This window comes from Phacochoerus africanus, chromosome 3, assembly GCF_016906955.1.
Source record: "Phacochoerus africanus isolate WHEZ1 chromosome 3, ROS_Pafr_v1, whole genome shotgun sequence".
Classification (NCBI taxonomy): domain Eukaryota; kingdom Metazoa; phylum Chordata; class Mammalia; order Artiodactyla; family Suidae; genus Phacochoerus; species Phacochoerus africanus.
Window position 1 is genome coordinate 188,897,651 of NC_062546.1, and position 288,358 is coordinate 189,186,008.

At 40.4% G+C, this 288,358-nt stretch overlaps 1 protein-coding gene and 1 pseudogene across 2 annotated transcripts; one reads left to right on the forward strand and one right to left on the reverse strand.

Annotated features, from left to right (window-relative positions):
• Positions 1–18,978: 18,978 nt before the first annotated feature.
• Positions 18,979–169,382, reverse strand: EPHA4 (EPH receptor A4). 2 transcript variants are annotated; one of them, XM_047773621.1, is made up of 18 exons: positions 169,229–169,381; positions 166,011–166,078; positions 161,172–161,835; positions 103,387–103,542; positions 83,468–83,806; positions 55,993–56,117; positions 54,833–54,992; positions 53,358–53,469; positions 43,276–43,334; positions 40,692–40,805; positions 40,247–40,432; positions 35,997–36,058; positions 35,356–35,565; positions 32,991–33,140; positions 29,085–29,278; positions 25,321–25,476; positions 24,066–24,980; positions 18,979–19,520 (listed from the first exon to the last, which is right to left on the reverse strand). In XM_047773621.1, exons 1-17 carry the CDS (start codon positions 169,317–169,319, stop codon positions 24,866–24,868), a joined length of 2,961 nt encoding a protein of 986 aa, XP_047629577.1. In that variant the 5' UTR covers positions 169,320–169,381; the 3' UTR covers positions 18,979–19,520; positions 24,066–24,865. The 2 variants fall into 2 exon arrangements, with proteins under 2 accessions (XP_047629577.1, XP_047629578.1); XM_047773622.1 differs by lacking the exon at positions 18,979–19,520 and having other exon boundaries at positions 24,862–24,980; positions 25,292–25,476; positions 169,229–169,382.
• An 84,233-nt stretch (positions 169,383–253,615) lies between these two features.
• LOC125121993 (olfactory receptor 10AG1-like) lies at positions 253,616–283,912 on the forward strand (annotated as a pseudogene).
• Positions 283,913–288,358: the final 4,446 nt, after the last annotated feature.

Consider the following 288,358-nt stretch of genomic DNA (forward strand, 5'->3'; position numbering starts at 1 on the left):
GCCTGCCCCCCAGTTCTCCCTCATGCTCAAATGCGGGCACATGAATATGGCCATTCATGCAGCTTCAGATCAAGCTGGGACTCCTTTGCCTTTATAACCTGGTCAGGTATTGTCTAATAGCAGATATATGATGCATGTTAAATGGGGGAATGAAAGAATGAGATGTGTGAAACCACCCCAAGGTGACTGTACTTAATCAGATCTATTTTCCTCTTGGTGGACAGGGAAAGGGAAAGGAGGAAGGGTGGGTGTCAAGAAGGTAGCCAAGGGTCCAGGCTAGTGCTAGACCCTGTGGGGATTAGCTCACTTCCCAGCCTGGCCAGGCTGGAGCCTGAGTGAGATCATGTTTCAAGAATTGCTACTGCACGAGGTGTAGGAGAGCATCCAACAAGGACCATCCCTTTGCTTTTGCTTTTCTATTTCCCTAGCACTTTGGGTTTCATGCTTTGCAACCATTCAATTTTCATTCCACAGGCACTCCAGAGAGATTTTACAGACCAGGAAACACGCAGAGCAAGACTGAGGGTCTTGAAAGGGCTGCAGATCACTTGAGTGAGAGTGAGGATATCTGGCATCACGGTTCCCACTCCGTGCTCTTGTCCCCATGTCCCTTCCATTAGCCTTTTCTGCTATGGGGGGGGGGGGGAGGGAAGCGCTGTCTAGTTTTCCAGAAGCCATTCAAAGAATTGAATCCACTCACTTGCGCTTAATCATAATTGAAGACTTTTAGGAAAAGGACTTTAACCTTTTGAAACTAATTTAAGAGGAGATAAAACAGAAACAGTTAACATCTAAAATGATGAATCCTCCCCCCCACCTTTTTTTTTTTTTTTTTTTTTTGCTTTTAGCCCCACACCTGTGACATATGGGAGTTCCCAGGCTAGGGGTAGAATTGGAACTTCAGATGCCAGCCTACACCACACCAGAGCCACATGGGATCTGAGCTGAATCTATGACCTACACCACAGCTCACAGCAACTCAGATCCTTAACCTACTGAGCGAGGCCAGAGGTCAAACTCCCATCCTCATGGATACTAGTCGGGTTCCTTACCACTGAACCACAAAAAGAACTCCCATCAATTTCCCTCCCTTATCAAGGGGTGACCAAGAGTAGAGCAAATTTTGATGGGCCCCACTATTTTGAACCCTAAGAGTATATGGTACTTTAATCTTTGAATAGAACAAACAAATGTAAGCTCTCTGGAGGTCTGTGGAGACTTCCAACCGTGGGCCTCTCAGCTGTTGGGACTGTAGCACCACCCACTCACTGTCTTCAGGTTGCCTTCAGCCACCCTGGCACCACCCTCAGGAGATTCACAGAGGCCCACAAAGCTCCACGTGCTTCTGGTAAGATGGCCTCTGCAGCAGCCACATCACCTACAAACCGACCAAGAACAAGTCTAAGACAAGGCTGTAACTGGCTTATTATTCATCCTCATCTAAAAGGCTGTCACAGAAGCCAGTCGTGCTTTAAAATCAGCCACTTGCATATGTTCAGAACTTCCATGTTCTCCCCCCATCAAATCATACCCATCCCCTACCACTTCTCTGCCTTACAAAGGCCCTCACTCTCTGATTTGAGACTTAGAGGCTATTATCAGCCAAATTTTCTTTATCCACAACACAGCCTTCAGGCGAGTCCCTTTTCCTCCTTCTCTAACTGTAAGCTGGTTGTTCTGTTACCTCCCTAACAGCCCTCACCAACAATGGTGATGTTTTTCTACTGCTCCTGTGTATCCTAGCACCTGGACGTGAGGTGGTATGTGCACCCTGGGGCCTGGATGGGAGGTTGTATCTGCCTTGAACCTCTTGGCCACTTCCACACAATTTCTCATCCCTTCTTCCTCAAACACGCAGGCCTCTCTGAGCCACATTTGTCAGGCAAGACCACCAACCATGCCTCCCTGGCCATCTAAAAATTATGTGATTTGGCCTCCATATTGATGGAAAATATTAGCATCTAGCTCACAGCCTTTCTTGTTAAAGTTAACTCTGTTCCTATCATTGCTTTTGGCAGCTTCAATATCTAACAACATAGTCCAGTGGTGGTTTCAGCCAACAAACAATTAAACAAACAATCACACACAGAAATACATGGAAACAATTTGAAGGTATACAATGTGGTTTTGCCATTTTATCCTAAAAAGCCATAAAACTTCTATTTATGGAAGCCCCTCATGGTCCTTCCTGCTGCCCCATCTGCCATCAGGAGAGAAAATGAAGAATCAAAGATGGGAGGATTTTATGGGTCATTCTTAGGAATGACATAGCATCATTTCTGCTCACATTCCACTGGCTAGAACTCAGTCGCATGGCCATAACTACCCTCAAAGAACGTGGGAAATATAATCTGGCTGTGTGTTTAGGAAGAAGAGGAGATGAGTTTGGTAAGAATTTAGCTGTCTGCCACACACACCTCTCATGCTCATGCTTGTGGCCACTTGTGCTTTTGCTTGTGATGTAACAGCCTCCGTATATGGAAACTATGGCAGATGGAGGAGCAGGTAGGCCCATGAGCTGCTTCCACAAATAGAAGTTTTATGGCTTTTTAGGATAAAATGACAAAACCACATTGAATACCTTCAAATTGTTTCCATGTATTTCTGTGTGTGTGATTGTTTGTTCAATTGTTTGTTGCCTGAAACCACCACTGGATACACATGTCCATACCATTCTTTGTCTAAAAATAAGTTGTGTAGGCCATCCTGTACGTAAATTTGGAGTGGGTGTTCCCACTGTGGCTCAGCGGGAACGAACCCGACCAGGATCCAGGTAGACGTGGATTTGATTCCCGGCCTTGCTCAGTGACTTAAGGATCCAGCATTGCCTTGAGCTGTGGTGTTGGTCATAGACACAGCTTGGATCCCATACTGCTGTGGCTGTGGTGTAGGCTGGCGGCTGTAGCTCTGATTGGACCCTTGGCCTGGGAACTTCCATATGCCGTGGGTGCAGCCCTAAAGAAAAAAGGACAAAAAATAAAAAATAAACATGGAGTGGCAGGCAAAATATATTGTCTTATCTTCACAGTATGGATATGACACATTAGGGGCTTTATTTTGGAATTATCTAGTAAATGGAGTCAACCTTCACTTCATTTATAGAACAACTATATCCAAAGACAACAGATACAAATTAATCTGTACCAATTCCCCTTCTTGTTCAGAAGTTGACCCCCACTGAAAATCTCTCACAGGTATTTCTTAGTTTTTCCAGGGGTAGTAGCATCTGTTTGAGCCCAGCAACAAATACAGACCTGCTCCGCTGCTCCAACATCTTACCAAGGTGCCCAGGCACTGACCATGTGCAAGAGGCCCTGGGAGGAAATACTGTTCCACCAAATTCATCAGTTCTGCACTGGTGACAGCTCTAAATCCTGAGTGCCAAAGCTTCACTATGGCCCTTGGCACTGTTTGGACTGACACATGAATATTTTGTGAACACCTTCCTTTCCAGTTTTACTACTACTGGTAGATTATAATATTGTCCAGGATATATTTACTCACTTCCCCTTCCCTTGGGACAAGAGATGATGTCCCCGCCCATGGATGTTGGGTTGAGCCTTGTGATTTGCTTTGACCGCATGGTGGATAAATGGACTTCCAGACCTTTCGATCTTGAAATCAGCCCTGTAACTTGTTTTGACCCATGAGGTATTAGTGTATATGACATATACAGAAGCTTGAAATGTGCTTGGCATTTTAGGATGATTTGTATGCAGAATTTAGTCATCAAGAGCCCACTTGTATCCTCTTCTCTGGTCCCAAGATCAGTCCCACAGGCTGATAAGACACCAATCCCTCCATTGTTTCCCTTCCTCTGTTCTCTCCAGACACTCCAGGAACACAGCAGTCCAAATGAAATAAGGACCTGAATCTGGTTGGAGACTCAGCCTTTAGCTCTTGGTACATTTGACTAACAATGATCCGCCCATGTTCTTCAAGAATCAGCCTGTAGAATTTCCTAAAAATGACATTTGGAAATAAAACTTTAGGACAAGTTTTTCCTATCACCTTAAAAACTCAGGCTTCATCTTTCCTTTGAAAGAGACGTTTACTCACTTTTTCTCTAATTAGGCTCTTATGAATCATAAGTCTTTCATATAAGTGAACCCACCCTGTGGGTTAGTTAGTGGTATCTTTGCTGGCAAATAGGTTACAAAGAAGGCATTTGCTTTATAAATAAACATTTACTTTAGATGGATTTTAATAGCCACAGTGCTTGATTCTGATGAAAATGTTTACCAGCAGCATTTTTGCTTTGGAACTATTTGTTTCTATTCTTTTGACAGAAATAAAATTCGGTTGGTTGTTGTTTAGGATGTGAAATGGTTTTGTAAGCATTTCAGCTTGATGCCCAGGCAGACAGTCACAATAATTCTTCTCCAAATAAATGGGAACTATCATTTTTCTATTCATTACTTCAATGGGAAAAGTTTAACCAGAGAAAAGATTTGCAAAACACGGTACCATAAAAACCCTAAAGAAAACTGCAACAAAAGTTAGTACACTGTAAATATTTTTGCAAAGGTTTGGGCAATCTTTTCTTTCTATAAATACTTGTCTACACAGTAAAAGAAAAGTCAAAAGAGAAAAGTGTTTTGTCTCATTTATAGTTTGGAACAGCAAATATTGAATTCACCAGAAGGCTATTGTTTGCCTTAAGAGTTACACAGAAGGTGGAAAAGTAGAGTAAATTTCATGCCAACATGTTAAGCAACATAAAAGTGACTTCTGTAATTAAATCATTTTTTAATCATCAAAATTGAAAATAAGAGAAAACAACTTCTGAAGAATTCCAGGGTCAATCAGCTAAATAAACTAAAGTCATTCAGTCAACTAGCATTGATTAGATTTTAGCAAGATGAAATTGACTTTGCTCCAACTCCACCCACTTCACAAACTAATTAAAAAAGCACATCAGCGACATCTTCAATCAGCTAAGGAAGATAAGTGGGCTTCAAAGCAATCAACTACAAACCTCTGTCAAGAATAGCAATGGATCCTCAAAGAACTTTGAGAGCTTTCTGAAAGTTACCCACGTCAATCAGAGGAACAAAAACTCAGAGCCACGCACTTGTATTTTTGGGGGGACTGTTTTCAATAATGTGGCTGACCTAGAAGAAAGAAAAGCACACACCAGCAGGATATATATTGGCATCCAAGATCTCTCTCAACTTCAGTCCACCTAAATTCCCATCAAGCAAGAGTAATAACAATGCTTGGATCAGAAGGGCTTGAAGGGTCATTGGGCAAATCATTTAAAATGTCTAGAAATGTACAAGCTCCTATAGTCCTTAAATGGAATAGAGGATTATTAGATTACCTTTTGCAAGGAACAGCGGTCAAGGATCAGTAAAAGACCTGGCATTGTGTGTATCTCGTTCTTTTTACCATCCAAAACACCACAGACCCATCTGTTCTTTTCCTTTTTTTTTTCTTTTTTTTTTTTTTGGTTCATTTTTTTAAACGAAAGGAATGGATAAAAAAGCACTTTGAGCTCATTTAATAGCATGAGAAATGTTTTCTTCTTTCTCTCTGTTTTCAGTCTCCAAGAACTGAAAGTCTAATTTCTTAATGAACAGTATCTACCTATTCAGTGCTCTGTTGACAATCCTAGGAAAAAGATTCAGCAAAAGATCTGAAAATAGAAATTTCCTTGACCTCTTGGATGAAATCAAAAGAAAAAAGAAAAGAGGGGGAAAAGAAAGAAAAGACAGAATGACACGGGGGACTATGCATGTCCAGGATGGCATTAAGATTTCATGTCAACCTTACCGATGCTAGTAATAGTTATTGTGCTCTGTCTCCCTCTGTCTCTCCGTCCCTCTGTCCTTCTGCCCCTATGTCTCTCTGTCCTGTTATCTCTCTGTCTCTCTCTCTCTCTTTCCCTGCCCCCCTCTCTCTTTCTCTATCTAAAGTTGTCTTTTTAAATTTATGTCTGCCCTCTCTATTCAGAGTTATTATTACTTTAAACATGTAAAACTATTCTTAAACTTTTTAAAAATAATACATTTCCATGAGATACCTCGACTCAGCGATTGTGGGGCTACAAAAGCTACAGCTAGGGTGATATGGGCCACCCAGAGTGCTGCAGAACAGAAGCCATGTACCAACTAGCATGGAAGTATTTAAATAACACAACACCTGCAGTAGGATCAGAGGGTATCTGCTAAATATTAGCGCTGCCTTTCTTTTCTATGTCTCTATGTAACTATTCCAGAATTCAGAAACTCATACGTAGGAACCAATACCTTTAAATCATACATTGAATTTAGGGCAGAAAGACATTAGAGATTAGGAAGCACAAATCCTGGTTTTAGAATGAGTCACAAGTGACATACGGGCACACACAAAGCTCTTCGTGGCAGTTTGGGCCAGATATGGTATCTTCTGAGCTGTACAATATTCTTCAGCAGCTCAAGGAGAGAGTTCCTATTATACTAAGTAGATTTCCTATCACATTGGTCAACAGCTGGGGGAAAATCAATTTCAAGCCATCGACCAGAGAATTAAGTCTTACTTAAGTGAAATGTTACTGGTTCTTATGAAAATAAAAATTCCCCCTGCATCCCACTCCCCCATCAAGACATTTGGACAGATAATAATAATGATTAAGGCAACTTATACCAAAAGAATTGCTGAAACAAATGGAAAACTATACTTTTCACAGATTTGCTTCTGTGGACGTGCTACAGGAAATTAACCAGTGGACCACATTTCTCTCCATTTCGATTGCACTCCTTCAAGACATATGACGATCTTATAATAAGAATGCCATCCTTGGCAGCAGATGGATATGGTGCAAATCTCAGCGTGGCCATTTTATAAGAAGTTAAAGCTTGAATTCAATTCTCAGTATGACAGCTATATAGCTGTAAAATAGGAGTCACAATACTTGCAACATAGTTGTCATGGAAATTAAAGAAGATAAAAAATCTATGTATATATCGAAAGTCAACAAGCTCACCTGCCTGTGGCTACAAAATGATGTTACATTTTCTTTTCTGGTCCAGATATTGTGATCTGAACTCTTTCTAGCCACCTCCCGGCAAACAACCTCCTCAGAGTTTTCTGAGTGTTTTCCAGCACTCTGCCTCCCACGTGGTCTAGAACAAATCTGTCAGCTTCCTCTCTTGCATCTTCTGTACTGCTGACAATTCTCATGAGCGCACTCCTCTTCTGGACTGTTATTTTTGACTATAGGTTCCCACTGCCTCCTCCCTGGGCTTTATCATGAGCCTTCTTGTCAACCCCATTCCCCACATTACAATTGGGAAAGGATTAGGGAGCCCTGCTTTACTCCCACCTTAACTGAGATTTAGGGTCACAGGGAATAACTCACAACTGCTACCATCCCACCTGCCCCCAAATCTACCTTAAATCTCTTTCTTAGGTCAACACCCATACCTCCCAGCCTACCTCCTTGCACAAGGGCCCACTCATTCTCACCCCTGGAAATGCTCCAAACACTCCCATACCTAGAGTCTAGGACCACCTTCACATCCCCACTTGGGGACCCATAAAAGAAAAATGACCTGTCCAGCAGTCCAAAGGCCAGCTCGTGTCCAGCCTCAGAACTTCCTACTTCCAGGATAATTGACAGTGATTAGTCTTTCATCCAGGACACAATGACCATTCCTCATTTATGGGCTGGCCTGATGGCTTGGCTATGATGTTCACTGGAGTCAAGGGGTATTTTCCAAAGCCTGGCATATTCAGTCTTAAATAGCACACATATAGGACAATAGTAACTCAGTCTAAGTTGTTAAGATCTGCCTAGATTTTTAGAAAAATTTTTCAAACTATGTATTCCAAACTGAAATATGAAAACACGACAAAGTACACATTGCCCTTTTCATAGTCTAGTGTCAAAAGTCTAAAGTCTTTTTCCTGGAGGCTAAGAATCTCCTCATCGCTCAGCTGATTTTCTGGGGTTTTTCCTTTCTCCCTCATCTGAGTTATAGTTCTCTGTCTTTTCATTTTTATAGGTTTTTGGTGTGGTGACCTTTTTACAGATAATAGGGTTGTAGCCTCTGTTACTTCTGGTGTCTGCCCCCCTTGTGTCTGAAGTGGGTATGGGGGGCTTGCTGTAGGCTTCCTGATGGGAGGGGCTGATGCCTGCCCCCTGGTGGGTGGAGCTGATTCTAATCCCTCTGGTGGGTGGGGCTTAGTCTCTGGATGGGATTAGAGGCAGCTGTGTGCCTGAGGGGTCTTTAGGGAGCCTGTTTACTGAGGGGAGGGGCTGTGATCCCACCTGGGTTGTTGTTTGCCCTAGGGTTTCTCAGGCTGACTGACAGGTGGGGCCAGATTTTCCCAAAATGGCCCCTCCAGAGAAAGGCAGCTGCTGAACATTCCCGAGAGCTCTGCCTTCAATGTCCTTCCCTCACAACAAGCCACATTCACCCCTGTTTTCCCAGGATGTCCTCCAAGAACTGCAGTCAGGTTTGACCTAGGTTCCTGTGGAGACCTCGCTCTGCCCTGGGACCCAGTGCACGTGAAAGTCCGTGTGCACCTTTTAAGAATGGGGTCTCCGTATCCCCCAGTCCTGTGGAGCTCCTGCGCACAAGCCCCACTGGCTTTCAATGCCAGATGCTCCCGGGACTCTTTCTCCCAGTGCCAGATCCCGGCACGTGAGAGTTTGATGTGGGGCTCAGAACTCTCACTCCTGGAGGTGAGTCTCTGTGAACCAGTTAGTTTTCCGTCTGTGGGGCTTTGCACCCAGGAGGTCTGGGGTTTTTTATATCGTGAAATCGTCCCTCTTACCTCTTGATGTGGCCTCCTCGTCCTCTTCTGGAGTAGGGTATCTTTTTTAGGGTTTCCAGTCCATTTGGGTGAAGAATGCTCCGCCTTTAGTTGTGAATTGTGTTGTTTTTAGGAGAGAAGTTGAGCTCCAGTCCTTCTATTCGCCATCTTAATCCTCTCTTCATGGTCTAGTCTCAAATCTTCATCTCCTGTGAGCAAAACCCCGTCTCACACACACACACACACACACACACACACACACACACACACGGGATCTAATCAAAAAAAATGAAGTGGATACTGAGCCAAATCATAGCTTGACTCTAAAACAAGAAACTTCTTACTATTCCTACTATTCTTACTATTATTTCTTACTAAACCTATAAGTAATAGGCTTTCAGATTAAAAAGAATGTGGTCCCTCATGGCTTATAGATATTTGTGGCTATTGTAATTTATGATTGCAATTAGTATTAAGAGGATGTCGTAGTAATTTGTAATATCCAAATAAGTAAGTGGAGATCACACATTAAATTTAAGAATAGTTCTGGGCAGGGATATAGATATAGACACACACACACACACACACACACACACACATATATATATGCATACATGCATAAGTGATTAAATTTGTATGGCATGAAGATAAAGAGTTACTGCTTTTTTTTGGTTCCATGATGATGTATGATATTGAAGTCCCTAGGCCAGGGATCAAATCTGAGCCACAGCTGCAACCTACATTACAGCTACGGCAACACCAAATCCTTAACCCACTGCCCCACGGTGAGAACTCTGAGTTACCATTACTTAAGTATCTATTACTATGCACCTGACCATTTAACTACTCTTTACTTTCACACAGCAACGTTAAATATTAGACATCAGTCCTATTTTACACATGAGGAAAGCATGCAAGTTGCCTAAGATGACCCAGGTAATAAATGGTGGGGCTGGAATTCATGTCCAGTCTATTTGCCACAAAAGCCTATGTTGTTTCCAATACTTCCCAATACATGCTTCCATGTATTGTTTGTTCTAAGCAAATAATACATGATGGTGAAAGATGATAATATTGAACATGAGGAAGATAAGGAGTTTTGATCGCTTTATGATGATTCACATATTTAGTACAAGAATATGTATTAAGGGTAATGACAGAGGATGTCTTCTTTCCTTAAATTGCAGTGCAGCAAAAACACATCTCGAGGATGCACTCTTTCATTCATTCAAATAATTCAGCCAGCAGTAGTTAAGCTGCTACCATGTGGCAGCCATTTTACCAGTCATGAAGATATAAACGAGAAAAAGAAAAAAATTTCTAGGATTTCTAAAATTCTGTTGATCTTAGAGTCTAGTGGAGGGAAACCAACAAGAAAATCAATAAGTATTCAGCATTGTTAAAATCACTGTCAGAGAGCTAGGCTCAAGGGGATGCAAGCAGTCCCGCAGCTCAGAGTAAGAGCATGAAAAAGACCTCTGTGAGGCACTGACCCAGAACCTTGAAGGAGGATAGGCATTAACCAGGTGGATGCGATTGGTCTATAAAAGGAATAAACAGCATAGGGGAGGCACTAAGGCGTGGAAAAGCTTGGTGCATTCAGAAAACTGTAAGTAGGTCCTTTTGAAACTTGGATAAATGGTACTTGTACCCTAAGGTTTAGTTTCTTCATGTGTGAAACAGAAATAATTAACGTACCATTTTTGGTAGGGCTGGATGTTTTATTTGAGCCAAAGTGAATTTGCACTTAGCACAGTTCTTGGTCCTTAGTAAAGACTCTTGGGATCACGGAGAACCTCTCAGGTCACTGTGGATGTGCCTTTGGTTAATAAAAACCGAAAATCATCTGGGTCAAATCGACCTAACAGTAGAAGAAATTTTCTAGACTTCTGATATGAAAAGGGCAGGAGTAAGCCAAGCTTTAGGCATGATTCCATCGGAAGTACAGCCAGTGGAAAGCTAGTATATGTTTAACAGCCAGCTCTGGCAGTGAGGAGGAGGAAGAGGAGGAAGAAGAAACAGGAGGAAAAGCAGGGCTGCTGCTCCTTCTTTGCTCCTTCTGCTTAAGGTTTTTAGTGTTTGCCGATCTTTGCGGTATGAATACTTCCACTGTGGCCAACTTTCAGCTGCCAACATCATGTTAACACGCTCACAAGATCCCTGAAATTTAGCCATCGGCTCTCGTAAGCTGGTTGGTACAAGCCAGCTCCAGACCATTGGATCCAACTCTGTTTCTTTGAGATTCCTTTAACCTGTGTGAGTCACCTTAATCTTGAAGATGTATTCTCTCATGATCCCAGAAAGGCTATCAGAGGATATGATACCTTTGGTTCATGCAGGGCTGGGGTAGGGTTCTAGAAAGATGGCGTCCTTCACCAAGGACTTCCTTGAAACCAATCTTTGTGTCAAGGGTTTATTCTGATTCAGACCCACTTGGGTAACTACAGCTGGGGATGGGTCAGTCCTACTCAAAGGAAATAAAAAGAGGATGTGCATCCTCATGTTAGGAAGAGAACCAAGAGAGAGTAAATTCTAGTTAAGTTACCAGCAGAACCCCAAGACAAAGCCTGGGGAGTTTATATCTTATTGTGAGGGTTATGCAAAGATACTGGGGCGACAAATCACTGGAAATATAGTCTTCCAAATCAGAAGTCAATCCTTATTTTAAAAACTTATTTAAAAAGCACTCTTTCTAGCTCTGTGCCAAATTACATCAGGGAAAAAATGTGTATTACGTTAGCTCAGGTTTTAACTTCAGATATTTTATAAATAGCCAAGACCTAAGTTATAAAGAGGCAATTTACAAGGATCTTCTCATTTTACAAATGAGAATTTGTTTTGATTCTCCAAGTTCCTGGCCATTTGGGGTGGGGGGGGGGGGAGGGAGAGATGAACTCAATTAAACCTTAACTGAATGGTAAATGAGGTGGTGATTCTATTATGTCATTCACAAGATAATGCATAAGCAAGAAGAACCTACAGGGCAATTAGCCCCGTGAGAGATTCTAATATTTCAATAAGTCACAGAAATAAATTCTGGGCAATTTAAAGAATAAGAACTCTATTAATTGTAATGTTCTCTTGCCCATATAAAAAATTGCGCATATGTATCTTCTTGCCTTTTTCTATCAAGCAGTTCTTGAACTTCTTTGCAACTTTTCAGCCCCTCACATTTGCCTCTGGCTGATTTTAAATTATGCTAATTGGAAGAGGGAAAAATGCTGGTAATGGAATAAAATGGAACGCTATTTCTTATAGCATCTGGTGCAATCTGAGCCATTTAAAAGTGCATCTTATGGAATAGAGATCTGAATAAGCAATGCCAGTCTGATTACAAACAACATGGGTCTCATTAGAATACGTCAATCTGATTGCTAGGTAGTGATACACTGCAGATTACTAAGCCATAATTGCCTCTTACATATTATGTGTATAATATATAGTTTCTCTGGGTGCATTGTAAAGCCACTTTCTCTCATGGCTATCTTTTCCAGCTCTACACAAAGCAAGGCCTATGTTCGCCTAAGTTGATTTTAACTGGGTCCTTAGGTCCTAATTCTATTTTCTTCTAGGCATTCATCAGGTTTTCTACAGCAGTGCTGTAAACAAAGAATTATATCCAGAGTGATTGCCAGAAACAAGATATGCCAGGGGTCTATTACCCATTCAACTGGGAGCAGTCAGTGGCTCAAGGCACTTCCTCCAAAGGGAAAGGGTAACATAACTGAGGCCAAAGCCCACAGTATAGCTACACGTCTTAATTAGGTTGTTGATTTAAGCATCGGTGCCTTTTTTCATTGTCAAAATCCATTTGGTTCTTTAGGAGGACTAAAAGAAGTCAGACATTTAGCTCAGGTCATGAGTGGCTCACACTGGTCATTTTGTGACTTAAAACTTCCTACATGGGCTCCCAAATCAAGACTTGACTCTCATAGTTTCCAGTTGCAAAATCTTTCCAACTGATGCTCCCACATCTCACACTCTACCTCGGTCCCCCCAGACTACCGAGGAACAAAGGGCAAAGCTCCATGTGGCTGCAAACTCGGGTCAGTTCTTTGAACCTACCTTGGGGTGTGGAGGTAGATGCACTGTGGGCTGGGAGTCAAGGAACAGGAGCTCAAAGTGGTGCAACGTGGGGTGTATCTGTCTGCTTCTCTATCCTCTAGTTTTCTCATGAGTCCCCAAAGAATAGATGTCCATGTCCCAAATGTGTTGCAGAGAATGTTCATTCCATGGAAATGTTCAAAGCGTTCTCTTTTCTTTCTTTTTTCTTTTTAGAGCCGCACCCGCATCATATGGAAGTTCCCAGGCTAGGGGTCCAATCGGAACTGCAGGTACCAGCCTATGCCACAGCCACAGCAATGCCAGATCTGAGCCGTGTCTGCGACTACACCACACACAGCTCACGGCAACACCGGATCCTTAACCTACTGACCAAGTCCCGGGATTGAATTTGCTTCCTCTTGGATCCTAGTTGTGTTCGTTACTGCTGAGCCACCATGGGAATTCTGGGTTTTATTTTCAAATATCTTTGGGAAATCCTAGGTTAAACTGGCAAAATTGGTTCCTTTAGTGCACAACTTCTCAGAGCCTTTAATGTCCTCCTCTATTAAATTAAAATGCCTTATCTCTAAAAGAGAGTAGTGAGGGGCATTATTTTTTCCAATCTTATTTGACCGCCAAACCCTTCTGGCCCCATCATGCCATCGATTTAATAATGCTCATTAACATCTTATCAATCTAAGGTTTTATCTTAATACTTACCTACTCTCTATTGTGTCACATTTGGACAACACAGCTCATTCACATGGCCTAGCTGGCTCATGTAGACACATGGGTTTACTGTTCCTGCTTTTTTTAGAATTGATTACACTGAATTCTCACAAGACTCTGACAAAGTGGGGATCACTGACGCCCATGTTAAAGATGAGTAAACTGAGTTTTGGGTGTGGGGTGGGTGGCGGCTGGGATAAGTGATTTGTTCAAGTCACACAGGAAGTGGCCAAGGCAGGGTTCGCAGCAAGTCTCTGTACTTTTTTTATTCCATCAGGCTCAGCTTCTACTTCAGTTCATTTTTCTCTCATCTTTGGACCCCTCTTTTGTTTCTGTTTGGTTAATGACCAGCCTCTTTGTCACAGGCCATCATCAAAATGAAGAATGGTATTTGAGAAATGCTCTCTGTGACTTTTATGCTTAGAACATGAAAATGATAATTAAGGAAAATCACTACTTCCTCCCCCACTATATATCAGATGATGGTATCTTAGTGGTAATAGATTACACTCTACTGTTAGTGAAAAGCAGACTTTGGGAATCAATTCTCACAAAACACTAAGCAAAATGAACATTGTCCTTAAGGAAGGTTTAGCTGTTTTACTAGCGTTTACCAAAAATAATTAACATGAGAAATCCATCAAAAGGAAGCCATCTGGCACAGGAACAGGCAAGCAGTGTTTAGGGAAGAATGCACGGGTGGATAGACTTGATCACAGTGGCGTGTAGCAGGGTCATCAAATGGGAACATACCCATATGACAAACTGATTCATCAGGTCAGAGGGAGCAATCCGGGTTCATCACACAAGATGGCAGTGGGAATAGAGGCTACAGGTAATCTCTGGAGCCCAACTATATGTCTTTAAACCCTAAATTCCTATCCTTATTAGCAGGGTAGTCTTGGACTAGTTGCCTACCAATCGATACCTTAGTATTTTCATCTGTAAAATGGGCACAAGAGTACTTCTGCATAAAGCTGTTGTATTTAAGTAAACAGAGTTCAGTACATGACTGGCATGTGGTTAAGTGTTTGCAGAGGTTTGAAGGAATGAAAGCCTGCATTTTAGCTCCTATTCTTAGACTGTCTCAGAACAAGCCTCTGGGGTCTTGTCCATCTGATGGATGTCAAGGGGCTAAGGTGGTGTGGTTTTGCATGTAGCTTTATTTAGAGGAAAAACAACATCTCAACTCCATTGCTTGCATTGGAGTTTATTCTATGCTCCCTATTTCCCCCCCCCCCCCTTTCCTCCTCAGGAAACTGAGTGGCTAAGGCAATTTAAACCCTAAAAGGCAGGTACTTTTTTTGTCTTATCAGTGGGTTGCGAGTAGCTGAAGTGATGCAGAAAAGAAAATGCAATCCCTAAGGCATCTGGATACATAAGGGTGCAAATTGTTGTAACGAGTCTGAACATTGCTCGAGCTCGTCTGCATCTCTGGGAAATGACCACTGGACACATATAAGGGAGGTCACATAAAGCCTGTAGATGCACTTGACTTCCACGGGAAGTTTTCCCTGACCTCTTCTAGGTGCATGGGACTCCTCTACTTGTGATAGAGACTGGGCTAGCTGCTCCACTCTTCCTCTTCCTATGCATACCTCCCAGCCTCCCAACAGGTGAGGTTCTGGTCAGTGAATCACAGACATAGGAACACAGGTCCTGTCCAGGCCTGGCCATAAAGTTTTCAACACCATCTTCCCCATTCTCTTCCCCTTTACATGGGGGCCTCAGACACCACATGATGAACATGGTGGCCTCACAGGAGGCAAAGGGCTTGGATTCCCATGGCACCACTTGGAAAATTGTCTTTGAATCTTCATCAGGCTATGATGTGAGCTGGAAATAACACTTTAGACACTCAGAATATGAGGTCATTTATTACAGAAGCCAGCATGCATTACCCCCCAATAATAGAAAATCCCATATTACATTAGACTGAAATCAATCTTGAAATGACTAAGATTACATGTGACAATTCTGACACCACTGGTCCAGCTTTTTCTAGAAAATGTAGGGGAAGATACTGATGTTGGGAAGGTTTTATGTATCAAACTGACTGACTGTGGGGTACCCAGATTAAATATTATTTGGGGGAGGGTTTTCAGATGAGATTAGCATCTGGATACGTGGACTCCATAGAATGGGTCCACTCAATAATGTGGGTAGCATCATCTACTACATTAGGACAGACTTGGAAGAATCCCCTCGACACCTTTTCCCTGCCTCACTGTTTGAGCCTAGACATCTTATCTCATCTTCTGCCATTTTCAGGTGGGGACTTACCCCATTGGCTCCTCTGGGTCTGAGGCCTTTGGACTTGGGCTGAATCATACCACTGGCTTTCCTGGGTATCCAGCTTGCTGATCACACAACTTTTCAGCTTCCATAATTTCTTAAGCAATTTCTCATAAAAAGTCTCTCTCTCTCTACCTGTATCTTTATATCGCTGGATGGAGAGAGATCTGTATCTTCTATTAGTTCTTTCACTGGAGAATCCTGAATAACGCAGTTGTTTCTCTATCTGACTAAACAAGTCGGGGGAGAAAACATCAAGCACTGTCTCTTTCCAACTACAAATACATTGTCAACTAATCTACCTATTCATACAGCTTATTCGGGGTGGGGGGTGTTAAGGGAGAAATCAATACAAAATAATCAGATGTAACCCAGATTCTTTTCGTGGCAAGGCTCATCATCTAAAATGTCCCTGATAACACTACAAGCCATGCCCTCGCTCTCTGAACCCAGTTGCACTTAAAGACTTTGGTTAATTTATTACAATTAGTCTTAAGCCTGATTTTTAATTAAAGGATCTTAGTCAATGGGTAGTTTTTTGAATGAAATAATATCATGAGGTGAGCATTTATTCTTAAATGATGGCCTTTAATATCTTTATATCCCACACCGACTTAAAATTTGATAGAATTTATGGACTTTCTCCCCATCAAAACATGCATATAATCATTATCATCTGCCCCAAGAGTTTGGAAAATTTGTGGACCTCCTTGGAGCACCAGTGTTGCATTTTCATGGATCTGTGGATCATGGATTAAAAACCCAGAGTAAAGACACACAGCTGGTCGCTTGGATCAGTAGCTAAGATGTTAGAGAGGGTATAGGACTGGCCAGACGCTAGACACCATGCTAACGTTTTACTGTATTTAGTCTTCATGAAAGCGTTTGGCAGTGTAATCGCCATGCTATAGACAAAGAAATGGGCATATGGTAATGAAGAAACTTGCCCTGAATTGAATGATTGGTAAGAGGTGGAGCCTGAATCCAACCAAAGTTCAGTCTTATTTGCAGTGGGATACAGGATTTCATGGACTCTAAGTCAGATTTGCTAATGCATCGTTTTCAAGGGCAAGGACCATTTAGAAGTCAACACTTATCCTCTAAATATGTACACTCGATCAAATTCAAGATTTTGTGTTTTACCCAAATGACAGCTATAGATTAATTAATTTAGAAACACCATGCACATGGCAAAAATTGTTGAAAAGAGACAACTAGATTCCAGGTTTGTATACGGCAACTACTTTATTATTTTCAAATGCAAACTCTTTGCATTTAGTTTGCTATTTTACAATTTTACAAACTAGGTATAAAAGACCATAAATAAATGACATAAGTTATGTGTACCTAAAGTTCATGAAGGGAAGAAAAATACCTTGACAAATTAAAACAAAATAGAAAATTTCTATGTCTAACTCAAGAGATTGCTCAAATTTTGGAACAAGTTTGAACCAAGCAATGTTCTGTTAATTTATTTCTCAGTATGAACTAAATTATAATATGCCTTATACATTCTAATTTTAACCACAGTCCTTGCATATTCCAACATACTTGGGAGTGATACAAAAAATAAATGCACTCTTCAGTGTGTATCAATGCTTGATGTCATTTGGAGAATGTTAAAGAAGTGAAAATATTGCTTCTAGAACTTTCCTTGACTGGTCAGAATTTAAATGTCTTCAGACAAATATTGAGGCTCTATGTGTGTATGGATTAATACACATATCCTTCACAGATTGAATAAAGAGGTCTCAAAAACACACACACCAGCAGTGTAGCAAGCACAAGCTTTCTTCAAAAGAACATTTTTAAAACACACCGAAACATTTCATTCTTAAGATTGTTAAAAATAATTTGGGGCCAGCGGACACATGGTGAAGCTACTTGATTTGGTGGCAGGGGAACAGCTTAATGCTGCCTAATGACTTAGCATCTGAGCTCACGAGGGCAGCATTCATTCTTGGGGCTAGAGACAGCCCCTGAAGTTGGTGTCCTGCCCTGACCTCCAGGGAAAGATAACCTGCTCAGAGATTCAACCTCATTTCTTCGTACATATTTTTCAGGCATTAATGCATAGGCACATCCCTTTAAAAATAATATTAAAGTCCCCCCAAAGGGGTGAATTAACTCTGTCACTCTGGCATAGTTATGAGAACACAATGCCATACACCCTGTCAGAATGTAATAAATATTTATGGATGATTTTCTCTACTTATTCAACAACATAGGGTTCAGAATCTTCCCCCCCATTTTTTTCCCTGATTTGATGTTATAGCTTATATAAACGGCCACAGTTTCTGCAACCACAGCTTAGAATAAGCAAGGCAGCCACTCAAGATTCTGAAAAATGGCAGTATGTTTGCTGGAGTTTGGTATACACATCAGATCAAAACTGGATCTTCACACACCGGATCTCAGATTCCAGAAGGTTGATGCACATTTGAGGGCCATAGAAGTTAGCTGCATATTCGTAACTGTAGAACCTTCCGTGTACATTGGGAACCTGAAATTGCTTGAGGCCATTTGATCCCAACTATGAGAACCTCAAGAGTCACTGGCATGTATTTTTCTGTGACATTGGGAAACAAAGTATTAATCCAGGACACATCCTCTCGAAGCTGACACACACGTCTACGTTCATCTCTGAAAGCGTATGAATTGCATATATTTGTTCGCATTCGACAAGTCCATTTATGCAGTAGAACAAAGGTTACTCGTATTCCATTGGGGGGGTTACCAGACAGATTCCATCCCCTTCTCTCCCTCCACCAAGGAACGGGTGATTCAGATGAGGAGTTCAATCGAGAATTCATGGTTTTGAGGATTTATATTCTAGAATGACTCCACTGCTAAGGGGAAAAATGCCTCTGTCCAAAGCTGTAGAGTGACTTATTAAGGTTAGTGTGGCTGCTACAAAGCACACTTATAGATACAGGACATCTAACGCTTCCGGGCTGTCTTTCTAAGGGATGGGGCATGGTCTCCAGGCCCACCAGCTCGTGGGGCTCTTCACCTCAGAACTGGTGGCAAACCAGAACCCTCCACGTGTAGCATTCCACAATGTTCCCAGGCAGCTCTGAACCCGAGCTTATACACGCACTCGCACATCCACATGCGCCCACACACGCACACCTATGTACACACATCAAAAGAGATAGTCAGCTCATATTTAGTCTAGGAAAAAATAATATATTTATATCACTGTGATGGCACACCCTGGGTAGAACGTTACTTCAGCAATGCATATCGTAGGCAGCTCATGGGAACTGGCGTTGTTTTGTGTGGCGGCACCTGACCTGGTGTCCGTAGTAAAACCTGTAGCCTTCGGTCACTTGCTGCCACACCCATGTGGCAGGGATGGTACAGGAATGCAATATGGAAATACATATAAATAAAACCAAAGGAGTTGGGGAACAAGGGCTCTGCAGAGCTGGTGCTGCCAGACAGGACATTCCTCAGTGCAATCGGAGAACGAATGCTGACGCTCCAATGGTTGCTGTTTCTTTCACCGGGAAAGGGGATTTGAAAGTCAGACATGTATTCTTTGCAGGTATGGGTGTTGGTTCATCAGTGTCTTTGCTCCAGAACCGGCTTGGTAGAAGCCGAAGAATTCGAATTCAGAGGACCTGCGGAGGGTGTGTTCTGTTTGCTTCTGTGGGCTTTGTCATCAACAGGAAGGGCTGTGAGGCCAAGAAAGCAGAATCTACTCCCTGGAGAGAAAAAAAAAACAGATTTTAGACAAAACACCAACTGATCCTGCCAGCCAGTTGTCAACCCTTAAAGTACAGAGAAGGCAGGATGGCTCAGGAAGGCATTCAGGGAGGAGATCAGAAATTCTATCTTTCCTCCTCTGAAAAACAATAACTAGAATTAACCACAAAGAATATTCATTATCAGCTTAATTCTAAAAACTCTGGCTAAGGTACTTGTTATTTAGATCTGTATTGCATGGCTGCGGACATTGAAGCACAGAGAAGCGAAACAACCTGCCTATAGTCAGACATTCTGAAGTTGCAGAGCTGTGATTAGAAGCCACACTGTCTGAGTCTACAGACAGGCTTTCCCCACTAGGTGAATGGCCTTCCTATGAAATGAAAATTCTCCCTTGTTATGGTTCATTTGTGCAAGAAGGGTTTAGAGCTGGTGAAAGGATGCAAAGGGAACTGCTCTACAAGCCCTAGAGAGCATCCAGTCTTTCCAAAGAGGGAAACTGTGTATTTTAGGGACAAAACTGGAAACATCACAATCCATCAATATTCAATAATATGATGGAAAAATGCTGACTATGAAATAAAAAGCGTTGGCTGTTTTTCTAAATAAGAAAGTGACTTCTAATGAATGGGGGTATCTAATTAGCAAAAAATCCATACGATCTGCATGTAACAGCTAGAGAGAGGCCTGGACACAGTGAAGGAGGGTTTAGGGACTGAAGCCCACAAAAAGCAACTCTGCCCTGGCAGCCCCAACAGCCTAGAATCCAACAAGACTGGCCCAATGCAATGGAACCACTGTGGCTTCTCATTGACTTCTCATTCATCAAATAATCACCTCAAGCCAAAGGAAGCAATTCCTCTTCTCTCCTTTTGATAACTTTCCATTAAGATCGCTTCTTGGACTAGAACTTTCACCACAGTGGCCTCAAGTGGAAAGCAAAGGTTAAGGACAAAAGGTATCTTTACTGATAATTTTTCTTATTTTGCAAAACCAGTTATTTACCTACTTGTTTTGTATACAAGCATGTTTATTGTGTGAGGGAAATAAACAAAATTTAGTTCCTTGTGGAAAATACTTTAGTCTGTTTGGAGAGAGAGTAATAAAGTTTTCTTATAACCTGTTCAGATAAAAAATTACTTCTTGGAGTTCCCTTTATAAGGCAGTGGTTAACGAATCCAACTAGGAACCATGAGGTTGCAGGTTCGACCCCTGGCCTTGCTAGTGGGTTAAGGATCCTGCATTGCCATGAGCTGTGGTGTAGGTCACAGACACAGCTCCGATCCCGAGTTGCTGTGGCTCTGGCATAGGCCAGCGGCTACAGCTCCGATTAGACCCCTAGCCTGGGAACCTCCATATGCTGTGAGATCGGCCCTAGAAAAGGCAAAAAGACAAAAATAAATAAATAAATAAATAAAATAAAATAAAATATAATTACTTCTTAAGCAACTTAAAATTATAAATGTGGGCAAGGGCATAACTACCAAGATATGCAAGAAACCACTCGTCAACACCATTCATTTTTTGACAATTGTGAAACAGTGGGCTCTCTTTTTCCCATCGTTTCTTCTCTGGATATCAGTGAGTCTACCAAACACAGTATTTAAAATGTGAATGCGCAGGGGATTCCATCAGACAGCATGTATTTGCATGCAGGACAAGGTAAACATGAATTTGACCTTAAAGACGCTGAGGGAGTACAGCCAACTCCATATGGCTGTGTACACTTTTTGAAGGTGATTTTCTTTTGCTAACTGCAATTCCATCCTTAGAAGAGAAGGAGTCATCTCAAAACCACGTCTCTTTGTGTCTGCCAACCCCCTCCTTCACTAAATGCCTGGATAGAAATATATTTGTAATATTCAGGGGGCTATTTGGAGACTCGATGTATATAGGAAAGGGATTGGATTTGGAAGTGAGAAGTGTGGGAACGTGGAGGCTTATTATCTGGCTGATGCCAGAATAAGAGGGAGAAAAATAAACCCTCTTTTCTTCTTTGAATTCAAGCAACCCCTTCATCATGGGGAAGTGCTTGTACAGAGATCAGACAAAGCATGTGGTCTGTGTGAGGTCAGGAGTGAAAGATGTGACTTTCATGGTGACTAAATAAACAAAGCATTGTTCCTCTGAATCAGTTCATGAAGACATCAAAGTGTCTTGACCATCCAATTCTTTTTATCGCCATTGAGTTTTTTGTTTTTTTTTTCTTTTTAAGGCTGCATATGTGGCATGTAAGTGTTCCCAGGCTAGGGGCTGAATTGGAGCTGCAGCTGCTGGCCACAGCCACAGCCACAGAAACACCAGATCTGAGCTGCATCTGCTACCTACACCACGGCTCACGGCAACACTGGATCCTTAACCCACTGAGAGAAGGCAGGGATCGAACCCAAATCCTCACGGATATTAGTCAGATTTGTTACTGCTGAGCCACAACGGGAACTCCTCACCAGGAGGAGGCGTACATTGTACATTTCACTCTTCCCAATTATAAAAGAACAATGCCATGAATTTCAAGCCTAAAAAATATAGGAGTGATTTGATTGGTCTACCATCTTTTGTATAGACAGGCATTTACCTCCAAATCCTCATACATACATTGAAAGTGAAGAAGCTTCATCTGGCTGGCTCCCTACCACTGAACTTCAGTCTACCCCAATCCAGCCCATTGCAATAAAACATTTTGTGTTCACAAGGGAATGATGGGTGAATAACACTTGGGCAACCTTGGAAGAAGAGTATGCCTTTCTGCTATGAATTTCAGCATCTTCTATGTAGGACTGAACAGCACCATGTGTGAGGAAAGGTGTTATTATTAAAGTGTCATTATCTCTAATTTACAGGTGGAGGAACTGAGTTATAAACAAACACAGAGTGAACTTCCCAGTGTCAACATCTTGGTTGGCTTTGGAATCCACAGCTGTCTGGATGCCAGAGTCTGGCTCCCCACCCAACATTCCTGTTGTCCTCACATATCTCTTCTAACCTCCTGGGAACAGTGGAGTTCCACTTCCATTGCTACTAGATGGTATTTTAGACACACAGAAAATATTTTGGGGGCCTTTCCATTGGTCTGGGCTCTAACTCAGACAAGGTATTAAAACTAAGATTCAGAAGACAACCTTTGAAGGAATTTTATATTCCTCTTTTCTCTCGGTTCCCACTTGAATATTTTCATTTACAAAGATACTTGCTGGGATGTAACAAAACAACTCCAGGAGAGTATATAGCATTAACGTGTTAGGACATCTTAGAATTGACACTCTCCTTTAGAGATGTTCTGCTTGGACCATGTTCAATGTTTAGAAAAATACTTCGTCTTAAGTTGTTGATTTTAGGAAAGTAAAACTTTTAATTATTCAATGTATGCGAGGTCGCATTCTCCTTTTACTTGCAAGCTAACACTGTTATGCTACCTTCTTTGAATTGGACTGAGGGGATTGAAAAAAAATACAACATAGGTTTACAGAAGGAAAAAAATTATATATATTATATATACATATTTTTTAAAGCAAGCAACCCCCATTATGTTGGTCAACTTTTAACATGAATATCCAGAACTCCCAGGCTTCAGCAAAAGTGGTGATACAACAAAAAACCATTGGAGTAGTTAAAAAAAAAAAAAAAACAAATTTCACATTCTTTCTGAACAGAAAAGCTTTCACAACTAATGTTGCAAAAAGGTTTTTACTAAACTGTCACGATGTGACAGCATCAAATTTAGCATTCCTTGCTCTATAAGAAATAGCTTTCAGGATAAAATCAAGCAGGGGAAAGGTCATTAAATGAGAGAGGCTCTTGTTTAAAAGGGATAAAAATGGAAAAGTTCAAAAAAGTTAAATTTTGTCCAGTCAAAAAAGTTAGGCTATTTGCTCGTAGGAATGAACAAAACCATGTTTTAAGAGGAAAATTCTGGGATTACAGTAGAAGTACTGAAGGTTAATGGGCTTGATGGATGAAAAGCCTGTTTCTTAGTAGGTCACTTTCTGATAATGAGCCAGTCAAGGTGACTTCCAAGTCTCACCGTTGACATCTAGGTAAATCCTCCCTGGCTGATCCAGTTTGGTACAGAGGCTACTGGAGCAGGACCAAAAATGAGACTAATGGTAAAGACCCTCCAGCACTCCTCAACTGAAGCAAATTCCCCAAAGAATGGGGCATGTGTGTGACCCAAGGTTAGAGGTTACCACCTGGTACCCAAAAGATGCTCAGTAAGCATGTATGACATGAAGGAAGGGCATCAAAGGGCAAGAGAGCACTCATGTAAAGAAAGCACAGCCGGTGGCGGTTAAGACACCGTCCTCCCCAACCTGATATCATTTAGTTCCTAGTTCACCTCTTCCCAGGGGAAGAGCACAGAAGCTATACTGTATACTGCTCTGGGTCTCCTCTCCCATTGCCAAAAAGGCTGAAATCTTGAAAGAGCCCCAGACAACCTGATAGGCACGAAAGATCATTACTGCTCAGTATTTCACATAAGACAAAGTTTTTTTAAAAAATTGTTTTTCCATCAGAGAAAGATTCATTGCCAGTTCTTTTGGCCTTACCTTGTAGACTTGGGTTTTCTTCTTTAAAGGAGGGAAGTATGAAAGTTCCCTACACAAGATTGTCACAGTCCACTAGCCATAAGGTAGTTACGATTAAGTTTATAGAGTCCCCAAATAAGACATATGGCACAGCCTTGGACCCGAAGCAACAGACCTCGTTTGTCCAGGTCAGGGTACGGTAGCTTGGGTTTTATTATTATCATCATTATTTTAAAATCCACTTTCCTTTCCAGCCCTCCTCGTTATCGAAACCAAGCAAGTGATCCGAGCACTGAGAGACAACACTGGTGAGTCACATGGTGTTCACCTAGGTTTTATCCACGGTAGGAACCAAGCCTTAGAAGCTACAGCTGAGTCCTTCCAAAATGGTCCTGGGCACAGTCTTCATTCCAGTGAGAGAAGGATGATTGTAATTAATGCCACAAACAAAACGCTACAGCTGTAATTCCAAATGGAGAGAAAATTAGGGATGTCTCGGAGAAGCTCAGTGTCTGGCAGCACATACGGCATGAAAACTCGGAGGCAGTGTTCTCTTTATACAAGCACATGTATTTTACAAATCGGTGATGGACGGAAGTCCTTCGAGAAACAATTTGTTCCAGGTCTAATTCAAATGACGGTTGTCATTTCTGTAAGCCCCACAGTTTCCACAATCTGTACACCCCAGCGATGCTGCAGATTTTTTTTTTTTTTTTTTAATTTCAGAGGGCGAAGACGAAGTAAAAAAGTGCAGTTCTTCAATTAAAGTGCATGGATGAGGTAAACTAATTTCAAGAGTTTTGAGTTTATTCAACACTGGCTCAGACGGGAACCATTCTGCCGTGTATCTGTTGCATTTGGGTTCTCATCGCCTGGATGCTGTTCAAAATCTTATTCTGGTGTGTGACGGCCGTGATGCCAATTCTGGCCAGGTCACTGGAAGTAGGGGGAGAAAAAAGTGGGAGAGGAAAGAGAGTGATGAGGGCTGAGAATCTCTGTTCCGGGCTTCATGCAGACACACATTTGAATCAGCCACAATTAATACAGCACAACAAGGCAGGTGTATTAAAATGTTTAATTAAGCAGTTGAATGCAACAATGTAGGCGCTTTAGAGAGGCTGTGCAAAATTACACTCAATCAATCAAGATGAAAGGCATTCCAGTTTTCTTTTTTTTAATTTTTAATGAATAGGATGATTATGCAGCTCAAAGCAAAAGAAGGAAAATACTATTAAATCTAGATTTACCCTTTCGTGTTACATCGCTGAGTACTTACTCCTGGTTCATGTGCACTACAGCCTCTAGTGTCGTATAACCAGCAGCAGTGAAGTTATCCTTATATCGGTCCATTTTAATGGCCTGGAGCCAATCACCCACCGATACCATGGCAGAGAACTCAGGGGAGCTTGGATCCAACAAGGCAGTGTTAGGTCTGGAAATGGACAAGAAAGGGGAGACAGACAGGAATCATCAGTGAGCCTGACTCTGAAGTCAGATCTTCTAAGATGGGAAAATGGAACTGAACCCCCAAGAACAGGCTTTGGATGGAATCACCAATGTCAGTTATCATCATGTGATTTTTTTTCCCCCCTAATGTGTTCTTCACGTCATCTCCTGCATGTGTTTTATATGGATCCCTTGGTACATTCAAGATCAGAGCAGGTCTTTTAACATCCTAGCCTGGGGCAAAGATTGGGAAAGGAGGGGCCCTCATGGCTGAAACCAGCTCCTTCTTTGCAGGAAGGATCTAGCCTCTGCCAGCACTGAATATCACAGACTTTAGTTCAGCAACTATGGAAACCCTAGTGAAGGATGAGTAAGGAACACTGTGAGCTTGCAACCTGCCAGACTTGAATGAAGCAGAGAAAACAGTGAGAGTTCAAGTCCAGCATGCTTCCAGCCAGGGTTGCAGGCAGGCTCAGTGCATTCAAACAAACTTGGGACAGCAGGGAGTTAATCCCCTCTTTAATCAACCCAGCCTGACCAGCACGTGTGCCAAGACGAGCAGGAAGAATGGCCACTTTGATCACTGTTTGGATTGTGGAATGTGCTTCTTGTATTCCCTTGCTGGGGCTCCTAAATAATCGTTTCAACAAATTCTGAGCACTTCTTATTAACGTATTTATTAGAGGATGCATTTCTCAGGCCAGGTGTTTTCCATTAGATCACTGTCAAGAGCTACTGTAGTGCAAGGCAGGTGTTCTGTCATCCCTCACGATATTGATATGCAATAAGTAGTCTATTTATGGAAAGTATTTATTAGGGGACTTATAGTTATCTTATCATCAAACTACTTAATAATCATGGGGAAGACCTCAACAGGGTAGGGTATTTTATATCACCCTTTTGTAATTACCTATAAGCAACACTGCTACTTAAGTTATATTTTACTGAACTTTTCCATAGAAATTACAGAATGTGGTTGATCTTAACACTTTAACCTGATTTTCACTGTGAGACTATGTCACCTGAATACAAACATTTAAATCAGAATTATGCCATCACTGCTGAATTTTCAACCCCCCAAATCCTTCCCTTGTCAAAACAAAATTAAGTCCATCTAATGGCTTAACTTTCTACATAGCAGAATTAATTCACTCCATTTTTCATTTTAATTTTTCCCTAAGTTATTTTGACTTGCATTGTTCCTTTTTTATATAAATATTTAACAAAGACTTGTTTTATCAGTCAGTTTTGTGTCTGAGTAATAATAGCTTGTCTTTCTGACCTTTCTTTTATGTCCATTATTTCAATTAAGTCCATTTTTCTGGATAAAATTCTGCAGACTTTTATGGTAAGAATAATCAGGAAAGATTTCATTCTTTCCCCAATTTTGAGCCAATAACAAATACTACTGTGCGGAATTTGAGACATTAGTGTTGAATGCTTACCGGTAATCTTTTTTATTAGACAAAAACCAATAATTTGCATCTGCTTCTAACTTTAAGCCAAGAACATTAAAAGGACAACATGTAGGCTTTGGGCTGACAAGGTTAAAATGACCTTAGAAGGAAAAGATCCTTACTCAGTATCAACTAACTCGAAGGGTCATTCTCAAGCTTGTTCTGGAAATCTTGGTGCTCTTTGTGGAACACTGTGACATTTGCCTAATTTTGTGCTGAATCACATACCATGTTACACTACATCCATTATCAGCAAGCGGTGAGAAGCACCAAAGCTCTTTAAGCACCATCAATAAGAAAAAGTTAGAAGTGAGAAAAATGTATCCGATAACCCAATTTGTTCTGCACTTTGGTGCTAAGTACACATGATGCAATGTCAGCAGCTAAAGATTTTATGCGGCCAGCAGAAGCGCCAAATACCAAAGAACCAAAGAACTGGCCTGAAGACCCTCAGACAAAAATACATGAGATCTGGAGATGGAGCTGTAAAAGCTGGGGGAGGTTTACCTTGGAATAGAAGAGACCAGTTACACCTGGAAGAGAGGTCTTAGCACCATCTACTTTCACCCTCTTGGAAAAGAGAAGAACCAAAAATAGACCAGAAGTATCTCTAAGGAGATCTTATTTTATTTTAGGTCACACATCTCCCAAAGGGCAGAAGAAAAATGTGAATTCAGCCCAGTGTTATTTCAGAAGAGCATTGGTCATTAAGCTCTGCATATGGCAGACAACAGGAAGGGATCTGAAAACCTAAAGGAGAAAGGAGGGGATCTCTGCTGTTTGTTACCGATCCCTGTTCTCATGTATTGTAAAGAGAAACGTATTCCTTCTCTTCTATGGTCTATAGGCTAAGTTTTCAAGAAAGAGACTGGAGGAGAACACCCTAGTGCAAGCCAAGACAGGAAAGGCTTGGATATCACGGAGGAAATGGCCTCCATGATTTTTAACTCAGGGTTTTGCTGAAAGAGAAGACTTTGAGAAGCACAGATCTGGAGATGAATAGATGCCTCACTTCAGGCAGGCCAGAATCACCTAATCTCCTTATGCCTCTCTTCCTAAACCATTTAACTCCTAAGGATGGGCACCCTTTCAGATGGGACTGGTGATCAAGATAGCCTGGATCTTACACCAGTAAAGCTCAGTTTCTAGGTAGAAAAATTCTTACTGAAGGATAAGACCTGTAGTATCTTTATCTTCTTTCTAGACTGAAATGCTTCCTTTCTCTCTTTCCAATGAGGTAACTACCTCTTTGACGGGTGGTTCAATCATTTTAGTTTTTAAAACGCTTCTCAAATATTCGTCTGCATGCTTTGTAACTTCACCGGTTTTTATTTTACTCCCGTTTCCTTCTATTCTTGAAGGACTCAGAAAACAGTAACTTTAAGAATTGAAACCCATGAATCTCCTGCTGCAATTAACACTTTACTAAGTCACCTTAAAGTTGCAGTGCCTAAAGAGCTGCCTTCTAGTCCTTATTTGTTGCTAAGCCAGGGTTCCTTTCCCCTTTTCAAATGTAGCATCTAGTAACCTTACGCCCAAAAGTACACTTCATCCCCTTCCTAAGTTCTCAGGCCCAGCCTCATAAAATAAGTACTTTAGCTATTCTTTTGCTGCTTTTTTTTTTTAAATTTGTTTTTCTGGAGTTCCCATTGTGGCACAGCAGAAATGAATCCGACTAGGAACCATGAGGTTGTGGGTTCAATCCCTGGCCTTGCTCAGTGGGTAAAGGATCCAGCATTGCCATGAGCTGTGGTGTAGATCACAGACATGGCTTGGATCTGGTGTTGCTGTGGCTCTGAGGCAGGCTGGCAGCTGTAGCTCCAATTAGATCCCTAGCTGGGGAACCTCCATATGCCATGGATGTGGCCCTGAAAAAAGAGCAAAATAAAATAAAATAAGATAAAATAAAATGAATTTGTTTTTCTTACTTCTATTTGAGGCTTGACAGGTATTAAGATCTTCCACATGGTGAACAGAACTACCATAAATACCCTATTAAATGAGAAAGAAGCCACCCAGGTTGCAGACAGCTGTGAAGTGGCCTCTGACTAAAAGGCAGGCATTAGAGTGAGTCACTACGTGCCTGCCATCTCTGATGTATTCTTTCATACATCACTATTAAGTAAGCATGGCTGACCTGGAGCTCTCGGTCCCCGTCCTCTTCAAGCTGTTGGGGTTGCGGATGAGTTTGTCCAACATGTTGACAATCTGCCCAAATTTAGGCCTGTCGCTTCTCTCCTTCTGCCAGCAGTCCAGCATCAGCTGGTGGAGTGCAATGGGGCAGTCCATTGGAGGGGGCAGCCGATAGCCTTCCTCGATGGCTTTAATCACCTATCAAAAAAATAAATAGAAAACCCAGAATGGTATGTTGAGATGCCAGGCAAGCTGTTGTTCGAGGTTCAACCTCCTGCTCGGCAAGGTCCCTGTACATTAAACTGCCAGCAAGCCTGAGCACGGGAACGGCTCCAGTTCTTTCACAGAAGCCAAAGCTGGAGCTGAGTATTGCTGGCAACAGAGCAAGGAAGCCAGCTGTTGCTATGAGGCGGTTCTCAAATGGCAGATGATGCCCATCTGAAACTCAGAAAAGTGGACAGGTGTCCATGTTCCAAAGTGGTTAGAACCCAATCAGATCAACAACAGGGTGTTGGCCTGGCCCCCCAGAGACCACAGGGCAATGTCTCTCTCCATTCTTCTATCCAGCATCAGCCAAACACTCTTAGCAGAAGAGACTCTATCCGAGTGTTAAATACATTCCTTAGCAACCATTCATAGTTGGTTCCCAAATGGAGGGCCCTTTGCATCATTTTGAGGCTGTATCCTCTTGATCAGACAGCAGGTGGATCAATACCAGAGCCCACTCTCTAGACTTTCCGATCCAGAAGATATTACCTCTCTCCAAACAGCATGTTCCTCAACCCCTCCAGATGCCCTCCAGCCATTTTTACTTTCAGACGACCAAAATACACCATGTACCAATTCTGTATCTCTTTCTTGGTCTTAGTCGTCTGTCAACTGACCTTGGCCCTAATAATTAAAGTTTTAAAAATAGTAATTAAAAAACTTTCCTTTAGGGCATTTATATTTTAAGAGGGACCCTTACACATCTAAGGAAAGAAGTTATAATGGTAAGTCATGACTGCCTCCTGCCCAGAGTGGCCTTATAAGCCATAAACCATTCAATAGGCTTTCTTCTCATTCTACTTTTTTGAATCTGTCTTCACAGGTATTGCAGTATTTTTCTTACTGGCTTTTCTGAACCTCCCTTCTTTAGGGCAAGAATCCCAGTGATAATGTGGTAGGACTCATGCCAAATATAAAAAGGGGAATTCTTCATTTCTTGGCTACTCACAGGCTTTGTTAATGTGAGATTCTGAGGACTTTTGTTTGGAGATTTTAAAAAGTTTTGTTTGTTTTAAATCGGTACCTCCCCCCACCTCAAAATGATAGCTCCCAGTGAAACTACCACTGGCTTCAGCGAACTCAATAACCACATCAGATTTCCCTGCAGTGGGTCAGTTACTGCTCTAACAATTGGCCTTTAACAGAAAATAATCAATTCAGTTGAGTCCAGCTTCTGTGTACCAGTATAATTGGGGTCCTTTTAACCAGGATACTGTTTCAGCTTAACAATCATCTTGGGATTTATTAAGCCCTCTGAACCTTTTTCTCCCACGTATTTTTTTTTGTCAACATCCTATTGTATTAGTATTAATTTACTTCTTCTGAAGTAGACTTCTACATGGTACCTTACTGAACACGATTCTATTAATTTCTGGCAATGACATTGGGTCAGTTTGATCCTCTGACTTCCTTTTATCTTTCCAGGTGCATGGTGTGGACTCTAGACCCAATGAAAACATCATACATTGAACTGAGGAGAATGCAAGGGACGTTGGGCTGATGCCAGATCAACACAATGTGTTATAAACCCTCAGACCGCTTAGTACTCTTTCATTAGCTCCCTATCCACTGCCAGCTTGGAAGATGGCTTGTGGGTTAACAAAGCATAATTTCTCAGTTTACTGCTAGATGTTTTAGAGGGGCAAAGGATTAAAACAAACAAACAAACAAAAAAACTTGGTAAGTTTGACATCTTCTCAGCAGTGGCTTTGACTCCATTCACCATATGCTAAATGAATTCTACCCATGAAAGTAATTCTCCAGTTACATTTCCTCTTAATCCCTGTTCTATACAGAATCCAATGCAAAGGCAAATACATGTGAATGATAGAGCAATATTATTTGTGAGAGAGAACTGGCTTCAGAGGCTTTTTCACAGATGAAGGCAGACAGCTGAAAGTTTAAAACAACAAGGTTGTTTTAGTATAGTATAAAAACTGTCAAAACTCTAGGCCTGAAAATATTAAGGATGGGAAAACTGACATTTTAGATCTGTTCTTCTGCGCATTTGGCCACCACTCTACCCGAAATAAAGATAAGTTTTAATATAGAATAATTAAATAAGTAAATGCAGGCACTACTCGTCTGTCTTTGTTCCTTTGAATGTCTCTCACTCGAAACCAAATGTTACTACAAGAAAGGTACTTGAAGGTGTCGGCAGAGCATAATCACATCAAACAATAGATTACACACTAGTCACTTTCATACTCTTTCTCTAGCTTGTAATTATCTATCAGTTGTGCTGGCTGCTGTCTTTCTTCCTATAGGCTATGAACCTTCCTTTATAATTTACAGACAAAACCATGTCAACACCACCATTCCTCTTAATCTAGTTGGAGAATTCTTTTTGCCCCACTGGGCATAGAGCTAATTAGCTTCTGGATTGCTCTAGACATTCATATCCTGATAAGGCAACCAGCCTCCCATTTCTTTCCTTTTCTTTATAGGGCTGCACTTGTGGTATCTGAAAGTTCCTGGGCTAGGGGTTGAATCAGAACTGCAGCTGAGGCCTATGCCACAGCCACACAACACTGGATCTGAGCTGGGTCTGGGAACTACACCGTGCCTTGCAGCAATGCTGGATCCTTAACTCACTGAGCCGGGCCAAGGATCGAACCTGCATCCTCACAGAGATAATGTAGGGTCCTGAACCTGCTGAGCCGCAAAGGGAACTCTCAGCATCCTATTTCTTGTTTTTTTTTTTACTTTATTGTCAAGGTTTTGTAATGTCCTGTTGTTTGGGGGCAAGGCAGATGGTCAGGTAACATTCCACATCGTAGACAAACATTTTAAAAAAGACATTTTCTAAAATATAGCTTTTATTGATAAATTGAATGCCATGCATTAATAAACATACTCTATGCTAATATTAGGAAAGTTTTGTTTTTGTTCTTGCTTTTTTAAAAAAGGGCATTTTATTTTGTTCTGATTTCTAGCCCTTCTAGAACACCTTCCCAGAATTAGCTAGTAAGTACTCTAGGAAGATCCCTTGGTCTAGATCTGTTTTTTTCTTTCTCACTAGAGATGTTTGTAATTAAATTCTATTACTCTGGAATCTTATTAGTGTCATTATTGAATGCTTTTCTGAAACTGCAGGCATTGTGGATACTCCCTTTCGAAGTAGTCCAGATGGTACATTTAAAGGGATGTGCATAATTTACAAAGGGTCATTTAGTGAAGCTTTATTTTAGAGTCCTCAAGGGGCAAGCTCTAATTACAACTTTGCCAGCTTTAAAATATTCACTAGTTTTCTTCCAATCAAACTTTCATGTCAATAGCATCTCATGCGAAATTCGTGTTTTTCAAATATCCCTGCCTTTTCTTAAAATTCAAAATTTAATTTTATTTCAGTATGCATTTAAAAGTTAACCAGGTAAACACACTGCTCCATATCACTAACTGATCGAGCTATACCTTTATCTGTCTGTCTCTCTATTTATCTATTTCCCATATTATACCAGTTAGGCTTTGTTATTTTCGTCCTGGAAATCTGTGACCATAAGTTTTAGCTAGATTACTAGACACAGTTGTATTAAGAATCTTAGCTTAATGTATCATTTCAAGTGCAACACTTACTCCATCATACACTTAGACTTCCTGAATCTCAAGGCAAAGACACATATTTCAGACCATAAAGACTCACATCTTGATTGGACATGTCCCAGTAGGGTCTCTCTCCATACGACATCACTTCCCACATAACGATCCCGTAGCTCCATACATCACTTGCTGATGTGAATTTACGATAGGCAATTGCTTCTGGCGCAGTCCACCGGATAGGAATCTTGCCACCCTGTGAACATCCAAGCTCTCAGTTATCCCCCAAGTACACTGATGTGCCATTTTGGTTTCTGAATGTTGTTACAGTTTGCCAAGCAGGACAACAGCATTCCTGAGACAGCTTTCCAAACAATAACAAAAAGATGTGTGTATTCTAACTAAACTCTTCCAGGTTAGGATGGTTCTCACGTGTTCTCTTTAGCTGTGCGGAAGTAAACATCTTATCTGTTTAATTATTTTTTAAAAAAGTCTACCTATTACCTGGTCTCTGCTTAAGGCAATACTGTAGGAGAGAGGATAGTTTAGGTTTTACAAAACACACATTATCCATGGCGTATAGCAATGGATGCACAGCTGACAGTAATTTTGACTCCTTGCTGGATTCTCTTACCCAGCAGCACAAAGGCAATGCTTAACATTGCTTCTGAAATCATGAACTAAGGAAGTTAAACACGAACGTTTCTCTCCATTCCACTGTCACCCAACTCTTGCAGAGCATGAAAAACATGCCCAATGTAGCTAAACGATGATACACAAAAGAGGCTCTTAGAGGACGTCAAAGAATTCCAGATGCTAAAGCCATTACTGACTTTAATGGAGTAAGGGAAGATTTTGATTATTATTTAATTTTAAAAAAGGATCTGCAGAAATGGTAAAATAATTGAAGATTACCCAAGGAAAGTTTAAAGGTCTCAAATGTCTCTGGTTTGATCATGCTTGTATGCAATGTATTTTGAAGGCAGTTTCGAATTTCTTAGGGTTCCATCTGGGGAAATCAATTCAATTTTAATTCAGACCCTTAAGCTCTTTGAGAGGACATCATTTCAAAGTTTTCTTTGCTTTATTAGGACTACTAAACAGGGCAATAAATTGTCCTAGAAATTTCACAGGTTCACTGAAGCGTACTCTGCAGACCCAGTGTGTTACATTTATGCTTGTTCCATACATCTGGACATTTGTGCTGACTTCCACCTCCCGTAAATATTTGGCTAAGGTTTTATCTAGGTAAATGCATCATTCTAGAAGCTTCCTTTATCTTTCCTTTCTTCAACTACTGAAAAAGATAAGAAGTCTTTAGCATTGATAAAGATGTGTTCTCTTTCCCAAATGAATGGACACAGAATTCAGAAGAGGATATGAGTCAGAATCAAATCTACAGCCAAAGAAACTGAACACTTCCACACTGCTATCAAAAAAAAAAAAAGCCACACCCCGAAAGAACTACACAACAAAACAAAACAAGACAAAACAAAAAAACAACAAAACTATCACTTACTATTCCAGATGCACAATGGTGAGTATTAAAGGAGGAAAATCGCTGGCCTTCCTCATGTTGATTTTAACAAGTGTCAGCCTTAATGGCCAATAACTTTTATGATTCTGTGTTTATTCCATTAGTATCTTTTATTCAGATTATCCAGCTAAGATAGCATAGCCATTAACTGTATACTGATAACGCTTAACTGTGCCTTAATCCCAGCTTATCTACCAGTAGTAAAATGAAGGCCATTAGATACTGGGAAACCTCGCACAGTGTAAATGTTTAATAAATCCTGTGTATACATTCTCAGATTCGGTAGGTAGCCGACTAGAAACATAGTTCTGCCTTGTTTAAAAGAAGACTTTTTAAAAAAAGAATAAAAAGGAGCCAAGTAGAAAATCTAAAATAAACAGGAAGAAAGGACAGAAGGAAGGTAGATTAAGTGTGAAAAGATTCAATACTGACACTCTAGTTTGCGGCTTTGTAAAGTGGTCACATATCTAGAGGCTGTTTCAAAATCCCTCTTGGAAACACGACTTAAAAATGGACACATGGGAGTTCCCGTCGTGGCGCAGTGGTTAACGAATCCAACTAGGAACCATGAGGTTGCGGGTTCGGTCCCTGCCCTTGCTCAGTGGGTTAACGATCCGGCGTTGCCGTGAGCTGTGGTGTAGGTTGCAGACGCGGCTCGGATCCCGCGTTGCTGTGGCTCTGGTGTAGGCCGGTGGCTACAGCTCCGATTCGACCCCTAGCCTGGGAACCTCCATATACCGCGGGAGCGGCCCAAGAAATAGCAACAACAACAACAACAATAACAAAAAACAAAAAACAAAAAAAAAATGGACACATGGCTGTGAAGAGGCTCTGAAGGATGAGGAACATATAAAAATCACAAAAGGCTTAAGCACCAATGCGAGAGGAATAGTTTCATCAGCGTCAAAACCCAGAGGTCACCAAGTCTCCTTACCCTGGTAGTATAAGCGGCTTCTGGATCATCCTCCAGCACCCGGGACATGCCGAAATCAGACACTTTGCAGACCAAGTTGCTATTGACTAGAATGTTCCGTGCAGCCAGGTCTCGATGCACATAGCTCATATCCGATAAATACTTCATCCCAGACCCAATGCCACGAAGCATGCCCACTAGCTGAATGACCGTAAACCTGCCATCATTCTTCTGCAGAGGAAAAGGAGGTACAATCTCATTAGCATTAGGCCAAATTAATTTTCACCAAGCATTTATTACTTGGATCTTTTTTGCTATCTGTATCCGGTGTGCAATGAAACTCCAATATTATTTCCGGGCCTTTTTGACCAAAGTCACTAATTCACGAGCGGAGCATATCCTAGGAGTTGGTTTGCTTCCTGCGATGGATGGAAATTATCCAACTGTAATGAACCTATGGCTCCAACAGCCCCACGATCCAAGAATAAATCAAATGCAACCCACCTTGAACGTGGGCTATTGAATAGCTTTTAAAAAGCACACCATTCTCTATTTCTCCTCTTCTTCCTTCGCCCCAGTAAAAAAGCCCAAGGATACAACCAAAAGGAGTCTTGTCAGAGTTTTCTCAATACCAACATTCTCGGGTTTGAGTAGTCACGTACCCTGAGGAATGCGTCCAAGGAGCCGTTCTCCATGTACTCCGTTATGATCATTACGGGTTTACCTAGAGTTTTCAGAAAGAAAAACACAGACCCTTGATGAGCACTGCAGTTAATGAGATAAAAATGGGCTGTGCACAATTTTCCTGCCAAGACACCTGTCTTGTGCGATCTAATTTAATTAAAACAAGCCAAGCTTATGCCTCAGCTGTGGGGAGCGAGGAATGAAATATTAAAAGGATGAGTTAGGTTTAAATTCCATCTGGAAGGTTAACCCTTTGGGTGGCTTCTGGACAAGGTCTTTAACTAAAGTGGCCTCTGGTATCCAGGGAGAAAGCGAAGGGGTGTTTGTTCTATGAAGCAAACGGAGAAGAAGAATGGGCAGGCCAGTTGAAAGAAAAAAAAAAAAAATCTTCAGGATAATTAATTAATTTTGTCCCCAGAAGAGCCACTTATGTAATGCTAGAGGAATCAATGAACAGAGAAACTTCTTTTTTTCTTTTTTTTACCTAATTTAGAGAAACGCACATTTCCTGGAGCAGTAGCTGCATGCTGGCTACTTCATTACCCAGACACAGACACATCTTAAAGCTCAAGTACAAATATTAACCCTCCCCTCACCCCAGGTCATGAGCTACATCCCTTCTTTTCCCCTTTCCTATCTATCAATAAAAAAAATAAAAAATAAAAAATTATCAATAAAAAAAAAAGTCTATTTGCTTCCTTAAGCTGCCAACCTCAGCAGCAGCAACGACAAATACAAAGATGACAGAAAAGGGTCAATTTTAATTTACAGGCAGCAATTTTTATTCAGTAATAGAACATTTTAGCACCCTATCCCCTCTTTTCAGAAAAGACATCAAAATGATTTTAAGGTTTGGGGGAAACACTTTCATTTGACTTTAGTTTTCTTCCCGAGGACCTTAGGACGTAAGCTTCATGCTTGAGTTTCTTAATCCCTGGCAATGGTGTCAAGGTCTGAAACTCCTTCTTTCTAAAGGGAATTTGTGGGAGGGGGGTGGAGTGTAATCTTCAATATTTTCCGGAGGCAAGGGTTAAAGCAAAGAGAACGTAAAAGAGTCTCTGGGAGGAAAATAAAATTTTAGTTTGGTAAGTAAAAAAATATTTATTGCTAACTTTGTGGACTGTTTAGACTTGGACACCCAGTCAGGAAAGTGTGACGAGATGGGTCACTGCTGAAAAGGCCCCATACTTTTTTTTTTTGGGGGGGGGGTCTTTTTAGGGCTGCAACTAAGGCATATGGAGGTTCCCAGGCTAGGGGTCGAATCAGAGCTACGGCTGCTGGCCTACACCACAGCCACAGCAACGCCAGATCAAGCTGTCTTCGACCTATACTGCAGTTCACTGCAACACCAGATCCTTAACCCACTGAGTGAGTCCAGGGATGGAACCTGCGTCCTCATGAATGCTAGTCGGATTCGTTTCCTCTTAGCCATGATGGGAAATCCAAGCTCCATAATTATTCAAAAACCAATTCATTTCTCACATAGAGCCCCTTTCAGATCAGCCTCTGTTCTGGTGTGGGGAAAGGAAAAATGTCTTCATTTCGGAGGCAACATTTTGGAAAAGCAGAAGCTTCTAATTTCAATGAAGTCCCATCTATCAATTTGGTTTCTGGTTATGCATTTGCTATCATTCCTAAGAAGTCTTTCTTAGGCAAGCATATGGGATGAGAAAACAACACCATGGACTCTTCATATTTAAGTGATGAATGAAAGCAGACAGAAAGGGCAGGAGTCTTGGTGTGGACCAAAGGATGAGTTAAACCACTTCTGATCTCCTTCCCCTCGGTTCCAGGGAGAGGTCCTAGTACACGTTCCTATCAATATAAATAGGAGGCTCTTAAGTCATCAGATTCATTTGCTCTCTACATCTGTGACCACACAGAACAAATGTGTCTAAATGAGTTTTAATGACCCTGTCTTAATCAAAAGATACTTCGTCAGCGGATGATAAGGGGTGATTCTCTTGGTGGTGCATTAACACCTACCTCTGTTTCACCAGATCCCCCTGGAAAGGTGGGGAAGGAAGCAGAAGATGTAAAAGGGTCATGGAGAAAATGTACAGTCTCCCTGTCCATTGGCCAAGTTACTTAAGGAACTGCTGGTCATGAATTCAGACCCCCCCCCCACCACGGCCTCACACCTCCCTCGTCCCACTATAGGTATCATCTTCACAATTTTTCTACCTTCCTTTTTCTGGTTATGAAAAATATCCATTCGTTAGAATCTTTCTGAACTCTACACAAGAAATAAAGAGGAAACTTTCCATAGGCAGAGGGGCTTATAAAACGGGTGCAGGCTGGGTTCCCGGCAGAGGCCAGTCCTTCCCAGGAACAGACAAGGATGCCATGGGGAGGGGAAGGGTGGGAGAAGGGGACAGCTCCTCTGGTGGAAATTTTAAATCATTTTAATTCAGTGACAACTGCATTATGCAAATGCATCCAGTCGTTTATAGCAGTTACAGCGGTAATGGCTACAGGTTTTAGAGGCGCGGCGGGACCTGAACACAAAGATCCCCTGTTTCTTCTCTCTTCTGCAGAGGTGCTACGAAAATCACTGTCTACCCCAGGAAAAACACCCCACGCTGAACAGAGCCTCCTTTTGAGAAAATAGGCCTGCAGAAGTATTTAAAGGGAATGTTATCTTTTAATTAAAGTAGTGAAGGGCTCTGGGCAGCCCCCAAGGCCACAGGCAACAGAAAAAAATATCCTGTCTGTAAAACTAATCTTAAAAAGCCAATAGAGCTATTCTATGCTAATTATAGCCTTCACCTGAGGTGGAAAATTATATACCCTAAGCACCAAGTTTCCTTCTTTAAAGGAATCTGAAGATGGAGAAAGATGTCCTTCTTAAGACATAATAATGCCAGTGAATACTTCGTTGTTGTTGTTTTTAATTTGCTAAATAAGCATTATGCCACACATGCTAAATACTGCCTCTGAAATAACCTTGTAAGGCAAGTTCTATTTTCATCTCTCTGTTTTGCAGATGAGAAACCGAGAGCTTGAGCTACTAGTCAAGACCTCCCAGTAATTGACTAGCAGTAGATGATCTGCAAATCCTTGGTCACTAGGCCAAAGGTTATCAGAACCGATGTCCCCGGAACTCCAGCTTGTTTGAGCTTGAACTCTTTAGAAAGGGGAACTCATGGGTCCCCACTCACTGAATCAAATCTGTGAGGATGAGGTCCAGCAAAGTGTTTTCATGAGTTTTCCAGAATTATGACGTATGTTTAAGTTTGAGGACGTCTAAATTAGTGTATTCTTGCTCTGTTTTTTTTAGTAATCTGTTTTCTCTGCTTAGAGTCTGTGCCCTTGTGTCTTACTGCCACCTCCACCCAGACCTAATGCCCGTAGTTTACTCTTCGAACTGTATCCACTTCACCCACTGCAGCAGCCACTCTGCACCCATTGATGGAAGCCAATTTTCACAGGCACTGGGAATCAAATTAAATGGCACTTTGTCCTTCCTGGAGACACAGCCCCAGGCTTACAAGATCCCTGACTTGTAGCAACTGTGGTAGGTACCACGGCTCCTGGAACAGAGCCACCTTCAATAGTAACCATTTCAGCTGCCTGGTCCACATGCCACTTTATAAGTTGCTCTTAGCCAGCCTTACAGATGCATTCAGGGTTTGCTTCGCAAAACGCGCCTGTTGAGCTCTGTCGTATTTTAACTGAAGCGTGGTTCACGGGCTCAGCGACCGCTAATGGACTAAAAAAGGAAGGTTCACCCAGGTGTTACTGTAAATAGGTGCTGAACGGCAACTGCATAAATCATGCAGAGCAGACAAGCAAATCCCCCAATATAACAGATTCCCAAGATTCGCTCCCTGCATCTGGAACTGAAGCTTCGAGCACAAGGTGCGGCGAGGTTTTGTTGTGTTTTATATGAAAAGTACTTAAAATTTATTTTGCTTACCATCTGCTTGAGCCTACCCTGTGACAATCAGTTTGGTCTAGCAAAGATATGAAAGATGGCAAGGCATACCCCAAATCAGCAATACTAATTTCCCTAAAATCTCACACAAGCTGCCTTGGAAATAGGGTATCAGCCTAAACCAGAGACTCATTTAGAGCTGACTACAAGATTAATGACTTGTCCTGCACTGATTTCCTCCTATTAGCAATCAGTGGGTCTGCTCCATCTGTCATTTCCCTGGAAAGAAAATGTGTGTTTAATTTGCCAGTAACTTCTCACTCGGCTCTGTCAAGGGGGTGACCCACTTACATTTGGTGACAACGCCTTCCAAGTGAATGATATTGGGGTGGTCGAACTGTCCCATGATGCTGGCCTCACTCAGGAAGTCCCTCCTCTGTTTGTCTGTATAACCAGCTTTCAGCGTCTTGATAGCCACATAAATTTCTCTTTTGCCAGGCACTTTGAGACGCCCACTGCATACTTCACCAAATTCACCTTTGGGAGAGGCAAAGAATCAACTCTGAACCAGAAACATAGTCGAGGTGGAAAAAGAATTGCTCATAGCTACCCTTTGTTGAGTGCTTGTTCCATGCCCGGCCCTGCACTGGTGTTTTCCTCAGATCAAGGAAATTTCACGTCCACAGCTATTTACATATACACATACACACAATCTGGTCCTATGCGTTTATATAATCCACACGTATATATTTAATACCCACAGCGACAACAGGCTTCTAGACACTCAGACACGTACCAACTCCGATGACTTTTTCAATCTTAATGCAGGATGCGTCGATTTCTTTGGCAAATTCTCGAACTGCTTGATTGGGATCTTCGTAGGTAAAGGGGTCCACGTAAGTTCTAACACCTAAGCGATAAACATGCAATAGGGTGACTGAACCTTTCTCAGGAACCACTAGTAAACGGAAGTTGGGTCTAAAAGTATTTCGCACAGAAGAGGTTTTCTTAGCAGGAGAAGAGTACTTGGCGTAGACACAGGCAGAGGCTTGAATTCTTGCTCTGGGTTGCGTTAGGGAGTAAACGAAGAACTGCGAGCCACTTAAGAGGCCCGTAACCCTACTGAGTTCCAGGAATGTCTTCACACTTCAAGGATGAAATTTTAAAAACAAGCTACCCCACAGAGGAAAAGAGAGTCTCTATAAGGAAACGTGGCATGTGGAGCGTGTTAGCTAAACAGTGTTGTCCCACTCAGCTGCATCCTACACACCATCCCCAGCTATCTTATCTTCCCTTAGGGAAGATAACAGACACTTTCTCAAATGACCCTGTTCCTGGGTGTCACCTTTTGCCCCATATCTGGACCAACAATTAATAAACAATGATTAAACCTGAGGTAAATGGACCAGAGGGATAATCGCTGGGAGCTGATTTTGAAGCAAGGCGATAGATGAGTCCCAGGCTGAGCAACGGTCATCTGTTCCCTGTGGACAGATAACTTCAAGATAAAGGCTGCATCCCACTTGGATAAAAGATAGAGACCATCGATTTCTCATTTTTGAGGTCAAGGAGACCCCCAGAACTACACACTCACAGAAAGCTTCCTCAGGGGGTCAGAGAAAGGAGGGGCACCAGAAAATAGTACATCCTGTCAACTTCCCAGAGACCCTTGTGCTCAAATCCATCCTGAGGGTAGGGCCCTGAGTCCAGCCAAAGGCAGATGAAGAGAGATGAGATGATGGGCCAGAGGGAGTCTGGAGGGACTGCCCCCATAGAAGTGATTTAAACAACCTTCAGAGCACGTGTTGCTCTCTTCCTCTCTTGCTTTTTCTCTGTCTTTCTCTCTCCCTTTCCACTCCCTACCACCAGCCTGCCCCATGCCTGTATTTTCTCCACACTTCTCTTCTCTCTTAATAAACACTTATTTGCCTCACTGCCCTCAGTCTCTTTGCCAAATTCTTTCTCCAAAGGCACAAAGTTCTGCGGCCCTACATCAAGGGGCTAGGGTTCAGCATTCTCACCCGAAAACAATTTGCAAATGCACAGTCTGTCTTGGATTTCCACTTTCCTTGTTTTAGAAAGAAGGCGCTGTAAGCACAGACAAGGAATTTCACGTGGAAGCTTCAACTGGAGAAAAGGTTGTAACTGAATTGTGAGTGGTTTGAATACCAGGAAGGGTGATTCGGCCACACCCCACAGTTCCTGGCAAACTGAATTCAGAATGTGAGCTCCGAGGCAGTCTGAGATGTCTGGGACAAGAGGCATTAGTAATTGCTGGGAACTTTCCACTGGCATTCACACCTTGCCTTTCCCTGCTAGAGCTCCTGAGGTTTGGCGGGGGCAGGAGCCAGGCCCCCCGCCCCCGAAAGGTGCAGGATACCGGCTAGCTTTTGAATTTGGACTTTGATTTTCCAAGGCTGTCTGTTTTGTCCTCATCTCAAAAAAAATACATCACTTTCTGTTTTAAAAAAATATACACCACATACAGATGAGAAAGCATGCTTTTTAAGAAAGGACACTTGAGATGAACAAATGGAAAACTATCAGACACTCCATGACCCTTTGTCACTTTTTATGCTCTAGCCAAGAAAATCTGCCTTAAGATAATTCTTCCTGCTCTTCTACCTCCTGTGCTAATTGTAGGGGAACTATTAGCCGCTTGTTGCTATTTAAATGCAAAATGAGCTAAAATTAAATACAATTTGAAATTCACTTCCTTATTCACACTAGCTACTTCTCAAGTTTTCAAGGTGCTTGAGGCTGATGCATTGGATGGCAGTGCAGTAAAAGAACACTGCCATCATCTTAGGAAGTTCTAGGGGACGTACTCCCGGAGAGTCATCAACCACTCTTCATTTGCGTCTTCTACTTTGCTCTAGTCATTTAGAGCCATTCTCCGAATGTAATTTTTGCCCCCCCTTTGAAACATCAGGATAACTAAAATTCACTAACAAAATCTTGCCAACCCTGAATTTCACAGCACATACTCTCTGTGATGTGTTCAATTCCTTATTCTATTTGTCTCCAAATATTTTACTTTACAATATGGGAACAATTGTTACCTGTTAAATCTCGCCATCCGGCTACATATATGAGCTAGCTAGACCAGTGCCTTTTCAGGGTGGAGGATAAAAGAAAAGAAACATCTAAGGAAATTCCCCAACCTCCTCCACCTTTAAATAACACTGGTCACCTATTTTAGTTTGTTACTTTGAAGCACATTATTTAGATAATTCCATGAAAGGAATACAATCTTAACAGCTATAGGTATATTAGACATTTATAAATGGAAAACATGAGACATGCGCTAAACATAAAATCCAATATATAAAATATAAAATCAAAAATCCAATATAAAAAATTAACCCAATTTTCTGTACCTTGATTCAAATGTTTCTCTTCATCTGCTTCTTGCTTTGCTTTACTGTATTTACTTCGTCTATTAAAAGGTTAAAGAAAAAAAAGCAAGATTTTAAAAACATGTAAGCCACAATATTTCAAAAGCTCTAAGCCACAATTCTTTGCTACCAGAGAAATATATTATGCACATTTCGCAGATGAGAAAACTGAGGTTTATGTGAGGTAAATAACTTCTCACCGTGGTATTAAGCAATGGTTTCAAAGACAGAATCCAGAGTCTCTGCTCTTAACCACAATACTAACCTGAGGTGACAAAGCAAATATTTTATAATAGAATGAGAGTTTATTATATTTTTATAATATAGAAGAGAACTATAGAACTAGATAGATTTATTATAAGTTTACTGGATAATTTCCCCATATATATATTCTGAATTAAAGTAAGTTTTCCTGGGTGCCTTCTGCATACATCAAAGGCAATAAGTACATGATAAGTAAGAGTAAGCCCTGTTGCTTTCACCACAACCACTACCACACAAAAATTCATTATCACATTATATGATATTCTTAAAGCAATAATTCTGTGGTTATTGGTTTCAGCTGCTTCATACAAATTCCTAAATTATTAATGACAATTTAAAAGGTAGATATCTGCTATTTAGTAGATAACATTCCTTAAGAGTTTGTGGGAAAAAAAACTTGCAAGAGTAACGATGAATTTCTATTTGTAGCCTAATTGTTTTTTCCAAAAAATGGTGTATGGTCTTCTGGTTGGCCTTTTGCCCTCAATGGCCTATAGGCATGAGATTCAGCTTGGTTATAAAAATCTTGGGCAAAAGAAATCTTTCAAATCAGAGCTATAGCTTCCGGCCTATGCCACAGCCACAGCAATTCAGGATCTGAGCTCCATCTGGGACCTACACCACAACCTGCAAAAGGCAGTACCAGATCCTTAACCTCTGAGCAAGGCCAGGGATCGAACCCGAATCCTCATGGATACTAATCAGGTTGTTATCGGGCTGAGCCACAACGGGAACTCCAAGAAATCTTGAATATATACAAAGCTTGAATCAGTAGTCTTGATACGTTTATATATACACACACACTCTTCGTGTGTATGTATGTAGATACATTTATTAAATAAATTGGAAAATCAATTCAGTTGATCTTAGAGGTCTCTCTTTTTCACCAAGACCATATGAGTGAATAAAATGTGCACATTTGTGTTTCTGTCAAAAATGTCAGGTTATGGAGTTCCCATCGTGGCGCAGTGGTTAACGAATCCGACTAGGAACCATGAGGTTGCAGGTTCGGTCCCTGCCCTTGCTCAGTGGGTTAACGATCTGGCGTTGCCGTGAGCTGTGGTGTAGGTTGCAGACGCGTCTTGGATCCCACGTTGCTGTGGCTCTGGCGTAGGCCAGTGGCTACAGCTCCGATTCGACCCCTAGCCTGGGAACCTTCATATGCCCCGGGAGCAGCCCAAGAAATAGCAAAAAGACAAAAAAAAAAAAACAGGTTTACATTGCCATTTAGAATCATGTTGCAATATTCTTAGAGCCTTAAAGACAAGGTAAGTCTCTTACGTAAGAGGAAACTGAGGCTCTGTGATGACAGAAGACTGCCTGATGGCCACAGTGGGTCCCAGCAGGGTGGTCTGTCAGAACCTGGTACCCCGAACCCCTGTACTTTGAAAAAGTGGAGACGGATGTCCCCCCTGAAGGACAGGATGATGGGGAGGGAGGAGAAGGGTGCGCACCGTGCCACCAAGGTGACGTGTGCCAGCTCCTCACCCACATTCCTCTCCTAACTGCCAGCAGTCCGGGAGCCAGCTCCGCAATCAGACCCTGGGAGCCTACAGATGTTCCTCGGTGTGTCTAATTCCCTTGCGAATGATTATACCTTGCGCTCTCACACTGCATTTAACTTTTCAAAGTGCTCTCCTCACACATATTATCTCCTCCTCTCACTGTTTGCAAAGCAGGAACCAGCTTAGTAAACAGAGACCTCAGTTACTAGAATTCACTTCAAAGTGCGTGCGTGCAATTCAGTCCCAAGTAAGAGCTGGCATTTTTCCTTCCCCTTGAACTTTTTAAAGCGCCTTCACGTCACAGCTTCTCAACAACCGTATGAAAGCAATCGGGCAGACAGACACATGCTCAGTCCCACTGGACAGAGAAAGAAGTGGAGGCAGGAGCTAAGTGCTTCTCCCATGACCCTCTTAGAAAGTATAGGAAGCGTGTGTCTGCCCCGTGCAGCTCACAACCTCACGTGCCTCTCACAGCAGAGATGAAGTTATATGATGATATCTAGTGAAATTATAAATAAAAGCACAGTTTATATTTATTGATTTATTTTTGTCTTTTGTCTCTTTGGGGCCACACTTGTGGCATATGGAGGTTCCCAGACTAGGGGTCTAATCGGAGCTACAGCTGCCAGCCTCTGCCACAGCTACAGCAATGCCAGATCCTTAATCCACTGAGTGAGGCTAGGGATCGAACCCGCAACCTCATGGTTGCTAGTTGGATTCGTTTCCACTGCACCAGGATGGGAACTCCACATTTTATATTAATAAATCTGCTTCGACTGGATTCCACTTGCTCTCCAAATCCATTGCTTCATCAAAGAAACTAAACAGGTCTAAACACCCTGGACCAAACACTTGTATGAAAGATCTAGTTCCCTCCCAAATACCGTCCCCCCCCCCCTTAAAGGAAATACAAGAGTGTTAGGTCAGGGACTATGAAAACAGCACTTTATGTCAGGGAAACGCGTGGCTAGGTCCCAAGGGTGTGATAGGGTCTTGCCAGCCTGAGAGACTGTATCTTATCAGAGCTCCTAAAAGCATTATCTAAAATTACAAGTCTATCTTTTAAACCACTTTAGATCTCGACTACTGATGTGAATTCTTTCCTTTAAAGAAGAAAGAAAAAAAATGCATAGAGAGGAGCAGTTTTTGTATGAACTTAAATTGCCGGTGAGTTCGTCAAAAACTGGTAGATACCAAAAGACAGAAGTGGCCTCAAGGGGCCTGGAGTGCCCTTATCCGTCTCACATCAGCGTATTCATTAAACATGTGCCAAGCCAGGGGAAAGGCAAAATGGCAGGGGTCATTAATTACACGGCTGACACGCCCATCCCCTGCCTCAGACTTCTCAATGTAGAAGGAGGAAGTAAATTAGAGGAGAAGGTGTATTTGTAAAGAAACATTTTTCCTTGGACTGTAGCTGGGAGGAGAAGACCCCGGTAGAGTCCAGGGAAATGCTGACAAAGAAGCACAAGGATTACTGGGCAGAGGCTAATTGCAGCCTATTAGCTACTTAATAATACCTTGAAAACGAAAAAGGCCTGAGTCCGGCTCTACCTTTGTCACCTGACAACCCTTCCCCCTTTGACTCAGGATAGGACAATATGTCCCTTATTGTCCAGCAGAGAGAAAGTCATGGAAGCTGATTATTGGGTCAGGAAACCACACAGCCTAAAAAAGAGTGTTAAGTCTAAAATGACATCCGAGGCAGATCACCTGAATGACAGGAGGAAGGCTTTGTGGGAGATTTTCTAATTGTCGAGACGTGGGCAAGCTGATTAAAAAAAGGAAAGGAGGGGAGTGGTTTGTGAGTGAATGCTCCAGAAGGAAATACGGAACTTTTCAACTGCAGGAGTTGGAGAAAAGAGCCTCCACTGCAGGGGAAACTTTGAAAGCTTGTGACTTAAGCCCAAGGAGGCAGGATCAGGGTATTAACAGACAATGCTGAGGCTCAGCAGGAGCCCCTAGTGCCCTCCCAGAACCTTGACTAGCCCATAAAACAAACAAAATAGTGGAGAGAAGCATGGCAGGGGCCCGGCATAAACCCCACTTTTATGAAACCACTGACTTCCCTGATCAAGTGGATGGATGTGATGGATGCGCTTCACTGTTCCAAAACTAATTAGCAAAAGGTAAGTACTTTATTCAGCTAAAGTGCGGATTAAAGAAGATAAAGCAATATATTAAGAAGCACAGCTCCAGGAGGACCCTTTCCAGCATTTAACGGCAGCATCCATGAAGATTCATCGAAGCCATCCTTCTTTTTCCCCTTCCTTAAGCGGTCGCTGTACTCGCACCAAATGATGGCTACATACTCCTCATGAGCAACCTTTGGAAATGGGTGGAACTGAACCGCACAATTGCACACAAGTTGTTTAGAAATGTTCCTGCGGCACCATCTGCCCCCTGATTGTATGAATTTACATGGCTTCATCAGAGCCAATTTAGGCTACCATTTAAGTGTATTCACTCTTATGTGATCATAATATTCCAATTAGGACCCCGGGGAAGATAGATATACACTGAATGGTAACCATTTTCTGCATTATGGGAACAGCTTCAGCTCCAAAGTGGAAAATCTTAACCTTCAAAAGAAGACAAACCAACTTGCAAAGTCTGACTTTATAGCATGTGTGACATTGCACATTAAATCAGGGGTCACAAATGGTACCAACATAACGGAAGAGACTCCTGAAATTTTGGTTCGTTACAACGGTCAACATTAACTCTTGACATAGGTCAAATTTTTTTTTTTTCCAGTTCAAAAGACATTAAAATGATCTATGCCAGTAGAGAAAGTCAGGAAAGAAGGACTCCTGTCCTGATCAGGCAACTAATTAGCTGTGGGACCTTCATATAGTTAACGGTTCGATCTCTTCTCCAGGCTTTAAGTACCCAACATGTAAGATGCCAGTAGCTTTCTAACCTGAGCCATCTGTGCACCTCCTTCACATATTCTGCCATAGCCATTTCACTTTTTTCTTAAAATCCATTCCCTCCTTTCTCTTTCATTCAAGGAAAAGGGATATTCTATAACCCTAACATAAATGGAAAACCAGCAGCGTCGGCAAACAACAGAAGGCCAGTATAAAAGCCACCTATGGTTGGTTATCAGGCAACACTTGTCTCTGATCACCCAACTGTCCTTTAGCAAAGAGAGATTCATCTCGCGTTCTAGACTTCTTAAAAGTATTTCTCACCCATAATGAACAATAAAATACGGAGTTCCCATCGTGGCGCAGTGGTTGGCGAATCCGACTAGGAACCATGAGGTTGCGGGTTCGATCCCTGCCCTTCCTCAGTGGGTTAATGATCTGGCGTTGCCGTGAGCTGTGGTGTAGGTCGCAGACGCGGCTCAGATCCTGCTTTGCTGTGGCTCTGGCGTAGGCTGCCGGCTGCAGCTCCGATTCGACCCCTAGCCTGGGAACCTCCACATACCGCAAGAGCAGCCCAAGAAATGGCAAAAAGACAAAAAAAAAGACAAAATAAAATAAAATAAAATACTATCTGGGGAAGACACGTAAGCTTAAAGCAACCTGAATTAAGACTATACCGGATGCATCTGGAGGTAAACTGATGAAATCATTAATATAAAAGTGAGGGGGCGGGGGGCTGCTGTCAAAGGAATGTAACACCATCCATCATGGGTATCATTAGTCCTAAGGTTGTGACCTTCTCGTTGCATTTTATGATGTCACTGTTAACAGTCCTTTCAAAAATCACTGTTAAAAGCAATCATGTGGTTACACACGGAGGATCCCAATTGTTTACCTACAGGAGTTTAAGGAAATGGCATCATGTTCCCAAGAGAATGTGCATATGGAGTCTGGGAGATTTCTAGGGACAACATCACAGAAATATAAGGAGGGCTGCACCTAAACAACGCAGATGGCAGGTACAATTATGTGCTCTGAAAAGCCGACAGAATCCTTAAATTATAACTTAAGTGACAAGTAATGAGGAAGACACTAATCACAGATGCTCAGAAAAATGTAAGTTAATTTCCTCAATGTAATGTGGGTGGTATAAACACATGCGGTATCTAAGTCAAGGTGTTCCGTATGCCAGTTTAAGTATATAATGAAATGTGTAAACTTAGAAGTTTGATTCTTGCCCTGAGGAACCCCCCCCCAGTGTTTACACTTTCAAGTTGGCCAAAATAAAAGAGTGGAATTTCTTATTGGGAAAATTAGAGATAACTCTGATTTGCCTAGTGCTCAGGCTTCTCTGTATAAAGTAAATATAAGGAAACAAAGAAAACAACTGGTACTAAAAAAAAAAAAAATTCTATGTGTATGGAATGGATGCTCAGTAGGGACCTGCTGTATAGCACAGGGACCAATACCCAATATTCTGTAATAACCTAATGGGAAAATAATCTTAAGAAGAACGGATGTGTGTATATGTATAACTGAATCACTATGTTGTACTGCAGAAATTATCACAATATCATAAATCAATGAAACTTTCAAAAATGAAAAAGAAAATCTAGCAAGATACTAGCTGTGAGCTTGAAGCCATTTCCTTGTTCTTAAATGACAAATTAGCACCACACAGATTTTTCTTGGAGGTAATCGGAAGGGCTGAAACTTTCCTCTGTGTGTGGCTCTCTGTGCATCTACCTCTTAAAAAAAAAAAAATCTGACATCGTCAGCAGTGTGGGAACTCACCCTATAAGGGGTCTGTGTTCAGCACCCTGCATTCTGCTGTCAGCTATTCCTGGCTCTGAGAGAGAAAAAGCAGCTGCATCATTTTCTGGGCTAACGTGTTTCATCCATTGCTTTCCTAGATGCTGGCTGCAGCCTGGCAAGGTGATGGCAGGGGTACCATTTACCATCTTTCATTTGTGCTCTCACTAAATGCATGGACCGGACTTTTGTCTGCACTCCCTGTTTCCTCTCTCCTCACCTGTTTCTGTCCCATTTAAGCACCCGCAGTGCACACGGCCTGCACACGGAGAAGAATCAGCTGAGTGTGCATCAGCCGTGGCAAAGCCTGTCAGCTACCTGGCTCCAGGCAGCCTTTCCATGACAGCTTTATGTCCGACACTAAAGAAGAATCAATAGGAGGCCAAGAGGTTGACATTTCATTTTCTAAAAAGTGATCCATTGAGGACCAATCACCAAGCAGTGTTTATCAGCCTTGGGTAGTGACTTTTTTTTTTTTTTTTTTTAAATGGGGGAGAAGGGACAGGAATCATCGCTGGGTAACTTGACAGGCTCAATTCTCTAAGGTGGGGACTCATAATTGGAAATCCGATCAATCCTGCCTTAAATAATAAAGTGATCAATAAAAGCAGAAAGGAAATTAAGTCATCAAGCTTATGAGGTTATTTTCTATAGCTACAGCTTTTAATAAACTTGTCTACCTGCATTACATTTTCATGTGCTTCTCTTTTTTTTTTTTGTCAAAGAACAATATCTGAAAAAAAAACTTATAATGAGGTGGCTTATTTTTAATTACTTCTATCCCACTGCTGTATTTAGGGCAACTTAAAATGCAAAAAACAAACAAGCAAAAGGTAGAGCTAAAGGAAAGCCAGACTGCAAGGAGAGAATGCTTTCAACCACATCTTGATTGAGGATCACGATGAGACCCATTTTCTGTAAACAAGGTTCTCTCTTATGGTCCTCAGCATCCTCGGGTGCGGGATCTCAGTTAAATCTTTTTTTTTGAGGTGAAGGTAATCATAATTTTGTTTTCTATTTTTAGACTTCTAAACATCTTGGTTTTCTAATGACAAAAGTTGGTTTATATATACGGTAAAAATTTCAAACGCAGAAATACGTGATAATGAAAAACAAAAGCCCATGTAATTTCTATATACGCTTCACCCGCTCAATCCTCCCCACTTTCAGATGGATGTTGACTAATACCGGTAGTTCCATGGGTTTGAGCCTGGTGTGTGTACAGACATAAAGTCAAATGGCAACGAACAAGAAAGAGGTCCATTTTAATCGACTTCTCAAATCAAAAGCCGGGGAAGGCAAGAACTCTGGGAGTCACCGATTCTGCTCAGGGCAAGCTGAAGTTTCTGAAGCCTGAGGTATATTGTTATGTAGGATGCAGTGGGCACATCTAGATGCATGTCTGTATGTGTGTATTACACCAAGAGAGGTGAGTGTTTGTAGTGGATTTAACTTCTTCAGGATGAAATTCACTGCTCTAATCAAACAGACGTGGCACCAAAAAGAACTAACAGGATGACAAATACGGGCGCCTACACGCACTAAGGAGTTGTTCCTCTCTGTGTGGGCAAAGTCGTGACTGATGTCTATGCCAGGACACTTTGGAGAGGGAGCGGAGAGACACGACATTAATCAATACAGGGGACAACTGAAACCATCCAGGCAAACTAATGGTCCTCACCCTTACAATGTACCAGAGTAAGAGAAAATCATGGTCATTTGCCCAAGCCAGTGGGAAGAGCCAGAGGCTACGTCGTGACATCGGCCAGATCACGCATGGGAGAGGTGGAGAGAGACAGGGCCACAGACAGTGGCCCGAGAGACAGGCATGGCGTCTGGGGGACCAGGCGCATCCGTACCCCCAAAACAATATAATGACCCTGGACAAGTCCTACACCTTTCTGAGGATCAATTTCCTCTTCCATGACATGCAAATATCTATATTTAAAAGGATCACTTCAACATCCCCAATTTCTGCTTTTTTCTTAAAAGCCTGGATACCATATGATATCACCTATATGTGGAATCTAAAATATTACACAAACCGATCTACAAAACAGAAATGGGCTTGTGGTTGTCAAAGGGGAGGAGGGTTGATCAGGAGTTTGGGGTTACAGATGCAAATGCATAAACAACAAGGTCCTCTCGTATAACATAGGGAACGATATTCAGTATCCTGTGATAAGCCGTAACAGAAAAGAATAATATAAAAAGGATATACACACACATTTTATGTGTGTGTGTGTACCCAAATAGCTTCGCTGTAGAGCAGAAATCAACACACTGTAAATAACTATACTTCAATTAAAAAAAAAAAAAAAAACACCCATGGAGTTCTTTTGTGGCACAACGGGTTAAGGAACTGGCATTATCACTGCAGTGACTTGGGTCACTGTTGTGGCTCCAGTTTGATCCCTGGCCCAGGAAATTCCACATGATGCAGCCCCCCAACACACAAATCAACCAGATTGAGGAAAAACAAAAAAAAAGTGCCACCTTGTAAAACAGTCGATGGTATGTGGGGAGAAGGTCTGAGAAGGGGAAGATTCCCATAAGGGAGACAAGAAGGCCTAGATAGGGGCAGATACTCAAGATGAGCAACAGCGCCCCCCCGCCCAGACCCTCATTCCTCTGGAGGCTCCAGGCAGTGTTAACAGAAGGTGGAATGAAGGACAGTAAGAAAAACTGGGTCAAAAGAATATGCTGTCAAGCTATTTCTATTCTCTTGTCTAGATTGTTTTTCAAGTATCAAATTTGATGGCAAACTCATAGAATAAGTAACTATCATGGTTCATTTCCAAGAACTGTGTCATTCTCACAAAGTGCTCAAAAGAGAGTCTCCAGAAAGGCTGATGGCCTCTCCGAAGGGAAGGGTGAGCATAGTGCCTACTTCCTGCTTCGTCACCAAGATCACGTTGAAGCACCTACTGTGTGCCAGGTTATCTACTTTGCCAATCCAAACTCTTATCAGTTATTCCTAGAGGCAGATCTTTTCTTTTTTTTTGGCTTTTTAAGGCCACACTGGTGGCATATGAAGTTCTCCGGCTAGGGGTTGAATCCCAGCCGGCTCTGTGACCTACACCATAGCTCATGGCAATGCTAGGTCCTTAACCCACTGACTGAGGCCAGGGGTGGAATCTCATCCTCCTGGATAGTAGCCAGGTTCATTTCCGCTTGGCCACAAGGAGAACCCCCAAAGGCAGATATTTTATCATCCCTATTTTACCAAAAGGAAACGAAGTCTCAAAGAGGTGAAGTAACACAGCTCACAAAAGGCGGAGCTCAACTTTGAGGTCCAAGTTTTATACGGCTTTTTTTGGCCTTTGGCATTAAGTCCAGGTTGAAGTGAGGTCTAAATGTAAGGCCTTACAGCTGAGGTTATCTAGAAGCTCCCACTGGCCCGGCTCTTAGGCTTAGTTTCCTGGAATGACTTGGTCTTTGCAGGGCACTTAGCTGTGAGGGCTGCCACCACAGGGTTAGGCAGCTCTCTTAGGGGGTATACGGAGATCAAAGCAGAGAGGACAGAGCTTGCGATGCAAATGCTGTCCCTCTGATGCTAATCGAAAGCCACTGGGAAGGGGTGGGGGCAGTGAGTGACTTAAGTGCTTACCTCCTGCTGATGACAAAAGCAGCGATGAGAATGACCACCAGCACAACGCTGCCTGAGACGGAGACCAGCAGGACGGTGGAGTTGGCCCCATCTCCAATGATCCGGGAAGGCACTGGCAAAGACAGTTACACAGCGTCACCTCGGGCAGAGTCCTAAGAGCTAGAACTTCTAACTGTCACCCAAGTTTCAACTCTCTGAAACCATCTGAAATGCTCACAGCCTATTTTGCTCCTTATTAAGTATTCACACGACAGCGTTTTCTAAGATCGCCTTAAGGAGACAAAGGCATTCTTTTGATAATTAGGTGAAGAAGGCTCATAAATCCTATGGTAAACATTTCCACTGGGCGCTTTTTTGCTTCTTTTCCTTTCTATGCTCAGTCCAAATTCTTACTTAAGTTCCTGATAAATTCCGCAGTGAGAAAGACTTCTGGAAATTTCAAAAAGAACAAGCAGTTGTGAATGATTCCCCCCCACAGCACCCTGCACTCTGCCTACTAATCAAACAAACAAACAAACAAACAAACAACACTGTCCATTTTTGCCGGGCTCAACAGCCACTTCCTCCTTGAAGCCATCCGGGATACTCTCAAAGGCTATCGAACCCCTTCAGATTTAATTCTAGAGTACTTCCCCCTTTTAAAAAAAGTTCTTATTTAATCATGTGTGAATAAAATTGCTTTTTGGAACTGAGGTACAAAATTCTGCCCTACCATCTCCTTATCCAGTAGGCTCTATTTGGGTTTGTTAATTAAGGAGGGGAGATGTCTTGTGTAAATTGCTTATGCATAGGTAGGTTCTCTGTTAACATTTTGATCCAGTCATCCAGTTGGTCCAACTCACAGTGTTGAAAGACTGATGTGGTTGTCTAGAGTGGCAAAACAAACAAACAAACAAACACCTGACCTGACTTGATTTAAACAGATTCCTATAAATAAACAGGAGAAAACAATAACAACACAATGGGTGCCTTCTTTAATCTTCCTAGGGAGAAAGCTCCTAGCTTAATGTAAGATAGTTACGCAACTTTCAATTAGTCAGTTGGGCAACCCCATTTTTCAGGGTTTACGGAAAGCTCAAAATAGGAGAAAAACAGAATTATTTTATTTTATTTATTTATTTTTGGCATGGTTTTTGACACTATTTATTTATTTATTTTTCTTTTTTTTCTGAAAATTTTTTTTTTAATAATTTTTTTATTTTCCCACTGTACAGCAAGGGGGTCAGGTTATCCTTACATGTATACATTACAATTACATTAGGAGGAAAACAGAATTATATGAAACAACAGATCAGATACTATTATAAAAAAAGTTCTCTAAACAACATGAGGGGTTATAGACATTGGCTATCTTATTTCAAGCCAAATCCTTTGTGATAAAAATGTTTGCCTAACCAAAAATGTGGTATAGCTTCTTAGGTTTCACCGTAAAGAGATTTGCCCTGGGTTGAAAAAAGAACCTCAGAACTCCTTACCTGTGTTAGTTGTGACCTCCAGGGGCTCGCTGAAGTCTCCATAGCCAGCTGCTGTCCTCGCTCGGACATGGAAAACATAGGACGTCAGAGGGTTCAGGCCTTTGATATCTGTGTTCCTGGCAGCTGTCCTGACGATTCGATAGCTTCGTTCGTTCTGATCCTACATTATGAGGGGATACAAGTAAGGAAGGTGGCAAAATAAATCCTCCGCTTACTCCAGATACGACATTAAAGCAACCAGGCCCGTCCACTCAGAGGTTAAAAGTAAATGGAGACTGATAAACTCTAAACTCTACCTTCGCTTCAATGTTAGAAGTACTAATGTTACTTAGGTGTTGAAAGAAATGAGCATATGATCACTATTGACACGGACCATGTCCGGATCTTCACCCATCATCTTCTCTGAAAAGAATATTAGATGATGGTTGGTGGCTTTTCTCACTCCACAACTAGCAATTTAACAGAAATAACTACATAACTACTGTAAGACAGTTCCTTTTTTTTTTTTTCTATTTTTTAGCTAGAAATTGTCAAAAATGTTGTAATCTGATTTCAATGAAAAAGAAAAATCCTTTCCCTGTTCTGCTTTTAATAAGGAAGCCAATAAATGATTATCTTTAAAAAGAAAGAGAAGACAATTGTTCATTTTCTAGACAACATTGAATGCAAATAGCTCTCTTCAGAATTCTATCCTTTAAGAGAGACAAGTTATTTGTAAAAATAATGTCTTTCTATAACTTTAAGAGGCTGAGGAATGTAATTTTCTTTCCCTGATTTTCTATTAAAAGTCATCAAAATCCACACCTTGATTCTGAATAGCAGTGATCTACTTAAACAGATCATTATTTCAACTTTTATGAGTCATTCTCCCTGATAGAAGGTTTATAGATTAGACCTTCGTAGCTATCTTGATTCTCATTACTAGCAAGAAAAAATATAGTTATAATAGACTATGATGTATTTTTCTCTTTTTTAAGATAAAATTCATAATTGGATTTGATTGGCAAGCTAAATGCATTTGGCGTTGAGACTCACTAGTATTCCAGGATTTAAAATTGGCTGAAAACTGGAGAGAAAGGAGAGAAGGAAAGAGGGGAGAGAGGAAGGAGGGGCGTGGGGCAGGGGAGAAAGGAGAAGAACCTTAATCATTCGTGTAATACCTTCTCATAATATTTGACTTCATATTCCAAGATCACACCATTGGGCCGATCAGGTTCCAGCCAAGCCAGGGCCACGCTGTATCTTGTAACTTCTTTAGCCTGGACCAAAGCAATGGAGGAGGGTGCTATTGGGAAACAAAAAGATATTTGACCTTATTTATTTATTTGCTTTTTTTAAGAGTCTTACCTACAGCATATGGAAGTTCCCAGGCTAGGGGTTGAATTGGAGCTGCAGCTGCCAGCCACAGCCACAGCCACAGCCACATGGGATCCAAACCTCATCTGAGACCTACACGGCAGCTCTTGGCAATGCTGGATCCTTAACCCATTGAGCAAGGCCAGGGATTGAACCCACATCTTCACGGATACTAGTCGGATTCATTTCTGCTGAGCCACAAAGGGAGCTCCAGACATTTTACTTTAGACAGGGACACACTTGATGGTACCAGCCAATCAGATCATCTTAGGATTTTTGAAAACTGTGAAGGACTGTCCTGTCTTCCTCCAGATCCCAGTTCTCTTCCCCGGTACAAAAATCATACCATTTTATAGTTCTCTCTCTCTCTCTCTCTGTCACACACACACACACACACACACACACACACACACACACAGTAAATGGTTTGTCTTAGAAAGACAGTCGCTGAAGTGAAGTCTGGGAAGTCCACAGACCTACTCAGCCATGCTTCAGAAAAAGGTGTAGGTAGAGCGAATGCTATCTGCTTTTTATTATTTGCAAGCCACGAAAGCCTTTGGAAAATCTCCTTTTAGGCTCAGAGAAACGGCACCTCACCCTACCTCCAGAGTATTAGGTACATCCTCTTACTGGTCTTTAATTTTATACAAGCAAGAAGCTGTGCGACTCTTCTAAGGGCACTGTAGGGAATGCCGGAAGGCAAACAATTTACACACTTTCCAATATAAATAAAAGTATTGCTTAATTACTGTAAGAGTTTCTAGTCTGAACACAACCATGCAAATAATGAAGGACACAAAGAAAGCCAAAGCCACGCTGGCCTCTCTGGACATATACGGCGTTTTGCAACTATTTTACAAGAGTTGAAATACTGCTTTTGCTGGCTGGGGAGCAAACAAACCTTCTTCTTTCCACCAAGAAAGACACACAAGCCATCATCCACTGGATGTGTTCTCAGGGCTGAGAAGGAGAAACGTATTTGAGATTTATAAACCCAGGCTTTCTAACCCTTGCTTCTCCACTGTGGTGGTCACCTCTCCAGCCAGCTGTTATCAAGCTCTGCTGTGTGGGACACTGGCGCCAATGGGCCATCTCCAGGGAGAAGAGGGAATAGTCACGAAATCTGTCATCTTATCTGATAAAGCTGGTCTGCAGAACCCGAGATTAGGGGCCATCCTATACTAAATGTGTATTTTTATTTGTCCTCAAATTGTGAATATACAGGAAGACAAAGATCAGGAATTGGCCACCGGGGAACACCAGAGCAGTGCTGGGACATCCTCTTCCCCAACACACACACACACACACACACACACACACACACACACACACCTGCCAAACACTAACTCAGAGGGGAAAAAAAGTAAAATACATCACCCTTGGAAATGGAATGGGGCTAGCTTCAAACCCAGCTGACAGGTCAGCTGATGGCATGGGAAGCAACCAGACACATCAGTCACACAGGGGCTCTTCCTGCTGCAGCCAATCCAGGAGAGGGTGCCTCTGGGAAGTAGGGTTAGGGGGCAACTGACAGCCTGGAATCTCTGCTGGGCTACCTGAACATGGTCTCTCTTTCTCACACACACACACACACACACACACACACACACACACACACACACACTCTTCCCTCTTTGTCTCTGCCCTTCTTCCTCTACCCCCACTCCCAAAACTATTCCAGATTGGATCTCAGGCATAAACACCAGTGAAAGATACAGTGGATACACATGCCCTCCTTCAAAGGCAACCCCAAGGTTAGTAAAACCAAACGGAATGAACAGAGCCACATGCAGCAGACATATGGAAGCCACTGAACATCTGCAGAAAATGAAAACCGGAAATGTGCTCATTAGCTGTATTAAGGCCCCCTCCCCCAACACACACACACACACACACACACACACACACACACACACACACACACTTTCTCTCTCTTTCTTTACTGGCTGACACAGAGCCATTGTCCAGTGCATGCAAGGAGTGACTTTCTTTCTTTCTTTTTTTTTTTTTTTTTTGCCACTCCCACAGCATATGGAGGTTCCCAGGCTCAGGGTCTAATCGGAGCTGTAGTCGCCGGCCTACGCCAGAGCCACAGCAACGCGGGATCCCTGCATCTGCAAACTACACCACAGCTCATGGCAAGGCCAGGGATCAAACCCGCAACCTCATGGTTCCTAGTCGGATTCGTTAACCACTGTGCCACAAAGGGAACTCCAAGGAGTGACTTTCTTAAACACGGAGGCTGCAAGGAGGCTAGGAAGGTTGCCTGGCTGTGAAAAGCCACTTCACTCCAGGTAATAAATATACTGCCTAACACAGCCCTTCAGCATCCACTCCAGAAAAAGGGGCTTTTTCAACTCTGATGTTCAGGATTGGGAAATGAAATAGAAAAGCAAGGCTGTTAGAAGGAAAGCAGGAGGGAGGAAAATCTTAAAGTGAGAAAATGAACTTTCGCTCAGAAATGTTCTGGGTCAGATTCGGATAATCTGCAGATTTCTCGGGAAAGAATTGCCTGGTTGCCCTTGGAGGGGGCGCACTGATTAACAAAGATGGTTTCTTTCTGGCTGGGTTATCCCTAAACTGCCGCCTGTGGAAAATGAACCTGATTTCCATTTCAGGAGTAGGAGCCGCAGCACTCTTGCGGCCGTGCACTGGGAATATAAACTCCTCTGGAGTGCTCCCGAAATCTCAGGCAGGCCCTGAACAATACAAGGCTATTAACCAGTAGAATATTCCCACGCAGCCCTCCTTGGGAAACTCATAGGCGCAAATGTGAAAATAAACCCGCAGTGTCTGCTGACTCAGCTGTTGTCAAAATGGAAGAAATTGAGATGGAGGAGGAAAGGAGAAAGCATCGTTTAAATTTACAAAAAGTATGATGTTGTGTGGATGTGAAGTCTGAATTCTTTCTGAGCAGCTGCTTTTCAGAAGAGCATTTTTTTTTTTTTTAATTGGGCCATGGTGACAAAAGCAACGCATAAGCCAGTGAGACTGAGCATCACACCTAACAGAGGCAACAGCGTTGTAGTGAATTGTAGTGAATATAGAGAATAGCCCTCCCTGGGAGGAGAGCTTCTTAACTTCTCTGGCCAGAAGAAGACCAGTTTGGGAAAAAGCTGGGCTTTGCCACACTGCTGCTTTGGATAGAAGAGGTAACCTGGATGTCCTCCATACTATAAGCCACGTGAGGGTTCTCCCCTTGCCTCTCGCGCCCTGCTTTCCAGTATAGACGCCAACTCTACCTCTGCAATCCATCTCCTTGCCTCCTGTGCCTGAGGCTCATTTCTCCAGGCGAGGCATTTAGCAATGGCATTTCTCATTCACTGTCCTACCCCAGCAGTCCCCAAGCATCGGTCTTCTCGTGCCACCCATGTAATTTGCTGTCGTATCCCTCTGCAAAGTGTATTATGATTTAAGTAATATTTTTCTTAAATTGAAACACTTTACTTTCTGAGAGGAAGCAGCCAACGACTGTGATTACTTGAAATGAAATGGCAGGAGACCATCAATATAAAAATAGTATGCAAATCAAAATTATATAATATTGTAATTAATACAATGTAAAGAATATTACTCAGCCATAAAAAAAAAATGGAATAATGCCATTTGCAGCAACTTGGATGGACCTAGAGATTATCACACTAAGTGAAGTTAGACAGTGAAAAACAAACATCGGATCATATCACTCATATGTGGAATCTATAAAAAGGATATAAATGAATTTATTGCAAAATAGAAACAGGCTCCCAGCCTTTGAAAACAAACTTATGGTTACTAAACGGGACAGGTGGTGGGGAGGAGAGATGGACTGGGGGTTTGGTATTGTCATATGCACACTGTGGTATATGGATTGATTGGCCAATGGGGACCTGCTGTAGAGCACAGAGAACTCTACCCAGTGTTCTGTGATAATTTACGTGGCAAAGGAATCTGAAAAAGAATGGAAGTGTGTATACGTGTAATTGGACCATTCTGTTGCAGAGCAGAAATTATCACAACATTGTAAATCAATTATATTTCTATAAAATGTTTAAAAACGGTGGAACAAAGAAGGATAGGTAGATGCTCTTGCCTCTCCATGCTTTGCCCCCCAAAAGAGATTAGCCAGTGTTAAAGATGCATTAAGGATAATCCTTACACCAGTTTAAGATTCTGACCTTGGAGAAATCAGAAGAACTGAGAGGGAATTGAAAAGGAACTAATTTCACACACGGCAATTCATTATCAACCTTCGGTCTGGTCTTCCCTGAAATCATCTCTGATGCCACCAATGGTTTGTTCCCACACTTTGGTAAACACTGGCAAACCCTACTCAATTTACAAATGTTTTGGCTCCTGAGTCCTAATACCTCAGGGCTTTGCCTTTCGCTAACAGAATTAGAAGAAGAGATAAAAGACTAATAAAATAACAGATTGAACACTCCCAATACATGGCTTAATAGGAGATTAGACAAATCAATGCCTTAGTTCAAATGAAGGTTTCTAATCATACTGGGAATTGCAGTCAATATAAAAAGACCAAACAGAGAAAAAGTGGTCTCCTTGTGCTGACATTCCCAAACCTTATCTAGACTTGGCTTTTCCTCAGTACTGACTCATCCATTAACCACAAACTTAAGCACCAAGGAACAAGGCAAAGATGGAACAGAGCAAATGAAGCTGAATCAAATACAATCTTTGGTATCCAATTAAGTACCACCTTATCCTTTAGCCACTGAACTGGAAAAAAAAAAAAAAAAAAGATGGACACATTTTTAATACCCTTACAGAGAAGACACTCTTTAGTATCAACTCCAAGAGCCCATTTCCTAGAACTTGAGAAACAGTTCCTGCTAACCTCCTTATCCAAGTTTTCTAATGGCAACAGGGGGAAAAAGTGGGTGCTTTGTCTTATACTGTGTCTGCAGACACGCGGTTATACCTGCGGAAGAGTGAGAGGAGAAGCCGAGGGAGGAAGCTGAGGGTGGATGTACGCACGCTCATTAAAAGAAAAAGGCACATCTTAGATTGAAAGGCATTCTTCCCTACCCACAGACTTCCTTCATAAGAGAGATGTTTGCTTTAAGGGAAGTTCTGTGTCCCTGGACATAAGCAGGCTTCCTTTAATGGCTAGAAATTTGACATAACACACAACAGGAAGAGCTGGTCGTGCTAGCTGACAATAGCGTGGCTGGAGAATGATGACAGAGGGATGCAAACATCACAAAGGCAAGAACTACTAAAGGAGAGGTTTTCAAGCTTTGTGATTTATTTCAATTAAGTCCCTCATTTTCAAATTTTTGAAGCAGGATTTTCAATGACTTATAGACGTCCATTTTCCCGTCCTGAGATGATGGTATCTGAGCCCGCATTTTCCTATGACTCCCAAGGGGATTTCAGAAGTTTTTAATCCAAAACAGGGCCTCCATACCCTCTTTTTTTTTACTTACAAATCATGCTGACACATCCATTCAATCATTGTTCAATCATTCTACAAATGTCCTTTAAGCCTTTTCTGGAGGAACTTAATAATCTAAAGCAGAGCTAAATATACATTTATGTTAAAAAAAAAAAAAAAACTTACCCACTGACTAAATAGACAGTAGCTGGGATAAGAAATCAAAAAGTGGAGGAATGCAAGGTGGATTACAGAAAGAATGATGGGAGCAAGTGGAGAAAGGTTGGGGATATATGGTCATGATTGATTGGTGGGGGCAAACGAGAGGCAGAAAGGGGAAAGGATGGCTGAGGAGAGCTGCAGGGCTGCAAAAGTGACTGGAAAGTTCAGGAAATCACTAGCACCTTGGTTCTCCAAGGGCGGAGGACTCACCTAGGACAAATGAAATGAGGTAAAGATGAAAAAATATCCTGACCCATACGAAGTATTCTTCATTTTACTCATTTGGTGGGTAAAATCAGTGAATTTAAAAAAGGATTTTGGATAAAATTCCAGGTTTGAAATTTACTAGCTGCCGTCTTGGACAAGGCACTTAAATTTCAGTTTCCTCTGAAATTAGTTCTCCCATTTATCCCCCTTCCTTCCAGATTCAAGCACATAAGCTATTGGAATGTATACCCTGGGAGTTCTCACTGTGGCTCAGTGAGTCCAGTGAGTTAAGGACCCAATGTTTGTCTCTGTGAGGATGCAGGTTTGATCCCTGGCCTTGCTCAGCACAGTGGGTTAAAGATGCAGTGTTACGACAAGCTGCGGCATAAGTTGCAGGTGAGACTGGAATCCAGTGTTGCTGTGACTATGGCGTAGGCTGCAGCTCTGATTTGACCCCTGGCCCAGGAACTTCCATATGCTGCAGGTGTAGCCATAAAAAGAAAAAAAAAAAAAAAAAGAGAAGAAGAATGTACACTCTATAAGCACAAGGACTTTTATATGTGCGCTATTCAAGCTCTTGTCTGGCATATAGTAGGTACTCAATGAATTTGCTGAATGAATAAAAGTGAACTAAGTGTTGAAACAGATCTCAAAAAAAAGAAAACCTTTGCAGCCAGCAATATATTTTCTAAATATAAAGTATCAGCAGTAAGTCATGCCTAAAACAACCCGCACCTGTTTCAGATGACCTTTTGTGGATTTCATTTTGCTATTAAGGTTAACTAAGATATTGACAATTAGGTAGTGAAGCAAATGACAATTCTAATTTTAAATGGAGTCCCTCAGGGGTTGTGATGCTTACGAAATTTTTTGAACACATGGGCTGTAAAATGTCATTCAAAAGTAAGTTGCCATTAAAACTAGTTTTGGCTGCACCTGTTACAGCCAACATTTGGAGAAAGTGCTCTTTCCCTTGATGAGGGTGTTGACAAGCTGTTCTGTATTTCTCCTCTGTATCTGGAGGGCATGTGCAAATAGTTTTCTGGACTTCCTAACCACAAGGTTAGTGGTGTTGAGGTTCCTTTCCGGTTAGAACCCTAAAGCCAGGAAGGGCCCCAAGCAGACCCCTAGTTTTACAAGACCAGAGTTATCTCCAAAGACACACTAGTGTAAGCAAAGTCACTGCCAGGGGAAGCCCTAATTACTTCGTACATCCCTGAAATCCCACGGAAAGGCCATCACTGTCCGAGTATTAGAGAGCCCTCTGCAATCAAGGTAGAGGTAGCAAGATGAAACATGTCATTCCACATACACCCACTAGAAACAAGTAAAATGGCAGGAAAATGTCATTTTTTTAAAGATGGAGGAGTTCAGAGTTCCCATCATGGCTCAGTGGTTAATGAACCCAGCTAGCATCCATGAGGATGCAGGTTCGATTCCTGGTTTTGCTCAGTGGGTTAAGGATCCGGCGTTGCCATGAGCTGTGGTGTAGGTCGCAGACTCAGCTTGGATCCCGCATTGCTGTGGCTCTGGCATAGGTCGGTGGCTACAGCTCCAATTTGACCCTTAGCCTGGGAACCTCCATATGCCACAGGTGCGGCCCAAAAAAAGACAAAATACAGACAGACAGTCAGACACACACACACACAGATGGAGGAGTTCCCGCTGTGGAGTAGAGGGCTAAGGCATTGGTCGCAGTTATAGGTTGGATTCATCCCTGGCCTGGGAACTTCCATATGCCACAAGTGTGGCAAAAATAAAAAATAAACAAACAAATAAATAAATATGGAGCAAAATCCACAATGGGATAAAAGGAAACTTTCATCAGAGCTCAGTGATTGAATGATCTGAGCTTTCCATTAGGAAGCCAAGATAACCTCTCCCCATCAAATAATTCAGTATTCAAAACTCCACATACCCCTGAGAAACTGAGCATGCTTCCTACATGGAATGCTCATTGGCACTGTACCTGTAATTACACTGGGTTTGAGAGCAGACCACAGCGCATCCGGGAGACACAGGTGGGTTTTATCTCTGTGTATGTTTTTGATAAACAGAAACAGCACAGATTCAGGGCTCTATTACGATTCTCTCACAGCAGGGCATCTCCTGATGAAGAATTACAGGAGGTGCTTTGATGTCAAAGAGAGGTGGCTCTTTTTAGGAAAATGGTAAATTTAACTTTCTTTGGTTCAAAGCTCAGCAGTTCTCGCTCCCCACTGATGTGAATGCTGCAATTTTCTTTTATTCACTTCCTCAATGACTTGCCACCAAACACCTCCAAGTCATTTTACTGCAGCAGTTTGGTCCTTGTGACACCCAAATAGGATGGAGAAGAAAAAAGAGACGTGGGGAGAAAAAAGGGAGGAAGGAGTCATTCTAGTCCTTCACTTGTGGGCTGTAAAACTGTTTGGGGGGGTCCTGCATCACAAGCATTGAATTAAGAAGAATTTAGGGGACCTTGGGCGGAGAAAATAGCTAAAACAAACCCACTGCTTTTCACTATTGGTTCAGATTAAAAGGAAGGAAGGAGGAAGGCAGGAAATAAACAGATGCAACAAAAGGGCTCCAGGCTGTGGACAAGGAAGAGTGAAAACAGCCCTTATGGACCTCAAGAAGCCTACAGCCAAGAGGCCAGAGGTTCCCAACACCCACCCTTTGGAGGGAAGACGACTTCTTAACCACAGCAGGGTTTCACTTCCCTCTCCAGGATCTGAGTTTAAAGAGGTGATGTTTACTTAGGAGGTCTTTTCCTGATAGGAAAAATAAACCCACCGTTTATACATATCTCCACTTAATGCAAAGCACATATTTAAACTGAATTAACTTGGAGCTTAAGGTGGTTTTGCTCCTCTTTCTTTCTCATTTCAATGCTACAGCTCTGATTTGCTCTTTACCAAAGGTTTGTGCATTTTAAAATGCTGTCAAGCATCAAAATTAAATGCTTCAGAGCACTAATGATATCCTTGTGATTAAGGGTTTTGCCATCACAGAAGATGCGAAGAACTCGGGTGCTAGTATTAATTGCTATCTTCCACATCCCACCTAAAGAAGGAAAGGATTCCTCCTCTGAGCTTTGCACTACCTATGACACCAAACACCACTGAGCAAATTTTACTTTTTTACTCTTATATTACTCAACAGTGCTGAGTGCTTTCCTAGACACATGATCTCCTTTGCACTGCATTCAATCAATCAGTTGGGTTAACCCTCTGCTAGTAGTTAGGTAAAAACTCACTAAAAGACTCAAATCCCATCCACCTTCCCTGGATATATCACTGATGTAAGAATTCAGCTCTGCCACCCACAGATCATAGCTACTGTATCATTAATAACTACCTAGGCGTGTTTTCTCACAGTCAAGAAGTGAAATTGGGAGTTCCTGTCATGGCTCAGTGGTTAATGAATCCGACTAGGAACCATGAGGTTGCAGGTTCGATCCCTAGCCTTGCTCAGTGGGTTAAGGATCCGGCGTTGCCGTGAGCTGAGGTGTAGGTCGCAGACGCGGCTCCGATCCCGAGTTGCTGTGGCTCTGGCGTAGGTCTGCAGCTACAGCTCCGATTCGACCCTTAGCCTGGGAACCTCCGTATGTAGTGGTAGTGGCCCAAGAAATGGCAAAAAGACTAAAAAAAAAAAAGCAAAAACAAAAAAAAGAAGTGAAATTGTCTTTAAAACAAACAAATTACGACAACAACAAAAAACAGATAGACAAAATTGATATAGAATTATTTTCCTATTCAACAAAAAAAGACAGGGAGCAAAATTCTCAATTAAAACCTTTAGAATACTCGGAATTAAATGACGTTCATTTATATTTAAACATAGAAATGTTAATATCAATTAAGCTTATACTTAAAATAAATGTGTGATGGATGCATTTGTATCCCATAAAGTGATTTCCAAGGTCCGTACATACACTGTCTCTTTTAAACAAATATGATAAAATAAAGCAGGGTACAGTGACATTTCCCAAGTGTATAACAGACCTGTAATTCCAGTAGTGGTTAGAATATGGTTTGGTGACATTAATGGTGCTTTAACTTAGTGATCCAGGAGCCAGAGTTTATACAGTGTTTAACTCAGACTCTTATCTCTCCAGAGAAATGGGTGGCAGATGACCTCAGGCAAATTCTCTATAGAGAACGAGTACTTGCATTTTAAATAATGGGTTGTGATGATGTTCTCACTTCACGTTCAGTGTTTGAATATGGAAGTCTAAAGCCCCGGAATTGGTTTTTATGGAATTGCTTTCTGTGCTAACCGGCTAAAGGCGTGAGCTCCCCTCCCACAAATAATTGTTTCTGGGATGGAGGTGGTAACACAGGCACTACATTTCCTAGGATGGTTCACAAGTAGGATGGTTCATGTGACGGGCTTCTGGGCAGTGGCATGTGGGTTGAAGTGGTTGCTCCCCTTCCAGACCTATCCTATAAATAGCTCAGTTGGGACACTCCATCCTCTCTAACCCAGTCTTCTGCATCCATCTTGGAAGCTCCCCACCAACCCTCCCCCCATCACCACCAGCGGGATGTGACTTGAGCAGGAAATAAGTTTCTATTGTGTTAATCTTCTAACTGACGTCTGGGGTGACCACAGCCCATGCAGGCAATGTGTAGCCATTCAGGGTAAAAGGGGCATTTTCCTATACAGATAGTCTGAGATTGACAATAGTTGTTTGATCTTAATGATGTCTCAATTTTACAATGGTGCCAAAATGATGCCCGTTTAGTTGAAATTGTACTTCGAATTTTGGATTTTGATCTTTTCCCGGGCGTACTCAAAAAACCATCCTATTTTTCACATTCAGTACAGCATTTAATAAATTACATAAGGTATTCAACACTGTATTATAAAATAGACTTTGTGTTAGATAATTTTGCCCAAGGTAAGTGTTCTAAGCATGTATGAGTTGGTGAGGCTAAGATATCGTGTTTGGTATTAAATGTATTTTCAACTTAAAATGGGTTTATTGGGGAGAAACCTCATTATAAATTGAGGAAGATCTTTAATAACATCTTCAAACAATTAACTAACTAAAATAAAATGTCAGAGCAGGGTGGCCTACCGAAGGTTGAGCTGTGGATTAAAGCTGCCTCAACAGCCTTCTAATTCCCTCTTGAAAACTCCAGCTCCTGGGCACACACAGCGAGGGGACAGCCACTTGTCTGGGAGACATTGGTTAAGTGTTGCCCTGAGTTTCAGAAACACCAGGGACAGACTGAGCAGCTTCAAAGGGACACGAGCACAGGGATTGAATTCAGCAGCATCATGAAATGTTGGGCTGAAAGATTCAGCTGAGCTGGTTTTAATGTGAAATGGGAAAAAAACCGTGGGGTTCTCAAAATGGCTTGGTTGAGTTTTCATTTTGGAAGAGTTTAGTCTTCATTGCATAATTGACAGCTCACTTAGGGAAAGACTTGGGCCTCGTGAACTAGAGCTAAACAGAGATAGATGGGCAAATGAGCAAAAAAGATGCTCTTGGCCGCCTCTGCAAGACGCTTTCACACACTTAACATCATTTAATCCCTACAGCTCTCTGAAGTATGCAGTTATCATTATCACCTTTCGTTTTATATTTGGAAACTTGCAGCACAATGAAATGAAATGATTTGACCAAAGCAATAAAATGAGATTTTTTTATACTCAAGTCTGCCTAACTCAAAAGTATATGATCCTCTCTCTATATCCCATGCCTATAAAAACACTCGCAATCAACTCGAGTTTAGAGAGTAAATACCATGTGCCAAGCATTGTTTTAAATATCTTTTGCATGGATGAATTCCTATTAGCCTCACAAATACCCTCTGAGGCAAGTACTATTATTATCCCCATTTTATAGATTAGAAAATTAAGGTAAAGAGAGTTTGAACAACTCGCCCCAAGTCACAGCTTATAAGTGATGTATTCAAAAGCAGGTTCTGGAGCCCACATTTTCAATCACTGATCTATAAATGCCTTTAATCCCTCCCCTCCTTTCATGGATAAGAAAGTAGAGAGTTGAAGGTTAAACGGCTTCTCTTCCAAGGCATCAGCAGCATCATTAACAGAGTAAATCTTAGGTCTGCTATATGTTAGGTACAGGGCCATCTATGTGCATGTTGGTTGCCAGAAATCCAGAGATAATTTAGACATCATCCCTTTTAATATACAAAGTGTAAAGCTTTGGATGATGAATCACTTAATGCCAGAACTACCTACAGAGCTAAGAGAAGAATCATCTGAAACTGAAAAATTAATTATAAAATAAAATAACAGCATTTGGTGTTAGGGAAGAAGAAGGGGGCGCAGAGCAGGAGGTTTCTGGCTGATTGGAGATGTTCTATTCTTTGACCTGCTTGCTGGTCACATGGGTGTTTGCTTTGTGATAATTTACTGATGACACATTTGAGTCTTGTTGATTTTTCTGTATATGTGTATATATCACAATAAAAAGGTTAAAAAATGAGTAACAATGTTAGCTAAGAATAGAAAAGATGGATTATTAAAATTAATATTAGAGGAGTTTCCACTGTGGCTCAGTGGGTTCAGAACCTGACATCGTCTCCATGAGGGTGCTGGGTTCGACTAGCCTGGATGTGGCCATAAAAAGAACAATAAATAAATAAAATTAATATTAGAAAGACCCATTCACAATGTTTAGTTAACCCTTCGGGTAAAAAGATCTAGGAGTGCCAGCAAAGATTCAAGTTTTTGCAAATTTGGGCTTTTGTCTAACTATTTAATCACTATATTGAATAGCTGAGCCATAGAACAACCATTGCTCTGGGTGGTAAAGAAAACCATGACTTAAATGTTAGTTTTTCTTTGCAAAACAACTATCTTGGCTTAGAATTCCCTACAAAGAGAGCCATACCAGGAGTTGTAGAATTACAAGCGAGTGATGCCCAACTTGAAACTAAGGCCACATCCCCCAGAATTACCCAAGAATGACTTAAGGGGCACTCCAGGGTCTCTGATGCAGTTCACGTGTTCTGTTTCATCTGAGAGCTGCTTGTTTTACTTTCTATCTGCTTACTAAGAAATTTGTTGGCAGGTTCTGACAAGGATGGCCCAACATTTGCCAACAGAAACATGGCAGGATTCAGTGTGTATTTCCTGTTAAGTAGGAATGCCAGTTTGAGGCAAACAGGAGAACAAGTCTTTCCACTGGAGGACGATTTATAAGATGTTGGCCCGAGCAACACAATCGTTTTGAGGTAAGAGACCAGGGTAAAGCTAGCAACACGAGAAAAAATTAAATAAATCCTTTTTTTCTCTGATAGCCTCCAGGACATCACACCTCAGTATGTTGAAAAGTATCTAGTAAAAACTCTTGATTGAAATTATTTTACAGGTGTCTTGCTTGGCCAGAATGAAGAGCCCTAGGCCATGTAGCCCCTCCATGACGGATAGTACCCTCCACAATTAATCTGGAATATGAAGGATGGTGCCAAGGAAAAATTCCCTCCTATTGAGCAGAAATACAGCGTAGAGAGCGGAAAAGGATTAGCTGCTGTGAGCAACGGCTTCTGTTCCTTTAGCTGTCAACTCCGCTGGAGAGCTTCAGGCATTCCAAATCTGGAAAATAAAAGCTGTGCTCTGGGCTTCAGGTTCTTTTGTTACTCAGACAGCTGCTAATCGTCCTGCTGTGTTAGGAACCATGAGACAATGCTGTAACATTGAGCTTTCTGACATCCCAGGCATCTAGACCAGTCCCCAATTAAAGATGTATTAATCACAAAGACTCTAAAAGCCACGATGATAGATGCACCCGGTAAATCTTTGCTCTTGCCTTTTACTTTCACACCCAGGTTCCTCCATGTACAGGCAGAAATGCTTAAAAGCCTACTCCAGAAACTGACCAATAAAAAGCCTTGTTCATTACTCTCTATCAGATGCTTGACGATTTCCTATGCCTGAAAAGCCTTTCAGAAAGAGGTAAGACATTGATCATTCTTGCTAAAAGAGCCTGTCTGCTTCAATAAATAGATCCACTGTGGCTGTTGTCATCTTGACTTTTTAAGCGTGATAACTAATTCAGGAGTGTGGCTTTGCTACTTGCTACAGGGACAGCCAAATCATCTGGGTAGTTAAAAAAAAAAAAATGCCTTAGATAAACCTAGGAAACTTCAGGGGACAAAACATTAATATTACTAATACTAGTAGTACTAATACTCTCCTCCAAGTTAGGGGAAGTCACCCTCAGGTCATGGGCCCAGTGAGAGTGAATAAGTTATGATTCAGATACCTGGAAAAACAGAAAAAGAAGGGTATGTGTTGGATAAAGCCCTTTGAATTCTGTGCTTTGAAATTTATGTTAATAAAAGAGTATCAAAGTTACTTTTTCACATCGGCTTCCATTCCACAAGGGCACTGAAGCCTTTTTAAATTTTCCATCAAAGGGGATCATCCATATCATTTGTTATGAATAAGTGACCTCCCAAAAAACAAAGACAAAAATTACTAAATAAAAGCAGATAGCCAGATTGGTATTATCATAGAGGCCAAGAATCCAATTCTCTTTTTCCTTTCTTATATATAATTTTCTTAGGAGACATCTAATTACTATAATACATAATGAAGAGAAAAAACCTCAACACAGGAGGCTCAATGTAACCTCAGAAAAACAGCATTCGCCATTTTGAGTTATTGCAAATCTTTTGAAATCAGATTCCTATTTTTTTTCTTTTATTTCTGAGGTTAATGGAACCCGTAAGAGACAAGTACAGTATTTGCAAGATGCCAGGCTGGTGCCAGCTCAAGGCATTGAATTCCTTGGCTTTCAGTGGAGCCTGAATATATCATGAAGAACTCTTCCCCCATCACTGTCTCAGTGATGGTCCACTGTCTTCCAAGTTGAAAGATAGGAAGTCAATTAGTGTCACTTATGATGTGAACACCTGTCGACCAAGACCTGGACTGAGACCAATTCCATTACCATAGCCACTCAATGGCTGCCAGGTGGTCAGACCTTGGACCGCTTATGATGTAGTCCAGACACAAGAAAGTGACCTAAAGACAGAAAGGTCCAGAGTCTCATTAGTCATCTCCTGAGCCATCCAATTCCCCATCACCTATACCGTTGGAATGGGATGCCTATTCTTTTTTCCTAACAGTTATTTTAAAAGACCACACAAACGGCTCAAAAAAAAAAAAAAAGTCATGATGACCTGAAATTGAGGATATAAGCTTCATAAATGGTGAGACTTTTCACCAGCCATTGTTATTTTTATCTTTGAAATTTCTTTTTAGTAACTCATATTTCTTTCTGTTATTGCATTTTGAAACACACAGGCAGCAAAGAGAAAAAAAAACCAGAAATGAAAAGTATCTGACAAAGAATAAAGTGGAGCATGAAATTATAGGCTACAGATGATCACTGACAGGGTGAGAAAGGGAGAGGAAACATTTCAATATAATTTTGGTTGTAAATCTATGTGTTGTAGGCTACTGGAAACTTTTCCAAGTCCAAACGTTGTTGGCTTCAAGAACAATGGCTCAGTACTGAGAAGTAATGGCCACAAATGGAAAGAGAGCCAGAGAGAGAAACAGGAAGACCAATCAGGTGAAGCACTGAGCTTCTCCACCTTATTCTCTGTTTGGTTTCATTGTATGAAAGTCTGGGAAAGTTCTGAACACAGAGAATCAAAATATTCAGGGAACAATATCCATGAACCACAAAATGCTGAGGAGCTGGGGTTTAGCACTACCTAAGGAAGCCTTCATTTTATTTGTACCAAATCTTTCCAGTCCAGTTACTTCCTGGCTATGTAGACAAGCACAAAGACATGACTGGCAAGCGGAGAGAAGAGATAGAGAAACCTTGGGGTTAAATTACAACCAGCACATTTTGAAAATGCTCCATAGACAAATGGTCACCACATGCTCTGCTCTCAAAAATGGAGCCATGAAACAATGTTTTTGCAGCCCTCGTATGTGAAACCCTATCTTTTTTGGCAATTCTTTTCAAAGCTGTGATAGGGGTTAGAAAAAGGAGCATAATTTATGTGAAGGGATTTTACGCTTGGGAATTTGCAACTACAGATTTCTTTTTTTTTAATTTGAGAGTATCAGCCAAAAACTAAATTGTATGTGCCAGACAGTTTAAACTTCTATAGGCATTATAAGACTGAGGCTGAGGCAACTGAGATGTTAAGTTTTAAAAAGTTATTTATGCCAATAGATGTTTCCAGCTGGATCTAGGCTTAAGAATCCAAGATGACTTTTGCAATCATAAAAAAAAAAAAATCAAAGACTGTATTAGGAAAGCTATCACTGTTTTAGGACCTTATTTTTTTTTTTTTCTTAAATGAAGAGGTTCTCAGTGTCCCACTGAGGCCTTTCTAATACAACTTGCTGAAGTGTGAAATTCAGTATTACCAGCTCCACCCAGGAGTCAATCTGTAAATACCGGAAGGACCTCATTAGAACAGCATCTCACCCAGAAATAGTCCCACAGCATGGTCTCTAAGAAAGATGCTGGAGCAGGGCTTCCAGTACACTCAGGGCAGTTTTACGGAAGTTATTTCAAGTGTGTTCTAAAAATGGAAGGAAGAAGTAGAGAAAAGAGAGAGCATGAAAGCCATCATCCAAAGAACTCATTCAGTGACATCCATACCCTTAAGAGTTAACAGTGAGATGAGTCTCAGGCATCATTCTCCCCAAACAATACACCTTTGCATTATAGCAAGAGTCCTTAAACATATTACCAGCCCCTTAAAGCCACACCTAATGAGTTACTCACAGGCATTGCTGTCTGCAAGGAGGGCTGTGAGCACAATTTAGGATTTTTAAAATCTATGACCACTGTTCTGGTTTTAAAAAGACATTAACTTCCAGAAGGCAAGATTCTGCTATATTTGCACTTCTTACTTTCTGTGGCAAACAAAGCAACACGAATCGTGATTACATGCTGTAATGACAATCTAACCCCTATTTCAAATGAGGAGAAATGAGATGATATTAGTAAGAACCCTCAAGCCTCCAAAAGCATCCTCTTAGAAAGTACCTTAAAACCCTGCTTTCCTGAGGCCCCATCAGGATCCGATACTCTGGATTTCAATGACATCAAGGGCTCCACCAGCAACTCTTAGGATCGTATGCAATTTTAAGATTTAAAAAAAAAAAAAAAAAAGTCCTTGATTATCTTGGAGAGTGAACACTTGATTAAGCTTTCAGCTAGCTGCATATTCAAAATCCCTGGCCTGTTTATCTGTTTGCCCTGGCTTTGATAAAGAGACCTGATGGAAACTGTGCTCTCATCCACCTTCACGCTATTATGCTCAAAATACACACTTATTATGCTAAGAAAAGGAGGGGGGTGGCGATTCAGGAGGCAGATTTATAGCTTGCAGTACGTTATCTAGACAACACCAACTCTCCAGGGAGCCATTGTGAGCTTGCCCCTTTCAGTGCTTGTTCTAATGGATGGATCTTATCCAAGCCTGTTACATACAGAGAACCTGTTGGTGGCAGGTTGCACTGGACGTGGTGCATAATTGAAGCTACACATTGAAGTCTTGTCTGTATGTACATGTCACCAAGAAAAGGTTCCTAGATAAGAAACTTTGAAAATCAGCTAGCCCACAGACTTCACTGAAGAGGCTTTTTTTTTCTTCTTTTTTTTCCTTTTTTCTTTTTATGGCCACACCTACAGCATATGCAAGTTCCCAGGCTAGAGTTTGAATTGGAGCTGCAGCTGCAGGCCTACACCATAGCCACAACAGATCCAAGCCACATCTGAGACCTATGCTGTAGCTTGTGGCAATGCTGGATCCTTAATCCACCGATCACAGTCAGGAGTAAAACCCACATCCTCACAGACACTATGTTTGGTTCTTAATCGGCTGAGCCACAACGGGAACTCCAAAGAGGCTTGTTTTGACCGAACTGCCAGAGAAATTCATGTACTTAGATTATCATTTGGAAGATGCCAGGTAAAAAGGAGTGGCCCACCCATCCTCATTCTCTCTCTCCTTCCCTTCCAAGAGTGAGAGCAAAGCCCTGCCATTTTACCCATAAGATATTTTCAATGGATTATGTTTTAGGAAGTAGCTCTTGTGCTTTGTCATAAAGCAGGGAAAGCACAGGATAGCCACGATAGAGTTCCTGGAGGGTGGGCTGACCAATCTGTCAGAATAGAGGAAGAAGGAATTTAATATCAGAGCTATTTCTTCAGCTATCTGTCTGTATTGGCAGCTGCTGACTGTTCAGCCAGATTCTAGCACTCTGGGTACCAACCTTCACACGAAGGACTAAATCATTAAGGATATTTCCCAGTGACAACCGCGGTGTTCGTGAGGCAAGTGACGTCGGGCATCATCTCTCTTTTTCTATTACTGCAACCTGTGGATACGCTTCCATTTTTCTGGCACAAGCTAAGGAGGAAAAAAGGTGCATGTGTGTGTGTGTGTGTGTGTGCATGTGCGAGTGCCTGCCTGTGTGTGTGTTGGGGTGAAAGGTAGACACTGGGGAAAAACTCCTTAAAAAGAGAGGTTTTTTTTTTTTTAATTTTTTTTGGTCATCTTTTTAGAGCTGCCCCTGCAGCATTTGTAAGTTTCCAGGCTAGAGGTCGAATTGGAGCTGCGGCTGCCTGCCAGCGCCATGGCCACAGCAAGCGTCTGTGACCTACATTGAGGCTCACAGCAATGTCAGATCCTTAACCCACCGAGTGGAGCCTGGAATCGAATCAGCATCTTCATGGATATTAGGTTCTTAACCCACCGAGCCACAGTCGGAACTCCCAAGAGGTATTTTTAATACTGATAGAACTAAGGCTTGCCTTTCTTGACAGATTAAAATGTAAAATCTAGAAACATCCTCATGAGTCTTTACCTGAAGGGAACACACAGAATGCCTTCTTACTGTATCCTGGTATGAAAACAGCACACAAACGCTGAGTTTCAGAGAAGGTTCTGTATAGTGGGGGTGACAGAGACAGGCATTTTAATTAGTCCCTGCAGAGTTAAGGATTAGCCCTGTAGCATGTCTCTTGGTTTACCTGGTGTCTGAAGGGAAAAAAATTCTTTAAAGGCATCAGTATGGGGTTAATGGAAGCTTCGATAAAAAGTTTCTCTGGATCTTTTTATTGATGCTTAGTTGCAAACTGGACCCTGGGGAGTCTCTTCTGGCTCCTCTGGAGAAGACAGTCATTCATTCAGCCAGTTGGAGTGACAAATAGACAATTTAGAAGCCCATCCCCAATCTTTGCTAGCCGTGGACGATTCATTTCTCAATAGGGTGTTTATTTTTCAAATCCCTTGATGGCTTCTCTTTGGGTGTAAAAGGTGGCCACAGTGTTCGAAGGAACAAGCAGAACACTGAAGAATAAAAAAACAAATCAGCCTTAAGAGTGTCAAGTGTTTAAGCTGAATGCTGGTGAATGGATTTCCCTTCTCACAGAGGAACATGTATGCATACTTATGCAGGGACAAAGGGGAAAGAATCAGGAAAAATAATTGTTCCCAGCCCTGGGTATATAAATAAAACCTACATTTTCTTAGAGAGAAATATTCACCTCTTTGAAAAAAAAGGCAACCCAATTTTTGCTTATATGCAATGATTGCTACTAGGATCTATAGACCTGCTATTTGCCTAAGCTGTTCAGTCCACTTTGAAGCTGAATAATTTGGAAGGCTCTTTCGGAAGGCTTTTATTTTTTTCTTTCTCCTCACCAGGACTTGCAGCACCCACCCTAAATACAAATTCATGGACCCTGGTGCCACACGCAGGAAGCTGTACCATTGTATATCTACTGGTTTATTTTATTCTTAATTATGATTGTAATTAGTGAGTACACTTAATAATCACAGGGGTGGCAAGAAAATTCCATGGACATGAAATTATTTTATATATACAGTTAGAATCAAGAGACTGTTCCCTTTTTAAGAAAAAAAAATTGTACTGCATGTTTTTTAAATGTACCTGTATTTCCTAGGCATGACAGAACTAAACCAGGGGCCCCTGGCTGGATCAGAGCTGTTAATGAGAAAACCACAGCCTGGCTTCTCTGAAGCCCATTGTGTGCTTATTTAGGCCTATTATGATCCAGGCACAGAAAGGACCCTCCACCCAGCTTCCACCTTAGAGGTCCTCAGGATTGCATCCCAACTGCTAGGGATGCACAAACAGCTTTCCAGCAAAATCTCTCAATGGAATTGCTATACAATTTGTCTGCAGACTTTTAAAATGTGCCTTTAGAAAGATTTCTGATTTATAGATTTCACCAGCTTCATCACGTGTGTTTCCATTTCTTAGAAGTAAAAAAAAAAAAAAGAAAAATCCATCATTTACTTGAGCTAAAAGCAAACATGAGACATCATCTCAGTGGGGGAACAATGTTAAGAAGCAGCAGAGATGATTATTAAAAAAAAAAGAAAAAGAAAAAGAAAATGCTGTCAGCACCTGGGAACTGCACTGCAGTGCTAAAATGCACGTTTTCAAGAGAACCGGAACACTCCGTTTGCAGAGGAGACAACAGTGTGCCACTTGATATATTTGAACTTGAGGATCACCGGGTACAAAGTTTTGCGGTACAAGAAAGCAAAAGCATGTTTGAAATTCTAATTATTTTCATGAAATCTTGTTCATAGAGTCGAAACCTCTAGAAAAGAAGTTTTCTTGCTAAATATCAAAATTGCTTTAAATGTGAGATTAACTAAATATCAATCAGCCCCATCCTTTGCAAAAGGAGTTTTTGACAAATGACACCAGCATTTCAACATCTCACTCTCCTTTCTGACTGGTCCTTTTGGGATTTAGTACTCAAAGCAGGGATCAGCAAACTTTTTCTGGAGAGATCTAGACAGTGGATATGTTTGCTGTGCAGGCAACTTCACTCTTGTTGTTCCAGGAAAGCAGTCTTAGGAAATACACACAAATGAGTGGGCCTTTGTTCCAGTAAAACTTCTTTATGAACACTGAAATTTGAATGTTATATAATTTCCAAATCTCACAAAATATTACTATTTTTTAAATTATTTTCAGCCCTTTGGGAAATAGAAAAAAAAACCAAACACATTCTTAGGAGTTTTCAAGGTGGAAGGTCAAGAGTTGGGCCCTGGTTTGCCAACCCCTTCTCAAGGGATTGAGAACAGAAGCCAGATATTTGTACCTCTAGAATAACATCAACTATAATTTAATTTGTTGTTGTTGTTGTTGTTGTTGCTATTTCTTGGGCCGCTCCCACGGCATATGGAGGTTTCCAGGCTAGGGGTCGAATCGGAGCTGTAGCCACCGGCCTACGCCAGAGCCACAGCAACGCAGGATCCGAGCCGTGTCTGCAACCTACACCACAGCTCACGGCAACGCCGGATCGTTAACCCACTGAGCAAGGGCAGGGACCGAACCTGCAACCTCATGGTTCCTAGTCGGATTCATTCACCACTGCGCCACGACGGGAACTCCCTAATTTTTTTAATTGTAAATCAACTACACTGTAAAAAAAGTTTTAAAAATATCTACTGAGGAGTTCTCTGATGTCTCAGAGGGTTAAGGATTCGGCATTGTCACTGATGTGGCTCAGACTGCTGCTGTGGCATGGGTTTGATCCCTGATCCAGGAACTTCCACATGCCGTGGGTATGGCCAAAAAAAAATTTACATATATATATATAATCAACAGATATTTCCCGATCTGCCCATTCCTTTTCAAGCTTATAGAACTTCTAGGTCCTTTACGTCTCATTTGGGTTTAGCAACCCATTACCATTCTCACAATCACCAGGACTATGCTTTCTGCTTGTCAGTTTGACCTTGAACCACACTTCAGGCCGGCCCACCCAGCGCTGTCCCTCACCCCTAACTGCAGGCCAGAACCATTCCAGTATGACCGTGCACTTCGTCACCTTTCCTATTAAGCCAAACTGGCCTTCCTGCAGTCTCTGCTCTCCTCCTATTTCTTTGCACTTTTAGGCATAATTACATAAAGCTCCCTCCTCTGACACCCACATGCACCTCAATCTACTCAGAAAGGCAGGATTTTATACACTGAGGCTTAAGCAGTTTGCACGGACCCTTTCCAAAGCTCAGTTTTCCATTTGATATTTACAATTTTACAGCCTTTTTTCTTTTTTTCTTTTTTTATGAAATCACACAAAAATCGTCTAAGCTTCAAACCTCACCAAACCCAGTGCCACCAAGCCTGGAGCCCACTACCTAAGGCAACTGCTCTAAGACGTTTCCCTTTCTTCCACCATCTCCTTGAAGCTTTTCTCTTATGTTCCAGCAGACAGGTAGCAATTACACCCAGTGGGAATGAGAAGTCCCACTGTTCTCCATTATCCCATTCAAATAACATAATATGTCTAATTAAAAGACAGCCAAGGAAGAGAGAATGGGTACTTACCAGTTGAGTAATAAAAGACAGTACGCCTCTTGTACTTAGTTTTCTCTACTCATTATTTTGGTTTTATTAACTTTATCACTACTTGACAAAGAGAGGTCACTGATTGTTTTTACTGTAAATAAATGTGTTAATCAACAGACAGATATTGAATATCCGTGCTGTGTCGTGGCATCACAATGAGCTTCCTGCCACTCGATTGGTGATGTGGTGTTTCCTTGCAGTTTTCTTAATTGTCCATCCTGGGGAACAAGGACAGTCTGACAAGCAGCCCCCATTCATCTGATGGCAAAGCAAATGAGATTCTTCCCAAGAGGCCCCAAAGGGTCTTTTGTAACTGCCTGTCCCCTGAGAACAGTGCTTGAAGCCCTGCGTTCCCAGCACAGACCAAGCAAAGACAGGTCAGCGATGGAACTCTGAGAGGGTGGGCATTGCTCTGAAGTCATAAAATCTGTTATGCAAACAAATCGTTAAGGGCAGAGTTTCTAAATCTTGGGACTGCTGGATATTTCAGACCAGACAATTCTTTGTTGTGGGGGAGGGGGGCTGTCCTGTCCATTAAAGGATGTTTAACAGCATCCCTGGACTTTATCCAGTGATGCAATATCACTCCCTCCCCTCTCACCTTTGATAAGGAAACACGTCAAATGGGGAGGGCAGTGAAACATCTATGCTAGAGGTAGAGCTTGGATGGACGGAGGGGTGGCAGGATTCAGAAGTATCCTGACAATTTTGCTGAAGCATTTTTGGAATTCTTTTTTTCTCACCTTAGGAATTTCCTTCAAAGCCAGTTTCTAAACATCCTACAGAAATTAAGCCTTAGTTCTTCATGCCCGTTGCTCATGGCTATATTCTTGGAATCAGAGTTACAGAATAAGAAAAGATCTTAGAGATGAGCTAGGTTCAAATAGTTGTGTGATCTCCTGAAAAACTGAACTTGTCCAAACCCAGAGTGTTTAAGGTGTTTTGTCACTAGAACACTACAACTGTGCAAAAGAGAAATTATAAGACACATATCCTTGGATAGAACAGCATCATATGCAAAATAAAAATCAGAAGTGTTAGAGCCATCCTGGGTGCAGTTTGGGGTTCCCAGAGAATACCACCCATAGAGGTTCATCATGAATTAAAACAAAGAAAACAACCTAGAGTAGGATGCAGCCCCAGAGCTGGGAAACAAGTGTAAGGGGCGGGTACAGAGTGAAAACGGGTTCGGTGATAGTAAGATTTACTGCTGGCTGCAATCACAGCATTTTTAGCAAAAACAGGCACATTTCTGTTGCTTGGTCAGGAAAACCTTGTTTCATTTATACAGCATTTCTCTGTCCTAGTGACACAGCCTGTATTCATTTCCCTGAGATGGTCCACTTAAGTCGAAGTAAACTGAAGGAAAGTCATCTAGAAAACAAATCACCCGGCAGTCTGCCGATTCATTTTTCATAAGCATCAAAACCATCTCTCCCTAAACAAAAGATGGAACAGTTGCTCGAGGATGGGAGATGGAGGAAAATCAAGCCTAGGGTGACCGTCCGTTTTCCTTGTCTGATGGTTTCCTACAGGGCCACTTCAGCTGGAGCCAGCCCCCTCATTCACCTTACTCTCACCTCTCCTTCATGCCCTTGGGTGTGGGGTGGGGGTGAAGTGGCTTAGGAAGAGAAGTGGGGAGAAGTCCTATATCCTCCGCTCAACCCTTACCACTCTCTCAGCCCTGCCTCTCTGCTCAGAGCTTCCACGTGGGCAATATGAGCAGAGCAGGCTTTGTCCTGGCACTGTCCGCGGGGGACGCCAGGCAAGTGTCACCAGAGCCAGCCCTTTTGGCCACAGATATAAGGCTCACATCCTTTCATCAGCTGATGAGCAATAAAGCTGACACTTCCCATTTGTCTTGCCTTTTGCATCAACTGGGTTTGAACTCAGGAAAAGGGTGTTACTAGCCTCTTAAGACACCAACTGTAGGATCTGGGTTAGCAATGGTTTGAATAACCAGGTAAGAACACCAGCCCATGCACACCGCCGCCAGCAACTACGTGATCAAAGACCAGTTAGAACCCCGTCTCCAGGCTCAGATACTCACAGGTCCAGTCTTACAAATGGGGAGATGCCAGGCTGAGTGGCATGCTGATGTGAACACTATTAATTTTAAAGAAAGCAACAAAAAGCCATTTTCTCCTTTTGGGAGCAGGATTCTCCCAGGGGTTCAAGTGCTAGCTCTGATGAGTCATTTTTACCTTCACAAAGCTGTTCGACAGTGACAGTCTCAGAGGTGTTGATGATAAAAATCGGGAATTCTAGGTTTAGTGTTCATTTGTTTTGAAATACGTTACCGGTGAGAAAAAGGACCCTGTGAAAACAGAGCCAAAAATGCAGAGCCACGAAACTTTGTGGCTTCCAGGTGGTACATGCTAACATTCATTTGTTCTAGGTATTCCTTCTACTATGAGACCTCATTGCCTATAGAGGTCCCTAAGGAATTTAATTTAATGAAATGATGGGAATGACAGCAATTAGAATATAATTGTGGGTATGTAAATATGCTTAGGGGAGCTTTGATAGAGTTTACGGTTGCTGGTTGCTACATTCACCCAGAATTTTGGCCTACATTATTAATCTGCACTACGAGGAGGAAAGGGTATGTTAATCAAAAATAAACCATCCTGATGATTTTGAATTAGCGAGCTCCAAATCGCGGCAGGATAACAAGGAACGCTGTGCACACACACCGCTCTCTGCTAAGCGGAAGCTTTCTGGTTGGCCACACAGGAGGTCTCCTTATTGAAAGATTTATTTTTAATTTTGAACAGCTTCCCAGCCTTACCCTTCATGAACATTAAAATAAGAAGCTGGAATTCTGTCCTATTCAGCAAACCGCCTGGCAGAACCACTCGCCGTGGAAGAGAAAACCTCATTGTGTCAGAGGAATTGCGTCCAGCCTTTTTTCCTAGAACTAAAAGAATTACACCTACATTTTTAATAAAACTTTGACTTTGTTTCCTTCCCTCGCATGACTTTTTTTTTTTTTATTAAAGTACAGCTGATTTACAATGTTCTTTCTGTCAATTTCTTCCGTGCAGCGTAGCGACCCAGGCACACATATACACACATTCTTTTTTTTGTCATATTACCTTCCATCATGTTGTTTCACAAGTGATTGGATATAGTTCCCTGTGCTGTACAGCAGAATCTCATTGAGTGTAATGGTTTTGCATGTTTTTTTTCCTTTCAGAGGATTTTTGGCCTGTCCTCTTTGTATTCTTTGTGCCTTCTGGCCTTGGGAGGGGTTGACATAATCCCTTGGCTTGAGGCCTTAAATATACAGAGAGAGAAGTCTCCCCACAAAATGTGTGGGAGCCAAGCCTGTCCCCAGCACATCTCCCAGAGGCTCCCCTCCGCCAAAGAGAATGACTTCACCTTTTACAGCTGAGGCTTCACAGGTCCATTCCTAGTTCGAATTCCGTTAAGAACAGGAAGTAGTCAAACAGCTAAGGAGAGCCAAAAAGGTGCAGGAGGACTGAACATAAGAATATTGATTGAATCATAAACCAGATTCTCCAGGGGTGCAGAGATCACTCTGCACCTTCTCGGCTCCTTGAAACTCAGAGACACTGGTGGCACCAATGTGTTTCCCGGGATCTATAGGCAGTATTTCCATTGCCTTGGTCCAAAAGAGAACTAATAAAAAGCCGGCAGTCACAGCGCCTTTGTGATGCTATCAAAACCTCCTAAATCATACTAGCCTTTGTAGAGAAATAAAACCGATGACCACAACAGGATTCAGTTCCTGAAAGTGTAGAAATGAAAGGCCAAAGCATAACCAGATGGATCTGTTCACACTAAATATTAAAAAAAAAAAAAAAATCGGTCCCACTTGCGTAACTGAAACTATCTTCCAGGAAGATGTGCCACTTGCGCTCCAGTTCAAAATCTTTCCCCAGTCTTAACTTTTTATTTATTCTGGAGAGTTCAAGGGAAAGTGGAAAAAGAATGGCTTTGGATTGGGGTACTGGAATACTTCTCACTATAGAATCAATTAATGCAGATATATTTTACTTAACTATTGAGTGCACTTACCGAAACATTCATTTAAGAAAAGCGCAGTAAGAGGCTATAGGATTGTTGCAATTTATAATCCTTTTCGGGCGAAATGTGTTGTTCTTAAGAACGGCCCAAAAGGATAAACCACGGTCCTGTTTTCCTCCTCTCGTTTAAATCCCCAGAAATAAATAACAGGGAGCCAGCAATGTGAACCATGTGGTGGAAATCCAGAAAGGAAAATCAGCATGAGAAAGTGTGGAAACTTCTTCAGCGGAAGAATGGGAGTAAGTGTGTCAGGAGCAGAGCCTAGAAATCTAGAATCTCACTCACACTTTGGAATATCTGATATTCAAGACTGGAGAACAGTACTGCAATTATCTCAGCAGAACTACTTCATGAACAGAAAACGTTTCTAGTCATCCGAATTAGAAGAGGAAAGTGATGCACGAAACGGGGATAAATTAAGTCTCCTCCCCCACCTGTCAATTGTGAACTGAACTATGAAGGTGGCTGCCGAAGCAGTATGTTTTAAGGAACTTTTGCCAACCACGCAGATCAAGCTGCCCATTAAACCATTCACTGTTCAGATTTACATGGTGATTCTAGTAAAGATCCATGTTGATAATTTTTAAAACTTTAAAATTAAAAAAAAAAAAGACCAAAACTACAGATGCTGATGCTTTTGTTGGTAAATACAGCAAATGCCAATATAGCACTCTGTATTGGTAAAAAATCAACCTCGTATTCCCAAATAATCTGTAAATGCACCGATATCCAATCACAGTCTTGTGATGAAAATTGCCAAGATACATCCCTTACAAGAAACCAACTCACCGGCCTGTCACCTACTTCCAACCAGGCACTGTCTTAGCCTTCATTTAATCTACACCACCTAGAACAATGCATGCTATGCAGTTGGTATCAAAAAAAAAAAAAAAAATCTGCTTAAGGAATAAATATCCTTCCAAGTATCTTTTGTGTTATTACACAGTTCACAGGTTTATAATTAGATCCCTGTGGTTCTTTTTCATTTGCAGAACTTAGCATTCTTCATGGATGTCAACACAAGCTCTTTCTCTATACACATTTAGATCCTACAATAAAGCAGATCCAATTCCTACCTGCTTGGTTGGTGGTCACAGTGACAGACACAGACTGGTCCGGGCTAGGGTTATACTTGGACACACCATTCACTGCCCAGATTTCAAACGTGTAGTTGGTATGAGCCAGGAGGTCAGTGATGGAGACCTTGGTGGTCTTCAGGCCGTTCTGCTGTGGGGTGTAGTGGACCCCACTTCCACAAGGTCGACACTTGCTAGAGTCACCCGCTCCACACTTCTTGCACACGACGTTGTAGGAAATGTCCTGGCGGCCACCCGTGTTCTGAGGACTGCTCCATTCCAAGTTCACGGACGTCTCGTTGACATTTGAGATCAAGTTTAGAGGAGCAGATGGTGGGCCTGGAGGAAGAGGAAAAAAAACAAAAAAAAACACATACTATCACACCAAGAACTGAAACCAGCCTTCTGGGGATCTCTCGGAGCTTATATTATTTTCAGCGGCTACAAGTAAGATGAGCTCGTTTGGCAAAGAACCCAACAAGCAAATCAAGCCAGCAAAAAAATCTTTTAAAAGAGCAATATGATAGAAGGCGGTCCGTGTGAATGTCATTCTCCTTCCTGGGCAAACGTAGCACTGGCCGCCACTGTGAGATGTGAAGCAATGCTGCATCAGGTGGGTTGCAGACCTGGCTTTCTCTCTGAAGTGACCGAGTTGTTTTTTGTTTTTTTTCTCATAACTTATTTTGTCTTAATCGTATTATCTGACAGACAGATATACAAATGTGTTTCTAGTTCCCAGGGCTGTGGTGGCACTCTGGTAAATGAATAGTTACATACCACTTCTGAAGCTAAACGATGCTTCCTAAGTAGCGTGTGTCATCGACAGGGAATAAAATTAACTGAATTGTATAGATACGCCTCTTCAGTTTGACATGGCAGTTGAGAGGTTAGCTGTTTACGGGTAATTAGGAGGAACAGGTTCAACCAGATGGCAGAGATGCTGAAGCTATAGTCATTGAGAAATATTAAGGCAAGGATTGTGCAAAGGCTCCCAAGGGCCCACATCTGGCCCTTCAACTGATCAGGGCTGAACCAGGCCCTTTTTAAGATACTCTTTTCCATGGACATTAAAGGTTTCTCAAACATGATGGGGGACAGTGGCTGTTGAGAAACAGAACAACTGATTGCAAACAACATGCGTGGTTTAAAATAGTAACAATAGTAACAATAAGTAGGACCACAGAACCACGATGAACCCCCACGATTCTTGCTGTAGACTAGTCTATATGCCAAGATGTTGTGACACAAACTTTCTTCAGGGAGAAGAATCAGGGTGGGAGAAGGAAGAGGGAATTTTCCTGGTCTGAACTGGTTCCAAAGGTCTGGAGGACACCTGCCACACTGTAATGAAAAAGCATCGAGTCACTGCAACAGTTGGAAGGTTCTCTGCTTTCTTTTCTCTTTCTCATTTTGGTCTTCGAAGAAAAGAGCCAAAGTGAGTTTAAATGAAAAGTTGAGGTTTCTTGCTCGTTGTTTCTATCCTACCTCGAATTTATTTGTAATGATGGCTTTAAGGGAAATTTGTCTGTGTTTCCCAGGAAAAGGAAGTTAACTGGAAGCCTGCATGAGGTGAGGAGAAGCTTCATCTCGTCAAGGACAATGGGATATACACTTCCAGAGTTGCCATTGTCAGAGACTTGGAAGATAAGTAAGGAATCATAATCGGTACTTATTACTTAGCTTACAATGATGAATGGCTGAAGGATTTTTTAGTGATATTGAATAAGGGTAATTCACTCTCCATTTCTCTGTATACAACTTAAGTGAAGACCTTATTTTAACAACCTAGGCAGGCCCTCCCAATCAACCTTGGAGACTAGTTACCAACAACTTCTCTCTTAGTATTAAGACCTGCTCTCCATCCTGAGAATCTTAAGAGAAAAACAGTGTCATGAAATTTGTGTTGAAGCTAAGATTGTCCCCAGGAAAGCCTCAGAAAGAAAGTACAACTTTCCCTCTTGTTTATATTTCAAGTTTATACCTTATGGTCCTTAGCAGAGCAATGGAAAACAGTAAGATTAAATAAATGTTCTTTTTTTTAAAATAAATTGTTAGAGCCATTTGAAATCACAGACCCCTAGGGCCAGATAAGCTGTTCAAGATCATTTTGTTGAAGAGCCTCATTTTATAGATGAAGACACTGAGATGCAGAAAGTGGAGCTGAAAATACTGAAAGTCTGTGCAATCTAATTAGTGACAGAGTCCAACTAAAACCCGTTGTTTACACTTTAAAAGCAAAATAACAAAACCAGTAGCTTTAACTAAAGTTTAAGAGGTAAACATAGGACACAGGAACCAGTAACTTCAATCCTGTTCAAATTCTGTAGATGCTTCTTGCCATCATAGTGAAATCCATTGCTAGCCTGCAGCTGAAATTGACCACAGCCTGGTTCAGAAAATGGGTCAAGCCACTGGTTCTTATTTTGCTGTGACTTTCAGGGTTAAATAAGAGTGACTCTTAAATCCATTAACCTCCTTGCCAAGGTTCCTGGTCCACTTTCACATGGGAAAATGTGACACAATGAATCAAGCACTGCAGAAGCAAAAAGTCAGTAATTAGTATGTAGGACGGGGCATGGAACTGTCTAAACAGAGAAGAAATGGAGCAGAAAACTAAATGGTCACAGGACTCAGAGATATAACACTGCCACATGAAAAAAAAAAAAATACAAAGATGCGGCAGGATTTCAAAATGGAGGGCTGGCATGAAAACGAGATGCAGCACTGCACAGGCTTCTACCTTTGGGCAGTGATTCTTCAAAAATCTACCTTGGGGTAGATGTTCAAGGGAAGACAGAGTACTAAATAAGTTCAAGTTCAATGCTGACCCCACGAATGGTTTGGCGAATTGTACTGCGTATGCTTTATGTTTTGCTGCCATAAGGAGTGATGGTTACATGGGGCAGAGGAGCAGCTTAGAAATGGGACTAGGACTGGAAAATTAAGGGGGGAGGAGGAAATAACAGAAACGTGCACCCAAGGTGATTCTAATGCTGGCCTGCCCAAGTCTGGAAAAGGACATTTGCTTCATAAATTAAAATCATAATGGTGGTTGTATTGTTTGTGGTTTTTCTTTTTTTTTCCTTCTTTTTTTTTTTTTTTTTTTGCGTTTTAGGGCCACACCCACTGCATATGGAAGTTCCCAGGCCAGGGGTCAAATCAGAGCTACAGCCACCAGCTCATGCCACAGCCACAGCAACGCGGGATCCTTAACCCACTGAGCGAGGCCAGGGATAGAACCCGCATTCTCATGGATTCCTAGACGGGCTCGTTAACCACTGATCCATGACAGGAACTCTGAGGTTTTTCTTTTTTAAAAGTGCTTGCCAATTAAAAGATAGTAAATCTATATCACATGTGTTTCCCTTTGAAGGGAAGGGTCATCTCTTCCTCAGAAAAGAAAGTATTCTCTTTGCCAGAAAATGAGAAAAAAGCGTGGAGTTTAATGCAGCCAAAAGCCAATCTGGGCCCAACAGTCATAGTTAACAGCGGCATCTTAAAACAATTACCTGTAGAGATGACTAAAAAGAAAAGAAAACAGGCATTCTGACTAAAATGAGTTCTCTCAATAAACACAAGGCATCCAGAAGGAAAAACTTAACTCTTAGACTGTCTTTTCTTATATTTTTGGTAATATTGAGACCCATTAGGGCCCCGGCAAGGCCTTCCTGGGGACAGACAGATCCTGTGTCCCTCGCATCTTATTTGTTGAAAAGCTTTAACTTCCTAGGCCTTCCCCAAGTTCCAAAGAGCAAACTTAATCAGAGAAGTAAGCACATGAAGAAGCAAGGAAAACAATCAAGTAAGGCAAAATAATAATAGTTAAGCCATTAAAAAAAAGTCAAAAACTTTTAGTTCCTCTTCAAAGGCTACAGATAATAGCCTGAGCCATATCCTTGAGATGTTCTGCAGATACTAAAATCCCCACCAGAGAAGTGGTTTTTGTTGTTGTTGTTGTTTTAGGGCTGCACCCTCGGCATATGGAAGTTCCCAGGCTAGGGATCCAATCAGAGCTGTAGATGCCAGCCTACACCACAGCAACGTGGGATCTGAGCCATGTCTGCAGCCTACACTGCAGCTCACAGCAATGCCAGATCTTTAACCCACTGAGTACTGCTAAGGATTGAACCGGTACCCTCAGGGATACTAGTTGGGTTTGCTACAGCTGAGCCACAGTGGGAACTCTGGGAAAAAGTCAATTGCATGCTGACCACAAGCACTAGACCCCAGACCAGTTGGAACCCGAAGGCTGATGACTGAGATTCCTGAGACATCAGCCTGGTACCTCGTCATCAACTGATCAGAGACCTGAGCAGGACCTGATCACATACCCCAAGACTCTCTCTTACACGATCTTTAGAAACCCTTCCCTGAAAGCCACCAGAGGGTTCTAGTCTTAAGCACTAGCTGTCCATTCTGCTTGCTTGGTGCCTTGTCCTTTCCCTCACCACAACCTTATGCCAGCAGACTGGCTTTGCTGCATGCCAGTTGAGCAGGCCCGAATTTGGACCAGTAACAGCATCATAGCTAGATATTTTAGGAACAATTAAATTTTCTGACATATAATTGCTTTCTCATCAGAAATATGTTCACCTCTAGAATGTAAATTGCTACAGCCACTGTGAAGAACAGTATGGAAGTTCCTTAAAAACTGAAGACAGAGTTACCATAGAATCCTGCAATCCCACTCCTGGGCATATATTTAGGAAAGATGCATGCACTCCAATTTTCTTTGCAGCACTATTTACAAGATCCAAGACATAGAAGCAACATAAATGTTCATCAGCAAGTGAATGGATAGAAAGATGTGGTAGATACACACAATAGAATGTTACTCAGCCATAAAAAAGAACTAAATGATGCTCTTTGTTGCAACATGGATAGACCTGGAGAATATCATATCAAGTGAAGTAAATCAGACAGAGAAAGACAAATAATATACATCACTTATACGTGGAATCTATAGAAAGAAAGAAAGAAAGAAAGAAAGAAAGAAAGAAAGAAAGAAAGAAAGAAAGATCCCAGAATTTATTTACAAAACAGAAATAGACCCACAGACATAGAAAACAAATTTACGGTTACCAAAGGGAACAGGAGCAGGGGAGAGATTAATTAGTAGATTGGAATTAACATATACACACTGCCATACACAACATAGATAATCAACAAGGACCTACTGTATAGCACAGGGACTTATTCTCTCTCTCTTAATGACCTGTAAGGGGAAAGAATCTGAAAAAGAATATATGTGTGTGTGTGTGTATGTGTGTGTGTGTATATATATATGTATGTATATATATACACACACACATATATTTAAACACACGCATACATATACACACATATATATACATACACACACACATATGACTGAATCACTGAAATTAACAGCGTATTTAAACCAACCAACAAATAAATCAACTATATTTCAATTTTAAAAAATGCTTGTTTAAAGTTAAAAAACAAAAGGGTAATTTCCTTTTTTCCCTTACCTGGAACAGAATCTGAATAGTATCTATAGTAAGGCTTTGGGAATATTAAAAAAAAGGAATGAAATATGCTCACCTCTAAATGTCTTCAATTATAAATACGAGATTTATAACAAAGAGGGATAATCGTACCATTTAATTTTCTAGTCTCCATCCTGACATTGTATCTGCTAGGTGTATATCAACATCAGGTAGCCATGGGTCATTAAGAATAATAGGGTTTTATCCCTTCCCAAACTGCCCACCACTACCCTGGATGTAGGACTAGCAGTAATCCTACTTATGATATTATTCCATAGTTTAGGGCATATTTCCATTTCCCTCTCCATCTGGAACACGTTAAGGAGTCTTGCTAATCACACATACATTGCATACTCTGTTTCTATCACAATCTGTCTGACCCTCAAGAGAAAAATTGATGTATTCATCATTCCCTAGTGTCTCCCATGGTTCCTAGTTCAAAGCAAGCTCAATAAACATTTTCCATGACTGGAAAGGAAACTAACAAGGTCCTCTAAGGCATCTTATGTCCATCTACCAACAATGCTACTTTAAGCCTGTGAATTAATACAAGCCTCTCTGAGCTAAGGCTGTACTAGTGAGTGTTTCACTTATAGCTTCACTACCATGAAGCCCTAAAAAGGAGAATCTCAGGGTAGCTAGTTTAATTCAAATTCTTCTTTTCTATCATTTTAAACCACTTTGGAACGGGGAGGGAGGGCTATGTATCACACAGAAGTGGTTACTTCTGTTGCAAGAGATTATGGAGTCATCCAATTACTCAACATCTATTTATCATGCCCAGAATTTGTCACTTTCTCTAAAAGAGGGAGGGAAAAAATATTCTGATTCATTTTGATACTTTCCTGGATGTTGAAGGAAGGGGCAGGAAATCAAAGGGAGAAAGAAGACACTGGAGGCTGGAAGACCAACCACTCTGCCCTCTCTCATTTTCATAGCTCTATAACCAGCCAGTAGAGCTGGAAATTTAAAATGTGAGCTCCGTCAGTTGAAGTTCTGTTAATTCGGGATTGGTTATGACAACTTTTCTTTCTCCACCTTGATTTCATGTGATGATTTCTTTGGGCATGAAGCTATGGAAGGCTCTGAAGAAAGTTCATTTTAACAGTTTCAAAGGCATTTTTTCCTTATGAGCTTTTAGAGAAGTAGAGTTTTTTTTTTTTCCAATTTTATTTTATTTTTGGCCACACTCACAGCATATGGAAGCCAGGGTTCGAACCCACGCCACAGCAGTGACAACACGGGATCCTCAACCCACTGAGCCACGAGAGAGCACTTCCATTTCATTTATATGATCAAAACATACAAATCAATCAAATACTGAAGGATAATTAAGGAGAAAAATGTCATTCCTTTATATTTTTGGTTTTATTTTTAAAACCCGCTAAATGGAGTTTCCGTCGTGGCTCAGCAGTAATAAACCTGTCTAGTATCCATGAGGACTCAGGTTCAATCCCTGGCCTTGCTCAGTGGGTTAAGGATCTGGCATTGCCGTGAGCTGTGGTGTAGGTCGCAGATGCGGCTCAGATTCTGCATTGCTGTGGCTGCGGTATAGACCGGCAGCTGCAGCTCCAAATGATCCCTAGCCTGGGAACGTCCGTATGCCAAGAATGTGGCCCTAAAAAGATGGCAAAAGGGGGGAAAAATGCTTAAAATTAATTTCTAAGCCTAAGGTTCTCTCCTTCTGCATTAAAGAATGGAGCTATCACGCTAAACTGTTTTAACATTCTCGTGTTTAGAATGCCTTTCACATTTTTAACATAATTTAGCGGCATGGGTAATAACAGCTAAACCACCAGAACCAAAAGTCAAATGCCATAATCCTTAACTTAGTAATCCTTTAGAACAATGTTCAACAAACTTTCTCTTTAAAGGACAGATAGTCGATCTTCCAGGTTTTATGGGCTCTATGGTCTCTCTAGAAACTGTTTAACTCTTCATTGCAGCTTGACAGCAATCACGGAGGATACCTAAACAAACGGGTATGTCTGTGTCCCAAGAAGATTTTATTTGCAAAAACAAGAGCAGTGCAATTTGACTTTCAGGCCATAATTTACCAATCCCTGCTACAGAGAATTTGATTGGGACCAAAGCACACTCTCCCCAGAAAAATGATCAGTCATAATGTTGCACATCCTTCTAGGGACTTTGAGCATACTTTGAACTAATCCAGGGAGATCCCTCCCTTGATTTACACTGATAGAGAGGTCAGGTAACAACTCTGGCTTTTAAAGTCCAAGTGACACCTGTCATTTTGGACTGAGGAAGGAATAAAATACAGCCAAAATATTATGGCCTATTTTTTTGAGTTTCTCATCGCTCTGAAAGAAATGGGCTCTGTATTTCTCGCCACCGTGGATAGATTTAATGAACATCCATTTGCTTCACTGGTGTGAAATACTTTCTGGATTGCACAGCAGGTATTGGTGGAAGGTGCTACAACGGGTAATTATTATTTTCTAGTGGGATGTCAGCTTGCATTCTGCTGATGGGAGTTTGACAGTATAAAGTCCCGAAGAAACCGTAGCCAAATTGCAGGAGAAGCAAAGGACTATCATATCATACCATGTTACATCATAAAAAGAATCTTAATCTTCCTTAACCTATCATCCGCTTTCCTCTGGGAAAACCCAAGCTTCCATAAATGATCCACATACTACCTACAGAAAATAAGTGAATGTGACATTTAAGAAGGGCAGTATTTCAAGCATCAAAGAAAATTCCAATAATTCCACAAATCATAATTCTTCCCTCTTATTTAATAGACTTAAGTATAATTCCTGCGTAGTTTAGAAAACACGCTTGATGGCTTCGGTCAGGATTTAGAGTAGTCTATTTAGGACAACCCAATGTTCACACATACACCCGAAATCTGTAGGAGCCTTAATAAAATCATTCAAAAAGGATCAGCCCGCACTAAATGCAAAGTCATAAATGCCTCCCATGTGAAATAGGAGTTTGGTATGAACTATCCCATGAAAAGTCTAGGTCAACAGAACTGTACCTTAACACCCCACCCCAAAGTCACAAGTCATGTCAAATTTACCTCTTCATTCTTATAGCAAGTAACTGGAATTTCTGCAAAAGATGGAAACCCGCTTTGATAATCACATTTAAAAGTAGGTTCTGCCAAAGGGTTTAAATCTGTACGGACACATGGTGTAATGTGCCACGAAACCTGAAATTTCTATTTCTTGTAACAAGTGGAATTCAAGTGCCAGCAGACTCCACGACCGAGGAGTAAAAATAAGCCAAGTTTAAAACTCACTCTGTAAGCAAAACTTTAAACATGCAATTCAAATTCTTTAGACTTGGTAGCTCTGCCTGGAATTTTGTCCCTGGTTACTTCAAAAGCTGCCTCCTTATCCCTGGTTTCAGGTTAAATCTCACCTCCAGTCTTGACCACTCTTGGCAAAGAAAAATCCTTCCCCTTCCTTATTTTACCCTGTCACTTTTTTTTTTTTTTCCTGTCTTGTGAGAATTTTGCATCACTTTGTTTATTATTTATCGTCCCATTAGAACTGAAACTAACTGAGGAGTCTTCCCTTTTCTGGTTTATGAGCATCTCCCAGCTCTTAGAAAGATGTTGACCATGTAGTAGATGCTAATTAAGTATCTGCTGAACAAATAAATGAATGAATGATGCTTAGCCCCGCCCAGCTCAATCCTCAGGCAACTTTTAGACTGCCAATAATACTTCAGTGCCTTCATCATTGCCCTTGCATTTGCATATGTCACATCCCAAAAGACAGTGGGGGGTAGGGGTGGGTAAGACGCAATTGTGTGCTAAAGGATTTTTTAAAAAGGCTGCAATCAGGAGTTCCCATGGTGGCTCAGTGGGTTAAGAACCTAACATAGTCTCCATAAGGATGTAGGTTCGATCCCTGGCCTTGCTCAGTGGATTGAGGATCTGGTGTTGCCACAGCTATGGTGCAGGTCGAAGATGCAACTCGGATCTGGTGTTGCTGTGGCTGTGGCATAGGCCTCAACTGCAGCTCTGATTTGATTCCTAACTTGGGAACTTCCACATACCACAGGTGCAGCTGTAAAAAAAAAAAAAAAATTAATTAATTAAAAAAATAAAAATCAATGAAATTTAAAAGAAAAGCAAAAAATCTTCAATCGAGACTAGGAGATAGCAGATAGGAAACCAAAGTAGCCAGGCTCAAGTATAAAATGGTTTCTGAAGCTATCAGAGACTTTATTCCTTAACTGATTTTTAATCACCATTTTAACATTCAGTGTCTGAGCCATGAAATTAATTCTGGATATGGAAAGAAACATTCCTTCCCAGAGCTTGGGCAGAAGCATCATTCTGAACTGATCGATTTCTTTAAGCGCGACTGTCACTCTACTAAAATGCCAAGGCAACCAGTACCAGACGTAGCTTCTGAGGATGGGGCATCCTGGGTGTTGAGTTCCATTTCATAAGGCTTCATTAGTCACGTACAACTTTCCAACTGTCAGTGATACTTCAGTGCCTCAGCTGTAAAACCCTCTAACCCTGCAGATAAGCCTTTGTTAAGCTCTCTGCAGCTGAAAGACAGGTTAGAAGGCAGAATAAACCGTGGAGATGTGTAAGTTTTGACTCTGACACAAAGCCCATGCGTTCCTCCTGACAGTTGTATATGTTGCCACTACTAATTGCTCTCTCTCGGTCTTGGCTGCCCTGGGTGAGTTTACATGAAGACTGCGGGGCTGGGACACCTCCTCCAAGATGGGTGCACAGTGCATAAGCTTTTATCACGGCCATTTATGTGTTTAACAATGAATGGAGCCAAAGCAGAACTGCCCATTATCCCCCCAAAAAAAAAAAAATTTGGATACATTAGTCTCTTCTTACTATAACAACAGCAGCAACAACAAAAATCTTGGTTTCTATAGAGGTAGCTCCTTGCTGAAATTTTGCTCCCACTTATTTTTCTGGTATATCTATTTTCCCATTTTTCACCCAGAAACCGTTTGTCTTTTCTTTGCTAGGTTCATCAGAGTTGTGGTCTCTTTACTTTAAGATGACTAGTTTATGGCTGAAGTACTTTTATAAACACTCAGTTATCCACGAGGAAGGTATAAAAGGAAAGACCACATAAAGTCGTTTGCTTAAAAAGCACAAGTATTTTGCTTTAGAATTAGCTAGGCTGTAAACTCCTTTCTTGCAAAGTATGTTTTCATCCTCTATCTCATTTAATCCCCATAATAAAATTGGACCGAAAAGCATTTATTACCCAAAGCAATCTGACAATCAAAAGCTAAGATATGAAAAGTTAGGCAACTCACCCAAATTCATGAAGCCCAGATGTGCAAAGATAGGATCAAAAGATCTTATTCAAAGGCTAAAAAGACCCCCTTCCCAGAGATATGAACAATTCAAAGGAAAAATGAAGCATATCTCTGCATTCTTTGTGGACCAAGCTGGAGGTTCCCAGCATTCTGCATTCACATTTCTCCTGGCTTCCCTGCCCCTCAGGCTGAAGTTTGCTGACTTTACTTGCTGGAAGGTGCTCTTGTCTTAGCTGAGTTGTCCTCTCTGCCTGGTTCCTGCATTCCACTCAAGACTAGGAGTTTTTGTTAAAGGCTCTTTCCTGGGTGGAACGTCATGGGGGGCGGGGGGGGGGGAGAGCAATTCTCTTTGTGCAACAGGACTACCCTTGGTCCATCTTTTGCTGAGACTGAGAGAGCACGCAGAACAACAGTCAACTATGAGAAGAAAATCAAAATGCTGGTAGCAGAGAAGGTATCCAGCTCTCACCCCAGGGGATCTCAGGAAAATATATAATTGACCTTGTTTCACAGAAGCATGCTGTGCACGACCACTGTAGGACTTCCATGAGTCGTCTCAAAAATGCTATCCAGAAATGACAGGGCTCGGGTGATAACAAGCCATTCTTAATTATTCATGGTGGTGGAAAAATTGTAATAACTTGGCTAAATGACGCTGGCAGACGATTCAAGCCTTTCACTTGGGCACACATTAGTGCTCCTCGAACGTATGCATCTTCCAGTTGAATCCACCTTGTACTATTAACCCCTGTAAGAAGTCCACAGTGGACTGCTTATCTGTGTAAAATTAGAAGTGGGTTGGAGGATAATGTGGAGGCTAAAATAGCATTAAAAAATAATTCAGTGAGATGATACTTAATCTTAAGTAAATATCCTAAAGTTTTAAAAATTTTACCAAGTGGCAAGTGATCAGCCTGGGGCCCACCCAGGACCTTCCGTCAAGCATCCCTGGTGCTTTTTTCCCCTATAGCCTTGTCTTTTCAACAAGACTCATGCACTTGCTTTCTCTAGAGGTAATTTTTCCTATTAGTAGTCAAAAATGCTGAAAGGTAACTCAAAAGGAAGAAGCAAGAATGCAGTTTACTCACTACCTGATGTTAGACCTTGAACTAGAACTCTAACTGAAGAACTCGCCTAGAAATGAAATGGGTCAAAGGCTGCATTGGAATCATCAAATTGTCTTTGGTTGCTTTGATCAGTTTTTATGGTCCAGAGGACAGGCACATTTGTTGGCTTATCAACTGGCTTAACAGGCATTGCAACCATATGTTCTGAACTAAAAACCATGTCACATGTTCTGGCAATAGGGGAACTGGTGTCTCGATTCGACTTTTTTCCTATGGAATGTGGTATGAAAGTACACGCCAAGACGGCACATCTGATAAATGCCATGAAGTAACCAAACTTTAGATTCAAGAATTTTCATAAAGTATGTCCTCGAAAATGATTGATTACATGAATAATAAAATGTGAAATGATTAGGGATCAATCAATGGATCTTCTGAAACACTTTCATGAACAAAACTTTAGCCTTTATTCTCGCCCTTCTACTAACTAGTCAGTCACCAGAGCCAACCGCATACTCATTGATCAGTTTCACAGAATGGCCTTCTTCCTATCGTTTTATTAGTTACTTGCAGTTGTAAAGCAAAAAGAAATATGGTTTGGAGTGGAGGAAAAAAAAATGCAGTTTACTTGAAACTGAAGGCTACCTTTTATCCTATGGTTTATAACATCAAAACCTCGTGTTAGCCATCCTTCCCCAAACCCCTTGGCTGGACTGTTAAGCATGTAAACCTCTGCGGATAGAGGATTGAACTGAACATCAGTGGAACCTTCAAGGGCTTGTTTGAAAATGGATATGAGATTTCCAAAATTAAAGTACTTAAAAAAAAAGCGTCTTTCTTCTCCTGACCTTGGAAACAAGTAAGGACGATGTTATTTTCATTTGCATTGAAATGTTAACAACACAGTCACACAGCACCACTGGGATGCACCTTGGGTTTCCACTGCAGATTGCTCATCATTTCATTAGTGTTCATTATGTTGATAACTGTCAGAAAGCATTAGAGGTGAGGGCTTTGAGTAATAGAACTGAAATGGTAATTTTAAAACAATGCACTTTCTGGAGGAAATACAGTGGTGCAATAAATTCAATTAGAAAAGGCAAATGTAAAGACAAAGTTAGTGCTGTTTTGCTTTTTGGAGCTAAGCTATTTCAATTTCTTGACAATCCAAATTTGCAGAAAAAGCTTTCTCAAATCAGGACCTTTCGTCATAGATCTTGGTAAATTTGCCCTCATTAGCTCTAAGCTCCTCCAGCACAAATTGTCTTACAAGCTGCAAGTTTTGAATATTTTAGGCCATGTCTAAGTATCAATCAACCACTCTTTGTTTGTTTGGCATAGCTGACTGAATTACTCAAGGTCATGTACTTATAGACAGATTTGTGATGGCCCTTCAAATTGGCAACCTAAAATAATTCACAGAGAGCCCGCAATCACAAGACTCTCATAAGTTTCACCAACAAGTTAAATAAAAAGGACTGAAAAGCACAGGGACAGATTCCCAATTGAAAAGTACGGAAAACCACTCTGGTAAAAGAGGAAGTAACTCAGAAGTAAAAGAGATAAAATAAAATAAAATAAAGCTATTTCTTTCTACATATACAAAGGCAAATTTATTTCTTCTATAAGGCATTTTTCCCCAGTATATATTGAAACAATAAAGCACTGGAAAGTTACCTTGAATGTAATACAGGTTCAGTGGTTCATTCTCCCAAAGAAGGAAAAGAAGACCTTTCACACTAGAATCACTGACCATCGACAACTGAATGACTAAGGCATTGAAGGTGTGCCAGGACTGCGGATGGCCAGACTATATCCCTGACCGCAAAGAAGGGGAAGGGGGAGGTGAAAGAGATCTGGAGGGGAGGAGTTGGCGACCAGCAGGGTTAAAGGACATTAATTTCACTGATAAAAATCACATCCACGGGTCAGAATGGCCATCATTAAAAGTCCACAAATAATAAATGCTGGAGAGGGTGTGCAGAAAAGGGAACCCTCCTACACTGTTTGCAGGAATATAAACCATGACAGCACTGGAAAACAGTATGGAAGTTCCTTTAAAAACTAAAAATAGAGCTAGTCTGTGGGTCCTGCAATCCCACTCCTGGGCATGTATCCAGAAAAGATGAAAACTCAAAAGTTGAAAAGATACATGTACCCCAATATTCACCACAGCACTATTTATAATAGCCAAGCCATGGAAGTAATCTAAATGTCCAAATGTCCATGGACAGATGCATAGTTAAAAAAGATGTAGTACATATATACAATGGAATATTACTCAGCCATAAAAAATGAAATAATGTCACTTGCAGCAACATGAATGGACCTCAAGATTATCATACTAAGTGAGGTAGGTCAGAGAGAGATAGACAAATATCGTATGATATAACTTACATGTGGAATCAAAAAATTTGATACAAATGAACTTATTTACAAGACAGGGATGCATAGACACAGAAAACAAACTTATGGTTACCAAAGGGGAAAAAAAAGGGGAGTGATAAATTGGAAATTTGGGATTAACATATACACGTTACTCTATATAAAAGAGATAAACAACAAGGACTTCCTGTGTAGTATAAGGAATCATGTTCAATATCTTGTAATAACCTACAATGGAAAAGAATCTCTCTATCTATCTATCTATCTATCTACCTACCTACCTACCTACATACCTAGAGAGAACTGACTCACTTTTCTGTATACTTGAAACAATGTAAATCAATTATACTCAAAAAAAAAAAATGGAAGTTTCTTCTAAGAAATGACTGATTTCATGAAATCAAAATTCCTTCCTCAGCTTAGATGACATCCTTGTATATATCAAGGTCTGGGTGTCCGCCCTGCTGGCAGTGTTGCCAAAAACCCCATTGACTTTCTTGACTGATACACCTGCTGAGGTGAAGAGTGACAGTTCCATTCTCTGGCAGTAACCTAGTAACCGAGTGGGGACCCCCGAGGAAAACACAAGGCTCCGCAGTGCATGTTCGAGTGTGCAACTCCAAACCAGGTTGGCTTTTCTTTATCTGGGAGGCAAATGACGTATTCAATTTCCATTAAAGAAGAACGTTTAGAACCATTGCTTTATCTTCCTGGAGCCACCACTGAGCTGAAAAGATGGCCTGAAGGTGACAGATATGGAAGAGAGGGTCTCCCATTTCATGCTGTCCATCAGGGAGCATCCAAACTCCTCCTGCTCCCTAAAGGTGGTCCGCAGACCAGCAGCATCTGGGAACTTGTTAGAAATGCAGAATGTCAGGCCTGACCTCTCCTACCTATCCCTAGGAGACCTTCATGCGATGTCTATGCACATTCATGTTTGAGAAGCCTTGTTCTAACTCTCTCTTCTCAAGGGTATGGATTATTTTCTCGAAAATGTTCATATGATGCCTCCATTGAAACACTGTCTATCCCACCCACGGCCACTGAAGTGAACCTAACCAGAGGCTCCCACAATAGTCCTCCTGGCGATAAAGTTTATTTGCCAGTAAACTCTCTGAAGTTCTCCAGCAACGCCGATGGTGTGAAGAACTTCTTAGGCGTTTCCTTCTAAATTAGCCCACGCTGCTCGTATTCACCTGGTCTAATCGTTCTCCAAGTGAACAAAAACCTGATTTTACAAGCCAGTGGAGCAGAGTCTCTCTTTGGCTAGAAGAATGAGTCTCAGAGAGTGTGTTTTATTTCTTCATTAGGGTGCCGTCACAGTGAGCGATCACTAAACGCAGGGCTGCATAAGAATGTTGGGGTTAAAGACAGCATAATGAACAAAGAAGGCCCCTGATTATCATGGCTGTCAGCACAAGGGAATTGGGTTTGTCACCTGGCTTAACCAACTGGGAAGAACTGATTAGAGGCTGGAATCAGTTTGAAAGGATCTCTGATGTTTATGTTCCTTTCCATCCCCACGTCTTGTCAAGAGAAGCCCATAAAGCTGGGGGCAGGGCAAGGGGGAAGGCTTTGTTTTGTGCGTTATTTGAACAAGAGGTTCTCCAAGAAACTCCCACTGTCCGCTTGATTGAAAAATCTTCTGCATTACTGTTCAAAGGAACTTTCTGCAATGACAGAAGTGTGGCAAGCGTAAATTAGAGACTGAAGTTTAACCTTAATGTTAGGAAGTTTAAATTTAAAATAGCCTCATGTGCCCAGCGGCTCCTGTCTTAGACAGCGTGGGTCCACCATATTCACCAGGAAGGGAGAAAACAGAGGGTGAGTTATAGACGAGACCAGACTCCAATTCTGCTGTTTAACTTATTAGTTTAGCTGTTAGCTAAATACGGTCACTTCCCAGACCCCTGCCTCGGGGAGATCTTAAGAGTCTTGTGAAGGAGTTTCCACTGTGGCACAGGTGGGTTAAGAATCCAACTGCTGTGTCTTGGGTTGCTACTGAGGCTCCGGTTCAATCTCCATCCTGGTGCAGTGGGTTAAAGGATCTGGTGTTGCTGCAGCTGCTACGTAGGTTGCATCTGTGGCTCGGATTCAGTCCCTGGCCTGGGAACTTCCATATACCATGGGTACAGCCATATAACATTAAAAAAAAAAAAAAAGGGTCTTATGTAGTTAATGTTTATTTAAAAAAGAAAACAAACTTAAAACTTCAACTCTGTGGATAAGCGGTCTCAACCTTGTCTACACAGCAGAATCATTGGGGGCGACTTTTGAAAATTCTGATGCTTGAGTCCCCCCCCAACCCCAAGAGCTTCTGGAGGGCAGTGCAGCCATGGGTAACCTAATAGTTTTGTCAAAGTGAGAAAACCGCCAAAGAGAGCTTGTGAGGTATTAGGGCAGTCTGACATGGAGGAACTTTGTGGGAGGAAGTGACAGCTGGGGATAAAAGAGACAATATTTGTTAGATCCCTACCATGTGCCAGACCTTGGCACATATCTTCTTCTTTCTTTCTTTCTTTTTTTTTTTTTTTTGGCTTTTTAGGGCTGCACCCATGGCACATGGAAGTTCCCAGAGTAGGGGTCAAATCAGAGCTGTAGCTGCCAGCCGCAGCCACAGCCACAGCAGTGTGGGATCTGAGCTGCATCTATGACCTACCCTGCAGTTCACTGAAACGCCAGATCATTAATCCACTGAGCAAGGCCAGGGATCGAATCCTTGTGGATACTAGTTGGGTTCATTACCACTGAGCCACAACAAGAACTCCTTTGTTTCCTTCTTAAAGTGACCCCACAGGGAGATAATCCCATTTTACAGATGAGTAAAATGAGGCTTAGAGAGGTTAAATAGCCTCTGAAGTGTGTGGTATTAATATCCGCACATGGTTCCTCTTAACTCAGAGTCAGAGAGATGTAATAAACATTAAAATCATACAATGTTCTTGTAAGGGGTCTAGTCAGAGCTGTAGCCGCTGGCCTACACCAGAGCCACGGCAACGCCAGATCCAAGCAGCATCTGCGTCCTACACCACAGCTCATGGCAATGCCAGATCCTTAACCCACGGAGTGAGGCCAGGGATCAAACTCAAAACCTCATGGTTACTAGTCGGATTTGTTTCTGCTGCACCACGATGGGAACTTCCACCTAGGTTATTGAAAATAATCTCTGAAAAATGCAAAAGTTACTTTAGTGTGAAAACATTTGGGTGTACCCAGAGGCTAAAATCAATATTTTCAATATTTTCTTTTTCTCATTTGCATATGCAAGGTAAAGCTAACAATTTACTCCTATAGAAAAATAAAATTCCACGGGTTCAGAAACCACTTTACGCATAGGGCAAAACATGCCAATAACTCAGGAATGTAGCAACCTTTGGGGTCTCCCTAAACTTCCATGCAGCAGCTGCAGGAATTAAGCGATGGGTCCATGGTCCCCTAGAACACTAACAGATCAGAATCATGAGACTACAAATAGCTGGGAGAAAAAACCAGGTTGTCCTGACATCAAAGGCGGATTTTATGAGGAATCAAGCCCCAGCCTCGAGGTTTTACCTGCATGGAAAGTAGGCGGTGGACTGCATGATGCAAACCCACAGCAATCACCACACTGGCGACTCACAGTATCTCTCTCTCTCTTTTTTTTTTCCCTTTTTTTTTTTTTCTTTTTAGGGCTGAACCTGAGGTGTATGGAAGTTCCCAGGCTAGGGGTCCAATTGGAGCTACAGCTGCCGGCCTATACACAGCAACGTGGGATCCAAGCCATGTGTGACCTCCATCACAGCTCACGGCAACACCAGATCCCCAACCCACTGAGGGAGGCCAGGGATCAAACCCACAACTTCACGGATACTAGTCAGGTTTGTTTCTGCCGTGCCACAACAGGAACTCCCCACAGCCTGTCTCTTTGAGTTCGCTCCTGTGCCCTAAATCAGATCTGGAGAAACGTTGGTAGTGGGCATGGATAGAGGAGAAGAGTTTATTATTAAACCAATCACACACAGTAGAACAACATAAGAGAAGAATCTTTAGGAAAGAAAAAGGTTGGCACTTGAGCATATCAAACATAACATGGCATTGGGAGAAAGCACTCAAGTTCTATGGAAGGAACAGAAAAAGAAGATGACATCTCTGCCCATTTATGATTGCACCTAAGACTGACCCTAGTATGTGTCTTCCCTCTGGAAGTGTGTACTTGAGCTGGGGGAGAAGGCAGGAGCATCTCCCAATAAATAGAAATTGTGCAAGTCTTCCTGTGATGCAGCTCTAACACCACCTGAGGTATATAGTCTTGGGCAGGTTCTCTAACATTCTGACCTGGCGGGTACCTCATCTGTAAAATGAAGAGAATGTCTATTTCATAGATTTGTTATCGTATTGGCCCTGTGATAAGGTTAACTGAAAGCGCTCAATACACTACCTGGTACAATTATAAAATGGTTGTTATTGTTAATATCATCATCATTTCTGGTTATCAAGGGAACGCCTGAGAGTATAGCGATTTCAGTGCAAATTTGGGATAGACCTGAAGTGTCTCTCCCCACTCCTTTTAAAGGTGGTCCTTGATTGGGCTAGACAATGGCCCCTCAGCTGGTCCAACTGCCCCCCCAAACCAGAAGATACTTCTATTTGCAGTGATGTTGTTTCCAAACCAGCCAAGATGGAATTTTTGGTCATTAAGGAACAAAATAATAAAAACCCTAATGACAGCAAAAGCTAAGATCTATCAAGGGGCATGATTTTGATTTTATGCATTGTACACAGTACATAAACAACATGAAGGTATTGAGTAGCAGCTCCTGTGAGCAGGGTACTATTGAGTCCCTTCTACAGATGAGGAGACTGAGGCCTAAAAGGCTAAAAGGTGGGCTGGGAAACAAAGCCAAAACCTGTGGAAAGCCTCTGCCACAGCCACTGGGCTCTGTACCTCCATGCACAGACTCACCCAATGAGAACACAGGGGTAAAAATCTCTGGGCCCCCCACTCCTGCTTTGGTCAAGGTCATGACCACTGCAGGGTCTCTGAATCCCAGAGTGTGCAAGAAAGGAATCCCCCCCCTGCCCCGCTCGACCAGGGACACTGTCCACACAAAGAGTGAGAAAAGATTTCTTCTATTCCCCTGCATTCTGAGGTGCCAAACCCCCCACATTCCTTAAGCCAGGGTGTATTCAGTGTCTATCATCAGACAAGCATTTATGAGGATCCAGGCCTAAATGTTATGAACACAAAACTCGGAGGAAAGAAGGCAGAAGGGCAATGACAACGCCAGCTATGACATCAGTGTGCAGAACTGAAACCACTTGCCCACATGTGATTCCATCCTCCGAACCCGGCCCTATACCTGGCAGCTGTCAGGCTTCCTTCCCCAAGAGTCCATGACGAAAAGCCATTTATAAATCCCAATCTCAGCTCTAATTACACTGTCAGACAACCCCTGAATATTCCATCTCTGCTCCACAATGCAGTCTGTTGGCAGCTGTGCATTTTGAAGGTGACAAGATCAGTAAAAAGGAATCTTTCTTTTCCTTAGCATTTGCCCTGCTCTGATTGAGAAAAGAGGCATATTTGATTTCATTTGCCCCCAGCACGGTTATCCTGGGAGAAGGCCTGGCAGTGCCCTCCTAGGTGGTAATGACAGCTGTTGGCACCCAAAAAATGGGAGACAAGCATACAACTTACGGGTGCAGGGCATAGAGGCAGCATCATTGTCAGCTCGGAAGAAGCCTCGGTCACAGGTGCAGGATGTGGCTCCTTCCCAGACAGAGTAGCTGTGAGGTGGGCACTTGGCACAGGTGGCATCTGTGGAGAGGGCCTTGTAATATCCAATTTTGCAAGCTAAAGGAAAGAGAAAGAAACAAACCAATATGAACCACTGGTAACATAGCAAAGCAAAAGGTCACCTCCTTGATTTGGAAGAAAGGAGTCATTTTTGCTAATCACTAGTGGTCATCTGGCTGGAGATGCAGGTAAAATCATCAAACACGTTCACTGATAACAGTTACTCTTTAAGGATCTGGTCAGGTGGCAAATCCCAGTGGAAAAATTTTTCTTAAAATTAGTGTTATCAATAAAATCCCAGCCCACGTTTACCCGAATGCTTCCTACATGTCCACGTGGATGAGGCTATTCAGTCCCTAGGTCCCCCTTTCCTATGATTAGGCTTACCTGAGAAATGAGAAAGATTACTTTTGAGCACTAAATTGTGGGGACCAGACCACATATCTGGTAAATGTCAGGGACTAGCTTTGACCCCAAGTGTTCTGCCCCTAAAGCCTGTACTCTTGGCCACACGCTATGGAATCTGAGAGCATGGCCCTGAACTACCCAGTTGGAAGTGTAACCAAGTGTTTACAAAAAATCGGTTGGTGATTATTTCCTAATTACAGCTACAGAGAGAACCAAAGCAAAAGACCAACAAAGGCAACAGGGCATAAAAGAGTTGGCAAGATATGGATCATGATTTGGGGGGAAAATTAACATAAAATACCAAGAGTAGATTATGGAATACAGTTTTTTGTGTTTTTTTAAGATTCGCAGAGAGTCTTTATTTTCAACTTCATAAAACCCTTCTGCTTTCCCCTTCCTCCATTTCCCCAACACCCCCTCGCTCTGCACACACAGCCCAAGTGGCTGGTGGAGAGAACATGGCCATAGAGTTCCCCACGCACCTGACACGCTTTCCATGACTTCATCTTCACAAACATCACACTGACACTGAGACGGCTTTGACTAATGTGGAAAAACTCAATAACTCTGGGAAACCTCACAATAAAAAATAATTAACAGGGTCTTTCCCCTTTTTTTTTTTTCCCCTCCCCTATGCCCTTCAAGATCACCTCTCAAATCTGTCTCAACCTCCAATAAAAACTGACCGACGCCATCTGTATTAAACCCACAGTGACAGGGTCATTAAAAATAGACCACAGGTACCAAAAAAAAAAAAAAAAAAGTGACAGTTACCCACAATCTTTCCAGTATGATTCACTCTTCAACTTTCTCCATTTATGACCTACTCTGGGTGTTTCTACGCCATCAAAAGTATCAGCTGGGAGAAGAGCATTTTCCATCAGTGTCACCAACACAAGAGACCCACTGTGCCAGCCAGCGAGCAGATTTTGACTAAAAATGAGTAGATAAAGAGATCCAAGGAACTGTGTGATTCTCTGAGGAGTATATGGCCACGTTCCCCGTCTTGTTACTCATCCATCAAGCCGTATGGCCTCCAGTTGAGGTCTGTTCCTCCCCCTTGCACGTCCTATTGGTATTTTCTTAATCATGCTCTTATAACGGCAAAAGGAAAGGAAGTTCAGCAGAAGCTCCAGAAAGGCACACAGTTCCTTCACGATTGTTAACTAAAGTTGTTTATGGAATTTCCTTTAATAAGCCCAAACTTTATGATGTGTGGCGCCACGACAATAAAAGCTGCTCAGAGATCAATCTCTCCCTTGTTTGCTTCCGTCTTTCACTGGACCGGAGCATCTTAGAAAAACAGGGTGCTCCAATGACTGAAATTTATGTGTCTCCAGTTTATACACATCATATAATTAGATAAGGTTCAACATGCAAGGTGTTTCTTGGTCATGCTTAAGACGGCCCTAGGGTTTCGATTAAAATCAAAAGCTCCGGCTTTGGCAGGAAGAAGCACTGAGGGTCAAACTTGACCTTCTCACTTCAAACACAGTGAGTCCTTGAACTCGACACAAGCCTACAGGGTCCTGTGTGTTACTCAATCAGTCACAGCCAACAAAGGCAACTTGTGGAAACCTGGTCACTCGGGGCCAGGACTGCCAAGAAGGGATAAGTTGATTTTATTTTTCCACATCTGGATGTTGGAGAAAAACTTTCCACGTTCCTGACTGATCCTTGGGCACTCTCATTTCATCAGGCATCAAAATTTAAAAACTCACAATGGGAGAGGAAGATTGACAACCAAAATTGGCCTATGACTGATACACTGCCAGGTGAAAACAGAACACATTCATAACCTTGTTAAGAAAAAAAAAAAAAAAAGAAAAGCACTGCTATTTCCTCCATCTCTATGCCACTGAGATGATTTTCAGTTAAAAAGTTAAATTGGCCTTTGACAAAAATCAAATCGAATGATGTGCTGAATTTCTTAAAGTTCGAAAACTCGTTGGGTATATACATGTTTCGCTAAAGGAAAACCACGAATTTGCAATTTTGTACTTTTCTATGTTTCCTTGAAGCTGGTATATTAACGTTACCAAGAATGAGTATTTGTGAATTCATCTGGGGAATACAGAGTTTTATATCTATTTGGGAAATTGAAGGCTGCTCTTCTTTGAATACACTATTTTTACTCTCTTCCTCTTGCTTTCGCAAGTGCAAGCAGAAAATACAAAATTGTCATTGTGCTATTCTCAGCAACCCTCTGCTACCCTTAACACGTTCTTTTGTCTTCGACTGCATTAAGACCATGTTATTAATATTTCAGGATTCTTAGAAAGGATCTCTCAAAATATAGTAGTGGTTTTTCATGCACACAGCCATTTTGCTGCCTACATTCGAAATGACCTTCTAAATTGATGGCTGAGTACATTTCTTTGCTCTGCGTGGTTTCACAGCCTTGCAGCATTTGGTGCATGAATGTGTAAGTACATCCCATATTTATTCACCACTTATTTGCATCTTCAAATCTTCACTACATCTTTCATTCTAAACAAAATCCCCATGAAATGCGTATTTGGTATCGCAAGCATTGACACGTGTTGTGAGAACTATTACACTGTAGTTTTGAATGGTAGTGACTTGGTATATAAGAAAGTCTGGAGAGGGCCGAAAGGTACACCCAAGGGATGCCCTCCTTCTGCCCCCTTGTTGGTGAGGGTTCACAAGACGGGGTGCAAGAGAAGGAATGCCTTGCTTGGCCTTTCATATATGCCATTGTGGGAAGATCAGTTCACATGTGCAGTGAAAAGCTTTGAATTCTTTTCCTTTAGCTTTGCCTTAATGAGTTCTTTCTGCTGACTTTAAAAAAAGCCGATAAATGAAGACAAAGAAAAACTCTTTGCTGTTTTTTCTTTTTTTAAAAATTGAAATATAGTGGACTTAACAATGTTGTGCTAGTTTCAGGTGTACAGCAAAGTGATTCTCACACACACACACACACACACACACATATTCTTTTCCCTCATAGATTATTATTACACAGTATTGAGTACAGTTCCCTGTGCTATACAGTAGGTCCTTGTTGGTTATCCATTTTATGTATAGTAGTGTGTATATGTTAATCCCATACTCCTAATTTCTCCTCCCGTGCCTCCAGCCTTTTCCCCTTTGGTAATAAATAACCCTAACTTTGTTTTCTATGTCTGTGGATCTGTTTCTAGAAAAACTCTTCCTTCATTGGCTCACCCACTACTATAACAAAGCTGCATTTTAGGATAGTCTTCTGTAGAAGTTTCCTTGTGAAATACTTAAATATAATTATTTTGGTTAAAAAGAAAGGCAAAAAGGTTCTTAAGGCAAGGTACTATCTTCAGGATTTCTTGATGTATCGATGGTTTCCATAAAGCAAAATGCCCAATTTTAGGAACTAACTAAGCTTACTCTCAAAAGAGATTATATATAGGTATTTGGTCATGTTTCTTGTTTTCAGAGAAATACGGAAAGATCATTAGTGCCAGATGGCTTTTAGAATCTATTTTTAAACTAATTTAGCTTGTAAAAATAATAATATCAATTGTGATATTTAAAGCAGTCATTGACCATTTATGGTGTTTAGATGCATTATTTCATTTAATCTTCACAATGATCCTGTGAGCTTGAGGCTTTATTACTATTCCCGTCTTGCAAATGAAGAAACTGAAGATTTTAAGTAACTTACCCAAGGTCACATTGGTAAGTGGGAGAGTCAGCATTTAACACCAGCTCAAGCTCTTCTAAATGTTTTTGTGTAGTTACAAAGGGTTTAGACTGCCTTTCAGCAAAAATGTGACAATGATACAATTGAATAGCGGGAAGAAGGTGTGATACCAATTTCCATTTATCCTCCAGTCCAAGGGGCTACTGCTGTCATCAGCCACACCATCTGAGACCCACATTTCAGATCCCGGCCCTCCAAGCTGCCCTAACAGGGTAACTACTGGCCATGGGCAGCCCCTGAGCACTGATAATGTGACTGACCTGAATTGAGACAACTTGTAAGTGTAAAATACATGTTGATTTCAGAGACGTGGTATGCAAAAAGGAGAACTATCTTATTAATAACTTTTATACTGATTACATATTGAAGCATCATTTTGGATATATCGATTTAAATAAAATACCATTAAATTTTACCTTTTAAATTGTAGGTTGTTTGTTTTTTTTTTTTTTGGTCTTTTTGCCTTTTCTAGGGCCGCTCCCATGGCATATGGAGGTTCCCAGGCTAGGGGTCGAATCAGAGCCACAGCAACTCGGATCCGAGCCTCGTCTGCAACCTACCCCACAACTCACAGCAACGCTGGATCCTCAACCCACTGAGCAAGGCCAGGGATCGAACCCGCAACCTCATGGTTCCTAGTCGGATTCGTTAACCACTGTGCCATGACGGGAACTCCTTAAATTTTCGATTTTTTTTAATGTGGCTACAAAAAGTCTTAAAATTATCTATGTAACTTACATTGTATTTCTACTGGGCAATGCTCTGATAGAGTTTGGACTATTAAGTCTCGTGTGTGTGTGTGTGTGTGTGTGTGTGTGTGTGTAGACACATGAAAGCAAGCACACAGGTACTCTTGCAAATTCTGGGTGCTAACAGTGGGGGGGGTGGTGAATCATAATCATGCTAAAACCTTTATTCAAACTTACCCTGAATTACCCTGAGCCCACCTCCAAGAGGCTGATTCACTTCTATGTAGGCACTGCTATCAGGCAGCTAGCTAATTTGAAAAAACCTAATTTGTGCTAAAGTACTAACGAATAAACATTAATGTGTTAAAAATTACCTTCCTAGGTAACAAATTTGCATTTTAATTTAGAGCCTCCAGAAGGTCAAAGCAGAGATTCTAGCAGTAGTTCTCTTGGGGGAATTTGAGCCATTTATGCAAACGGGTCCCCAGGGAACATTTGGCTCTGGGAGGCCTGTGGGTCCCTGTAACCTCATCACGTGGGTATGACATTAGGCACACACTTCCAGGCGGGGACTATGAGGATTTCTATGGGGAATTCTGCCTTCTGTGTACCGGGTTTATAGTATTTTCAGTATGCTCAGGAGTTTATTTTAGAAATATCAAACTCAGGTAATGACCATTATCAGATTAGTTTCTGATGAACTGTTCACTGGCTGGACTGACTATTGTACGACTAATGTAAGAGTAAATGATAGGAAAGGAGAACAATCTGTTAAAGAGGCTTCGGCTTTAAGGTTTTTGTAAAAGTGTGTACTCCTCGGCCATCGTTGGGGAAGCTGTAAACAGAGTAGGATGGAAAAGATAAGGCAGAGGGGTTTGGGCTTCTAACCCAGGCTGTGTAGCTTAACCTATAAACTGTGCTTATCTCATGCCTTTGAAATCTACAGGGTAAAGATGGACAAGGAGATGGGGCGCTGCTTTGGGATCACGTGACCCTGCTCCATTTGTAAATAGCTAAACAATGGCAAAAGTGCATTGTCCCAGGCATCTGCATTCCACAGCTGGTTTTCCTGATATGTTGGGGGAAAAAATGAAAATTGAGTTTCTAAAGGGATCTTAGAGATTATCAAATCCAGGGGTGGGCAAACATTTCTAGAAGGAACTAGACGGTAAATAATTTACTGGCTTTGCAGGCCAAGAAGAAAACCAAGGATATTTAGAAAGTACTTAGATAACAAGATAAAATTCTAATAAATGTCTACAAATTTTTGTTGTTGTTGTCTTTTGTCTTTTTAGAGCTGCACCCGTGGCATTTGGAGGTTCCCAGGCTAGGGGTCCAATTGGAGCTGTTGCTGCGGGCCTACACCAGAGCCACAGCAACCTCAGACCCGAGTCAAGTCGTGTCTATGACCTACACCACAGGTCACGGCAATGCCGGATCCTTAACCCACTGAGCAAGGCCACGGATCGAATGCCTGCAATCTCATGGTTCCTAGTTGGATTTGTTTCCACTGCGCCATGATGGGAACTCCTGTACAAAAATTTTTATTGATGGAATTCAAAATATAGTAATAGTAACAACTAAGTGCTATTTACTACAGAGAAGACTGGAATTCCTATCTGGAGGAATAATATTTCACTTAATTGGGGTTTCAAGAAAGTGTTCCTTATTATCAAATTGATTGCAAATGTCATCTATAAAAATCACTCTTAGTTCTCAGACCATAAAAAAAAACAGGTGTCAGGGCTGGAGGTCATACTTTGCTAACATTTAATCTCATCTGCTATACTCATTTTTGAGGTGAATGACTTGGCCACTCTTCCTTCTAGAGCCAGCCAGGATCAAGTGCGGAATTCAAGGATCCTGAATCTCTGTTATCCTGCACTGTCTCCCTGAGTTCCAAGCAGTTACTCATTCAGAGAAGTGATGAAACATAGAAATAAAGGAGAAGCGGTTAAGCAAGACAGCTTGAACAATAGTTCAGAAATAAAACAGAGCCCTAGTTCCTCCTCAAGGGATAGAAGTGACAATCTGATAGCCAGCTTGGAGTTCTGTAAGAACTAAGGCTTCCACCTAGGTGAAGAATGGTAACCACATCGAGAACCCAGACTGGTTAGAATCAGAAGGTTGATGATTAAGATTCTTGGAGCTTGATCCTCTTACCTCACCACCAGCGAAATCAGACAAAAGACATACAACCCTTCCGTCATCACTGCAAATGCTGCCTTTAAAAACCCTTCCCCGAAAACCAATTTAAATTTACTTATTATAGTATTGAGTCAAATTGGTTTTCCAGGAAGATGGTTGATGAAGTTTACTCTTTTGCTTCAATGGTAAAAAAGCAAGGTAGCCTGATTTGGGGGCTGATGTACTGATTAGATGAGATAATACATATGTGAGTGAAGCACAGTACTAGGTCTATATCAGCTACTCACTAAAAGGGTAACTTATTTCAGTGGGTTATAAAAAGTTGCAAAAGCACAGATAATCCATATACTTAAAAAATGGTAAATAAATAAAACTCAAGTTTTTTGTTTGTTTGTTTGTTTTGTGGTCTTTTTGCCATTTTTCTTGGGTCACTCCCGCGGCATATGGAGGTTCCCAGGTTAGGGGTCGAATCGGAGCTGTAGCCACCGGCCTACGCCAGAGCCACAGCAACGCGGGATCCGAGCCGCGTCTGCAACCTACACCACAGCTCACGGCAACGCCGGATCGTTAACCCACCGAGCAAGGGAAGGGACCGAACCCGCAACCTCATGGTTCCTAGTCGGATTCGTTAACCACTGCGCCACGACGGGAACTCCCAAGTTTTTGTTTTGATTTTGAATTGAATTGGATGTAATTTCGAAAACACTGCAAGAGAGTTCCCTGGTTGCCTAGAAGTTAATGATTCAGTATTTTCACTGTTGTGGCTCCAGTTTGATCTTTGGCCCAGGAACTTCCGCATGCCCTGGAGATGACCAAAAAACAACAAAAAAAAAGTACACTAGAATACAAGATGATTTACTCACTGTTTTATTTTCTTTGTTAATGTGTTGTGAAAAACCCTGGATTGAATTCTGGCTCCTAGCACCTGCAGCTATTTTAGTGACCATAGACAAGATAGGTATCAGGTAAAACAATATTTTTTATTTAAAAAAATATATAAACACATTATTAAAGTTAAGTAAATAATATATTAGGTTGGATTTTGAGGGTTTTTTTATCCATGAATATTTTATAATCCCACCATCTCCTGCAGCAATCCACAATTCTATCTTCCTCTCTAACCCCCCATATTCCTTCCATTGTTTCCACGCTTACCTTGGAGTTTGCTTTCATAAAAACAGACAAAGGGAAAAAAAAATGACAGAAAAATCTACACTGAAAATTGACTTGCTCTTTCAAGAACAGAATGCAGTATAATCCCATAAATAGGCAGGTAATTCTAAAATGTCAGATGGAGATGGTTTTCGCATAAGACGCAGTAAATCCTCTAGAAGCAAGTTCACATAAAACCTGCTAAATTTAAATTAACTCCATAAAAATTATTGAGCACAAGCAAAAAGAATGCAATGGAGAAATAACTTATTATTTTCCCTGCTTGCCTCCAAAACAGACAGTCTAATTATTTGAGGAGCTATCACTCTTTGGTGAGTTTGGAGGGCATCGGTTTGAACAGAAGAAGTTCCAAAGCAGACAAAGTTCAACTAAACACAGAAGAGAAGAAAATTAATTAGCAGATTCAGCATATTAACAAGGCATAATTCCATTGTCAGAAACTGCTTAAAAGAAGCCCTCCTCTGTATAGATGTAAAGGGAGGTCCCCGTGGCTCAGTTGTTTAAGGATCCAGCATTGTCACAGCTGCGGCTCTGGTTACAGCTGTGGTGCCTGGGAACTTCTGCATGCCAGGGGGACAGCCAAAAAAAAAAAAAATTATACTGATGGAATAAAGGTTGCTAGCCCGAGTCTCTTGCTACATCAATTTGGGATTCTCTCTCGTGGGGGAGTTCTTAAGTGCTCCAATAAAGGCAATTAGGCTTCCAAATTTATTTATTTGTCTTTTGTCTTTTTGGGGCCACACCAAAGTATATGGAGGTTCCCAGGCTAGGGGTCTAAGCGGAACTGTTGCTGCCGGCCTATGCCACAGCCATAGCCTAGCCGGATCCTTAACCCACTGAGCATGGCCAGGGATCAAACCCCCACCCTCATGGTTCCTAGTTGGATTTGTTTCCACTGTGCCAAGACAGGAACTCCAAGGCTTCCAAATTTAGATGTGACCTGACCAATAGGACGAATGAAAATCATCAGTATTTTTGGGGGGAGTGGTACACTCATGGCATATGAAGGTTCCCCGGCTAGGGTTTGTTGGGAGCTGTAGCTGCTGGGCACAGCCACAGCCACACAAGATCCGAGCCCAGTCTGTGACCTACACCACAGCTCACAGCAATGCCAGATCCTTAACCTACTGAGCAAGGCTGGAGACCAAACCCACATCCTCATGGATCCTAGCTGGGTTCGTTACCACTGAACCAGGAGGAGAACTCAGGCTTCAGTATTTTTTAAAGAGAAAAAATCTGCTCTGGTCTAAAGCCCAAAGATTGCTTATCAGAATTGACCGCAGTGATGCTAGAAACTTTAATTTAGTTTGATGTTTATAATTTTCTTTAAGATAGGAGGTAATATAAATTTATAATGAATCACAATAGATCATTGCTAAAAGCAAATGTTATTTCAATTTTATAAAGGATAACAATTTTAAAATAGAAGGCAGCACAGCAAACTCTAATATGTGTGTGTATTTCGTTTTTAATATGTAGTTTGTTAAAGTTTCTTTATTTCTACCTCTAACCCTTGTACTTCGGACCCTGAAAATGTATTATACTAAAAAAAATTATGGATTTCAATATTGTCTTGAAAAACAAGTATTTCAAGGAAATAATCTAATCCCCAGAGTTCTACAAATTTTGTGGATATTTTTCCTTTTATTTTCTACTAAATTTCTCATATTGATGACCATGACTTTCTTTGGTAGAATTTGAGACTAAATACGGATATTTATCAATTTACTGATCCTATTGAAGATATAAATTTGAATAGGTTGAGAAGAACTTAACTGAATGACTTATAATAATGTTTTCAGGGCGATGAAAAATTTAAGCTTCTCTGCTTTTCTAGTATGTAAAAGTTTATATTAGGAAAGAAAACAAATAAGTTTGGAGTTCCCATCGTGGCTCAGTGATTAACGAATCCGACTAGGAACCATGAGGTTGCAGGTTCGATCCCTGGCCTTGCTCAGTGGGTTAAGGATCCGCCGTTGCTGTGAGCTGTGGTGTAGGTCACAGACGCGGCTCAGATCCAGAGTGGTTGTGGCTCTGGGGTAGGCCGGCAGCTACAGCTCCGATTGGACCCCTAGACTGGGAACCTCCATATGCTGCGCGAGCGGCCCAAGAAATGGCAAAAAGACCAAACCCCCCTCCCCCCCCCAAAAAAAAAAATAAGTTAAAAATCACAAAAGTTGCCAAATAAAGAAAATCAAGAAAAACAAATAGTTTAAGATAAGCTAAATATATAAAGTTTTTAATCATGTTTTAAAAACACCTAATCCCTGCCTTGACTTGAGTATGAAATTACTACAAATATATGAGAATACTTTTAAAAGATTTAAATAAGTGCTGCCATATAAACGATCCATCCTCACCACTGGGAGTACATTAATCACAGGGATGGCATGTGTCTCTGAAGCTATTAACCCTGAACTTGATTACCCCTGACATTTCAGAAAGGGACCAACATTTCAATGAGTTGAACTGCTATCCCTTCTTCACCCTTTGATATTTGGGGTACATAAAGACTAGAGGTTCATTATACATCCACTGATTTCAAATAAGATGTCAGCGCACTGAATAAAGGAAGCAGCTGTGTTTTCCTTTTCCGCTGTTCATACTACCCCCTCTGAATTTAATTACTTGAGTCCATGCGATTAACATCGTTACGTAAAAAAAGTTCATCCGCTAGCAGGTATGCATATCTATTCATTCATTAGGCCATTCGTATTTTAGTAAACATTTATTAATAATGGTAATACCCTTTATAATGATAGTAATAGCCACCATGATAACAAGTATTTATTGAGCACATGCTGAGCACTAAGAACCTGGAAAATGTGAAGCTGTTGCCTTCAGGAAGGGAGCTGACCTTTGCTCACATTCTCAATTTAAGGATGCTCTCCAGCAGAAGTACCTGTTGTGAGGACCTTTCCTATGTTCCTAACCTAAGACTGCTTGTAGAAGGAAGTGAGTAGGAAGATGGCATCTTTAAGAAAAGGTGACCTCAGACTGGAAGATTCCTGAAGGAAAAAGAGTTTGGCCAAGAAGCTGGTTCTGCCCAGAAGTAGATAAAACAAGACTTAGCAATTGCCAACCAGGAAGAGATCATGGCGGTGGGCACTGTGGGTATTTACTAGGCTGACTGAGTCAAGGCCCCTCTTTTCAGGGAGCTCATAGACCAGTTGGCAGTTCTCTCATTAACTCTGTGTGGATCCCGTACTTGCTGTTTCTCCATTTAAAAGTAAAGATTATAAAGCCTGGCAACAAACGAACTACGTTCTGAAGCCAGGGCCAGACCAAGAGAAACACGTGTTAAGCAATTATTTGATTAACTCTGGCAGCGTTGCGAGTCATCGTCATCCAAACGACTTTCCAGGCTGAGTGGCCACAAATCATGATTTATGTGGCTGAAGTGACAACAGTAATAACTGCTCAGTGCCCCTCTTCTTTTTTGTTAGGTTGATGGGGCTCGAGGCGCGAAGAAGAGGAAGAAGGAGAAGGAGGAGAAGGAGAAAAAGAAGAAAAGGAGAAGGGGCAGGGGGAGAAGAGGCGGCAGCTTTGAAAGGCTCACTGTTACCGTTATTAATGATACATTACAATTCTCTGCTGAGGTTTTATTTATTTATTTATTTATTTATTTTTAATTTTTTAATTTTTTTTGTCTTTTTGCTATTTCCTGGGCCGCTCCCACGGCATATGGGGATTCCCAGGCTAGGGGTCTAATCGGAGCCGTAGCCAACAGCCTACACCAGAGCCACAGCAATGCGTGATCCGAGCCGCGTCTGCAACCTGCACCACAGCTCATGGCAAGGCAACGCCGGATCGTCAACCCACTGAGCAAGGGCAGGGACCGAACCCGCAACCTCATGGTTCCTAGTCGGATTCGTTAACCACTGCGCCATGACGGGAACTCCTGCTGAGGTTTTAGATCAGGAATCCCTTCACAGTTTCGTTTTTTGGGGCGGCAGGGGCGGGGGGGGGGGCTGAATATGGAAGTTCCTGAGCCAGGGATCGAATCCCAGCCAAAGCTGCAACCTACAGCAATGCCAGGTTCTTAACCCACTGTGCCACAGCAGGAACTCCAACTGTTTACTTTTTAAATACATTATACTGAAAATTTTTGGAGAGGATTTTAAAATTCCAAGTACTCATGATGAAAAAGGAATTTATGTTGAGCAGATATAATCAGATTAACCATTTGTTGTTGGTATTGCAGGTTGTTGGTTAACAATTTTATATAACTTTGCCAACATTTAATATTACATGTGTCTGACTCTTCCAACCCTGCTTAGGTTTGAAGAGAACAAAATAAAAATTCCCAAGGTGCTCCCTGAAGAGTCCTAGTCTAGACCAAGAGAAACTTATGGGGCGTGTGCACCTTCCAATGTCAGTGTGCTGTAGGGCCTGTGTGAGCCATCAGAGCAAGAACCAGCCATCCAAACAAGATTTTGCTGTTATATAAAGCAATGTTAGTACCAACTCACACTCTCCCACCGACTTAGTTACCCTCCTGAAAGCCGTGGGGGTGGGGTGCAGTGGGGTGGATTTGATCATGTATTTAATGCGTTTGCAACACATCGGGCTGACAGATCATTGTCCCAAGAAATCAGTTCCAAAGGCTAGCAGGAATATGCAGCATGACACAAGAGCCCATGTGTACCCCCCTTGACAAGGATGACCTAGCATCTGGTTAAGGCTTACCTGTGGGCTTTCTAGTGGACTACCTGGACCGAAAGGAAGAAGCGGAGCTGTGCATTCACAGATCTGAACTCCATCACACTAGGACAATTTCTTTGCTCTCATCTCATCTCCTCTAGTCAAGAGCAAAGGGCAAGCCTCTAGATCACTCTTACAGTATGGCAGGTGGGGCTGGTAAGGGCTGGTCTCCAGAGCCTCTTTACAGTATGGCAGGTCAGGCTGGTCCCACCCCCAGGGGTTCTGGGAGGTTCTCTTGCTGAAAACACTTTGGCAGCCTCGGCTTTCTCTGTCATCAGTCTGAATTCATGGGAAAGGGCAAGATGCCAAAAGTGCTTGCAGGTGAATTCTTTGTCCCTTTCAAGTGCATCTGACTTACACTGATGACTTATAAGGGTGTTTATCTTTTGTGGGGAAGGACTATCAGTTAGGTCAGTAAATCTTTTCCAGCTATAAATTATAAATCAGAAACAAGGATGCCAGGGTAACTATCAAGTCATACTCTGTTCCTGTGTATCTCATCCCAAATACCAAACCAAGCAATCATGATGGAAATTGATATTAAAGAAAACAAAAACAAGACCATGATGCTGACAAGTTCCCACAGTGTTAGGTCACGAAGGAAAGGTTTATAAAACGTAGACAGCGTGACAGCGAGAGGCGAACCATTTAAAGCCAGGAGGAGAACAAATCAAGCTTATTACCAAACACAAAAGAACTGAATTTCACTAACACAGCCTAAATTCATCTCAGATGTACAAAAATCTTTATTGATCCCAAACAAATTTCTGGACTAACCTTCACAAATGATTATAAGCAGCATGGGAAATTGAAAACTTTCCCTTGGATTCTATTTATAAGATTGTAGCCAACCTGGATTTTGGAAACTGCTTTAATTTCTTTGCTAATTACTCTTCCTTTCTGTACATCACAAAGCCGTTGAAAATCCCTACAAATTCCTTGCAAACAGCTGTCAAAAGTATATCCGTTTTGGGTCTAGAAAGCTGAATCTATGAGAAGACCTGCATTTTATTTATTAGACCAGAAAAGTTTTTCCTAGCCCTGAGGCAGAGCCATTCTGAATGAAGTTCAGATTTGAAGGAGGCAAAAAAAAAAAAGATGAAGTCATAAATCCTTCTCTCAGAAGAAAGAAAGAAAAAAAAAATTTTAATTTGGCAGGTGGATGATCATCTCCATGAACAAAACGAAGGTTTTTTTTCCTCAAGGCTATGTCAAGGTTACCCTTGGTATGCCAGAAGCACAAGCAGGAATTCATTCCTAGCATATGTAGAAGTGCAGGAAGGAAATCCAGAGGCCAGGCAGGCTTGGTGGAGGCCGGACCTGGTTCCACTCCCAACATTCCCCCAGTGAAGTTCTCTGGGCTTTTGTTTCCTCTGAGGACACCAGATTTTATAAAATCTCTTTTTAAATTTCTCAAGTCCTATGTCCATCCTCCTCCTGTGATCTGATAGACTCAATGATTCTGAAACAGCCAAAGATGTTTGAATAAATACTAAAGTCATTTACTATTTGATTTGAATGCTATTTACAGAGGGGTCCAGTACATTTACCTTCTCTCCCAGGCCTGGTGTGGGCTGAGCTGCAGACCTTAGATGTGAGCTTGGCCACTCAGCAGCCATGAGACCAGGAACAACTGGTTGAATTACGGACCTCTCTGAACAACTCCCTGCATTCAATACATTCATAACTTCAAACTCTTTATTGAACGTTTTCTTACCTGTCTTTTTTTTTTCTTTTTCTTTTCCTTTAGGGCCACACATTGGGCATATGAAAGTTCCCGGGCTTGGGGCTGAGCTGGAGCTACAGCTGTCAGCCTACATCACAGCCACAGCAGTGCAGGATCCAAGCCACATCTACAACCTATGCTGCAGCTTGCAGGAATGAAGGATCCTTATCCCACTGAGCAAGGCCAGGGATCGAACCTGCATCCTCATGAATACCAGGAATCTGAGTCAGACTCTCAACTCTCTGAGCCACAATGAGAACTCCCTTTCTTACCTGTCTTAGCGGAAATTTCTGAGTGCTTCTCAGAAGGTTTTTTTTTTTTTTTTTTTGGCCACTTACTAAAACCAGAAAAGAGAAGGAAGAGATGTCTTTTCTAGACATTTTCAAGGCTCACTCACTCCACATATACTGTTGAGCACCTACATATGCCCAGTAGAGGGAGGGATCACTGTCAGGGTCTGTGCTCTGGAAGTGCATATACTCTAGTGATGCAAATATAATTTATAGGAGAACAAAATGGTGAAATGAAAAAGACTAGCGGTGGGCATGTGGAAAAGGCTTAGAGCACGTGCTTAGGGAAGGTCTTAGGCCCTGAACCTAAGAAAGGGCTGGCAAATGTGAAGATGTCTCTGGGAAAAGCATTCCAGGAAAAAGAGAAAGTTGCAAAGGCCCTGTGGTGAGAAGGTAGTAGAGGGCCAGGAAAAAAAGTTAGCCGTCTCTAGCACAGCTTGAGAAGGAATGCCAAGACTGAGGTCAAAGAGGCCAGGGGGTACACGTTATAGGATGATGGGTTTAGAGCTGATGCTCAGTAGAGCAGTTGTGATTTGCTGGAGATTTTTCCAAAGACCACTCTGGCCGGAGGTGGAACATGAGTGGGAGGAAGTACTAGTTGAAACAGGGTCACCAGTGAGAAGGCTGCTGAAGGAGACCAGGAAGAGTTGATGGTTTCCTGGAGCAAGGTGGGGGTGGTGGAGCTGGGATCAGTGCTTGGGTTCCAAATAAATGACATAAAAGACTCACCTTGCTCTTCACCAAGATATTCCTCGATGGGGACCTGAGATACCACTCAAGTGACATAAGGAGCAAATGTCAGTTTTCCTGTGGGCTCAGTCCTTCAAAATGAGTCATGTCTACATCTACCTGAGCAGACTGGGCCATCACTTCCACCGCTGATGACAGAACACTTCCTGGTAGCCAGCCCTGGGCTTCTGACCACTTACGGCAGCCACACCTAGATAACAGCTGCATGACAGCACCCACGACCTCCACGGAGCCTGCCAGGGGGGCCAGATTCCTGAGTGTGATGCAAACCGGAACAAAGAGTGCAACTGACAAGAATTTGTCAACAGCAACAGAAGCCAAGGAAGAGTGATTAGGTTTTCAGTTGACATTAGGTGGCTGCTGGTATGGGCTGCTGTTTTTCAGTGAGATCTTTACTTCCCTCTTTCAGTCCAGAGTTGACGTTGACCTAATTGGGAGACCACAGACAGCTAGCTGGTTCCAGGAAAACCGAAAACATGAGAGTCCCATTTTCTGATATGGTAGCATTCATACCTTTCTCCCCCCTGATGGTCCCTGTGGTCACGTAGCTGAGTCAGCCTGTGGTGCAAAACAGTCCCTATCTCCAGCTTGTAAGGAAAGAGGAAACTCCCCAGAGGCTGGTACCAGTCATGAGAAAAGCCTCTCTCTTACAGACCCTCTCCTTATCCCATTGCACAACTATAATTCAGTAATGAACTGTGTGTTTAGAAGTTCATGGCCCATCTCGCCCTGCAGAATGCACCCTTCCATCAGGAGCAGTCATAAACGTGCCTATTGGAGACGAAATCTCCAGCACTGAGAACAGCATCTCATAATGGTAGCGGTTCATGAGGCATCAGGAGACGGAATAAACAGATGAATGAATGACACAGGGTGGCCTTTAGCATCCATCCTCTGACGACCAGCTCTAGAAGTCTGAACACAGTGCGAAACCACCCTTGGTTCTGTGATCTTTACAAAGACCATTTTGAATTCACTTTCCTGTTCCTATGTTTCTTAGCTCCTGGGACTTAGATTTCCCTTCCAACCAGCCTCACAACATAACAGGCTCTGCTGACAAGTTTGCCAAAAAGGAAACAGGACAATCCCAAACCAGGCAGTCAAGAAGGTCTGCTGATTATACCTAAAGGGTGGGGGCAGGGAGGAGGAAAGATTTTAATGTTTTCTGCTTGTAAGCACCTGGCATTCGGAGGAATGGGAAATCTATAATCCAGGTCACCCAACAGAAAATGAATCCAGAGAGCTGATTAGTTGTGAAAAGCTAAAATGTTTAGCTATGAAAAACTAGGGGAGGGAAGAGCAGTCAAATTTGAAGGAGGTGGGCTGCTGAGGGAAGAAATAAGTTCTATCAAAGGCAGCCTTGAGACCCTGGGCAGATAGGATAAGAGATAAAGTCTCTGTTAAGTTAGTTACACCCTCCTACGTACAATTCTCTTGGCAAAGGTTCCCTCACTAACAAAGCAGGCGCATGTTTTAAACAAAGTAGTGCAGTGTGAACAGCTCGGTGCCTATAAATGTTTTAAAATAAAAGAGAAAAACCATCAAAGGGGGCCGAATATAACAAAACATGACCCCTGGTTTGGGAGTATTAGAATATTAAGATTACTAGGGTCCTAGGGCCACAGACGAAACCCAAGTTTCCTCAATGTACTTTCAGTGAGGCCATTTCTGGAAAAGGGAGCTTTTTGAGCCACGGACTGCAGACCTGACTTTAATTCCCAACACCCTGTGAGGCAGAAAACAGATGGTGAGTCAGAGCAAGAATCTGAGGGAAAGAGAGAGGTGGAGAACAGGAAGGGACAAAGAAAGGACATGGAGAAAACTCACTTCCTTTCCTTCAGCTCTTCAGGCTAATCCAACAGAACTTGTTTTTCTGGGGGGAGGGCACACGTGCAACCTGCGGCATATGGCGGTTCCCAGGCTAGGGGTTGAATTGGAGCTGCAGCTGCTGGTCTACACCATAGCCACAGCAACGTGGAATCTGAGCGACCTACACCACAGCTCACGGCAATGCCAGAGTCTTCACACACTGATCGAGGCCAGGGATTGAACCCGCATCCTCGTGGATACTAGTTGGGTTCGTTACTGCTGAGCCACCACAGACACTTCTCAACAGAACTTCTTGCTCTTGCCCAGGCTGTCATGACATCCTACCTAGGAGACTGGTCCCTGGATGAGATTAATGGCACTAGCATTGCCACTCAGTTAATACTATAACTAACTAGCCCCTAGGAAAAGGGCCTCTCAGGGATTAAAGATAAAAGAACATGAAAAGACGTGGGCATAGTGCTAGAACAACCAAACTAATCAGACACAAGGCAAAGGTAGTATTCTAAACTCAAGCCCAAGCAGACGAAAACAGGTTACCTCCAACACAACCTACATACAGTTCTAGCCAGGCCTTTTCTAGCTCTTGGACCAAGGTCCTTTTTTTTTTTTTTTTCTCCCCATTGTATCCCAGTTTTTCCATCCTTCTCCTCTCATCTAGTTTCTGCTCCCATCTTCTTTTTTTCTTTTTTGGCCACCCCAAGGCATATGGAGTTCCCAGGCCAAGGATCAGATCCAACCGCAGTTGTGACCTAAGCCAAAGCCGTGGCAATGCCAGATACTTAACCCAGCATGCCAGGACAGGGATGGAACCTGGGTCCTAGCTTTCCCAAGATGCTGCCAATCCCGTTGTGCCACAGTTGGAACTCCATCTGCTCCTATTTTTTTTCTTTGGCCATTAGATTTAAGAGTAATTTTTATTTAAAAAAATTTTAAATTTATTTAAGTACAGTTGATTTATAATGTTGTATTAGTTTTAGGCATATAGCAAAGTGAATCAGTTTTCCTGGATATAAATATATCCATTCTTTGCTTCCATATAGGTTATTATAAACTACTGTGGAAATTTTCCTGTGCTGTACAGTAGATTCTCATTAATCATCTATTTTACACAGTTGTGTGTGTTATTCCCACCCTCCGAATTCTTCCCTCCCTGCAATGGTTTTACCTATGGTAACCAGAATATTGGTTTTGAAGAGCAGTTTTTATCTTTTTGTCTTTTTAGGGCTGTACTTGCGGCATATGGAGGTTCCCAGGCTAGGGGTCAAATCGGAGCTGTAGCCGGTAGCCTACACCACAGCCATGGCAATGCAGGATCCAAGCTACATCTGCAACCTACAGCATGGCTTACAGCAACGCCAGATCCTTAACCCACTGAGGGAGGCCAGGGATCGAACCTGCATCCTCATAGATGCTAGTCAGATTTGTTTCCGGTGAGCTGTGACGGGACAGGAACTCCTGAAGAGCAATTTGTATTTTTATTTTATTTAAAAAAAGTTTTTTTTGTTTGTTTCTTTCTTTCTTTTTTTTTTTTTTTTTTTTTTTTTTGCTTTTTAGGGCCAAATCCACGGCATATGGAGGTTTCCCAGCCTAAGGGTCGAATCAGAACTGCAGCTGTCGTCCTATGCCGCAGCCACAGCAACGAAGCATCCGAGCCAAATCTGCAACCCACACCACAGCTCACAGCAACGCCAGATCCTCAACCCACTGAGCAAGGCCAGGGATTGAACCCACAACCTCATGGTTCCTAGTCAGATTCATTTCCACTGCACCATGACAGGAACTCCCTGAAGAGGAATTTTTAAATACCCATTTTGTGCGATAAAGAAAATACAATGTTCACACTGATCGTGTCATGCCTGTGTTCAAAAATTTTTCAAGAAGCCCCGCTGCGTACTCCAGAAAATTTAAGAAGAGTAAAGACAATCGAGGGCCTCACATCCAGCCTCAATTTGTCCCTCTAATATCCTACACTTCATCCAACCAGACTGTGCAGCATTTGTTCTCACTTGGATGGTTCGAATGTTCTCAGTCACTTCCAAATGATAAAATCCGAACCTCTCTAGTCTGGAACCAAAAACTGTTTCCTGCTACTTCAGTCAACAAAGAACGTTGCCTACCATCAGACCATCAGCCACTGTAGCCGCTCCCATGGGGGTGCACCCCATGGGGAACTCAGCATGGGCAAAAGCAGGATGCTAACCCTGTTATATAGCATGTATATAATGGAACAGCCTCAATGAGTCCAGGCTCTTGCATCTTCCCATACATAAAAAAGTACCAAATCATTAACTTAATGTCTATTTTTTGTGACTAGCAGTAACCTTTTGGTGTTCAATTACACCCCCCCCACCCGCCCCCAACAAAAGCGCCTGGCTCCTCCCAGACCTCTTTATAACAGCTCCTCAGAGCTCTCTGAGAGGCTGACTCCCTGGCTATAGTCCTCAGTAAAGTCCCTGAATAAAACATAACTCACAACATTTAGGTCATGCATTTTTCTTCAGCCAACACTTCCAAGCCTAAATGAAATTTGTCACCACTGTTTCTGTCAAGCATTACTCTACCAGGAAACAGACCTCAAATTGGTCTTGTGTCACCGCACTTCTTTCTATCTTTATGTTTATTTGCATATAGATATATTTCCCTATTATCCAGTAAGCAACTGGCAAACCCAGAGAATTTATCTTAGACACACATACCCCCACCGCCACACACACAAGCCCTATTCTTGAAATATAACAGATGAAACTCTAAACTTACTAGTCAGGTGTTTTGAGAGTTTCAATTCTGATTTTTCTTCCCCCAAATCTAATTTTTTTGGCCCAGTCCACAGCATGTGGAAATTCCTGGGCCAGGGATCAAACCCTTGCCACAGCAGTGACCAGAGCCACTGCAGTGACAATGCCAGACCCTTAACCCACTGTGCCACAAGGGAACCCCCAAAATTTAATTTTAGAGAGCTCATGTAATCTCTGATTTTTCTTTTTGCCTATGCATTAGTAACTTTGCATAATGAAAGTCAATAATCCTTGAAATCCATGTTTCATAATATGACATCATAACATTTGATGAAACCCTCTGACAGATGCAATTTTAGCATGCATTATTTGAAAAACTATACAATGACAAAAGGCTATTGCACTTTCGGTAAGTCTTTAAAATACATTTAAATTTTATTAGCCAGAGTAGCACCTTCATATATTTGAAAAATAGAGATTTTGATAGAATGGTTATTCCGAATACAGCAAGATTTGGCCCAGTCCATACAGTGTTAACGAGGATCTCTTGTGATAATTCCTTTTCTTTTTTTTTTTTTGTCTTTTGTTGTTGTTGTTGTTGTTATTGTTGTTGTTGCTATTTCTTGGGCCGCTCCCGCGGCATATGGAGGTTCCCAGGCTAGGGGTCGAATCGGAGCTGTAGCCACCGGCCTACGCCAGAGCCACAGCAACGCGGGATCCGAGCCGCGTCTGCGACCTACACCACAGCTCACGGCAACGCCAGATCGTTAACCCACTGAGCAAGGCCAGGGACCGAACCCGCAACCTCATGGTTCCTAGTCGGATTCGCTAACCACTGCGCCACGAAGGGAACTCCTGATAATTCCTTTTCTATTCTCAACCCCACAGACTCTGTGAACTAATATCGTGAATGTTGATCAGGTAGTCACTGTTTGGCCTAACTTCAAGCAGCCAACTTCCAAACTTGCCCTTGAATGAGGAAAGGAAAAAAAAAAACTATCCAAGCAAACCAACAGTTCTGATTAGACGTTGTAGGACACAGAAAGAGTGGAATTGAAACTAGCCTGACCAAATGCCTGGGAGACTAGAGATACCTGGGTGACAAGGGGAGGAGGAGCTGGTTTTGGAAGGAAGGGCATGAGGTCAGTTAGGCAGTCATTGAATCTGAGATGTCTGAATTGAGATGTTCAGGAAGCAATTGGAAATACAGGTCTGCAGGTCAGCACAATCTGAGGAGGTTTGAAAACATCTGCAAAGAGCACAAGAATCACAATAGTAGAGGAGCCGTAGATTCCAGAAAGTTCGGGAAAGAGTCTTATCAACACCATCTTTGAAAGACAATTGGGAAATGGCAGCCTAGACAACAGAACAGAGTCAGAAGGGAACTTTATTTATTGGCCGCCACCAGTGAGTAGGCCAAGCTTTTAAAATATGTGATTAGGAGTTCCCGTTGTGGCGCAGTGGTTAACAAATCCGACTAGGAACCATGAGGTTGCAGGTTCGGTCCCTGCCCTTGCTCAGTGGGTTAACGATCCGGCGTTGCCGTGAGCTGTGGCGTAGGTTGCAGACGCGGCTCGGATCCCGCGTTGCTGTGGCTCTGGCATAGGCCGGTGGCTACAGCTCGGATTCAACCCCTAGCCTGGGAACCTCCATATGCCGCGGGAGCGGCGCAAGAAATGGCAACAACAACAACAAAGAAAAAGACAAAAAGACAAAAAAAATAAAAATAAATAAAAATAAAATATGTGATTACATTTAACCCTCACCATTTGCTTTTGACATGGCATTGCTGGTTATGCCCCCTGTGCTTGCAAGGCACCTAAGAATTTGTGTCTTATGCCATGTGTCAAGCGCTGCATTCACTATGGAAGAACCAGGAAGGTGCATGAAGAAAGCCCAAGGAGATCAGAATTTCAAAGAGTCAAGGAGGGTATCAAGGAGGAAGAGGCCTAGGAAGAGACATGGATCATCCATGTCAGAGCTGTCTGTCTGTACTCTTTGAGAACAGTGCCAGGAGTGAGGTAGGTAGCAGCTAAATTGTACAATTGGTCCAGCTGATAAATCACAATGAATCAAAAAGTTAACTAACAATATCTATGCAATGACAAATTTAGAAATTATATAAAGATGGTAGGTTACTGTTACATTATTATTATATAAAGACAGTAGGTTACCGTTACATAGAAATTATATAATGTCTATAACTGCTTTGTTTTAACAGTTAATTGGGTACATTTAAACCCAATAAATGTACCCAATAAACACCCAGTGGCTCTAGGAGGGTCTCCCACACTTCATTCACTTATGTCCTGTTTTCAGTAGTTTTATCTTCTGGGAGTTCAACCATATTCTTAATCTCTTAAAAGCCAATAAATACCCCTTGTCATAAATTGAAGGTGATAATAAAATTCTAATTGTTACTTAAAAAACAAAAAATTGTGCATCACCACCTAGATACTGAGAACCTCAGTATCACCAAGGTGCCTCCACAAAGATGCATTTTAGGTGAGAAAATGGAGGCACCCAAGTAATGCTTGACCTGCAGATGCAAAAAGATATCTATAAAGTGGTGGATGGGATGTCAGATGTAGAGAGAAGGGTTCCAGGTGCACTGCTTGCTTCCCACCAGGTGGTACACTCTTTCCTCAGCACCAGATCTCCACAAGACTTTAAGTACTAAATCCACCAGATCCTGTCTCCGGGCACATTAATGCAAGGCTTCTGGATGGAAGAAAGAAAAATGAAACTTGAGAAAGCATAAGCCCATACAGGCAGTCACTAAGACAAGCGGTAAGTTAAAGGATCATTCCTCCAGTGTTTGCCTATCTTTGCAGGTGTTTTTGTTAAAATGAGAGTGAGAATGTGGGGCAATGGTCAGTCCCTGTTAAATTTTGATGTAGCTATAAGTCATCAGGAGCCACTGAGTTAGCTTTCTTTTCTTTTCTTTTTTTTTTGTCTTTTTAGGTCTGCGCCTGACTCATATGGAGGTTCCAGGCTAGGGAATGGATTGCAGCTACAGCTGCCAGCCTATACTGCAGCCACAGCAATGCCAGATCCAAGTGGCGTCTTTGACCACAGCACAGCTCATGACAACGCCGGTTCCTTAACCCACTGAGCGGGGCCGGGGTTCAAACCTTCGTCCTCATGGATACTGGTCAGATCCATTTTCACTGAGCCATGACGGGAACTCCTGAGTTAGCCTCATGACCAGTCCTATATGAGGATGAACATTACCTGGGAAGTACAACTGTCATTTCTAATGAAGCCTTTGTCAGTGAAGAGGCAAACAAGAAATGATAAGGAAGTAGAGTCCTAGAGAAGGACCTTTCACATCTTCCCAAATACGTAACCATCTCCATAAAACTTAAACATATTTTAATGGATTTACTTAAGCCAGAAAAACAACATACAAGAAATTTGTACCTGGACTTCTCAATACTTTGAGCATCTCAAGTGTCCATTCAGATTACTAAACACAACCTGGATCCATTGCTACATAATAGATCTCTCCTAGCATCCCAAACCCAGATCTAATTTGATTACCCCCCTGTTTTTTTGTTTTTTTTTGTCTTTTTTTGGGCCCCACCCACAGCATCTGGAAGTTCCCAGGCTTGGGATCAAAGTGGAGCTGTAGCTGCCGACCTATACCACAGCAACTCAGGATTCGAGCCATGTCTGTGACCTACACCACAGCTCATGGCAACACCAGATCCTTAACCCACTGAGCGAGGCCAAGGGTCAAACCCAAATCCTCATGGATCCTAGTTGGGGGTTCATTACCACTGAGCCAATGGGAATTCCTGATTTGATCACATTTTAATGGCTATTGCCAGTGAAATATCATCAAATGCTCACATTTAAGGTATATGTTTCCCCAATTCAGAGATTTAAAATAAAGTTCTTCAAATAATGATTATGACTTTATAACTCTTTAAATTCCTGAAACTGTCCTGTCTACTGTCTCAGTCACCTGGGATGAGTGTAAGGCGGAGAGGAAGAAAAAAAAAAAAAAACAGGGCAAATTTCATAAGTCTATAAATATGTAATTTTACTGCTTTCTAAAAGAGCTTACTATTTTCAATACTCACCAAATTACACGCCCGTGGTGGAAATTCTTATTTCATAAAAGAATGTGATAAAAATTGATGATGTAAACTAGACCAATCTGTCAAGGAACGCTGGCATTCACAGTGGCCTCAGGGCAAAGCAGCTGCAAGACATGCGTCCCCAACAACATGTATACAGAAAGGACATCCATTACGCTGCATGAAGCCTGTGATTTAGGTGGATGACAACTGGTGCTACACTCAATGCACGACATATACATTAAGTTAAAAGGTTAATTTTCTGACTCGTGGTCTGGATATTAGGGCTATGGAGGATAATGAGTTATCCTATGCTCCCTAAATTACCTTTCAGTGCAACAAGATAAGGAGGTGAGAAAGGGACATGTCCTCTATTTAGCTCCATTAGTTCCGGCAGCAGGGAGGCTCACAGCTCCCCTAGGTTTCCGCGGTGGGGGCAGGATGGCTCAGGTTTAAGCACCCAACCGGAAGTCAGACAGACTGCGACTGACACTTGACAGTGAGGTGTGAGACAACTCTCAGCTGTGATTTCCCCAGAGAAAAGGGGACAATATTATGTGAGGAATAACGGAGAAGTGTCCACAAAGTACTTAACGTGGCACTTAAAATATCTTGCTACCAGGTTGCCCGGAGGTCCTTGCCAGGAACATAAATGTGGAGCCTACATCCTTGATAAGGAAGTGCTTCTTCCTGAAATTGATGTTCCCTGAATAAAATGATGCCAAGAAAAAAGGCTAGGAGTGGGGAAAGAAGAAAAAAAAAAATCTATGGAGTACCTTCAGGTGCGGTGTCCCCCAAACGCTAGATGAAGTGCGGGGGTCCTCTTTACAACTAGGAGTCAGACACCTTTTTTCTCATTTTATTTTCTAGATGAGGAAATGGAAGTTCAAGTTCAAGCAAACCTTCCAACCGGTTAAACAGCCAAAGCGAAAGTCAAATCGAGGTTCGCCACATTCTAAAAATAATTATAACTAACATGTATTGCATGATTGTGGCTCAGCACTTTATATGAGTAATCTTCCTAACCACTTAAGATGACCTTATGAAGAAGAGCACACTCTATTTTAAACTAAGGAAACTGAGGAGTTCCCATAGTGGCTCAGTGGAAATAAATCTGACTAGTATCCATGAGGATGCAGGTTCAATTCCTGGCCTCGCTCAGTGGGTTAAGGATCCTCTGGTGTTGCCGCAGCTGTAGTGTAGGGCGCAGATGCGACTTGGATCCAGAGTTGCTGTGGCTGTGAGTAGACCAGCAGCTGCAGCTCTGATTCAACCCCCTAGCCTGGGAACTTCCATATGCCACAGGTGTGGCCATAAAAAAAAAAAAAAAAAAAAGAAAAGAAAGAAAAGAAAGAAAAGAAAGGTAAAGTAACTTGCCTGTCACATAACTAAGTATCGGATGGGACAGGCTCTAGACTGAGGCAATCTGACTCCCGAGCTCTAGAAACTGCCCTTCACACGCCTTCTTTTAATATCCGCCCTGCCCCTGTGAATTTCTGACGCTCATGAGCAGAGACAAAGAAATTCTCTCACGTATTAAAGGTGTTTATACATCTTTCTCAGGCCCTACCCCCACCCAACAGCTCCCTTTTTCCCCTCCCCTCCTTCTCCACACACACAACACAAAACTTATCAGCTGTTTAAAACACAGAGCTTGGCCTGTGGGGTTCACTCTTGTGTAAATGCAGCAAGATTCCTGATAGAGAGGCCTGTAATCCCTCAGCAAAAGTCGTGATAAGAGTCTCTTAGGTGAGAGAGCAAACATATTAGCTTTACAAGAGAATGTATTTATCGGGTGAAAACTACACAGACTGGAGAAGGAAGAGTGACCAACATGAAAAAGCAAAGAAAGGAAACCTAATTCCAGGCTGGATAACCACCTTCACAGAGAAGCCACATTCATCATTCCCTGCGTTAAGAACAACAACAAAATCAAAGCCGGCAATTAAACCTTTTACCTGCTCACCCATCCACCCAGCCATCTTTGGTCACTTTACGCTCATTCCCTCTGAATCTCCATGGCTAAGTCCAAACACCTTTTTTATTATAACAACATTATCTGATTCTTGCTGTGCTTGCTGACAAATCATTTGCACACACGGTAACTCATGTAATGCCCTGAATCATCAATACAACCCGCAAAAGTTGGAGTTCTCCCATTTCCAAGATTAGGAAATAGAGCTTCAGGGAAGCTGCCCAGCCAGCTGAGCAGGAAGCTGATCTTTTGATTCTAAACGCATCACCACTCCCATGCCACCATTTCTGATCCCTCGGTTGGCCACCTCCGCACCCCCGCACCCCCGCACCCTCGTCTTCTATCCCTCTAGCCCTGTGTTCCTCTGCGCCGTCCCCGGATATGCTACATCCCAGAATTTCAAAGAGTTTTCAATTGTTCACACATCTAGAAGCATGCGCTTAGCTTCTGTCACAGGTGACCCTCTGATACAACCAGCTCAAGAATCAAATTAGCATGTGCAGTCAAATCAATTAAAAGCAGAGAGCACTAAAAAACATTCTATCTATATGCCCTCCTGCCCCGCCAAAGAAAAGATGAGAAAAAAGTACCTCAAACATATACACAACCTAGTCAGAGTGGCTCTCTCTGAATGATAGGCTTGTGGGTGATTTTCTTCCCTGCAATACTTCATACTTTCTAACTTTCCTATAAGTAAGACATGCCACACACTATTTGACATTGGGGGAGAATGATTTAAAAAAAATGTTAAGTGATGAAAACATTGAGAGGTCGAGGCTCTTGAGGAAGGAAGGGGACTTATTTTGCTGGATCCTGGTGGGGTGGTTGTGGAGGACTGAGGCAAAGGTGGGCCCCGTCATCCACAGAATACAGCAGGAGCTTGCTCTCCCCGCTGGGAACTGTGACTTCTGGCAAACAGCCGCCCTTCCCGAGGGGCCGCCAACCTGCTCCACAACGAAACACGCCGACTTGTGCCAACAGAGAATGCCTATCCTCTCACACAAGTTGAAAGGTTGTTTGGACCCGGGGAGGGAGGGAGTCAATCATCCCGGGGGCAGAACTAATTGCCTGAGCTAATGCTTTGCGATCCCCCTGGTCTCCAATCCCGGACTCAAAATCATCCTTCGAGGCCATCAAGCCCAGACTTAAAAGCAAAATTTGAGATGCCGAAGAAGGGCCTAACCTCCTTAACTTTCCATAGCGCTGTAGTCACGTCACTGAAGGGGGCAGAAACACCGTCCTCAACCATGAAGGTTTCTAAGCTCAGCACAGGGAGGTTTTAGACCCAAACCCAACAACCGTTTTCCCTCAACTGGGCAAAACCACAACGTGAAGACAGAACACAAGAAACGGAAAAGGTGTTTTAATGTGAGTGTTGTCTTCCTACGAGGAAATCCGACCTCCCACAAAACCACTCGTGAAATGGGAGAAAAATGGCTCCAGAAAGGGAAATGATTGCAAGTGTTATATTAACTGAGTATCAAAATAATAAACACCAAAAGCAAGCAGGCCAGCAGGAGCAGGTAATAAATCAAAATACTTGTGGGAATCAGACCTCATTAGGTTTGAAAAAAGGAACACTGTTGCACAAACTGGTTATTAGCACAAGGCTCTCTCTCCCTCAAAAAAAGAAAAAAAAAAAATGGGATGAAGCCCAAATCCTTTAGCATGTAATTTCTTTCCTTATTGTACATGTCTCAGCAAGTCGCCATCAGCTGTTATTTGTTATTAAGGGTCTGTGCAAACATTAAGGCCAGGAGACTGACTCATGCATCCGAACAGGAAGAGAAAGGATGTGATCACACTGTTACTTTCAACTGCCTTCGTGTTCAGCATCATCCATTATAGAGGAGACGGCAGTTAACAGTCTCTAACATGAAGCATTTGAGCGCAGCTGGAAGCAAATTCTAGAACGAAACAGTGCAGCAGCGGGTAACCACAATGGACTGATGGACTTAGGGATGGGTGACTATCCATGCTGGGCATGGGAAGAGAGGTGGCTCTCACAGCAGCATCCTGCAGGAGTACTGGGGACACGCAGACCCCGGGCGACCCTATCAGGAGCACAGCAGCCGCCAGGAAATGCTGCTCGGCTGGGAATCCTTAAACATGTGGGCTGAGGGCTCTATGTGTATGATTTGGGAATTGGAAATTCTATCCTCCAGCTCCACTGGGTATATCGTAGCCCTGAGGGAGCCAGGAGGGGAAGAATTATGGCAGGACACTGCAGTCAGCAGGAAGGTGGTTCTTTTTGTGGCCCCCAAAGCAGCCCAACCTACGATCAGCCCAGATTCTACCACTATATTGTGTTGTGGGTAAATGTGATTCTCTGAGCCCACACCTCCACCCCCAAGTACCCTGGAAGTCCTTCAAATATCAGCTGGAAGTGGCTGAAAGCAGAATTGATACTTCAAAGACCTGGGAACTAACTTTCAAACGTTAATTTAGACTCATGTGATCTGCCCCACCTACCCAGCTACCAACAAGTTAAGAAAAAAATCAGTGAAGATACAACTGCTTCAATTGCAGCGAGTAAGTTTGTTCTAAGACCACTGGAGAAAGCAAGGTCGAGAAAAAATTACTACTAGAACAAGTCCAGCAAGGGCTTTTAACCATGCCTAATATTGACATTGCAAAATTAGAAAAGTGAAGTTAAACTCTCTAATTATTAGATATGCTTGCAACACCAGAGTCTAGCCAGAGAGTATTTATACTGGTGGGTTTATTGCTCTGTATACATTACTAGATGAACCACTTCAATGCCTCTGCAACACTGGTCATTTCTTACATTCTTCTAAGCATTAGACCTGTTCCTGCTTGCAAAAGCCAAGTGTACCTGAAGCTTAGAATTAGTATCGTTAGGACGACTCAAAATCCTCTTCTCAAGAACTTTTGTATTGTATAATTTTTATAAAATTCTTGGCAGTCCTCAGGTAGGAATTTCATACTAATCACAAGTGGAAGTAAAAACAAAACAAAACAAAACAAAAGATATTCTAATTTAAGAGACTGGACCATGATAGAAGGGAAAAATATAAAAACCTACATCCTGCACGAAAAAGCGTTTTTGCCTTCCAACTCAGGGCTGATTCTTAATGATATCCTTTTTATACATAGATGCATGTGAAAAGTTTTTATTTTCCTTTCTTTCTTGCTTGCTTAAAAAACAAAAGTAATATAAACGGGATCACAGTTCTACCCATCTGTCTGTATCATACCTATACTTGATCTAAACAATTTCTATGTATCTAGATATGGACAAAAGCATCTTATCTTGGTGTCTGGTTTAGTTTAACTTTTTACACCGCAGCTATTCAAACCCAAACAGAATTTTGTATTTGTGCAAAGGCCAGGGCTTGATGCTCCTCTCAGTGAAGGAGAGACTTTGAAGACAATTGTTTGCTGAAGGAAGGAAGGGATGAATGAGGACAGACCACATGCAGAATTTCCCAATGAAAATGTGTCAGGAGCTAGAACCTCCAGCTGCATCACTGACCTTTTTCCTTTCTCAAGGGTGTGGTCAGCATTCTTTCAAAGGGGGACCCTCTGAGACAAACCAAACATATTAGGGTGTCTACAGAGGAAATGTCCAACACTGATCAACCGTCACAGAGGCTTGTTTCTTTCATTTGGTTTTCTAGCCACATTTGCAACACACAGAAGTTCCCAGCCTAGGGATCAAACCTGCACCACAGCGGTGACCCAAGCCACAGCAGTGACAATGCCGGATCCTTAACCCACTGGGCCACTAGGGAACTCCCACAAGGTATTTAAATCTGGCCTATTGGAAGAGGAGAAAAACTGATTAGTTGAGATTTCGCATCTAGTTCTGATTGTTGGCTAAGTAGGCACATGATTTAACCAAATCCCCTCTCATTATAAGAGCGGGTTATTAATGTCCCGTTCCTGCTCAAGGAACCAACATTCTGATCCAATTTGTGCACCTTCAGGAGATCAGTAGTAAAAGTAAAGCAGTCATGTCAAAACTGCTTATTACATTTCATTTGAGCCACACAAATGACTTTGGCATGGAAACGATGAGGAGGTCCCATCTAAGAATGTATATGCATTATAATAAACTCATTATTTATCCTATCATCTGGCAGCCCTACGTTTCCAAACACTGGCATGTTTTTGTTCAAAAAATGTTACAACAAATCATAAGCTTGATCTGCCTTCTTTTGATTTGGTTTCTCTTGCTGTTTGCAGCCCTTTGTTATGTGTTTGAACAAGGAAAGGGAGGCAGTGGTTGTCACCACCCCCTTCCCCAGCCCCCCATGTGTATCAGTGAAGGTTACAGGTGTGCTCTTGATTATGGGGGTGGATGCACTGAGAGAAGAAAGCTGATGTGCTCAAAGCCTAAACTCGAAGGTGTGTCCCTGAGAGAAAAATGCTGAAAGCTTGGTCTACACCCATCGGGAACTCCAATTGTCAACAAAGCTTCTCGACACACCGATTACAGCACATTGAGTGAGTTCCAGTTTATGGAATTTCAGAAAAGATGGCACCTGGGTTGGTGCCTCTTCCAAGAAAATCAATATGACTTCAAATGTATCCAGACTTTTTTTTCATTTTGTGTCCATTCTGTCAAAAACACACCTGTGAAGTAGGACTGGGATTGTAAAGCCTGGAGACATCACATCTTCTCTATGAAAATCACAACAAGCCTTCTCTAGGCTGTCATCCTCCTGCTTCCAGACTGTGTGCCAACCTAGAAGCCATACTGTGAGAGTCAGTGGGGCCACAGAAGAGCTGGGGCCAAAACCCTCATGAAACCACCTTTCCTGTGTCTCTTCACTACTGTATGTGTTTCATACCCAAGTAAAGAGCATATACATATAAGAGAAGCTCTGGTTAAAGCACCATTCTCTACAGGTGATTATTTGGTCTTTCCAACCCGGATGAACACTAGAGTGCAAATGTAACCCCAACTATTTATCTTGAAGGATATCAGCAAGGACCCTTTTAACTGGTGTCTTTCCAAGGATAATGAAAAGAAAGATTTGAGAATCACCCACTCCCACAAAGAGAAGAACTGTATCTGGTTTACTAAAGAATGAATTTGTGCAAGAACAGACCTCTAATGAATACACAGATCACTGGCATTCCAGTTACCCACAAATGGTTTGGGAAAATTTCTCTGCCCTGGTTCTAACTCTGATGCTGGCCCTGATTCTATTTCCATTTGTTGGTCTTCTTGGCTAATCCACATCTAGCACTGCTCTAAACAAGTTTTCCTTTTAACCAGAATGCTGGACTAACTCCAGAAAATTCTGAGGTACAAAGGGTTTCCCTCCTAGAAAAACTGCATCTTGGAGTTCCCGTCGTGGCTCAGTGGTTAACGAATCTGACTAGGAATCATGGGGTTGCGGGTTCGATCCCTAGCCTCGCTCAGTGGATTGAGGATCCGGCGTTGCCATGAGCTGTGGTGTAGGTCGCAGACGTGTTTTGGATCTGGTGTTTCTGTGTCTGTGGTGTAGGCTGGCAGATGCAGCTCCAGTTGAACCCCTAGCCTGGGAACCTCCATGTGCCATGGGTGTGGCCCTAGAAAAGACAAAAAAAGACAAAAAAAAGAGAAAGAAAACCTGCATCTTGCAGAAACCTGATAGCTTGAAACGGCTTCTTCACAGGTCTTCAGGGGTGGGGTTGTGTAAATTTCCCTGTCTTTAGAAAGGGAACAAACACTCACCACGCTATGGTTACCCTGGACCCCAAGGTCAGTTTGCTAGTTCTTGTCTAAACGTCTCAACAGTTGACATTTTTGAGGACTGGTTCTTCTTTGTTCTCCTATGGCTGCCGCATTTAGTTGATAATTTAATTTTACAATAGTTTTACTTAATTGCCAGAAGAGAGCAAGCAATCAAGGACAATATGAAGAGCCAGGGGAAGAGACCAAATTCCTTCTTTGCTCTTGAAAGTCTTGCAAAAATCCAATCTCCTTAACCCTAGGGTTGTCCACTGATTGCCTATTCTTAGCTCTAGGGATGTTCATTCCTCTTCTACCACCTTTGCTATCTACATTTTATCAAGTTCCTCTTCTCCCTGGAAGCCTTTCCAGATAACTCCGGCAACATAGGTGTTTTTTTGTTTTTGTTTTTTTCTGATCTGCTGAGAAATAGCACTTAATATCCTATCACACATTTGGACACTTAAGAGCTAAAAGCATCTTGCAAAAGGCCTCTTCCAGCTCATTATTTTCTAGATGAGGAAATTGATGTGGGAAAGCTAAGGAACTTGTCCATGATCAGATAATTGGATACTTTCAGAACAGATTAGAAGTTCAGCAGTTTCCACCCTAAAGTACTTTGTCTCAAGAAGACTGTAAGCCTTTTGTGAACTTGAGCTTTAGATGAGAAATTATTTTAAATAAATGTACTAATAGTTTACTCTTTCGCTGAGAGCTATCAGATCCCTTGCCGTGGGATGCTCTGCCATAGACTCTTGACATTTCCAATTAGAAAATCCCTGTGGCTGTGGTGTAGGCCGGCAGCCACAGTTCTGTTTGACCCCTAGCCTGGGCACCCCCATATGCCTCGGGTGCAGCCTTAAAAAAAAAAAAAAAAAAAAAAATTGGAGTTCCAGCCATCACGCAGCAGAAATGAATCCTTCTAGGAACCATGAGGTTGCCGGTTCAATCCCTGGTCTTGCTCAGTGGGTTAAGGATCCGGCGTTGCCATGAAGCTATGGGAGTAGGTTGCAGATGTGGCTTGGAACTGTCACTGCTGTGGCTGTGGTGTAGGCCGGCAGCTCCAGCTCCAGTTGGACCCCTAGCCTGGGAACCTCCATATGCTGAGGGTGTGGCCCTAAAAGGACAAAAAAAAAAAAAAAAAAAAAGAAAGAAAATGCCAATTAGGAAACATAACTTGATCAATTCCCTTGTGTGTGAAAGGAAGTCTAGATCCCCATTTTAGGATGATTGAAAGCATCATGTGAGAACATGTATTCAATCAGAAAAACAAAGATGTATTGAAAGATGGCATAGAATCTTAGTTAAGGGTTTAAATCAGTAGCCAGACTCCTCAGGTTGAATCCAGACTCCTTGATCACTAGCTGTATGACTTTGGGCAAGCTGCTATGCTTCTCTGGGCCTTAGTTTCCGCATTTACTTCACCAAGTTGTAGTGCTACAAAGGAATACTGCAAGTAAAGCTCTTAATATACAGCCAAATTCTCACTAGGTAAGTGCACAGTGACCTGAACACAAATGATTTAAAGTAATAAAATAGGATAAACTACTGCATGCCCAAGGGCCAGAGTGCCTTTGTGGACTGCTGTTAACATTCAGGCAAGTTTTCATTCACTCACTCAATCATGTCAATAGCAAGTATGCATGGGGCACAGTTCTAGGCTGCTGAAGATTCAGTAAGAAACAAACTAGGCCTCAGGTTACATTTTGGGTGAAGATGAAATCTGGAATGCTAGAGGTCAACCACACCCTTATTCCACTAATGACACCAATACTCCCACGACTTCTTTTGAAGCTACCTTCAAAGTAAGATTGCTCATGAAAAAAGTTTGTTACTTTGCAATCACTCCATTATTCTTAAAGAAATATATATAACATAGCATGAGTGATCTTCTCATTTATCAACAACCTTGGGTAGGCATTATTTAATTTCCAAAAAATTAGATGTACCTTAAAGCACACAATCTCCCAGTACTAAGCACATCTGAAAACCTCAGACATTTTAAAAAAGAGAGTTCCGAAAGTTTCAAAGTCCTGGCAGCAAATTATGTTAATCCTGTAAAACTATCAAGGTGACCACTTTTAAGGATTCATTTGCATAAAAGTCTTTGCATTGGCTCTTTGGAAAAAAAAAATTATACTGAAGAATTACACCGACTTTTGTACAAATACACTTCTCAGCAAAACTGAGTGTCTAGCACATAGCAAGCACAAAACAGATAATTTATTGAACTGAACAAAGAGCCTAAAACATACTGGAATGAAATAGATGTGTGAGTAGGGTTATAAGTCTTCTATTCTAAGACACAAATGAAAATCTCCTTAGGGATACAGCTCTACCTGTAATTTATTTCTACATTATTCTTGTGTGTAATATTATTTTTGGCATGTTAATGTATTGTCAAAGAATTCCAATCTAGTGACATGACAAAAGCTGTATTTCATTCTGGAATGTAAAAAGTGTGAAAATCAATTGAATTATGTATCAATGACATGCAGTAACGATAACCAGTATATTCTGGGTAATGTCACTTTTCCAAAATGATTAGCAGCCTAAAGCTATTAGATTAATTACTAGAGTTTTATTCTTACTATTATAATCATTTGGATTTGCTGAAGGGAGATAAAGACTCAAAGCTCTTTTTTGCCCCCAAAAAGAAAGAGTGATTTGCCAGAATCTACATAATTCAGATGATTAACTTCTTTTCTTGGCACTTGACTAAACCCATGAGTTTATGCTGGCAAATAAAATAAGTGCTGAAAGTTGAAGTCACTCTTTGATCTAGTAAATAAACCCACAGAAAATTTACCCTCAATTACACTTTTTAAATTTATGACATATCCAGTATTGTAACAAGATGGTGACAAATAGTGGTTTCTTACTGAAAATACAAGATACACTCTGAGCGTGTTTCAAAAATCAATGGGCCTCTCACAAATAAACAGAACTGCAGTGACATATTTCTTTGTACACTTCTCTATTCGTTCACTTCAGTGATCACACGTGGAGCGCCAGGACAGAATAGGATCACACGTGGAATATATACTTGAGCCTAAAAGAACATGGGTTTTGCTACTGAACTGTCATGCACAGTTTTATAGGCCGTTCACTGAACGAGGGTATCAAACTGAAGGGGAAAGTGGGGTCTGAAATGCAGCTTCAATTCTGATCACCAAGCTCAGGGCCCTAAAACAGGACCATAACAACCCAGAAGTAATAGTAGTAGTGGCAGTAAGAGCTAATATTATTGAGCAATTACTATGTACCAGGCATGGTTCCAGTGCTTTGCATGTATTTACATGTATAATCCTACACAATAACCTGTGGAGTAGGTATCATTCCCATTTGCATTTTATACACAAATAAACCAAGCACAGAGCAACAGATTGACTTGCAGAAGTCAAACAACTGTAAGTAGCAGGGAGTTTACTCCCTAATACTCTGTGCCCTGAGAAGTAAGAAGATGTTAATAGAAAGGAATGCAATCAAAACACTCAGGAGATTTCACAGGGAAAAGGAAGTGCTATTTGAGAGGACCTTGAAGAAAGTGTATAGTAGTGACAGACAGGAAGGCATGTGGGACAGGTGCAATGGGGTGGACAAAAGCCCAGAGGCTGGATTCTTGGAGAAGTGAAGCAACATTAAAGGAAGAGCCTACGGAGTTTCCTGGTGGCTCAGTGGGTTAGGGATCTGGCATTGTCACTGCAATGGCTTGGATTGCTACTGTTGACGCAGGTTCTATTCCTGTGCCACAGTAGCAGGAAGGAAGAAGGAAGGGGGCGGGGGGAGAGGGAGGAAGGAAGGAAGAAAGGAAGGAAGGAAGAAAGGAAGAAAGAGCTTGAATCACCATTCCCTGCAGGACTAAAGGTAAAAGCCAGGGGTAGTTTCAGAGTAGGAGCGTCACATGATCAACCCTCAGGTTTAGGAAGATTTATAATCCCAGCCCATATATTTCCCATTATAATTACATAATCTAGCCTATGTAATGAAGGCTGGATAGACTTGGAGGACCAGAACAGAGAGAAGAGGGAAGAGAGCTGTCATTATGCCTAAATACTATTTCACTGATTAGCACTGGTCCAGTTTTACAACTTTTCTTAATTAATACATTCAATAAATTCTCTATATCCAAAGCAAAGTATCCCCAGCCACTGCTCCTGAGATTACTAAATATAAAACAAAACAAATATCTATTGCATATGTATACATGCAACTGGTGATACATTGCAGCCAGTGAATCAAACCTTCCTTGGTTATCTTAACATCTAACAGAAGTAAATAGGATCAATATTTAATTTAAATAATTTGACCAATCCGATTTAAGTTACCAACAGCTACTTTCAATTAACATATTATCTTTCACTTACTATTTTTCCTCTTTTGGTATGAGTATGATCTTTTTAAAATTTGATTTACATTTAATGAACATACAACAAGCCCTCCCTATCAATCAGTGCTCTCAGCATAGATTCAGAAAAATAAATGAAGGAATTTTTACTGAACCCGTAAATGGGAGAACCAATTACTGTTGGATTATAATGATCTTTAAATTATAAGGGATGAGAGCAGACATTGCGGTCCTTCCTTCCAGTGAAGGATACTTGCTGAAGCTTCTCTGACTAAAGATTCTCTTACATTTCTGTTTAAACACTTTCCATGGCACAGGGCTGCTTATCTTTAAAGGACTGGCTGTCTAGACTTGGAATACCTCACTGACATAGGGGGCAGAGGACTATGGATCCCAGGAGATCACATCTAAAGAAAGCGACATTGGGCCAAATTCATGTTCAAAATAGCACGGAAAATTGTCTTGATTTAGGACATGATCAAACTCTCAGGATTCCCAACTAGAAGCAGCTAGAGGGTCCTAAGAAGGTACCAGCCTAGAAGGTAGGCAACCCACATTCAAGTTTCTGATGACTCAACAGGAGTCTGTGAAATTGAGAAACAGGGTGCAACGCCCCAGGGGAAGTGATTGGCAAGCTCCTTCACAGAGGATTTTGGGGTTCCAGCCAAAGTTGCTGGTCCCACTGGGGAACTGGAATGCTGAGCTGGAAAGAGAAAGGAATAGCTGGAGTTTCAGCGCCAATAAAGTGCTTGAGAAGCTGCAACACCGCAGGCGTGTAGATGCCAATATTCACTCCAAGCAGGACAGGAATGCAGCCTACAATAGCAAAACGAATCAACCACCCAGTAAATGGGTGATTCTGAGGTTACCAGTGAAGCACTTCCTTGGTCTGCGCTGGCAGGAGACAGGAAAAGACAAGTCCCACCAGGCAGACAGAGTAACATCACTCTGCAGTTAGGCATGGACGGCAAGACGCCAGGTGATGGGTACCAGGAGGTTCCCAAATGTGACTTCCAGTTTACTTTGCAAGTTTCCTCCTCTCATTTTCCAAAGGCTCTAAAGTGACCAGTATTAGTTTCAGGCGTAAAATGTGATAATTCATTTTACAGGGGAAAATAAATTTTTTAAAAATATGGTTTTTATTTTTCATATTGCTAAGAGATGAGTTGCTGAAAGAAGAACGAATGTCTCAGGTTTGAGGAAATACATTCAAGGTTTCACTGTCCTTGGAAATGCTACCCTATTTCCAAAAGACAAGGTCTTCCAGGTTAGAGCCAGCGTGTGCAGAATTCCTGCACTGACAAAGACAGAAGCCAAAGGAGTCGGGGAAGGTGGGAAAGAAAGGATGCAATGTTTTTCCAAAGTCTATTCAAGGAGCTGGAGAAATAACTGGAAAGATGTTTCATTTGTTTTAAAAAGGGGAAGAAGCAAAGCTGAACTGCAGAATTAATATTCCATGATGAGTAAGTGGGTCCTGAGAGATAAGTCCATAGAATGCTAGTATCGGCTCTTGGATGACCCAGTTTAAAGGTGTTAAATCTCTGGAGTGGAACAAGATGAATTTTAAGGCCACAGAAACAATTGATTACACAGCAATCAATGCAGTTAACTCATAAAGAAATAGAATTAACCAAGCCTACAGGGATTCGAAATGCTGGTTTCTGTGTGTGTAGCTGTTTTGAAGTCCATGCATCGCCCATGAAGTCATTTGCCTTTCCAGTTGAAGCCCTGAAGGCATTCTGTAAAACTGTAAGACAACAGTGTCTAAGAGATTATATAAACCATCAGCCTTGCTTTAACAGTGTCTTTATGAAAGGCAGTGTTTCTCTGAGTTTTAAGAGCAATGATGCTCCTTAGATACTGGGAGGGAAAATTTACAGTAGATTTAGAGGCCATCATGTACATCGGGTGACTGAACTATACAGTCATTTATATTAAAGTGTATCCTTTATATTAAAGGGTAGATGCCAGTAGACAGGTAGCCAGTGGAGCTTATGTTTGTTTAAAATAAGCTTAAAAGTTAATTTTTTTGTTGTTGTTGTTGTTAGAATGAAAGGAAAGGGTTTGTGGACAAAAACCTTAAAAGAAGTTTTCTCACATGCACGTGCTAATGAGTAAAACTACCTCCACCTGGAGTTCATGGGCATCTCATGAAAATTATCACATGATGTCACTAGAGGTAATGGTACTTCTCATCTTTTTAACCACAGGTAAGCGTGTATCTCAATACCGAGTCTTTTTCAATGCCCATCAAAGGCTCTAAAACTGCATATTTTTCAAACCAATAAGTATGCCAAAGTAATTACACCTATATTTTAAGATGTTGCTGTGAAGAGCATCAGGACAACATTATAAAAAGCACTACACTGAAAGCAACAGTAAGTCCAACAGAAAGTCCAACAACAGAGGGTAGCTGAAGCACCTGTTGTACATCCAAGCAACAGAAGACTCTGTAGCCAATAAAAATGTCAATAATTTATCAATATACTTGATGTAATCAAGGTATATATGTTGATGTGGAATGAATTTTTTATCATCATGCTATATGATCAAAACAGTGAATGAGAGTGTGTATGTGTGAGCGTGCATGTGTGTGTGTGTGTGTGTGAGCGTGTGTGCAACAAAGAAAATCTGGAAGCACAGTAGCCAAAATGATAAGTAGGGCTTTCATTAGGTGCTGACATTATAGATGGTTTGGCCAGTCTTGTTACTTGCCTATGGTATTGCTACATTTTCGACAAACAACAGGAATTCCTCATGACCTTTTTCTAACCTCAATAACCTTGTGATTCATCAGTTCCTTTGAACATGGCTTAAGACCATATTTAGATCCTCGGATAAGTAGGGTTTCCCGTGGTATACTTAGCAGCTCTGCACACAATAAAACCAGAGTACGGTCAACAGTGAAGAAACTATGTTTTGGTCTAGTGAAGTATTAATCGGCTGAAATTTTTTAAAACTGTAATATGAAACTATCTTTTAAAATTAAAGATATGACAAATGTATTAAAAATGTAACATGTATACAGATTATATATGACTTATACAGCAAAATTAAGAGTAAGCAATAGTATCCCCATTTCTGTTTGTCTTTTCGTTTCTTTTTTTTTCTCCCTTTTTACAGCTGCACCTGTGACATAAGGAAGTTCCTGGGCCAGGTGTCGAATCCGAGCTGTAGCTGAGGCCTACACCACAGCCTTAAGGAATCCAAGCCAAATCTGCAAACGATGCCACAGCTTGCCTCAAAGAATTCAACAAGGAATCCAAGCTGAATCTGCAAACTATGCCACAGCTTGCAGCAATGATGGATTCTTAAACCACGGAGCAAGGCCAGGGATCAAACTTGCATCCTCATGGACACTATGTTGGGTTCTTAACCCACTGAGCCACAATGGGAACTCCTAGTATCCTCATTTCACAGATGAGGGATATAAGGACTTGGAAAGATTAAGTGATTGGCACAAGACCCACCGTCTTGGCAGAGCCCTGATCACCACCCCCCACCCAAGCCCAAGCCTTAGGCCACCAAACCACACTGTCCTCATGAGAAACTCACAAAGGCATGGATAAATATATAAAACACCCTCGAAGATATGAAGGCAGAAACCTTGACACAGAGGCTAAGTTTAAATGACCTGCTATATGTTCTTGTCTTTCACAAAAGGAGAACAGCACTTTTCATCTCCTGCAATGGAATGAATGGTATCTCTCCCACAATTCATATGTTGAAAGCCAAATCCCAATGTGACAGTATTTGGCAATAGGGCTTTTAGGGAGGTAATTAAGGTTAGATGAGGTCATAACAGTGGGATCCTAACCCCATTAGACAAGTGCCCTTCTAAGAAGAGGGAGAGACACCAGAGATCTTTTGAACACACACACACTCAGGAAAAGCCACATGAGGACACAGCAGGAAGGTGACTGTCCACACCCAGGAACAGAATCTTCACCAGAAACCCATCCTGACTGCATGGTCATCTCAGACTTCTAGCCTCCAGAACTGCGGGAAAATTAATTTCTGTGGTTTAAGCTCCCCAGGCTGTGGCATACTGTTATGGCAGCCCAAACAGACTAAGATATTTTCCAAACTAAAGCCTCTCAAATTTGTTTTTCTACAAAGTCAAATTCAAAAATGAAAAGCATTTATAGCACAGGGAACTATATCCAGTCACTTGTGATGGAACATGATGGAGGATAATGTGAGAAAAAGAATATATACATATATATATATATATATATATATATATATATATATGACTAGGTCACTTTATTCATATATATATATGTGTATCACTGGGTCTTACATAACGTGATAAAAATAATATATATATGTGTATATACAGAGTATATATATGTGTATACACACATAAAAGAATATATATGTGTGTATACACACACACACACACACACATATATGTATGACAGGTCACTTTGTTGTACAGTAGAAATTGACAGAACACTGTAAATCAACTATAATGGAATAAATAAAAATCATGAAATAAAAAAAATTAAAATTAAAAAATAAAAAGTAAATGTTTCATTCATCTTTTCTTTCCTGGGCCACGACTCTCAGCCATTCTTATGTTCTACATGTAGCAAGTATCATCTTAATGAATGCTTCATCCTGCCATACCAATCCACTCTGCCTTAAACATCACCTCATCTCCTAGAGTTTCCTTAATCTAAGAATAGAATTTATGGTGCATCGATGGGCCAGACCTGAAACTTAGAAGTTACCTAAAACTTTCCCCACTGACCCCTGCATCCACCAGAGGGTTTCCTGTCATATGCACCAACATTATATGTAATTTTCCAAAAATCTGAGCATTTTCCTCCTCTGGGCCCTCACCTGAGCTTACTTCACTTATCTTACACATAAATATTTTTACTGGGCTGCCTGTTCCCTTTGACTGCAAATCCTTTTGCAAAGGGAATGGTGCACAGAAAGGGGTGGAGACCTCAGAATGTATAGAGGTGGGCAGAAGGAAGCACAGTATATCCAGGGATTTCAAGTCCATGTGGGGGAACACACAGTTTACTGAAACCCCAGTGGTTTCAAGAACCAAGTTTGATTGCCATCAAGAAACAAGTGTGATCTCATTTCAAAAGCCTAACCTGGGGAGTAGACTGAAGTGTACAGGACTTAGTTTTCCAAGGTCAACTTCAAAGATAAGTAGACACCATTGTCTTGGCTGCCCACATTTCTTCTGGCTGTATCCTCCCTTTGGCACCATCAACAAGACAAGACTCTGCAATTCAGGATTTCAGGAGCCAGCCTTTTTAGTTATTTTTTCTTTCTTTTTTACTCTTTTTTTTTGAAGCCATTTATTTGATTTTTTTAAACTGAAGTATAGTTGATTTACCATGTTGTGTTAGTTTCAGGTCTACATCAAAGTGATTCAGGTATGGAGTTTCCATCGTAGCTCAGTGGTTAAGGAATCTGACTAGGAACCATGAGGTTGTGGGTTCGATCCCTGGCCTTGCTCAGTGGGTTAAGGATCTGGCATTGGTGTGAGCTGTGGAGTAGGTTGCAGATGCGGCCTGGATCCTGCGTTGCTGTGGCTCTGGCGTAGGCCAACGGCTACAGCTCTGATTCAACCCCTAGCCTGGGAACCTTCATACGCCGCAGCAGCAGCCCAAGAAATGGCAAAAAAAAAAAAAAAAAAAAAAAAACCCGAAAAACAGAACAAAACAAAACAAAAACAAAGTGATTCAGTTATACATGTATATATACATATATATATATATGTATGTATATATACAGGGTATATATATCTTTTTCTTATTTTTTTATTATAGGTTATTATAAGATATTGACTATACGCCCCTGTGCTATACAGTAAGTCCTTGTTTATCTCTTTTATATATAGTAGCATGTATGTACCACGTCTCTCGCTCCATGCCCTACCTCTGGTAACCACAAATCTGATCTGTTTTTCTATAAGGTTTTTTGTTTGAAGTATAATTGACCTAAAATGCCATGTCAGTTACAGGTGCACACCACAGCGATAATTCTAGAGGTTACAAAATGATCACCATGATAGGTCTAGTTCCCACCTGTTACATTATTATTGACTAGATTACCCAAGCTTTAAATTTAATCACCATGCCTCGTTTACCTTGTAACTGAAGTCTGTACTTCTTTATTAATTTATTATATACTTGATTAATCTGAGCCTTGGTTTCCTCATCTGTAAAATGAGAAGCATGAACCAATTAAAGGATTTCTAAGGTCCGTCCACCTTGACTATTCTTCAGCTCTCGGAAGAGAGATTTCCCACTCATGAAGCCAAAAGAATTCTCTCTCCTCCTGTCAGCAAAAGAACCCAAACTCATCTACCTATCTAGCCATCAGGCTGAGAAGGGATGACAATAGCCACCCAATATGTTTCTATTGTTTATAGAACGAAAAAGAAATCTTGTGGAAAAGTAACTACTCAGCTTGGGCAAGCACATTATGTTTCCATGTGCCATGTTTCTGTGTCTAGAAAACTAGTTTGCATGCTAAAGTAATGACCTCTCATATAAAACTAGGGTTGCGTGGCAAGCAACGGAAAACCCGATTTGGGCCTAGGCCCCTAAGAAAAGAATTTTCGAGACATGCATAATAGAACAATTCAGGATGTAGTTGGTTTTAGCTAAGGAAAGGTGAGTCATTTCACTGAAGCTTACAAGGTAGCAATGCAATGGGGGAAGGGTAAAGCATGAGTGGGTGCTAAAGGAATCACATATATCACCATTTGCAATTTTTTTGGTCGTTTTATTTTTTTTAGGGCCACATCCGTGGCATATGGAGATTCCCAGGCTAGGGGCTGAATTGGAGCTGTAACCACCGGCCTACACCACAGTCACAGCAATGCCAGATCCAAGGCACACCATGTCTGAGACCTACACCACAGCTCACACCAACTCCAGATCCTCAACCCACTGAGCGAGGCCAGGGATTGAACCTGCATCCAAATGGATACTAGTCAGATTTGTTTCTGCTAAGCCACGAGCAGAACTCCCATCTGCAATTGTTTACCCTATTTTTTTTTTCTTCTTACTCCTTAGAATAGAAATGAATTACATTATAAATGATTTTTTGCCATTTCTTTTTTTCTTCACACATTTGCAAGCAAATATTCTACCTGCACCAGCATAAAAGAGCATGCCCAACATTTAGAATATTAAAAGTTCATCCTCCTTTTTAGATTGATTTTCCTTCTAAATGGCCCTGGATTTATTGTACAGTGCTTGAGAAGTCAAAAAGTCCTCATTTGGTTTGGCCATCCTCCAGTTAAGAGCGGACGATGTTCTGCCTTATGTAAACTTGGGTCTATGCTTGTAACCTCCCTCTGTGCTGTGACTCAAGAGTCAAAATAAGAATAATTTGCTCGGTAACGCACTCTATGACAAGGTCTTCAGTCCTAATCATTGCAAGGTCACATTTTACTCTCTGTGAGGCCATTCAAAATAATACAAAGGCCACCTACTGGCAGATGAGCATTTGACAAATCACGGAGTAAATACAAAACACTGTTTACATAAGTAACAGGTATTTAAAATGTTCTTCTTACCTGGTAAAAATAGAAGGCAGATTCCCGTTTTGGTAGTTAACTGAGAGCAGTTGACACCTTGGAGACTAGAGCCAGTCTACTTGGTTTCAAACCATTTTGAGTAGTCTACATAACCTTAGGCAGCTTTCCATGCCTCGGCCTTCCCAGGTGTAAAATGGGGATAATAAGAGCGCTGTCTTAGAGGCTCTTATTATCGCCTAGTAAAAAAGTCACTAGGGAACTTGGTTGATGGTCATCCTTACATATGCTTTTACAAACTATCAGTAACTTCTTCTAGAAGGCATTCCCCATCTCTTTTAATTGATGCCCACTGGGGAAACAGATGAATCTGGTTTTGAGATGCCATGGTGGACACTTAGATTTAACGTAAATAAAAATAGAGGTTGATGGCTGAGATTGTTGGAAGAACAAGAGCGCCTCCATTTTTTCTATGTTATGAGATTCCCAGACTTGGATTACCTATGCTCTCGGAAATAGGAAATATTTAAAACAGGGGCCCCAATACCCTACTATCCATCGAATCTTAGAGTTGCAAGAACAGTTCGTCTAATCTAGAAGTTTGCAGCTGAGATTAGTATCCACACCTGAGGCAGCTGGACGTGTGCGGCAGCTGGCCTGTCACGGTGACCGGAGGATGCTTCAGACATTTAGTACCAGGGACTACGCAGGACACCAAATATCCTGCTAAGTGCACACCCACTTTGTGCAGCATGGACCCGGAATGCTTGGTTACTATTACTCAGGGAAGAAACATCTCGTCCAAAATGACCATGGTGCCCACCTTTAGAAACACAAGTTCTCCAATCTCTTACTATAGGCATATAGTTAGAGGTCCAGGGGTCATCCAGCCAGTGTGAGCACTGGCTCCAAAGTTGAACCCATCCTCTCAAAAAGCCTCGCACTTCATGCTTGTCTTGTTCTCAACATTAGATGGGTCTTTCCTTATATGGAGGCAATATCTGTCTTCTGGTCTTCATTTGGCTTGCTGTGGACCACAGCATAATTTGAAATGAAAAATGAAACTTACCAATCTTCAAAACCAATACAAAATATTTACAAATTATGATGTTGAAGTTGTGGCTCTAAGGAGCACCAGATGTTTCTGCAACAGCACATCTGCCATTTCTTGTTCTCTCTTTCTCTCTCAACCAAAAAAACCTCAGAGAGCAAAGCACCACGGTTCACAGAGGCTGCACCCATGATCTCTCTGCAGTGAAATGCAGCTTTTCCTAGGGGGATAGGAAATATTTTCTCGACGAGATCCACCAGATTTACAACTAGCTCAGCCATGCCTATGTACTAACTCCAGGTTGAACAATCCCATCACCTCCAAGGTATATGTGTAGGATCTATCCCAGGAATGAGAAATCTCAACAACGTAATTATGGAGAAGGGCATCGCAGCATCTGAGCTGTCCCCTGACGTCAGCAGAGGCTGGGAAGCACGCAAGTTGCTGTCAGAAAGCACATCTCCTAGCGGCTAGAAGAGCCACTTAAAGTGACTGGAAAAGCAACTGCCTGAGGTTCCGGAGCCAGCTGCCTTTTTGCGGTTGATGAACTTTTTATCAAAGTCTAGCAAATATACAGAAAAGTGCCCACATCCTAAGTGCACAGTCTAGAGCCAGTTTTATTGGTGAAATTTTTCCGACTTACAGAGCAAAGCTAGATCTCTTGCACACTGATGTTCTACAGTGTTAATAAAGAGAATGGAAAACTATTGTAATTTCTTTATGAATTGATTATAATCCTAAAACCCGCCATAAGAACAGAAGAGGAGAAAGTGAGAAAAAAAGAAAGTGAAAAAGGGAGAGAGAAAGAGAGAGAATATATAGGCTAATATCACCTTGCTATTCATTAAAAATTCAAAATAAAATAATAAAAATGTCTACATTTTACTGAGCACTGAATAGATGCCATTTCCTAGTGAGACTTACATACTCTGTCTTATTGAATCACAAGGATATCCATGGGGTGGGTATCATTATTTCCCTATTACAGACGAGAAAACCAAAGTACCAAAGTTAAATACCTAGTGCCCACAGTCACGTGGTAAATGACAAAAGCCAAGATCAAAATTAAACCCTTATTCCAAAGCCCTGGTTCTTCATCACCAGAATTCAAGCCCTGGTCCTCCATCAAAAATAATTTAAAAAACTATTTATCAAAACTTACTGCCACCTAATAGTTTTTATTCTCCAAAAATACAAAGAGAGTTTATGGATTAATTTCAGAAAAAAATCTACTGTTATATCAAGATAGAAAGGTCACATAACTAAAAGAGATATTTGAAGTCATCTAACAAAATTCAAAGTCCTTCTTTCTTAGATATATTTAATAATTTAATAACTGGAAATGATATTAAGATAATACATAGCAGAGCATACTTAAATCTTGCCCACTAAAATTGGGCATAAAATAAAGATGTTCACAATCTACATTATTATTTTTTTCCAGTCTGAAAATTCTGACCAATGTGGGAAGATAGAAATCATAAATGAGTTCTATCTAATTTTTAAAAAGAAGGAAAAATATGTAATCACTTGCACCTAAAGCTATTAGTTCTCTAGAAAACCCCTAAAGAATTAACTGAAAACCTATTAGTATTCACAAGGCAGTTCAATAAAATGATTGGATGCAAGATAAACATACAAAAATCAATAGTTTTTCTGTAGATCAGCGATAACCATCTAGAAGATATAACAGAAAATACTGGAAGAACTCGATAGGTTTCTGTTTTCCAATCATTAACTGTAACAGAAGTCAACTGTCCTTTTTGAGGGGAGGGGGGTCTCTTTAGTATATCTAATTTTTTTTTTAAGTTGCAGTAATTGTATATGATTTTTATAAGGCTGGGTATCATTTTTTTTTCAATAAATGACTTTTTTTTTCCTCTCGAAGAAAAGATCCAAAAATGAACTTTTTCAAGTTTCAGTACAATGGCTGAAATCATAGTGGAGAATTATTTGCTTATCAAGTAACCATTTAAAAATTACATAATTATAGCGACAACAGCTTGTAAAAGAGGATCCCAAAATCCTTCACAAAGGTTATGATAAATTACATACTGTGGTTTCTTTAGCTCAGTACTGTAGTCATTTTTTTTGCCCGGTGGAGGATAGCTTCGCAAAGACAATTTGAGACCCTCGGATGGGGTGTTTCAAACTTTTACAAAAACTTTTCTTTTATTCAAGGAAAGAAAATGTTCTCAGTTTTCCATCAACATGAGTTCCTTTTTGCAAAAACACCACATTTTGTATTGTTTTACTGTAGCCTTACATTAGTGCTCATTGAAAACTCCAAAATACAGAGAGGCTGTTCCTAAAGAAAATGCTTTAAAAGAAACCCAAATGTTCAATTATTACTTTCAGTGGCAAAGAATTTGCTGGCACCTTGTTAGAGAACAGAGTAATGAAATCGCAATTTCTCCCATTAGTTAATTAGCACCTTTGCATCTTAAGTATTGGAAGTGTTACATTGTTAATTACCTACAAGTCAGCTCTCAAAAATCAGTGGCTGCTTACATACTTTTTTTTTCTTACGCATGGGTTTACACAACCCTTAAAAAAAAAAAAAACTATAAAAGAGCCTTCCTTGTGCATAGGCTAAATGTTACAAAATGTAGTGTTTAACGGCTAAAGGTAAGTTCGAGTCAACTAGTGCCCCTGTATTGATCTCTTATTTCTCCCAACACTTTTCTTCTAATCCTCTCCATAATTACATGAACTGCTAGAGCTTTCCTGAAGCTGTCAATTTCTCCTGCATCTATTTTCAAATGGCCAGCGGAGAAGCCGTCTGGGCAGTAGATCAAACTGTCAATGTTTCCAACTCGGGACAACTGACAATACCCCTGAAGTTTCCTGGCACATCTGTCAAGAGCCTCCTAGAGTCTTTCAAAACACATGCCCCTTGGAAGGGAGCAAGCGGGTGGAGGAGGCAGAAAGGTATTGATCCATTCTTTTAACATGCTAATCGGCCTGGGGGCTGCTTCTGTCCTGGCCAAGCCAAACACTTCAAAAGGAAACTGTTTTTCAAAGTGGGATGTCTTTTTCAAACACTTAAAACTGAAAACAAATGAATCTAAGCATCAAGTTCACAGTGCAACTCAAAAGAAGCCTAGTCAAACAGGACCAGGATAGTGATACAAGCAAAGGTGGCCTGAAATTCATTGATGGTAACAAGAAGTTTAAAACATACCTTAAATGTCTAAAGCCTGTGTGTCCCTCATAACCACTTAGGATGTAACCTATTGAGTATCTTACATTAATCCTTGGGAGAAAAATTAAGACTGATCCAATTAAACCAATGTAAAATATCAAGAACGCTGATATTGAGGAATGCTTGGACAGCCCCATAAATGTGAAAATGGGAATAATATCGTTCAGGTAATTAGACTTTGAACTGGCAACATAAGTGAAGGCTAAACAGAAAAAAAAAAAAAAAAAGGAGGGAAGGGTGAGAGTATCATTATGAAAGTATCCTGCCTTTATTATCAGTTTATTATTTCGTCAGTGAGGCATACAGTACAGATAAGACTACAAGACATAATTAAGTGCATAAAGATCGCATAGTATTATTAAGTTTGTAAAATTAATTCATCCAACGTGAAGATTTGCTCAGCTCTCAGGTCATGTATTGCTGGGGATATATTGTTTGCTGTGAGTGGTTATCAACAGAAAAAGCTGTATAAAGAGAAGGCAGCTCTGGTAACGAAGAAACCGCTGGGGAAGGCAATGGCTGGGAAACCCAGGCGTCTCAAATCAGGGATGTTCTTGAGGACAAAAGCCCATGAGAAAGGCATTCCTTTCTGAGCTGCGTCTTAACTGATCCTGAGGTTGGCCCATATTTACCTGCCATGGTATTATGGGAGGAAAGCAGTATTCTGTTAACCTCTGACCCCTGGGATCTGCAGCAGACAAAGGACCAATCTGGAGGCCTGGGAGAACATAGCCAAATGTCAAACAGCAGGGGAGCGATTGTTAGGGAAACAGTTGGCTTGGGCACAGCCAGCTTCATTGGGGCAAACTGCTATTCACAGAAACAAGCCATGAAGAGATAACCCCATAAAATATGAACAAAATGGGACCTTTTCTGCCTTGCTTCTAAATTGTTAGCTTTATGGGACTTCATGCTGAACAGTATGAAAAAAATCCAATTTGCTTTGAAGCGCATTAGTCTAACATCCTAATTATTGTTTACATTGCCATTTGCCTTCTATTAAGAATTGAATAATTACCCAGCACTTCATAGTTTAAAAATACAAGCAAACAGGATTATCTGGGTAATTAAGAAACTGTACCATAGCTTTGTACTGCTGTGGAAAATATCTGTACACGTAAGGGAAATGATAATTATCAATCAACTTACTTCAAATGGTATTTTAAGGATTTTGAGCAATTTGAGATCTGTAACTTATTAAGAAGAGGTTAGTAAGATCACCTTTGAGAAGTGTGGGTCTGTTTAAATCCATCCTTAGAAACAAGAGCCAGATAAGCAGCTGAATTTTCTCATCCACTAATGACACGAAGGAACATACCAAGTACAGAGCCTTCTGCTGTTCTTTAATCCTAATAATCCATCCCAAATGGACTCTGAACAGCATCATCAAATTTTGTCAGACCATGTGGAGCTAAACCAAAGCTCTTCCACATTCAGATGTTGTTTTAGCTGACCCTGCCTCCACTTGATTATACTGCAAAGGTTGGCTATGCCCGTTTTCTGCCCTGCGAAATTAGCCCGAACTCAAAACTAATTGAACTTCAAAAACATTTCATGGGAAGTCCTCTTCTTCTAGTTTATAGAAGACATATGACCGAGGGCCTCTGAAGACAGTGCTGTTTCCAGCAGAGGGTGAAATGTGTTGGGTTACAACATGCTGCGTGCACACATTTCCATTCGAAGGGAATAAAGCAAAAGTTATGGACATTTGGAGACACTGGGTGGGGTGGGAAGACAGGAATTCAAAAGGCAATTTTCAAACCAAAGTAAATACACGTACGGAATAAGGAACAGAAGGATAATCAATACATGCTGGAAAGAAATTTCTCTGGGACATAAGTGAAAATAAGGGATTTTAATTGTGATTCTAGGTACAAAGACTGCTGTATTCATTCACTCACAGATGTAGGAACAGGATGAAAATACCAATGGTGATTCTGTACGTTATATGCTTTCAATATCTATTTGTTGAAGGAATGAATAGATTCCAGCCCACCGGTGACCTAAAGCCTATTTTCGGAACTTCCTGAGATCTGACAATTCTCTTTCAAAGAATTTTATCTTTTTACTTGACAATTTTTTTAAGCCCTTTGTTGGGACACTTCTAAACATTCCTAGCATAATCTGAATAGTGCCATCTCCTCCCACCTCAGGAGGAACAGCAAGATTCCAGCTGAAGCTGTCACTAAACAGACAAGCCAAGGGATTCACCAAGACTAGGTTCCTTTGCAAAGGTCAAAATGAAATGAGCAGCGGGAGCTAGGGTTGTTCTGCATGGGGCCAGGGGCCCCAGGAATGACAACCAACCACACGCGGGGGGGGTGGGGGGGGTGTCTGCACAGAAAGGGCCCTGTGCAAATATCCAACTCTCGGCCTCCCACCCCCAATCTCTAGAAGCATTCAAATCAAAACCGAATTAATTTGCATGGTGTCTAAATCACTGGGTTCTGCATAAACAGAAGGAGATTTTGGCTGGAGTTTCCAAAGGAAGCCCTCGTAGCCTTTGTGAAAGGGGGAAATGGGTGTGCTGTTTTGCATGAGGGCGCATACAGAATATGCAAATGAAGGATCCGCTGCCTGCAAAAGCAACCCCGGCGGACAGCTGACGACCCGCATTCACCCAGAAAAGGCTCCGAGTCTCCAAGGGGAGTTGTAAGTGGGACCAACCAATTGTTTCCCAGGGAGCCCAAATAGACCCTGAATATTCATAAAATGTCCATTTAGTCATGGGAGTATTAATTACCCTCTAGATCATGGGCCCGAGTGACCTCACCTACTCTCCTCCCCGCAAATGGCTCAGAGGTGCCAGCTGTGAAGGGACACAGTAAGAAAGGTTTCAAGCCCCAAGTGAAAAAGATCCAGCCTCTCAGGGTCCAGGGGACAGCCGAAGCCTTCTTGAATCAGTCCTTCTCATAAGCACAAACTAAAGAGCGCACTGAGGCATGTCCCTGGACACAGATAAACCGTTTTTAAAAAGCCAAGAGCTACAAATTGCTCCTGATTTTATAGAAACATCTAAAGGGTTGATTAAATAAAATGTCATTCTTCCAAGCTACCTAAATCTCCCAGATTCTGAAAGTTTTCAGAGTTTTCTTCTTTCATTTTCGTCTTAAAGTGTCTGCAGAAGACAGAAGCACAACCTCTGTACCTGCCAGAGAAACTAGAAGCTGCTAGACTAATGCAGCTCATTGGTCAAAACCCAAACTTTTGGGTCTCATGACCCCTGGACATGCTTAAGATTGAATTCCCCCAAATGCTTTCATTTATGTGAGTTAAAGCTATCAATGCTTACCATTAGAAATTGAAACTGACAAATTCATTTAAAAATATCAATAATAAACCCATTACATGATAACAGAAGTAACACATTTTAATGGAAAAAAAAACCCCTGTATTTTCTAAAACAAAATTAGTGAGAAGAGTGGCGTTGGTTTAATAGAGGCCAGCTGTATGCTCTATTTCCTTCTACATTCAATTTGATGAGATATTGCACACCAGGTACCCTCTGGAGAACTCCACTCATGAGAAAAGCATGGGGAAAAGGCAGATGACATCTTAGTATAAACGTTTTGACCTTACAGACCACACAAAAGGGGCTTGGGGAACCCAGGTGGAACACACTTTGAGAACTGCTGCAGAATGGAGGATTTGATCAGTCCAGAAAGACGAGCCATTTCACGCCATCCTCTACCCTTGTATATATCACCACTGCCACCCCTTCCAAAACACACAAACAAACAAACAAAATCCACCTCTACTTTGCAACCTAAACTGGTTTTCATTGTTGGACAGATAATGACCAAACAGCACATATTGTCACCATATTTCTAGTGGCAATAAAATTGACAACCTTTTCGACTTCCTAAGTGTTTAACGATTCTAGGCACGTACAAGCTTATATGTGAGAATCACAAATAACAGCATATCATTATCACCAATTTGCAAATCTAAACTTGAGGTTAGGGAGGTTAAGTTAGTAACTATGATCGCACACTTGAATAAGGAGCACACCTAGACACTAAACTCAAGACTCAGACGCCAAAGGTAGGTCTTAGCCACTTTGTACTAATAGCTGTTAATTCACAGACTGCAGAGATTTTTGAACATTAAGGCATAGAGATGGTTCATAACCATGATGAAAACAGTTAAGACCCAAATGAAGTAGAAATTACAAACAAGGACCTCATTACCACATTAGTCACATGCAAAGATTTTGATATATCATATTGATTCCACGAAACATTACTCCACCAAATAAATGTTTAATAGGGAACAGGCCACAATTCCTTCTGCATTTATTTATTCATTCGTTCAATGAACATTTAATGAGACCCCACTCTGTTCCATAATCATCAGTAGTGTTACTTGTCTGGTTATCCTGCCCTGAACTCCTCCACCTGTATGCTTGCGATCAAGAAGTTTTACTAAATTCACTTGACCAAGACAAAGCCAGAAAAATAACAAAGCAAGGTTAATCATTCATTTAAAAAAAAAAAAAAACTGCGTGATTTACAAATTAAAGTGTTTGTTTAAAAGTATTACCAGGACAAACTAAGAAACCCTATCAACCAACAAGAAAAAATTAAAGGATGATAAATTCATACTACAGAATATTATCAATTTTGAAGGATGAAGAAGTTATATTCTCTAATATAGAATGCCGTCCATAATAAATAGCCAAGAATCATAAAACAACATAGGAGGATGTTCCATCTCTGTTATTTTTTTTAGATACATGCATATAGATATATTTGGGTTATCTGCCAAATTATAAAGAGTGGTAACTCAGAAAAAGTTGGAGAAGAGTTTGAAGCCTAACGTTCTTTGGTAACATTGCACTCATCAACTAAACACACACACACACACACATACAAAAACCTAAGCAAACCAAACAAAAAATAAAAAACTACCTCCCAAAAACCTAAGAATTAAAATTCAATGATGTGAAAGTCAAACCTGTATCATGATCACCTCTGCTTTGCACGGTGGGAGCTGAAAAGCCATTTAATTGGTCTTTCTCCTAAAGATTCAAGTCTTAACAGAATAATTATGTCTTAATTAATTTTTGAAAAGTACCAGAAAGCTCAGTCAGATTAAAATAAGTCATCACATCTTAAATACCAGATTCAGAAATCCCTAACTGAGATAATTCCTATGTGATGCTTTGCTGAATCCGAAATAGAGACCCTTGCCTGATTCACACTCACAAAAGAAGCCTGGTCACACGTAGGAGGGAAAATAAAAAAAAAGTATACCAGAAAAAGGACAATAATTAAACCCTGCTCTTCTTGTATGTAAAGAATTGCATCTTTCAATGATCACAGCCACGCTTCAAAGCCAGAGATAAAAGCAGCCATGTGATTGAAGCAATTGATTCTTAAAGACATGATTCAAAGGTAGAAGGAACATTTCAAAAGTGGAAAGGATATGAAACAGCATCTCTCTGAATTACATTTTAAATGCTTTCTTTCCAGTACTTCTTTCTCCTAAGATCATTCTACAATATATTAGGAAAATAATCATTTTTTTATGCACAGCTCTTTTCAGAGCACACATCTGAAATATTTACATTTTACAACCATCAAAGCATTCCTATCTTCTTTCTTTTCAAAAGCGCTCTTAATAAGATACCTTTGCTTACATGAGGCGTCATATATGTAATGATATGTAATATGGATCCTAGATATAGATAACTCCCAACTATTTAGAGCACATTTGTATATTTTAGTAAGGTTTGATCCTTATCTAGCTTAATTTTGTCACAGTTGTGATTGTTTGGCCTTAAGTGAGTCCATGAATGTTTCCTTTTTATGAGTATTATTTTTATATATGCTCTCTGAAAATATTGCTTATGAATATTTCACAAAGAGTAAATCTGTGACTTTTTCCTTTCATTTTTCAGCTTTTTAATTAAGCCAAAAATGAAGTTAATAAAGAATCTTTTCCTCTCTTCCTTCTGCTTAATATTTCTGAGGTAATAAAAACAACTCTGTAAGACATCTGGAACATTCCCTCACGAGGGGGGGGGGTATGTGTGTGTCGGGTGGGGTGGGGTGGGGGTTCTGAGGTGAATATTGTTTCCTCTTTCCAACCAGCAAGAACAGTTACTTATCTTCCGCAACCATTCACTAGGCAAGTTCAAACTACAGCCCATGCCAGCCAGACATTCTCCTGCAGAAGACAAATGAGTGCCTTACACTGTGTTTCTGTCCTGCGGAGACTGAGCCCAATCATTTCAGAAAATGTTATTCAAGAGCAGAATGAACTTGCAGCTGCTTCAGGGGGCGAGACGGCCACCACGCTGCTGCTCTTGACACTTCGGACGGGCTCCTCACCCTCCATCTGCATTAGCATGTCCTCTTCAGAGGTAAGAACTCTAAGAGGAAGTGTAGTCCTGTCCCCAAGGTCCCTTGAGGACTCTGGCAGATGACCAGGGTTAGAGTCAAACAACAGCACACACCAGGCCCCCACCCGCCCTGGCCATTTTTGTCCAAGGATCTTTTGTCAAACATTTAAGATCTTAATCAATCTTCACTCTGACCTCCCAGACCCCAAGGAAGATGGATGAGGAAGGAGGTGACCTTTCACCTGTTCTTCTATTCGTCCTGCCACAGTAGGCCCATTGAAAAGACAAGTGAGGAGGAACCTGCCGCCAGAGTTCTTCAGACGTGCCCATTCTCCTTTATGTCCTTTCTTAAGCTCTCTTTGCATCACAGTCTTTCTTATCCCAATCCCACATCACTTTTCTTTCACTCAGAGGCAAGTTCTCTTTGCTATAGGGGAGGAGGGGGGAAAAAAAAAAAAAAAAAGGACACTCTCCAAATATCATTTTCAAATGGACCGTATTCTTTGTTAGGGCAAAAGCAATGCTTCCTATCTTTGTCCTTGACTTCCAAGAGTGGCTGAAAGATGGACTTTCCTTTTACCATTTCAACTCAATATCCTGAAAAGTCAACAGCTATGCCCTTGGTAAGAGCAGAGTGATAAAAGAAATGTGAGCTGAAACATCAGTTTCATGTTTTATAATCTAAAAGTGATTTTTTTTCCCCAGTTTTACATCACTGTGTCCTCATAGCAAGTCTCTAAGCTAAGTACAACTATTATCAACCCATTTTATAGATGCACCCACCAAGAGGGTTTAAGAAACACGCTCAGGGTCTTGCATCAAAAAGTAATCAAATGGATACACATTGCCTTAGTACCCATGTTCTTTGTGCTCTACCTCGATAATCCTGATACCCCAGTAATAATGGCCTGGATGGAGGCAACCGTTTTTACCACTCTTAAGATCTTTACAGTCTTGAGTCATCTTTAAAAAGTCTCACTCAAGTTTGGAATTTAAGACTTTTTCGCATTCAAGTTTTCTCTTCCTCCCCAAATTCATCAGATTCACCTGGCAGTCTTAAAAATAAGCAAAGCGCAAGGTTATATGCGAAAACGATCTTCTTGAAAGAGTTAATCGTTTTATGAGTAACAAGGAAAACACCTGGGTAGCAAGTGAGAAAAGAATGACGATTCTCAAAAAAGCTTAATCAACTGTCCCCTTCCATTAAATATCTGGCCTTGAGTTAGGAACGGGTTGCTTAGAAATGGGGTGGACCTAAAACATCAAGCCCCACCCTTTCCATGAACCATGTGATGAACTGGATTCCCAAGACTGTTTCCATAAAGCAAACCACTACAATGTTCAATTACCTTCACATTCACTTCCCCCTCCATCTTTTTCTCTTTTCCTTCTAATTTGGGTTGTAAAAATGTCAAGGAGTTTCACAGTGCAGCAATGTATGAGTTACTGGGCTCTGTGACAATTGAAAATCAATGACATTAGATACCAAGAGAGGTATTAATGCCAGAAATGAGAACATTGGAGCAAAAAATGGAAGATGATTTTTTTTTCAATATATATGTAAGAATCTTGACATGTAAAGACGTGCAAGTCCTGTTTTATACGAATCAAAAAGGCAGGATAATTTACCCCAAGATGTGATGCCATATTATGGCTCTGTTCTTTCCTGTTCCTGCTATGTTGATTGTAATTTAGGTGCCAATAACACTACATTCACACATTTTCTAATATAATGCCAGAATATACTTTGGGGTTTCAATTTGGTACAGCTTACCTAGTAGTTGGTAGGTCGAAAGCAAACAAAATTGGCAAGAAATTTATCTTAGTAAAAAACAAAAACTTGAAATTCCAGCTTTTAAATTTTCAAGCTAACAAGTTTACCTTTTGACTCCAGGTCAACAGAAAAGTCTTTATTCTATTTACAATGAAATGAAACGGCAGTCGTTGTTAGCTACTCTTAGAAATAACTCTAGCAGATCGAGAATGACACTTTTTGAGAAGTATGAACTCTGAAAGGAGAAGAGTAACTCTATGACACAAAACTACCCCAAATGCAACTTTATTTAGGTTATAACTGTTGATTTCTAATCAGTCAAGTGGATTCCTCCATAGTTAATCCCACCCTGTCATTAAGATGGTTGAAATGCCAGACAAATTGTTTGGCAGTCAGTTATTTCAGGCTCTTTAATCACCAAATCAGATGAACCATGTGGCAGTGCAGTCTACAGCTCAAAATTCACTCTGAGAAAAGATTAAACTGATCTGTTCCATGGATGGGACCAAGCATTACATGCTTTAGTGGTAACCATAATAAGATTGGCAGCAGCAGCCTATTGATAACCACTGAAAATAAATACCAAGTGGAAATGAAAACCTTGGGATAACTGATTTTTTTAAAGCCTCAATCCACACATGACATGAGCAATCCATATAAATATAGATTACTCCCAGCCCTTATTCAAATACAAAGACACCAAAAAGAAAAAAAAGTTTGCAAAACCCCAAAAAGGGGAATTAAGGAAAGAGGGAACTGCAGACAATGAACCTTAGATGAGAAAAAGTCACCTTCATAATATGATAAATATCAATTAACATGATAAAAAAAAAATGTGTGTTTCTTCAAAAACTCAATAATCAAAATGGATCACAATTTACTAGTGCCTCTGGCCACAGATTGAATAAGAAGACTCGTCCTAGCTCTTTATCACATCCTCTGGGAAATCAAGAGGTCTTTCATCAAGATTCATTTCACTTGGAGACCCTATCAACGGGCACCCAGGGGCAGACAGCGCACTTGACACCTTGTCACTCCACTTTGCTAGGCCACATCTACACTGGTCCACAAGGCCGGAAAAACTGGATTTTTTTCATGCAGCTTGATTTTAATCAGCAGGAGGAAATTGGAACAACACATCCTACTTCCAGATTTACATCATTCAAGTACATATCCATCGACCAGAGCTGTTTACTGACAGAACACTGGTTGGAAAGTGTGTCCGCCCTCTTTAAGAAAGGATCAGTCAAGCCTGTTTCTTCAGCTTGTTCATTTACATTTCAGAGGGTGCATCAAGCCAGTCCAGATCTAAGAGCCTGTTAGCAAATGTGTTTGGCCTTCTGCTGATTACAGCAGCATCATTTATTTGTCAGTATTAGAAATGTCTTAGCTTTGCCACCTGGAGCTATAGCACTTACTCATTAGACCCCTCTGTCCCACCACATCCCACAGGGGCTGCTAATTACTGGCTTGAGTCCATTTCGTCTCATCTCTGATTTAATTACGTGCACAAGGCCAGATGAAAAGTACAACATGGCTCTCCTTACCTTGGCATTCTCCATTCCGCTCTTCATGCCCAGCATTGCATAGACAGTTGCCAATGGGTACCAGCCATTCACCATCTGCCCCACAGTACATTTTTGGCACATCCTTCTCTTCTGAGTTGTTGACACAGGAGCCTCGAACTTCCACCAGAGAAGACGTATCTGCCCCTGTGACGGTGTCTGGAAACTGGGCCAGATTGCGAACTGTGAGCGGACACTTCTTGTAGAAGACGCGGACGGATACCAAGGCGATGCAGGCTCCCACATCCTGAAACGCCAGATAGAACCCCTTTTTGCTCAGTGGCCCCACGTCCCGGATCTCTGTGTTCAGCTTCATGATTCGGTCGCCAATGTCCACCTGGGTGAAGCTCTCATCGGCGGCGATGGTGTCAATTTTGGCAAACTGGCTCTCTCGGATAAAACGCTCTTTGTCGTTGTCTGATTCGTAGTAGTACAGGTTAAACGTCTCCTTGCACGTGCCCATGACACCCGGAAGACTGTTGCAGTCCCTCAAGGTGAACTTGATTTCAATGTACACCCTCTGAGCCCCTTCTCGGGTGATCCAATCAGTTCGCAGCCAGTTATTCTGGCTGGGTTCCATCACGTTGCACACTTGGTAGGTCCGGATTGGTGTATTTTTTTCATCCATAATACTCACTTCCTCCCACTGCAAAGATCCAAAGGAAACGCATCAATTACAAAAATGTCAAAATGCAGTGATTTATCACTTCGATTTTTGCCCTCATAGGATAGTGAGGTTGTTTCAATAAGGAAGAAAAGAACCCAGCCCCAGTTCCTCACTAAGCTAATACTGTATGGGGGAAGTATTTTCTTTTAATTATTTCACAATTTTGCCTAAAATCCAGAGGTATTTCTGGATTTATTGCTTTGGAGTTCTCAGCAGTTCCTCAGGGTGGTCTAACAACCTCAAATTCACCTATTACAACAGCTACAATTTCAAGTGGCAACAGTTCAAATTTTCTCATAAGTGAAAAACTAGTATGTGCATTGTTTCAACAACTGAGCAGAGACCTGCAAATTAAGAGCAGGAAGAGGAGAGCTTGCCAAAAGGAAGACAATTATCAGTTTAATTAGTGGTGCTCCTGTCAGAACTTTGCTCTCCAATAACTAAAAAAAAAGGTCAGTCTATTTTTTTTTCTTTTTTTGTCACTATTCTTTACAGGGGTTAAAAAAAAAAAGGAAACTTTATGGTTGGATTTCACAAATACACTGTCATTTATGATGGTAGAACACTTTTCAAGAGCATGCATTCAATGAAAAAGTTTGCATATGTTCTTATTTTTAAAACAAAGAGACATAAGTAAACAAGAATGCACACGTGCCTTGCTTCAAAATATTCTGTGGACTTTGAGAATAAAATAGTACGTAGTATTTATTCCCAAGAAAATTTAAAAAATGATAGTAGGGTTTTCTGTCAATCTACTTCCTAACAAAAAGATTCTAATAGTGGGACAATCAGCAAATCTAATAGTGGGAATAATTCAGCAAAATTCACTGTGACTAGCTGGAGTTTCATTCTTCCTATACCTTTAAAAATAATCCTAAAAGCAGCAAGATAATTTTGGGGCTCCTACCAGACTGGTAGGCAGCCTCCAAATCTTTGCTAATATCTACAGTAAAGCATTTATAGAGATCTAGTATAAATCAGCTTAAGTATCTAACACGTGAATATAATTAGAAGAAGAAAAGAGTTAAAAAAAATCATATTCTATAATAGCTCCACTTAAAGCTCCATTCAACCCAATGAAGTACATAGAATCATAATGTATCTTTTAACGGGTTTCCCATCTGCGCATTGGAAAACTATTAATGGATGGAAATGTTACTATGTGAAGGGCCATAATGCATAAAATTCTGTATCCCTTTCAACTGCCACCATTAGAAAGTTGGAACTGGAAGGGATAAGTGCCCTGTGGTGATTAAAATTTCTTTTTATCCACTAAGCTATAAATCACCAGTAATTTACTTTTTTGGGGAATTTCATGTACATCTAAAAATATATCCCCACCTTCAAAAAAAAAAACCTACTGTGTATGCTTCTCATCTCAGAATAAAGGAAATACGGAAAAACACATTTATCGTTGTAAATGGAAGCACATAGGGATAACACCACAGAGTTCACACAGATAATTCAAGTCTAATTTGAATTTTCCAGCCAGAACTTAATTGTCTAAACACATTGATCAGTTCACCAGAACAATGACAAATCTCCCCTTAGTTTTGCATTTTACAATCAGTGTCAGAAACTCAATATACTCCTTTAAATGAACACTGCCAAGAAATTAGGTTTTTGCTACAATGTTGCCATCAGGAGCCATCACTTTCCATTATTTTCATATTTTGCTTAGTTGTTCTGATGGAAAAATGAAAGAACATTGACTGTAATTCATTTTTAACTTGGTGGTGTTGTCAAATAAGCTTTCTTTTTCTTTTTAAAAATAGCAACAACCAACAAATAAATGTCATTATTGTTCAAAATGATAATCCTAAATTTCCAGCCAAGAAAGATGTGAACTGTTCTAACAGTGAGTAGAGATTCCAGAATATCAAAAGATCTAAATATGCTTTTAAGAAGTTAAAAATCAATCCTTTCCTACATGGTAGATATGCAATTTATCCTTTCATTTTAAGCCCCCCCCAAAAAAAGTCTTCTTTATTAAAAACTAGAAATTAATTAAACTTTACAATTTGACACATAAATTCTCAATGACTACTATATATTATTTTGGAATGACTAATGCTATTATACACAAATAAAATTTCACTTCTTTCCTTTCCTCATACTTAAAACATTACTCACATGGTATTTAAGGAAAGGAAAAAAAGTATATTCTATATTCAGAAGTCCACATTCTGCCCACAAAAAGTCCTGAGTTGTATACAGTCAGCTCTGCATAGTATTTTCCTTTAAAGGACATCAAGACAACTGGAAGTTTTGCGTCTAGAAAAAGTGATCAGGTGCTCTTTCAACAGGTCTCAGGAGCTGGAGTGGGGGTGGGAGATGTCTGCAGCATATTAAATTGCAGTAAAAGCTTTCCAGAAACTAGATAGACCATAAACTATATTGGAAAGTGTGTTACACGTTTCCTTTGAAATAAGTCACATGTATATTTAGTGTAACAAGTCAGGTCCAAAAAAATTATATTAGCCTACTCTCTCTTGAAGCTGACCCGGAAAGGTCAATAAGAAAAATCAGGCTCATTGAACTTTTGAATGCAAGTAATGATACCTTCTTTCCTCAGTGTTGCTAGCAGTTCGAATACATTCAACCTATAGAGCACTACCCCTGGTGTAGCATGGGAAAGCCTCCTTGAATCAGTGACCTTTCCAGGGTATAGGATTAACAAGAGTCTGACTCTCACAAGATAAAGCTGTACCTTTCTTCCCATTCAAAGGATGAGGGCAATTGCCTGCAATCAGCGGTGAATACAGCCTGTCTACACTGCCAGAGACCTGTCAATCACTCTCCCCCTCTCCTTTAAAAAAAAAAAATGGTTTTGAGGGCAGACTAGAATTTTTCAGCAAGGATACAACCAGCTGCAGTCAAGTTCAGGCAGAGAAACAGGAAGCAGGGCAATCTCCGTTTTATTTCAAACGGATTACAAGACTTGCTTTGGGAAAAGACAGCCTAAAATTCTCCATTTTCAGGACTGCTTTCTTGCCTTGTCTTATTTTTGAAACCCATCTTCTGTAAAAGTCTCTATGAATCTTTTTGAAACCCATCTTCTGTAACAGTCTCTATGAATCTTTTTTTTTTTTTTTTTTCAGTTCTTTATTGTGTATTCAATGGCCAGGTGTGAAGTACCATACTGGGTACTGGTATTATAATTTTTGCCTGATAAAGACTCCTCATCTTTCATCCCCATTGCTTTTAATCAAATGGCTCAGTCACAAATTATTGAGTATGTAAAGGTAGGATGAGGTACTTCATTTTTAAAGGATTTGAGAGTTATTTCAATTTGGCAGAAGCCACAGTTACATGTTGTATTGATTTATTTCCAAAGCTGATTCATTCTGACTGTTATGGGGGGTGGTGAGGGGGAGGGAGGAGAACGTGGCCACTGACCTAATTCTATTCTTTGGATCTTCTGATGGAGGCAGTGATAGCAAATTCGAGAAGAAATGAAGAGTGATGCACACTCTCATACTTTATAATCCAGCCTCCCCATCCTCAAAGATCCAAGATTAAAATAATTTAACTTTGCCCATTTAGTACCAGCAATGCACAAACTTAAAGTTTTTTTTTTTTTTCCTGCATAGATATTGCCCCTGGCACATGTTCATAATGCTTTTCTCTTCAGTGTTCAAGAGAACAGCAGCTGACTTGAGGCTGTCATAGCAAGTTACGGAGCCCCCCGCTGCTCACACACAGAACTAAACCTGCTCCTGGTACAATCAGAAATATTTTCTCCCTGGTATCTTTATTTATTCACTTTCCTCATCTGGAAACAGAACAATTGCTTTAAAATTAACCCTGTCAGGGCTTCATGGCCATCACAGTAATAGGCATAAATTCTAATTTAGTCCCCAGATCATATTTCTTGTTGGTATTTTAGTTTTAAATAGGCATCTAAGGCTCTGCCTCCACCAATCTCCTAATTTTGAAACCCCTTTCTGCCCTTTTGGATTCCAGTTCTTCCATGACAGAGCTATCCAAAGGGGGTATAGGATTTCTCCAACAAAGCGTAATTCACTTCATAGGCCATGGCGGAAATCTGACCCCCTCACCACAATCAACAAGAATCAAGCCATTAGGACTCTCAGAAAGTTGCTAATCACTCCTTTTTTACCCTGTGGATCAGAGAGCAACTCGGAACTTACCCCTCCTTCCAGAGGGCTTGCTATCCACCCAAGTTCTCCCTGAACAGATCTGGAATCCAATAAGGTAACTGCAAAAAAAAAAAAAAAAGAAAAAAAAGAAAAGAAAAAAGAAAAAAAAAAAAAAAGAAAGAAAAGGAAAAGAAAAAAAGAAAAAAGAAAAAAAAAGAAAAGTGATTAATTTCCAATTGCAAAAAGCAACTACAAAAAACCATTTGCCTGAGCGTTTCCACATGTGCCGGGGGGTGTGCATATCCAACTCTGATCAAAACTTAAACTTGGTCTCACTTATGTAAATAATCATTACTCACTTGATCTTCTCCCCTCTTTAAATCTGCAGGTTCTTATTTATTTAACTTGCTTAGCATTTAAAATTCCATCCCAGGCCTCAGTTGATTCATTTTCTAAAAAGGATGAATAGAGAATCTCAAGTACAATTCAAAAAATAAATACATCTATGTCCGGCAGTTACACTCCAGAGCAAAATCTGCATTCATCTCTGTCTGGTATCTACCAGAGTTATTTGTTTTTGCAAGTTTCAGATGACGGCAGAACTCATCATCATGGTGACCCAGCCACAAGTGAATTCTATCAGAGAGTACTCAAAAGGTCAGGAAAAGGCGCTCCCCTATCATTTTTTTTTCCCTCGCCACCACCAAATAAATAGGCCCTGGATGTGGTATCCGCTACTTTTTTAAATATCAAAGTTTCAAAAGGCGGGGGGGGGGTGGGGGTGGGAAGAAGAGAATGGCAGGCTTGTGGAATTAGAATGCAAATACACAGAAGTATTCTCTTTCCCAGGTCTTTTCGCGGACAATCGGAGACGCCTTCGCCCAAGAGGAAGTCACCGGTTTAAATTTTTAGGTAGGGAGGACTGCCTAATAGATTTAGTGTGCCTGAGCTACACCTAAGAGTGTATGTTCAAGCTTAGGGGGCCGGGAGGGCGGCCACATAGCGGCTGTACGCCGCCCAAGCCCAAGCTGAAAGGGTCCTAGGCACCGAGAACGTTGAAAAGGACAATGAATTTCGACCCTCTCTATATTCCCTTTCCCACCGAGATCTGCAGGCCTAGGGGTCGAAAGGCCCATCTCAAAGGAACCACTGGGTTATTAATCTGATCTGAGGCTGGCTCTTCAGGCTGGGGGGGAGGGGTGGGCATGGGGAGCCGCCCTCCTTGCGCTCGTGAACCCCAACTCTCAATCCTGCCCCTTCCAGGTCCCTGAATTCTACCCACCTCCCCTCTCATTTCGCCCCAAAGTCAAAGGAGTTAAAACGAGCCTCTCTCTCCTGGTTTTCCCCGTGAAGCCTGAATTCCTAGAGTCTGTTAATTATTTTAAAATGTAGAGCCTTCCCTGGGTCGCTCCCGCCCGGAGTGGCGCCCCCTCCTCATTCCCTCTTCTCGGTCCCTAGAGAAAAGCCCGCTACATCCATTTGGATTTATGTAAGGTGGATTAGGGACACAAAGGGAACAATAAGACCCAATTTACAAAAAAAGGGAGGGAGTAGAAAGGGAGGGTAAGAGGGAGAAAAGAAAACGTGATGAGAATAAAAAGCAACAAAATGAATTAATTTTTAAGGAGGAGGAGGGATCGGAGGGGGGTGACACCCCCCCCCATTTCTACACCAGCCTATAGCTCCATCATCACTTTTTTTGTCTAGGGCTCCCAAGTTTTGCTTCTAAACGAAAAAATCAAGGGGAAAAAAAGGGGAAAAAAAAAGGAAAAAGAAAAGAAAAGAAAGAAAAATCTCCTCTGCGTTTGGTGCAGAGGTCCTGAGGGACGTCCTAACAAGTGTGCAAAGTCGTCAGGAGAAAGCAGGATCCACGACTCGGATCAGAGGAATGACCCTGGGGACCTAGGGGCTGCAGCGGCCGAGACTGCACTAGGAGCCACGTCGGAAGGAGAGAGATGGGCAGAGCGAGGGAGCGCCCCTTTCCTCCGGAGCTGTGTCTGCCGGCAGGTGTGTGAATCTCTGAGAGCCTCTGACTGGCGAACTCTGGGTACCGGCTGCCCAGCTAAGGCTAAGTTGGTTTTTGGCTCCCTCCTTCGGAGCAGGGAAAATGATAGATTGCACGGGAATGGATGGACGGATCTTGGAGAGACGGACGTATGAATGGATGGATGGATGGATGGGAGAGGGTGGGGAGGTGAAGGAGACGGCGAGACTGATGCACGCAGGCTCGAGCGCGAGCATTCGCCGGAACACACGCGCACACAATTAGGACACTCGCGCCCAAGCACACAATTGCTTGCTTACACGCGGGCACCCGCGCACCCACATACACGCATTTGCGCTTGCGCTCATACACACACGCACACGCAACTCGCCTTTCTCTGAGATCATCAGAAACTAAATGATCACCCCCCACATCCCCGACACAGACACACACACACTGCCTTTTCAGCACGTCCAAACAGACTCGCAGAAAACTGATCACCGACATGGATCCAGTCGCTCCCGCACAGTCCCTCCAAACTAACCTGGTGTACAGTTCAGGGGGCAAAAAGCTAAACCTCTAGTATATTCAACTTGCCGGCAGGTTCCCCAGGTCTTCGGGGTGACCTGAGGTGAGGCGCTTGGGGCTCACTAGGCCAGCGATCGCACCCCCAGGGCGCGGGGCCCTGAGGGGAGAAAGGTGTCTGACGCCGGGTGTTAGAAATCAGGTCACCGGCGACCGGTGAGCTGCGCCACGACCGCTGCGCGGCGGAGGCCGGGCAGCCGGGTCCTGGGAAGCGCAGGGCTCGGGAAACTTTGCAGAAACCGGAGCTCGCAAGGCTTTCGCAAGAACCCAAGAGAGCAGCACGATATCCTCAAGTAGGTCCAGGCTTCCGTTCTCACTCAGCCAGTGTCGAGTGGGAAATGACGGTAGGAACAGGTCCACAGAATTTATTTATTTATTTTTATTTTGGTGTCGGCTCCCGAGTATCCCCATAGGGTGCCTCAGGCTGCCTTCGTCGGTGGATGCTGATAAACTTTGTCCTTTCGTTACAAACTTGGGCAACCCCGCCGCAAGAACGGGTCACCTCCCCGAGGCAGGCTGCCCGGCCGCTCCCCGCCTCTCCTTCGGGGATCCCCTCGCCCCGGCCCCCTTCTCCGGAGTAAGGGTGCACCGCTCGCACCGGGATCCCCCTACACCCGCCGGCCTCGAGCTCCCGAGGACCCCTCGTCCGCCGATCGTTGCCTCTCTGTCCCAGACGGCAGAAAGGCCGCCCCACTCTTACCTTCATTTGCGGGATATACCCTGGAACCGGTGACAGCGTCGCAAATCCCAAAGAGAAACGAAAAGAGGACGAAATAGAAAATCCCAGCCATGGTTCGCCGGTGCCAACGTTGCTCCTGCCGCTTCTATCCCAGTGGAATAAATGCTTAAGTTAGGAGTGCAGCAGGCTGAAGACATTGCCAAGGGGGTGGGCCCGGCCGGTGACGCGCACCCGCCAGTCCCGGGCCCTCGGCCAATGGTAGAGCAGAGGGGGCGGTTTGGCCCCGCCCCCACCAGGCAGAGCCGCCCCCGACGTACCGCCCCTCCGGGCTCCGCAGGGCGCTGGGTCTCCCCGGGGTTGGGGTTGGGGGGGGAGGTCTGTGCTGTATCCCGCCCCCGCCGGAGGTAGACGACTGGGTTTCCAGACTGCACCTGGGCATCCAGCTCCTGGGCGACAGAAGGAGCTTCGAAAGATTCTGAATTGGTTGAGGACAGTCCGAGGAATGGTGGGAGCCCCCACATCCCCCACGGGCGATTTGAGATGGAGGAAAAGGCTCTTTCATAGCCATTAAAAAAAAAAAAAGTTTAAAGTTGACCTGCCTCTTTGCTATTGCTCTTTTCTGAGGGTCGAAGCGTTGGCGTCCCGCACGTCCCGACTGGGGCTGCGCCTTCACTCCTGCGCACGGCGACGGCCACCCTCTGCTACCTGGCCCCTTTTTGTGCCTTTGTGGTGCATCTCGGTGTGAAATGCTCTTGGGGGGGGGGGGATTTGTGGCTTGATAACTCCTTTTCCCAAGCTCCCAGCTGCCTGGAGAGCGAGGACCTAATCAGTCCCTAACGTCGGTCGAGAGCGGCGCTCATCCAGAAGCAGGATTCTATCACGGTCTCCAGAGACTGAACGAAAGACTTTCTAGCAACGGAGAAGCCCCCTCTGGCCGCATCTCCGGCCCCGGGATAGTACTCCCCCAAACCTGGCAGGAAACTCCGAGATGACCTTGACTGCGGAGAACCAACTGTGTGTTTCCCGAGGGGAGTCCCTGACTAGCAAGTCCCGGCACAGAAGGCAAAAGCGAAGAGCACAAGGCACACGGGAGCCCGGGAGCTGCCCGGAGTGGTTGCTGCAGCTCAGCGCTCCCGTTGCTCCCCTGCGCTGGTCTGCACAGCTCTTGCAGCCCCCGAAGGCGGTTGTGGGCCAAAGGACCCGCAGCAATCCGCGCAGCTGCGCTCACTGCGGTGCCGCGGGTGTCACTGTGGACCTCCTGGGGGCGCAGGCAGCACGGAGCCCTGGTGTGTCCCCTGATGCCCCGACCGCGGACGCAGCCAACTGAGCGCTGCCGAGACCGCAACGCCGCAGGCGGCCGGGGGACCGGCCCCCTACGCGACTTGGTGAATTCTGCGGACGACTGGAGGTGCCCGATTCCTGAAGAGGCCTCTCTCCTTCCCTCTCTCAAACCAACCCTCCTCTGACTCCCTAAGGGTTAGGGCCGGGTTTTCCTCCGGAGACTGGGTCCCAGCGGGAGCGCGACGGCGGGGAGGTGGAAGCGCCTTTCCCGCTCCCGCAGCAGCTCATCGTGAACCAACCGCGCCACCTGCCGGCCATAAAGGGGAGTGCGCGGCCCCCGTGGCAGGGCAAGCGGACAAAGACCCCAACATGCAGCCAGCGCGGGGAGGAGGTGTGTCGTGAGGTATCTTTTCCATCCACCCGCCCTTTCCTGGGCACCCAGGCCACCCCTGCGGAGTATTGGCGGGCAGCCGGCGAGAGGGACGGGGAGTCCTGTCGGGCTTCTCGCCAGCTGGAATTCAGAAGACGGAATCTGAAAGCCTTTCAAGGAGAAACTCCTGGTCAACATCTCAGGGGTTGCCTGAGTAGCTGCTATCTCTGAGGGGAAAAAAAAAAACAAAAAAAACCCCGAAACCTAGATAAAGTAGGAGGGGCCGGAGGGGTGTAGGGAGATGTGGAGAAGAGAGCAGATCGCGGCCAGTTTCTGGTCACTGGCCTCCGTAGAACATCGCGTCTCCTCCACTCGTGCAAACTCAGACCCAGGCTAACGAGGTGGGCAACTTTTACTGGAGCACGTTTGCAAGGCGTTGGGCATTAGCCTGTGAGTCGGTGGCCTAGAGGGACAGCTCCTGCGGCTCCAGACATTATGGCTTCTCAGTGAAAGACCTGCTGAAATGTCAGTTTGAGGAAGTGGGTTTCAACTATTGCAGCTCCTGATTTTACACAAGCAAAAACGGGGTGGTGGTTGGGGATGCGCATGGGGGATATATACGTACGTGTGTGCATAAATTATTTATAATAACTGCACAAAGTCCTTTTAAGGAATGCATTTCTAGGTGCTTTCATGTGTCTCCTAGAGTTTTACAGGAAAAGAAGATGAATATTGGTCCCTGTCTTTCTGTACACAGACTCAGCAGAGAAAAAGAGCAATCTGAATTCTTTCTAAACCGTTTTTAAAAAATAGTTGCTGGTTGCCTCTCTTCAAGATTTGAGTTTTGCATGTATGGGTGGTTAAAATGGGAAATTGTCTGCCTGCCTCCTTAAAAAACAGTAAAATTTCTAAAACATGAACCATCCCCTCCCCCATATGCACATGGAATATTAAAATCTTCCCAGCCACTGCTGCCTGAAAGCAAGGCTTCATTTGCTAGGGGACACTCAGTGTCGTCCCTGTCCCCCCTTTTCCTCCCATTTTCCTTTTAAGGCCCCAAACCAGCCAAGTAATCTGGGAAAAACTGAACTATAACTTCCTCTTTAAAGCATTTCTGAGCTGATCAGAAATGAACTGCTAAATGCTGAAGTATTTAGGATAAAAGAATAGGACCGCTTAGATTTCTCTAGAAATATTCCAATTAAAAAGGGAAAAGAAAGACAAAGAATAGGGGAATAGGAGTTCCCGTCGTGGCGCAGTGGTTAACGAATCCGACCAGGAACCATGAGGTTGCGGGTTCGATCCCTGCTCTTGCTCAGTGGGTTAACGATCCGGTGTTGCCGTGAGCTGTGGTGTAGGTTGCAGACGCGGCTCGGATCCCGCGTTGCTGGGGCTCTGGCGTAGGCCGGTGGCTACAGCTCCGATTCAACCCCTAGCCTGGGAACCTCCATATGCCGTGGGAGCGGCCCAAGAAATAACAACAACAACAAAAAAAGACAAAAAAAAAAAAGAATAGGGGAATAAATAGATGAAACAGGATGGGAAAATGTTGGTATTTTTTCATGCTGAATAAAGGGACTCATGTGGCTTGATTATACTCTTCTTTCTATGCTTATGTGTGTTCAGTGTTTTCCATAATAAAAATTACAGTAACAATTTTTTTAAGACAGAAATGAGACACTCAAAATTCCTCCATACATTATGCAACCTGGAGGAAAAGCCATCTAATCTAACAGACATGATTCCCTCTGCAACGTAGGGCAAAAATGAGGGAGTTCCTGTTGTGGCTCAGGGAGTGGAGGACTCGACATCGTCTCTGTGAGGATGCAGGTTCAATCCCTGGACTTACACAGTGGGTTGAAGATCCAGCATTGCTGCAAGCTGTGGTGTAGGTCACACATGTGGCTTGGATCTGTGAATGTGGCTGTGATCTAGGCCTCAGCGGCAGCTCCAATTCAATCCCTAGCCCAGGAACTTCCATATGCTTCAGGTGCAGCCATTAAAAAAAAGGGGGGGGGGAATAAAGAAAAAAATCATAATGGTCCTGGTCCACCATCAAGGCATATCTCTGTCTTTATTGGAAACACCTTGGAATTTTCACCTTGGACCCAGAGAGTTATTTATAACAAATCAATCTTTCACTGGAGTCAGAAGCATGCAATAGAATATCACATAAAAAGTACCTAAAATCACCTAGTTTTAATATCCTTGAGTAAAACTAGCCTCCTAACTGCTGTAAGAATTTGAGAGTATTTTGAATCCAATGAGACATGTCAAAATATATATGCTTATAAGCTTAATAAAAATAGTAAATCAATAATTTGAAGTTTTTGATATAATTTTTCCTTTTTGTGCAGTGCCTGACCTGCATTTTAAATGCTTAATTGAAATAACATTGAATTTCAAAAGTATCTCTTATTGATCCTGACATTTAAAAATAACACCAAGTGGTAGAGTTTCTGCCTCTAAGTGGAGGGCCAACTTCACCAAAGAAACAAGGAAAGAACCTTTAACTGGTGGACATATAAGCAACAATAGAGTACAGGAAGACTAGAGAAAAGTTAGAATTGGAACACAAATCCATTCTGCCTTGTACTAGATACTCTGCCAGATTTTCTAGCTAGTGTGGCTGGACTAGGATTCTTGGCTCTCTGTCTCTTTGTCAATAACGGCGCCTCTAACAGGGCTCCAGTGACTCCTTGTCATTGTCAGAACCAGGGTTTTCAAAACTGACATCCTTAGTTAAAATTCTAGCATTTCTTTTACTAGCTCTGTGTCTTTGGGTAAGTGACTTAACCTCTCTGAGATATGATTTTCTTGTCTGTGAATTGTAGATAGTTCTGTGATTCTTCTAAATGAATACATTTTGTGGTGTACACAGTATAGTATCTGTCACATAGTCAGTAGATATAATTACTCTCAAACAATGTTTCATGGATAATGGCTATTATTGTTAAATGGCTAATTGTTCAGCTTGAACCTGCCCAAGCACTGTGCTTTACCTTTTGCTCTTCATGAGAGAAGAATGATTTATTTCATGAACTCATGGAGAAAGGAAGGGGAAGCATTTTTAAATGCTTCCCTCCTTTCATTTTTGACTTAGGATAGCTCACACTTAATTCTTACATCTCTACAGGATTCAAAGGGATTTGAACCTAGGGACCGTAACTGTTTTCAAATACAATAGTTTGAAAAATAATGAAGTAGGCGTTCCCATCATGATGCAGCAGGAATGAATCCGACTGCGGACATGAGGTTGCGGGTTTAATCCTTGGCCTCGCTCGGTGGGTTAAGGATCCGGCTTTGCCGTGAGCTGTGTTGTAGATCGCAGACGCAGCTCAGATCCTGCGTTGCTGTGGCTGTGGTGTAGGCGGGCAGCTATAGCTCCAGTTAGGCCCCTAGACTGGGAACCTCCATATGCCACAGGTGCGACCCTAAAAAGACAAAAGACAAAAAAGAAAAAGAAAAATAGTGAAGTGAAACAAGGTGTGAGGAACCAAAAATCCCACCACCAAGGCGAGATAATGGTGATGATGAATAACCAAAACTCTAATGAAATATCCATTTTTGTTGGAAAAAGGACCCAACATTCACTACCACCTGAAACTACAGTTGGCCAGCTTACTAAAGCTCCCAGGAAACTTTGTTGGAGATTCCATCCTTTGATGTCAAGACTTTGATGCTATTTCTTATGCAAATAGGAACCAAGACCCTGGTTAGCCCTTTACCACTGAATAGGAAAGATGACTACAAAGCTCAGGTCTTGACCAGTCAGAAGTACCGAGACACAGTACTTCAGGATCACTGGGAATTACTTGGGGAGGGACAAGAAAGAAAAGATGGGGACCCCAAGGGGCCAAGATTTTTTGAAACTCTGAACTCTGATGCTGCGCCTGAATTTTAGTTCAGCTCTAACGAACTTCCCTCAAGTACCTACTATTTGCCGAAGACCACGTATTTAAGACGTGCAAGAGTTTTTTTCAGCCCTGACCAGGCATGACACCTACCATATGGGGGTGGGGAAAGTCCAACAGAAATCACCAAGAAAACTTCATTTTTCTGGGAGCTTTGGAGAGGGAGGTAAAGACAGAGGAAGACACCCAATTGAGTCTTACGGCAACTCTAGTTGCCCAGAACCAAACATTTCACAGAGACAATGACCTTCCTTCAGAAAGATTCAGAGGCGATTGTTCGCATCTCTTTGGGGCTGCACTGGGAACATGAGTCAAACTTCAGCACTATTTTATTTTTCGGGCTTGAAATCCATGCTCCTCCCCCGAAATGTAAAATGCTTTTTACTTGGAACATTTTGGTGCAATTCCTGTTCATTCATTCTAACTCAAAATGCCAGTGTAAAGTTGCAAGTTACAGCCACTAAATACTCTTCAGTTGCTATCTGATTTAGGACTGTTAAAAGAACTTTTGGAATTATAGTTGTTTTATGATGAAAAACTAATATATGTGAATAACAAACTGGTACAATTTTTTTTTTTAGCCATTTTAAAAGAGAAATAATTAAATGGTTAGAGAACCAAGTTCTAGAAGTATGGCAATAGTCACTCTTTTTTTTTTTTCTTTTTTTCCTGAGAAACCATATGTGATGGCAATGAAATGCTGTAAGCAAGAAAAATAATATGATCATGAACAGAACATATGATTTAGTTCATAATAAGAATGTACGTTTGGAAACCTAACGTTTCTCTCCCCTATCATAGTCTAAAGCATTTACAGAGTGTTTATATTCCAAATAGTTTTTTTTTTCTTTGTAATTTCAGAAGACTGCTGAATATTCTAAAAATGTCTGCAATGACAGATAATGCACAGTGGATAAAAATATTGTTGCTCTCCAGGTCAGTAAACAGTGCATGTCGAGCGCCATCAGGGCATCGGCCACTGTACAGCCCCCGAAGGTGCACCCTGAGGGGAATTCAGGATGGAGAAAACAGGAAGCATTCTGGGCTGGATACTGGCCCTAGAGACTTGAGATGCATATCGAAGAAACAACTTCAACATGCCTGGAATCGTGCATCTGCCCATACATAGAAAAGCACTAAAATGATGAACATGAGATGTCTGTTTTTTTACGTTTTGCGGTAATCTTTGGATGTCCAACTGCATGTTTTCTTGTTTTCTATTGTTTTGTTTTTCTGCAAAACTGCTATATATTCTGACTCTGCCCTTACCCCTTTGGAACAGTTCCTCAGAGCTCTCTGAGAGGCTGCTTTCCCGGCCTGTAGTCCTTTGTAAGGCCCCAAATAAAGCATAATTCAGGTTGTGCATTTTTCTTCAGCTAACAGTGCCTTATAAATTCTTAAAGTGCTTATTTAACTCATGGACTATTATAAGCACATTGATAGAGGAAATATTGCTTTTGAAATTGTATTTATATTTTATTTCTTTAACCTAATCACACATACTAATTAAGAAAAAGGGAAAGCCTTTTCTCTGCAAAAGATGATGCCTCTTGACTATTTTTCAAAAGGACCAAAGAGGAAAATCAGTCAAAATTCCAAGGAACATAGTAAAGAATCCCCCCTCCCCCCAAATTACATACTACTCGAATCCCAATGTAAATCAACAACACTTAATAAAATCGTTTGGAGGTAAATAAATTTCCTGTATAAGGAAATATGAAAGTGAGGTTCATACACATGGTTTGGTTAGAACTGGCATTATTGGGACATAAAACATCTTAAAAACAATGAAAAATTCATATAAAAATAAGTGCTACCTCAGGAGCCTACACACAAACCTACATCGTACGACTTTGTACTAAGCAGCTCTCCTCCACTTAGTTATATTGTGGAATTACTTTTCTTAGATCATGACTATATCTACACAAATAAACTGGCTCAAATTCAGGCTAACAATAAGTTATTTGAAGTTGGGAGTGAAAAGAAATTCAGTTAGTAACGGATCATTTGACTCAAACTGACATTTCAAGTATATCAATTGGACCATTTGTTTTTCTTTGTATTCAATTCCACGTGTACCCACCCCAGGTTTTCTGTGAGTAGGTCAATGAGAGAAGGAGTTAAAATTTAGGCATTAAAACACAGAGAATGCTATTCCCATGCCGTTTATTATTTAGATGTGTGACTCTATGAAAAATAGCCTTTTAAGATGAACACCCTTTAGTCTCCAGCTGGATTAAAGACTGAGTCTTCCCAGTTTGGGATAAATCTTTCTTCCATATAGAATATTTTTTTGAATGATTTTTATTTTTTCCATTATAGCTGGTTTACAGTAATCTGCTAATTTTCTACTATACAGCAAAGTGACCCAGTCACACATACATATATATGTTCTTTTTCTCACATTATCATGCTCCATCACAAGCATATACAGAATATTTATACATGGTAAATATTATAGGATTTATCTCCTGAGACCTGATACTCCACTCTGACCTTCAGGATTAACGTGTGGGTAAATCTGTATGGCCTCACTTTTAAATCTCTATTTCTTGAAGCTCTGAATTAAACATAAATTTGAACCAAGACATCCACAGGTGATTATGAGAGGGATCTCAACATACATTAAGAGTAAGGCCCCATGGCAGCAGCTTCAACCTTCCTATTTATATTACACTAGACACCTACCAGAGGTAATTGATCAACGACAGGAAATTAATCAAGTCTGTTCCATTAAATGGTCAGTTTACTGCAGCTCAGTAAAGTTGGGCCCCATTTCCTCCATGAGTCTCATTATGTTCTCATCTGAAACTTTTATAGTTTCAATGAGATTGTTATCATTGAAAATACTTTGATAAATGCTTCGTTGTATTTAGCAGGCCACCCTGGTCCAGCTACTCTGAGCACTCAATTTACAAGGCAGAAATCACTGCCCAGGTTGAACTGCAATGGCAAGGAGGTAAATTCACGATGCTTCGAGTCTTACCATTTACAGTTTCCTTTAGCAATACAGTTCTTGTGCCACTTTACAATATATATTTATGTGTTCTAGATAGCCATCTATTTATAAAATTGGGTACTTGTTTTAAAACCTGAAATTGATTAAAAATAAGCCTCGCTGGCTTTAAAGCTTCTCATAGCTGCTAAGTCTGGAAAGGTCTGTGATTGAGAACCTCCCTCATGCTGTGTTCGGATTGAATGTGCCTAGCTCTCTGTTTTTTCCGTGTCCACCTACACACAGCTGTCCATCTCGCTGCAACCTTTTTGCTGTCAGTCAAGTGACAGCTTTGGATGGAAGCTTTGTGTGCCAAGGCCTCCTGAGGCCCAGCAGCACTACATTTAGATAGAAAAGGCGCGCGCATGTGTGTGTGTGCGTGTGTGTGTGCGTGTGTGTGTGCGTGTGTGTGTTCAGGGAGGGGGAGGGAGGGAGGAAGCACATAACCAGTTCTTCTTCAAAACCTGGGAATGAGAGACTACCAGAGGGAAGATTTGGTCCACAGCCCTTGAGAAATTGCTTTCTTAAATAGCAAAAATGCAAAGGTACATCAAACTCCCACAGCTGTAGCTCAGCACCAGTGCGATGTAAAAATCACCCTGGGAAGGCAAGCATTCCAAGGCTTGTGGATGCAAAGAATAAGGCTCCTTTGCTGAGTTTTATCAGGGGTTGGTGCCCAAGAATAGTCCTAATTTCTCTCCTGGTAAGAGTGACCAGAGTGGCTAGCTTCCCCTTTCTCGGATGGATTGATTCTTAGCTGACCTGTAAGTACCATCATTGCTTCATAAGATTACTTGGGAACATTTGTTTTTGCTAATTGGAGAGAAGCTGGAGGAATATTCTGCTTATGACTTTGAAGGAATTGCATCCTGTATAATGTCTTAATACCACAAAGAGGTTGCATCCTATAATATGAAGCCCTACTACTGAGATATTTCTATTTGTATGGTAGATTACCTCCCTGAAAAATCTGATAGGTCATTAGCACAAATTAAAATGCCTATCTCTAGAAGGAGAGCCTGGATTAAGACGTAAACCCTATTTTAATTACTTTGTTTTTATTTGGTGCCATCTGCATTCTGATTATAAGAGTCTCTACAATTTAACATCGTATTTCCTGATCAGCTAAAGTTGCAGGATCTTTAAACAAAATGTTCCTAGTTTGCACTAAAAATCACTAGGAGCCCGAATATTCTCTAAAAACAAACATTGCTTTTCACCCCATCAAGGAAATGAAATATATTTGTCTCTGTTTCAGTTAAGGTACATGTCACCTAACATATTTAATGCATTATAACATGGTCGTGTATTTATTTTTGCATTAGCTATAAAACTCAAGTTTTACTTTTATTATATTTCTATTTTCATTTTTTTTTGTTTTCTTGGAGATAATGTATAAAAGTAAAATGCATAGAAGACATACATTTGAATATTAGAGTTTATCATCCCATATCAATTATCTGTTTTGCTGTGGGTCTGGGAGCACTGTCATTTGCTACAATTGAGTTTCTTGTCCACCAGGCAAAAGGCAAGCAGTGGTTTTTCAGGGGCAAGAGTGTAACCAATAAACCTGAGCAAATAAGTTTATAACCCTGGAGCTTATTTGGGATGTTAACACAGATGGCTGGCAAATCCATGGGGAATGTTCAGCAAATGTTTGATTCACCAATGCCTTAAACCTGTTGAATGCAAAGCTAATAATTACCAAGAAAACAATTTTGTGATTCTTTTTTTCCAAACACAGCTAATTCAAAAACATGCTTCTTTTGGTATTTAGTATAAAAAAATAGGACAAATTTAAATGTGAAGTATTCTGGAAAATTATACACATGCATGTATCTAAGAGTTGCAAAGAGAGGCGAGCCTTTAACTTTTCAAATTAAAGCCATGTTATTGATTATTCTCAGTTCTTAGAGATTCTTCTTCAAAGATAATTTACCTATTTATAATTCTGTAATATGTTTTGCTTTTTATGTTCTGGTAAAATACACATGCATAATTTAAATCTAATATCACTTAGAGTTCAACTTTTTTGACAGTTGATTAATTTTCAAGCTGATGAAATTGGTGAGAACAAATGAAGTAGTACTGGGAATTAATATTTTAAAGCTCTTGGAAACCCCCAATAAATTACACTTGGTTGTGGATAGAAAGAGGCTTTTAGTGAATTGTCTTCTTAGTAAGATAATGCCAAGAATAATATTGGTCTTTAGAATTCAGTTTGGGTTGGTTTGGTGTATTTTAATACAAAGTGTACTTGGAGATTATCTGTACAAATATCACACACACATATGCACACACATAGGCACAAACTCACACAAATGCAGAAGTACTCTTGGCAAGCCACTGAGGTTCATTATCTCTAAAGAGTATGCTTTCGAGTCATACCATCTTGCCTTCTAACTCAGAATAAAAGCAATTTATATAGGGGAGAGGGGGGAAGGTTGGTTGATTGTTAAAGAAAAAACAAACTCCTTAAAAATTGGCATCTGTATAAAACTGCCTCGTGAAACTTCAAAATAAGTTATTGATTTTCAAGTCCATATTATTGAATTTCTCCTTAATTTTTTTCTTCACCATGGAAAACATACATTTTTTCCATTTATGTTCAGGGTATTAAATTTGGGAAATAATAATTATAAAAAATGAATGTCAGTGGGCAGTCATATTGTGCAAGGAGGGAGATTTTCCTATATACACATATTCATCCATAAGTCAGGTCATAATTAATATATGCAATACATTGAACTAGATGATGATGGAAATTTTCCCCCAACCTTAGGACGTTTACTTCTTTTCTAATGATCACATAGGATTTGCATTGACTTTCCTTATGGGACCCATTAATTATAGCCATTTGGGGAATGAATGCAATTTTTTTTTTTCACGCAATTATTTGCTTGCTGCCAAACCAAAATGAAGGGCCTTGGATGACACCATATCGGACAAATGTGCCCACTTTGGTAAACCGAGTATCTAATTACATTCTCCATTGTCTCCGCAGTCCATTTTTCATTTCAGGAGCTTGAAGCCTGTCCACAAAAGCCATTGGTATTGGCTTCTTTTTCTGGCTGATGATTTGATGGTTCCCAACACAGAGAGGAATAAAACCCAAAACAGACCCAAATAACTTAGCTATTTGTTAGCAAGTGTGCTTAAACTTAGATGGTTTAGAAGATTCCAATTGGTGATTAAATTGAAGTTTAAAGAAATTGATACTTTGACTTTTTTCCCCCTGTTCTCACTTTTTGTCAGGAATCAAAGACAATCTAGAATTGTCCGACCTTTAAAAAATACCGTCAGAATTAAACATTGTATAAAAATCCATTTTTTCATGGATGGGACGTATTAGGCTTAAAGAAAGATTTAATGATGAAAGGTTTGACCATTTGAGAGTAACCCTGACAGCCTGTGTCATGTGATTTGTACCTTCACTGAAACTCAAATTCAAACCATCCATTTCATGGCTAAAGCAGGAGATGGAGTCACTTAGTTAAAAGACCCTACATGTTCATTCAGTATTCAACCTCACCTCAGCTCTCATGTTTTCTGTTCTTCATCTCACACATGGTAACTCTCTTTACACTTATCACATTCTAGGAAGGAAATGCATGCCTTAGTGAGATCTTAAGTTTCTTCATCCATAAAGTGGGGCTAATAATAAATAGTGCCCCCTTCAGGAATGTTATGGGAATTCAGTTAGATAGTTTATATTCAGCCTTAAAAAGAGTGCTGGTACAAAATAATTGTTTGCTGTTAATATTATTGTACCTGAATTTGGTGAGGTGCTGGATAACTGCAATATTTTTTTTAAATGGACCATATATTTTTTTACTTACTATAATTGGCTGAAGGAAGTTTTTAAAGAAGCTCGCAAGTATTTTTCCACCAAAATCTACTGTTTCTAAACATTTGTCATTAGTCTTAAACTCAGAGGTAGACCCACAGTTAGTCCATGGGGAATTGCCTTCTTCTCTGTATCATCTCTCTCAGAGATAAATTTTGATGTTTTATGCATTGAGCTTCACACACACATGCAGCTTCGTTGCTTGACTATCACAAAGGGTAAGTCATGGCTTCTTTAATGTACCTGAAATTTACATGGAAGTAAAGATATCTGTCAAAACATCTCTCTCCCAAACACAGATGACAAAATCATAATGAATGGACTGTAGACTCTATCTATAATTTAACAAAGCAAAGCCTAGACATCCAACCATTTAACTCAGCGTACTACAAAAATGTGTTAAATAGTGAAAGAAATGCCATGTTAAGAAAGTTAGGATTTGAGATTCTGGATAGTTTGATATTGGACAAGAAAACACATATCTTTAAGCCTCAGTTTTCAATCAACATCATCTTGATAGTTCCTTTCAATGCTAAAATAATATAATCCTAGTTCTACCAATTTTCACACTTTCTTCCTTGAGGAAGAATAAAGCTTCATATTCAATCACTTCAAAGTCATTACCTACTATTCATAAAGCAAACATTGGATAGGTTATATGCAACTTGATGTTTTTGTATGTAAATCCTCTTAATTTCTGTAAAAATTCTATAAAAAGAACAGATAAAATCTATTTTTCATTTTATAGAAATAGAAAAAGATCTATTTTCCAAAATTACATGTTTAAAAATTCCAACCAATTAATGAAATATATGAAATGCTTTGTATATTTAACTTTTGTTATAATGTTAACCTTTATTGCATTGATGAATGCAAGCTTATGAATTCATAACTCTCACAGTTAGAGGGTCTTCATAAATAAAACAACCCACTTAGATCTGCATTTTTCAAATAGCGAAGCAACAAGCAAACTAACAGATGGATGCATTTTTAATTAGTCAATCTATTGCCATCTTTTGGTTAGAAAATATTCTTGCAGGTTTTAACAAAATCTTTTATTGGGAGCAAAAATAAGGACAATCTTAGAATGACAGGTTTCCTAAAAGAATTTATATTTCAATACTTTGATAACCTATTCAGATTTTGTATAGTGATAAATTAAACTAAATTATTGGTGGAAAAACAAATCAAGCAAAATAATTTGAGGTTATTGTAAATCTGAGACATGAATAAAATTACCATCAGCATCTAGTTTCTTTCATGTTTACTGATTTTAACTGAGTTAAGGAAGCCAGTATATTCCAATTCAATTCAAGGCTGTTTTTGCAATACTGTAAGGAAATAATCTATAATATTATGCTTCAATTTTTAATTTGCATTATACTGACAAGTAACTTTTAGAAAAAGATGCTCTTTGTGTTGGAAAAATTGCTATAAAAATGAGAAGATAATATTTATCAAAAGAAGCCAGATGCAAAATTGTGAAAGGTTTTAGGAGATTATATTGGGTGGTTCCCAATTTTAAATGCTGTCTTTTTCTAAAAAGAAAAAATAAAACAGTCTATCAGATTATCCCTTCATATGCACAGAGTAAAGGCAGTGGAGAAATGAAGTAATTATTTCCATAATTCAGGCACTTAAAACTTTCTTCTGAAATATCCAAATGATTGATATGATAATTTTGACTGAATTAGTCAAATTACTCTTTCACAGTTTGCCTTCTCATTAGATGAGTAGGTATAATCGAAGTGTGGATGTAACATTTATAAATGCAGAACACTACACTCATAGCTTACAGTACCTTTCAAGATTCATCCAATTATATATAATCACTTACTTTTTGGCAATATAGATAGTAATACTTTATCATCATCTTCTTCAGAAGCACCTATTTAGAACTCTTCTTCAAGGACCCTGTAGCATTGCTGTACAAAGGATTTCCATGTACAATGCTTGACCACTACAACCATGCAACTAATGCCAACCTCTGTGGCAAATACACACATAAAATATAAGTAACAGTGCAAATATTTGCCTTGGAATTAAATGAATAATGAGTTTAACATTATTGTATCAGTCCATTTGATAATGTCAAGATATTACATGCTTCTATGGAGGCTACAAAAAAAAAAAAGGATCAATCTTAAATTACAAATTCAATGGATTGTTTCTATAGAAAACCTGATGACAATTTGTATATTTTTTCATTTTAATTTACTGCATTTTTAAATTTTTATGAGTTAGAAACATAGTATAGTAGGGAAAAAAATAAGCATACAAAACTTCCAAATGATCTACTGGTAAACCCAGGTATAGAGATCAAGAAAGCCTTCTGGAATCTAGCCTCATTACCTTGATGAAAGTTATATATAAGACTAGGTGCACCTTTTGCCTCCATAAAATGAGTAAAGAACATAAATTGTTGATCATGCCTGAGGAAATATGGCTTAATATTAATAATAAAAGAATGGGAGTTCCCGTCATGGCGCAATGGTTAACGAATCCGACTAGGAACCATGAGGTTGCGGGTTCGGTCCCTGCCCTTGCTCAGTGGGTTAACGATCCGGCGTTGCCGTGAGCTGTGGTGTAGGTTGCAGACGCAGCTCGGATCCCGCGTTGCTGTGGCTCTGGCGTAGGGCAGTGGCTACAGCTCCGATTCGACCCCTAGCCTGGGAACCTCCATATGCCGCGGGAGCGGCCCAAGAAATAGCAACAACAACAACAAAAAGACAAAAGACAAAATAAATAAATAAATAAATAAATAAATAAATAAATAAATAAAAATAAAAGAATGAAGGCAGAAGACCTATTTGGCCTAATTTTCCTTATTTTTCACTGAGATGAAGAGATAGGGTTTCAAGATGGAAAGGGAAGGGAAAAAAAAAAAAGATTGAAAATAGGAATTCCCATCATGGCACAGTGGAAATGAATCCTACTAGTGTCCATGAAGATGAGGGTTCAATCCCTGGCCTCGCTCGGTGGGTTAAGGATCCAGCATTGCTGTAAGTTGTGGTGTAGTTTGCAGACTTGGCTTGGATCTTGCGTGGCTGTGGCTGTGGCTGTGGCTGTGGCTGTGGCTGTGGTGTAGCCTGTGGCTACAGGCTACAGCTCCAATTTGACCCCTAGCCTGGGAATCTCCATATGCCTCGGGTGCTGCCCTAAAAAAAAAAAAGAGAGAGAGACAGAGAAATTGAAAATATAAGCAGTCAACAATTTGTTTCTAAATTAGATGCCAGGCTACTGTGATAACCAAAGCAGATACAATTTCCCCAGGATAAGGGAAAGAGAAAAGAAGTAAGAACAACTTCCCATAACTATAAATCTCCAAACACAGTTCAGCTCTTCCTCAGGAAAGTAAAATAAGTTTCAGGTATGATGGTGGAATAAGAGCTGATAACCTTTAAGATGCCTTGAGGATGAATGGAATACAAAAATAGTGACAAGCTGCAAATGGCGTTCTCTTATTTGAAAAGTTAAGAGGGCGAAATAGAGAAATTATCAAACAGTAAGATTAGTAATGGTCTCTGGCGAAATGTCCTACCAGTCCTAACAGACTGTTGAAGACACAGCTCGGTAATGTGTGGAGAAGGAAGAGGTAATCACTAGCATCAGAACTGCTTCACTAAATTCTAGCCATACCTCAATGCCTAGAAAATGTCTGGCCATTGTCAGCACACCATAAATAGCTATTGACGCTATTCTTTTCTGATAGAATAGTTTGATCAGATAACTCCACAGTGTATCTTGATTTTAGCAAGAGAGTTGACAAAGTCTCTTTATTAATGGACAGCATGGCTCTGTCTAGATCAGCACATTTATCAGTGAGGAAGATGACAGCGAAAGCAAGTTTATCATGTCTTTGGCATACAACTGAGAAGAACAGCTAATTTACTGAGCAAGAACCAGACAAAATTACCTAGGAGTGAAGCACACAAAATTTTAGAGAGATAAATATAAAGCCTTGAGATTTGATTTTTTTTTTTTTAAAGATCAGTTATATAAATCTGGGAGAAAGAAGCTATGACTTTATGGCAGTTTATGTGAAAAAAAGATCTATTAGATCGAGTGGATGAAAAGTTCAATATGTGCCAACAATGGGAGAGAGGAAGTGATGAAACAAACACGGTCTTAGGCTGAATAACCCGATCCCTTGTTAAAGGCTGGAATAGTCTTACTGTCTTTTACACAGTATGCACGACATCTGGAGTTGGATGCCCTTTTCTGGATTCCTCGTTTTTACAGGGACATTGACAAATGACAGAAATCCGGAGGAGGGCTGCAAGGATGGTGGAGCCTCAGGGCCATGACTTATGAGAAATTGTTGAGGGGAGTGGGTAATGTTTAACAAAGAGGAGCTTAGCTTAGCAGCCCATGACAGCTGCCTTCAAGTAAATGGAGGGCTGTCATGTGGAAGAGAAGCACCCTTATTCTATTTTTGTTTACAAGGGCAGAACTAAGACTAGTGGGTAGTTTTATAAAGGAAGTCGATTTCTTGTCAACAAAAGGAAAAACTTCCTTATAATTTTTTTTTTTCTATCTGATGTTCGGTAAAGTAGGGGACCCAAGCAAAGACTCAAGAAGAACTTCATTAACTAAATATCAGCATTGCTTTAGGAGGGAAATCCTGTGTTGATGGGAAAATCGATTTCCTTAACCTCTAGGAGTTTTTTATGGAATGATGGCTAAAACAAGCAAATTTCTAGCCAACCCAGAAAGAATTAGGTGTGGAAGTTGAGCATGGATGCCAGTTATTGTGAATATCTGCAAGGATTAAGAAAGCAGTACTGATCAAAGAGAGGTTTAGAAGAGAAATCTGTAATCTAGGACAATTTTTTTCCATAGAAATATAATATGGAACATACATATGATCTTAAATGTTTTATTAGTCATTTTATAAAATAAAAAGCTAATAATATTTTTATTTATTTTTATTTTTTAAACTTTTAAATGATTTTTGTTTTTTCCTTTATAGTCAATTTAAAGTGTTCTGTCAATTTCTACTGTAGAGCAAAGTGACCCACTCATATATACATACATTCTTTTTTTCACATTATCCTCCATCCTGTTCCATCACAAACGACTGGGTAGAGTACCCTGTGCTATACAGCAGGATCTCACCGCTTATCCACTCCAAATGCAGTAGTTTGCATCTATTAACCCCAGACTCCCAGTCCATCCCCCTCCCTCCCCCTTGGTAGCCACAAGTCTCTTCTCCAAGTCCATGAGTTTCTTTATTTAATCCCATATATCTGAAATACTGCTATTTCAACATATAACCAAAAAATTTTAAAATTTATTGAGACAATTTACACTCTTTTTATTTCATACTAAATCCTCAAAGACTTTTATGTATATTATAATTACAGCACATCTCAATTCCAACTAATCTCATTTCAAGGGCTCAAAAGCCATATGTGGCACACAGGAGCTAAAATCACCAAGCGTGGCTAGCTAAAATAAAAGAAGCTTTTAGGAAAATCTTGGTACAGGTTACCAAGAGATTCCAGAGACACTGCCAAAATAAAGAGGGTAAACCTGCGGAATGTTTTCATTCTGGCAACCACAAGAGTGATAAGAGCCAGGAATACAGGTGGAGTTTGACCAAACAGCCGAGAATCCATTTGAGGCTGAACTGCACCTGCCCCACTCCTGGTTGCTCTGGCAACCAGACTCCCTCCCCATGCTAATGACATTATAATGAGAACATCCACATGCAAATGAATTAAGCAGTAATTACAGGCAGATCCTCACTTGTTCTACTAGCTCCACTTAAGGGGGTGGTTGTTGAGAGAGGACTTGGGGAGAGTTTGAGATGGCACAGAGGAGATGGCAAAAGGAAAGGATTTGAGTTATGAAATATAACAGTTATCTGGATCCTGTACACCAAGCAATAGCCATGTGGTTATATAGTCACATTGTCCCATTTGTTCAGTTTTCCCTGCTCTTACCATCACTCAGGGAGAGAGAGAGACCACCCAGGGGAAAAAAGGGCAAAAAATAGGGACACAGTAGCAACTTCACAAGGAAGGCTAGGTTTAGGGAGAAATGTCAGCACTTTCCCCCACCCTTCACCAATTTCAAAATAAACTGTCAATTACAAACTGTCCCACCTCCCAACCCACCCATGGGGCACTACAGTGAAAAACACTGAAACTCTGGGAAAAGATTAAAAGGAGAAAGAAAGCCTGTCCTTTATTCTTGGATCGGGTTTGCTCTCAATTGCTTTTTACAGTTTTCCCAAGTAAATCTGAGGCGTGTATTAATTAATAGTGAATAAGTTGAATACTGAACCTCAGAAACTTGATAACCCTGGCAACAAGGAGAACTTGGCTGATTTGTGAGTAGGGAATATACTGAGGTTTTGCATCTCGTAGGAATTTTTAAGTTTCCAGAATCTTCTAAGGTCTCTCAGAAAAAACAATACATTATGTTGGTTGATATTTTCAGAAAAAATTCAGTAACTGTTAAACAATTAGACATGCATTAATTAGTATATCACTTTGACTACCACACCAATAAGAACGATAATGTTATTAATAGTATATACCAGTAATTTGCAAGTGTTGGTTTATAAAGGAATAACATAACACTCTTTTCTTGCGGAATAATAGAGAATATTATGCACTATATACTTTTAAGTTACATGGCACTCTTTAAGATAAGTTTTATCGTTAGCCGGTTTTACAGATGGGGAAATAAAGTAACTTGCCTAAGCCAGTAAGTGGCAGAGACAAGAACTGTCACGTATCTGTAACTCAGATATGCTACAAAATGTCTAGGATAGAATCTTCAAAAAGATAAACCAATTTTTGTTCATGATTAACTAATCAACTATTTTCTGTCAGATAGAACCAAAAATTAGGGGAATTATGTAATTAGTTATCACATTTAGAACCAAAAATGAAATAAAAAATAGTCCAATTAGGCAGAATGGAAAGTTCACACAAAGCATAAGAGGAAAATGGTGGTCAGTGTCCAACTGTCCAAGAATATTAAGACAGAGAGGCTCCAGAAAGTCGCCTTGAAAACTTTTGATGTGGGGGAAATAGTCTTTGAGGAAATTAAATTTCGCAGTGGAGTGTAAGGATAGGAGGGCAAAGAGACTTGAGCTAATGAGAACCATGAAACTCCCATTGTTTTTTTTTTTTTTTTTTAACCTAAGTGCTTGAGTGCAAATATGGCAGCAATAGGAATGAAGAAAGTAATCAATGAACAGAAATTTCCAAGGAAAAAAACAAGAGAAACTTTGGATATTGAATAGATTGGGAAACATAAGGAACAAAGAAAAGAGGAGTAACAACTCAAGATTAAGTGCAGGACTTTCTATCAAAATGAATATGTGACAGAAATATGGATGTTTCAGTGGCAGTTTGTTTAGGGCAGACTCCTGGACATTATTGATATTTGGGGCAAGATAATTCTTTGTTATGGGGCTATCCTTTGTACCCAAGATGTTCAGCGTCACCCTTGGCTTCTACCCACTAAGTGCCAGGAGCTGCTCTCCCCCGTGTGAAAATGTCTCCAGATATTGCTAAATGCCCCCAGGAAATGGGGGGAGCAGCAAAATCACCCTCAATTGAGAACCACTGGTTGAGGGAAATAGAGTGTGCATTTGGTATATTTTTGAGGCATCATTGGGACCATCAGGTGAAAACATCCAGGAGATATTGTCCCATCATTAAAATTCTGGACAGAGATAAGAGCTTGCTATAAAGATTTTGTATTATCCTGAAGAGAAGCAAGGTATTTCTGAAGTGATAGCTTAGAAGAAGTTGTGGGGGTGGGGGAGAAAGAAAAAAGAAAAGTACAGAGCTCTAGAATAAGCAGACCTTGAAAGAAGAAGAAGAAAAAAAAACACCAGTGAAGGAAACAGGCAGTATCTGGAGCTGAGGAGAAGGGAGCCAGGGCAACGTGAACATCCTTGCAGATGGAGCTGCATCGAGGAAGAGCTAGTCCAAGTTTCTGGAAGTGGCTGAGTGATCAGTGTGAAAGGAGCTGTTGGTTAGCATGATAGTTGGTCTCTGTGATCCCGAAAAAATAAATTACATTAAAGTTCACATGTGCCTGTATGAGTGCACATGCAAGCATAGGTTTGCGTGTGTCTGTCTTTTGGGGAGGGGGTTGGTGGTGGTAGTGGTGCAGAAATTAGCCTTTACAAAATTACGGAATGAGTAGATGGTGAAGACATAGTGGCAATGAATTTGGATTAGTCTTTGAAGAACTTCAGCACTGATGACCATGGGAGTACTACGGCGCCTTGAAAAACGATGAGGATAGGAGTTCCCACTGTGGCTCATTGGTAATGAACCTGACTAGTATCCATGAGGATGTGAGTTCGATCCCTGGCCTTGCTCAGGGGTAAGGATCCGGCATTGCTGTGAGCTGTGGTGTGGGTCAGTGGTGAAGGTCACAGATATGGCTTGGATCCGGTGTGGCTGTGGGCCAGCAGCTACAGCTTTGATTGGACCCCTAGCCTGGGAATTTCCATGTGCCACACAGGTATGGCCCTAAAAAGCAAAGCAAAACAAAAACAAAAAAAGTGGTGAGAATGAAAGAATGTTCCCTTTTAGGATATGAAAGACCACAAATTTGATCCTTAGGCAAGAAAGGCAGAACTTCTGGGATGAACATGACTCTAGAAACACTTCTTCCTACAAAACCCCCAAAAGCAAAATATGGGAGAGAAAACAAAGATGCACATTTACATCTTGGTGGAACTGGGAAACCAAATCTGAAATATTTTGTAAGGAAATGGGGTTTTTCATCATATGCCTTTCATACTTTTTGATGTTGGACTCATGATGTAAATGTATATGAGTTTTTACAAAAAATTAAATAATTGTGCTTAAAGAAAGGCAAGAGCTGGAAAATAAAATATGCTTTTGTGATCTTCTTTCAAAGAGAAGATTCCAGAGTGACACTGTGCACAATTTTTAAAACACGTAATCTGTGGGTGTGGGACTGTCCAAAATTAGTATTTTGCCAGTTGCCTGAGGCAGTTGTTTGGACATTGAGGCTAAACAAACACGGTGCCATAAGTAAGTGTAGCTGAAGTGGGGTATCTTATATAATTGTCAAGAAAAGTCAATTTTTGTTTTTGTGGGCAGGGGGTGGGGGGGTGGGGGACACCCAAAGAGTGTGGAAGTTTCCAAGCCAGGAATCAAACCTGCACCACAGCAGTGACCCAGGCCTCTGCAGGGATTACACTGGATCCTTAACCAGCTGCTACAATAGAACTCCAGAAAAGTAGATTTTTAAGGTTTTGGAATCATCCTTTTTTTTTTTTTTTTTTTTTTGAGTTTGTTCACAGTATAATCTCAAGTTCCTTAGAAGATTTTTCAACAACTAAAATCTCTCATGATGGAAATTTACCTTCCACTTTTAATAATATTTTCATATATATATGAATTTAAAGTTAACTAGAATTAGAATGTGTACTACATACAAAAATTTCAGATTGTCTTAATTTAGGATAAGTTATCCTAAAATTACACACAGTCACTGAAATTTTTTAAATAGTGTATATGCAAGAAAATCTCCCCACTCACCATCGTAATTGCTTACCATTGGAAATCTAATGTAGGCATTAATAATGCATCCTTTTTAGCAAATATGAACGTTATATAAAATTCAAGAATCTAAGTATTGAGTACAACATACCAAACTTGGTTTCACTTAATTGATTTTGCGTGCCTTTATTTCTTGAGTCATGGAATAATATCTTGAGGATTTCAGAAATTTTAGTCATAAAGCTTTATTATGTTTTACCTATAACTTTCTTTCATACTCCCTTTTCAGCTGCTCTGTGGTAAAGTACTTATCGAAAATGATTTACTGAAAAAATTATTTGTGCAATGCATACGAAAATACTCTGTGCAAAGCACTTAATTTGAATGAAATATTTTGTATTACCTTTGACACTAGAAGATCATAATTACACACATGAAAAGTCTTCTTGGCCTTCTTCTTTTATCAATTTCCAAAAGAACACGTGTATTTCATATACATTTAAACATTCACACATATTTTCAAGTGCCAGGCACTCTGTGAAATGCTAGGAATTCTGTAAGGACCAAGTAATACAGTCCCTGTCCTTCCAGGGGTCAATTTCGAGTGGGGTGAGAGACAATAATGCAGATGAGAAAATCACATAATGTAATAAGTAATAAAGGTGGAGCCAGTTGAAAATGGAAGCACATTGCTGCTACAAGAGTACAATGTCAGAAGAGGCTCTCAGATGAGGAGTACATCCATGTATGGACTGTGTTCTCCAGTATGTCCTCAGTGTTTACATATATAATCTATAAATTGCATTTTCATATATATCTTTATGCTGAGTTAAACCCTTATTCGCCAAGGTTGTAATGCCAGTCTCCAAGTGCTTGATCAAAAATGAAGAGATATTTAACATATCGATTCATTTATTTTAGCAGCATCTCTTACTTGGCTATTTAAATTATACTTTTTTATTACTCAATGAATTTATTACATTTATAGTTGTACAATGCAAATTATATTTTAATTTTAGCAAGAAAACATTGTTTCTAAGAAACATATTGAATAAATGATTTCCTTAGGTTCATTTTCTTTTCAGCTTGGAGTTTAAGAACTGAATTATGTACACTGTTTTTATTGTCTCTTGAATAACACAAGTTTGTTCTTAATAATGACTAATAATCACGTGCTTGATTTTGTTTTGTTACCTTTCCCAGTCCTCATTTCGGTCTACAATTTAGAAATGAGAACTAAGTGGAAATTTTAACAGAATAAGATTAAGAATTTTAACAAAACAGAATAAGAACTTGGCATTTCTAGGAGGCAAGCTCTACAATTAGTATACGGATAAATATGAAATTTTTTATTGCATCCATGCCCAAAATACAAGTTGTTTCAGGGTTCAATATAATATTAACATTAAACAGAAACAAAAGCCAAACCCTTTAAAAGTCAACTGATCTGTCATCAACCAACTTCTGGAACTCAAGCAAGAGAATATATTCAGGAAGGGATAGTACAATATAAATTAACTCTTCATGAGGGCGTGGAAAATGCTAGAAGAAATATGAATGATTACGATCTAGAGAGAAATGATTAATATGGAAGCAATCAAAAGATGGAATAAAGATGAAAATGCTATACTGTGTGATAAAATGGATTTTCCCAGATAAACATGAAGTCCCAGCTTCAGGACGTGGTTGGTATTTTCAAAGTGTTTTTTCCAAACACTGCAACACATTCAGTCAGCTAGAGTCCCAACTGTTTTACACTCGAACAAGTTATTGCCTTGGAGAACTGTCCTCTATTTGTAGTTTTATGGATTCCTGAGTTAGTAACAACTACACCTAGATACACCTGAAAATGGGCTATTTATACTATGGTATAAACAAGCCTAGAAAATAAAGTGTCAGCACAAATTTTTAGGATTTTAACCTGTAGAAATCATATTGAATGAGCATAGTACCTTCAGCCTGCTAATATCCTCAATTCAAGTGATAAAATTTGACTGCTTAGCTTTATATTTCTTTGATATGGTTCAAGTCAAAAATTTCCAATCTTGGTTTTTTTTTTTTTCCACTTTGTATGTTGTCTTCAGTTTTCTTATCCAGTCTTGGGAAATATTAAAAAAAAAGGAAACAAAAAACAAAACCTTTTAAAAGCCAACTGATCAATCATCAAGCAACTAGTAAGTGTTCAATATTGAATAAGGCCCAGGGAGAGCCAAATGGCTGTAACCACCCACGGCCCCTGCACTTAGAGAGCTTGTGATTTTATTGGGAATATGAGACAAAAACAGTTTACAGAAGTGAAAACAAGAGGACATAATACAAAGTTAATTGTAATTTGTTCTTAGGTTAAATGTGTGTATGTGTCTTCATGCCCTTTGGTACTTTGAAATTAAATGAAAAACCCTTGGATTAAGTGACAGGTGGCTGGTATGCAGTGCAAGGAAAACATAGCTTATTTATGTCTTGCTCTTTTTTTTTTTTTTTTTTTTCTTTTAAGGGTTGTGCCTGGGGCATATGGAAGTTCCCAGGCTAGGGGTTGAACTGGAACTGCAGCTGCTGGCCTATGCCACAGCCACAGCAACATGGGATCTGAGCCGCCTCTGTGACCTACACTACAGCTCACAGTGATGCCTGGATTCTTAACCCACTGGGGGAGGCCAGGGATTGAACCCCCATCCTCATGGATACTAGTTGGATTCTTAACCTACTGAGCCACAACTCAGGAACTCCTGTCTTGCTCATATTAATCCATCATTTTCAAGTAAGACCTGTAAGGAAAACTGAAAGAAGTGGAAGGAAGCCTGGGCCTACTCCCTGAGTCTCTGACCAGCAGTTCCCAGGACAGCGGTTCCCAGGAGTCCTTGCCTGGCACGTGTTGTTCTGACCCCCTTGGAAGAGCGTGATGGTGCTAACCCAGTTTATGAGATCCAGCAGCATCTGGTGTCATCAGCACCCTTGTTCGGCTCTGATTGTCACTCCCTGTCACCAGATGAATGTGTCCTGAATGGTGGTTGGGCTGTGTGATGATGATAAAGCCTGCCTTCGCCAGCATTGCGGTGGGGTGGGCAGAGTCCTTCCCTGGCCTCCGCATGCCGTCCAGCAAGAAAGCGGCGGTGGCAGGATGCACAAAAGTGCTGATGCCAGAAGGCCTGACACGCTGCAGGCGGTATGTGACATCTCATGGCTTTTGGCTGTTGTTGGCTGCGATGTCTGTCAGAGCCATGATGGATGACTTTGAGCTCTTTCCCATTATATCATATCTGTAAGAAATCCCCTCTTCCTCAGATGTCTTTTTGTTCCCCCATCCGGAGCTGCAGATGGCATCTACCCACGCATCTCCATTGTGGGAAGCCTCCGGAGGGCCCGGCCATTCTTCCTGGGATCCTGCTCACGGCTGAATTGCTAGCCTTCAATTAAGACTTGCAATTCTGGCTCTGGGCAGTTTAACCTCTTTTAACACAGAGGAATGGTAGTTTCTGTGGCCATTTAGGAATTTCCAGCCTTGCCAAGGATACATTTCATTAAGATCTGAAAGGAGAGAATCTGTGGATGAAATCGAGGCAGTTGGTTTTTCTATTCATTTCAGAATGAATTTATTCTTTAGAAAGAAAAAAAAATATTCTCTTTGTGAATAAAGACATTCGTATACGTACATGAATGCCTAGCAACATGTGCAATGATCTCCCAGTTGCAAAATTCAGCCCTGGAATACTCATATTAGGTGCAAAGGTTAAACATACATGAGTTGATAGTAAGCCAAAGTAATAGTTTCTTCTTTCTTTTTTCTCTTTAGCCCAATGACATAGATTTTTACGTCTGATTTATGCACATATGTATATATATATATACATGTTTAATTTAGGAAAGGCTGAAATAATGAGTAATGTGGAAAGAGGCAGACTAATTATATATGGCCTTTCCTGTTCCTTTTTTATGCTTGTTTCAAGAATTATATAAGAGAGAATATAAACTGTAGTCATGGGTAAATCAGTGAGTGAGCACAAGGATTTCTACTGAATTTGAGAAAAAAAAATCAGTCATCTGGGTTGCTCCCAGGTTTCACATACTCTCCAGGATACATTTATCACATGGGTTGGTTCAGAGGACTCAAATGGAACATTCCAAACTAATGTTCAAATATTTGTGAATTGAAGTAACATTAGTTAGAGAGGGTGAAAGCCACACAGATCCCTGGAAATCTTGGATTAATTTTAAATAATCAGTCTCAGATTGCAGGGTACAGGTAAATGGGGTTTAGAGGGTAGGATCAAGCCACATACCTTGATGGTTATCAATGGAATGTTAGAATTCCCAGGAAGGGCTCCTTGTGTGCACAGATAAAGAATTAAATGACTCTTGGAAAAGTCAGTATCAGGAGGAATGCTCAGTTAAAAGGAGAGATAAGAAAGCCATCAAAGTGGGAGAGTTAATGAAAAAGAGACAGGAATTTGGTCAAGTACTTGAGTAGGAAGACAGAAGGTGTCATGAATGTAATAAATACAAGGCTCTGGGTCACTGACTGAGAAGGCTAATGGTTTTTTGGAAGACTGACCTGGTGAAATGAAAATCCTTATCTACATTAATAATGAGACGGAAAAATAATTACATCTAACACCTACATGCTTACTATGGGCAAAATGCTTTTTTAAGTGCTCCACGTGTATCAAACAACCTTTTGAAAGAAAGCTACCCAATCTATTAATCATTTAATATAGTGTCTTTTGTAGGCTTCCCATGTATGTGCATTCTTTTAACGCACTGTTTCCCAAATCACCAAGTCATATGATTCCCTGGGTGCAATTTAAAAATCCAGATTTCTAGGGTCCTCCCACAGAGGACTTAGTTGGGCCAAGAGCTTCTACTTTTTCTTTAATTAAAAATTTTTGTTGAAAAACTTATGGTTTCCAAAGGAGATAGGTTGGGGGGATGGGCTGGGGGTTACGGATGGAAATGCTGTAAAATCAGGCCTTGATGATCATTGTACAACTATACATGTAATAAAATTCATTGAATAACTTAAAATTTTTTTAAATTATAGTTGATTTACAATGTGGTGCCAATTTCTGCTGTACAGCAATGTGACTCAGTCCTACATACATACGCATTTTTTAAAATATTATTTTCCATCATGGTCTATCCTAGGAGACTGGATATAATTCCCCGTGCTATACACTAGGACATCATTGCTTATCCATTCTAAATATAATAGCTTGCATCTACTAACCACAAACTCTCAGTCCATCTCACTCTAAGAGTTTTTACTTTGTTGTTGTTGTTGTCGTCTTTTTAGAGCCACACCCACAGCATAAGGACTTTCCCAGGCGACAGGTTGAATCAGAGCCATGGGTGCCAGCCTATTCTACAGTCACAGCAATGCCAGATCCGAGCCATGTCTGCAACCTACACCAGAGCTTGTTGCAACGCTGGATCCTTAACACACTGAGCAAGGCCAGGGATCAAACCCAAATCCTCATGGACACTATGTCAGGTTCTTAACCTGATGAGCCACAGTGGGAACTCCCTGAGACCTTTTACTTTTAATAAGTAACCCAGATAATTTTCTATGCTCAGAACTATTTGGAAAACACTAACTTAAGGAAAAGAATACTTTTTTTTTTACTTTTTTAAATAATATCTCCAAATTTAGAAGTGGGCTTAGCAAAAATTTATACTTTACATACATGTTAGGCAGTGGATGCTCAATACAAACATTTGAATGATTTTACAAACACCTTGGGTTATAGAATAACTAAAGAAATGTAGCCTAAAGTTCAAGGGCAGCTTAACAATGGATAAAGGGAATTTTCAAGTAAAAGTCTTGCCTGATCAGTTTTAATTAGGATTCTTAGAAATGACTTACAATGAATACATTGCTTGCTGTGAAATGGCCACATGACTTACTGCACAGTGGGTCTTTTCAGTGTGTGGATCAAGGCTGGGCTCTGAGACCTTCATGGTGCCCAAGGCATCTCTCTCATTGAACTAGGAAGCATCTAAAAGAGGATTTTTCAATCTAATGAGATGCCCCATTAAACTGCATAGGCAAGCGCAAAGCCCCCCTTCTCTGTAAACTCCGAATCATCTAGAATTCTGACTTGAACTAGCAGGGCTCTATGAATCAAAAAAGACGAGAAAAGAGGATTTTTTTTTTTCTTTCGAAATTCTGACCATAGCGACTCTCTTATTCAAAAAAGTTATTTGAACATTCTGAGAAAATTGCCAGGCATCAATCGTAGTGTTACAAGAGAAATGGCATATAAAGATGGTTTGAAAATCACTTCTTTTTTTTTTTTTGTAAAGAACATAATTTGAAGAAAAAAAATCAAATAAGTTCCAAGGTAAAAATGTTATTGGTAGTGTGCTGGGCTTTCAGAAATTCCCCAGACAAAGAAAAACATAGAAGTGTGGGTCCATAAAGCTGGCAAGCCATTTCTGAGCATCAGACTCCTAATCATGAGAGGGATGCAAGAATGCAATAGCAGGGTGGGGAATTACTTCATCCCAACCAAAGGTTTGTTCTTAAGCCCGGTTGCTAAATTATGCATCCCAAAATCAAACTGAATATTTATCAAAACTTAGATTTTTCCATCCACGATTTCGACACATCCTAAGCGTCATTACTGTAAATGGATTATGAATATATGATTGTCACCTAAGAAAAGTTGTGGTTTGATTCTCCTTAAAGGAAATGTAAGCTTTATCTCTTGGTAGAAGCACTCCTATGAAATCAAAGGGCAAATGAAGGGAAAGTAAGGGGACTTTTTATTGCGAGGTCTCTCCCCTGTTGACATTTTGGGTTGAAGATTTCTCTTTGGGGCAGGGAGTCTGACTTGTGCACTGCAGAATGTCATGCAGCATCCTTGATCTGTACCTACTAAGTGTCTATCACACTCCCCACCCAACTGTGACCATCAAAACTATCTCCCAGCCTTGCCACATATCCCCTTGTGAGAGAAGGAAGGTTATGCCTGGTTGACAACCACTACTCTTGTGTAAGCATCACTCAGAGGAATGCTATTCCATTTTTACCAGACCATTTTATTAGCTTCTCAAGAAAATGGGCCCAAGGGTGTATGATCAATGGTAGCACAACACTGTTCTTTATGGTTGTGGGATAGTGTCCATTTTTTCTTATTCTGATATTTCTAAAGTCCCCAAAAATGGATTCGATAAAAGCCTCCAAAGCAGCCTGCCCATAGCAATGTTAACGTGAATAGATGGATTGGAGAAAGGGCATTTCCCTTGGAAAGTCCAGATACTGCAGTAAACGGACTCACTTCTCCCATCATCAACTCTTAAATGAATAGCTTGGGGATATTTGCTACTGGGACGTGACTTTTCTTCTCTAGACCAATTTTAAATTTGTTTGTTTTACCATGCTTAGGGCTGAGAAGACATAAGCCTCCGTGTCTTTCTAGGTTAATTTACAATGTCTTGCATTCCCCTCCCACATGTAGCCCATATTCCACTAAATAGTAGTTTCTTCTACTCCACGCTGAAATGGAAATCACTGTGGCAGGGAATCTGTGTCCTTGAATAGGGCTTTGTTTTATGCAGATGAAGGTTGCATTTTGCTGGTAGGTGAATTAAGCCCAGGAAACTTGCTTATTAAATATGTAAAGAGCTTTGGTCAGAATAAAAGTCAGATAAAACTAAAAGATCTAGAATGACAGGAAAATATTCCTCTCCACAGTAACTTTACAATATAAGAAAGGGCCTCAAAATGAACTGGACTTTTCTGGGGGACGTTATCCTCATAGAAGCCTCAAATTTGTTTAATTTTTCAAAAGAAGCATTTTCAATGATTATATCTATATTCTAAGTTAATATATATGTTTACAGCTAAACATTAGTAGGAAATGCATTGTTTCCTAAATTCTTTTCTTTTCTTTTTTTTACTACAGAGAATCAAGTTTAGAAATTTGCTTTCATTGCCAACCTGTCTGATCCAATTTTACCTTGAATCATAAATTTGTCTTTCCCCTCGCAGGCTAAATGGAATCATGGATTGTTAATTTGCTCTTTCTCGTCTTTCTGCAGACATGAGCTTGCATTGCTGATCACCACCCGCTCCCCCGCGTCCTCTCTCATTCTATGCCACACTCCCCCTCCTCTCTCTCTCCATCCTGTTACTGCAGAGTGGTAGAAAAGAGTTGAGTTCATTGGCTTGAATGAGATGAAAGCTCTATAAAGTCAGAGGCAGAGACATTTTTAAAAGACTGAATTACTTAAAATTAAGTCCATGCAGTAAGATACTGTAAAAGACTTAAAAGAGTAGACTCTAAGAGTCCCAAGAACTTTTGTTCAAGAAATCAGCAGTTGTTATTTAGTGCAGAGTCCTACTTAATATTCACTTCAATCAATGTCCCATCTCTAGTGATTGCTTCTCTGAGTGGCATCCACTCAGGGCTCCAGTGATAAATATTTAATACAGGGAACTCCCTCTACTTTTTTCCCCTTCTGCATTAAATTAATTATATTATTTTAACAAGCAAAGCTGCTCACTCAAATGCTACTACGCCAGTATTTCACACTCTTGAAAATCCTCTTTGTACCAGGTCGATTTGCAGTGAAACATTTTTAAAGATGGAAGTTTTGGGGGTATATTTTGGGGAAAAAAAAACCCCAAACAAACCATAAAACATATACACTGAGCCCACAAAGTGGCAAGGTTCTAAGGTGCTTTCATTCTCAGGCTTGGTTGGCACTGCCTCGTATTTGAACATCTCAGTGGCATGGCATAGATATTTTGCATACTGCAAAGGGGAAAATAAAGACATTTTACTGGCTTTGTGGAGGACTTGATTTCCCAGAGTCTTTCTTTTTTTCTTCTTCTTCTTCTTCTTCTTTTTTTTTTTTTTTTTTTTTTTTTGGTGCAACTCTCTGTGTGCTGAAGACATTCTGTTCTGGTGAGCTCCGCACTTCTTATTCATGGTAATTACGTTCACATCTTTGATCTCGGATGAGATCTCTTATGCATATTTTGTTCTATTTATGTCTTTGATCTGGTTTCTTGTGATTTTTTTTTTTAAGGTTGTGTTTTTACTAGAAAGACATTCGGCCTACAAAATCTAAAAAGGAAAAAGAGGTGAAGTTTATTTTATCCATGTGACATTGTCTTTTTAGGTACATGGATAAATTAGTCTCTGTACCTCTTAGCACCTTCTTCTAATACTGATAATTTGTGTTTTCCAGCGGTCAGAACAGTGGAAAGCACAACAATCAGATGGATTGCAGCACAGTTGATCAAGTTCAGCTCTGTAGTTTTACAATCGTGTTATTCCATTTGTCATAACAGAATCAAATTGATCTTCCAATGATAGTGGTGATATAGCTAGGGAAGAGTAAGGGAGTCAGTTCATAGAGTTCCTGCTTATGGATTACTTAAGGAGTCTTACTCATTTGTTATTACCATTATCATTTTATTTAATATGAATTTATTTTCTTGTTTATGTAACATATCATTTATAGTCAGGTTTCAAGAATTCACCCAGGTAGCTTAAAGGTGATATATATTACCATAATCAGATAACAGCTAGCGGTCGCTGTAGTGATGGCAAAGTGCTATGAATAAGGGGGCCACGCGGGACCTAGGAATGTACATGACAAAAATTGGTCACCATGGCAACATTTGAGCAGTGGGAGACGGGAGCTGAACTGAGCAACACAGAACTGCAGTGGCCTGATTGAAAAGAACTGCCTATAATTTAGCTTGACTGACTTGTTATGTAATATGTTTTTTGTACTATGCAAATGACTATAGAAATGTGAGAATCCCAAACAGTCTATAAATTTAGACTGCAATAAAAAGCATACACCTTTCTTTGGAAGCAAGATGAGGAATTCCAATTTGTAGCAAGTCAGCCACAGGGCTTTTTGTTCCTAATGATCTTAGACTGTGAGCATTATCACAGGTATTTCTCTATAAAGCCATGTCTATAAACAGGTTTTCCATATTTTAGAGTCATATTTATGCAAATGCTAAATATCATTTTAGAAAAGCAAGCAAAACCAGAATTAGAAGGCACAGAAAAGTGGCACAAATATACGAAATTGCTAAGCTGAATCACTCCGAGGTGAGCTTCATCATAGCCAATATAATTCCATACAATTTCCCTTTTATTTCTAGTAGATGTTGGCTCCTTGAAATAGGTAGATAATTGTCCTTGTTTTCCTTTTTGATTGGTTTGTGTGACGCAGAGTTGGTTATGGAGATATAAGGGACCTCAAACCACTACAAGATCTGGTAAACAGAAGTGCAAGGGAGGTTTTCAGTTTTACATTTGCTTAGGCTAACGGACTTCTAATATGTGTGAATAAGGCATGACCTTAAATACCACCTATTAAAAGTGTTTGGGAACAATGATACCTCAGTCAATACATCTTCTAAACGTGAAGTCTCTCTGAGATGCAGTAGTGTTGAGCATAAAGCACTTTATATATCATTTAAGCAGGATGACGAAGAATTACGCAGTTTAATGGTAATATTCCTGCTAAGCTATGCATATGTTAATAATAATAAACTTTTAAGTGGCTACAGAAATAGGCCTTAAATTTACTGAGTTTATGTGTATGCCAAGTGCTCTGTTGACTCATTTAATTCTCCTAAAATTGCTCCAAGGTGGAAACAAACATTCCCCAGTTTTGCAGGTAGAGGCTTAGAGAAGTAAAGTAATTTGCCCCAAGTTACACAGATAGTAAATTTTCCTGATTAGGACCTGGGGCCATCTGGTTCCAAAGACTTTTGTTCTAAACATGGTTTCTTTTTGCCACATATTCAGATTACTTTTTTTTTTTTTTTGGTCTTTTTGCCTTTTTGGGCTGCACTAGCGGTGTATGGAGGTTCCTAGGCTAGGGGTCCAATCAGAGCTGTAGCTTCCTGCCTACGCCAGAACCTCAGCAATGCAGGATATGAGCCACGTCTGTGACCCACACCACAGCTCACGGCAATGCCAGATCCGTAACCCACTGAGCGAGGCCAGGGAGCGAACCCACGTCCTCATGGATGCTAGTCGGGTTCATTAACCACTGAGCCACGATGGGTCTTAATAAGACCTTTCTTCTCTATTCCTAACACTTTTCTCTGCCCAGATTATCTCTTGTCAATTAATTCCAGCCCTTCCTTGATTAGTCCCAGTTTCCAGTCTTTATACTCAGGCAGTGGAAGCTCAGCTTTGCTTTGTAATCTAAAATCCACAAACTTGCCTCTCATAAGTTTTCTCATTGTAAAGTTTTCTTCCCTGATGATAATGTATTACTTAGCCTTTCTTTTGGTTTTATTTGGCTAAAGTAGATTAGGAAGAAGAAGTTGTTTTTGTTTATATTTTGAATGTCCTCATTCAAGTGATGTTTGTACATGGAGATCATGAAGGAATCAGGACATTAGAAAAAGAAGAACTGGCTAGGATTTACTAGAACTCAGAATTCCCTTAGGCTTGGAACAATGAGTCAGGGGGCTTTCTCTGTTCTGGAGTCTGGCTCCTGTCATTCAAAATTACATTTGCGATATTCATCCATGTTGCTTTGTGTAGTGGTAGTTTGTTATGTGTCATTTCTGTATGGTAATCCACGGTCTGATCATTTTATAATTTATTCATCTATTCTATTGCTAATAGACATTTGGGTATTTTCAGGTTGGGACTAGTATGAATAATGCTTATTATGAAGAGTCTAGTGTGTAATTTTGAGAAATATACACATGCATTTCTAGAGGTGTTACAATTGGTGGGATATAGGAGAGGCATCTGATCAACTTTTGGAAGCAAACATGGCCAAAGTGTTTCCAAACACCTTTGTCCTGTTGACCTGCCCACCAGCAAACAACACAGGAAAATTACACTTGTTTCACATGGTCAGCAACACTTGGGGTTGTCCATAGTCTTAATTTTAGCCATTCAGTGGTTGAGAGGCAGTACTGTTTTTGATCGCTAATAAGACAGAGCATCTTTATGCGGGTTTATTATCCATATGATATCTTCTTTAATGAAGCACCTTTCCAAGTATCTTGGCCGTGTTTCTATTTGGCCATCTGTCTCTCCTTTATTGATTTTTAGAAAAGTGTTCATTTTAAGTCATAAATTCATGTGTCAATAAATTATGTACATGGGAAACTGTTCACTTTTTTCCTCTTTTTCCCTTCTTTCCAGATCATTACCCGTGTTCTTCTTTCATGGCATTTGAGTATTAGTTAAGATACAGTCTTGTCTACCATAAAAAGAATTCAACAGTGGGTAGAAATTATGTCTTTCTTGTGTAACTGTCTAAATAGCCCAAGATGTTGAGAAGCTCAGCTATGTTGGGGAAGCGTCTCCATCCCAATATCTAAAATCCTGAAGGTATTGCTTTTGTCCTGAAGATATGTTCAGCACCATTCCCACACTCAGAATCAGGGGTAAAAGGAGGAGGAACATGCCTCTTCTCCTTTATGGATACAGCTCAAGGGTTACACACCTCAACCCACAACTCACTGGCCAGATTCTATCTTTATGGACGAATCTCTTTTACTGGGCTCAAGGCTGGAAAATATACTCTTAACTTGATGCCAATTTTATCTACCTAAAGCCTCTTTTCTTGAGAAGAAGGGGAGAAAGAATATCATTGATAGACTGTCGTCTTTGCTATCACTAGAACTGCCAGCTCTCTAATCCCTGAATTTAGAGATTGGAAATATTTCTCATACCTCCAGTGTACTTCTTTCGGATAACAGGACTGAGATCTGAAAAGAACTTGATTCCCTTCCTAGGTAGCAGTTCCCAACAGAGAGAATTTCAAATGTCTTCCCCTAGTGGATTAAGAATTTGCATAACATTTTCACGTGGAAACAAAAACATATTTAGATCGCCAGTTAGGGGAAAAAAGTTAGACATATTTAGATTGCCAGTTAGGGTTACAGCACTGATAAACTGATGAGTGACAGTGTTTGGTGATTTATATTGCTTTTCCAGGTCTGCTGTAACAAATACCACAGACTAGGTGGCTTAAACCTCAGATATTTACTTTCTTACAATTCTGGAAGCTGGAAGTCCAAGATCAAGGTATCAGATGAATTTTTTTTTTTTTTCCTGAGGCCTTTCTTCTTGGCTTGTAGATGGACTTTTCCCTGTATCTTCTTGAGGTCTTTTCTCAGTACGCATCTGTGCCCTAATCACTTCTTCTTCTAACGACACCAGTCATATAAAATTAGGGCCCATCTTGGTGACCTTGTTTAACTTAATGACTTCCTTAAAAACCAATCTCTAAATAAGGTCACATTTGGAGGTATAGGAGGATTTCAACATATGATTTGGAGGGGACACAATTCAGCCCCTGACAGATGTGTGAATCATGTTAATTGACTGCAGTGATGAATCTACAAAAATGAACTTTAACCAAAAAAAAAAAAAAAAAGATGGTTTTATGAGAAATTTCAGGCTAACAATTTTCGATTGGGTTATTTTGGGATCTTCTAAAGTTTCCAGAGAATGACATCAGTAAGACGGCTGAATAAGACATCCCTCACTTATATCCCCCTCCCAAACAATTTGCCATCCATCCAAGGGCAAAGGTGCCTTTGTGGGACCTGGGGCTCCAGGTGCAAGTGAAACCTGGTGTAGTCCAAGAATGAGGAGAGCAGTTTTGGGAAGACAGGCCCACATCAGGTGGCTGACCTGCCAGCTGGGGTACCAGCTATAGAGCTGAAAACAGTTCCGTGCCTCTGAGGGCTGTTACAGGTGCTTTTAGCCTTGGTTCTATCACCAGCACTATAAGTCAGGGACCCTGGAGGAGTCTCACCCACCCATGTGTCAGGCGATAGGTATGTAGACTCCATCCTGGCTGGGGACTAGAAGTGCCTGATGAACTGGCCCCAGCCCCTCACCTGTCTGGGGGCCCCTGGAAAACACTCTCTCAGACAGTCTCCCATGAATGAGAGAGCCTTTATGGCAGTCCAGGAGTCCAGCAGAGAAGTTCCAGCACACTGCTGAGGGAAAAAGCCAAAATGAAGTGCATTAGAGAGGGTGAGAGGGACGGTCTGACTTAACCTGAATCACTCCTTGCTCGAGGTGGCATAGTGGCATAGTTCAGTGCCAAGAGATCTGTTCTTGGCCCGTGATTTTTACTGTGGGGGAAAGTGAGGCCATGGGACTGAGCACATGGCTCGCAGATAAAAAACACAGAATCTTAAAGCAGCAAGAGAAAAGAAGCTTGCAATTTACCAGGGAATAATCATAAAGCTATCAGTAGATTTCTCAGCAGAAACCTTGCAGGCCAAGAGGGAAAGGGATGACCAACTTGGAGAGCAGACTTGTGGTTGTGACTGGGGGAAGGAGGGAGGGAATGGGATGGATGGGAAGTTTGGGGTTGGTGGATGCAAACTGTCACATTTAGAATGGAGGAACACAGGGGTCCTATGGTACAGCACAGGGAACAGTGTATGACTGGGTCACTTTGCTGTACAATAGAAATTGAAGAAACATTGTAAATCAACTATATTTTAATTAAAAAAAATAAGAAAGATAAACTAAGAAACAAAACAGAATGGTGGTTGTCAGGACCGGGAGGTGGGAGAAAAAGGAAGCTGTTGGTCAAAGTGTTCAAACTTCCCGTTATAAGATGTATAAGTTCTGGGAATCTAATATATAGCATAGTTATAATAGTTCACAATACTATATTATATATTGGAAAATGGTTAAGAGAGTAACCATAGATGTCCATACTACACACACACTCACACACACATACACAAAGTGAGGGAGGTATTAACTAACACTACATGGTGATAGTTTGAAATAGATACACATTATCAAATCATCACTGTACACCTTAAATTTAAGCAATGTTATATGCCACATATATCTCAATAAAGCTGGGGGAAAACTTTTCCAACTGTTGCAAGTTTTTTCTCTTCCCTTATGAATGTTTGTGGGGATTGTCCCCTCTGACCCCATTTTTAAAAATTTTTTAAATTGCAGTTGATTTACAATGTTCTATCAATTTCTGCTGTATAGCAAAGTGACCCAGTCATATCTTTTTTGCTTTTTAGGGCCACACTGTGGCATATGAAAGTTCCTAGGCTAGGGGTCAAATCGGAGCTACAGCTGCTGGCCTACACCACAGCCACAGCAACACAAGATCCAAGCCACATCTGTGACCTACACCACAGCTCAAGGCAATGCCAGGTCCTTCACCCACTAAGAGGGGCCAGGGATCAAACCTGCATCCTCATGGATAATAGCGGGGTTAATTTCTGCTGAGCCACAATAGGAACTCCTTCTCATTTTATCTTCCATCATGTTCTATCACAAGAGTGGATATAGTTCCCTGTGCTGTGCAGCAGGACCTCATTGCTTACGCATTCTAAATGTAATAGTTTGTATCTACTAACCCCAAACTCCCAGGCCATCTCACTCTCTCCTCCGTTCCCATTCTTACTTAATTACTGAGGCTCCTTATTTGCCTTGTACTGAAGATTCCAATCACGAAGCATACAAATGTTCCCATGCAGAAGTGCATTTCTACAGCCAGGTGAATACCAGGAACATGTCTATTCCTATCTGCGGGCCTAGAAGTGAGAACAGAGGTTTCTTTTTTCATGCCACTCAACCTGCCTGGGTTGGCTACAGACTTGAAGGTATGATGGGGTTTCTAATGACCAGAAAAAGAAGATCCAGGGCTTGGGATAAGAGCTCCTTATGCCATAAGTATAGAAACCAGGATAGCAACTCTGAAATGAAGCAAATAATATGAGGAGCACACTGAGACCCTAGTCTAGGGCAGGGGAGATAGCAGGGCATTAGGGACTGGGATGAGCATGAGCTGCAGTGGTGGTCAGGGAGAGCTGGGATGGAGATAGTGGCTCCTGGCCACATGGTGGAAACAGGGCAGACAGTGCCCCCTCTTTTGCCTTTGTCATTCCGCCTCACCTCTCTTGCCATCACTGACAAGTAGATGAGAAGGGTGTTTGGAGGGGTGGAGGGGATATAAGAGCTGGGAAGGAAAGATATTTGTAAGATGCACAGTAGCTGGAGGAAAGAGAAACTGATAGAGAATTGGAAAGAACAGAGAGTTTCTGTGGCAATGCAGCTGGGTTGTCACCCCAGGCAAATCTAAATGTGAGTCTCAGTTCCCAAGCTCACCACTATAAACCCAAGTAATCTTTTCATCATTTACATTTTTGAGTTTTGTTTTTTCACCAGGAACCATGGTAATACAGTGGTTTTTTTTTTTTTTTTCCACTTGGAAAAAAAAATGATATCACACATAAGAGCTGAATCAGTTTAATTAAATTTAAATTTATTTAGAAGTTATGAGACTCAAAGTTTCTTTTAGAAATTCTGCATCTTATAGTTAATGCTGGAAAAGCGTATGCTTTAATTTGATGTAAAAGTAAATAATTACAGAAGCGGAAGAATGAGTTTTTCAGTGACTATTTTTTGTATACTGGATGTTGTAAGAAAAGAGCATGAAGTCATTCAGATATAAAAGTATTTGAGTCCTTTCTATGCACGTACATTCTTGGCATTTGCATTTCTCTGCAAACTTAGTGCATCTGTGTCAGAGCAGCACCTTCTATGCACAAGGCCATATCCCCACTGGAGCCATTATGTACATATGGCAAAGATATAATTCTAAACAAATAACCAAGCCATCACCTAATTTTTCTTTTGCTTCCTCATTTCTATTGTCTGTTAGTATCTTTGTACTGAATGCTTACCGGGAGAAAAGCACCACGCTAGCTATCTGTGATGAGGTTTTACCTGGTCTGAAGACATGCTCTTTGACCTTCAGCAATTTAGGAACTAAGTGGGTGACAGCCATCCCAATTCCCAGCCCATATGTCAGGGGAGAGGAATGTCATCTGGCCACATAATGATGATCACTCTGTAGAGGTCCTTTCCTCTGTGGGTACAGAACCCTGTGGCCCGTTCAGACTCTACATATATTAGATTTGCTGTCTGGAAGATCTGTGCCATCTGGGATCTGGTGGGATGGGCCAAGAGGACAACTGGGGTAGAATTCCTGTGATTTTTTTTCAGGCAGCTGGGCAGCAATGTTGCATGGGCTTAAAGGAGCCCATTGTAACATCCTCTAAGAGGACTTCAGAAGGAAGGTGAAGTGAAACCTGTGGAACAGCAGATACAACGGGGGGAGAGGGAGGGAAGCACATTTTTATAAATTTGCCATAGTGTATACAATATTTACAATGCAGAGGCAAAGGGGTAAGAAAGAGGGAGCAACAATAAGTCTGTTTCTTATTTACATGCATTAGAAGTAATTCATCAGGAAAGACTTATGACTTATGTCGTGCCTGATGTGTACTAAGCTTTGTCCTACATCCTGGGGAAACATCAATGAAGAAAATAAACAGGGAGCTCCCGCTGTGGCTCAGAGGGCTAGAACCCAATGTAGTATCCATGAGGATTTGGGTTTGATCCTCGGACCCACTCCGTGAGTTAAGGATTTAGTGTTGCCGAAAGCTGCAGTGTAGGTCATAGATGCAGCTTGGATCTGGTTTTGCTGTGACTATTGCTTAAGCTGCAACTACAGCTCCAATTGCACCCCTAGCCTGGGAGCTGGGAGCTTCCAAGTGCCAAAGGTGTAGCCTTAAAAAGAAAAGAAAATAAGCAAAACAAATCCCCTGCTATTGTGGAATTGATGTTTTAATGGAGAGAACTACAAAGCAAGGGAAATAAATAGGTATGTTCTATATCATCCTAGAAGGTGATAAATGCCGTGGGAAATAATGAAACTGGCTTAAGAGAATGAAGAGTTATGGGAAAGAATGACATCTGAGCAGAGACTTGAAAAAAATGAAGGTGATAAGTTATGTGTATAAATGGACAGAAGAAACAAGAGGCACAAAAGGCCTAAGAAGGCAGCAAGGATAGAAGTGAGGAGGCCAGTGTGCCCAGAGCAGATGGGGGCAGCGGGTGACATTCAGAAAGGAAACCGGAGCCATACCATGTTGGGACTTTTGGGCGCCAATGAATCCTTTAGTCCTTACTCTGAGTCAAGAGGGCAGGCTTTGGGGCATTTCGAGAAGGAAAATATGCTCAGGCACATATATATTCTATGTTTCTATATTTCAGACCCAATTCACAGTGTATTGGATAATTTGGTGCCTGATGTCACCTAAGGAATGGCAGGTTGGGAGCAGGCATAGCAGAGAGAGTATATAGTTAGGAAGAGTCTTAGATGTGGGCAGTAGGTTGGTCAAACACTTTGAGAAGCATCACGTAAATGATTCAAGCCTCATCTTCAGTGGCTTTGCACCCGACCTCCACAGCCCACCCTCTGGAAAATAGCTTCTCCCAGAGTGAGTTTCTCCCTCTTAGAAGCCTGAAGACTCCTTTAATGTAGATCCTATAATAAAACTGAATGCTTTTGGAGAGAGGGAGAGTGGTTTAAATCTCATTCGATACCATTCCTTAGTGAAAGGTGTTTGAGTCCTCTTCTTCTGATGCTTTGAAGGACAAAAAGGAGCAGAGTCTGAAAGGACTAAATGCTTGGAGTGGAGATGAGGGTGGGAAAGGGGGAGTCAGAGACTTACCGTCTTACAGTATGGTGAAACCAAAGGGAAACTTATCACAAGGCACAGGATAGTAGCACACGGGCTACGTGACCACGTAGTGAAAGAAGTAACAAAGTAGTGACAAATGCTATGGAAGGAATTGGAGGGGAAGTGAATGAACTTAGGCAAAAGTATGGAAGTCAAAGCATTACCAGTTAGTAATAAACTGAAAAAAAAGTGTGAAGACAGGATCTCCTATTTGTTACAGTGCTTTCTGAATATCCGAGTGAATGAACTATTGCAGCAACATATTCATTTCTTCAACAATTCTCCAAATTCTCGATTTTCCTTTATGGTTTGATTCTCATAGGGATTTCCTTTAAAAAACTACCTGGTTCCACCACAATCACTATTATTGTCTTGTACATATTTTAGAGCAAAAAAAAACAAAAACAAAAACAAAAACAAAAAAAAACGAAAAAAGGGAGTGAGAGCAAGCAAGCTTCCATCTTATTTCTATTTTTTTGTTTTTGTTATTTCCTAAAGGAAGAAATACCTAAATATTTTATGCATTCTACCAAGTGTTGGAAACATCTTCTATAAAGAACTAGGTGAATATTTTAGGTTTTGTAAGTTGTGTATTCTCTGTTGCAGCTACTCAGGGCTGCTGCTGTGCCAAAGCAGCCATAGATGATTTGTAAGTGAATGAGTGTGGCTGGGGTCCAATAAAACTTTATTTACAAAAACAGGCAGTGGGCCAGATTTGGCACTAGAACCACGGTTGGCTATTCCCCACATTACATTACCATCTTTAAAGTCTGCCTCTGTTGAAGATCTTTTACATGCAACTATTTGCTGTTGAGTTGATGTGATTGTCATTTCTGTTCTGTACCATGTTTTACACACACATCTAATGATTTTCACAGCAAAACTTAAAAGGTTAAGACTTTTCATGGTTTTTTGTTTGTTTTGTCCTATGTGTGTTAAATTACTGTCTTCTCTGAACTTTTAGGGAGGATACAGGTAGTGGCAAAGCTTGTAATTGTCCACTTTCTTTTCCCTGAAGGAACTCCAATTCGTAATTTCTTGTGTCATTTTTATGCAACAGCAGCTATGTCATCAGAGTTTTCCATTGCAAATGTAATAAAAAACTGAAAATTAATTTTCTACCGTTTGAATCAGTATCCCAGTGCCTCAATATGGTGCTAAAGTAAAACTGTAAAGTTAATGGAATATTATAATCTGCAAGATGCTCTTTTGTTGAAGAAGGAGAATTGGCTCATCCTCCATGGTTTGAAAGGTTTACAGCATCAGGACAAACTAAATCAGCAATTAACAGTAAAAACACCAGATAAAAATGTGTCAGTCCCATCCTATTTTACCGAGACAATAGAAATTCCTACTGAAATACTCAAAGGTTCTCTCTGTCTCATTTTTAATGCTTAGGTAAACAAATGCTTTTGCTTCTAAATCTTGCATTGGAAAAAAAAAATAGCAGTATTAAAAAAGAGCAACATTTATTCTTTGCCTGCACGGGAGTGATTAAAATGTTGACAGCATCCCAGCGTCCCTGAGGTTCGTGACAGCTGCCTTTGCTATTGAGATCAGCCATAGAGCCAGGACGGGATTTATTAGTAAACTGCTCTAGTGGGCCACAGACGCTCTGCCTTCCATTTCACACTAGCATCTGTTGCCGTATTTTAAAGCTTTATGCCACAAACTTTGACAAAGGCAAAGATTCCATACCATATGCATTTGCTCCTCCAACAGAGCCAGTATTTATCAGTTTTCCAGGACTGAGACCATAAGCTTTTGTTTCGGGAAATGGATGCTGCATTTTGTACACTCCTCCCCACCCCCACCTTTTGTAAACAGCAAAAATATCTTCACTTTTTGTACAATCTCTGTTTAGAAAATGAAAATGACAATAAATTAAAATGTTTCCTTTTCGTCAGAAGAGAGAATGAATGCTTCTCTCCACCCTCACCAAATAGGACGTCCAGCATCTTTTAGGCATTTTCAGTTTGTCCTAGTTCTTGGAGACAGCCCTAGTCACATGTCATCCTCTGATGACAACAGCTTCGAATGGGGCTGTACCAACGCGACCGAGCTATCCATTTAAAAAGAGAGGCGTGTAAAATCCAGATTTGAAATTCAATAAGGAATTCAGAGGAAAGTCTAGCTTTCAGGCCATCGCCTAGCTAAATGAATAAATGAATAGGCAAAGTATCGCATCAAAAAAAAAAAAAAATCTAGAAGGCAACCAAAGGAAGGCTTGCTCACTAATGTTTGAAAATAGCCCCGTCTGGAAAGGTATGCTTTTTAGACTAAGAAAGCAGAAAAAACTAATTAGACAAGAAGCAACCGTGAACAAACATGTTAGCAGAATCAATAACTGGAACTGATCAGCTATTTCTTTAATTGTGCCAGCTGGGCGTCTGTGATGTGCTTAGTAGAACATAATTACCACTTTCCATCCCGTAGCAAAGATCTTTTCTTTTTTCCTTCCTTTTATAGAAATACCAGGAATATGCCATTTAATAATAACAATAATAATAATAATTTTTACTCTGAAAAATTAGTGGAAAATGAGACATCTTATGTAAGATAATATTTTATAAAGCATTAGACGGAGGCCAAGTAAGTCTGCCTACTTACTGTGTTAATAAGAATGTGAACTGTCAAGGGAAGGTAACTAATTTCTTAATTTAAAGGCCATCATGGACTTGAGGGCAAAGCTGCATTATTAAAAGTTAGGGACCATTTGCTTGGCTATTTTAACATGAATTCTGTAGTTTGTTTGCATTTGTAGGGTAATGACTGATTTGAGTCCAAAGCATGGAGCCTCCTGGTACTTGAAGAGCCATGGAATACAGTTGTCTGGTACCATTAAGAGGAATTAAGACAGACTGTGAGTTGTGTTAAGCAGAGAAAAGAGAGAAGAGAAAGGTTTCACTAGTTAATTCAAAGAAAAGAAATCCTGGCCCAATTGATTTGTACACATTTTTCCTCCAAGTGACAGCAAAACAAAGGTTTGTAAGCATGTAATAGACTGGAAAGACCAGTGTTTTAAAGTCCACATTTAGCTGTGTGTGACCAAAAAAAAAAGCTTATCGTTTCTGACATTGCTGTGGGAAACTGGCCTCTTTAGGGCAGTTGTCACCTGGAAAAGTGATGTGGTAGGGAAAATATGTACATAGGAGATGAAGGGCAAGCTAGAAAACACTGGAAGGTTCTGATTAAAAGTAAGGATTTTTTTGATGCTTATTCAAAACCTATCTAAGATGCCCTTTTCTAGAAAGAAAATGTTTCCTCAATTTGTTTTGAATAGAATGAAAGAGCCCAAAATAACAGATCCTTTGATGCATTTGCTCCCAGATATAAAGAGCTTCTTGGTTAAAAAAGAAAGAAAAAAAAAGAGAGAAAATCAATATTCAAGTGACAAAAGATCTCAAGTCCATTTTTATTTTTTCTGAGTTCCACTGTTGTCCATGAAATTAGGGAATGGACTGCTTTGCTTGGCAGGCTTACCTGGCTAGCACATCACTGGAGTTGTCGACCCCTGGGTTCTAACAGTCCTAGAGAATGGCTCCTGCTTCTTCCATGAAGTTCATGAAGGACAATCCCCACACCATCTCCTTCACTGCCAACAATTACATTCATTTCAATTGAATTTTGTTTAGTTCAGTTCAACCTAAAAATTTTTTATTGTGCAACTACTAGGCACTAACCTATTGTGAGTGACTTGTCCTCAGAGACTCATCACTTTTTAGTCCTAAAAGGAATTGTGAGTTTCCAGGCTCTCAAAGGCAGAGCAAAATCAGGTTAATCCTACCTGGCAGCAGAAAAGAAACAAGTTACTGGCTCCAGGAGCTTCCAACCTTGGAGTTGCTAGCTAGTTTGGCTTCAGCAGGGATGAGGTCAAAACCCAGGCTTTACATCAGTAATTTACTTTATGACTTTGAAGAGGTTATTTGACTTCTCTGGAGGGCTCATGGGTCTCATTTGTAAAATGGGGATTACAATATTTCTCTCATGATATTTCTCCTTTGGAGGGAAAACTTAAAAATGACAGTATATTACTAAGAATAATATAACAAACACCTGGGTTTTTAATACCTATAAGTCACAACTGTTTAGGTTTTGTAGTATTTACTTCTATTATGTTATTTTAACATTAAAATAATAAGTGATGTATATGAAAACATATGCTAGACAATGGAAGCACAGGTATTCTAAGTTTTTTTTTTTTTTTTCCTTTTTAGAGCCACACCTGTGGCATATGGAAGTTCCCAGGCTAGGGGATGAATCAGAGCTGTAGCTGCCAGCCTGTATCACAGCCACAGCAATGCCTGATCTGAGTTGCATCTGTGAACTATGCCACAGCTTGCAGCAACACTGGATCCTTAACCCACTGAGCAAGACCAGGGATTGAACCTGCAGCCTCATGGATATCGGTTGGATTCTTAACCCGCTAAGCCACAACATGAGCTCCCAGAACAGGTATTCTAAGTTTATCGGGCTCTTTCAGATTGAAAGGAAGAGACACTTCAGGTTATTAGCTGATGAGACTTTGAACTCAGATGCAGAAAGCGGGAAACTTAGTCACCACACAGCTCCCCTGGGTCCCCAGGCTCAAGTCCCTTTATAGAGAAATGGCCTTCAGTAATCAAATCTTGCAGATGTTGCATAGTTAATTTCATTAGTCCACATGGTAAGGGGTAGAAAGAAGTAGGAGATTTAGAAAAGAATATAAATGTGTTTAGTATACCAAAGAATTTTAAAAAAGAAAAGTCTGTATCCAGCTTTAGTTTGGGAGGGAGGAGTAACTGAGGTTCAGATTTCACCTTCTCAATAATGCCAATGATGAAAACAGTCTATATCTTCTCTGTCCATTATGGCAAAACACTAGTCACATGTTACTATCGAGCACTTGAAATGTAGCCAGTGCAAGTGAGGAACTGAATTTTTAAATTGTATTTAATGTCAATTAATTTAAATCTAAATTAAATAGCCATATGTAGCTCATGGCTACCATATTGGAAAGTGGGGCTCTCAGCCAGCCCTTCTGCCCGGGTTTAAAACCCAGGTCTACTACTCATGTTTGACTTTGAACAAGTTACATGATTCTGTTCCTTTTCTTTTGTTCTGTAAAATAGGAGTTGGAGTTTTGATGATTTAATAACAGGATAAAATTAAGTACTTAGAATTGTGCTTGACATGCTAAGTTATGTATTTTTGTTATAGTTATGAATGGGGAGAACTTTTTTTTATTATTTTTTTAAAGGTCATACTTTATTTTTGTCTTTTTAGGGCCAAACCCATGGCATATGGAATTTCCCAGGCCGAATTGGAGCTACAGCTGCCAGCCTACACCACAGCCACAGCAGCTCAAGATCTGAGCTGTGTCTACCGCCTACACCTCAGCTTACATGGCAACACTAGATACTTAACCCACTGAGTGAGGCCAGGAATCAAACTTGCATCCTCCTGGATCCTAGTCAGATTTGTTACTGCTGAGCCATGACGGGAACTCTGGAAGTGAACCTTTTTATGCCTTACTTGGCCATTTAGGTTTTTTTGTTTGTTTTTGTTTTGTTTCGTTTTGTTTTGATTTTCTGGTGATTTCTTGCTAATAATCTTTGCCCCTTTTACTCTCTGGTAATTTGTCTTTATCTTATTGATTCCCTCCAAATTAATTTTAGGAAACTATCCGGTAAAGAATTTTAAAGTCACTATATTTAAGATGCTCCAAAAGAAAAGTAAAGGAATGACATCTGCCAAAAGTACAGTATTTTTTAGGGTATCTCTAAAAGAAGTTTCAAAAGAAAAAAATATGGAGGGATAAGATAAGAACTGAGAATTTTACAGAATTAAAAAAAAAATACGGGAATCTCAGAACCAAAGTGTACTTTGAATATCAAGCAGGATAAATCAAGATAGATCCACACCTAGAAACACAATAAGGAAGCAAGAACAACAAGCAAAGACCCCCAATCTACCCAAGTCCTACTGGTTTTTACATCCTGTACATTTTCACTGGGTTAATTACTTTTTCTTGCTAGAATAAATCATAATTTATTGATAATTATTTTGCTGCGAATCTGTAGATGGGGAGTTCCCGTCGTGGCGCAGTGGTTAACGAATCCGACTGGGAACCATGAGGTTTCGGGTTTGGTCCCCGCCCTTGCTCAGTGGGTTAATGATCCGGCGTTGCCGTGAGCTGTGGTGTAGGTTGCAGACCCGGCTCGGATCCTGCGTTGCTGTGGCTCTGGCGTAGGCTGGTGGCTACAGCTCTGATTCGACCCCTAGTCTGGGAACCTCCATATGCTGCGGGAGCGGCCCAAGAAATGGCAAGAAGGCAAAAATAAATAAATAATTATAGTGCTTTCTAAAAACAAACAAAAAAAACAAACCAAAATAAAAAAACAACAACAAAAAAAAAAACCCCCAAAAAAACAAAAGAATCTGTAGATGGTAAACTCTCAGAGCCTTTGTATTTTGAAAAATGCCTTTCTCTCTCTCTCTTTTTTTTTTCTCTCTTGATGACAACCTAGCAGAATATGAAGTCCTAAATTGGTCATTTTTTCCCCTCCACACTATGAAGATATCAGTTCATTGTCTTCTGGCCTCTATTACGACTCACAAGAAGTTGTTGTCAATCTAAGTGGCCATTCCATTAAGACAACGTGAACAACAGTAATAATTAATGGAAAATGTTATTTGAAAAAGTCTCCTTCGCAATACTGACAAGAGCTATAAGGTACCTACATGTAAAATAAAGATGTGTAAGACCTTTGCGGAGAAAATTATAAAACATGTATAGAAAGATTGGAATAGCCTTATCTGTAGCTCATGTCCATGGATATGTATATCTATACATCCTCATCTATAACTGTAAAAAGATATAAATTCTTTCTAAATGTCATTCAATTCCAATAAGTATCCCAACATTAAAAAAAAAAAAGAATGTGACAAGCTTATCTCATAAGTATGCTGGAAGAGCTAAGCCTTGAAAATAAGATAATTTTGAAAAGGACTAGTAAGGGATTAAGAACATGTCCTATAAGGTAAAAATATATGGTAAACCATATATCTTGCAAAGGGAGGCTGAGAAACCCGTGGAACAGAATAGGAAACAAATGTTAATGTTATTGTCGGCCTTCCTTAGCATTAGCTTTTTCTTAGGTTTGAAAATTGGTTTTGCAGGTTCATTTTGAGGAATGGCTTGGAGCCTCTTTTTTTTTTTTTCTATTTTTGTCTTTAGCAGTTTTTTAAATTTTTTATGAAGTTTTATCGAAGTATGGCTGATTTACAATGTTACAATTTCTGCTGCACAACGAAGTGATTCAGTTGTCCATATACACTTATCCATTCTTCTTCAGGTTCTTTTCCCATATAGGTCATTACAGAATATTGGGTAGAGTCCCCTGGACGGTTTTGAGTTTCCTCTGCTGAAGTCCTTTTCTTCCAGTTTAGAACCAAGTCCTAAAGTGCAGTTTGGGGGGGAACCTGCCCTGCAGCGACGTCAAGGGAGTCACAGATTCAGGGCGGCAAGCAGCTTGATTTCTGGTCTTACAAATGTGAGGCCACAGCTTCTTTTAAAGCTTTGATCCTTAGACTCAGTAGGGCAGCTTTTTTTCCTGTCTCTCTTCACAAGCCAGCAAGCCTCACCCAGCTCTTGTCTTCAGGCGTTCTCATCTATTTTGCAGTTTTAGTCCTTATTAACCTTCACAAATTGGACTCTCAGCCTACTGCTGGCTTCCAGCAATGGAGCCCCTCAGGCCAGGGCTTTTGGCTTTACTCATCACCATCCCCAACCCTAACTGGTTTTGGTCAGTTTTTGTGAAGTGTTTGGAGCAGAGAGGGTGGATGGACATTTCAAATTATGAACTAATGGAGCCCTCTTGAGTAGAGGTCTCTTGGCTTACCATCAATTCTTTTCAAAATTTACTCCCAATAAAACAAGAAAGCATGAATTCATGCTTGTGCTATTAAAAAAATTTAGTTTGAGTAGGAATAAAGTAAATGTCTAAGGGACCAGGTTAAATTCTAAGTAGATTCAACAAATCCTACTCTTGGTATCTTTGTACATGCTAAGATTCAGTGATAATAAAAGCTACACTCTTGGAGTTCTCTTGTGGCACAGTGGGTTAAGGGTCTGGTGTTGTCACTGCAACAGCTTGGGTCACTGCTGTGATGTGGGTTTGATCCCTGGCCAGGGAACTTTCACATGCTGTGGGCATGGCCCCAAAAAAGTATATACTCATGAAGCCATCAAAAATGGAGTATCTACCCATTTTCAGCTCCCGACTGTCCCCTGCCTAACTGACAGAGACCAGCAGCTGTACCTGACCTATAGCAGTGGTTTTCACACTGTGTTCTATAAAGCCAAGTTCAAGATCTCTGTCTTTTTGCTCTTTGTTTTGGGGTTTTGTGTAATATTTCATTTTAGAGAAAGTCCTACTATAGTAAATGTTTTTGAAGATTCATGGCCTATGATAGAATCACTCCATAAACTAAGTGCAATAGGACCTTGATATTCTCCAGGAATATATTCTGAGACCTTCAGAATTCTTAAGGTAGTCTTTGTAAAGAACCACTACACGACTAGTGCTCTTAGTTTTCTCATCTGCAAAGTGATCCTAATAATACTTATGTCACGGTTTTGTGGTGGGAGTTAGAGGAAATGGTATGTTGAAAAGAGAGGGCGCAAAGCTGCACTTAGAGGAAAATTGGCTGATGAGCAAGCCTCTTTCTGACTCAATGATTTTCTCTCATATACCAGCCTTGGGACACATGCGATTCTAGTTCTCACCAAGGGGGGAAAGATCAATAGATATATCACAAATGTCCCTTTGAAAATGGCAAAAGCCCTTGAAGTCAGAGATCTTAAAGCCCTCAAAACACTGAGGCCTGAGATTTATTCACCTTTCTAGAAGATGTCTGTAATGTTACACAAGAAAATTTCCCCAGGTAAACACATCTCAAAGAGACCCTCCCATACTAAGTAAATAAAATGTCCATGGAGTCTAAATAACTCCAAGGACAATAGGATCAATGAAGAGGTCAGTATGTATTTATGAAGCCCAGTGCTAGGTTTGTATGCTTTCCAAGAGGTTTAAAGAGTATGCTTTATTGCATATATCCAAACTGTTACTTAACAAGACAAGAATCCTCACTGGAGATCTGGGGGAACAGATGAATACTACAGGAACTTCCTGGTAGGAGAGCTCACTGTGATGGCTCAGGTTGAGCTGAGGATGTTTCATGGCAGCCACGAGCTTTAAGGATTTCCCCTTGGTGCTGAGAGATGATGATGAAAATGGCACAGATGTAGTGGTAGTTAACGCCTTGGGTTCTGGATCCAGGCTTCCTGAATCCAAATTCCAATCCTGAGTTGTCCTATTTCTACAATCTTGGGCAACTTATTTAACCTCTCTGTGTCTCGGTTTTCTCATCTGTAAAATAGATTTTAATAATTATACCTGCTCTAACAGGAGATCAAACATTTTACTTTGTCAAGTGCTCAGAATAGTGCATGGCAGCTAAGTAAGCACTGTGCCAGCGTTTGTTCAATAAACTAAATTAGGATCTGAGATTGCCTTACCTGACCCAAATGAACCTGCTTCCTCAGAGCTCTATTCAAAGCACTCAGTGATGGGAAAGGGGAGCTTTTTCAAGTCTCCCAAACAGATGGGCTTGATTTCTCCTCCTGCTAAAATTCTCGGACTATTTCTAGACACATATGAAAACAGGGAACTACAGAATGGTCTGGAAACTCATGTTGCTTGCTCAGTGGTTTATGTGAGTTAAATTCGTGTAAATGGGACAGACAGCAATTTTAGATGAAACGCGGCCCACTTCCTTTCCATGATTCTGGTTCTGTGTGGAGTGAGCTAAGCACACTGGTCCTTGATAATAACTGCTCTTTCTGGCAAGATGAATTAGATCTTCCAGAATCCCAGGAGATTACTGAATATGTTACCTTTTCCAATTAGGAGCTCTGAAAGAAGTTAGTTTTTTATTTTTTGGATTCTGTGATTTATATTGTTCTGCTCCTTGTACCAAACTTAATTTGGCATAAGTAGAATTAGAGGAGCTACCTTGTCTGCCTAAGTTGCTATCACCCAAGTGCTGATTTGAAATAGCAACTAAAGAGATAAACAATATAAATCTGCCATGTATGTGTGAGCACCGGGGCTCGGAGGTAGGGTGACTTGAAGCCGTGTCATTGTCAGCTAAGACAACAAAGCTCTTCGAAGGGTTTCTTTCTAGCAGCAAATTACACTCTGTCCAAACAGAGAAAATTAAATTAGACGGCTGCTAAATTAAACCTCTTCCACTAGCAAGATTGCACTGCCCTAAAGGAAGTGTTACTCTAGGGCCATCAGCAGCTTCAATAATGTGACAGCTGGATCTGCTGCAGAATGCAGAAAGCCATTCAAAAAAGGTCACCCCTCTCTCTCTCCCCAGCTCCTACCTCACTCGGAGAGAATGAAATTGGCTTCGCTAGGCTGTCTGGAATCATAGTTGGTGCAAACCTATCTGGAGATCAGATGTTTGGCATCCTTCTAGGGCGGTGTTTACAAGGCTGGTCGCCCATATTTGTAGGAGGCCACATCCATGGTGTGGTGTTAGGACCACCGCCCAAAGATGCCAAGTTCCGAAATATTTTCCCCACTGTTCTGTCAGGTCTGAAATGCTCTCACTGGACAGTTTCCTTACGCATTAGAATATAGAAGAGGTCGGCAAACTTTTCCTGAAAAAAGCCAGGTAGTAAATCTTTTAGTTTTTATGGGCCATATAGTCCCTGTTCCAATGACTCGAATCTGCCTTATATGTGAAAGCCATCACAGACACTATGGAAATGAATTGCTATGGTTGTGTCCCAGTAAAACTTTATTTATAGAAAGAAGCAGCTAGCCAGATTTGCCTTGGCCCTGTTTGTAGACAGAAAAAAATAATTTTACAGAGGAAAATCAAAGAAGTATCAGGTTTCGCTTTCGTAAACCTGGAAGCTAAGAGAATAATTGAAGAATGTACATGTATTTATAAATCCTAAGATTTCTATAACCAGCCAAGATATCCTTCAACTGTGAGGGGAAAAGGAGAATGTTTTCAGATGTGCAGGACTTCGGAAAGAATGCTACTAAAGAAATCTCGTAAAAACCTCAGGAATTACTTTAGCCAATACAAATAAAAACAGATTTATAACTTGAGAAAGGTAGTGTAAGAAACAATGGTGGATAATGAATTGTAAAATGCAGAGGAAAATTTAAGTAAATAATGATAATAAATTGTATGTGTTAAAACTGAATTTTTGTAAAGGACTAGCTGCTCTTTAAGAGAAAACTTAATAATACCCTGGATTAAAAGCAGCTATTATCAAAAGAGTTTGATATTGGCAGATTATGAGCAAAATATGTCATTGAAATCGAGACATCAGTGGATATCATTGAAATCTAAAGTACAGAATATGTAAAACTGAATTACTTTGTTGTACAATGGAAATTATCACAACACTGTAAATCAACTATACTTCAATACAACTTTTTAAAAAGTAAAAAATGAATAAAGTAGCAAAATAAAGATAGGTTCATATGAAGACATGCATGATAAAAGCAGGACAATAGGGCAGTGGAAAAGTGATGGATTATTCAATAAGGCATTGGAACAACTGGCAAACTATCTGAGAGAAGCTAGTGAAGCACTTCTATCTCATAATAGACACAGAAATAACTTGCAGAAGGATAGAACAGCCATGTAAATTTAAAACATTAAAGGGAAATATAGGCAAATATTTGTTAGATTTCGAGGTGGAGGATGCCCTCATAAGCATAAGAAATTCAGTATTTTTTTTCATTAGAACATTCACAAGTTTGAGTTTATAAAAGTATAAGGATTATCTATGAAGAGCATAGATCAAAGAATGAGAGACAATGCCTCAGAAGCATGCCTCAGATGACCACAGAATGCAACAAGAAAACATGATAAAAAGAACATTGTAATAGATCCTGACAGACCTGCCTCTTGACTGGAGCACGATTTAATTTCTACAACGCTGATTCAGGGAGATAACTGCACACATAAATGAAAAAATAAAAAGATGCACTAACAAACAACGACACAGACTACAGAGGTAATTGTTCCCTCTCCTCTTAACTGAGCATAAATTGGGTTTTATACGGTCTTACAGAATCTCTGAAAGAAACCATCTAGGCTCCTTGGATCCATCAAGATAAGCCATCACCCAACACACTTACATATACACACACTCACACACATCCCACCCATAATTTAAGATACAGAGAAAAAAAAAAATCATGGGACATCTGAAAAGACTCTGAAGGCCTATTTTGATCCACAGGATCAATCTGAGGAATAGGGGTAATGCTTCTACATGAAACTGATTTATAAGAAACAAAGAAATTATCAAATGCCTACTACTAATATAATTCCTTAGGATATTGAGTGATAAAAGGAGAAAGAAGATCAGGGAAGACTGGATTTGCATGTTTAAAATAAAGTGGACTGAGTTCTTTGGTGGTGCAGCGGGTTAAGGATCTGGCATTGTCACTGACCCAGGGGGCTGTTGCAGCCTGGCTTCAATCCCTGGCCTGGGAATTCCACATGCCACAGGCACAGCCAAATACTTTTAAACAATAAATAAATACAATGAAGTGGAGGCGATGAATAGCAGATTGGCTAGGAGAGAAGACCAATTCAGAAATCAGAAGATCAAATCAACAAATTCTCCTATTTTGAAATAAGAAAGCACTCAGGAAATGAGATCCTGCTGTGTAGCACTGGGAACTATGTCTAGTCACTTATATGGAGCATGGTAATGTGAGAAAAAAGAATGTATGCATATATGTGTATCTGGGTTACCATGCTGTACAGTAGAAAATTGACAGAACACTGTAAACCAGCTATAATGGAAAAAAATAAAAATCATTATATAATTAAAAAAATAAAGTCCTTATCAGTTAGAGATTAAAAAAAATACAGCACTCATATATCTTAATTAAATTACATGACTAATAAGTTAAATAGTGCACTGAAGAATAAAGACATATAAGATAGTGATGATAGGTAAAGTCGGTAAATCATAATTTGTATGTAAATAATGGTTGGAAAATGGTTATAAAACTTAATGAAGACATTTAAATCTTGGAATTTTATATTTCTTGAAATTCTTGAGCAAGGAGAAATCAAATGTATCCATTTAGCCATGGTAATTTGTTTTTCCTAAAAATTCATTTATTCCTATAAAAACCTAGTTGGTAAGTTTAGGAGGTAAATTAATTTTTTTCTAAATGTGTGAGCCTCTATGAAAAGTATATTTTCATATGCTATTGCTATGGTGCTATTTCTTAGTTATGAAAGAAATAGAGTTTTCTTGCTTTTTGATTTTTTTTTTTAAATTCAAAGACAGCTAACAGAAAAATGGAATGTGTTCTTCCAAATCAGACAATGTATTATCCCCAGATAAGACTTGAGAGGTATAGCAAATGAGATTAAAAGAAAAAAGCAATCAGGATGCATAGAAAATAACAAAACAGCTTAGGTAGGAAAGAAGATGGGGTGGAAGAATTGGAGCACTCATTTTGTTTTTGTTTTGTTTAAGCTAATTTATTTTAAAAATTATAAAAGAAAATATACAATACATATTTGATTATTAAAATAATATGAAAGGGCCAAACACTTTTATTAAAAACCAAAAATTTCAGATTGGTTTAAGATGCACACCTAAAATAAAATGACTTAGGAAAGTTAAAAAAGATGAGCAAAGACATGTTAGGACAAAAAGAAACCAAAAATAATTCATCTGCAAAGTTTCTCTTTTCTCATTTAAAAAACTATATCCCCAAATAGGAAGTTGCCTGGTTATGTAGCTGCAAGAAACTAGCTAAATAATTTCTGGCACATTCATATGATGGAATGCTGAAAGTTAGTGAAGATTCCATGTTAAGTTAATCAAGCGAATTACAAAACACTATCATGGTGCTATCAATGTGAATGACATTCTAAAAATAGACATCCTCCTTACATCATGTCAGAGGATAGTGCCTGAATTCCTTCTTTGCTTCGTGAATTGCTTGGCAGGAGTGAGACCAGTCATGTGACTGCACAGATTGAAGACCTCCATTCAACAGCACGAGAGAAATAGATATAGGCTGGGTATAAAAGAGGAAATATGAACTTTATCCAAAAGTGACGTAGAAGTGTTCCATCTGGCGGACAGCAAACACACCCAATCAAATCTCTCTTTCAGGAAGTAAAAATGCTAAAAGCATTTCATGAATTAGGAATGGATGCACAAAGAGAGGGCCCCAGTCTGCTGTTCCATTTGGTCTAGCCAAGTCCTTATCCTGGAAGCACTAGGTTCTGGAATGACTATACCTCTGATGAAACAGCTTCTCTAGTTCCTCTGTGTCCCTGCTTACCCCCGAAATAAATCCTAGCTATTGATAGAAATCTGTGATGTTTCTTCTTTCAGACCTTATAGGGCTTGATACAGATGCATGCACAGCACAATCCCATTGTTTATAAGCGTAAAGAAATATCTGGAACTCCACGCAATGAGATCTTGTGTGATTAACTCCGAGTACTGGAACTGCTCTTGATTCTGATTTACTTGTTACAGATCTGTATTGTCTAATTTCTCTATAGTAAGTATGCACTATTTATGCAGTAGAAAAACAATAAAAGGTACTTCGAAATTAAATTTAATTTAAAGGCAAATTAATTTTATAAATGAACAACAATGCTTTATAAGCAATCTGGTAATAGGCTTACATAAGCTTTAAAACTGTTCATATTCTTTGACCCAGTCATTCTACTTCTGGGAATCAACCCTAAGAAAATTATCTTTGATCCAGAAAAAGCTTTATGTACGAAGTTGTTTATCAAAGCATTATTTATAATAATTCAGAGTTGGAAGCAAACGAAGTTTTCATTATAAAAAGTTTAGAAATGATGCTTAATGGAATATTGTGTAGTAAGAGATAATGCTAAGGTTTTATAATATCATGGGAAGCTGCTTATAAAGGGGTAAAAATCACAACTAGGGGTAAGTACTGTTTTTATAAGAGAAATTCTATAAACTACATATTTAAGATAAAAGTAAAAAAAAAATAGAATAAGCATCACATCTTTTTTTCCTCCCATGATGAAATTTGACTATGACTGCTCTCTTTCCCGGTGGTGAGATGAGATAAACCTGAGCTTCTTAATAACACACTCAGATCATGCTCAAGTGTCTACACAGAGACACAAAGCCTCCCAATCAACCACCAATCCCTGCAGTGCCCAGTTCACCTGATTTTGACTAGTGGACACTCCTTGTTGAGTCCAGTGCTCTTTGGGGATCGGAAAAGAAAATGATGGGGAAGAAAGAAAGTGCTGATATAAAATAGATTGCCAGTTATTTCATCAGAAAAATGGAATTATTCAGGATCAGCGTAGGGTGGTAATTCTGGGCCTGCAAACATGATGAGCTATATAGAAGCCCCTGCAGAGCAAGGGAAGGAGAACATTTTCTAGAGAGGAAAAGGAAGTTGAGAGGGTTGTAATAAAAGAGTCCATGGCTTTTCATTGGTTGAGTTGCTGCTAGGAAAGAAAAGGATTTTTCTTCCTGTTGGGCTCTGCTGTCATAGTAGGGTGTGACCCATATCTGGTTTCCTGACTCTATTTAATTGAGGCTTCCATTTATTAATTTTTTACAAAGATCTACAGTGACAGGAAGCACTCTGTCATCTGTGAGTCTCACTCCAGGGAGAGAACAGGAGGGTATCATGAGCCTAGCAGGGCAAAGTTTGACACCTCTTGGCACTGAGTCTGTCCCAGGGCCATCTTGCCCAAGGCCCAGAATGCCAAGTGAAGAGGTGATTTGTTCCACATGGAGTGTCAAAAGGGATAGCAGTTTGTTTAGTCTTCTTTGGGACTTGCTCCTCAGGTATCTTTGTGCTCCCATGTCCAGCTCACAAATATTCATAAATATTTATTAAGCAACAATTCATTTGTTCAGTCGCTTTCAGCAATACTTGAGTATTTACTATAAGGCATGCATTGTTCCCGTCGTGGCGCAGTGGTTAACCAATCCGACTAGGAACGATGAGGTTGCCGGTTTGATCCCTGGCCTTGCTCAGTAGGTTAAGGATCCAGCGTTGCCGTGAGCTGTGGTGTAGGTTGCAGACTCGGCTCGGTTCCGGAGTTGCTGTGACTCTGGCATAGGCCGGTGGCTACAGCTCTGATTGGACCCCTAGCCTGGGAACCTCCGTATGCTGCAGGAGCAGCCCTAGAAAAGGCAAAAAGACAAAACAAAACAAACAAAAAAGGCATGCATTGCCCTGGACAGACTGTCCCAGACCTCAATAGGACAAGACGTCAAAACTTAAAAATCTCACCCAATATTTGAACACTAACAAGGTATTTGATAACTTAAAAAAAAAAACATTAATTTTTGTCCGTGTAAGAGTGTGAAAATATTTTGTGGATATTTTTGAAAGGAAGAATTCTTATTTTCTAGAGATACAGGCTAAAGTATTTAAGGATAAAATGTGATCCTTGGGGAGGAAGTAGGACACTATGAAAGATATAAAAGATCCATACGTTGCTAATTGTTAAAGCAAGGAGACAGAAATGGGGTTTATTATAGTCTACTTTGCTCATGCTTGAAAACTTCTGTAATAAAATTTTTTTATGGACACAAAGAAAAATAATGTCATTAAACAAAAATAATTTCCCAGAAATATGAAACATTTTGAACTGAAATGGGTATTTTGAAGGAAAGGAACATAGAACTAGGAAAATGAACTTGACCTAGACTGAGGCCTCAAGGAGGAGGAATGATTAATCCTGTGAAATAATGGAGGAGGTAAGGTAGCCCTGAGATATGGGAGGTCTTGTTTTGTGTCCTAATAATCTTGGACTTCATTCTTCAGAAGTAGAAAAACAGTGAAGAGCATCATGCAGGGGAGTTAAAGGCCAGTTGCATATTTTTGATAAATCTCTCGATGCAGATTAGACAAGGAAAGAAGACCTGTTAAGATGTTATTACTTCATAATTCAGGGGGGCAGATGACAATGGCTTGGTTAGGATGATTGTGTGATAGAAAAATTTACATATTCATGGGATATCTAGAAAAACTTGCAAAAGATGCTTCAAAGATAACTTGCAGGTTTTGCATTTGTGCAATTGAATAGATGATATACCATTTATTGAATTTCCTATACTCATATATGTGTACACACACAAACACTCATGTTCATGTGCTCAGAAGGCCACTGGACTATTTATCACATTCAGCACCATATTTTCCAATTAGACAGCTCTGCTTTGCAGGAAAAAAAAAAAAAGCAAAAACAACACCTCAAACTCAGCATATTGTCTCATTTCTACGCTATAGCTTTGTTCCTGAAATGTTATGATAGTGAATGCTTTCAAGACAAGTTTAATTTTAAAAGCAGTAGATGGTGGAGGGTAATGATTTTCAGTATGAAAAAATTACTTTTCTTTTTAAAACAAAGAAGAATAGGTTCATGTCTGTCAGCTCTGTGAGATCAGGTAGCATGTCTCTTTTATTTGAGATAACATCCCCAGTAGGTCTGGGTATGGAGTTGGTACTTACATATTTATTGAAATAAAAAAATAGTATTTCTAGTTAGAGGGATTTGTTAGGCTTTCTGTGAAACAAGCTGGTCCAAACATCGATGGTTAACAACAATCTGGGAGGGATTCTCAGTTGCCACTTTATTGTTCCTGACAATAGCCAGCACAGGAGGACACACAGAAGAAGAATTTTCAGTGGATGCTGGCTGAATTGCTCAGTGCCTTGCTCGTATGAAGCAATATCTGTTTTATTCTTGTCATGTTTCTGTGGGTCAGTGACGTCAATTAATTGAGGCTAGGCTGGGGCTGGGGTTGGCACAAAGAGCATTCTGGGTATCTGCAGAAACATATTTCAGGCTCTGTGTTATATTTGCAAATATCTCATTGGTTAATGAAAGTCACATGTTCAAGGCCAATGACAAGTGGCAGAAGAAATCGTTTAGCTCTAGTTGAAAGAGCTACAAAGTAACATGGCAAAAAGATATGGATGTACAGGGGAGTGAAGAACTGGAGCTTTTTAATCTGAGCACAGGGGAGTGAAGAGCTGGAGCAGATTTAATCGCTACTGTTCACATTCTCGGTCACAATTATTCACATTTCCTCTTTCCTGAAAAATACACACCCTCCCTCCTAAGAACTCCAAAATCTTATCCAACCTCCAAGTCCAAGATTCCATTAACTCCATCAAGTTCGGGTTTGCTTTCTTTTAATCTCGAGATGTGTTTTTCTTCACTTTTTAAAATTTAAAACTTTTATTTTGAGATATATTGATAGAGTTCATTTTTAGTTTTACTTTTTTATTTTATTTTTTGGGGGATGTGATGGTTTAATTTTACTTGTCAACTGGATTGGATTGTGAGGTGCCCAGATGTTTGGTCAAACATTATTCTGGGTGTTCCCTCAAGGGTTTTCTTGGGTGAGAATAACATTTAAATCTGAGTAAAGCAGAATGCCCTCCCTAATGTAGGTGGGCTTCATCTGACTAGTGGAAGACCTAAATAGAAGAAAAAGGCTGAAGGAGAGAAAACTCTTCCTGCCTGAAGGTCTTGGAATGTAAATATCAGCTCTTCCTGGGTCTTGAGCCTGCTGACTTTCAGAACTAGCCCATCCGTTCCCCTGGGTCTCCAGTTTTCTGTCTCACCTTGTAGATCTTCACAGCAGCATGATGAAATCACAGGGTATATGAAATCACATGCAGAAAGTGCCCCATCTTCCAGAAGCGCCCATTCCAGCCAATGGTAAGTAATTTTAAAATTTATTTTAACATTAAAACAGCATGGGTATATTACGGTGTAAAATGTTATATATATATATATATATATATATATATATATATAAAACCTAAAGCAATATTTTAAAGATAGGTCATGCTCACTGCAGTCATTTGGGGCCACATGTGAAGCTCCTCTGAGTTACAGAATAATCTTTTTTTCTCTTCGTGTGAGTGGTACATTGGTAAGAATGCTGAGAAACATATTACCTCCATACTTGTATTCTCTACCTCCTTGTTGAGGGCATTCCTGGATATCACAGCGACTCTGCAGTTGCCATTTATTTATTCCTGGCAGTAGCTAGAACAGGGCATGACACAGAAAAAAAGCACATAACTGATGTTGGTTGAATTGCCCTGTGCCTTGTTGATACAATCTTATATCTGTATCCCTGATAAAAGAGTCAGGCAAACCTCAGACTGAATCCAGACTCTGTCCCTTGAGCAAACTACTAAACTTTGAGATTCAGTTTCCTTGTGCCTGTAAAATCTGGGCTATGATACCCATTATATCCATTATTGTAAGAGTTAAAGGAAATATTGTATAAAGTACCCAGGACAATTTGTGATACAAAGTAGTTACTCAAGTCATGAGGACTGTTACCATAGTAATGACGACACTGGGGATGTCCATGAGGTTAGCTTAATCTTAACAATGGGATGAAATAATGAAAGAGATTCACATTAACAATAATGATTAGGAGTTCCCGTCGTGGCGCAGTGGTTAACGAATCCAACTGGGAACCATGAGGTTGAGGGTTCGGTCCCTGCCCTTGCTCAGTGGGTTAACGATCCGGCATTTCCGTGAGCTGTGGTGTAGGTCGCAGACGCGGCTCGGATCCTGCGTTGCTGTGGCTCTGGCGTAGGCTGGTGGCTACAGCTCCGATTCGACCCCTAGCCTGGGAACCTCCATATGCCGCGGAAGCGGCCCAAAGAAATAGCAAAAAGACAAAAAAAACAAAAAACAAAAAACAATAATGATTAGGGGAAAAGATTTTCAAAAATAAATACTTTTTTGCTCAACATCAAATACCAATATTCTACCATCTGGTAAAATGGGTAAAGTAAAACTGATGAATGCTCTACATCCACGAAGAGCTACTAACTGGAGCAAACAAAATCACAATATTTTCTTTCTTAAATGTAAGTATTAAATGGAAATTCCGAGTCTTACTCATATTTTTGAAGTTAATTATGAATCAGATATAATCAATGATGTTATCGGGAATACATTAAAAATAAACAAATGTGTTTGGGGGAAAAGATTTTAAATGGAGCTTTGAGAAATGGGAGCCACTAGAGTCATTTTTCTCTGTCCATTTTGGTGAGAGCATTTTAAGAAGATTTTTTTTTCTTTCCCTTAGGCTTATCATTATGGGAGAGTGATAATATGAAAAATATCTTCTCTCAGCCCTAGAGCATCTAATGAAAATGTGCAGCTGTCTGCTCTCAGTACAGCAAGGACATCTGCAGACCATGTCCTGGAAAGGGACAGTGCTTTGTCACTCTCCATATCTGCTCTGTATGAGAAAACATCACCTCCACCCCAACCTGCCAGTGAGGGCTGCTCTCCCCACATTATCAAACCCTGTTCAGTCTTTAATCCGAAACCTTCATTTCCCAAATGGCTCATGTCTGTCACAGCAGTACTGGCCATTTCCTGATAGCAAGAGCATATCACTGTATATCTATCTGTCTAGGCAGGACCTGCTCCTGGGAGCTACTGTCTGCTGGGGAGAAATCTGCAACCCCACCCACACAGGATGGTCCTAATGAAACGAATTCATAAGTCTTTTTCTCTCTCTTTTTTTCTTTTTACAGCTGGCCCTGTATATAGAAGTTCCCAGGCCAGCTGGAACTGCAGCTGCGACCTATGCCACAGCCACAGCAACACCAGATCCGAGTCTCATCTGCAAACCACACTGCAGCTTGTGGCAAAGCTGGATTCTTAACCCACTGAGTGAGGCCAGGGATCAAACCCGCATCCTCAAAGACTCTATGCCAAGTTGTTAACCTACTGAGCCACAATGGGAACTCCCATTGGTCTTAATTAATGCAAAATATGGTGTATTTGGGAAACTTGAGTTGTCATAAATAGTGCTTATTTTCCCTGTGTGAATTCTTTTCCCTTCTAAAAGCCTTGGCAGGGTTTCTCAGTCTCAGCATTAATGGCAACTTGGACCAGACACTTCTTTGTTGAAGGACTGGCCTGGATGATGTAGGATATTTACCAAAATTCCTGGCTTGTATTCATTAGACACTAATAGAAATGCTGCCCCAAGTTGTGACAACTAAAAATATCTCTGCTCCCTGCCCCCAGAGGATGGTGTCAAAATCACCCTCGGTTGATAACCAGTGGCCTAGACTCTAGCTGCATTTGCTATAAGTTGGTTCTTTCTGATCACTTACTTCTGCTAAGGACTTACTGTGGGCCAGGCTGGGGCAGGGGGAAGGCACAGAAAATCTAGTTCTAGCCTTAAATAGCTTGTTTCTCATGGATTTACAGAGGTGTGCCTGAGATATCTGGTGGAACACATGAATTAGTGATCATTTCCCAGCCAAAGTGTAGGACCAGGAAAACCCAGCTTGACCACGTGGATGCTGTCTGTCAGTCCCTCCATGATGAAACTGCCTCTTAGGGAAAAAGACATTTCTCTGCAGGTCCTCCGATTTCTGTCTCAAGAATGACTGCTGTATCGGGACTTAATGTTCAGAGTGGCTGTCTGCAGCCCATGAATTTGTTTTCTCTCTGAGTAATGGGACTCTTCTACCCTGCCTCTCTATGGCATCTGTGAGATCAAAGCCATTTGTTTGATGACAAATATTAAAGCCCAAACAACTTAATCTTGACAGAAGGCAGAATCTCCAGGGGAAATGCAGAGAGTTTAAACAAAAATAGCTCACAAATGCTCTCATCTCAGTACTTCTGAATTTTATACACCAAATATATTGAATCATTTGCTCATATGATTGTATGGTGTAATAATTTTTTAAGGAAAAAATACATAGATATGGCAGATGATAGTGGCCTCAATGTAAGGACTTCACAGGGAAATATTTTCATATGGCACCCTTTTCCATAAAGTTGTTAAGACATCTGGGGGACAATGGACAGAGATATTTGGACAAGATGTCATAAAAATAATTTGAGAGAGATAGGAAGGAAAAAAGCATCTTTTATCATAGTAACTCTTACATTTTCTAGGGCACAGCCTGTTTTCACGGAAGATTCCCTTTCTATCTTCCTACTTTCCAATACATAGAAACACCACCAGGAAATATGGGAATATGACTCTGATTTTTAACAAGATGCTAAATTGAAGAGAGAGATGGATAAGAAACTCAGTAGGAGTCAGGACACCTGAGCTCCAGCCCCAGGTCTACTTCTGTCTGTGAGATGATCTTTAATAATTTCCCTGTCATTATTTTAAAGCCTAGGAAGAAAATTGTCTAAGTCTGGGTTTCCTTACTTCAAAATAAGGGGGTTGGGCAACATAAATTCTAAGTTCTCTTGAAGTTCTGAGATTCTTTGAGTCTAAGGAGATAACATTTAAATACTGTTACTAATAAAACTGAATAACTTTATTCATGTGGGGACATTTATTCATAGTCTACCCTGTACTCTGCTCAATTTCAGGCACTAGGACTACAGTGAAAAATGAATGCTAATCTAGGCAAGAAAATAAGTATAGATACTATTTCATAACAAATATTAAAGTCTAAAAAGACTGCTTTGAAGAACCCCGTAATAGTGTCTGCATTATTTTTTTATTTTTTAATTTTTTTGTCTTTTTGCTATTTCTTGGGCCGCTCCCGCGGCATATGGAGGTTCCCAGGCTAGGGGTCGAATCAGAGCTGTGGCCGCCGGCCTATGCCAGAGCCACAACAACGCGGGATCCGAGCCTCGTCTGCGACCTACACCACAGCTCACGGCAACGCTGGATCCTTAACCCACTGAGCAAGGGCAGGGACCAAACCCGCAACCCCATGGTTCCTAGTCGGATTCGTTAACCACTGCGCCACGATGGGAACTCCTGCATTATTTTTTTAAATGCTCTCCATATTTAAAGTTTAGAAATTTACCCATAACCATTAGGCATCTTGAAATATGGAAAGATGTCTCCTTCCCAACCTTGATAAGAGAGTCACTAGGATGAGGCAGGATAAATCCTTGTCAGGCAAAGGGATGTGCAATATGGTGATTTGTAGGAAAAAATATTTGTCATATATAGACCAAGTATATATGGCCTTCAATCCCAGTTCTTGGCTCACAGCTCCCAAACTCTCGACATCCTGAGTGTTAAGAGCAATGATAAAACATTTGTTTCTTGTCTTTGGTTGCTGAAAGTGCTTCAGGAAAGAAAACTTTTGGATCCCACCCAAGGATAAGGGCTGGTTGCTAGGAGAACTCCCCTTCCCCTGATTTCCAGGGAGGAGAAGGGGGCTGCTAGTTGAATCAATTGCCATTGGCCAATGATTTGTCAATCATGACTATGTAATAAAGGCACCAAAAAAACAAGGATATCTTTTTGTCCTTTCTCAGAGAGCTGGGAACCATACCACTGCTACGAACTACTGTGTTGGGCCCCGGGCTTCTTGGGGACACAGGCTCCTTTGTTTGGGACCTAATTCTATGTTTCTCATCATCTGGCTATTGATTTGTAACCTGTAATGACTTTTTATAATAAACTGATAATTTAGTAAGGAAATGAGTTTTCTTAAGTTATATGAGCAGTTCTAGCAAATTGATTGAACCCAAGGTGAGGGTGGTGAGGAGCTCTGATTTATAGCCAGTTGGTCAGAAGTACAGGTAACAACCTGGACTTGAGACTGGCCTCGGAAGTGAAGGGTGGTCTTGTTGGACTGAGCCCTTTACCTGTGGGATCTAATTCTATATCTGGGTAGATAGTGTCAAAATTGAGTTGAATTTTCAGACATGCTCCTGGCATCTAAGAATTGCCTGTTGGTGTGGGAAAGTCTCCATACATGTTGGAGTTGTGTCCAGAACACTTTGCAAGATGAGGCAGAATACAGCCAAGCCTATCCTGCACTGGGATTCCCCAGGGCTCCCTCCTCCAACTTCACCTTCATGCTCCCAAAACCCTGTGTATCTCTCTAGGGAAAACTGAAAACCCCCCCACCAAGCATCTAGGCACATACACACATGTAACATACATATACACGTTGGCCTGAACTCCTTCCAAGTGGCTAGTTAAATCCATGAAGAAACACCGGAGAAAAGGCATCATTTTTCTGAACTCCAAAGACTGGCTTTCACTGAATGTAATGGGGTAAACATTTGAAACTTAAACCTCCTAGAGCCCTGATGGACAGAGAAAGCATGGAATAAACACTTAATATAGAAAAGGATAGTAAAAATATTTCCAGTCAATGATCGTGAATCTTTCTTGGGAAACTTGGTTGATGTTTTAGCTGATTATACAATTCTGGAATCTATAATGTTATTCTGTATCAAGTACAACATTTTCACATCATAACTGAGGTCGATCTTTCCTGTTTAAAGACAGGAGATTGGGAGCTAAATTTGGAGAAAAACCTTATTAGCATTATAGAATCGCTTGAGAAATAAATTAATCTCCTTTGAACTTTGACCATTTTAAGTGGCATTTATTAAAGTTCTTTATCATGTCCATGAAATAGCTATACTAAATGCGAGTGCTTCTTTACCGTGGAATGAACCAGTGTAAGAGGGGCAAAAAGAGAGTTTGTAGCTTTCTCATGAATGTACAACAAAGAATCTCCAAAAATATCAGAATCGGGGATAACCCAATTACTTTGCAATAAAGCTTGGGTATAATTTATTTTTTTTGATATTTTGCTTAATTTGAACCCCTAATTCTACTGTTAATCCTGATTTGTTTCCCCTGTAATTACAGTCTGCTAAAATTTCAAACAGATAGGATAAGTTCTGTTGGTAGGATAACTGTTATTCAGGCAGCCTGAATTCCATCAAGAGGGAGAAACAGAGAGGGGAGGAATCAGAGAGACCAGGCACAGGGTATGGGGCTATAATAAGGATAAAGCTATAGGCTGGAATGTCATTGCCAAGGCATATCTGCTAACATTCCTCCATCCTGCGCCTTGGTGATCCTAAGCACTGTTTTCAGAATTCTTTGCAACCAGGAAGTGCGAAGTATTTGGTTATCCTGGGCACGAGAGATGAAACATTTCTCATTTTTTGGGGAATAGTATTTGTGAGACAAAAGACACAAAATCATGGAGACCTGAATCAAATATATTTCTGAATACTCGCTAAGCAGGTGGCCCAGAAGCCTTGGTCTGAAAAATGCCTTAGACACAAATTTTACAAATGAGGAAGCTAAGTTTCAGAAGGCTGTTCCTTGACAAACACCAATGTAATTGATGACAACCATAAATAGCATGTTTCAATGGCATCACCATGTATACCATCCCACCCATCAATCAGAAGCCTGCATCTGCATTTTAAAATATGCTTATAATTGCTTATTATTCAAGTTTACTGTTGGGAAAGCACTCTTGGTCCTATATACTGTGAGTAATTGAGTCTCTGCTATATATTGTTAAATGATTTGCATGATCTGGACCCTGAGGTCCTAGCATGACATTTTCCTCTTTTCCCATTGCTGGCTATTCACAGCATCCAAAGACATGACAGGAGACCTCAACTGTGATGCCCTGGATCACTGCCAGGCCTCAGGCACTGAGGCCACGCTCGCTGCAATTCTCTTTGGCTGAGTTAGACACATGCTAAAATGGATACCAGGATCCCAAAGCAATCGCCTTGTAGGACAGTTAAACGAAGGCAAGTGAACACAAGGTGGACAAGGGAAAGCTTTCAAAACCTTGAAATTGAATTTGGAGTCACTAATACAGCTGGGAAATGATAGCGCTGAATGTCTCAAGGTCACTTGCAACAGAGAAGGGGGCTTTATTTCAAAGAAATTGCCCTGTCTGCCAAGATAAAAGGGAGACATATACACAGCAAAGAAAAGGAACAGCTGCTATAGAACACTAGCAAGAGAAAGGCTGCAAAACAAATCATCAGTGGGAAAGCAAATGAGGAACAGCGCACATTTCTTCCTTCATTGGGCCAGAAGAGCTCTCTTGTCTCATTCACAGGACAGAAAGTAGGCTGGCTCCAAATGGTTGTTTCGGCCCAGCAGGGCCATTGGCAAGAATGGGAAACGGGAGGATAATGTGATTTTCTCCATTGTGCCAAATCAATGGCTATATTACACCTGCTGCTGCTAGGTCATCAAGGCTGAAGCATGTTTGGAGGCCTTTTGGACCACATGGTTCTCGTCCTCAGAAGCTATTCCCAGAAACACCATTTTCTGCTACCTGTGGGTCAGTCATCCAGCGAATTCCAGCAGACAATGTAAATAGGCAATCTTCCTTGTTTCTGGAGGGGAAGATACTACAGAGCCAAGACTTTCTCCTATACTTCTTTCTAGAATGTTTACAGTTTTAGGTTTCCAATGAAGTCTATGATGCGTTTGAGTTAATTTTTTGTGTGTGGTGTAAGAAATGGATCGTGGTTTAAATTTGCTTGTGATATCCAATTCTTTCAGGAGCATTTGCTGAAAAGAGTGCTCTTTCTCCACTACATTGCCTTTTCAACTTTGAAAAGAATCAATTAACCCGTATATGTATCTATTTCTGGACTCTATTTCATTCCACTGATCTACACCTTTATTCTTTTGCCATTATCACACTGACTTGATTACTACAGTTTAAAGCAAGTCTGAAAATCAAGTTATGTGAGTTTGTTCTTTTAAAAAATTATTTTGGCAATTTTAGTTCCTCTGCCTTACCAAACACATTTTATTTTATTTATTTATTTTATTTAATTTATTTTATTTATTTTATTTTGTCTTTTAGGGCCACACCCACAGCATATGGAGGTTCCCTCGCTAGGGGTTGCATCGGAGCTATAGCCACAGGTCTATGCTACAGCCACAGCAACTCAGGATTTGAGCCACGTCTGGTGACCTACACCACAGCTCAAGGAAATGCCGGGTACTTAACCCACTGAGCAAGGCCAGGGATCAAACCCACAACCTCATGGATACTAGTGGGATTTGTTTCTGCTGTGCCATGACAGGAACTCCACGAAACACATTTTAGAGTCAGGTTGTTGATTTCCTCAAAAAATTCTACTGGACTTTTTTATTGGAATTACATTGAATTTATACATTATTATTATTATGATAAAGTCCTTCATGAATATTTACTGATATATATTCAAATTCCAGCTCAAATTCAGGGCTGCAGGGCTTTTTACTTAACCTCTTGTTTGTTACTTATAGGTCTCCTTTATTCTATGTCCTCGTTCTCTAGGACATTGAAGATGATAGAATTTGGATATTCCATAATTACTTGTTAACTTTATCCCATACTCTCTATATAGTCACTGAATCATAATACTTATGCTGTTATCACCAATATGATTGTTGGTAGCAAAAAGTTTTTGCTTATCTTTGTTCTCCTCCCATTTTTTTATATTGTAGAGTTGCTACATTTTCTGAGCATATACTCATCCTAAACATGAGGTCATTCCATAATAAACACTTTCCCTTGAGATTTTTTTCCTTAAAGGTATAATTTATATCCATTTATTTAACTGAGCTATACTCTGTTTCCTTCAAAAATGACTTTAAACTGTTTTTTAAAAAGAAAAACATAGTTGAGAAAAAGGGACACAAAAATGTCAACCATTGTTTAAATATATGTTGTAATTAAGCACAATATTTGGGTCCATAGATGCTAACAGCTAAGTTGAAGCTGAAATGTGACAGGTGACATAAATCAGTGGGTCTTTTCTTTTTTTAGAATATTCTTATTTTGTTTTTTCACTTAAGACTAAGTGCCAAAAACACTTTTTGTATTGTTTCAATAGGAGACAAAATTTGAGATGTATCTTATTCTCAACAAGGGTTTCACAGAAATGTGAAAGTAAAATTCAGAGGGAAAAAAGTTCAAGACATAATATTGAAGTGCAAATCAGTAAACCTGAGTGATCCTTTAGAGAAGAGATCTTATCTTACAGTCTATTTTTAAACCTTGTAATGTACATGGTGGAGTTGTTTCAGACTCTCTCTATCTCCCTCCCACCTAATTATATAATATGTATACATTATATATAATATAATAATGAAGGTGACCATAATATATACATTTTTTATATTTATTTTATTTTAATATTTATATAATTATCATAACTACATACATATAAACTTTTGCTTTCTTAATTAGAAAGGATTTTCTTTCTATCAACAGTACCAACCAAAACCTTAGCTGACCCTTTGAATCAAGAAAAGACATTTGAAAATTATAATTAGGCACCCCTTAGAAACTGCTACAGGTGTTTTACTACCATGCTTACCCTGAATTAAAGAAAATTTGTCATCGACTTGGGGACAAAGCAGAGGAAGAAGACATTAGATGCAGATAGAATTATAAGGGAAGACGCCATCATGAAAGGAGCAATTAGAAACTAGACATGTCCACTAATGGGATGGGAAGTGGGAGAAGAATAATAGGGACCCTGAATGAGTGGACAAGGAAAGGAAAATCATTGTGCCCTTGACTGCTCATTTTAAAATCCCCGCAGGACCTAAAGGAAATGAGTGTGTCTTGGAGAAGTCTGAATCTGTGAAGAGGAGGATGGCTTAATGAACAGTAAATTATGGAATTACTGGGAAAAGTAATCTGAATGAGAGTAGGGTCAACAATTAAGCCAGGATGGTAGAGGAGAAGGACCTAGAGCTCACCTCCTCTCACTGACACACCAAAATCACAATGAACTGCTGAACAACTGTTTATTAAAAACGACTGGAACCTACCAAGTCTTCTTCAAAAACTGAAGACATAGAGAAGCAATCACATGGAGACGGTAGGAAGGGTACACTCAGGATATGGACAGGAGTGGGGTCAAAGATGAAAACTTAAAAGCTCCTGAGTTCTACGACAAAGCGTTAAAATTCCATTTAAAAAATTCTAGGGCTTCTTGTCATGGCTTAGCAATAATGAACCTGATTAGTATCCATGAGGATGAGACTTTGATCCCTGGCCTCGCTCAGTGGGTTAAGGATCCAGCGTTGTCCTGAACTGTGTGTAGGCCAGCAGCTACAGCTCCGATTTGACCCCTAGCCTGGGAACTTCTATATGCTGTGAGTATGGCCCTAAAAAGACCAGAAAACATTCTATTACAAAGATACTTTCTGTATTATGGGAGTTCCATCTTGGCACAGTGGGAACAAATCTGACTAGAAACAATGAGGTTGCAGGTTCGATCCCTGGCCTCGCTCAGTGGGTTAAGGATCCAGCGTTGCGGTGAACTGTGGTGTAGGTCGCAGATGTGGCTCATGTGGCTCTGGCGTAGGCCAGCAGCAACAGCTCCAATTAGACCCTTGGCCTGGGAACTTCCATATGCTGCGGGTACGGCCCTCAAAAAACAAAAGACCAAAAAAAAAAAAATTCTGTATTAAATCAGGCTTCATGATCTTGCTTTATGAAATAGCATCTTTTTTTTCTTTTTCTTTTTTTTGGGGCTTTTTAGGGCCACACCTGCAGCATATGAGGTTCCCAGGCTCGGGGTCGAATTGGAGCTGTAGCTGCTGGCCTATGCCACAGGCCACAGCCACAGCAATGTGGGATCCGAGCCACGTCTGGGACCTACTCCACAGCTCAAGGCAATGCTGGATCCTTAACCCATTGTGCGAGGCCAGGGATCGAACCAGCAACCTCATGGTTACTAGTCGGATTCGCTTCCGCTGAGCTACAACAGGAACACCTGAAACAGCATCTTAATTGCTTGAAGGAAATTGCTTGCCCTTTTTCAGCTAACTAAATTCTTACTACCACCTCAGAGCAGGTGGGCTCTCTCAGAAAATACACTCTCTCTTGAATTTATATAGACTGAAGGATCCCATATTTTTATGCCAATTTTCCTATTTTTCTCTTGTTACTCTGCATTTTATCTTCATGCTCTGAGGGCATTCTGACCTCTTAATTCCTTGAGGGCGACTATTAACCAGAAACACTCTTAACTGCACAGGGAATTGAATGGAAACTCTTGATAGGTCTTTGGTCAATCACTTTAAGAAAATCTATTTCATTTAAGTCATTCCTAGAAAATTTTGTGTTAATCACGTTGTGCACCCTTTTGCTTTCATCTCATAATGTAGGGACACACAGGTTAATGTGAAAGAAGCATATCCATTTGATAAAGAAATCAAGACTTTCAAGTGATAGGTCCAGGGTTAGTGGCAATATTAACACTGATTTCTTATGTTCTTTCCTTATGACACCTAAGTAACACATTATTTGCATTCATAAATTATTAAAATATTATATGATTTAGTAATAACAGGTCCTTATTAGGAAAAAAAATTGTACCAATGGAAAATAAAAGTTTTGCTTGAAAATCATAGAAAGTATATTCCCTTAGTAAAGGAGATGGAAAGGCTGTTGTGTTGGATGGAAACTGCACTTAGGGCCAGAGACATGAGTTCAAACTTTAAGTCTATAACTTACATGTTGAATAATATTGGATGAGTCATTTAATATTTCCGGGCCTTGAATATCTTTGGGCCATGACATAGAGATGATAATAATAATTATCTCATGGGATTTGTAGTCATGACTCGATGAAATAACATGTAAAAAACTTCTTGGTAAAATAGTATAGTACTCTGTAACTGTTGCAGGAAGGGGGACCCCTTCCAAGGCCCAAGAATTGGGAAACGGCACCCACCCAGGTGGCACGCAGCGGGGAAGGGAACCCAGGAGAATTGCTCTGCCATGTGGCTCTTGATCTCAGGTTTTATGGGAATGGAGTTAGTTTCTGGGCTGTCTCTGGCCAATTGTCTCACTCGGCTCTTCCTTGGTCTGGCTCAGGGTCCTTCCTGGCTGCTCACACACCTCTCAGCCAAGATGGATTCCAGCACCAAGAATTCTGGGAGGTCGGGTCCCTCCCACCTCCTCCTGGTTAGTCTTCAGGGCAGCACCGTGTTCCTTATCAGGGCCTCCCGCTGCGAAACAACTCATGCAAGTGGTTATTATCATGCCTGGCCAAAGTGGATGCTTTCAGTCCTTGGGCCCCTAACGTAATTTGTAGCCTGTCCATGTAGTGTGTGATGGTTTATAAAAATCTAGGTCTGCTCTGTTTGACCAAAAAAATCCCCATCCAGGCTAGTCTGGTGAGAAACCTACCTTCATGCTTTTATGTCACCCCAAACAGCTGTAATTTGTTATCAGAAGTTGTTACTCCTCCCACCTGGTGAGAATGACTGGCTTGTGTGTAACCCCCTCAAGCCCTCCAGGGACGAGGGGCCAGGAGGCTGGGTGGACTATGAGTGACATTGGCCCCATGGTCAGTCCATGATGTCCCCATCCATCTCAGGCCACGACAGCTTCCAGTGCCAAAGAACATTAAGCCAACTATCCCTTTCATCTTCAGGGCAGGATGTTGGCTGTTTTAAGATTACAGATGCTATTTATATGGCTGAGAGCAGAAATGATCGTACACACTAATATGTTTTCATCAGCTTTTGAAAGAGACCCCTCCATCTACGCCCTCCCTCCTGACATGTACCCACTGGTTATGTACCAAAACATGCCATTAAAGAATACGTTTTTCTTTTTGCTGACAAACAAAGTCAAGTGCTAATCAATAGAAATTCAGTTGGCAGAGATGTCTTGCTCATCAGTGAAATTACATCTGGATCTTGTTGGCTTGATGGTAGGGAGCTCTTCAGATAGGAAACTGAAATGAAAAAATATGTGCTCTGTTACTTATAAGAAAATGCAAACTCCCATAACTATCAATCAAGAAAACAAACCCAAACCCCTCAATTGTTCGGGTGTTGTGAACCAATTTTATTATTCTTCCAACAAAATATGAGCAAATAAAATATAATAGATTTTTTTCTATTCAAAATTTAAATGTTCTTTATAGGTGATTACTCTCAAAAGCAGTTGGGGCTCAAACAGATCTGCCCTGTTACCTTTACAGGCCTCTGTCAGTCAAAACTGACCCTTTCAGTCATATACAATGAGGTTACTACCCCAGGTCCATAGCTATTGTTTACTTTTAAAGGAAACACATAAAACATTAGCATTTCCTAACAATAACTCTTCCCAGATGATTTATGTAGGTAGAAGAGCTTCATTCATCAGTGAAGATCCATCAACAAAATTGTAGATCTAGGTTGGTTTGGACACTTTTGTTAGTAACCAAGCTCTTAGCACATGAAAAGGAAGTTGCTTACCCCTTCTGCTCTCCACCAAATGTTGTGGAGACAAGAGAGTAAAAAACAACAATGACAACAACAACAAAAAAGCAAAACCCTAAACATCAGCACAGTCTCTAATAAGACAGAGAGTAAACAGAATATATTATCTCTCTCAGAAATATTTCTAAACTCACTGTAATGACTGTTGTTTCCTTTGGATAAATATTCAAAAATGGTTCTGCTGAATGGTATGGTAGCTCTATTTTTTTGTGATTTTTATTTTTTCCATTACAGTTGATATACAGCGTTCTGTCAATTTCTACTGTACATCAAAGTGACCCAGCCATATATATATATAAGTATATATATATACTTTTTCTCACATTATCCTCCATCATGTTCCACCAGAAGTGACCGAATAGAGTTCCCTGTGCTACACGGCAGGATCTCACTGCTTATCCATTCCAAAGCCAATAGTTTGCATCTATTAACCCCAGACTCCCAGTTCCTCCCACTCCCTCCCTCTCCCCATTGGCAACAACCCAATTGAAAAATGGGCAAGTCCATGAGTTTCTTTTCGTGGAAAGTTTCATTTGTACCATATATTAGATTCCAGGTATGTGATATCATATGGTATTTGATATCTTTCTCTTTCTGATTTACTTCACTCAGTATGAATCTCTAGTTCCATCCATGTTGCTGCAAATGACATTATTTTGTTCTTTTTTGTGGCTGAGTAGTATTCCATTGTGTATATATACCACATCTTCTTAATCTATTCATCTGTCGATGGACATTTAGGTTATTTCCATGCCTTGGTTGTTGTGAATAGTGCTGGTATGAACATGTGGATGCATGTGTCTTTTTCAAGGGAAGTTTTGTCCAGATTTATGCCCAAGAGTGGGATTGCTAGGTCATATGGTAGTTTTTTATATTTAGTTTTCTGATGTACTTCCGTACTGTTTTCTATAGTGATTGTACCAATTTATATTCCCACCAACAGTATGGGAGGGTTCCCTTTTCTCCACACCCTCTCCAGCATTTATTATTTGTGGGCTTATTAATGATGGCCATTCTGACTGGTGTGTGGTGATACCTCATAGTAGTTTTGATTTGCATTTCTCTAATAATCAGTGATGTTAAGCATTTTTTCATGTGCTTCTTGGCCATCTGTGTATCTTCTTTGGAGAAATGTCTATTCAGGTCTTCTGCCCATTTTTCAATTGGGTTGTTGGCTTTTTTTGTTTTTTTTTTTTTGCTGTTGAGTTGCATTTCTTAGGTCAGTCTCCCAAGGCAAGAGAAGTAAAAGCAAAAATAAACCAATGGGACCTAATCAAACTGACGAGATTTTGCACAGCAAAGGAAACCATAAAAAAAAAAAAAAAAAAGAAACAAAAAACCCCAAAAGACAAAATACAGAATGGGAGAAAATAGGTTCAAATGATGCAACTGACAAGGGATTCATTTCTATTTTTAATTTCTTGAGGAACCTCCATATTGATTTCTATAATGGCTACACCAATTTGTAGTCCCACCAGCAGTATACACCTTCTCCAGCAGTATACACCTTCTCCCTTAATCCAGATCCTCACCAACATTTTTTTTTCTTGTCTCTTTGGTAATTGCCGTCTTTGCAAGTGTGAAGTGGCATTTCATTGTGTCTTTGATTATTTCCCTGAGGATTAGTGATGTTGAGCATCATTTCATGTACTTGTTGGTGATCTGAATATCTTCCTTGAAAACATGTCTGTTCACGTTGTTTTCCCATTCATTAATTGTCTTGTTTTGGTTTTCTCTATTAAGTTGTATGAGTTCTTTCTATATTAACTCATTATAAGGTATTTGGTTTGCATATATTTTCTATTTCATAAGTTGCTTTGTTGTTGTTTATAACTTCCTTTGTTGAACAGAAGCTTTTTAGTAGCTACTATTTCAAAGAGATATCTATATGTATATTACATATGTTGTATATATATATATATATATATATATATATATATATATATATATATAAAATTCGGCCTTAAAAAAGAAGGAAATTCCATCACTTGTGACAACATGGATGAACCAGGAAGGCATTAATTATGCTAATTGAAATAAGCCAGCAGAGAAGATAAATACTGCATGATATCACTTATATGTTAAATCTGAAAAAAAAAAAAACAGAAACAGAGTAGGGAAGTGGTTGCTAGGGACTGGGAGTTGATGGAAATAGGGAGAGATGGGTAAAGGGTACAGACTTTCAGCTATAAGATGAATATGGCTTAAGGATCTAAAGAAAACATAAGAACAATCATTGATAATACTGTATCTTATAATCAAAATTTGCTAGGAGAGTAGAACTTAACTATTCTCACCAAAAAAAAAAAAAAAAAAGGTAAATAGGTAAATATGTAAGTCGACTGACATGTAAATTAATTAGCTTAATGAGGGGAAATCCTTTCATAATGTGCATCTACATAAAATCATCACATTTTATGCTTTAAATATATTACAACTTTATTTGGCAATTGTATCTCAATAAAGCTGAAAAAAAAAAGAGTGTTTTGATTTTGTTAAGCCTTTAAAATAGAATGTTGAATGCTCTGGCTCCTTTCATCCCCTCTTCCCTCCCCTCCTCTCTCTCTCTCTTTCTTTCTTATCTCCAAATGCTTTCACATATGTCAGTTTACCTTGTTTTCACAGATATCTGAAAAAATAGGATGATATTTGGGCATTACAAATATGATTGATGACTTTTTCAAAGCGAAGCATCTGATAATTGATATATCTGATGTTCAAACTCAAATTTCCTAACAATTGGTGCAGGACTTTTTTTTTTCAGTATTTCTAATCACTCAATTGCTATTTAATTCAGATATTAAATGTCTGTTGGTCAATCCCACTCTTAAGGATACAGTCAGTAGAATCAGTTATAAGTACGAAAATCCAAGCAAGCAAAAAGCATATTGAAAACAGCTTTAAAATTCTGGGAGAACTACTAAAAATATCAACAAGAATAAGCATTTTCTAGCTTAATCCGTTGCATAAATAGATGCTACTGCTGACAGTGTTTCTTCCAGAGCTGGACTTCCCACTGTCAGCAAGATGCGTGCTGAGATATTTACAGTGATCATGTTTTACATCATACCATCCACTCCCTCCCTGGCTTTCTCAGCATATTCTGAGCAGGGTGGGATAAAAGGCTGGTATCATGTAGCAATGACCTCAAGAGCCCCCGGCTGGGCATTGTCCCTGTGGCATGTTCTCCAGCTTTCAGTTCTTTGAATCCCTAAGCTGACAACCAGAGGGATTGCTAAGCACTAACTTGGTAGTATGGCCCACAACATAAAATTGACTCCCTCTCTAATTTCTGATGGACAAGGATAGAGGACTCACATTAAAACTGAATTTCCAATTGTCCTCACTACGCACACTTAGTGTTGATTATCTCTTTGCCTATAATAAAGCAAGAAGGGCCACCACTATGACTCACCTGAATGCTCCAGTAATTTAGCACCAAGTTACGTGTGTGTGTGTGTGTGTGTGTGTGTGTGTGTGTGTGAGAGAGACTACTTTCAAGGATGGTAGGGGCAGGTATCCATACTTTCAAGAAGCTGACCTTCAAGTATATAAAAACCATTTCCAAAAATCACCAAAAGGAAAGGGAAGCAAAAGGGACTACCTTAATGGCAGAGATGATTGGTTTAGCACAAAAGTTAAACTTAAAAATGTCTTACAAAGTCTGACATTTCTCTTGGGCCTTTCCATTCCCATTCTTCCTCTCTGCCCTTGCTTCACTTAAAGTTCCTCTTCAAAATCTCTCACCTCTCCAGTCTCCCAAAAACCTCCTCCTAGCAACACCCGTATTGGAATTCACCTTCAGTGGTGAGCTAGCCAGGTGCCAAAGCCTGACTTTCTGATCTCCAGACTGATGTTGAAGCCAATTTCTCTTTGTGCTTTGCCTTGAACACAACCTCCACTCTCCAGATAGTAATGGTTCCTTCTGTGCCTCCAGTACCTTGAGTTTGTGCCTCTTTTGTAGCACTCATTCACTTTGGGTATGGTTTACAAGAAGTTGTTAACATATCTGTCTGCTCCCGTAGTGACTAATGTCCCTAAGGCAGGGGCCATGTCCTTTTCAAAAATTGTGTTCAATATATTTATGTAGACATAACGTGTCTCTGAAATCTCTAAGAGTGGTTCCAAACAGGACAATTCTGTACCTTCCCCTGTGGATAAAGAGGGCAAGGGCATTTGGCCCTGTGTGGAAACATTTTTGGTTACCACAACTTTGGAGGTGGGCTGCTACTAGATTCTAGCGGTCAGAGGCCAGGATACTGCTATACCTCCTCCAATGTGCAGGACAACTCTACACTTCAAAGAAGTATCCAGTTCAAAATACTGATAGAGCTGAGGTTAAAAACCCATGCTAACAAAACAAACTAAATATTTATTTACCCCCAAATAAAATCGATGTGCATCTCTCCAAATGGGCTGTTTTTCTTTGGTTGATTTGACCAATATTTCTGTCAGGACAAGCATCCTAGCCTAACCAATACTTTTTCCAGCATATGATGTCTTCTTTTCCACAGTTCAGCTCATTTAATCTTTATGACCCTTTGTGAAGCCTAAGTAGATTTTATTCTTCCCATTTTAAGGAACTTGAGACTAAGAAGAGCTAAGTAATCTGTAAAGGTTTCATACCTAGGAAGGTGGCAGCAGAACTTGAATCTAGAACTTCTAGCTCCATAGTCATTGGAAAAAGAGTAAAGACACAAATGCACAAAAATCCAGAGCATGTTGAGACCAGCCAATCGTAAAGTGCTGCTAAATCCTAGCAATAAAGTAAAATTGTCCCTTAAGCTAAAGCTAAATTGTTTTGGGTCATATAGTTGAGGCCCCTGAAGACATTTTTTTAAATCTAGTTTTATTTTTATTAGAGTATAGTTGAGTTACAGTGTTGTGTCAATTTCTGCTGTACAGTATAGTGACCCAGTATATTAGTATATATACTGATATATATGTTATATATCAGTATTATATACATTACTATTATATATATTAATGTTCTTTTTCTTATACTATCTTTCATCATGTTGTCTCCCAAGAGATTGGATATATATACATATATATATAAGATATATTAGTATTATATATATCACTATTATGTATATATATTTTTATTTTTTTTATACTCTCTTTCATCATGTTCTACCCCAAGAGTTTGGATATAGTTCCCTGTGCTATACAGTAGAACCTCATTTCTTATTCATTTGAATTGTAATAGTTTGCATCTACCAGCACCAAACCATCTGTCACTCCCTCTTCTTTCCCCCTCCCCCTTGGCAACCACAATTCTGTTCTCTATGTCCATGAATCTGTTTCTGCTCTGTAGATAGAAACATATCTTCGTTTTCACAAAATGAGATAAGGCTGTCCACTTTCACCACTGTTCTTCAACATAGTTTTGGAAGTCCTGGCCATGGTAGTCAGAGAAGAAAAGTAAATAAAAGGAATCCAAATTGGAAGAGAAGAAGTAAAACAATCACTGTTTGCTGATGATGTGATACTACACTTAGGAAATCCTAAAGACACTACCAGGAAAGTATTAGAGCTCATAAGTGAATTTGGTAAAATAGCAGAATACAAAATTAATACACTGAAGGCTTTTGTAGGCATTTTTTTTTTCCCACTGTACAGCAAGGGGGTCAGGTTATCCTTACATGTATACATTACAATTACATTTTTCCCCCAGCCTTTGTTCTGTTGCAACATGAGTATCTAGACAAAGTTCTCAATGCTATTCAGCAGGATCTCCTTGTAAATCTATCCTAAGTTGTGTCTGATAAGCCCAAGCTCCCCATCCCTCCCACTCCCTCCCCCTCCCATCAGGCAGCCACAAGTCTCTTCTCCAAGTCCATGATTTTCTTTTCTGAGGAGATGTTCATTTGTGCTGGATATTAGATTCCAGTTATAAGTGACATCATATGGTATTTGTCTTTGTCTTTCTGGCTCATTTCACTCAGTATGAGATTCTCTAGCTCCGTCCATGTTGCTGCAAATGGCATTATGTCATTCTTTTTTATGGCTGAGTAGTATTCCATTGTGTATATATACCACATCTTCCGAATCCAATCCTTTGTCGATGGACATTTGGGTTGTCTCCATGTCTTGGCTATTGTGAATAGTGCTGCAATGAACATGCGGGTGCACGTGTCTCTTTTAAGTAGAGTTTTGTCCGGATAGATGCCCAAGAGTGGGATTGCGGGGTCATATGGAAGTTCTATGTATAGATTTCTAAGGTATCTCCAAACTGTTCTCCATAGTGGCTGTACCAGTTTTTTGTAGGCATTTTGAACTCTAATAGAAGTGGAGAACTGGGGTAGACAGTAGAGTAGCTGGTTAGAAATATTCTTTAGAAAGATTGGTCTGGGCTTTAAATATTCTTTAGAAAGATTGGGCTGCTTGGCAAGGGGATCATTTAGAAAGTGGCTGCAGTTCTTCTGGTCCTGTTTCTAACCCCAAGAGGTACATATCAGCTCTTCAGTGTTGGTGGAAGCTGCCATAGTCCACTCCAGACAGACAACCTCAACGTGTTTGAGAGGGTAAATAACTACTCCATGGAAGTCTTTGTGCACATTTTATGTCTGTTACTATGCTCTGAACTAAAGCCGCAAATTCTTAGACTTCATTTTTCAGACCAATAACCTAAACATATAGACCCTATAGACCTGCACGTGCTTGATGGGATAAGCAATTAACTCATGTAAGGAAGCTGAAAGCAACATTGAGAGACTTCATTTCATTTAAACTATTTGAGTCTTTATGAACAAAGTGGCCCACTGCTGTCTTTTAGTGTACGCGGGTTTAGAAAACATATTATAAATGGAAGTTATCATGGGGTTCTTCTCAATAAATCTGAGCCTGATTTTGAGTTTTGAGATGAAAAATATTCTAAGCAGCTAGAATTTCAGGGGGTGTATACATGTTCTCAAAAAGAATAATATATAGACACAGCCCGGGAACCTCCCACCTGTTATACCTGGAGTGAAATGTATTCTTCTGTGAATGTATTTCTTCTTAACCTCCCACAGATGAAACAGAAGCTGTGTCACCTGTGATCTATTTCTCCTATAATGAGAGATGACAGCTTGTTTTGCATTTTTTTGGCCTTCTTTTTAAACCTCAGACTAATCCATCATGAACAGCAACTGCTTTCATTGTATAGGCCTTTGAGTTTCGGAATGTCTAATTTGTTTATTTAAATGAAAAAGAGATTCCAAAAGAAAGCAGCAAAGCTAAGAAGAGGTTTAGCTTCTCATTTGCAGCCAAATACTCATTTTGCCTCTGAGATCTCCATTTTGAGCACTGTCAGGGTACAAATATGCTGTAAAAGCCTCATTACAGGGAGGATCTCTACTGAAGTGGTTAGGGGACTTGTTACAGGTCACAGCCATTCTGACATTTCAGTTCTTTGGCCCTTTCAACGGCACAGCATATTGAGTGACTTTGGGAAGGGTTTCTTCCCAAATCTCTTAACAAATGAGCAAATATTAACCCCATGCATCACTGCTCTGGTTTTATATCTAGACAAGAACTGGAAACAATCTTAGAAAGAAGAGATGATATTCATCAATGAATATGCTTCTTTCTTTTGAGTTACAAAAGATCTCAATTCTTTTTTGTTGTTGTTGTTGTTGTTGTTGCTATTTCTTGGGCTGCTCCCTCAGCATATGGAGGTTCCCAGGCTAGGGGTCTAATCAGAGCTGTAGCCACCGGCCTACGCCAGAGCCACAGCAACGAGGGATCCAAGCCGCGTCTGCAACCTACACCACAGCTCACGGCAACGCCGGATGGTTAACCCACTGAGCAAGGGCCGGGACCGAACCCGCAACCTCATGGTTCCTAGTCGGATTCGTTCACCACTGCGCCACGACGGGAACTCCCAAAAGATCTCAATTCTAAAGTCCTTGTTCTTCAGTGTTGGCTTAGAGGGGAAAAAATTTCCCTAGGCAAGACAGGTCTTTGTGGACTTGTCAGAAGACTGTTTTAGAACACTGGACAGCTGTTCACAGGTGCTTCTCTATAGGAAAGTACTTTTTCTGTCTCAACATAAGACATCAGAAAGGTTTCCATAGGCGTATACCTTGCATACTGAAGAGGATCAATTACCTCAGTCCAAATTATAGATCTGTGGATTATGTGTCAACCATTAAGAATTTACTGAGTTCCTATTAAGTGCCTTTTCCTGTGAAGGTTATAGTGAAGGATGATATGCAGTTATTCTGTCCTTGAGAAATTTAAGTGGATGTTTGACAATGCTAATTTACTCAAAACAACTGCAGAAGGATAAACAGTGGTGACTGATCAAGGGAGAGGAGTTGTTTGGTGTGGATATTAAGTGTGCTTTTATAATTCAGAGAGAAAGGGAGTAAGTGAAGATTGGCAAGCTCAGAAACTATCACCTTGAAGAGATAATCCTAGAACTGGACTTTTTAAGTCTTGGCATTTGAGTGTATCATAGTGAAAAGGTGGAATTTCAAATCTGGAGAGCAACACAAATACATAAAAACATGGGAGGACACAGTAGTATTGGAGGATAGGAAAGTGACAGTGTAGACAGGAGATTGTTCTGACGATACCTAGGCTTTAAGTGTAAGAGAGGAGAATATAAGATTGGAGAAGTATAATGGGAAAATATTGAGTGGCCTTGAAAACTTAATGAAGGAATTTGGACTTGATGCCACATGCAATATTTACTGTAGATCTTTTTTTTTTGTCTTTTGTCTTTTTGTTGTTGCTATTTCTTGGGCCGCTCCCACGGCATATGGAGGTTCCCAGGCTAGGGGTTGAATCGGAGCTGTAGCCACCGGCCTACGCCAGAGCCACAGCAACGCGGGATCCGAGCCGCGTCTGCAACCTACACCACAGCTCACAGCAACGCCGGATGGTTAACCCACTGAGCAAGGGCCGGGACCGAACCCGCAACCTCATGGTTCCCAGTCGGATTCATTAACCACTGCGCCACGACGGGAACTCCTACTGTAGATCTTTTGAAGGAAGATCTATGATGAGAGAAGCACTGGTGGTCCAAATTGATTATGCAGGGCATAGGTTTGGGGACGAGTTAGAGGAAGGCAGGTATGTAGCAATGCCGACTTGTTTTCAGGTTCATTAAAAAGGAAGAAGGAAGGCAGGGATGGACGTGAGAGCCCTGTTGAAGGCTTGGTGACTAAGAGTTAAAGGATTGAGCATCACTGAAGATGAGTTCAAGACTAGAGGTGAGACTGTTAAAACCTAAGGAGGAAGGACTTCCAAAAGTTTGGGAAAGAGCTTCTGTGTCTTTCCCCAGGAGATGATAGCCCCTTTGGCTTTCCCTAAAGAGAATCTGGAATGAAAAAAATCAAAACCAAAAACTAGATACTATTCTCTCAAAACTGGTGAAAGACTAAAACGGTATTCTGAAGAATAAGTCCTTTCCAACATGAAAATTTATTGACTTGATGGAGTATTTGACTTAGTCCATTTTTAAATTCTATTATAGCAACGTCAGTATATATGTTTTTTGAGAGTAAAATCAATAGAGAAGAAAGACATCGCACTGCATCCTTATTGCTTTGTGTTCTTGTGATACAGGCTCTTGACTGCATAGGGATCTGGACCTTTCCCTTGGTCTGTGTTGTCATAATCTTCTTCCTCATTTTATATGCTTATAATTCCTGATCACAATATGAAACCCTCCTCAGTAGAGTGTGCTGAGAAACAAGCAGACTTCCTCTTCCCTTTCAATTACCACTCTCAGCTTTTCATTTTCCTACCAAGAACTCTTTTCTCTACCCTCAACTGGGACAATCTAGTTAAGCAGAAAGTAAGTTAACATACAATCAGAGTCTTGCTGTGTTTTTTCTCAATTCTTTTCACTCTACCCTAAGGAAGCCATCTATTTAAAGAAGTGGGAATAAAATGCTTAGAACTGGCTACTCTGGCCTCTCAAGCAACATAAGGCAGTGGAAAATAACTTTGGAAATAAATATAGCTTTATACACTCAACAGGCTGCTTTCAAATCTTTACATGCTTCTACCAATTGCCTATTTTTATTGTTGTAATGAAACTGCATGTTTATCACATTGTTCAAATAACCTCGCATAGGGTCTTTTAATATTTCGACTGCAGTGAGTTTTAATTTATGTGCTTTCAAATAAAATTGATGACTTTCCTAATAGAAGAGGATGAGCAGAAGCAAAAAGGGTAGAGAAAGAGCATTGAGTTTGGTGCAGAGTTGACCCCAAGAGAAGCTGGAACACTTAGGGAAATTCTTATTTACATTGATGATGTTCTCACCAGTATCTTTTGCCTTAGCAATTGTCCCTTTTCTGATTTCATCCAAGAGAAAACTCTCCTTAAATATGTGTACATAATCTAGTCTATAGATATTGAAGTTAAACTTCTTCATTGTGCAAATGGCTTTTGCTCAAATGGATCTCATTTTCAACTGCTGAATGCCAAGGTGGCTCCTGTACTAGAGAAGTTCATGATATGGTCTTGAGCCAGTTGGGAATATCACTGAGATTTGAATTCTGTCTTTGCCATTTATTAGTTTAGTCATCTTAGTAAAGTCACTTAACAGTTTGAATCTTGATTTTTCTGTAAAATTAGAATAGTAATAGTTACTTGACTTTTGTGAGAATTAATTTTTTGTATATTAGTTATAGAAATTTTTAATATCTTTCTGTGGTAACTAAAAATGGAACTGCTTTTCACTTCTCAATTAAATGTGACCTCCAAGTCACATATAAAGCAGGAAAAATATTTAAATAACATTTTGGGGAGGGGGACAATTTTCTCCTCAAAATCAGTTTGAGGAATCTGTAGAATGCCATATACAGCTATGGATTTGGAGTTTACTCTGAAGCTGGCAAACATCTGCATCTTCCACTTCTGGGTCAGCATCTGTTCTGTGTTGCTGCATTCAAATTCCAAATGTATATCTTTTTTTTTTGTCTTTTGTCTTTGTTGTTGTTGTTGTTGTTGCTATTTCTTAGGGCCGCTCCCGCAGGAATATGGAGGTTCCCAGGCTAGGGGTTGAAGCGGAGCCACAGCCACCGGCCTACACCAGAGCCACAGCAACGCGGGATCCGAGCCGCGTCTGCAACCTACACCACAGCTCACGGCAACGCCGGATCGTTAACCCACTGAGCAAGGGCAGGGACCGAACCGGCCACCTAATGGTTCCTATTCGGATTCGTTAACCACTGCGCCACGACGGGAACTCCCCAAATGTATATCTTATCAGCTCGGTGACACTTCCAAATTGTTTGACATCTCTGAGCACAATCTTTACGTCTGGCAGGCAGAGTAGGCAGAGAAGTGCAAAGAACTTGTAAAAGAACACCCAATAAACATTTATCACTGAAAAAATTAATTTGTCATTGTGCCCTATGACCTTCCTATGAGCCTGAGGGATTTTTTTTTTTTTGTCTTTTTAGGGCTGCGCCTGCGGCATATGGAGTTTCCCAGACTGGGGGTTGAATCAGAGCTACAGCTGCTGGCCTACACCATGGCCGCAGCAATGAGGGATCTGAGCGGGGTCTGCAACTTACACCACAGCTCACAGCAACACTAGATCCCTAACCCACTGAGTGAGGCCAGGGATCGAACCTGCATCCTCATGGATACTAGTCAGATTTTTTTCCACTGAGCCATGATGGGAACTCTCAGGGACATTTTTTTTTTTTAAAGCAATTTATTTATTGAATTGATTTTTTTTTTCTGCAGATGAGTTTATAGCTCTTGGTTTCACATCAAATCTCCCAGAATCACAGAAGACAAGTGTAACAAAGTAACTAAGAATTTACTGTGCCAAAGCCTATGTCTATATCCAATTATAAAAGAACAAAATGCAGTCAAGAAATGTAAATCCACATAGAGAAAATAATTTGAAAATTACAGAAACAAATCTTACTATAATGATTGCATTTGTTCTCTTGGGCTTTGCTGATATTCCCCAATTTCACTCATTTCTTTTTGCAGTTTTCTTAGTCATCTATTTGATTATCCTATTGGGGAATAGCATGATTATTCTAGCAACAAAAGTAGATGCCACTCTTCAGATCCCCATGTATTTTTTCCTTCCTAGAAATCTGTTATGCATCTGTAACTCTTTGCAGGATGCTCATGGACCTTTGGACACAGAAAGGAAATACTTCTGTTTTTACCAGTGCTACACCAGTGTGTTTCTCCCTTATGCTGGGAGGCACAGAATGTTTCCTCCTGGCTGTGATGTCCTAGGACCACCATGTGGCCATTTGTAAACCTCTACACTGTCCTCTAGTCATGAACTCCAAGGTCTGTGTACAGCTGGTGGTTGCCTCCTGGATCAGTGGGGTTCCAGTCCAAATAGGAAATACATGCCAGATTTCCTCTCTGCCTTTTTGTGGTTCTGACTGAATTGATCACTTCTGTGATATTCCCCATTATTGAAGCTGGCTTGTGGAGATATCTTTTTCAATGAGATGGGGATCTATATATTTGGTGAATTATTTGTCACCCTTTCTTTCATGTTAATTCCTGGGTTCTATACTAGAATTATCTCCACCATTCTGAAGTTGTCATCAAAAACAGGGCAAACTAAAGTCATATATATATATATATATATATATATATATATATATATATATATTTTTTTTTTTTTTTTGCTTCTCAAACTTGGCTGCCAGGTGGAATCACCTGTGGTTTTATTTTTTTATATATTACTCAATGAATTTATTACATTTATAGTTGTACAGTGATCATCACAACCCAATTTTATAGCATTTCCCAGGGACACTTTTATAATGATAAATACAACTATCTTAAGAGGGTTCTGGAAAAAGCATAACTTGTTTTATTTTCCAAAAACGCCTCTTCTCACTGTCCTTATGTTGACTAATAATATAATCAATTTCCCAACCAATTTCAGGGCAAGAACTATTGGATTTTTTATTTTATTTTATTTTTCTAAGTCCTTAGACTCCTCCCCTCATTCTCCAACCTAGTTAATCAATTCTCTATCATAGCCAGATTTGCCTTATTTTTTTTAAATGGCCGCATCTGTGGCACATGGAATTTCCTGGGCTGCTGCAGTCGGATTCTTAACTTACTGTACCTACAGAGTTAACTTCCAGTTCTCCCTTTAAAACAATAGTTTTCCAGCTTAGGGTGGTTTATAGATGCTTTTGAGAATTTGTGAAACTATGAACATTTTCCATAGAATAATGCACTCAGGTGTACAAAATTTTATAGGTCATTTTTAGGATAAACAGACCTCCCAGGTCCCATGTAGTTACCCTCTAAATGTCTAGGGGCTCAAGGTTGAGAACTCTGGGCCTGAAATATATTTTTCAATCTGCATGATCCTTTCCATTTTCCTGCCCTCCACTCTAGTTTCAACCCTCATCATCCATCGCCCAAATTCAACTTGGTCTCCATATTCCAGTGTGTTCTTCCTCCTACCCAGATACCAGGCTGCTTGCAGAATCTTTTGTCTCCAAACTAATATTTTTTAACTTGAATTCTTTTGAAATGTTGCACTGGTGATACATGGTGGTCCTCAAATTTTACTGTGCATCGTGAACTGGAGAGATTCTGAAAGTAGGCCCAAGATGGGCTCCCGAGACTTATGTACTTCAAAAAAATTCCCTAGGTGGTTCAATACTAGTGCTCTCAGGCCATACTTTGAGAAACACTATTCTGAGATGGTTTCTTGAGGCTAATTTCCTCACCCATCATTTTGTTTAATCTTGCATTTATTCTTTCACCAACTGTGGATGTTTAGAACTTATCCTTTGCTTTCATTTGTATATCAATGGAGGAAACTCTCTTCACTGTCACAACTTTGTTGCTCAGTACAACTGCAACTTTTCTCTGCCTTCTCTCTTCACCAGTTCTCTTATTAACAATATATTCACACCCTATTCCAATGCACCACTGTTATAGTTCATGATAGACTTCTGAATTATTATTGATTGTATATATGTTTCTTACCTTCATTAGATTCATTAGATTATGCTTTTTTTTTCTTTTTTAGGACTGTACCTGTGGCATATGGAAGTTCCCAGGCGAGGGGTTGAATTGGAGCTGCAGCTGCCAGCCTACACCACAGCCACAGCAACTAGGGATCTGAGCGCAGCCTACACCACAGCTCACAGCATCGCCGGATCGTTAACCCACTGAGCGAGGCCAGGGATTGAACCTGCATCCTCATGGATACTAGTCAGGTACATTAACCACTAAGCCACAATGGGAACTCCTAGATTATACAATTCTTGAAGGCAGACCAGATCCTGCCCTTGATACCATCACGGAATTCAATACAGAGCCTTATATGTTGTAGACATTCTGAAAATATTTGCTGAATGATCAAATTTGCTTTATATATACACAGTACATCTTTTGAAATATTGCATCTGTGCCCTCAGAGAACTCATAGTTATATGCCTTATTTGTGAGAGTGAAGTGCTGTGCTGTTGTGCTTGGCTGGCTTGTACTGGCTTAGGGGAAGCACTCATGTACATTTCTTCCCAATTCTAAGTTCAGTGACCTTTTTGTTAAGCTTCAAATCAGTCATGGTGATAGTACTTACACCTCGGGAGTCAAAAAATGATCCAAAGCAGTTTTTCATTTTTGTCTTTTCTTTTTGAGAATGATTTACTAATACACCATTGCCAAGAACCAAAATGGTCAGAGAATCCCAGTGTGACTTCATCCAATCCAATCTAATAGGAAAAGCTCACTTAGCAATCATGGGAGCCACCACGAATACATAAAAGAGCCAAACATAGATTAAAGCCTTGGGAACTTCACTCTCAGAATGGCATGGAGTAGAATATAGCAAGGCACCAAAATATAGGGTTTTTTTGGATCTTCCATTTGAAAACTGTAAGATATTCAACAAATTTCTTGCATTGCTTATGAGCCTTAATGTCATCACCTAAGAGAAGAAAAAAGTAATGCCTTCTTCTACCTATCCTAAGAGTCATATTGAGAAAAACACAAATGAAGACATGTGTGTAGAAACCTTTTTAAAACTGTAAACTTCTATCAAAACGTAATAGAAGGTTTGGGCTCTGAGATTTAGTTTTATAAAAGAGAACCCAGCTAGTAAGAGAGTGACAGTTCTTCATTTATCTTCACTAATCGATTTAAATTCATGAAGTTGCTGTATGTTTTAAATGCTGCATGTACCACCCATTTCCTACCCGCTATAACACCAAGTTATGATTTTACCTCTCCTCTTGAGATTTTCCCTTTATTTGCATAGACTTTTCCCTTTCCATAGAACAATAAAGCCTAGAATAATCTGCTCTTTATCACAAAATTTATTGAAATAGAGACATACTGTGTAACTATACTCCCTACTCCCCATACTATCAAAATAAAATAGGATTGATTAATGATTGACTAATTGAGCTTTAATGAGTTTATAAAAGGGATTGAAATCAAGGCAATAAATTAAAAGCAAAATAAAAGGGTAAACAAGAAGTGATGTTTTACAACTTGGTTCCACTACAGTCTGTGCTAACCAGATTAAAAAGTAATTGCTGTGTCAAGAAAAATTACAGTGGCCTCTGCAACATGAAAGAGCAGTGGGCTCTCTTTGTGTGTAGGGTGTGAAATAGAAAGGAAAGGAAAGGAAAGGAGTGCAGGGAGTGGGGAAAGGGCAGACTACTTCTTCCTGGTGGTCATTATGCTTTCAATACCTGAGATTTCTTCATCGAAATAGACATTATCATCAGCACATGCTAATGAGCTGACTGATTTCAACTGAACTCTTTCATGTCCTCTATTATCTTTGTATTGCCTATCAGAGTATATTTATGACTGCATAGTTTATCTATTTTAAATGTCCCTAATCAATGACATTGAAGAGACAAAATATTCTCAATAATTTAGGAGACTTTTTTTAACGGACAGTTTTTTTTTTTTAATAAAGAGAGTCACATATTATCTAAAATAAGAGGCACTGATCATTGGAGAATCAAAAGCCACCATAAAATAGGGAAATTCCATAAGTAAATTGGATGTAGCTATGTCTCTATAAGCCTTGATGATATGTCATGGGCACTTAGGGAATTGAATGCACAGGACCAGAGCTCATTATCTCTGAGAATTCATGGCTGGCTGGTGAGAAGCCTAAAGAGTGGCAAAGGGCAGATGTAGTAGCAATTTTTAAAAATAACTGTCTCTAGAATTTCCACAGCCTGAGAACCTATTCAATAATACATCTGAAAAGGAAAAAAATTAAAAGATACAAGCATCAAGATTTGAGATGGAATATCCATTGATCAAGTGACCAATCTGATAAGAAAGCCATGTGACCTAATATTATTCTGGTGCAATGTCAATAGCAAAGAATTAGAATTAACCAAACATCCCCACAGTCATCTATCCATTAGTTGGGGCTTTCACATTAGACTGAGAGCACTTGTGTGAGATTCCTGTTAGAGTCACAGTGGCCAAAGACTCTGTTATGAGATGGATGGTAATAACGCTTTCCAAGAGTGCTAGATCTGCCCTTCAATAGCTTGAGAATCTCGACCAGTAACCAAGTCTTATACAACACAGAGGGAGAGTGGTCGCGCCAGTAAAAAGGAAGAACAGACCTGCTTGTACGGTTATCACATACTAAATGAAGACAAATACTGGCTTGTGTTGTGCACTTACTTTAAGAATCTGTAATTCTGGTTAGATTGAGTTCAAGAAAATAAATAAGCAGATTTAGATAATTAAATAGATTCATCACCCCCTGGGGGATTCGTCACTCACTTAATACTATTTGCACTTAATATCATCCTTTAATAAATCCTTCTTTGAGTAGGTCACAGATTGAACTTAAAAGATCAATTGTTATTCCGAAGCCATATGATAGAGACTGAATGGAAAAGTGTCTCTCTTTCTTTTTCTAGTTTTTGTTTTTTTAAAAATGTAATGTGTTTAATATGTTTTCCTCTCTTCAAACGGTGCTTTAAAAAGCCCATGACCACAAGAGGCATGGTTCAAATTGATTTAAAAACTTGGAAAGAATTTTATGTCAAGTTGAAGAATTGTTTATCTTCATTTCCATAATGCACTTGTTTTGAGTTTGAGTTATTTTAATCAATTTTGCTCAGGCAAATTATCCCAGTTGCTTACAATTATTACAGTATTAAAAATATATATAATATACATGTATACAGATATATAGTCAATTTTGCATATATTACAAAACAAAATATTGATTAGGAAAAAAGCAGTGATTTAATTCAAAATGGGATAGTAGGAGTTCCCATCATGGCTCAGTTGTTAGCAAACCTGACTAGTAACCATGAGGTTGCAGGTTCGATCCCTGGCCTCTCTGAGTGGGTTGGAGATCTGGTGTTGCCATAAGCTGTGATATAGGTCGCAGATGCTGCTCGGATCCCATGTTGCTGTGCCTCTGGCATAAGCCGGCAGCTACAGCTTGGGAACCTCCTAGCCTGGGAACCTTCATATGCCAGGGGTGCAGCCCTAGAAAAGACAAAAAAAAAAAAGTATATGACCTGGTAGAAAAATATAAATGGTCCTTAAACATATCAAAATAAACACTGAATTCACTAAAGATAAAAAAAAATAAAAGTAAAACTACATGGGATACCATTTTTTTCACACATCACAGTGACAAAAATCTAAAAGTATAATGCATGCTTAGTTGGAAAGTTGTGGGGCAACAGAAACAGGAATATTTGGCCATAACTAGAAAAAGGAGTCAGTGTGTGAGCCTTCTAGAGTTTATACCATAGATATTCTCACGCGTAAGTAAGAGATATTTTCAAGATCATTCATTGTTAAATGGTTGTGGTTGGTAAAGAACTGAAACAATGTTAGTGTTTATCAAGAGATTACTGATACAATAAATTATGGTAGATTCATGTAATGGACTACTATGTAGCTTGAAAAAGGATAAAAAGGGTAAAGAATGAAATTAATCTCCTAGATAGGTAGATAACAGCTAAAAAAGCAATGTGAAGAACAATTTGTATAGTAAGATATCTTTTTTATACAAATGATCAAGAATAAAACTACATAGTCATAGCTGCATGTATGTACCTAGAAACTCTGAAAAGATACACAAATATCCATTGCACTGATCACCTAGACAGGCAAAGGAAGTAGGGTAGAAGGGCACACTTGATAGTTCTAAGGAAGAATTTTTTTTTTTGTTTTTTTTTTTTTTGCTATTTCTTGGGCCGCTCCCACGGCATATGGAGGTTCCCAGGCTAGGGGTTTAATTGGAGCTGTAGCCACCGGCCTACGCCAGAGCCACAGCAACACGGGATCCAAGCCGCATCTGCAACCTACACCACAGCTCACAGCAACGCCAGATCCTTAACCCACTGAGCAAGGGCAGGGACCGAACCAGCAACCTCATGGTTCCTAGTCGGATTCGTTAACCACTGTGCCACGACGGGAACTCCAAGAAGAATATTTTAAATGACAGCACATCATTTTGCTATTTTGCTTGCAATACTTGAAAGGCAGAAGCTTTGGGCAGCTTGAGTAAATATTAACTTATTCTTACATTTAAAACTGTTGGAGTTTGGTACTTTGCTAAATTTTTTTTCATTTGTTTCAAAGTGTATTTAATTTGACTCATTCACTGCAGGTGCAAAGGTGCTCCAAGAAGCTAAATTCCTGTCCTTTATTAGTCTTTCATGGAGTCAGTCGGCTGTTCTTTATAGACCAGCATGTGCATAATTACATATGGTAGACACATGGCTTTTTTGCGAGTGTATGTTTAGGAGGGCACATTGAATCCCTATCTTTGCAAGTGTAGGACGGTCCCCATGACTTTAGGACTTTCTCCTGAGTCACATTTCCATTAAGTCTCTCCTGTGTTCTACACATATCCGTACCTCACAAAGTAATTACCCTTTCAGTGGGTGGTAAACATTTCTCTCTCCCAGGATGACCACTTCTCAATTGAAACTAGTACCTGCAATATAACCTTCCAGCACCATCTACTCTTCCTTGCTAGCACTTGCATTTCCCAAGTTATTTCTGTAATTATTTGTTTTAATGCTAATCCCTGGTTCCCAAATATAAATCCTGAGGATAGAGAATGTGTCTATTTTGTCTCTGCTTCATCCTCTAGGCCTTGCACAAAGTCTCGCACAAAGTCGATCAATCAATGTGTGTTGAATTATTGAAACACTGTTCCAAATACACCCACTAGTAAATTTAATTTTTATTCTAAATAAACACATTATTTTTATCACTAGCTAGTATGTAACAGTGCATAGAAGACCACAAGCTGTAGCATGACCTTGCAGTTCAGGCAGATCTGAGTTACTTTTAGTTAGCCTTAACACTCACTAGTAGCTTGTCCTTAGACAATTTGACTTGCCTAGTCCTCAGTTATTTTTTTCCATAAAACAGAAAAAAAAAAAAATACCAGTGATAGTAAGCAGAGGGTTATTTTGAGGATTGAATGAAATCAAGAACACAAAAGATAGCTCCATGTCTGTCCCAGGATGAGAATTCCATTATGACCTGTTGTTGTTAACCTCATTGTTCTTGAGCTGAAGTGTTAGCCATGAGCTAGGTCTGTTGTCCCCAAGGATATTTAGTAAATTCATGTGATTCAGATTTATGACACGGCAAACTAACTAACTCTTTGGGCCTTTGACTTACCTCCCAAACGATCAAAGCCAAGATGTTACATCGCCACATACAAAGTGTCGACTGAAACTTATTGAGATTCCCTGTGTTACTCAGCACTTCATTGGTATTTATACCTCAAGATGTGTGATTTCATATAAATGTTTTCAACATCTAGGGTGAGAATTTTCTATGGTGAAAAAGTCATTCTTCTGTAAGGGATCAATTCCATATATTTCCTTTATCAAAGGACACGAATAGTATTTCAGAAACAAATCTTCAGTAGAGTTCTCCATTCGAGTAAATAAGAATGGACTGTTATTTTTACTTCTAATATTTGCATTGACCCTTTCCCAGGAAATCACAAAAAAAACTATGTCAACAAAAGTGATAAAACCCAGCGCTATGTTTTTGTGAGTCTGTGAATTTTCTTTTGTACACATTCTTACACAAAAATGAGACCTAACCACAGCTGCAAAGGCATTAAGAGAAGGTTTAAAGTGGTAAAAATCAGAGCCTGGATTCAGATCATTTAATTCCAGCTCTACCATTCCTCAGTTTCTAGCTGTGTAGCCTTGAGCAAGTTTTTTTGTTGTTGTTTTTTGTTTGTTTGTTTGTTTGTTTGTTTTAAACCACTCTGTGCCTCACTCTCTTTACCTCACTCTCTTTAACTCCTGTGGAGTTAAATGGAACTCTTTGGATGGTTGATTCAGACCACCTGATATAGAAATGCTAAGCCCAGGCTCTTGCTATGTCATGTGAAGAAAGTAGCATCATCATTTCTATTTCTGTAGGTCAGACACTTAAGCCACATTTACACATCCAGGAATTGCAACCCAGACCCGAACACAATTCCTTCAAGGGCAAGACACACATTTGTTCATGGAAATCTGCATGAACATCAAGCTCAGCCTGAGAGCCCCTCCACCCTTCTAGTCTGTTGCAGGCCTTCTGAACTCCACCAGCTCCCACACAGCATAGTGAGCGAAGCTGCCCCCTGCTGGACACGCTCCTCTCCCAGCTAATGTCAGGAAGAGGGCAGCATCCTGGGAGAGCTGCAATGGAACCCCATGCTGTAAGGGTCACTGTTCAGTATTTGGTAGTTACATTATTTTTAAAAGGGGAACAGATAGTATTTCAAGGCATGTGTCGTGTGGAGGAATTGACCTCTGGCATAACAGAGGAGAAAGGTAGGACAACTGTTCCTGACCTTTCCCTGCGTGTTCTGCACCAAGATTGAGCTAAAATCATTTCTGTAATCAGCTTTTCAAGCTATTCAGTTGAAAGAGTTCATGAAAAAGAATGTGGCCAATTTAAAGAAGAGCATCCATGTGGCAGGCAGGGTCAGGGGGTAAAATTTGCAGGGAACCCACAAATGTGCCAAGGGACCGGTTGCCTCTTTCCTGGAACAAACATGAGACCGAGTCCCAGGAGACTGGATTTATGTAAGGGTTTGGCCATGATTGGCTGGGGGCTTTGGATAAGATCCCTTAACCTGGCTTGGCCTCAATTTCCTCCTCTGTAAAGGGAAGGAATTAGACTAGAGGGTTTCTATACTCCCAGGGAGATCTGAATTCTCTATTCATTCAAATTAATCATTACAGGCCACCAGGCAAGTAAATTCCTACTAGGAAAGGGAGATCTGAGCAATTAAACAGAAAGTGAGAGGACTTTGCTTTTAGCAAGCTAGGAAATTATCGACTATTTTTATTCTTTTGTGTTTTCACGGATTGGGGGAATATAAGAACAGAGAGTTGCAGAAAGCATCAGGGGAAGGGAAGAAAAGGCTTATCCTTCTCAACCACTGGAAGGCAGTTGTTCCTGAGTGGGTAGCCAGGAGGCTGGGACACATTGGACCTGAGGACTGAAGGAGGCCAAGCCCAATGATATTTCTTAGCAATGCAAATGCTGTAGAAAGTTTGGGGTTTAAAACATTTCTTTTTTTCCCTCTATCTGCCCTTGCTGGAGGGCTCAAAATGTTTTTAATGCTGTGCCTAAACCAGCTCTCAGCATTCCTGAGGGCAATTCCCATATTTAAAAATTAAAGAATAAATTAATTAAAAATGTTATGTACGTGTATATATGCATATATTTACATATGTATATATTAACATACACATATTGTGTAGGTTTGTCTATATGTGTTTGTATATGTATATATGTATACCTATATATTTTCAGACCTGTGTGTTAGGAAAAACTGTGCTTTCCCTGGAGACTAGACATATTTTTCCCTTATGTGAGATGCAAAACTGATCATTCTTGCCTCTGAGCTTTATCACCAGGAAGATGGGGCCAGTTTTCATATCACTCTTTTAAGATTGTAGGAATCTAAGCCTGGCACATGTATATTCTGATTCTACCGCCCCACCCCCATCCTCCTTCCCCCAATCCCAGCCTCTTCTGGGGCCCTAACTCCAGTTCCAAGGGCAGCTGTACCTCTATCTGCCAGCCATAGAGAGCATGCAAAAGCTGTTCACCTGTGTCCCTTTGAGGGTATTTTCTTGTCATCTTGCTTTGTGACATAACTTATTTTCCATAGTTGCATCTTACTGCCACGTCTAGCCACAATTGTCTACTCAGTTCTGCTTCATGGCCTGCTATTTTGTTTGTGATCCAGGATTTTTATCTGCTTCCATTTCCAATGTTACTGTACACTCATTAGCCATCGACAATCATTGGTGAGGAGTTCCTGCTCTGGTGCAATGGGATTGGCAGTATGTCTGCTGTGCCAGGATGCAGATTCAATCCCTAGCCTGGTGCAGTGGGTTAAGGATCTGGCATTGCTAGAGTTGTGACCTAGGTTGCAAATGTGGCTTGTATCTGATCCCTGTCCTGGGAACCCCATTTGCAGCAGGGAGGCCATAAAAGAAAAATAAATTGGTAAAATAATGTGGTGCATAAATAACCAAAATCAAAAAATGTATTTTAATTTTTCATGAAGAAAAATTTCAAATATACATAAAAATAGAATCCTCGTGTACCCAAACTCATATTCCACAATTAGGAATTTATGTACAATTTTGTTTATCTGTAACCAACAACCCTACAATGTTATGCTACTCTACATTATTTTGAAGCAAGTCTCATTTGTCATACCATTTCATTTGTAAATATTTTAGTAAAAAATCTCTAAAAGAGAATGATTTTCTAAAAAAACTTTTTTAAATAGGAAGTAGAGAATTTGGCTATGGGGTAGGTGGAGAGATAAATCAGGAGTTTGGGATTAATATATATAATATTTTATATATAAATATAAAATAGAGAAATGATAAGGATCTACTGTATAGCACAGGGAACTGCATTTAGTATCTTGTAATAACCTATAATGAAAAATACAGAAAAAAAGGAATCACTTTATTGTACTCCTGAAACTAACACAACATTGTAAATTAACTATATGCCAATTTTTAAAAAAAGGCTAAAAATAAAAAAATTAAAAAACAGCTTTAGAAATAAAGTATCTGCCATTTATTGAATGCTTTCTATATGCCATGCCTTAAATATTAATTTATTTAATAAATTTAATGTCATTATCAGAAAAAAAATGGCTACAGGGAAAATTGTAGGTGGGGCTCTTGTCTCAAAGCTAACTAGTAATTCCAGAACCATTAAGGAAAACACTAAAAAAATTCTGATAAAAATATTTCAGGGTAATACTGGCTTATACTGAAACTGGGAAATAATACTAAACGGTGATTAATAACATTTGAAGTCTGGTTTTGTAACAGGTAGAAGAAATGTAACTACCTTGATAGCTGGCATGAAAACTTCTCCTCAAACTACAGAGCTACAGGACTACACATCCACTAGAAGGACCCAAATTTTAAAAACTGACAATGCCAAGTGCTGCTGAGGATACAGCACAGTTAGTCCTCTCTTAGACTGCTGATGGGAACCTAAAATGCTAAATCCAGTTTGAAAACCTGTTTGGCAGTTTCCTATCCAGTTAAACATACACCGGCCCTATAGCCTAGCAATTGCACTCCTAGGTATTTATCCAAGATAAATAAAATCGCATGTCTATGAAAGAATTGTTCAAGAATGTTCAGGTCAGCTTTTTCAAAATAGAGGACACCTCAGAGCTCTTTTTGTGGCTCAGTGGATTACCATCCCAACGAGTATCCATGAGGTTGTGGGTTCGATCCCTGGCCTTGCTCAGTGGGTTAAGGATCTAGCATTGCCACAAGCTGCAGTGTAGGTCACAGATGCTGTTCAGATTTGGCATTGCTGTTGCTGTGGTGTAGGCTGCCACCTGCAGCTCCAATTCAAACCCTGGCCTGGGACTTCCATATGCCGCAGGTGCAGCCTTAAAAATAAATTAATAAAAAACTTTTAAAAATGGAAACCTGGAAACAACTCAAATGTCCATCAATTGCAGAATACATATCGATACCAGGCAATTCTGCTTAAAAATAAAAAGGAAAAACTCTTGATAAATGATGAATAATAATGGGATGGTTATTCAAGTAGCATTCAGGTAAATCTGTCAAAAATCATCAAGCTATATACTGAAGAACTAAGCATTTTATAAACTATAAAGCGGACTTTAATTTAAAAATTAACTTTGAGAGAAAACTGACTTACTTGGAAACATACATGGGTTGGAGCACAAGGTAGGAAGTGAATCTTCCTGTCCCCACCTTTCATTTCCTGCCCTGTGTAAAGCATTGGTATCTGTGTTCCGGTTTCAGAAAAGGCACCAAGATTGCTCTATAAAATAGAGTGAGCATCTTGAAGGAGAAGAGAAGAGAGGAAAGAGAAGAAGAGAATGGAGCAAGGAGCAAAGTTTATGGGCTGAACATATAATATCTTTCTGGTACCCCTCGATGTTCGATAAAATTTATTAAACACAACAACTTTGCAAGTGATTTTGTTATTGTTCTAGAAACCAGTAGTGGATCTATATTTCACTTTGAAAAAGATATAATGAGGAAGAAAAATGGCTCAAAAGGAAAGCAGAATCCTAGAGGCAGAGAATGTGGGAAATGTATATACGCAGAGCAAATACAGGGGTTCAGATTTCCGGGGATGGGCAATTGATTGAAGCAATTTCAACTGGATCCCAAGTGGCACGGAGGCCTCCCAGAGGGCAGGTGGGCCAATGTACGCAGCTTTTCGTCCTCCTTTTAATCATACTTTGTGGTCTTTGATTATGTTCTTTAAGAGTTTCGTTTGTTTTAATAAAGAGATCTTTTTTAAGGAGAAATTATGCTTGATAAGGATTTCACATACATTAGGTTCGCTAAATTCATTCCCTATTACAGCATCAGCTATCACAGCCAAAGGTGAAGTTCCCATAAGCAGGAAGCTTACATGAACTAAAAGCTAAATGCCTAGGGAAAAAAAAATAGGTGTCTCTATTGGCATCATTAAATCCAAATCTATGAGGACATAATATGTAAACTGTACAACATCCCATTTTCAGACTATAGACAATCGGACCCAAAAAAGCTGAGTAGAGAGATACTCACTAGGGTAAGAATCAAAGCAATAGTGAGGGAAGGGGCCTCAGGAAATCACGTTGGCCAAACCAACATGAGTTTAACATGGCTCTTGTCTTTGGGTGCAGAGGAGAGAAGTAGGTATTTTTTGGCTTTTTTTCCACTTTATTGAGGTATACTCAACATACTAAAGTTGTACATGGTTAATATATTTTGAGGAATTTGAATATATGAATACACCTGTGATACCATCGCTACAAACAAGGTAAAAAACATACCTGTTACCTCCAAAAGATTCTTTGTGTTCCCTTTTGTGTGTGTGTGTGTGTGTGTGTGTGTGTGTGTGTGTGTGTGTGTTAAGAACAGTTGGCAGGAGATCTCCCCCCCTAACAAGTTTTTAAGTGCACGCTAGTTAACTAAGGTCTCTGCAGCAGATTTCTAGGACCTAGTCATCTTGCAAAATTCTAACTTTATGCCCTCGGAACAATTCTTCATTTTCCCCTCCTCCCAGCTTCTGGCAAACATCCTTGTACTCTTCGTCTATGAGTTTGACAGCTTTAAGATACCTCATATAAGTGGAGTCATCTTTATGTTTTCTTTAAATTTGCCTTCTTTTTATTTCTTCTCCTGATCTCCTTTCATTTTTTTAGTTTCTTGGAGTCTAATACCATGAGATAGCCTGGTACAGACCTGAATCGCTCATGTGAAGGCATGTGCACTCATCTAATTCATTGACCCGGAGACTGCTACTCACACAGCAGGACGACTCTCACTTTCCTCTTAGATAATTGCACAGTGCCACCATGACATTGCTGAGTTTATCATTTGCAAGATTACAGAATAAGAGGTGGAAATTCTCAATGAAACATGATCTATACTTTTGGAACCTACTCATCTTTATATCACTTGAAAACACAAAGAGGTGCAAAAAATTTTTTCATCTTCCTTGTTGCTATTCACTGACCTGCTGATTAGTTTCTCCAATAAAGGAGCCATTTACGATGGGGGATCTCAGGAACCCATGGGGATTTTATGTCAGAGGGAACCTTATAAGCTTTTCCTACTAAAATGTAGCATTACTGAAGGGCATATTAACCACAATAAATCTCAGCCCCAGTGACTTTGTGGCATCTCAATAAAAGAGTGTAAAAGATGTTCTCAGAAAGCAAGTAAAAACTGATCAGAGACCACTGAAGGCAACTTCCACCACATCATTTTTTTATTGTCTTACATACTTTTCTTGGCATGTTAACTATTAACCAAATAGATGCATTTCAAATATTAGACAATTCTATTCACACCAAGGAGTCCCCTCTTACATAAAACTGAAATTGAAATCATCTTATGTTTAATAGGAACAGACATGTATTTAAAGTGAGAAAACCTATAAAAATGGATTTTATTTTTATAGGAAGTAGAAGCAGTAGAAAGTCATTTTTAAAGAAATTACCTAATTGATGGGATTCTGGGTGATTTTATTCACTTCTTTGCACTTATCTGAATTGCCCAATTTCCCTTCAATAAATATTTTACTTTCACAACAAGAAAAGAAAATTATTGAAGGATGGGTAAATCGTGACATGTTTAACTGAATAATGAACATGGAATTGAAGGAATGGGGTTTACTGAATGAGGCAGATCTTTCTTCCCATCTGATCGGGAAGAGGCGTAACAAAATTATCCTAAACTACATAGTGGTTGGTCTGCAATGGAACCTTCCTGACCCTCAGTTTCCTGGTATGTACAGTGGAGGAAAGGAGGGTACCAATCCCATAGGGTTGTCAGGATTGAATGATGATTGGTAAAAAGCATTTATCTCAAGGCCTGACACAAAGTAGACACCCACCATGGCTCAGTTATTATTAATAGTTCCACCAATAAGACTAAGATACGACCTGCTCTTTCTCCCTTCTTTAGCTTAGAACACTTTCTGTCTTGAGGGGCTGTTTATACAGTTAATCTCATTGCAACTTTTTGTAGGATACAAAACCCTTTGCTTAGAGTCGTATAGACCTGCTATGCAAGAAAACACACTCATATAAATAAATACACATGCAGCATACACTTCTGTGTAAAAGTTCAGTGATTTTAAGTGGTAAGTCCAAGTCTGAAAGGAGGGCAGTTGAAGGATCAAAGACAAAAGTTAATCAACACCTGCCAAGGAGGCTGGTCTAGAATTGTATGAATGGCAGTTGCCTGTGCATTGATTAAGGGCTGGGGGATGTGGCTTAGATCACCACAGGTCAGCAGGGTGGGCAATAAATGTGTGTAAGAAGCAAAGGGAAGTAGGGACTAACTGGGACCCACATCCTTAACCCCAAGGAGGTGGATGGCTATGGAAGATATCAGGCTCTTCACTGGGTCCAGCCTGGAGAAGATGAAGGAGGAGATTCAGGAAGGCAGAACAACTATAAGGAGTGGTGTTAGCCTCTGCCAGGAAGGCAGACCAACGACATGCCACAACATGCAAAGGCTTCAACAGCACCTGACACCTGACACTGACCTTCAAAGAGTGATCACTGCTGCTTCATTCACATCTACCTTCCCAACCTTCTACACATTTTTCTTGTGGCCTGTCCTAACCCAGATACATACACACAAGGAACAGGGTTCTTGGATACAGGGCTGCAGTGTAGCTAAACTGACCTTGTATGAAACCACCCCAGGTGACCTTCCATGTAGATGCAGGTCCTTGTAGACACGATGTAATTTTGAACCAAGCTCAGTTGATTTCTACGACCATTGGCTCTGGATTTAATTGACAAAATAGATACTTTTCTTCTTTACCTGGGAATAATCTCAGGCTTATTGAAATCAACCTGAAATCTATCACAACTCTGAAAATTCAGCAAAGACAAGTTCAGTGAAGTAATGACTGAAGGGTAGTCAGTTTCATTCCTGCTGCCCCCCCCACCCCCATTAGTATTTTCCGAGCAGAATCACCTGGAGGTGATTGATCACTGATCCCAAAACAGAGTTTCCCAGGTCTAGGTCTGAAGTGTGAACTAAGAATGTGCACTTCTAACAGGTCTCAGGTGATGTTGACACTAAGGCAAGAGCCCCACCCTGAAGACCACTGCTCCCACTAAAGGTTCAGAACCATCCTGGGCTCCCTCAGGAACTCTCTAAAATTCAGATAATCATGCCTACTCCACCTCACTGAATCGTTATCTTGGTTTGGGGAAGAGGGTAGTTATTTTATTTTTAAAAAAGTTTTACAAGTGATTGTGATATGCACACTATTTAAAAACTGCATTTTGGGGGAGTTCTCATTATGACGCAGCAGAAACGAATCTGACTAGTAATAGGATCGATCTCTGGCCTCACTCAGTGGGTTAAGGATCCAGTGTTGTCGTGAGCTTTGGTGTAGGTCGTAGATGCAGCTTGGATCCTGTGTTGCTGTGGCTGTGGTGTAGGCTGGCAGCTACAGCTCCATTTCGACCCCTAGCCTGGAAACCTCCATATGCCAGGCGTGCAGTCCTAAAAAGCAAAAACAAACAAACAAACAAAACCCCAAAACTACAGTTTTGGAATGTTCACAGAGCTTATTTCCAACATGTTAATGGCTGTTCTCTGAAAGAAAAGAGGCTATTGTGATCAAATACAGTGTGAAACATGGAATTCAATAATGTTACTCTGGCAACTGTGCAGGACAACTACAGCTGATACAGAGCAGTTTCTGGCATCGGGCACTTTATATGATAAAGCAACTTGAACAGCAACCTCATGAAGAAGGTATTGTTATTTTTATTCCCATTTTATAGATAAAGACACAGAGGTATAGAGAGATTAATAAAATGACCTAGGTAACAGCTAATAAGTAGAAAATCCAGGATAAAACCCAGGCACTTGGACTTCAGAGTCTGGGCTCTTGACACAATGCTATACCGATTTATGCTCTTAAACAGCATACTATGCCCTGCAAATCTCCATGAAGAATATGCAGTCTTTTCCAAATTTGTTTGACTATGCATCTTCCCCTCCCCACCCCTCCTTTTTGTTCCGAAGGAGATTTCAGAACTAGTGTTTCTGGAACACATTCTAGGAAACATTGCTTTACCAACTCTAAAATTCATTCTTGCATTAAACTAGATTACCGAAATGTTGGTCATTCAGGCAAAAACACATCAGTGTTGAATAAAATTTATCTGCCTAATAACTGGGCTCTGTTGAGGAGCCATTAGCTTATATTATGAGCTACAATAAAAACATAAACCTGTGGAAATCATGGTCGTGCTTGTTGCAGGAACATGCGATTTTTCACATCTCACTGTGTCTTGGATGTGTGGTTCCAAGTTTGGCCCCTGGAATAAATGTGCCTTTTCAAAGCGGAGCAACTAACTTACTTTTATCTCAAGGACATTAGGAATCATCTAACTGATTGTGTTTTGCTTCTAGATTTTGCTACTGAAAAAATAGGGTTCCACTCTTACAAGCATGTAAGGCACTTAATTATTAGCAATAATTAATATTAAAAAAGCTTTTAAATCAGAAACCAAAATTTTCTAGCAAATATTTTTGGTGACTGAATAGGGACTGAGGGATGGGAGGAGGTGGGGATAGAGAGGATGGGTAGAAATTTTATCTCAAAAAGCAAAATTAAAATTGTAAAAGTTTATTTTCTCTAAACTTAACACATTGAGAAACTATGCACTGATTTATCAAACAAAACCTGTTATGTTGATTATTTATTTGGCATTTTATTCTGATAACATTATATGATAGCTTAGTAAGACATCTTTCACATTTGACTTTCATAGTAAGATATAGAAGGTCATTTCTGTAGAAATATTCAAGACCTTCATAGATTTTTTCCCAAAGGCCTTTCTTAATCCTTTGATATTCAAATCTTTCGCTTCTGAAGCCTACACCAGTGATGTCTTCCTCACCCGGTTCCCCTTATTTAGTTGTTAACTAACCTAACTCTGCCAGACCCGCATTTGCCATGGGCTTGTAATTCAAGCAGTTATCTATTCTGACTTTCACCTACTTCATGAAGCTCCTTATCTTTTTTCTGGATTTGCAAGTTCACTGCATAATTTACTCTGTTTGCATTGTACAATTGCTGCAATCAGGGAGAGACTGATAGAGGACTCAGCTGATGAGTAGATGCCAGGATGAAGCAAGAAGACCAATGAGTGGGCATTTATTAAGGAACATCTTCTTGATAACTTTGCTTTCTTTATGCAACCCTTGCAACTTCTGGGACTTCATGAATGAATCCAGATCATCACAACCCCCTCTATGTAAAACTTCATGGTATGTATGTTCGTACATTGACTCAATCCACGTCTTCATTTTTGACCTGACGCTTATATTCCTTTTATCTTTTTCTTTGATTCTAATTTATGTCATTTTGCTCTATTTTTTTTTTTGCATCTTTGTAAGAAAACGTGTAGCACTTTTTAGAAAAAGGTGAAAGTGGAATCATTAAGGAAATAGTACATCTTTTATATAATCCCTTCCTTCACACTGTTGTTTAGTGCCACACTTCTGAGGGGTTTTTTTGGTTTGTTGGTTTGTTCGTCGGTTTCATTTTGGTTTTTTGTTTTTTCTTTTTTTTGTTTTTTCTTTTTTTTTTTTTTTTTTCTGGCCCACCCATGGCACGTGGAGTTCCTGGGCCAGGAATCAAAACCTATTCTGCAGCAGTGGCAACACCAGATCATTTACCTGCTAGACCATCAGGGAATTCCTTCTACGAATTTTGACTGACACCCTTCCCATTGTGCTGCCTTTGAACCATGACACTGACCAGGCACTTCTCAAATTTTATATCTCCAGTTAAACCTTATGACACTTGGTTTAAGAGGATATCTGAACTCTTATCCTTCTGCTTCTGTTTTCCAAATATTTACATAGATCTTTATGTTATTTAAATGCGAACTGGGTCCAGCTGTCAGCAATCGGGACATCCATAGCTAGAGGAAATGAAGTAGAAAATGATTCACTCTGGCCTCTTTGTCCAAAAGGCAATTGGGAAACATTTGAACAAATATATGTAATCCACATGGCTAATTATGATTTTTCTCATTGCAATTTTAATTATTTTTTTAAATCCATACTTTCTTTCATCCCTCACGGCAGTTTCATTGTCATTAAAAGTACTGCTCTATTGTGTATCTCCTCTATTCATATTCATGAGGTCAGGACAATTCAACCACAGTAATTGAGCAGTCTGATTGGCTGAATGTCCCACAGTGGTTTAGAGTGATACTGATTAACAAAAGGCACCAACGCCTCTGCCATGATAGGAAGTATAATTATGCAGGACCCTAAACGGGAATCCAATCATCTGACAATGCCCACTGGACTCGCATAATAGTAGTACATTGTCTATCATCCCACTATGATTAAGTGGAATTTAATTATTCTTTTTTAATAGGGATTATCTTCAATAAATACATCTCACACCTATCAACTCAACACAACTTCTTTTCTGGTTTTTCTAGAAAGGGTGTATTTTTCAAATCTACTATGGAAGTCAGACAGTACATCTAAAGCGGCTATCACCAAAATTGGTAAGATATTTTTAGGAATATCCTGGTATAGAATAACAGTGTTGAGCCGGGTTTAGATTGTTTTACTGCAGGCTGATAACACAGGACTTTCTTTTGTCTCCTGGCTCTTTTCTTTGAGCTCCAAGGAAGATTCCTTCTTCTTTTGATAGCTGGAGCCATGCAGCCTCCAGCACAGCATTGAACTTCCCTGGATTTCTGATTCCTTATCTGTAAATTGGGAGAGGTTGGGAAAAATGTCTGGTCCAGAAGCTGTCTTCCAGCTGTAGAATTTTTCGATTTCCTATAAACGAATGGCTGTTACACCTATGAATGGTTTTTTTGGTCAGGATTCCAAAGCCTGCATGGTAGCTTATACAGCGGTCTTCAAAGTGGAGTCTGTGGACATAGGAGGCATATAAAATCATTTCCTAGAGTGTGGGAAGAACTCATTAGAACTTTATTTATATTTTTAAAAAATTGCCTTTAAATATTTTCTATTATGTATTTATATTTTACACTCACTAAGATTTATGAGCACTTAATATATTCCAGGCACTATTCTAAGTGCTTTAAAATGATCATGTGATCCTTAGAGCAGCTCTGTAGGCAGATAGTCTTACCATCCTGATTTTAGCTGTTGAGACACAAAGGTTGGGAAAATTGCCTGAGATCATACAAAACTGAAATATTCATGCTGAGACTTGAACTTGGGCATGAATTAACCTCCTCACCGTCTGCTATGCAGTTTTAATACAGCTATACAAAATAAACACACAGGTCAATAAACACACAAGTACTATAGGAGGTGGGACAGACTCTAGGATGACTCCCTCCATACTCCACAATCCCAGATTTCTCCTATTCACAGGTTTGCATACCCCTCTCTCCTAGAGTGTGAGCAAGACCCATGTCTTGACTTCAAGGGCCAAAATCAGCCAGAGGTGAGGGGTTGCCACTCCCATGATGATATTTGCTAACAGATTTGCTTCAACAGATTCTCTCTCGCTGGTGGCACTGAAGAAGCAAGCTGACATGTTGTGAATGCCTGCAGAGAGGTCATGTGGCAGGAAACCGTGGGGGGCCTCTGGGAGCTGAGAATGACCTCCAGCCAAGAGGTAGCAGAAAACTGAAGCTCTCTTTGAGACTTCAAGGCCTCTCCAACATGACAAACTCAAAGAATCTCTGGATGTCAGCATTGCTGGGATAAAAATCACCAGACCTGTATCTCCCCTTCCATTCCATTGCAACAGTTATAGGGTTCTTGAGTCCCTCCTGAACAACCTGGCCTACTCTGCTCCTGCCCCATATAAAGAAAGGTATTTGGCCAGGTTCCTCTCCCACCCTATAGGAAAGTTTCCTTCCCTTCAGCCAATCAGCAAATGCACTATTAAGACCTCTCCGCTCTCCTCTGTCTCTGGGCTATAAAAATAGACAAAGAACTCAGGCGTGCATCTGCCCTCCCTGATCATCAGAAGTCAACCCACTCCACCAGCAGCATTTCTTGTCTCAATAAACTCAACTTTCTCTTCACCCCACTCAGAGTCTGGAAATTCTTTTCCAACCTGTGCACAGATCACAACACTCTCCTTTCTACAACCACAAGAACCTGAAGGCTGCCAACAACATCACATGAGTGAGGGAATGGATCCTTCCTCAGACAAGCCTTGAATGAGACTGCAGACTCAGTCTACACTTGAGTTGCTCTCTTGCAGAGACCCAGACTCTTGACCCATGGAAACTGTGACACAGTAAATGTGTGTTGTTTTAAGCCTTTAAGTGTGTGCTAATTTGTTATGCGGTAATAGAACTCTATTACAGGAAGTACCTGCTTCTGTTTTTTTAGTTTAAAATGATGGGCCATTAAAAGATATATACCACTTTAGTTCCTCTCCCTAACCAATCAGATAGGAAGTAAAGACTTCAGTTTTGGTCTATTCTCTTTTCATCATCAACAGCCAAACTTTCGCACTTAAAAAAAAAAAAAAAATTCTTTAAAAAAGGTATTAATTCATGTGTGCTTATAAAAAGAAACCTGGGAATTTTTTTTCCTCCATACTTCACACATTTTGAAAACATGTTGTCCTGCAAGAGAAAGTGTCACAAGTGGCCTGTTTTTTATGTAATTTTAAAAATTGGCAAAGCTCTGTGCTATTTGAGTTTCAGAAAGGATCATTCAAATGTCCTTTCTCCTTCCTTCTCCCCTTTTCCTCCCCCAAATTACCTTGGTAAATGTTCTCCAAAACTCAAGTTCAAGCAACTTTCTAGCATATTTTATTTGCTTTACTCCATTTTCATAATGCTGATAGTACTTTTAATTATTGTCACCTTTACATAAGGCAACTGCCCCTGGAATGATATTTTTATATGTAAATATTAATGGGTTGAATTATTGATTTCAGAGAAGAGAAATGACTTAACACCAAACTTAATTCAAGGGGAGGTAGGCTATCCCAGTAAATGGAAGTTTCTGTCTCTCCTTTGCCTTCAACTCCATTCCAACTCATCTGTCTCTTCTTTGCAAGTAATGCCTGAGGCCAGCAGATAGGGGAGCTTGGAGAGCATCACAGAGGCCCGTTTCTTCTCTTGTCCTGGGGCTGGTTGAGAACACTAGGCACCTGAGCAGCACCTGGTGTATAGGAGTCAGAGTGTTCTCCTGGAAGGTTGTGCCCATGAGAGTGTTCTAGTCCACAAGAGCTTAGGAGAAGTGAGCAGGAGGGTAGAGTCCCTTCCCCCAGTGGGTTCAGGAGAACACAAAGTATAAGGAAAGAAGAAAGAGCACATGAGAAATTCTGAATTCCTTTAAGCTAGTGCAACTTTATCCCACAAGGACCACTGACTTTTAACATCCTCTTGTAGCTGGAAATCTGACACTTTAGAAACACAATGGAGAAGAAAGAAAACAAATCTATATACACATATAACTCAAAAGCCAGGGGAGGAAAAATAAGTAAAATAGTCTCCTAGCCAAATTGAGCTCTTTAAAAAGACAGCTGACAACTTGCACAATTAACATAGTCAAGTGGCTTTAAGATCAACACACAAAAGTCTTTCGGAAATAAAAAACATTATCTTGAACTAAAAAACCCTAAGAAATAGGAATTCCTGCTGTGGTTCAATGGGATCAGCAGCGCCTCTGGAGCTCTGGGATGCAGGTTCGATCCCTGGCCCAGCACAGTGTGTTAAAAGGATCCGGCGTTTGTTTCAGTTGTGGTGTAAATCAAAACTGCAGCTTGAGTGGAAAAAGAAGATGCGGTACATAAACACAATGGAATATTACTCCGCCATTAAAAGGAACTTTTAGCAACATGGATGGACCTAGAAATTATCATGCTAAATGAAGTCAGTCAGACAATGAGACACCGACATCAAATGCCATCAGTGACACGCGGAATCTGAAAAAAAGGATACAATGAACTTCTTGCAGAACAGATACTGACTTACAGACTTTGAAAAGCTCATGGTTTCCAAAGGAGACAGTTTGAAGAGTCAGGGGATGCGCTGGGGGTGTGGGATGGAAAGCCTATGAAATTGGATTGAGATGATCATTCTACAACTATAAATGTAATAAATTCATTAAGTAATTTTAAAAAAGTTAAAAACAAACAAACAAACTGCAGCTTGAATCTGATCCCTGGCTCAGAAACTCCACATGCTTCAGGGCAGCCAAAAAAAGGAAAAAAAAAAGGAGACCTCTAGATCACAATCTTGCAAGTATATAATACCTGGGGAAATTCTGATTAATCTTAATCCTATTGTTTGTTAATGACTAAAGAAATTTTCCAAATATCTAATTTCTAATTCTTACTAATAAAAAAGTCAAAAAAAAATAGAAAATGAATGGAAAAAGCAGACAGTCACAATTGACCTAAAAGATCAACTGGAAGAAATTTCTCAAACTCCAGAACTAAAATACAAGAAGATCAAAATTGAGAAAGAAAATATAAAAGACTTGGGGGAGGGGCAGGTGAGTATATAACAATAACCATTGCAGGATAGAATTAGACAGATAAATAGAAAGAGCAAATATAAACTAGTAATAGAAGAAAATTTCCCTGAACTAAAGAACTGAGTCTGTAGTTTTAAAGGATTTGCCAAGCAAGATTCATGACACTTTCATAGTCATATTCTTATAAAATTACTGAATCTCAGGGATAAAGAGATAATCTTACACTTCTTTTGAGAGGGAACAAGTTATATAAAAAATATGGGTTTAACCTGGCATCAGATTCTGTAAAGGCTGCACTTAAGTCTGGATGCACTGAGGTACACTATTCCCAGCCAGGATATGCATATTGGCTTAAACAACATCCACACATTCAATAGGCAGCTAGCAGAGTATCAGGAGAGAGCTACTGAAGGCTTTCTTCCCAGTGGGCTAAGCTGGTCATGGAAATAAAAGCTCGGGAATTTGTTTATTATAGAAAGTATTTAGAGAAAGAACTATTTAATAAATAGTGCCAGCACAACTGTTTATCTCTATAGAAGGAAAGGAAATTGGATCCCAATCAGACACTGTAAAACAATAAATTCTAGATATTTTTACAACTGAGAAAGAGACACATAGAGATACACAGCATGCTGTTACTTGTTAACTTCAAAGAGGCAGGCACAGAGGGGGCGGAGGAGAGGAGATTGTCTTTGTATGTCTTTGAATGGCATGAAATAACTCATTAACATAAGTGCATTTCAAATTTCAGTTTGAAATAACATTCAACAAAAATTTTAAATGAAAAAAATAGAACAAGGTTTACTTTGATTCCTTCCTTAAAAAACACATATATGGTTCTCTTTTCACTTGTGTGTCTTGTTTTTATTTACTTCATTAGAATTTATCAATTTCAAAAGTCGTTCTTGGTCATGGCAACAGTCGATCCATGAAAAGCTGTTCTTTTCTTTTTTTCAATCTGCTCACTGCCCACCCTCCCTACTCCATTGTCATTGCAAGCTCTTTGGTGTATATTTTAGTAACTTCCTCTATATCTACACAAGCATAGGACACCGTGGGAGAAAGATACTTGGAAAGCAAGGTGGAGGCAATTAGTGTGCTCATTACTGCTGGACATCACTACTCCTTGGGCTCTTCAGTGGACAGAGCTAGGAATGAAGAATTATAAATTATGAATTCATATTGATATATCTTATGAAGCATTATAGGATTCTTTCCACATTTATACTTCCTTCTCCTGTAGTTAAATGTGGATTTCTAACGACATCAATATATGTACTTATTTGCTTGGTTCTATAATAAATGCAAAATTATTTCATTTTTATAGCACCAATGCTGTTATCAAAATAAACCTTCTAACTAAATTTCAAGGTTTCTTTGCAATTCCTTTTAACCTTAGTTATAACCTATTAAGGGTATATAGACTATTGTGTGTAAAAATCATTTGAACTAATCATTTTTTCTATGTGCTTATATTATCAGTTTGGCATACTGTTAGCTTCATTTGTTTCTGCATATATTGAATTTTAGAGCTGGCCCTTTTATCTTTTTTATTTACTGTGATTTTTGAACATGTAAAACATTTGCATATTCTGAAGGTCAAAACTATATAAAAAACACATACTGGAGTTATCGCACTACAATCCCTAGCTCTTCCTCTGTGTGACTCCTCACTTCCATAGATAAAACAATTTTTAATTAGAATCTGAATTATATGTCCTATGTTTCTTCTTACATAAATAAGAGCCTTCATGAACACATACTCATTAATTTATGCACTTTTATTTTCTCTTTTTTTCTTGAAACACACTATAGTATGTGTTTTGTACCATATTCTTTTATTTAACAGTGTTAGTGGAAGTCATTCCATATCATTTCACAATGGTTTTCCTCATTTTCACAATACCATGTGGATGCACCATTGATAATAAACATGTATATGTGTATATACATATATATATATGTGAATTCAAATAAAGAAAGATAAATCTTGGAGTTCCCGTCGTGGCGCAGTGGTTAACAAATCCGACTAGGAACCATGAGGTTGCGGGTTTGGTTCCTGCCCTTGCTCAGTGGGTTAACCATCCGGCATTGCCGTGAGCTGTGGTGTAGGTTGCAGATGCGGCTCGGATCCAGCGTTGCTGTGGCTCTGGCGTAGGCCGGTGGCTGCAGCTCCGATTAGACCCCTAGCCTGGGAACCTCCATATGCCGCAGGAGCGGCCCAAGAAATAGCAACAACAACAACAACAACAACAACAACAACAACAACAACAACAAATAAAAAAAATAAAAATAAAAATAAAAAAAAGAAAGATAAATCTTAATGTCTTAGATAGAAAGAAAGAGAAAATTGAATTCCATGATGGTTAGCAAGTGTAGTTACAAGGAAGTTGCCCTGGGAATGAACTTACTGGTGGGAACAATAGGATCTGTGACCTAGAGGCATGAGTTTTTTATGCCTACAGTTCTTAGATTTTTTTGCGGTAGAGAGGTGGAACTTAACATTCTCCTCTATAAATAAGGCTAAGATCCTCAAAAACTTGTACCCTTTATGAAAGGATAGAACAGAAAGTTAACCACTGGCTTAGGGAGTCAACTAGAAGCTTTATGTTTGCCTACATATTATACACCCTCATGCTCTGATGAGCATTAAATTAAGAATGTAACATAAAAATTGATTCTTGCACAGTGATATACAAGGTGAGTCCTAGAAGTAATATTAAACTCTTAAGATAGCATCTCCTTGGCATATGCACACGGAGGTATATGGAATGATTGGCTAAAGAGGACCTGCCATATAGCACAGGGAATTCTACCCAATATTCTGTGATAATCTGTGTGGGAAAATAATCTGAAAGAGAACGGATGTGTATACATGTATAACTGAACCACTTAGTTGTACAGCAAAAATTATCACAACCTTGCAAATCAACTATATGTTAATGAACTTAAAAAAAGATATCATTCCCCCAAAAAGTTCACAAAGGATATTTCCAGGGGAATGCTATGCTATGATAAAAGTAATTGTGAAGCCTACTTAATAAGTAGCAGTTCTAGAAGCATGAACCTAAGATAATAGAACAAAAATCAAAAGGGAGTATCAAATAAGGATGTTTGAAATGGTTGAAGACAGAAAAAAAAATCAAGAGCATAAAAATGAATGAAGCACCATAAACATAGGACCAAATGATATAGAAATTAAAAAACAAAAGCACAAAGTCTTTGGAATAAAAAATTCAGTAAATAGCTTGACCTTAAGGTTAGTTACAAAGAGTGAGAGAACTGATAAATTGTGAAATAGATATAATTACACGGAATAAAGTTCAGAAACATAAAAAAATAAAAATTATAAAAAGAGAAGTTAAGGTATATGTAGAAGAGAATAAGAAAGTCTAAGATTCATTAATAGAGTTTCTGAAAAAAGAGTAGAGAGAATTAAAAAGGTAATTTTTCAAAGATAAGAATAAAGGATTTCCAAAATTGACCAAAGAAATTAATTATCAGATTAAGAAAACGCAATAATTCCCCTGAAGGACAGATGAATAGGAACTTATACCTTGACTCCAAAATACCAAAGGTAAAGGTCGATCTTAGAAGAAATTTATAAAAAAAAATAATAATTATAAAGAAAATAGATTACCTTTAGATGAACTATTTAAAAATGGTTTTTAAAAAGGCAGTTATCATTTGTAAAAAGCATTATGAGAAGCAGAAGAGCCATAACAATGCTAAAAAGAAAACACGACAGGAAAACTCTCAACTAATATACATACAATAACACAGGCTCAAAAAAGTAAAGCAAAAACTGAGAGAATCACAAGAAGAGATCGATAGATCCACACTCTCAGTGGGATATTGTAACATCATTCTTTTCATAATGGCTAAACCCATTAATTACTGGTATTATTTAATAATATTATTTATAAGCCTGTCAGTAAATATTTACAAATACTGCACCTAACAATTAGAAGGTACAAAATTTCTTGAAACTTGGAACGTATTTAAAAATTGAGGACACATTGTACTACAAAGGATATCTCAAAAATATTGGCGAATCGATGCTTTATAGACCATCTTGCTCTCTTAAAAAAAGGTTAAAAATAAATAACTGAGATAGAGAAATTGAAAAAGAAAGAGAGCAATCCTTTACTAGAAGTTAACCATATTACAAAAATTAAAAAAAAAAAAAAAAAAGCAGTTTCTGCTGTGGCTCAGTGTGTTAAGAACCTGACATAGCGTCCATGAAGATGCGGCTTCTATCCCTGGCCTCGCTCAGTGGGTTCAGGATCTGGCATTGCTCCAAGCTGTGGCATAGGTCATAGATGCGGCTCGGATTGGGTGTTGCTGTGGCTGTGGTGCAGGCTGGCAACTCAAGCTCTGATTTGACCCCTAGTCTGGAAACTTCCATTTGATGCAAGTGCAGCCTTAAAATTTTTTTAAAAAATAAAAAAATAAAATTAAATATTTAAAAAAAGAGATGAGTCAGGGTTGGTGGCCAAGGAGACTACTCTAGATGTAGATAAGAGCTTTAGAGGATCTCCTTAAATTGAAAGGGGAGCAGGAGGGCTGGAATTCACTGGTGGAGGAGGAGAGACAGAGTTGAATATGGCTGAAAAAATTATTAGGAGCTAGACCAAGCAACTGCACATAAATCATTTTAAGAACCAAAATTTTGCTTTTTATCTAAAAACAAGAGAAAGGCACTAAAAGGTTTTAAAAAGAGGCAGACATGACTCGATTTGGATAAGGAAAATTTGCATCGACCTGCTGGCTGGGGATTGGACAGAGTCAGGCAAGAGGGAGGTCAGAGATCTGCCAAGAAGCAAAGTTGTAGCTCAGGAAGGAGCTGATGGGCTTTGGACTGAGATGGCATCAAGAAGGAGGGGGGAGATAAAAATGAGTTAATAAGAGAAAGATTTAAGAGATATTTATTTACAGGACTCAGTGATGCCTTTCTGTGGGAGGAAGAAAGAGAGTAGGAAGTGTCCAATTGGTTGAAATAAATAAATGAAAGTACAAATAAGAAGTGAGCCAGGCGTCACGTTCCACAAACAGGTTGAATTTGTTCTTGCTTCTGGGCCCTTTGTTGGGAATGCTGAATATTTTGCTTTTCTTTTAAATATACCACACATCTGCTGCAAGGCCCAGAAGATGTCAGGTTTCTTCCATTTGTGGTAATTTATATTCTTACAGAACGATTTGCCCTTTACAATTTCTTTTAATTATTGCAGAACTAGACTCAAGTCTGGAGGTCTACTAATGAGACAAGATGCTTAGCAATGTGAACCTGTATTGATTCACCTTAAGCACTCAGAAATTTACCAAATACACCAGGGCTGTTTTTAGTTACTTGAGTTTAGCAACAAGGCACACATATACTCAGTCTCCAGAAGCACTGAGAAGGGACCAGAGATTATAAACCCCTATTAAAACGACAAAGAGATTCTCAAAGGACTTACGGGTTTCTTTCCCTAAGTGATAGTAACAGCAGCTTCTGGGCACCTTCATTTGAAAGCTGCCCTATCACCTGTTCTGTGCAGCAGCCATCTGTGCATACTTAATTAATTTGTTTACCCATATTAAAGGAGCTCATATTCTTTTTGTGTCTTCTGACATTTTAGGGCTTCAGCTGGTGTTAAAAAAAATGCTGAGGGATTTATTCCTGTGCAATCAAAATCTTGGAATTGTCTGCATCTTTAAACCATTTGGGTCTTATCTATTTATCCAGCTGATTAGTGACTCTTCTTTCCCCTTCCACATCTATTAAGTTTGATAGCTTCTCATTTTTTTTTTGTTGTTTATTATAGCTACCTTTATGTTGGAGGGTTTTTTTTTTTTTTTTTTTTGTGACAACAGGAGTGATTCTTTAATTGGAAAATATGCCCAGGCTTAAATCTCTCCCAGTGGTTTTCCATCATACTTAGAATAATAATGATGGGCTATAAGACCTTCCCTAATTGGACTTTGACTACTTTTTTTTTTTTAATTAAAATGCAGTTGACTTGTAATGTTGTATTAGCTTCAGGTGTAAAGCAAAGTGATTCAGTTATACACATGTACATATACACACCCACACATATACATCCTTTTTCATGTTCCTTTCCACTGCAGGTTATTGCAGGATAGTGAACATAGTTCCCTGTGCTATACAGTAGGCCTTTGTTGTTTATCTACTTTATATACAGTAGTGTGTTTGACTACTTCTTTAAACTCATCTTCCCTTTCTGTCTTAGCTTACTGTAGACCAGCCACATTGCCTGCCTTCATGGAACACAGCAAACACATACACACCTCAGGGCCTTTGCAATTTCTGTCCTCTTTACTCAAAGACTCTTCCTCCAGATATTTATGTGGCTTGACTTTATAGTAAACATCACAGATATTCCTTAATTTCTGGTTCTTTTTTACTTCTAGGTACAAAAAGGACTACTTTTGAGAGTAGGACAAGAACACGTGAGCAGACGAGACATGTTACTCCGAAGGAAAGGTCCTAATTGCGTTTGGCTGGGCTCTTCACTCTCTAGCCTCCTGCTCCCTTGCTGTCATGATCAGGAAGACCGCATGTTCCAGGTGACATTGCTACAAGCCTCCGTCAGCCAGGAGTGTGGCATGATGGCTTCAGAGCCCTTACCAAGCCAAGCTGGACATCAGTGAGGGTGAGAAATAAATTCTCCTTTCTTGTTTTTGTTTTTTTGGTTTTTCTTTTCTTTTTCTTTTTTTTTTTTTTGGTCTTTTTGTCTTTTGAGGGCAGCACCCCGAGGCATAGAGAGGTTCCCAGGCGTGGGGTCTATTCGGAGCTGTAGCTGCCGGCCTACGCCACGGCCACAGCAACAACAGATCTGAGCTGCATCTGCGACCTACACCACAGCTCACAGCAACACTGGATCTGTAACCCACTCAGAGAGGCCAGGGCTTGAACCCGCAACCTCATGGTTCCTAGTCAGATTTGTTTCCACTGAGCCGTGACAGGAACTCCTCTCATTTGTTGTTTTAAACCTCGGGAGTTTTGTTGTTGTTGGTTACTCCAGCATAACAAAGACTCTCCTGACTGGTACACCCATTTAAGTCTTTACTCAAATGTCACCTCACAAAGAGGTCTTCTCTGACCACCCTCATCCAAAAGAGTAGCCCTCTTCCTGTTTCTTTCTGTGTCCAACTTGGCTTTCTTTTCCTTCATTGGGTCAGTTTTCCACAAGAGAATGGAAACTCTGAGAAGGTAGGGACTTTAATTTGTTCTTTACTGTACTAATTAACATCAGAAATAGGAGTTTCCATGGTGGCTCAGCTGGTTAAGAACCTGATACAATGTCTGGGATGATAGGGGTTTGATCCCTGGCTTTGCCCAGTGGGTTAAGGATCCAGAGTTGCCACAAGCTATAGTGTAGGCTGTAGATGCTGCTCAGATCTGTCATTGCTGTGGCTGTGGTGTAGGCTGGCAGCTGCAGCTCCAATTCAATCCCTAGCCCAGGAACCTCCACATGCCATATGCCACAGGTACAACCCTAAAAAAAAAGAAAAAAAAAGCCCCAGGACATAGTAGATGATCAGTTGCTATTGTTGAATATGTGAATACTTACTGTAAAACATTGAAATATTATAAAACATTTGTTTAATTTAGAAAGTAAAAACCAGTGTAATTTTTTCTCTGAGAAATAACTATTGTTTACAATTTTTTTCTAAATCTACATACTAACTCATGTGTAACTACTTTGGATATATTGCTTTTTTTTTTATTAAAATGGAATATGCTCTCCAATTATTCTGAAACTTCTTTTCCCATATAACAACTACTCATGGATGGTTTCAAAGTCAATGTTTGTTTGTTTTTGCCACACTTGTGACATGTGGAGGTTCCTGGGCCAGGAGTAGAATCCATGCCACAGCAACAACCTGAGCCTTAGCAGTGACAATGCTGGATCTTTAACCCATGTACCACAAAGGAACTCTGGGTCAATGTCTAAAGTTTTCTCACTCTTAAACTCTTCAATAGTATTCACCTTCTTGATAAGTATTAGTTTCCCAATGTTTCTTTCTTTCCTTTCTTTCTTTCTTTCTTTCTTTCTTTCTTTCTTTCTTTCTTTCTTTCTTTCTTTCTTTCTTTCTTTCTCTCTTTCTTTCTTTCTTTCTTTCTTTCTCTCTTTCTTTTTTACTGGACATATATCTTTTAATAATATGTAAACAATATATCCATTACACATAATATATTGTAGATATATAATATACCTGACATATTTTACAATGTGTTAAATTTGTATACCTCACAGGAAATGTAAGACCGAAGTTGCAATATGAAGACCATCAGAGCTATGACAGTTTTTTCTGAGACCTATTATTCATCCATTCCAACTAATATTCACTGCATGCCTGCCCATGCTAGGATCTGGACATTTGTCTGTGAACAAGAAGACAAGGTTCTTACACTCAAGGAATTTATGTTAAAATGATAAGAAATAGATAATAAACACAAATTAGCCAGATGGAGATAAGTACATCAAGGAACATAAAAATAAACATGGTAATATACTGGGAAGTGGCCAGGGGCAAAGACGGTCACAGGGAACCTCTGGAGGGACTTTTGAGCTCAGCCCACAGGGAGACAGGAGCTAGCTCTGCATAGATTCTTCAGAAGGCATGAAGGCATGTATGGGCGAGGTTGCAATGTCTGAAGAACAGAAAGGCCAGTCCAGAGAAAGAGTGGGTCTGTGAGCAGAGGCATCATACAGAATGAGGCCGACAAAGAAGGCCCTGATAAAGCAGAGTACATAGCAGGTGTTCAAAAATAGAACTGATAAGGAGTTCTCATAGTGGCTCAGTGGTTAAGGAACCCGACTAGTAACCTTTGAGGTTGTGGGTTCGATCCCTGGCCTCGCTCAGTGGGTTAAGGATCCGATGTTGCTGTGAGCTGTGGTGTAGGTTGCAGACGCGGCTCAGATCTGGTGTTGCTGTGGCTGTGGTGTAGACAGGCAGCTGTAGCTCCGATTGGACCCCTAGCTTGGGAACCTCCATATGCCGCGGGTGCGGCCCTAAAAAGACAAAAAAAATATATAACTGATAGATTCTTAGGTAACAGCAATACATACAATTTTAAAGGTAAAACCCTAATAAGTATTCAGAATGGGAAAAATTTCCTGTTTGAATCTCTACTTAGGGCATACCACACGACACCTTGAATCCAAAGGCTGAGCAGAACCCTAGACTATTTCAGCTCTTTTATAAGGCACCATTAAGATGGCCATAAAATGTTTAGCCTTTAAAATACTTTCTACAGCTCGGCAGTATGTCTGAGATAACTTTAAATGTTAATGAAATGTTTCATAAGTCCACTGTTTTTAAGGCTGTTAGGAGTTTAAGGAACTTCTTAAATACCATCTCATAAAAAAAAAAAGAAAAAGAATCTAACATAAGATTAACTTACATAGAGAAACTATAACACAGCAGACCTAGTATATAACTTGAATTCTATTGTTATTTTCTTCTGAGAAGGAGACAGGATTCATTCCGTGCTGGCCTCAAGTAGTTTCCTGAAAAGATCTATTCTTCCCAAATAAAAACATACCCATGGGAATAAAATTCTTTACAGCCTGTAATTCAGGAGCAAACTTTTATGAAACTCTATGGCACTGGATATATATCCAATGGAGTCACATATAACTGAAGGATCTAGATTGTTGAGTTCCTGTTGACCTGTTAGGATAAACTTTGGGTTTGCGGCTGTGGAAATCCTATTTCTGTCTTTCTCTCTCTCTTTTTTAAAATTTTTTATTTTTTTTTATTTTTTATTTTTTTTAGGGCCGCAAGTGCGGCATATAGAAGTTCCCAGGCTAGGAGTCTAATCAGAGCTGCAATTACCAGCCTACACCACAGCTACAGCAATGCCAGATCCAAGCTGTATCTGAGACCTACCTCTCAGCTTGCGGCAACGCTGGATCCTTAACCTACTGAGCAACGCCAGGGATTGAACCTGCATCCTCATGGATACTAGTTAGGTTCTTAATGCCCTGAGCCACTACGGGAACTCCGGAAATCCTATTTCTTGACGCATCCTTCTATTCAACTTCATACAGGACAAGGGAAAGAAGAGCAACACTTCCTCATAGACAGTGTTTTCTTGGTTTGTTGCTGTCAATTATTTCTTTAACGAGCTTTTTTAATGCCCTGGGATGACCATGTTCTGGCGTGACACTAGAGAACCGGGGAGAAGTTATGGAAGTCAAACCCAGGACATTAAAGGAGAGCGGCTGCTACAGGAGAGCAAAATACCTTAAATACCTTAAATTTATAAAATCAATTTTATTAAATTTATAAAATCTTTCATTTCTCTGGGAGAAGCTTCATGTGGCTTTGCCTTGCTTAATTAACTTCCTTTAGTACACTTTACTCCTTTCACACTGGGAAATATATGTGAGTGAAATCAGAGCAGCATGACGGTATTTTTGTCAGTGCTGGAAAAGCAAATTGCTCCTTTCAATTACCCAATTCCTTTCTCACTGGGCCAATACACACAATCGAGTTAAAACTTACAGGAGGAGTAAATGTCATTCCTTTTTTCCCAAAGGATATTCTGATCAAGAACCCCTATTTCCCTTTTGGTTTGGTTTGGTTTGGCTGCTACCACTGAAGAAATGAAGGCGACATTGATTGTCCCTTGGCATTTAATGGAGGTAATAATTGCCAGCCGGTGGCAGACCGTGATGCTAAAACCAAGCAAAAGCCTTTTCAATCACAGCCCCTGCATTTCAATCCAAGCCCCCGCTGTAGAACACTGGAGAACAAGGTGTAAATCAGTTTAAAAACATAGTTCTGCATTCAAGGCATTGTGGTTTACAGCTCCCAAATGACCTCCATCTATCTTCCTTAGCTGTAGAGGTGTATAATTGAACTAAAGAGAGTCTTGAGTAATGAGGTTGAGAGTGGCAGCTCCATTGCTGTGGCTTAATAGTGTTACTGCTGCGTGCTTTTTTATCTCCTAAAATGTAACAAAATAGTCTAGTAGGCCCGATTCTTCAGGGTGACACTTGCTGAGAGTCTATATTTTAAAATAGAAAAAGGTTTTTTATAAGCTCCAAACTATAAATCTCTCCTTACAAGAGAGTTCCCAAA

Coding starts and splice junctions, on each gene's coding strand:
- EPHA4 (XM_047773621.1), bottom strand. CDS start 169,319: ATGGCTGGGATTTTCTATTTCGTCCTCTTTTCGTTTCTCTTTGGGATT. Junction 36,059..40,246: donor GGAAGGCGTTGTCACCAAAT/GTAAGTGGGTCA, acceptor TGAAAACTCTAG/GTAAACCCGTAATGATCATA. Junction 33,141..35,355: donor AAGCCGCTTATACTACCAGG/GTAAGGAGACTT, acceptor GGATGTTCACAG/GGTGGCAAGATTCCTATCCG.